This window comes from Schistosoma haematobium, chromosome 3 (assembly GCF_000699445.3).
Source record: "Schistosoma haematobium chromosome 3, whole genome shotgun sequence".
Classification (NCBI taxonomy): Eukaryota; Metazoa; Platyhelminthes; class Trematoda; order Strigeidida; family Schistosomatidae; genus Schistosoma; species Schistosoma haematobium.
The window spans coordinates 15,741,201-15,977,303 of record NC_067198.1 but is presented as its reverse complement, the minus strand read 5'-3'; the positions used below and the strand labels follow the sequence as shown (position 1 = coordinate 15,977,303).

Genomic DNA, 236,103 nt, shown 5'->3' with positions numbered 1-236,103 from the left:
TAACATTAAACACTGTTATTTTTATTGCTTGCATTTATACTTCATGAATCTGGTTTATTAGAAGTTGGTTTGATAGTAATCCATACTTCCAAAACACTAAAAAAAACCAGATTTATATGAAAATAATTGTAGGTTGAAGGGTGGAATCATAAAACAACAATTCAGTAAAAATATTGTTCTTTGGTTTGAATCATGTTTATAGATTGAACAGTAAAGAACAGTTTACCTTGAAGAAACTTCAAAAAACCAATAAGTACTAGTAAGTTATTTTGTCCTAATTTAATGTCTCTCAATAATGCTCACTTACAATCTTTTTTAGAGGATCATTGATGAAACTGTGAATCGTAGTGATTATATAACATTTAAATCAATGAATTAGAATATAAGAGATTTTATTCACTTCGTCGATTAATTAATTATAAATTTATGCTGAAATTTTAATCTTCATCTTGAACGTAGTAAGCTGACGATTAATTTTTATTTAGAAATTATTGAAGAAAACTAGTATTTAATGCAACTTCATGAAAACTGATGATGATGATGAACACTACTTCGAAACAGTATACAAGTCCTATGCATAGATCTAATTAGTTTTCTATTTTTTTAATGTAACAAAGCAATATGTCCGATGACTATGTCTGAAAGCAAATTTGTAATTTATGAAAATAATGAATAACTTCTATCTTAAAAGGTAACCCCACAGATTACAGGTGCTATTCACAAAAGTTTACAAGTGTATAGAAGAGAAAAGTAAGCGGTTATTTTGATTTCGGCAATTAAAAGAGAGAATTTCAAAATTCTATGATCAGCATTTCGAATAGCAATTTTGAAGACTAGAATTCAGACTTCTCATTTAGGATTTTTTTAAAATTCTGCCTAATAAAACGAATATCGAAATGGGCTGACTGTAACTTACAACCATCTGTTTTCAAAGTGCGGTTAGACTAAACAAATAAATACGAATGTATCATATACATTTAAACAAAATTGGGAAGTCGTAATATGAAAATGGTAAATATGAAATATCAGTATGGGGTTGTGGAGATTATTAAGTTTTTGATTGTGATCATGAACCGATTGATGTTAGATAACCGTTGAAAACCTGGAAGCACTGGACGGCCGTTTCATCCTACTGTGGGGCTTCTCATCTACAATCTTGCCCACGGGATCCAAACCAAGGGCCTGCAGTCTCGCGCTTCATGGAGCTAATCAGAGTCGGATGGAGACACGTATCTACCTCACTACAATGGAAGATGGTCTCACAATTTCGTGGATTGGTTGAGGTTAGAAATTAACACCATTAGATGCCGGCTCAGTGGTCTAGAGGATAAGCGTTCGCGGGCGAGATCGAATGCTCTGTGTTCGAATCGCGCGAGCAGAATTGTCAAGACGCACTGCTGAGGAGTCCCACAATAGGACGAAATGGCCATCTAGTGCTTTCAATGGTGATCTGACATCAATTAATTCATGATCTCAATGAAAAAAAATTAAATAGTTCAAAAACCCATTAATGTGACCTAATTTTTGTCCCTTCTCAGTTTAACATTGACTGGCCAATTAAGTTTGGAACCTAATAGGCTCATTTAGGAATATATTAAACAAAACGTCAGGAAATTAAAAGGGTAAATGCTTACTGTCTCGGTACAAGACTTGGTCGATGCTCTGTTTTATAGTGAGGATCAAACTAACCAAATATTATTCAACAAACTGTGTTCTTTCATTTGATTTAGAAGTTAGACTCAAAATGAGATTCATATATTTCAGTAGGATTATATATTTTTCAATAAAGCCAGAACAAATATTGGTGCAGAATAATATGATTTCATTATATTTCGTGGTTTTTCGTCAGCTGTTTACAACCAAATATGTAATGGAATTTTACATAGAAATAAGAAATAGTATGGAACGATTGACATAAGTGAATGGGTGGTGTAATAGTTGAGTGGAGTTCAGAGACAGATATGTGCTGACTGAATAATATGAGTTAACTAATGATTTATTTTCCAAGTTTTTAGTTCTGGTCGAATTTCATCAGTGAAATTATAGTGTGGCCTGATCATCACATACAGATACTGACTAATCGTAGGTAATCGCCATGAAGGGTTGAATCCAGTTATATTGGATGTTGAAACTTATCAGCATGGTGTAACTCTTAATATGGGACAACAACAACATCACCAACAATTTCAAGATCTTTCAGTTGAATACTTTGTGCTGAAAATTCTATATTGTACCACAAAAATATAATATTGAATAAAGCGAATAACATATTATTTTGTTGATAATCATTTTATTATAACTTAACAAAATCGCAAAATACTATTAGGAGATTTGTGAAGATTTTTATTTTGGACTGCTTGAGGTAAATAACCGTTGAAAACTATGAGTTATTGACTAGGCATTTCTTCTTACTATGGGATTCCACAACACGGCGTCAGTTGATTCACCTCATGACTTTTATACCTTTTGTTGAGTGTGGAAAATGAAAATAATGCTTTTAGATCCCTATCATCAGCTGGTTAGTGATGTAAATCACAAAACAAACAAATTCAGGAACTTTTTTCACTGATAACAGAGATATTCTGACTAGATTCTTTTTCTAGTAACAGTTCTTAAATTATGTAGTTCAACTGCGTCGGATATCAGACAAATCTCACTGATATACACAAATTATGGTCACTTAATATCACAAATTTACTGAAAGTAAACTTGTAAACCATTGGGAGACAGCTAATTGATTTGAAAGTTGGGCATTCTCCACAAAGTCTAAAGCTTCTGATTTATGAATAGATGTCTATCTTTTCCTGATTTTCATGAAATGTGTAGCTAAATTCAGCATGTTATGTAATTTACAGTATCTTGTTTGAATCTGTTTAAAATGCTTATTTATTCATGCAAAATTTAAGTGGTTGTATTTTTTCCTAAAACATTGCATTATAGATGAAACTGAACTGTTTGACGAATATTTGAAGATTTAAAACAAGTTTAAATGAACATATAGAGAGGTTTATTAAAGTGTAGTATTTTATATATCAGTCCTGTTTAAAGGACTAAGTACAGTGACATATGTATTACTTATCGCATTTAGCTTTCCACCTATTCAGAGAATGAAAAGATAGGTCAATTTCGAACATTTTATGGAATAAGAGATTTTTCACAGCAAAGTCATTACGACATTTACATCATTAGGATGATGGAGAATATTTGTAGCTCAGGATGAGCATGTTGGAATTGTTGTGGTCGCTGAGCTGGATGTATTGTTTTTAAAGCTCTCATTTCTCTTCTGAACAATACCATCGGCCATTATTCAGTTGTGAAGAGGCTCTAATAGCTTACTTCTACGTGAAATACATTCTGATGACGTTATTCAGAAGAACAATGTAGGCTTCACAACCACAATAACGCCAAAAATATATTCCATTTCAAAATTCGGTAATCCCTAATTGAATCATTTTTATTATCACCTGTAGTTTCTACACATATAATACACAACGTTATTAACTTTCATTAAAATGAAACACCATATACGATTCAAATAAAACATTCACTGTAAAATATACAAACAAATATGATCAACTGATGAGATACATTTAATGACAGTTCTTTGATCAAATTCTAGTTAGATATATCATTATAGATTTTGGAAGCCTAAAATTCAATGGTTTTCAACTTTATTATCATTAAAACATTCGTTATATCATAACTAAGCTAATACATATTGTATAACTCTATTCTACTGTGATACTGATAAAAAGTGAAACTTATCTTGGTAGTGGAGATAATTTAATCATATAAACCGGTTACATTACATTCTATTGTATTATTCATTTTATTGAGTTGATGTTTTCATCAGCAAAATTTACCTACTTCAGGCGTCTTTCCTATGTCAAAGACGCCTTGGTTGATTGCATGTTAACTGTTTTATTTTATATTAACCTCAAGGGTATTGTAAATATATGTTTTTTACGTAATAGTTCTTAGTCTAGTTCATTTTTCATTAGAATCATCAATAAATCTTTTGTTCATAACCAAATCTAAGAAGATGATATGAAGTTGTTTTTTTATTCCCATTACTCTTGTAACTTGAAATGATTTGTATTTCATTGTCTTATGTGATGTATAATAAATTAAGAGATTTTAAAGAGGAATATAATGGTACTCAAAATCTTTGATTTTTGGAAATTGTATGGTTAACACTAACTTATGATAAACTGTTATCTGAAATTTTTTGAATTCCTCATTGATTAATCAGAGTGAATTGATTGGTTTGAAAGATTTATAAGCCAACCAACCAAAGAATATAACTATGAATGACTGGTAATTACTGACAACGTCTTACAATTCATTTACATATGTTTAGTTAAAATCAAATTTATCAGAAAATATTGCGTAGTTAACAATTTAATTAGAAAATTAACAGATATGTAACACATTCCTCAATTGACTCTTTTTGAAATTTGGATTCTAGGTTGTTTTAAATCATCAGTGCACATATGAAGACAAACTGATATCCCCAAATGAGAGCAATTACCTGGTTGAGATATTACGATAATGTCAGCATACTGTTGGTGACCTTCTGTTTAGGGTACAATAGGATTTCAGAGAAACAAATTACATTAAACTCCTCATACTGAATCACAACTTTCTGAGCTCCTGCTCAATTAAGCTCATTTATAACGTGATAAATGTGATAATGATCAGATTTCCACTGTATGTTATATATATGATGTGAAAACTGTATAAAATCAATTTGAAACTAATATTTCAGTTCGCGACGTTTATAGGCGTTTAAAACCTAGATTCTAAAAGAATCTGTTTAAAGGTGTATGGTTTATAGAAACTACTTTACTATTGCACACTACTGAAAATTATTTTTATTTTATTTTCGGCCGGTAATTTACTATCCGGATGGCTGCTGATGAACTGTGTTTGGCAATATTATCGGTATATGAGATTCTTTAAAAGGTGAAAAGGCCAGGCGGCTGAACGTCCTGACCTCTGAAAGCACATAAGTTTATTGTACAATAGAAAAGGAGATAAAACAAATGTAATATTGAGAATAGAGAATTGTAATGTGTTCGCTAATCTAAGAGACAAGTTCTGATGCTGAATCCATTTAACAGAAAGTCATCGATCTAAATTTTACGCTAATTAGTATTCTTGGTGAGATACTAACTTACATCATGCTGTATCCCAGTCAGACATAGTATCACAGGTTCGAATTTTCTTAAAATTAAAGTGACTCATTGTTAAACAGTACTGTCTAACACAAAGCTTAGGTCCAGGGTTGTGTACCATCTTAGAAACATTCAGAGGAAAGGATTGGTTTTTTCTTCCTTACGTCTACTGATAATCACAAAACTGAACGAACTTCTTTTGGATAAATAATTGATAGTGGAAAACTTGAATTGTTATGGCTTCTACAGAATGAATCATTTTCAGTTTTGAAGGTAATACAATTGCTAAATTTTAGAACATAAATGTTTGAAGGCAATCAAATGGTTTGGAATGAAATTTTACCATTTGTTTTCTTTTCCGTTCAAACATACAGTTAGAAAAGTGTATGGGTAAGACTAGAATCTATGAATGACCTTTGAACAACGCTAAAATGACCTTGGAATGTCCACCTACTTACCAGGGTTAAATGAGGGTTATATATTAGTGTGAGGAATTAGAATTAGAATTTACAGTTGAATGTTAGTGTCATGAAATAGATTTAGTGTTTTCATCATGATATCAGCTGTAACGCCAAAGAGGTATTGAACCAAATGGACGAATGAATTTCGCGCCAAAATCCAAGACCTGATATCTTTAATCTGATTGGTTCGTCTATAAATTATAGTCTCGCCAATCGTTTTCACGTAGAAAACATTGTCTGTTAAGTAATTGTGAGTCAAAGATACTGTAATATCAATAACTGAACTGCTTGTGACGCCAAGTCACGAATTTGTTATTAGAGTACATATCAGGTATGTCACAGTTGAAATTCAAAATGAAGTCTGTTACGAACCAGTCCACGTAATCTAATAATGAAATAATACTTAGAATTTTACAGGCACCATTACCTTTTGTACAAAAAACATAGGATATGTTAACGGGAGTCTGAAAGATATTAAAACCTGTAGTCTCCTCTGATGATTGGCTGGAAAAAGTGTCAAATCTAGTAGAACATGGGTTTATAGGCTAGTAATGTTTGCAATCATTTTTCAATGTACCGTGATAGTGGCAACTGTCCATTGTATAATGAGGTTGGTTTCATTTGAAATTGATTCTAAGATATGATGGAAATTACCATAAGAAAGATAAGCTAACTTTATTTAAAACTGTTTTGGTCTTAACAATAAGACTTTCTAAATTCTAAGATTCATGTTTTCTTCTCAGTAGTTAACCACTGAGACGGATTTCCAAAAATGACTGTTCTAAGACAACATTTCAACATAATTTCACTCAAAAATATGTTATTTTAAAGTATTAAGAAATTAGATATATTTTTCCTTCATCAGTTGTTTCATGTATTTCTGGTAACATCAGATATCTTCAGGTTATAAATGCTTTACTCTTATAAACTCTTACATAGTTATCAGTAATCTTTCAATAAAAGCATCCTCAAATAAACTAATATCATTATTCTTGTAACTGTATTTGATTATATTGACATGCGTTTGTAAAATAATCAGAGTAAAAATACACAGTATGGCTTTGTTGTTAGATAATTAAAAAGTTTTGGAAAGAGTTTTTCACCACAGTGTTAAGTTATCTAGGGAGTAATTGAAAGCAGGAGACGACTAAACATTTATTTTGTCTAATACTGAGAGTTTTCAGTGATGTCCACCTACAACTATTCCAAAAGTAAGACTCAGTACTTCTAGGTCCTATAGTTTTTATCACCATTAAAATACAAAGTTGGTGTTTAATCGTCCACATTTATAGCCTCGGTCAATTAGAAATATAGATTGACATTTTAGCAACTAAAGTCAATTCGTAATGATAGTCTCTCTTCATATTGGACTTATCTCTGATATTCAGCGAACTAAAAAGTCTTCCTCATTATTTAGTCTTTGCGTCAAAAATAACTTTTAAAAGTAAACTGCGACTATTCACTTTTCATGTTAATTGGTCAAATACTTTGATTTTAATAGTTGAGATCATGAGTCAATTGAAACTAGACCACCATGGAAAACCTGGAAGCACTGGACGACCGTTTCGTCCTACTGTGGGACTCCTCAGTGACTGGCTTCAAGAGGTATTTCCTAAATTTCTAGTAAGAAGAACTTACCAATGGAGTTCAACTGGGTCTGTTGTGAGATAGTAACTCACTGAAGACATTGATGGATGTATTGCTCAATTGCATGGATTGGCTGAAGTTAGACACTAACATCGTTGGATGCCAGATCAATGGTCTAATGGTTAAGCGCTCGTGCGCGGGACTGATAGGTCCTGGGTTCGAATCTCGCCGAGGGGCAGGATCGTGGATGCGCACTGCTGAGGAGCCCCACAATAAGGCGAAACGGCCGTTCAATGCTTCCAGGTTTTCCATGGTGGTTTAGCTTCAAATGACTCATGATATCAACCATTGAAAATGTTACTAATTGGTGAATGATCAATTAACTCGCTCTTTATTTGGTCAGATTTATGAAATCGTACATTATCCGGATAACGAAGTTAAGAGTTTGTCATGATGGCTAACTACATGTTAGTTAGCTTGAAATAATAATAATAATTTAAAACAACTCTTATACTAGTTAGTTACTATGGTTACTTGGAAATGGCTCACAAAATATAATATCGACTAGATGTTCATATGTTGATATATATATATATATATATATATATATATATATATATATATATATATATATATATATATATATATATATATATATATATATATATATATATATATATATATATATATATATATACAATTCTGGTAGGCCTCTCGATGAGGAGAATTCCGACAATTATTTAATGAGGAATTCTTTTATTGTTAATGTAATACATTTAAGAATAATACTGAAACATGATAAACCTCTTTGAATCCAGTCTTTTGTCTTGTTTACTTATCTTATTTATTTATCTTCATTTAATGCATGCTGTGACATTTTTGATTTATTTCATATATAAAATGATGTTTTTCTTAATATACACAGACCGAAGACAATATATAGTTGAATGAAATTTTCTTCTCACATCACTTACGTATACGCACAGTCTGTTATGCTAACACTTTTCGTTTCACACCACATATCTCTTACACATTAATGTAAATACCTACTTTAAACATTGTTCACGTTGATTGGATGACTTATTCAGTATACAGTAAACTAGAGAACCATGTACCTATTTATATTGGATAATTTTGTCGTTTGATTATATTTTCCTTTAAAAAGCTTTGACCAGATTGCCAGGTGAAACGTTGGATTTACTTCAAATTCATTCGCTGAGATTTTACAAATATATATTCTCCCTCTCTAATGACTCACATTAACTCGGCGCCCAAATATTGTGAAACTATTCAATCAAATTTAGACGAAAGTTCTTCTTTATGATAAACCAAATCTTATCTAATCAATATGTGTATCATGTATTATTCATTAAATACAATGAAGGGAACTTATTAAATTTAAATGGAGAAACTTTTCGTTTTATTTAATTATGTAACTGGATATTTATGTTTCTTAGTTCTATGAATAGAATATTCAAAGAAATTCATTAATAAACAATAAAAAAAATTTTTTTAAAACAATAATGGTTTTCACATATGTAAAAATATCTTATCTAGAAATAAAATATCCACATGTGAATAACAACTAAACAGATGGTTATAAACGAAGATGGTTGATGGCTAGTAGTGGAATTCAGGACGCGCGTTTCGTCCTTTTTTAGAATTCGTTAGCTGAATGCACTAAACAGATGGTTATAATTATATACATAAAAACAAAACAGTTTCAATCATATTGTGCCCATGTATTCATGTGCATATACATATATGTATATGTGTAGCATAAGTCTGAAATAGTCTGATGACCAAATTTATTACGTACAGTATATTATTATTACTATTATTTTAGTAAATATGACTAATAATTTTAACAATCGGTTTTTATGTATTTTAGACTATTTATAATCGATCAAAGTCCATATATTATTCATAATATGGTAATCAATGATTTATGTGATTGAAACAAATACTATTGTGATACATGGTACTTATATCTGTCGATAAAAGTAGTATGTAACACCAATTAAAGTTGAAGACAGCAGGAGGCTAAGAAATGAGGAATACAAAAAGGGAAATAAAAAAGAAATTTTGAAATGAAAGAATCATACAGGATGTAAAAGACAATTAATGGAGGATTTGCAAATGAGGTATTTCATGTATGGTTCTCATATTTTACCAAGATATTCTGTAATTTTGTATTAAACAATAAATTAGTTGTCCTCACCTGAGCATTCGTTCACTATACTTTTAAGTTTTTATGGTGTATTGGTTCAAATCTGGAAGATTGCATGGATTTTCATTAAGATCCTGTGGTCAATGAGTACAACAAATAATAAAATACACACTGAACATTATAAACTGTGGCATACAGTGTATGACTTAATCGACATGTTTGTTTTATTTCTTTCGAAATACATAGTTTAATCTGTTCTTTTTAAACAATTAGTTATCTACATCATGTGAATATTTTTTTCACTTGAAATTTAATGAATTAACAGGGTATATTACAAGATTTGTCCCCGGCAAAAAACGTTCATTGAAAATTTGATCTTATATTCATGATCTTACAAAATAATATACAAATAGAATGGGATATATAATTCGTTTCCCATTACAGTTGATTAATCACTGGCTAGTGACCAGTGTCCTGTGTGTCAAGTTCTTCCTAAATACATCTCAGTTCTACAGGAGGCCAGTAGGTACTTGGATAGCTCGATGGTGACGTCACCGCCTGTGAAGCTGAGTGACACGGAACCGAGCTAACAGGTACACCTTGCTGACGAGTGCCAAATAGCACGAAACCTCAGTCTATGGTTTCTTGTCGACCACCTTTAACCGCTATCTCAATCACTCAGTCATTTAGAACCAACGAAAGCCCTAATATAAATGTGTATCGATCGAATTCGTCCTACCTTACAATAGTTGATTTAAGACGATAAACGAAATGGAGGAAGCATATTCTAACAATAATGTAAGTCTAAACATCAAAGATAAAGTTCAGAACAAACACACGAAATTAAGAGATATAAAATAAAAAGTTACACCTAACTTTAGAGAAAGATAAATGAAGAATACAATTACATCTTGCTCATATACTTATCTTTAAGCCATTTATATATTTATTTCGTAAGAGTTCATTATTCTCGTAAGGTATAAAAAACCTCACAAGACTCGAACACAGTAATTATAAATTGATTGCTCTTACCAAAAATGTACTGCTCAACTATACTCATCTTCACTTCAAAATCATCTCTACTTTTGTCAATGTTTTTATTCGTTTGGTTATATGACTATGCTAACGAATAATATTTCATGAACAATAGTAAGAAAATATAACAAATACAACAGATATCCATAAGACATTATCAAATAACATCTTTCGTAGCTAAACTTTATCCATCTTCATGTCTATGAATAAAGGTATAAAAAAAATAGTCAAATGTAAATATAATTTTATTTGGTTAACTATTATTTACTTTAGTTTAACAAACTAGAAAATCTTCAAACTTTTTATTAGTCATTTTATGACTAATCTCAGTTCGTCTTACCAATCCCATGTGATTTAATTAACCTAACTAGAAAAAAAAACTCAACTAGTCTACACGCCCTGAGGGATGATCTTAACTGAAGTAACAACTCTGAATTACTTTCCTTTCTATGAAATGTAGTCATTGATTGACAGTGAATCCTGTGGAATAGAATATCATCAGTTTTCTTTTGTTAAGATGACGAACTAATTTAAATAAAGTGTATGGCTAATGTGAAGACATTCAATTTTTATTTTACTGTTATTCTCAGTATGTTAATGAGAGTAGTTTGGAATTTTGTATTAACTGTGGAAATTGACTAGAGAGATCGATTTTCTAAAGTTTCAACAACAAAAAAATACTTGTAAGTGTCAATTCTGAGAACTTTCAAAGTAGGACGGAACAACTGTCCTATAAAGTTTAGTTTTTTAATGTTTCTTCAAATTGCTTTATTCCCTGGGGAAACTTATCTTCAAACTATTACTGGTTAAAGTCAAAACTGATTTATTAACTGAGTCTATAACAAGCAGCGCTCCAGAACTTACAATATAACAGATAAAATTAAGATATAACTTGATTATGGATCTTGTGTAATATGATAAAGCTTTCTGAGCAAAGAATCTAACTAAGAGAAAACAACACAACCAAAAGATAAAATAACTTTTACCATAACAATAATGACTTCATTCAACACTTTAACTTTCTTTACAGTAAGCAATTTTCATTACCATTTATGTGGGATTGAAATAAATCTCCATTTGATACACATTCGAATTATTATTATTGAGAAGAATATTTATGTGATTAGATGGTGGTTGGAGGTGATCCACAGGAAACCTTGGACCCGGGTTTCGTGCTACTTGGCACTCGTCAGTAAGGTGTACCTGTAATCTTGAGGGAACTGGTGCTCACTGACGGATCCGGTCTCGTGTCACTAAGCTCCACAGTCAGAGGCGTTACCACTGAGCTATCCGGGCAGCGATCAACCTCCTGTAAGGCTGAGGTGAAACAACAATTAATTTATCACTGGGTGGTGACTAATGTCACGTGTTTCAAGTCCGAATCCGTCAGGGGGCACCAGTTCCCTCAAGATTACGGGTACACCCTACTGACGAGTGCCAAGTAGCACGAAACCCGGGTCCAAGGTTTCCTGTGGATCACCTCCAACCACCATATAGTCTCACAATAGTGCACGCAGTGTCGAGTCACCTAGGCTGGTGGTCACATTGCATCATGGCCGATAGCATTCGATCTGCACTAATAAGAACTTGACACACATGACATCGGTCACCACCCAGTGATCAATCAATCGTGAAAATATTAATGTATACGTCGTCATCTTCCGTTCATCTTTGATTTCAAAAGTTTTCTACCAGTTTGGATACTCTAATATTTTCATATTGCATTCATGAATTAAAGTGTAATTATTCTTCGTTTCTTCAGTGGATAAAGTTAAATAAAAATTTACTAACAACTGTAATATTTCCAGTCGGGTTTTCCACTGTTTAACAACGTGATAGGTCATAACACTTGTGACCTAATGCAATATAGTGGCAATCCGCACAAGATGCATATATACCGATAAGAGACTGATCAATTGCAATCCTAAACATCAATGGGAAGATTCAAACAACCAACAAAAAAATAAACTAGAGTTCATAAATGTTTAGTCAAAACAAATCTAAGAAAGGAAAGTTTGTTAAAATGTTTGTATGGTCGAAAAATAAGTGCTTCAAACATTTGATCTAAGGGCCATCAGTATTGGTATCTTCATTGCATTATTTTCGCTCAACCGACTGTCTGTTCAAATATGCGGAATTAAGTTGTAAAAGTGGAAACTTTTCGAAATTTTTAAGACTTTTATATTCTGTATAGTGTTCTTGTTTATTACGAACAAAAGCTACATTCACGAGATCGTTAAACGGTTTAAGAGTTCAGTAATACAAGCAGAAAGTGCATATAATATTAAAAACAATCGGATTTTTCATTGAAATCATAATCCGATCTAAGTGTAACCACCAGGTTATTGGTTCATAATTTCAATAAAATTAATCTCCACAGCAGCACTACTGAAATTCATATTTTTATATCGAACACATGTTTAACAAGGATCACGTTCGGCCTCAATCGTATGGTCATACCTGTTTGTATAAAGCAAACACTTGACTTTTTCTTCGTAATGTTTAAATTTGTAATGACTTGAGAAAGTTAGTTCTCATTCTCTGAAGGAGAGAATTATACTGAGTCGTTAATGTTTAATTTTTGGTAAAAAGCGTCTAAATTGGAGACACTTTGTGTACTGAGAATTATCCAGAAAAACGTATCCGAGAATCTGAAGGAGAAGGGAATATGCAAAACAGTTACCCAATGACTAAATAAGCACATAAAATCTCTTTTACATGTGGTAATAAAAGCAATCGATAGCAACTAATATTGATACAGGAACAACATTAAGAAAATTTGGTACTCGAGATTAGGTGAGAAAGAAAGGTTCGATCGTGTTTTCGCACATTAAAATATTACAAATGCACTATTATAAACAATTTACACACTCCTTAATTTGTTTTCAATTATCAAACCTGATCTTGTCAATGCTATTGATCTGCGCTACCGTATGTTGTATAAATGCAAAAAAACTGAATATTGACAAAAGTTATGGAAATTACTTATTGAAACACTACTCATTGTAATGAAATTAAATGATTAAGATTCAATAACTAGTTAGGTAAAACACTAAAGAAAGTTTTCGCTTTATTTACACTCATTTTTGTTGCTATGGCTACACAAAAATTCAATGTTTAGTATATTATTAACCCGCTTTAATAAGATCTGGAGAAAATTGTTTGTTATGAATAGTTTTTTCAATTCAACAAACATTTCCATAGTTGAATTGCGTATCACAGATGATTGAAATCAGAATTTCTATTAGTATGCATTAAAGAAAATAAATTTTGACTTGATGAGTGAAACAAATTGCCTCATAGCAATTTAAAGTAGTTCACTATTGTTTCTGTTTAAAAGTTTTCTCACTGTCTAGCAATGGATAATTATCTCTTGGTAATTCCAAAACTGAGTTGTGAAAATTATAGAATCCCATTAAAAATTTAAAAAATATCCAATGTCCTATCAATTACACCAATAATTACTTTGTCGATTTTATTTATTTCTAGTTGAGAATATTTCATATCAATAGTTGAGATCATGGATTGGAATTTCGCGAGGCGGGATCGTGGATGCGTACTGCTGAGTATTCCTACAATAGGACGAAACGGCCATCCAGTGATTCCAGGTTTTCCGTGGTGGTCTGGCTTTAATTGATTTATGATATCAACTATTGAAATTACTATAGTATCCATAAGAACCCCTTTTGATACTAATATTTCATTTGTTTAAAATATGTAGAGTTTAGTTAGATTACTTTCACCTTATAACAGTGATTAAATATCTTATTCATTCACCATTCGATAATGTAAGTAACTCATTATTCTATCTAGTCTAGGTAGTTTCATATTTTACCTAATTGATTGCATCTTGTTTTTGCTCATTTCTGGACTAATATTTTGATGCAGAATCTAAATTAAATAGTTTATTGCTTCACAATATGTTTATTTCACAGGTTTCAATGTTAAACGGCTTTAAATTGAAGATATTGCTCATGTCATTACCGAAATTTACATTTGTGTCAATGATGAACTAAAAAAGTAATATTTTCATATCATAAGTTTATTAAAGTTGGATACTTAAATTATTTAGTGTGGGATCAGTGGTTTTAGGATTAATTACTCGTCTAGAGACCTACAGGTCCTAAGTTTAATCTCTATCCAGTTTTTGGATGTGAAATATTGAGAAATCTTATGCTAGGATAAAGCAACTGTCCATCACTTTCTGGTTTTCAAAGTTTGTTTAACCAAAATCTGTTCGTGTTTTAAACAATCTAAATTTGATATTTGTGGTTGAATAGAAATAAAAAATAAAACGATTATTATTTTATAAGCAACTTCATTTTAGTTACTTAAAATACCAGCGAGGATTTTTCTGACAACAACTGGGAGATAGAGAATTTATTCAGATTTTTTCATGAGATTTGGAACATGGCTAAAATCTAAAGGTAAACAAGGGTTTGATTTCCTAATGTAGAGATTTCATTTGTCTAAAGCTTAACGGAACATACTTTCCAGAAAAATAAATTCATTTTGAAGTAAATTTTGAAAAAATATACCATTACCTCTAAATTACATTAACATTTTATATCGATTGGGATAGAAAAGCAATTTTCTGTGGCTTTTCATGTTGCCATCCCAACTAAACATAAATTTCATGTAATAATTAAAAGAAAATTATGATTGAAAACGGAAAGAAATTTCATTGGTTTAGTTTATCTTCATTTAGATTCTAACAGCTCATCCCAAGCCTCGGTTACTTACAGACTGGACCAAAAATGCAAATGAATTCTCGATTCAGGTGTGAGAACTGTTATGAACCTGATTTTTGTTTAAATATAATCTTACTCTTTCAACCAAGACTCATTGTAATTAGTAACTTATCGTACGCTTAGCCTACCTAATTCATTATGACTTGGTCTGAGAAAAGAAGTATATGACTATTCAATTGATATCGTAAAGTGTGATTGGCTGTGTAACCCCTAATCACATGAAAATATGCTATAGCAATCTTTGGTCAAAGTAAAATTGAAATTTAGTCATAAGTCAGATTTTCAGCTTAGTTGGTGAACCATCAGATACGTTTCATGCTTGCCACTGATTTGAATTCTCCTAAGGTTTATTTTATTCTTTAAGAGTCTGGAAGCGCAATCAATCGATCCATATTTTAACATCAACAGTTTCATATCAACATTGGAACAAAAGTAACATTCCTAACATTGTCAATGCACGAAATAAATTCTTCTAAGTAGAACGCGTTTTCCTAACGTTTTACTGATACTTTTCTGATAGATGGTAAATATAAACAACTGAGAGGGGTTTTGAGCATATTTAACTTAAATTCATATGACCTCATTAAAAATTAAAGCGAATATGAGTGTATATCCTGCAACCGTTCTCGTTAGAATTGTACTGCTCGGAAAATAAACTCGTTTTTGACTATGAATTGATATTGCTTGAAAATACTGCGAAATTAAATAGTATTTGACATCAATTTTGTCGTGGTCTAAGACTCCGGAATTATAAGAATGACAAAGTATTTACATAGTGGAGGGACTTGTACAAATTAACTTGAATAATTTTATTGTGAACTACAAACAGAACCGAATAACCATTGAAAACTTGGGAAGAATAAGATAAGTTTGAGTTATCTTACCAAAGGAAAAAGCTAAACTTAAGTGCCTAACTTTATTAAATTTCACTTAATCTTGAACCTAGATAATGTTGTAAGCTCAGAATAGGTCTACATTTGTTGAAATTGTTTCAAGGCAGCAAAAAATAGTTAAGTAATTTCGATGGTTTTTGATAAAATAAAAAAAATTGAATTCATTACACAAAAACCATAAAAAATGAAGCAGAAGAAGAAGAAGTGAATAAAACAAAATCAAAGATTTTTTGACAATTGGTTAGTTGTTTCACCCAGTGAGATGAATAACCTAACTATAAATCAAATCGACAGTTCTATTCATTTATCGAATCTTCACACATCAAAACACTACATAATCGAGGATCAGTCTTAGGTCTCATTAGCTTGATTTTTATTCTCCGGAAAATTCCCATTATATTAAAAACACAATTGTATGGACGAAGAATATTCTTTGCAATAATTTCTCATCAGGTTCTACAATTATCTCATATCCAAATTAATAATCCATAAAATTGGTCAGATTTAAGGCCAGTGTACATCATTTGGAAATTGTAATATGTGAATTGAGAATTGTTGTTTGTTATATCAAATCAAATCAAATCAGATCGTTAATGTTGGAGCTGTTTAATATAAAGTGTTAACTTGAATCAGTTTATAAGTGAAATGTAATTGTGAGATAAATGATCAGAATAAATATGATCAACATGGGGTGGGAGAGAAAATAATGGGAAAAAATATCTAGAATAATATGAATTAGATCAGATATAGTAGATTTAGGGGTGGATACTGAATAAATTCCTCCAAAGGTTACCAAGTGTAAAGATAATAATAATAACAATGACAAAGATAATAATAATGATAAGATAAATTTGGGACATAAAAATAAACATAAATCAAATTACGTTATCATATTATAAAACTGATTAATAACAAGTTGGTCAGTGTAAAACGAGTGGCTGAACATACTTGGATTTATAATTGTAGAACCTGATGAGAAATTATTGAAAATAATATTCTTTGTTCATACAATTGATTTTTATTATTAAAACAAATTAAATAAACTTTACAATTACACTTAAAAATAAGACGAATGGTCGATAAAACAAACAAAATGGTGGAATACAAAACATTGAAATTCAGTTGTGGATCATATATATATGACAAATTAGTTTCCAGGATTCACAAATGATGGAAAACTGTGTCTTGTTGATATTAGATGTGGTATTCACTCATGAAAATTACATGAAGCTTCAGGCAGATTAGCAATAGTTTCTTAAATGAATCGCTAGTGAGCAGAGTCGTAAGTTGCCTTGCCTGTTTTATTTTCTGAGGATTTCAACACTGTCAATCACCTTGAACCTAGTCCCTGCATATATTCAGTTTAATGTAATCATGAAACAATCAGTGTTACCCACCGAAGATAATGGAAAATGGTAGGCTCAGTGGTCCAGAGATAAGGCATTCGCACACGAGACCGATTAACGTAGGTTAGATTTGAGCGTCCGGGGTCGTGGATGCATTTATTTTACTATTTATTTAAACACATAAACATTGGTACAAGGAAGCACAAAGTAGATATGCGCCAAATAAATCATCCGATTTGTGTGGGGGCTGGGATACTGCCCGGGAGCCAAAACCGAAGCAGGTGGTTTTCTTAGGAGGCCACACTCGGAGCCTTCGACCTAAAGGTATGACCCGCAAGGTGGTGCAGCAACGTGAGGAGATGCGGTCCTAGTGTAACCGGTGACCAACGATTGGTTCATGCGCCATTTGTTCCTTCAGGATACTGGAGCCCATGTGCACCATTGGTTTGGAATCAGGGTTTTCCAACTCTCCTAGGTGAACTCTTCGTGTCCACCAACTCGGCTAAAGCGCCGGGCATTCGCCTTTCGTCCTCTCAATTTAGTAAACAACACCCCTCCCATGAGAACGCAGTGAGTAGGACTTCCCTGGCAGTGGCTGTATTAGCGTGTGCATATGAGAGCATTTCGAGAGCTAGGGCTAACTCTTCCCACTCTCGGCCGTAACAAGGCATTTGAAGGCAAAATAATTTTTTCTTAAATGACGAGACGGCGAAGGAGGACCTTCCGGCCCACTGATTAGGCAGGCCACCCACCGAAGCAGGCGTAATTTACCGTAACAAAGTAACCACTTCCATTGCTCGTGGGTGCATTGTGATGAGGAGTCCTGTAATAGGACGAAATGGCCATCAACGAATTTCAGATTTCCAATCATGATCTAACATTGATCGGTTCACGATTTTAATGAAACTCAACTTTCTCCTCAACTGTATACTAATAATATTCAGTTTATTATATTATTATTATTACTATTATTACTACATATAACTAACTAATTCCCGTCTTTAATCATATCTCAACATCCTATTGCTTAAACTTACATTTGGTTGATCACTGTAATTTAGTATTATCGTGTAACTGTACTCTAGCTTGAAATCCAAAATTTGTGATTATCTGTATGAATATACTTGATTTATTGAATGCCCACTCCATGCCAATGTACAATTTTATCCTACTCAACGTGTGTAAGATTTCTTATTTTCAGTCTTAAAATGATTGCCATTACGAGTTACAATCAAATTTAAAACCTACAAATTCCAGGATGATGTTTTTATTCAGATTTAAGACTAAAGTTATGGACAGTGTGTCGTATCGTCTCACTGTATACTTTTGCAACATATCGTCTTTCAATATTATTTGGAAAATAGTTAAACTATACCTTAGTTCTTAACTTTTAAAGAACTTCGGTCATTATATTAGTTTTGTGTAAAATGTAAGGGGTTTGAAAATACCTGGCTGTAAGGATGTTGTTACTATAAAAAAGTATCATCACATAAGAAGCGTTCCACAACTATTTTATGTGATAGCAGTCTCTGTAAATTAGCTTAAAACCGTTTAGTGAATTTTAAAGTGTTTCCACCCTCGTAAAGCAGAATGGATTCGGCATTATTTCTACCGAAACATTTACTTCTACAAATTTTACGACAGTGGCGAAAAAACATTTTACCATGCAGTTTACATCACAGTAAATTTTCATTGAACCATACAGGTGTAAAATATGCATAGTTAACTTTTATAAGTCACCTACTCAGTATAGTCATGGTAAAAATTTTAAATTTAAATTAGCTTGGTGTAAAATGAATAAAGGATTACTTTCTGTGCAAATACTATATGCATTAATCTGTAACAACAAATAATACGTCTCCATCGATGAACTGCAAAAATATGAGTTTCCGTCATAGACATTTATTTGCGATTCATAATTGAGAGAGAGAGAGAGAGAGAGAGTCATAGACAATTAAATCTCAGTGTATTTAACTTTTGGAATGAGTAATTTACATCTTCATCAAACAGATTCCCTACAACAACTATCCTGAGTGCTGCAGTAAATTTCATGTCATTGTAAGTTGTATTCAGTGCTGAAGATGTATGTCACACGAAACCAGTCACATCTTAACGGTTATTTCCGTTTATCGAATTGCTTGAAGAATTCTACTTACAAAGAGAATCTGATGGTAAGAAACATTTCTTTGTAAATGTATTCGATGATCTTATAAGATATGTACATATTATACAACATGGATGTAAAATTATGTTTTTCTGTCTGATACCAACAACAATCAATCAGTGTTTATAGTTCTGTAAATAACACATTCAACTGAATGATTATAAAAAACGCTTTTCATTATTGTTATTGTCGTATAAACATTTCTACAATATTGTCGGAGTTTATAAAAATGAATCAAGCATAGATGTATAATGAAATTGCTAGGTTCGAAGCTATCATGAGTTCACTTAATCTGCTAATGAGAACAAGACTCGGTGACCAAACACCAGTAAGCTAGCTATTGGTGCGTCCAAGCCCCGCTAACTAGAGGAAGAAGTCCAAGCTTGGAATGGAAAGTATATTCTGCAAAACAGCCAGAAACGAACGATAACAGGAAACACAATTCAAAACGTATATATACAGTGCAAAACCGTCCTTGGGGAGAGTTACCAAATAGCATACTAAAAGACGCAACGGACCAATAGCATTTAAGATATTTCCCGGTGGGAAATACGACATGAAGGTGACAAGAGCGCCTTTGACGCAAAACTAAAGAAATTCAAATTTTCTAAATAAAATTACAAAATTAGGTCCTTTCCCAAGTGAGTTCTAGGGATCTAACATCCCCAATAGAAATGCTTGTGATCTTACACTTCGACATTCTAATAGGCTATTTATTCCACTTTTTTCGTAATTTTTTTATTTTGATATTTACTTAAACAGATATATTGTCTTTTCTTCTAAAGAAAAAAACAAAAAAAGAAAAGTAAAGAGAGGAAAAGTGAAGCATTAATATTTAAAAGAGAAAAATAATGAATAAAATGAGTCATAAAAGGCTAATCAATTAACCTAGTTTCAATGTCTACTTTTATGGTCAATTCTTGTTGTTGTTGTTGTTGTTGGTTATTCTGTTTAGTCAACTAACTATTGGTAATATCATGATAAAAATCTATTTAATTTAATATTCTTTTTGCGTATACGTTTAGTTAAATTGTTTCAGGCGACTAATTTTATTTTAATTTTTCTTTTTCTATTTTCGAGTTTTGAATCGTTAGACATTTTGTGATTAAAGATGTTTATTACATAATACTCACTAAGAAACAAACTCATTATTGGTAAGGTAGGAAAGGAAAATGTTTTTTTACTTATTTAGTAATTTTGTGGTGTAGGCTACTTATATCCACACAAGTAGTATGTAATGGTGGTTAGGCATAGAATATATTTCAGTAGAAGGTCAATGAGGAAAGAACGGGAATGGAACACAATTGGTATGAAAACGTATGAACAATGAAATCTGAGACAATGGATTGATATTTCCAACAGGTACAGTCAAGTTTGATATGATGGATTGATATTTTGCAAATTAACCATTTACTATATGGTTCTCCGATTTTATTGAGATGCTCTGTAATTTTATGCTCAGATACATTCGATTGTCCCAACTCGTGTTCTTGTTCACCACAATTTTATTGATTGAGATGGATTATTCTATGTAAAGAAACTAACACTTAAATATAATCGTTACAGTTTAGATCATGTTTATACCTTATACCTGTAAATTAGAATGAAACTAGACTCATTAAGAATACTTACTATTCAATTATATGATTATATTCAGTGGGAATAGGAATGGTATTTAACAGAAGTAATGACATTCTGTATCCGATGAGAGCAGAAATGAGTGAATGTAATGCAATTCTAATAAGATTGGAGTTAAATTCTAATTGTAACATTTTGGTGATAATATTGATGAAATTCTACCTCATTTATAAAAGATCTTATTGTAAATATATATCTGGATTTTCTTGATAAAAATAGGTTTATTCCTTTAATAACATTACATCATAAAGTATTTCTATCTAGAAAAAGTGTAAATTGTAATTTGTTTACATTGTCTACATTGAAGATGAAACTGATAAATATAAGCGGTAAACACAACCAGATTCATTGTTTTGATTTACAGAATTCCTATTTTTAAACATATTGCTTGATTGTTTTGATTATGTAATTAAATTATACATTTAGATGTTTTGATTTCCTAAAAACCAACTGCTGTCTGTTGGATTTTATTTGTTTAAAGGAAGATTGAATGTCTATCCAATGGGATTAGTTATGCAACAGTGTAGACTGGTAAAGAATGTTGACAGCCTAGAGTTTCCATTACTAGCTTAGTGCTAAAATGTTTGATGTGAGTCTGGAAGGTATTAAGCAACAACGAACTAGTCAACTGAGTTGACAAACATTGTACACTTCTAAAAAAAAATATTTCGATGAGTAATTAAGCTCTAAAAAACTGTTCAATGTAGTCATCATCCTTTTCCCAGTTTACGATAACAGGTTTTTAATTTGATCGGTATTTAACCTTTTCTCGAAAAAATTGCCCCAAATTATAAGGCTTTAAACCATAACAGCAAAGAAAACAGAACTACAAATAAAGATGAAGAGAAAACTGAGGGGTTTAGATTAGGGTACGGAGAAAAGATTTTATACTGACATTAATTTTGACTTCACTTTCCTGATCTCTTTCTAGTTAACGACCATTAATACCTCATGAACTTAAGTAATAATTATACATTGACGTGCGCGTTGCTTACCAATAGTTGATGACAATAAGAAAGTATGTAGTTTTGACTCGGAAGTTGTCAACATTCTACCCGCACGTCTATTAATTTGAGCGGTGACTTATTGTGGATTACTTCAATCCACTCCATTTGAAATATATGAGTGTTGTCTTCCTTCTTGTTTCAGATTCATTTCAATTAACCTTGTCAACAGTGATCTGGTTTTGGCGTTACCATGTAATTTTCCTTAAACATCCATACTTTGATTTTCATATAACAGAAAACAGTGTTCTATAGATTCGTGTCATTAAAGTTTGGTACATAATCAAACATATTTCTGTCTTGAAATCATGAGTCAGTTGAAGCTAGACCACCACTGAAAACCTGGAAGCACTGGACAGCCGTTTCGTCCTAGTATGGGACTGACTCATGATTTCAATCTGTGAAATTTCTAAAATCTCCACAAAACCCATTCTGATAATATTTCTGTCTTGTTTGTTTATTTAAATTTCCGTATCCTCATAAATACGATTTGATGAATTTGTCCAACAGACAGGATATTTTTCTAAAACAGTCTGACCACTTTATCCATTGTAATCTGACAGGATGTTATTACAAACCATTTTTGAAATGTACTTTTAGTCTTCGAAATATTTTCCTGAATATTGTAACTATTCATCGGAACATTTTGACGATTTTAAAACTTGTTAATTTCTCGTTTTAAAGCGAATTACTAACTTTTAAAACTGAAGAATCTAAAATTATAAAGACTAATAATCACCAATGAAAACTTAATGCCGAAGTCTCGTATATGCTGCAGTTGATCGGAAATCCAAAGTTTAACAATATTATTATGCCACTCAGTGAATTGTCAGTCAACAAGAAAAGAAGACTATCCGTTGACCCAATTTTTAAATCACTACTATTTCAACTAAAGTAATTCTCGATCATTTTCAGGTAAACATTATTATTCTATCCTATTTGTATTAAAATAATTTAGTACAATAATAACTCGTTAGGTAAATATTGTATAATGACTGCTTTCTCTATTAGTTTCTTTCTATATTCATTTCAGACAAGTTGTTAACAGAAGAAAAGATTGGTTAGATTTGATTATTTTAACTTAGTTCAACAAAAAATCAGTTTTACTTTCATTCATTATTTATCCAAACCTTAATAGGCTGTCAACCTAAACTATTCCTGTTTAATAACTGTCAGTATCATCACTAAATTCTTCATCAGTTGTTTTGATTTCTGTTAATTTAGTTCAAGTTAACTTGTACAGGAGTTACACTACACTGAATGTCCATAACTTACATTATCTTGTAATATAATTCCTCCTGTGACTTTTTATAGAACATTTCGTGAAATACCCGAATGAGTAACCGTGTCGCGTAACTAACAGATGCTACACTATAGACTATCATCTGTCATTTAGTATTATCAAGCAGATATTTTTGGTAAAATATTAAATCAATAACGGGATGTATGCTTACTTATTTGAATATTTTCCTCACATAACATACTGCTAAGTTAATATAATAAACTTTTATTGAATATATTTTTAAGGTGTTACACATTAGATATAGATTGCTATTTTAGCCAAAAATGATTGAAGTGTATGATGCATATAAAATGACCTACATTTCTTCCAAAAAAAATATTGTAAATCTATTACTACATAAATAAATTTACTATTAAGGTCATTCAGGCTTCCTAACTGCAATTAAGTTAAACAACATTGAACTCAAAAATCAATTTGCCTTGTTGTGAAATCTACGTTAGATAACTAAACGAATATATTTAGTGACAGATTCTATGTCGTTTTGCTTTAGTAAATTAAAAACTAAAATCAAAGTGACAAAGTAATGGGTCCGTTGACAACAATTAGATGTAAACTGATTTAGTAAAAGACAACTTGTTCATGTGATTGGAATAAAATTGTTTATAGAAAGATGACAATGCTTAACTAACTACAGTATGTTAGGATTCAAGATTGATGAACTCTATTTTTTCTTAAATAGTTGGTTTTAAAACGTCATAAAATGAAATCTCTTAGTAGGTTGGTCAGATCCTGAGAGAAATGTGTTAACTCATGCCAAATTAACAAACTGTGATGAAATTAACAAGATGAATGCTAAGGAGTCGAAATAGTAGTATTATCGGTGCTAGTAAGAAAAGCAAACTATTGGGAATATGGTTCGAGAGTTCTAAGCCATGAATCTTCCTTTTCTCTGAAATGCACAAATAGTATATTATCCTGTTAGCTAAAGCATGAGAATAATCTCATCTTATGTAGTTAACCTTAATTATGGTCCATTGTATCATTATTGAAGGCTATGAATTCCTATTTTGAAAATGGAACAATTAAGTTGCGTAAGTAGGTTTCCCTATTCTATTGTGACTCATCTTTACTATTCAGAGTCCGATTTTTAAACAAGAAGTAAGACACGGTTTGCACCAGACATATATTGATTACAATTCACCTTTCACGACTTGTTATTTTTCAACCATTAATAGTTGGTTAATCTATCCAGGTCTTATGGTTGTCTTACAATGAAAAGGTTTTTATGCAAGACTGTATTCCAGCAATCCAAACTAAGACTAACACATGCAATACTTCAGAATGTTCCACTCCGAGGTTACTACAACTAATAGCGTTTTTTGGGTTCTACTTATTAGTATAACTAATGATAAATACTTGAAAGCATTTCCATAAAATCCCCGGTTAAACTACATCAGGTGGAGTTTTGTTCTCTGAGCTGGATGGTTCGGTCGTGGAGCTTTCTTCGTTCTTCTGAACGACATCATCAGCACAAACTTCAGATATTAACTTTCATTATGGTGATAATGGCTGAATTTTGAGAGAAGTGCAGATCGCCAATATGCTATGCATATTCGGATTACTGAGTAAAGGTTTATCGATGAATAAGTTGGGCCATAAGACCATTTGAATTTGACGAAAATCGATTTTCATTTGTTTCTCGAAATTCAAACCAGTGGAGTCACGGAAAAATCTTTCTTTCACTATGGTTTAACTACTAACGAGTAGGCAGACATGTATAAACGAAACTATATCTCAGTCAGTCAGTAACAACGTAGAACTTCGTACGTACGTATATCAGTTCGAGTTGCCATACCACATTAGCACAGAGATGCAGTTGTCGATTCAAATCCCATAGTGGTAGAGGTAATAAGAGTATAAGCAGTAATCGGGAAGATTAGGGTTTGGAGATGTTATTTAAAGAGTATAATCCAGTGAAATAGATTTGGAAAGAGGAAAAAAAAGGGACATGAAGGTCTCAGAAGATTAGAATTTGGGAGAACACAGAGAGTGGATGCACCTGCGCCATTGCAAACGATTTTGAGCCATATCATTCAGGGTCTCTAACCATCGGTTGCTATCATCTCGCGGTCCCCAACCAGGTAGTCTACACCTGCCAACATGACTCAGTCCACTTGTCAGTGACTTCATGGACTTGTGCCATGTTTTGGTTTGGCCGCCCCTAGCTTTCTTCCAACCTACTCCTATACCACTGAACATCGCACGTCTAGGCAGTCGGTCGTTGGGCATACGTAACACGTGTCCCAGCCATCTCAACTGATGAAGTTTCACTACTTCATCAACTGATTTGCCATCCTTACGTAGTACCCGTTTCCTAACAACTGCATTACTTACTCGATGGTCCCAGGATATACGAGCAATATTTCGAAGACACCTATGATCAAATACTAGTAGCCTACGGATATCCTCTACTCTTACTGGCCATGTTTCACTGTCATAAAGTAGGACGGAACGAACTGCTGCGCAGTAAACACGTCCTTTGGTTGATAGACGGATATCTCGCCTACGCCATAAATGACGCGAGTTGGCAAAAGCTAGTCGAGCCTTCTGTATCCGTGTTGAGATTTCGTCACACACCAGACCACAAGGGCTGATGAGACTTCCAAGATAAGTGAAGCGGTCGACACACTCAACTACACTCCCTATCACTAGTTCGGGTGTCGATGTAACCCAATCCTGAAGCAACATTTTGCATTTCGAGGGAGAGAATCGCATCCCGAACATGCTTGCATTGTTGCTTAGAGTGGTCAGAAGACTCTGCATTTTGTCAGCGTCTTCACCAAATAAAACTATGTCATCGGCATATTCTAAGTCAACAAGTGAACCTCCCGGTAGAAGTTCAACCCCTGGAAATTTAGATGAGGAGAGTGTTATCTCTAAAAGTACGTCGACCACAAAGTTGAACAAGAATGGGGAGAGTGGACAGCCCTGACGAACACCACTTGAGGTAATCAATTCTGATGACAGTTCGCCATAAGCTCTCACTCGACCAGTTGTGTTCGAGTAGAGAGCCTTTATAAGGTTAATGTACTTCTTTGGTACTCCTTTCAGTGACAAACACTGCCATAGAACCTCACGATCGACAGAGTCGAATCCCGCCTTAAGGTCGAGAAATACTACCATTGTGGGGCGTGTGAATGTGTGTCTGTGTTCTAGAACCTGACGTAGTATGAATATCTGGTCTATACAACCACGTCCAGGTCGAAAACCAGCCTGATTTTCTATAGTCTGCTCTTCACGAGCTTTAGTTAGGCGTCGAAGTATTATTGAAGCTAATATTTTAGACACTATATTAGTCAAACTGATTCCTCTGTGATTGTCACAAGAGGACTTTTGTCCTTTCTTATAGACTGGCACAATCAGTGATTGAGACCAGTCAGATGGGATTACGTCCAGTTCCCAAATTCTACCTAAGACATCGGTTAATCTCATTGCTAATACTGGACCACCATCCTTAAAAATCTCAGGGGTAAACTTGTCAGGGCCTGCTGCTCTCCCTCGTTTCAGATTTCCTATGGCTTTTTCAACTTCGTAAAGGGACGGAGGACCTACATTAACTTGCCATTCAGGTTGACTAGAGATCGTGGGAAACCGAAGTGTGGCTGAAGGCCAGTTGAACTGATCCCTAAAGTGTTCTGCCCATCGATTCAATCTCCTGGATTGAGAATGAATAATATGTCCATCTTTCTCTGAGATTGTTTCGCTAACGGTCGGGTTCCTAATTCCGGTTTCCTTAACAAGTCTGAACAATTGTCTGCTATTACCTATCGCCGCTGCCTTTTCCATCTCTCTTGCTTTCGCTACCCACCACTGTTCGCGATCATTGCGTAGACTTCTTGCCAGCTTGCGCTTAAGCTGACTCCGCTCTTCACTATGTTCAGAGCTAGGCGGAATGAATTTCCGAGCATCTATCAGTGAGATAGATGCTGCTGAGATCCAGTGTTGCTCCCTAACCTTTTGGTTTATCTTACTAGCAGATATCACTGCTGTTTCCACAGCTTTTCGGATATCATTCCATGCTGCATCGGGGTGGGCATCACATACATGGCTGCCTAACTGTTTTCCTAGTTGTTCCTGAAATATACTCTTAGCTTGACTATCATTAAGTAGGCCCCTAAGAGGTTTCCTTGCAGCGTCTTTCCTACGTCCAGTAAGACGCAAGCAAATACGCGCTCGCACTAGAGCATGATCTGAATCTAGGCATGTGCTCCAGAATGAGCGACAGTCTTCTATCGAGCCCCTCCATCGGTGGCTGATAGCTATGTGATCTATTTGGGTCCAACGTTGGGACGAATTAGGGGGTCTCCATGTTAAAAGATGTTTTTCCTTATGTTTAAAGTTAGTACTTGCAAGGAACAGGCGGTTATCTGAGCATAGCTGCAACAGACGGTCGCCATTATCTGTTCTTTGAGCCACGACACCATAAGATCCACCTAGGTGTCTTTCCCTATCGCTTAGTTTACCTACTTGAGCATTAAAGTCGCCGGCCACTATTACTACATCAGAGCGCTTAGCTTTTCGGAGAAGGTCGGAAAGCTTTCTGTAAAACTCATCTTTTACATCATCTGAGCTGCAGTCAGTGGGAGAATAGGCAGAGACGACGAAGAGGCAACGACGAGTGTCCCTATCTTTTCGAATCCTTACTGTTCCGTTTAGTCGGACAGCGCACAAACGACTGTCTACTGGGATCCACTCTAAGAGAGCTAGTTCTGCCCTAGGACTCAATGCTATACCTACGCCGGCGAGGCCACGGGAAGCAGAATCAGGGCTTCCAGATACACGAAGCGTAAATCGAGTTGGTTCTTTATTTTGGCATAGTGAGGTCAAATGAATGACGCTACTCGGATCCTGTATGCGCGTTTCGGAGACGCAGCACACATCGATGGCGCGAGATTCTAAAGTTTTAGCTAAGGAAGCCTGTTGTCCTATTTGGCAAAGTGTTCGTACGTTAAAAGCTCCTACGTGTAGTTTAGAGTGTGGTTTCAGGAGACCAGGAATGGCGTTCCACGTACTCGAATCGTTTGCCCCAGCGGTGCGAGGTGATAAAGAGACGCGGGGAGGGTTAGTCGGGGAGATAAGAGAGGTATTAAAAGGTGTAGGAAAGATTTGAATGTGACCACCTTGGTCTCTTGTGCTGTCACGGGTATGAGGGCCGATGTCACTTCCCGGCTGCCCACACCGTGGAAGGGTATATCTTGAGGAACCTGAAAAGGAAATTGGATTAGTGTTGGTCTTGACGACCTGGGAGCGTGACCGCAGAGCCCAAGGGACAACTGCTTGAGGCCGGTCGCGCACGGCCTTTTTGTGGAAGGTTTTTGACGTGTTAGCTCCGTTTTTCAAAGGGCCTTACCGCCGGAGACGGAAATCCGTGAGGTAAGGTGAGGTGTGACATTTTTAGGGTCGACCTTTTCTAACCCCACCCCTCCTTGTGGGAAGGCAGCATCGCTGTCATGCTGGATGTCCGAGGGAAACACCTTACTGCTGTCACACCCCTCTGCAGTCAGCAGTACGACTTCGCCCTCAGACCTTGAGTTGCTGCTTTTAGTCTTACCGTTCACCAATCGGCCTGCCTGGCATGGTAGAACCTGCAGGAACATATGTTCCAGCCAATATAGCTCGGTTGGGTCATCACGATAGGCAAGCCCGACCACCGCGTCAAGGTAGCAGCTTCGATCGGGGAAACTATATCTAGTAAATAGCAGAACCCAAAACTGCCTAAATTGACTACTTTTGTCAGGTGAAAGAGTAAATATATTGATGCATATTAAATGCGTAAATTATACAGTCTTTTGAACGATCGTGCTGCTAACTTTATTGTTACGGTCACATACAGTTAACTATTGAGATGGCTCTATCATTCTAGTGAGTAGATACACTCTCCTATCATATTAAACTATATTATCTATCCTAAGCTTAGATATGGAGCTGGATTAATCATGAGACTGATAATCTTTAACACAAAAAATTTGTTACAACCTAATATTACTTAAATGTTGCAAGGAACAGCCTTAACACAGATTAAATTCTAATTACTCTAGGACGATATTTAAATCTACTGCTGTAATTGAATAAAATAAGAAGATCGACTGGTTGACAGACCAGACAAGAGGGGTGGCCTGCTTGAATATCTGGGCTACCTGTTCCTGCCATCTAGATATTTCAACAAGTTATCTGTCCCCTTGTTTGTTCTCGCAGATCATTATGTCAAATAATTGCATAACTTATTCAGGTGCGTTTGTGAAAAATTTACGACCTTTCGCTGCACAAGTTACAAAAATGCTCAATCGGAGACATCATGATGCCTGGCAATATGCATGGAAAAAGGATGAATATTACTCAGATGTGGACTTTTACAATGCTAATATTTGACTGGCGATCACTCAATACTTATCGTCAATATCTATCAAAGTATAAGAAACGGAAACTCGCTGAAATACTTTGTGTTGAGAATTCTATTTTGTACCAAAAACATAATATTGAATAAACCTCATAATAAATAAAATAAGTAAATATACTCCACCATGTTTCAACCTTCCCCATTAGTAAAATAACCAAAACCACTGAATCTTCAGCTGTAATTTTAGTACGGTTTTACATGTAAGCGACCCAAAGCCCTTAAAAGTTCCACCATTAATAACTTCTTACACACATATACTTTTCGTTTGTATTTAGTCTGAGAACTTAGAAAAATATATTGAGAAACAACAAATGGACATAACGATCCATAGTTGAGACAAGCAGAAACTAAAAAAGAATATTTAGTAGCTTTCGTATTTTTTCTTCCAGTGTCAAATATTCCTAGGTATGTACACAGGTTCTGGAATACGTGTTTTCTACACATGAAAGTCAATAATTTACAAATAAAAGTAAATCTTCTCAAATTCAAACCAACGAAAATAAATTTCACAAAGAAGTGGAATATGTACAACACAGAATGTTAGAAATGAAGTAAGGAGTAAATAGAAGACATTGGTTCCACATAATCTCTCCAAATAATGTCCCCAAATACAGGTATTAACAACTGGAAAAATTTCAAAAGCGGTGGTCAATAATTAAGAGTCAAATAAAATATAAAAACTCCATGAACATGGTTATCAAAAACCCTGATCCTTTTTCTGTTCTCCTCTTCATTTTAAACCACGTTGTACAAATGCAGGGTCGCACGGTTCATCAGTCGTGCAAGTAGCAGGTTTTGGTGTTTGAAGGCGTCCAAAATGACTTAACGGCCATACACGGAGAAATACTTTGTACTCTAAGTGAGAAATGGGGACGGGGCCATAAGACCTTGAGTCTAATGACTGTAATGTATTGTCACCTTCTAACCAAACATGACCTCGAGGTACCTGAGAGGATAGAGGAGAGTCAATACATTAATAATTCTTTCACATTGCTACCATTCTATACGTTACTTCAAACTAAGGCAAATTACTAAGGGCGAAAAAGCATAGTCATGAATGAGGAGAGGTTCGAATGCCATATTGACTTAAACTGTCACGTTAAAAGGGTGTTTTTAAACTAGTAAAGTTCCTTAATTCCAGTGGTAGTGACAAGAAAAAAAGAGATCAAAATCATCAGTCATAGTGTTAAAAATGAGAACTAAGATGAAAGTAACAACTCCGTTAGTACTTAAAATGAAACAGGGTAGATACCATAATCTTAACGATCAGTTTTATTCAGTCTTTTGTGGTTTACAGTTGCTGATCTTAATTATACTAGTTACTTGTGAAAATCTCCCCCGAATACTCTGGTACGGTTGACGGACAGGAAAGTCCTCCCTCCCGAAGTGCTCTCACAAGGCCACGCATGTTCAGCTACTTCCGGGGAGGTCCTACTTACTGCCATCTTGCGGTAGGGTCAGCGTTTGCGAAATTGAGAGGACAAAAAGCGAATATCTGACGTTTTAAGCGGGTTGATAGGTATGGAAGATCCATCTAAAAAGCTGGGAAACTCTGATTCTAAACCTATGGTGCACATGGGCTCGGGGATCCTGAGGTAACAGATAGCGTGTAAACCTACTGATTACCGTCTACCATGGACTGCATCTCATAACGTTGTTCCACTGCCTTGTGGCCCAGACCTTTAGGTCAAAGACCCGAGGAGTGGCCCCCTAGGAAAACCACCTGCTCCGGTTTAGGTGCACTGGTAGAATTTCGACCCTCACAAAAACCGAATGAAGAGTTATAGTGCGTATATATTTGGTGCCCTCTTGTACCAATGTTTATGTATATAAATAAAATAAACTCGTAAAAATCAGTTTTACAATGACTTCATTATTCAAATTAGTGACCCAGTTCGAATATCCGTAGAATTAATTTACTATGTACAAAATGACTGACTTAAAAATTTAACCAATAAGTCGAAATAAACTGGTTGAGGATGTACAATATACGTCTGTATCACATGTTGGTAGATGACTAATATAACCAAAGACTCATTTGTTTTTTATACAACAGCAAGAATCAGATTTTAACTGTTTAACAGGCGGCTACATGAGGCAGAGATAACACTTTAAAAACATTAATAATTAACCATTCAAGTGTCTCCAACCATTATTAATCATATGAAACAGGAACTACTAACTCGGGGTACTGTTAATAGTGAAATGTTAAACTACGAAGAAGGAACAAGTGTTCAGCTCAATTACAAACTACATTATTGGAACTATGGTAAAAGATGAGAGGAATTTCTTAACTGAAAACTGTACACAAATTTATGTAGCTTAAGGTTATTAACCACAGATGTGGATAGTGATCTGGCTTTATTAGTTAGTTTGTGGGTAAACCAAAACTGACCATTAGAGACCTGTGATGATATAACTTAATTAAGGCAAATATTCGCAAGAATATTTGCTCAAAAACATTTTGTGCATCTTACGAGTCCTAATACCCCATTCTCCTTTCCTTTTGTTCCTCCCGATTCTTAATTCGTTCACTGGCGATAGCACCTCTCTTCTGATATTTATACTGCTATATTGCTCTAAAAAGTCAATGAAAATCTTGACGAATAAAACAAGACCTGCTTTCTTTTGCAAGTAACGACTTTATCGCCTGTATTTACCTGACGTGCACGAGTAAAGGCTGGGAGGGTGATTCTGAATGGAGAAATCTTATATAGTAAAGGCAGGGCTGTTTTAATCGATTTCCACGTTCGCCGAACTTTTGATGATCGATGAGACCATAATTTATGGACCTTTGAGCGACGCTGGACTGACCTTGATAGTGTCCACCTAATAAATGAGACCAAAAGAGGGTTATAAATCTCTGTGAGGACTATGAATTGTGATTTGCAATTGACGGTTAAGGTTAGGAATTATATTTACGGTCTTCATGGAAATCAGCTATAATGTCAAAACTCCATTTTGCCAAATTGGTGAGTGAAGTTCGCGCAAAGATCCGAGACCTGTTGTTTTATACCTGATTGGTTCGTCCATAAATTATAGTCTCGCCTTTTTTCATTATTGTATCTACGGTACGCTCTTAATATTACGACATAAGTCGTAGAAACCTGAACTCCGAATTTCGGGGAAGCCTCTATAGTGAACTTTGGGGAAATGGCACTAAAACCCCAAAATTTCCCCAGACCTGGGGAAACTCCCCAATATTTCCCTTTAACCTTGGTGAAGGTCATTTGACTTTGGTAGTTTCCCCAAACTTGGGAGATTGGGAACAGACACGGAGGTTCGTGGCAATTTACCGAAACCACACATTACTGACGAATTCTAAGAATTGCTGTCTTTACCTGCTTAGCGATGATTTCCATATTACTCTTGTCCCAGAAAGTAACTCGGTCATCGCCAAGACCTTTGATACGCTTTAGAACATACGTAGTATCATACTTTCTGCGTTGACCAGCAATCACAACATCTCCTCTATAAATATAATGGTTTTTTGAGTGAATTATACCTTCTAATACGTCCCAAAATGATTGAGAGCCTTTCAACAACTAGATAGTCACCATCGTTAACAGTAGGTTGCATACTAACACCGTCACACTAAAAATATAGGCAAGCATTTGTTCGGAACTTGCGTAAACTATTGTACCAACAAGTGAATGATATTTGTAAGTTATTATACCAGTGCTTAAGGCTATTATTCCCCGAAATACTCCGGTCGGTAGCCTCTTCAGCATTGACCTTGAGTGGTTAAATCTCGGCTTAAGTGCAAGGACACTTCGGGTGTAGAAAAAACATGCAGTGTCATCTAAAGCAATGGATACGGCGTATTCAGCTTCCTTATAGTAAAACGTGAAGTCACGATTACTTTTTGACCTTTGTAAGGAATTATTTACAATAAGACCATTCAAGCCCCAATATTGTAAAATTGAGCATTAACATTACCTGCCATTGGTACAGTCTTCAGTTCTAATTGGAAAAGGATAGATGTCTGAGCGGCTTATGTAATTCCCGGCAGTGGCTTTCCTTGCGTTTTATTGGACGTTCTTCTTAGAAGATCGAGAGATGGAACTCCAGTCGTGTGTTGAGTTCATGAGTTCCATTCGTTTGTGGTTCGCTGGGAAAGTAACCTTCCTTCCGTCTATATGACAAAAGAAATACATTTAGTTCGGACAGCCTCTTGTTATACGGCAGCCATGTCATGCAGAGAATTAATCATCACGAGGCATCATAACCTTTATAAATGAAGATGCTTGGCTAGAGATTTTTAACGAGGTTGTTTTCTACGGGATGGAGTTGGTTACTTTATGCCCAACCCTCTTCCTTTATCCGAATGTGGATCAGTGATCCAAAGGACACAATGGTGGATAGTCTCGCAATGTGGTGGATTGATTAAGGTTAGCCATTAACGCCGTCAGATGCCACCTCAATGGTCTTAAAGTTTAGCGTCCATGCTAGAGATCAAAGATGTTGAGTTAGATTGTGGCGTGAAAAGTCGTAGATACCCACTGTTGAACAGTCTGAAATTAGAACGAAACGGCCATACAGCGCTTCCAGGTTTTCAATGGCTGTCTAACTTGGGTCGGTTCATGACATGCCGTTCAACATTCCCCAAAACACTTTAGTAACAATTAATAAGGGCCTGTTTCAAGTACGTCCTGTTAATTTTATCAGTATTTCTGTCAGTTATGTCCATAACTAACCAATCAAATCATTGTTCAAGCGCCCACTACGTTGATCTATTTGGATGTGTTTGCAAAGTATCTCTGTTGCATGTGACCTACCACTTTGGAAATATTATTATCCTATTACATTGTTGTGACTCGCTATTCTGTTCATTTCGATAAGACACGCAATATGTTTGTGTGTTTCACTTAATAACTGTAATTTTCTTTAATTATTGTACTAATCTAATTGTTTTTACTTTCAGAAACAGATAAAGTTTAAAGCCAAGTTGTCCTTGTTCTGACTATAACTTTCACATAAACTCTGCTCGCCAGCATCGCGTTTACGGTTCTAGTAGTATATCTGTAAGACAAATGAAATACTACAATTTCAGGTTTTGATTTCTCAGCACTTTTTAAACTAAAAAATATATTTCTCTCTCGGATTTATTTATTCACAGTTTAATTTTAATTTGAAGAAGTCACTATGCTTCGTGCTATTTTTATAGAAATAATGTAGATTTGCTCCCAGTTGTGAACTGAGCAACATTTACGTTGTTTACTTTGCTAGAATGCGTTATAGGTCAGATTATTATCGCTACATCCAACCGCAATTTTCATGATCAATTTCATGGACTAAATAAATTTATAACAACCTATTTCGTGCGGTTAAGAGTTGTTCGAATACATCTTGATTTATAGCCTCTGTTTAACCTGCTACTCACAGCTAGCTTACATGCTCAACAATTCTAAGCTTCCCTCTGTAGCACTACTATGAATAACTCGTTCAATATGTAATCAGAATATCGAGTTCAGAGTAAGTCTCTGACAGCTACGCTTGAACCGAAACATCGTCAGTTGTCCGTAAGAAATTCATGAAATCACCATTGTCACGCGAAAAAATTTTTTCGATCATCCTAATAATATCTGCTTTCGCTCTCAAATAGCCCTCAGATCAACTTTTTCTTTGTGAGTGTTAAGAGGTCAAAAACTTTCAAGGAATGTCAAACAGGACATGACTGATGTATGGTCAGGTTTATCGGTCATATAACAAGTTAAAAGCTACCATGTTAATTACCTGAATTTGTCTGTTATTGGGATGAATGTTACTTATACAGACAAATATAAGCGATATGTAGCACCAGCTGAAAACGGGATGGCTGTCAGTAAGAGATCGAAATGAGGAGAATAGGAAGAAAATCAGACAACAGTCAAAATAAAGACAGAATTAGAGGAACAATGGCGTACGTAAGGGAGAGCGCAAAGAAGATGTACAAATGATGCATTTAATGTGTGATCATATTTCATTAAGCCACAGTACGATATAACGTTAAACAATAACTTGGTTTTCCACACCTGATTTCTCGTTCACTTCATTATTTCTACTACACATTAATGATAAGAAACTATAACCTAAAAAGGAAATAGTGTTGTATTCAGCCGAATCTAATTAAGTGTTTAAATAAAAAGCATAGAAAGCTCACTCGAAACTTTTGACCTATATATCAAACCTTGTCGTATTATAACTCTTATTTTAATGGTGTTTAATATCCAACCGGACTATTTGATTGTGTGTTGGAAAAACACTGAGCAACTCTTTTTAGAATTAGAAAAAAGTAAAGTTAATCTTTATTTAGCAATTAATATTAGTTCCAAAGCATTCAAAGTTCATTTGTTCTGGACCAGGGCATACACGACCACCATTTCTAGGTGCTGGTGAGTTGCATTTTCTATATCGACTACGTGTGCCCAATTTCGATGCACATTTTGAATTACAGTTACTCCAATTTGACCATCTCGACCATGAACCATCACCTGCAAGATAAAATGTTAACTTATTATCTGTATTATATAGTGATAAAAGCGCTTTCCTCGATAAATTTGTCTCATTGAATAATATTTATTTGTTCTAACTCTTTATTTTACAGTAATCATTAGTTCACTTAAAGGCCTGAAAGTTTTGGAAGCTAAGATACGAGCCATATATATGAGTCTTGTGACATGAAATAAAGGTGACCTCTCATTAGCAGTATTAAAATGGTGATAGAACAAACTTATAACATAGAATTTTAAGGAAATTCAATCGAAACTAGTTGATAATATCTATTTTCAAATAATGTTATTAAATCTATTGGTAAAATAATTTTCCCGATGAGATTTAATAACGTATTGCTGAAATCAAGTGGATTAAGTAATGTTCATGTTTATATCAGTCGACTGTATTAACGAAACTAGGTTTTCAACATTCTAAGTGGCTGCTGTAATAAAGTGGATAGGCCATCTAACAAACTGGTACGCAAACGGGATCACGGAAAACATATATATATATATATATATATATATATATATATATATATATATATATACATATTTATTTATTTATTTATTTATTTATTTATTTATTTATTTATTTATTTATTTATTTATTTATTTATTTATTCAATAAGTATCATTAAGTCCAACTAACAAATGAAAAATGAATTTATTGGGCACATCATTATTTATCACTTTATTTTACATAGTGACACTTTAACTGTCTCAGCAGTGCATTGGTAAAGAGTTTTGTTTGTTTACCTACTCCACTTATATGATCGATTGATTCACTACAGGTATATATTTTTATTTTTTAATATGGTCTTTCCAATTAACTTTGTTTAGGAAACTAATAAATCAAAACTGTTGAAGATAACTGAAAGATTACAAATATATTTTAGATCGGTTTATCTGAGAGGCCGGCTCTGTATACAACAAAATTCAAACAAATCTATTCACCAATATAAGAAAATAATAGTTTTTATAGATATTAGTGTTTTTAGGTTAACTTGGAATGATCCAAACCTAGGGGTCTAAAATGTTCGGGAAATGAAGTTGGACAAAAAGATTTGTTTTGACTAGTGTATTCAAAATCGTCCTGAAGTAAGTTGGTTACTTCTGAAACACAGTGAAGATAGAAATGTTAGAAGAAATCTAACGAACCGATTTTACTCATTTGATTCCCTTCAGTTATTCTGAGTTCAACCACAAATGTAATACCAATTAAACATTTGCCTTTCTCAGTCCGTCTTTCCGCACTGCATAAAATCTTTTTAAAATTTGATAAGACTTATGGCATTACTTTTATTGGATTATAAAACTGTTGTTTTAGTTTATATTATGTAAATGCAAGAAATACGGAGGATGATCGGATTTCATGCTTTCATTGATATAGAGCTGGGAAACTGTAGATTTATAGACTACCTTCAAGAAGCTGTCAGACAAAACGTTTCGGGCAAAATGGACAATTTGCTATGTAGGTATTGGTAAACTTAGAGACACTCTTGTTGCATGAGAATCGAGATTTTAATGTAGTGTAAAATCACATTTCATTATATTACTTCAGTTAAATCAGTCAGCAGATTTCATGTTTAGTTTGTTAAGTAAATTTAACATTAGCACAAATTGATATCATTTTATAGATTTTATAATAAACTCACCGGCTCCAATAATAACTACTGCCTCACAAGATTTTGAAAAATATAAATTACTCATTTCATCAGCAGATGCAATACTAATTTCATATGGTTGACCAATTTTTAGACCAAATATTTCTACAACATAATTTTCTCCCCATGGATCTAATTTGTTTAATTTAACTTCTTCAACATAAAGTTCAGATTTTCGATAATGAACAGAATTTATAAGATCTAAAACATGTACTTCAAAATGAGATGGTATACGACCATATGGTGTTCGACGCCATTTAACTTGTGCAGATGGACTACGATGTATAGCTTGAAAAAAGCATGTAGTTGGTGGTTCAACTTTCACGTCGGATGTATGACATGCTTCATTTATCCAACAGTGAATTTTACGTGTTTCACTTATTGTTGTTGTTGTTATCGTTGTTGATGCTAGTGGTAACTTCTGTTCATTTTGAGGGTTTTCGTACTAAAAACATTTATTACTAGTTAACATGTATTGGATTAATTCCATAAATGAAATATTTTATTTAAATAATAAGTGTTTCTTTGAGAACTTTTGACGCTGTAATGGTCAGACAATATTTTAATCGAATTTATAAGGTCTATTATTTAAGATTAAGTTTTGTTTACTTTCAAACATAAATATAATATTCTTGGTAATTAGGGTTAAGATAAGCGGCATAAATCTGCTGGTCGCAACATTACCCATGTAATCCTGCAGAAAACCTATACTCTTTTCTGAATTAATATTGATCCCATGTAGAAGTTTGCATGAAATAGCCGTTGATGTTGTCAGGGGGTGACGATGAAAACTCTACAGCTAACTTACCTGGTTTAGAGAACTAAGTACAACCAAAGAGATTCACCTGGGCTTTAAATCATCCCTATCATTACGAAAATAATTAATTTGTTGTATCTCCTTAGGAATAATCTATCAGCAGTTTTATCTACGAAATAATATTTGATAGTTATTCTAAGTAGTGTTACTGTAAATCATGACGGTAGGCAACCGCTTACTTTTAAACAAATCAGTAGTTTCCAGAATACATTTGCATTCTATGTAATTTAGTGACATTGAATGTTGATAATAAGCACGACCCAGTACAATGATTGGGTTGGCATCCCTTTCAAATGAACAACGTGATAAATTGTTAAAAAATATAATATTTCAAGTTAAACGAAACTAATCGAATATTCCTAAAAGAACAGTATTCACCTCTTTTATGGAATTAGATTCATTTAGTAACTTTCGGATTTGGAGTTGTAATCCTGGTTCACATCTTCTACCAGCTGGTGCCCGAGTTAAATTGAGCATTAATTCCCAGGGATATTCTTCTGGTAGTTCATCAATTGTAGGAATAATTGCTGAGCACTGTTGCAATGCTGTCCATGGTCCCCAAATTTCACCGCGTTCTGAATGTCTTTCCGTGGTCCGATCATCTATGGTCATAGAAAAGACGGTAGAGCAAATTATTAACAGTATTGTTTGTCGGATGACATATATATATTGTTGGCTATAACATCTGCTTATATCAAAGGGTCTGTTGCATTGGTTCAGTCTATGAATAATCATTAAGATTTGAAGTCACTTTACAAGGCACTGATTAGAAATAAAGTCACTGCAGTTTACTCGTTAGAACTAAACAATATGTACGAATCTTATTAATAGAAACCGTCTTTATTTAACACAAAGCCCTGAAGATGAATGACTGCAAACACAAACGATTACTGGTCAGCAAAATGACCCGATTAACATGAAAGTAAGATACACTTTTTGATACAAATTAAATATGATCAAATATCATTTGAAATACCAATGATTGTAAGGTATGGGTTTTGTTGGTCACTCACCAGATTATCAAATCGTGATCCATTAATAGGTTGACTAACTGTCCACCATATTAAGACCAATATCTAGCGTATAGTAGTGAGTGAGATCGGAATGACATGTTTTCTAAATCAACCGCAAAATTAGTTGGCTCATTTCAGTGTTCTTGCAGATTGAGTCCAATTACTTTACCCTTAGACATTGTGCCCACAGTCTCCAGCCATAGACTGGTGAATGAAACAAATACCACATAGGTTACTATTTAACGATTAATCAATGTATATTAAGAATTATAAATTAGAGATATGTTTTCCATATTAGTAGGTGCGTGTATGACAGATAATAGTCAAGATTAACATCAACTGTAAAAATAATACTACTAGTTTTACCTTCCATGTTCATTTTATTCTCAGTAGAATCCGTAAAATCACATCCATTTTCTTCACATTTAGAAGAAAAGTTTTTAACATTTGATTTTGACAATGAATGGAAGGAATGATTTTTGGATGAAGCTATAATTAGAAGAAAATAAGGAGTGTGTTTTGTTTTAATAAATTCTGAAACTGGAATTCTTGACAATATTCACACCTAAAAGTAGATTATAATAAATCATTTTAAAATTTTGTAGGTTCTTTGGATGTTTATGGTAAGAAGTGTGACTTTTAAAGTTCTCAACAGGCTTTCATTGTTTATTTACATATGACACAATCCTTATCAAGTAAGTTCCATTTTCTGGAAGATAAATCCATAGACCCTCGCTTTATTTTGTAGAAATTAGGTAATATTGCCAATGGCATATCTCACAACGTACTTTTAGATGTAGAGTTATCCAACTGGTCTAAATAAGTTTAGAGGACTGAAGACTTTTCAATTTTGAGTGAAAAGGTTTTATTACTTAGAATTCGCTCCGATCACAATCGAAATTAGCTGAAGTACGAATTCTAGACTGTAAAGGTGCTCATGCCAACTGCGTACTCCTTAACGTGATAAAAATCTTATGCTCAATAGCGATTACCTTTCCGACGTTATGTTAAGAATCTGTGGGCTCTGGAGGTTAAATGTGCTAAAGCATGAGTCAGACATCAGTTACAACATTTGGAGACTGTCGAATGTTATTGAGAACTAGCTGATATCTGGAGTGTGAAACATTAAATTCTGATTCATTGCTTTGCGAGTTTTGTGATTCTTGAGAGGGAAGGAATTTTCGAGTTCGAGCCTCAGAAAGGTTTTGTTCATAAACTGGGGATTAAAACTTCAAACTAATGAGATTCCACAAAGCTTCTATCCTAATGCTAACAAACATATTTCGAAATGCTTTATTCCGATTTAAGGATAAGACTTCGTTTAAATCCACACAGAATTGCGTCTATAGACTATGTTATGTCGAGTGTGATCAGTTCTACATGGAAGAATCTTCTAGTGAAATCTCGACTCGTACTAGGGTGTTGTACAAAAGATCCTAGTGATCCTGTCGAGTTGAAAATTTACAAATTGAATCTGTAATAGCAAGCTATATTTAACAACCACGGAATCGATATTAAAAATATCTAAAGGTTTTTCAAACTGTACAGACAAGTGGGTAGCTAAAGGGTTTCGCATATGGCCCCAGTAGAAAAAAGGTTTGGCTGTTCAACTGGGACTATTTGTTCAAACAACTAAATCTAAACTTGTTCATTTACCATAAAATGTACACATACACACACAAGTTTTAATTCCACCACTTCATATTACAAATTACATATTTCAGGTACCTACCATCGTACACACAAATATACGATGTGATGTCACACAAAATCCCCTTGACCAAAAATATTCACATGACATTGACCTAATTTGATTTAGATTAAACTAAGTATTCTGCCTTATCCCTTTAAACAATCTGAGTTTGTGTTAATTTAATTCGATTATTAACTTTTTACTCTGAATAAGTGCTTTACATTAAGTTATGAAACGTCAGAAATACAAATTTCGACTCATTGAGGTGTCATGAATATATATATGGTTTTAATGAATTTTTACTTGTACCATTCTTGGTGTTCTTACTTCACATCATGGGAATAGCTGAAGTTCCTTGTTTTACAAGTGATTCGGACATGACAATTAGCGACGACCAGACATAACATGCATATAGATTTATTTTACACATAATATTTATTTACTTTGAACAGTGAACTTTTCATGTCGATTAAGACAATATAATATAACCAAGAAATTAAAAGTACCAAGTTATTGGTGCATTACAAATGAAACACAAATTTGTGTAGAAAAAAAGAATTATACTGAGTACGAATTGTGTTTTGATTTAGAAACTAGAGTATGCGATAATATAATCATAAAATTGTCTCTTAATTAATCTATCACCACATTAATGACATAACTAAACAGGGAATAATAAAGTTGAGAATGAAATTATTTTAATAAGCTAATGATAACATAATTCCGTTTTACTTTTGATCGATCAATTATTAGTCACATAAACTTTCCTGAATCCAATGTAGGGAAGATAGGTCTTGTTTGTGTGAGTAGGCTTTTAAGCTACGTTATTAAAATCCAGTAGAATTCATTTAAAATATTATTTGAACAAGCTTCTTTGAACACTTATTAATATTCAGTAATATATCCTTTTCTCAGTTACTAATTATAACAGAAAATGATAGAAGTGTGTACTTTTAAGCGAAAATAATTATATGTATAGCCGACTTCAACAGTGTAAAATGGAAAAATGTAACAATAAATATTATTTCATGTTGAATAGGTCTATAATGTACCAAATTACCAAAACGAAAAACGATTACTTTTGTAGATACATTGAAGCAAATCCTGACAATGTTTGACATCAATTTGAATCAAACCTTCTTCTGAGCAAGTAGATAAATCACCAGATAAATTAACACCTTTAATCATTGCTTGTGACCATAACAATTGTTCATTAATTGACTGAAATTGACATATTCGTTCTCGAAATAACAAATTCTCAATAATTTCCGATTTATTATTATTATAGTGATTTTTACAATGTTTATTTTGTGTACATCTTTCCCATTCGGACCATGTTGACCATAATAAAGCAGACCATGTTGGATTCCATGCAGTTGGTGATAAACTACTGATAGAATGAAAATTTGAATCTTTTGGTAGTTGAAAGTTTAAGAGTTGCCGTAAGAGTAAATTTTCTGAAAATAAAATATAAAATAACTATAGTATTTTCATTAATAATAGACTATTTTATCTATAGAATACAGAATGTAACATTTATTGTCAAGACTATAATTTATGAACGAACCAATCAGATATAAGATAACGAGTCTTGGAATTTGGCGCGAAATTTATTCATATATTTCGCTAGATAGCAATTTGACAATATAGCTGATATCAGTTCATGATGAAAACCTTAAATCTAATTCCTAATCCTAACTATCAACTGTAAATCATAATTCTAATTCCTCACACTGGTTCATAACTTTCGTTTAGTCCTAGTTGATAGGTGGACGTTCCCAAGGTCACTTTAGCATCTCTCAAAGGTCGTCCATAAATTGTAGTCTCACCCATTTATTGGATAAACCTATAAAAACAAATTACTGTTCGTAGCATCATATTGTAAATTATTGTATCACAAACACACTTTACATCCATTTATTTCAATAAAATGATGAATATTAAAATTTCTATTTTCCATGTCGATGCTTCATACAAAACCAATGGTTAGTACATATTCTGAAAACCTGTAAAGTGGAGTTACAGAATGATAGTAACTAAATTTGAGAAGAAAGTGAATACACTGATTGATATTTTGATAGATGGATAGTATCCAAACCTCATAGTTCTGAATTTACTGTCGAAAGGTGTTAGGACTGACTACAATTCAAAGAAAACAAACTAAATTTCTCAAAATAAATGATACATAATGTTATTTTTTAAATTTCTATTGCCCTTTGGACGATGTTGATCTGCAAATCTGGTAAAAGGATTTATTCAGTTCACAAGTCAATGAACACATTTATCAATAATGAATTTAGTGTACTGGAATAAAAATGATCAACACTTTGATTTTGCTCTAAGCATTTATGTTAGAAAAAGGGTTCGACAAAAACTGACTGACATAATTAGTCAAACGAGCTATTATAGTCTTTATTCTTTAACATAAGCTTTTAGTATTGGGAAGTCTGACTGAGCTTGCAAGTATTTAGCATTTATTTAATTGAGGAAAACGGTGCATAATGTACTTTGTAATTAGTGAGTAGTTCTAGTTTCGAGATAAATATTCAGATAGAGACAACTACAAAAGAATGTATTTCACTCTTTTTGGTATATACAATATATACGTATCATACTGTAATCTTTCAGGTATTCATCAGTATTACTTTGTCCACAATCACTGTTCCCTATGACTATGATAGAAAAGTTACTTGTTGATTTGTTGACGTTTATGTTTGAATATTTACTTAACACTACATTTACTTTATTGTTAATTTCGTCCGTATGGATAATATTGTTAAAAAAAGTAAGAGTGAACTGTTTTTTATTATTATACACATGAATTGGTTAAATGGGAACTGAGAAATCGGACTTCAAAGTATATTCCAGAAAACATGAAGGTCTATGGTTAAACCTTATAACTTGTGAAGAAATCAGTGGTTATTTGGACTCAATAGCTTGGTGGATATGCTTAGTTGCATATAAGGGTTAGATTGTGGGTTTGTGTCTTAGTGTGAACATAAACATTGGGATTATTATTATTATTATCAGCTTTATTCAATATTATATTTTTGGTACAATATAGAATTCTCAGCGTAAAGTATTTCAACAAGTTTCCGTTTTTTTTTCTTCTTGGTCGATCCTGTTGATAAATTTTGAGTGATCGCCAGTTAGATGTTAGCAGTTCAGTATATGAACATCTGAATAATGTGCATTGTTTTCGCTGTATATTGCCAGTCCGTTCCCGTCTCCTACATATAGCTGAAGCCATTGGAATTCGTACATATAACCCCAATTTATGTGTACAGAAGAAATACGTGACCCCCCTATCCCTTCCATGGCCGGTTATAACTTAACTAACAATTTTTTTTAAATTTTATTATTATCATTATTTATTTTATTCTATTTGTGTTATCGTTAACCTTATTTCCACATCCATTATTTGTTTGTGATTTTCCGCCTCTTCGTATTCTTCACTATCTAATTATTTACACACATCTTATTACGTAATGATTTTAATGTTTTGTGGTTACTATTCCTAGTCTATTTACCCATGTTTGACCTTCTATTCCCAACGTTTAACTATTGATAAGAGTTTTGTTATTGTATTTTATTATTCTTACTATTATCAGTTCACCTGTCTTCCTACTATAAACTTGTACTTTTACCTATTATGTGTAGAGACTTATTCTATTTCATTGTGATTATTGACCCATATTGCCTTGATTGGTTTAAAAATTTTTTCGTAGAAATGAGTATGTTTAAGTGGACAGAAAGGGACGTTCAATGTATTTTTTTTTAGATAAAATCAATAATCTCATTACACAGTCTGAGGTGAACACATCAAGTATGAAAGCTATTTTATATTCAAACAAACATACAAAACTCTCTATTGTGATCGGAAATTTAGCCATTCTCGTGTTCGATTAGGTGTCATGTTAAAATCAAAATATTAATTAAGAGCCATGAAAGTATTGTGTTAAATATTCTACATAATATTTCTTCTTTTTATGAGATCTAAAGTGAACTTTAACTACAGACTGGTAATATAGAAGGCTGTATCATTAATCAATAGAAATGTAATCATTGATCCTCCTTTGTGTTGTCATACTGTTTATCCACAGTGACTAAAAGGTCATAACTAAAAACTTAACAAAAAGAAATTTTGTTCTCTCAGCTATTAAACCCAAGTTGCTTAGTTCTGTAATAACAGATTTGAACATCGATCAGTTTACATTTGAATGAACACCTAAGATTCTATTTGTGGTCTATTTAATTTTTATTTATCAAAGGATATTCAATGTCTTATATTCACAGAAACTGATGTTTATAAAATTCATTAGAATAAATTATAATCATTAAAACCAATTTTTTAAATATCTTCTTCAATATATATATGTATAAAAATACTCACTTGAATATTCTTCTGAAGTGTCAACAGGGAATCCATCAATTTCTATTATTATATATATCAATATCACTGTCAGTGTATATTCCATCCGTAGAATTTATTGAATACAACCGTCTGTTATAGGTTAAAATAATTGACATATTATAAATCTTCAAAAGATTTTTAATCTGATAGTTGAGATCATGAGTCAATTGAAGCTAGACCACCATGGAAAACCTGGAAGCCATTTCGTTCTATTGTGGGACTTTTCAGCGGTGCACATCTATGATCCCGCCTAGCGAGAGTCAAACCCGGGACCTATCGGTACCACGCACGAACGCTTAACCTCTAGATCACTGAGTCGGTATCCAACGGTGTTAATGTCTAACTTCAACCAATCCACAAAATTAATCGTTATACCTACTTGTTAAACAGTCATTTGTTGAACGTTGATTAAACACAAATTAATTGATTGAATAAGTGATGAATAAAGGATCTTAACTAATTTAATACATTTAACATACACACATTTATCTGTCCACATACCTACAAATAAATCAATTAAATTTAAGCTTTATACCATTTAAATTTGTTTTAAATATATCAGTACAATTATTGTATTGGTTGATAAATTTGAAAGGGGACTAGTAACCAAGTGAAATATTTTAGGACACAAGGTGTTATAATTTTTAAAAAAAAGTGACTGATATCAAACTAAGTTCAATACCATATTACAATAAAAATAACCAGGAAAAACGTTCTGTAACTAATCTACAAATACTACTTATCTGTGTATACCATCCTACTAGTGTTTTTCATATTGTAAAAGGTAAAAAAAATATAACCTCATATAGTTGGGATAAAAAGTATTCAATTTTTATTCGGCTTTTATTTAACCAGCCGATATTTTTTTATAGGTATGAAGAAGGTTATAGGATCAACTTAGCCTTTAAAACAAGTTAGAAGTAAATGAAAATTTAGAAAATACTCAACAAAGTTAACTTGCATATAGAATGAACATAACTGTTACTATGACAATGACAATATAGAAACCAAAGCTAAAACAATTTGAATATACCTTCGAATTACAAACAAAATTATTTGACTTCAATTGATCTAGTTCCTCTTATTTAAACTGATGGCATTTTCATAGTTATGTAAGATCTTTAACTATATGTCAATATTGTTAAATTACAAACTTGTTAACTTACTATTATGTTTATAAATAACACAGTGAATGTACTTTTTTATATGAATAACCAGACATTGAATAGTATTAGTTTTATGTTCATTAGTGTGTTAATTAGATCGGTATCAAGCCACGAAAGGTAGCAAATCGGAACATTGTATTTCTTCATTTAATTTTCATTTATCTTTTCTTGATGTGAAAATTCACCTCATAGTTCAGTAATGTTACGTGTATACGTTTAGAGAAAACACTAAAAATATTTGTTAACTCAATGATTATTCATGTTGATTTCCTAATTGTACGTCATAAAATCCTATGACGGAAAAATCTTAAATAATTACTGTTCTGTTTATGTTTAACTTGAATCTCTTCTTGTGTAGCACTGTGTTTTGCTTTATGCTACTTATTATTCATAAGTAGCTTGCTTCGTTTGACCAACTTTTAGAGTTTTCAGAATGGTCTCATCGCCTTGGTTTGGTGAATTCTGTATTTTATCAATTCGCTATTTTCTTTCCGTTTATTCTTTTTCTTTCGTCATAGTAGTTAAAGGTCCTGTTTCACTGGCTAATTTTATTTTTACGCTCGTTCCACATTTTTTCTTAAATTTCAGAGAATATGTTTATTTCGAAACGAAGTGCATGATTTCGTATCATCATTAGCTCATATTCGTGTTAAGTTCTACTTTGTTTTAAACTGAAATTGGGAACTTCACAACAGAACAAACTTATGCTCTCATTTCTTATTTTGCTTATTATAACGGTACGTTTGAAATGTTTTATTATACAAATCGGAATCCTTATACTGAACTTATGGCAGCAGAATTTCAATTTGGTTGGATAATTAGAGGTTAAAGTTAGATGAAAAATTTTGAGGACGTTATTTCTCAAGTCAAGATGGAAATCAAAATTTTCAACGTAACTGGGAAGCCTTTGGTAGAATCAGCATTCAATAGTTCGACAGCCATAAATTCCTAGTGACTGAACAGGTCTGTATTATGTGACTGAGAGTGAAGTAAAATGGTCAGTAGTATCTTGAGCGTTTATTTATGATTTATTATTATATACTGTGTGTAGTGACCGCTGATTTCTCTAATTTACATATGTTATGGTATTCGAATAAAAATATATCACAATCAATCAAATTATTTGTCGTGTACCTCTTATTAAGTTGGGATACTACTCAGTTTTCTGAACCTCTGAAGCTCAGTCATGGAAAATGTTTAAATGGTCTGACGGGAATTTACAGTGTTTTGTCAAGTGCTCCGATTGCCCCAAGTATTATATTACGAAGAAATTATTCCAGTCATTTGGCAAATAAATAAATGCAGATATGTAGACTTTATATTTGGATAGTTAGTAATAGGTAATCAGTTTATAATCTGTCAAGCAAAAACATAAAGCTGATAAGCAACAAATTTTAGTACAGAATATGCAGAGAGCAACAGAATAACGCCACGATCATATAGTGTGCATAATAGAAAATAATTCTGTTCATTCCTTCAGATTTAAATGTACGTTGACTGAAAGTATTCCTAGGTGCTCATCAATGAACACTTAAAATTAAAAATCAAAATGTAATGAACAGTTATGAAGGATTCATAAGCAGCTGATTTCGCTGTGTGTAACAAAACATCTTTCCTACATATTTCACCATTCAAACTAGTAAAGATCAATTTTACAGGTTAACTTGCAAAATAGTAACTCCTATTGAGTAATTTAATGGAGTAAGGTGGACAAAAAATTCACTGTACAACAAATTGACTAAAATATTCGTTTTATTGAGCTCAACAATGTGCACAAACTGCTTTATATAAAGTCCAGTACAGGGTTTATAAAACTCATGGAAACCACAATAAAGTGTTGGTTCTGAATGGAATGATTTACATTTATCAAGCCTTAAAATGTTATGTTAAATCCTAAGGATAAAAGACACTATACATAAGCTAATACCATAACCTATACATATCACTTGTAAAACTGTTATTGAGTAATTTGAAGACAATAGTTAAGTCACCTTTATTTCTAACGCATGATAAGTGGAACACTTTCAGTTTGCCCAATCAGTCGTCATAAATTAGCTTTTCTGTTTCTGAAACCAACTTAATTGTAGCGTTTTGAATCTTTTCTAACAACTATCTTTTACCAGGCGAATAAGTCCTCAAAATGAATGGCTTCACAAATCTTCAATATCGATACCGGCACTACCTGTTTAACTACACATACTCCTGGCTGAAGACGTTGGTTCAAGCATCCTAACCAGATCACGTTTGGGCACGCATTGTTGCACAGACACGGGGAAAAATTCATTTCGACATTGAAGTGGTCACTTTTCCATTTCGACGACTTTGAGAGGTTTATATCACATCGATCGTTCCATATTTGAAATGCAATAGGTCGGTGGCATATTTATAACCTACTTTAACCTAATTTTACCTGTGCATTTAGGTTTTGGAAAATACTAAATGATGGACAGGTATGTGCATCGCCTTTTTTAAATATATTTTAGCTAAATAAAACCTTTGTGTCGTGTTGTTTAATTGCAGATATATGGCTAGTAGTACGTGGGTTTGGAAATTTTGTCGTTTGATTAAGACACTGATTCTTCTGTCCATTTATTCAACAGTACTACTGCATCACGTACTTCAAGGAGTATTTTGATTGACTTAACGGATATTTCTTGAAAAGCAGTTTTATACCAAACGTTCTCGACATGTGATGAATTCGAAAACAACTTAAAAGTACTCTAACGTCTAATAATAATATAGTTCTAATTAATGCAGATATCATGTGCTCACTGCACTCATCTAAAAAATAAAGATTCACTCACTGAGCATTGTAAACGTTTATTTATTGTCTCAAAATACACGTTTGGCATGGAAATAAACTACGAGGAGTCTGTATTGTTGGTAAGGTTGTAGATTTCCAAAGTAGGTGATTTTTGTCAATGACTAGGAGGCTTACTCTAGTTGGACGGGAATGGCGTGACCAATTAACTGACGTCGATGTCATACCTCATGGTTAACACCTAGCACGGATTACCCTTTCATCGTGTCCGGGTACTAGAACTTCTTCGATAACCATACAATACAAACAACGTTGTTACAAAAGTATATCAGTAAGAGTAGGTACAAGAAACAGAAAGTGACCACCGCCATATTCACCAGTCCATGGCGTGCTACTGATTGTCTTTGAACTTAACGAGGACCGGAAAAATGTTCGATATTCAGTGACCTGACTACTGAGTGCTTTGGCTATGACTCATTGACATTTCACTGGCCCTACAACACTCCCCAACAGATTCACTAGCCGTTCAAATGGTACTAAGTACGTCGGGAGTAGTCATTTCCATGCGTGACAACGTGAGTCTATGTTTCATAGTTGTTCGCCGTTGTTTCATATAGCTGTAAATAATGGGAAAAATAGCCACAAGCACCACATCATTTTCCTTTAATTTTCTGTGTGTGCAAAACCATTTTTTTATCGCTTGCAGTAACGGAATGCACTTCTTTATCCATCGACCCCAGAAGGTATTAGTTAGACAATTTACTTGGCCCCATCGTTTCGAATACTAGAATACTGCACTTTATCCCTAAACCATCACAATCTCTTAGTAGTAGCAGGGTGTTTGGCGCGAGCACCAAGTCATCCTTTTCATGTGATGTGAACGGGAATGATGTGGCGATTAGTTAAAATTGTTTCCATCTCCACAAAGTAGGTTGCTGAACTATCATCATATAAGATCTGTTAGTTGAAAATGGATGGCAAGATCCTCCAAACAGAGTGTACCAGTCTCTTCCAAACTCCACCTCGATGGCTAGCTAGTAGGGATTGAATTACCAGTATATCAACTTTAAGGTTGTGGTCATTTATCCTATGCTTGTCCCATACACTTATAAAAGATCGCAATTCAGAAGTTGCTCGACAAAGCTAGTTACGTTGTCACTGTAGATTTATTTTGGAATCACTCTCCTTCCTATGTAACGTATTTAAGCCATTATGAAATCATTAGTAATCAAATTGAAAGCTACTTCTAGGTGTACGGCATGCGTTTCGGGACTCGTAAATACGAATCCATACCTCTTTTCCTCACTTTCTTCCCGACGAACCATCAACGGTCCAAAATAGTCATTCCCACTGAGGAAAAGAAGAATCGATCTTGCTGAACTCGACACTCAGAAAGGGGTATCATCATTTACTGAGACAATGTAGCTTTCATACGCACACACCTCACGCAGTTACTTATCGTTCGTCTAAAATCACTGAATCCCCAAACAACCCAATGATTTCTGTGTATGATATCTAATACTTGTGATGTCTCAGTGTGGCCTTGTCTGTAGTGGCAGTGTCGGATAATCAGTTTTGTTACACACTGATGACCGAGTAAGATCACAGGATGTTTGAGTGGGAGTAGATAATTCGAGTAGTTTAATCTTCCACCAACACAAAGTAGTCCTTCGCCAAACGTAGGGGACAGATTTTGTAAATTTGTTTGCCATACCTTCGCAATTGTAATAAAGTTGTCTCACAGCATCCTCATATATATCCTTTTGCCCTAAGACAAATGGACTGAGTTTAGCCGTATCTATTCCATCAACTGTCTGGCAGCCTATACTTGAAGATCTGTCTTTTTGACAAGAGCAGATGGTGATCGTATAGGTCACATATCTCCTGAGCCACCCTACCGCTTTATTCAGCTTTAACCAATTCGACTGGTATAACAGGACTGGACTTGAGTTATGTTTTACCGTGCCTGTGTTCGTCATGTGAGCTCTTTTAAATTCAACGTTTTTTGAAGGCGTTTCCCGAATGAGCTTCGGTATTTTTATAAACTCCCTATTCAATAGGAATTAACGGCCTTCAATCCAGATTATTAAGTCTAATCCGTTCTGTATGTCTCGTGACATCCAGCCTGCAGGATTTTCCTTGGGTCCAACATGTCCCCGCAGCCCATAAACGTTAACCGGTGAGTAACAGTCAGGCGACTAGCTATTAAGTTAGAATACCTGCTCTTCGTATTCCCCACGTGGTACAGAACTATCATAGAATCCGTCCTAAAATGAGTCTTACAAAACGTGTGTGGAAGACTTTTATTTAAAACTTCACCCATTCGGACATTCAATACTGTCCCTGTTACCTCTAATCTAGGAACAATTGCCGGTTTTATAGGAATGACTATGGCCCTACCATAGAGCAAAATGCTGTACGGGTTTTGTGCCTACGGATATTCTGCGAGTAGGCTACCGCACCGTAACCTGTTTCGGAGGCATCAGAAAGCAAATGAAACTCAGTCACCCCAAAGTTCTCTCTATTCTTATTTCTAATGTTTTAGGGAACGTTGATTATCCCAATCTTACGCACAAACTTAACCCGACCGTTTCACGAGGATACAACACTAGCAATTAGGAGCTGGTCTCAACCAATGTGTGACTTACAAAATGTCTGTGAGAGCTGCTTGGTAGGAAGGTATATTGGAGCAATTAGGCCTAGTGGATAAAAAGAATGGAAAAGTGGATGATATTTCCATCCTAATTAGGGTTTTTTTCTCTAGGTCGAATTGATATTCTATAACTACGTGTACGGTGTCCCATTCGATCCCAAGGGTTTGATGGGTGGACCCTTCGTTCAAGGGCATAACAACTACCGTTACCATACTATCGGTTTTTGAAAAATTCGTCTACCAGTTCTTACGTAGTTACCCATTTTTTCACCCTAAAACCTCATTGAGCCATCAATTCGTTAAATTGCGCAATAAATTATTTTGCATCATCCTTATTGGGATAGTATATTAGGTAATCGTCCACGCAAAAGTTGTGTAGTACCGAATCCATTAGAAAACGTTTGGGCTGTCTTCATCAATGTGAAATCGACACAGAAGTGTGAGGTTATTACTCTGAAGGGGTGTGATGTCCCCTGATATTCCACAGGTTCTTTCGCGAGATCAGCCTCTGGCCACCATAGGAAAAGTAGTGTTCTACAATTGGCCTTCGAGACTTTAAGTTGCATGAACATTTTTTCTGCATCTGCAGAAACGGCAAACGGTTCCTTGTGGAAACCTCACAGGATACCAACTAAGTTTACTGTTGTATCTTTACTTTGGTAGAGGTCATAATTAGACAACTGCAAAAAAGAATATTCAAAGGCATGCCTGCTACAGGCATTTGGGAGAATACACCCATAATTTATGTCCGAAACATAATCACAATGTAGTTTTCCTTCATTTTTGCTTTTAAGGTAGTATCTGAATAACACTATCTAGGCCGTAGTACTGAATATTGAACGACCTTAAAAATCTTCTGGGTCGTTTATTTATTGACCTTCACGTGCATGAATGATTTGTGTTCGTGAATTGCAGAAACTTAGAGGCAGCAACAGGCGATTGTGGACTTTAAGTTGGAATCATAAAGGATCTGTCTTGGTTTCCGGTGGGGAAGACAGAATAATCAAGTCATGGGCTAAATGTGACGATGAATCATGGGTTAACAGTTTCTCTCTCCCTGAGGCACACAAAAGATCAATTAGATGCATAACATGGTCGCCATGTGGTAACTTCATAGCCTCAGCGAGTTTTGATGGAACAGTAGCCATTTGGAAAGTTTTCAAAGAGGCTTCAGGGCACGAAATGGAGGCGCTTGTGACATTAGAAGGTATGTTTTGACACAATACATTAAATTAAAACCATTTCGTCGTGTCACATATAACAAATTAAATAAAGTTGACCATGCTTGTTTGTTATTTTGGTCTAGTACACAGTGTGGTTCTCCGAGACTTATTCGGTCTTTTCTTTAGATTCACTTGCACTTGTGACATAAATTTGTTTCTGAATTCAGGTGGACCTTGGTAATTTTTTTATTTATTAATAGTTTACAATGCAGCGAAATAGCCTTGCTGTTAGACAAGATGGACTAGTTCTTAACACGGAGTAGTATTTAACCCGCTGTTTTTATTTATCGTAAGAATCTGATTAATATACCTTGTTTAAATCATTCCTCTTCATACAATGGGAAACGAACTTGTCTGTAATTTGGTAGCTTCCGCGGACTTCATTATAATATATACAGTTTGGGATTGTCTATTGAAGAAGGATGTGCCTGAGAAGTTTATTAACATCCTTTGGCAGCTTCGTGATGTCAGTCTGGCTGTAAAAGGTCGGATCTACAACGCGTCGGTGAGAGCAGTTTCGCTCTACGTTTGTGAAACCTAACCTCTCCGAGTTGGGGATGTTAGACGACTCTCTGTGTTTGACCATCGTTGTCTCCGAAGGATTGCTGACATCCAGTAGCAACACCATGTTAGTAATGCAGAGGTTCGGCATCGTGTGTTCGGGCACAGAGACGATAACCCAATTGGTGTCACCATCTTGAAACGTCGACTTCAGTGGCTTGGACATGTTCTACGAATGTCGTCCCAGAGAATTCCACGTCGTGCATTATTTGCAGACACCGGGACTGGTTGGAAAAGGCGGAGAGGTGGTCAGTGTAGGACATGGTGCCGTGGTATGAAAGAAAGCTGCAAAGGGCTGGCTTCTGTTGACTCTTCACGACTCCCTGGCTGAGGTCCGAGAGATGGTGCGACACAGTGGATAGAGACGTTATCAGATATGGCTCAGAATACAAACCAGTGACGACCCTGCTGTAACCTTCTTCATGAAAAGTGGCCGTAACTTCTTTAACTGAATAAAATTTCTGTTTGTATCTTTCTGTTTCTCCCATTATTATTATTGTCACTATTATTTTTGTCATTGTCATTATTATTATTTCACTACCAAACACCAATTTGTGGTCGTTATTGTTCTTTTTCTTCTTTTTATGCGCACCTTACATTCTTTATCTCTTCCCATTCTCATTGTCATTATGTGGCGCATATGTATCTGGTGCCTCCTTGTACCAATATTTATGTGTTCAAATAAATAATTAAATGAATGGTGTGTACGAAGGATTCACGTAAATGAGTTGGAAAACCCTGATTCCAAAGCAATGGTGCACATGAACTCGAGGATCTTGAGGCAACTAGTGGTGTGTAAACCTGTTGTTGGTCATCGGCAACCATTTACTGCACCTCCCTATTTCGCTCCACTGCCTTGTGGATTAGACGTTTAGGTCAAAGGCTCGGGGTGTACCTTCCTAAGAAGACCGCTTGCTTCGTTTCGGCACCTGGGGAGTATCTCATCCCTCACACAAATCGGTTGATTTTTGTGGATGACTACATTTGCGATGATTTGTTCATAAACCATCCTGTTTGAATCCAGATTGTTTTCTCACCTGACTTGTGGAGCTCACATTTTCTTTGCCGTAAACTTTCTCATTAATGGTCACTTTTCAAATGTGAGACGAGCAAAGTACGTAGCTTTTCATGGGCTAAGCATAGGGAAATATTTTTTTCGGCAGGTAGTGAATCGGTGAGGTATTATGTAGCTTTAATACTTTATTATAAGTAGTCTATCAATTTCACACTAATGCAAACTACTTTTTGTTGTTTTTCTCATGGATATTAGGACATACTAGCGAAGTCAAGTGTGTTGCTTGGTGCCCATCCGGTCATCTGATAGCAACTTGTGGTCGAGATAAAAGTGTCTGGTTGTGGGAATTTGATGACGAAGAGGATGTTCAGTGTGTAAGCGTTCTGCAGCCCCATTCACAGGATGTGAAATCAGTAGCCTGGCATCCAGACGGTGAGGTGAGTACGCTTGGTAAGTATTTTTCGTGTTAAAATGCTGCCAATAATGGTTGGGTGCAGGTTGATTTTCGTTCACATTGTGGATCCATTGTTCACATCTTCACTGCCAGTCTATATATATATATATATATATATATATATATATATATATGCTTGAATCTTAAAATTAAGCCTTCTATATGTCTTACTAGGCTTTACAACTAGTAATGGCTAAATACAAAAAGATTTTATTTATAGTTCAAATTAAAATGCAATATTGGTGCAGATTGGCATAACATAAATTCCACTGATTATTGAAGTTATTTGCTGTTTTCGTATCATTCATATATGAGAGTTGGATTGAGACGATTACTAATAAGCACTATAAATATAATGGTTTTTCATAGTTTAAAATCTTAAACCTGGTAATTGTCAGACACATTCAAGCTAGTTTGCATAATTTGACAGATTAGTGCCTAGGAGTTGCCACTTAAATTGGTTAAGCTTTTTAGGATTATAGGTAAAACAATGGCTTTTTCCTTAAGCGATGAAAAAGCTTCTTAGTCTGGTATTCGTTTTCAAACAATACGTCGTCTTTTCTCGCTAAAACGTTCCGTCATCGTAAAAATACCTCGGGACTCCAATAGTTGACGAAACTAATTTTTACTACTAATTTGCACAAGGTTATCACTGTTTTTGTACGTTTAATAGTGTTAGACTTTGTAACAACATCTGTGTGCCAACTAGCAGGAAATTTAGGTTGGCTTACCGCCAACCACTTAACACCAAAACACAGTGTGCGCGATACCGAGTTACTCAGACTTCACTATCTGACGGGGTGGTCGGGCTTACTTAATGTGATGAATGAATTAGGCCGTATTGACCAGGACAATCGTCCCTCAAGGTCTTACCATGCCAGGTCGGTTGAAGAGCGGTAAGATCAAAAGCAACGAACCCAAAGTCCGAGGGCGAAGTTGTACTGCTGATTGTACAGAGGTGTGGCGGCAGTAAGGTGTTTTACTCAGACAACCAGCATAATAGCGATGCCGCCTTTCCTCAAAGGAAGTGTGGGGTTAGAAAAGGCCGACCCTGAAGATGCACACCGTCTTATCTCACGGATATCCGTCTCTGACGGTAAGGCCTCAACAAGTACGAAGCTAACACAAAACTTACCCACAAAAGGGTCATATGTGACCGGCCTCAAGAAGTTTTCCCTTGGACACTGCGGTCATGCTGTCAGGTCAATAAGACCAAATTTATCTCCATTTCCTGTCCAGGCACCTCTAGAAGAACTCTTCCACGGTGTGGATAACCGGGAAGTGATAACCGCCTTCATCCTTCTACCAGCACTCGAGACCACTATATTCATAATCATTTTCCCTCTAACAGTGGCTAAATTGCCACTTATTCTGTAGAATCTGATCAGTACCAAGAACTAGACAGATGTGTAATTAATCACTACTGATTATCCGGTCAAGTTCAGGTTTGTCTATTTATTTTTGCCATGTTCGAGTTGACTTCTTTTTTCCGTCATTTGTGTTTTATATAGGTTCTGGTTTCTACAAGTTATGACAATAAGATAAATGTGTATAAAGAGGAACTTGATGATTGGGCTGTTTTTATTCAGCTAAGTAAGTGATGAGTATCCTAATTTGTGATCAATTTTCTTTTTAAACTGGTATCATTTTATTTAATCTTCAGAGCTACTTCCGTATTTAATGAAATAATTTTAAGTACTAGTGAGTAGTTTATATTTCTACACTAAATATTCGACGACTCATCTCATGCTAATGCTATACATCACCTTTTTGGATCATGTAATATTAAATAAACGGATTTAGTCAAATTACCATCTAGGTGTTTTATTTAACACTTCGTTTAATTGGATACCTTTTATCTGAAATTCGAAAGACTTGTTTTTTGTTTTTGTGAATCAGTTCATTTTATTAATTTATAACATGTCATGGTGTCAAGAGTTCACTGATATCGAACTAACTCTTTCCTCATGTTAATCAAGATACTTGTTTTTTCTTAGAAAGTTTAATGTACGGTGCACCTCTTCGTTTTATTTAGGAGCATGCTATTTTTACTGTTATCCTTTGAAGTGAATATGCTCTGAATGTAAGATCTTAATTTAGTTGAAGCAGTTCCTTTAGCTTAACTGAACTACTCATAAAGGATTAAATGTAAGCTGTTAGGCAGCGTTTAGAGACGGAAGTTGTTTTGAAAGGAGTGGGAAAACTTCAGTCGAAAATTCGTTAAGTCTAAAGTATAGGTCAGGTAAAAGTTAAATTGATTTATTGCTTTACAGTGATTTTTGCAAGTTATGGCCCTTATGAGATAGTGAGTGACTATCCAGTAGGTCTTCTTGAATTATGCACATTCTGTTCCCTCTAGCAACTCAATTATAACATTTCCAGGAATTTGAAGTCATATTTTGTTAACTTTTCGTCAGCTGACTAGTACCTGTACAAATAAATACATAACCATCGTGTAAATGAATTTAATTTACGTGTAGAATGTAAAGATGTGCTGTTCACTCTTTCAAAATAAAACTTAAGATTACAAAATGATGAGACTAAGTATAAAAGTTTGTCTTCTATACTTTGATTGGTTAGTGATTATTGACCATAACCGGTTGCCCAAACCTAGTTAGGCAAGGCAGAGTTTCAACCTACTGTCTATTAGTTGGAAATCAGATGTCATAATCACTAAGACACCGCCTCTCGTTGTTAATGAAAACAAGCTTGAAGTCGATATAAACTAATTTGAAGTCGTCAGTTATGTTGTATGTTGAATAAATTACTCAAATCACCCTTCAGTTGTACTTTTCATTATCATGATGAATAGTAGCTAGCACTGTAATGTGGTACACTCGTTTCCTCCTGTTTGATAATAGTTGGAATGGGAAGTCTAAAATACACATTTAGTAGGAAGTGGGGAGTATTGAGTTCGAGATTTTCACACATTACTAAAAAGGTAGGAGATCTTAAAGCGCTTTTCTTCAACACATAAATTGGTTTGAATTCACCTTATGATACATAGTAGCCATTAGTTAATATAAATCAATAAACATGTACATGTTGTTGTATTGCCTGGCAACTGGAATTTCAATAAGTAAGACAGGTTTTGAACCTGTAGCCGAATATCTGGAAGCCAAGTGCTTCACCTACTAAGCGATATTTATATGATCACTAACCTTACAGTGTTATCCTCTGTATCAGTACTTGTTTACTTTTAACTTTGAATCACATCTTTCTCATTACGAATGAGTGTGCAAGTAATATTGACGCTAAACATTGATTTTTTTGCATGAAAGGTAAACTACTGGGTGATTTTGTTGTTAATTTACCTATCTGGGGTATATGTTGTCTGTGTCAACTGGTGTGTGTTACTTAAACCAGTTTCCCAGATAGTCGTAGTTCTTAGAAGTAGATACTTATCTAGCGTTATGAAATAGTAACATTGATTGTAACCTCTGTTTGTTTATTCCGCATAAATGTTACACATGCCCCATGCATTAAAAATTAATTAGCCAGTAATCTTTGCGTTTATTTTTCCGAGTATGTTATTCTATTTATTTGTTTCAACTTCCTTAGCTGGACATGACTCCACTGTGTGGAAAGCAGAGTTTTCTCCATCTGGAGATATTTTGGCGAGCTGTAGTGATGATCGATGTATTAAACTTTGGGGATGGGAAGGTGAGTTTTATAAATGTATCTTTTATTTTAAATACAAATTTCCAAATAACTTCTGACATGGCTCAAAATCGACCACAATGGTGTCTTTCCTTAAACCGTGAGATTAAAATTACTTTACACCTTTCTTTCCATGAGCCAATTCTTTCTCCTTGTATCATATCCTTACATATTATCTCTATTTATATGTATTACTACCATTGAAGTAACTACTATGAATTTGGTGTTGATCTTATCGTACTAATGAGGTACGGCAACTTGAACCGATTCATGTGCCTGATCCTACGTAGTGGATGGCTGACTGACTGACTAAAAAAACAACACATTGTTGAGGGAGAGAGGGTTATTTTTGCTCTCTTTTAAAACAACTTGATTGGTATACAAAGTTCAGCGCGGTTGTACTCACCTCTGTAAGAATTTGGGACTTGGAAATAATTTCTGGAGACAAATAATCACATTCTAGCCCATTAAATTTGTTGTTGCAAAGATTCTCAGAGGTCATTTATTTTTCGATGTTCTCGTCTGTCATGATTCATCTCTCGATCAGCACTTCATTCTTCATTTAACAAAAACCTTAATATCTATCTTAAAAAACTAGTCAATGATCGAAAATCTACTTAACATGGTAATCGACGTACAAGTGTTCACTAAATAAGCGAAGTTTGATTATAAATACTCTCTCCATTTGAGGAATGTTAAAGTAAGAACAATTACACAGTAGGTAAATTAGTGTTATTTGATTTTCTGCTAGGGATATTCAACGTCCTGGTAGGATAAATGAAACTTACTGGAGGCCTAACTTGAAGAGTAGACAAACAAACAAACATTATCTGCATAGAGTGCGAGATTGATGTAAGTTGGTCCAGGTTTCCATATTACATTAACACGATGAGATAGAAATAACAAGACAATTAGCAAAAAATACCGGAAGTAACGTAGCAGCAATGACAATAAGACTAAACATTAGAAATGTGTTTCGAAAAGACTGAATGGAAAGGTGTATCTCGTGGATTACTGGAATTTAAGATCGAGAGGGAAACAAAGAGTGAATCCATATAAGCCATTGCGAAATATCCTCGGTAATGACAACCAGAGTCCCAAACCACTGACCAAGGTTATCACGTAGACTCCAATCATGTAGTCTGCATCTACCAACATAACTGAAACCAACAGTCAATGAATTCTTACACTGGTCTCATATCTTGATTCGATTGCTAACAGTTTTCTTCCAAATTAATTGTGCACCATTAAGCACCACTTATCCACGTAAGCCATTGTTGGGCATATGTAATACATTTCCGAACCACCTCAGTCTATGAAGATGCACTGCCTTATCAATTGATTCGCCATTCCTACCTGGTACCGTGTGTCTAGCATCAACACGACCCGTTTGATGGTCCTGGAATGCACTAGCAATGCTTCGATGGTATCTCTGATCTAATACCAGTAAGTTGTGAATATTCTCTATTTTTGAACGTTACATTTCACAGTCATAAAGTGATCGAACAGTTGTTCAGTGAACTGGTTGTGTGTTTGGTGAATGAACATCTCGTCTACAACACATGCGCTACAAGTTCACGAAAAGCAAGCAAGCTTATCGAGTCCATGCCGTGATTTCTTCAGACACCAAGACAAGTGGAGTGATCGATACACTCAATCACTTTACGTCGACGCGGATCATTTCGCTTCTATGTAGAGAGATAAGCATCTTAAACATGCTAGCACTGTTGTTTAAAGTGGTAATGGGATTGCATTTTTTCAGCGTATTTGCCACACAGAACGATGCCATCTACATATTTTAAGTCAGCAAGAGAGTTTCGTGGTAGGACAATTGCTAAAAAGTGAAACGATGAAAAATAATGATAGAGTTAAATAAGAATGTAGAAAGCGGACAGTCTTGACGAACATTACTCGAAGTTAACTGTTTCGATGACAGTTAACCGCAAGTCGTGGTCCCACTAGTAGTGTTCGATTATTGAGGCCATATTAGGTTAGTATACTTCCTTGGTATAATTTAAGAATAATAAATCGTATCATAATCGTCTATAGTCAAAATAAAGCTTATAATAAGAGGAATATAGATATACATAATCTAGTTATTGAACAGTTATACAATAAGAAAATATGTATAATATTTGTCCATAAATAGTTCTCAGTAGTTACCCCTAATTTAATCTTCACTAGGATATAATTATATATATACTTATAAATTTACTATTTACGGATGAAAAAATAAAGAAACAGTGTTTACACATTTCTATTTCTACTGTCACATCGACAGCAGTGACAAACCGGGGTGAGAGGAGTAAAAACATAGTCAATTATGGAGAACTGCAGGAAAAAAATAGTAACCTTTCATTTATTGAATATAAACTTGCTACTTTTTGTTGGGGGTCTTTTATGACATGCGATGTTTATATAGTGCAACGCTATATATATCACCTTAAGTTGTAAGGAAGAACGGGAAAACATGAACGATTTATTTCAGTCTCTACATACAATAAATTTAAGGAAAAAGATTAAGCGACGGGACTACACAACGACAACTACGCTCATTTTTAACCAGTCGTAATATATAATTTTATGGAGCAAAAAAACACAAAATAAAAGTAAAAATGTTGAACTATCAAAGAAGAGGGAATAAGAAGAAAAAACTTGGAATAAGAAAAATGCATAAGCACTCTGTTTCTCTCGCCGTAGGCGTAATAGATGATTTATAACTGAATCTAATTGAATGAATTTACACAAGGATAATATGACAAGTGTGGAAAAAATGCGCATAAGTAGAGATAACAAAGTCTCTGTCAAGATAACTAAATATTAGCACACATTACTCGTGGAACTGCAAGTAACTAAACATGAAAGTTTAAATGATTTTTTACCCCAAAATTAACATTAGAAAATTAGTAATGACAACTGTGGTGCTATGATAAACCACCTTTTACGCGAGTTATGCTATGTAACATTTGCATATTTTCATGATTAAATTGGGAGTTAAATCTAATTGCATAACACTATTAAAATTTATTGAGCAGGCTATTTGGTTGTGATAAGTAAAGCAACAAATCAGCTTTTCAGATCCTTCGTAAGCATTTTCGGCAACATAAGAAAGAAATTAAGTTCAACTCCTCATACACTTTCACATTTGTATTTAGTGGATACTTACCTTACGTTAGACGTGTTATAATATGCCTTATCAAACTCTGCCCCATTCTGTCAGTTGTGTGGCGTGTATAGTTCTCTTTTAGATTTTGGAACAATACAAACTGAAAATTATAAATTCTATACGTATAAATTGTTTTGAGTAAAAATGTCACCATTAAGACTCATCCACAAAGTAAATAATTGAATTAAGATGTCATTGAAAAGCACTATTGACTAACTGGGTATAAATGTAGTTTTCTTATTTTTAATAAAATGTACAAAAGTACATTTTCACTCACTTCTTAGCCCATACAATGCTAGTTAGATATAGCTTCCCTAGAAGAAAAAACGTAACTTGATATCTATACTTGCAAAATAACGTTAATCGTATACAACTATCCAAGCGATAAGTGTATTAGTTTTTTAACGCTTTGTTGCTGCTTATCAACGTGTGACGCATGCGTTGTAGATGAGATGTTCATTCACCAAACACACAACCAGTTCACTGAACAACTGTTCGATCACTTTATGACTGTGAAATGTAACGTTCAAAAATAGAGAATATTCACAACTTACTGGTATTAGATCAGAGATACCATCGAAGCATTGCTAGTGCATTCCAGGACCATCAAACGGGTCGTGTTGATGCTAGACACACGGTACCAGGTAGGAATGGCGAATCAATTGATAAGGCAGTGCATCTTCATAGACTGAGGTGGTTCGGAAATGTATTACATATGCCCAACAATGGCTTACGTGGATAAGTGGTGCTTAATGGTGCACAATTAATTTGGAAGAAAACTGTTAGCAATCGAATCAAGATATGAGACCAGTGTAAGAATTCATTGACTGTTGGTTTCAGTTATGTTGGTAGATGCAGACTACATGATTGGAGTCTACGTGATAACCTTGGTCAGTGGTTTGGGACTCTGGTTGTCATTACCGAGGATATTTCACAATGATGCAGTTGTACTCACTGTCGTCCCTTAAATGCAAAGATTTTACTGAATGTTTTTTTATTATTATTTACGAACTCGTGTTCTCTCAGATCACTTGTTAATACTAAAGCTTTATGATTATTACTAATACTGATACTACTTCTTATACCCCCTGATTTATGTGTCTCTGTGCTGTTATGTTGTTTCTGCTTGAACCGATACGCATATGTGCCAGGCTTTATGTTGCGTTTGATTGGCTGTTCAAATAATTACTTGACAGATAACATTCTTGCTCAACTATAAATGTTTAGGTTTTGTAAAATCTACTTTCATTTTTATTCAGTTAGTTTATTTGTATCAGGTAACCAATGATAATACTAACATTGTTTGACTTATTACTGCTAACATTTTACTTGTTTTTTCTTTCTGTTTATGTCATAAATCATGCTTTAATTTATATTACCAAGATTGTTTAATTTTACAAAAATTTTCCAGCAATGTATTTTGGTGAGAAATTGGTTGTTCTATATAAAATATTCAGCTTAGAAAAGTTGTCATTGTGATTTTCATCAACTCTGAATGTATAGTTCTATGTTGGGACCTCTTTAAAATGTACAGTTCTCAAAATATTTTTAAAATAATAAAGAACAGTCTACTTTTGTGAGTGTATTAGCCAACTATTAGAAAGCTTGTTGTGAAAAGAGTAAACTTTATTTTATTTTGTTTTCTCTTCTCAACACTTTCATTTCTAGTCACAGATGTACTTTTAGAGGTTTTTAAATGGTAATATAATTTAGCTTGCAAAGTTTGTATAAGTAAATTGTATAATTATATTTTTACAGTTTATACTATTCAAACATACTATCCAGTGTTTTTATATTTCAATTTTATGAATCCATTATCTACCTTCATACATGTGTTTCCCTTATGTGACTAGCTTTGTGGGTACGGTTTCGATGAATTGTCTTTGGTTGGTTGTACATGTGTTACATAATCAGATAATAATGTAATTATTAATTACCTTTTAGGAGCTTGCAGTAAATCAACTTCGTGGGTGTGTATTGCTACATTAACTGGTTATCACATACGTACAATTTTCGATTTAAGCTGGTAAGTAACATTTTTACTCTTATATGTCTATAATTAGATGACTTTGTAATGAATACTTGACATACCACGTACATTCTTTGGTTCAGTTAGTAACACCAAGTTATATCATGTAAACGATGACTGAAACGTAAAGTGTTTTCGGTTTAAATTCGTTTGACAAATTCCAGTATAGTTTAGAGTTCATTTCCAGAGTGTGTGATGCAAATACAGTACATTTTACGCTAGTGAGTTTTGTTTTACAGTGATGGGATTTGGTGTTAAAGGAAATTCAAAAATTTGTCATACTGGGATTTCAGTGTCATACTGAATATTCACTTTTGAAAACATGTATAGTTTATTGAGACTTTACAACTGGTATTGAATCGTTTCTTATGGTTTAGGGCAAAACCACTCCTACATCTAAAATCAATGTATTCTGTGGTAGTCTATTCAGTTACATCATCTACAACACTCCTTAAACGTTTTGATCTGACTGATATCCAAGGTGAAAAGGCATCAACATCTAGGTAGTTTTAATGCCGAGCTGAATTATCAGTTCACAGCTGTTCTGTATACGTATGTTACAGATTTAACCAAAGATATGCGGACAGTGTCCATAGTTAGGTGAATAAGGCACGTACACCACTGGCCTATATGATTTATACCTCTGACCCCTTTGATAGCCTTACAACTTATGATTTGATTATTTTTCACAGAAAGCCTCTTCTGTGACGTGATTACATAGAGAACTTTCAGTCACTAAGTCACAGGTTCAAAGCCTGCTCTACTTAATTTGGTTTGGGCGACTGGGTAGTATCATTAATTCTCATTTAGAGTATGGCTCTTACCCAAGTACCCGGTGAATGAGTTAATCTTACTCTATGTAGAGAACATCAAATATCTTGTAATGTATGAGACTATTAGTCTCTTCATTGTATTGTAAGCTTATTCTTTCAGTCAAACAAAATTATTCTTTGCCTACATTGACTGTTTGCATTTTCAGTTACGGGTATTAACACTCGTCTCCATCACATGTATTTTGAGTTTTCTAAGTTCACCATTGGCTTGAGTAATTGTTTGACAATGTATTATGGGGAATTTTCTTATGACAGATGTCTGATTTCCATTTTGCATTATGATTAAGGCTTTCACTTCGTATTTGTTTTAACTCTTATCTCTTAATCATGTTTATTCAATGCTCAGTGTTATCGCAGATTTAAGTTGGGATTTCATAAGGAAAAAGTATATTGTAGCTAGGGATGAATTCTGAGAATTTTACCAATTAATCTTTACTGATGTGACTGGATAGTTACTACGCAAATCATCACATAAAACTAAGGGTCAGTAAGATAGATAGTCAAAAACTGGTAGTTCGATGTCTGTAAGAGACGAAAATATTTTGTTAACATTAAAGTTAATTCAACTTTACTTACGTAGATACGGTCAATCAGTGTGTTTAGCCGACGTTTGGATGCAAAATAAGATTAAACTCTAAACATTGGCGATTTTTAGTTTATACGTGTATAACTTCTGTGTTTGATTTTTTGAGTCTATTAACGATATTTTTTCTCACACTATATATGTAGTGCTTTTCTCTCAACTGTTTGACAGGTCATCAGATGATCAACTCTTAGCCAGTTGTGGTTCTGATAACAGATTATGCATCTATAAGATGCCATCTAGTGGTTTGATTCGTATTGGCGGGAAACCGTGTTTAGAAGAACCACCTATTCTATGGGGTTATGTTCCGAATGCTCATTCAGAAGACGTAAACTGTGTACGTTGGCAACCTAAGGGTTTCAACAGCAAAAGTCATAGCGAAGATACATCAGACAGTCAACTAATTTTGACAACAGCCTCTGATGATGGATATATCAAGTTTTGGTCCATCAAGTGTGATGAATAATCCTGTTTCTTTCACGCACCAGACGATTGTGTTTATTTGTAATTGTACTATTTTATGAACAATTATCTGTACATATAATTTTTACTTTTATAGTCTTTAAAATTGATCTTATTTTCATTATAGATTCGATACACATGGTGATTTTTACTCTTTTTCTCATATATATTTTTAGTGTACGTTTATGATTCAGTAAAAATTAAATCGGAATAAGTAAACATTAGTTTTGCTCCGTGCCTGATAGTAACGATGAGTAGTCAAAAGAAAGGAGATAAAGGTAATTTCGGCATTCTGTTTTGAACTTCTTTTTTAGGAGTTTATAAAATGTACTAACCATTTGGAATTGATTGTCAATGCTACTGATATCATGTTATATGGGTCATTGATGACCTTAAAATATTGGTTTTGGGATTTTCAAGATCAGATTTGTTTGTTTATAGCTACGCTTCATTCGATCACCTTGAATCCACAACTTAAAGAGTTCGTTAATATCGGATGCTGACGTTAAGTGGGTTGTGGTAAATGTAAAATGATACAAAATATCACAATCTAATGGCTTACTTTTAGCAATCCTTAAATAAAGCTAACTGAGATCACGGCTACAATATGAGACTCTAAACTAGTTTCAGATAAATAGTCTGATTCTGCAGTTGATGTTCATTTGCGATGAAAACTGTTTTCCAAGTTATGCAACCCTCTAGAAATCAAGTGTTTCTTATTGTAAATCCTCGTTTCTAAAGTGGATTATCAATTGATGGTTATTTTCAATAGTGTTTTTGATACATAGGTAACGGAAAAAGTCTTCTACTTATCATCTACTTGCTATTCAATCTTCTATTGTAATCCGTCAATAAATCCAAAGAATATATCAAATATTAGTGCTTCACAACTTTATAAATACGAATGAAATAATTATACGCTTATATTTAACTTTATATTTCGACATTTAGTATAGGTAAGTAATAGTTGACCGTAATCATGGTTGTATAAATTTGAGATATTACTTCAGGGAATTTAATGGAAATAGATTAAAATCCATCCACAGAACATTCTGAAACTGATCACTCGGTTATGTCATAATCATTATGTTCTGTGTATGCATTATTCAATATGTATGAAATTACCAGGATGATTACCTCAGTATCCTAAGTTTTGAGAACATTCGCTTTAGTTGCATATTTATTATTGACCTTTAAACACCCTTATTAAGTTGATCAAACTGAAAAGCAAATTATTTGGTCAGATTTAAGTTAATGATTAGAATTACTACTAGGGATTTCTATAACGTTTGTCCCATCGCCATTGAATCCTTCATTAGTTATGCATCATTAACCCCGCTTAAAGGCCTGTTACATTGTGTTGTTTGGACAGACAGTTTTATCTGCCTTGAAGTTTTTGTATGATAACTAAGTTTCGTAGAGTATAGCATCAACTTTTCTAATTCTCACAGCTGCGTTTAATCATGTTTACGTAGTATACATGTTTTTTCTTAGAAATAATGACCAATTTATCTATTTTACACAGCTGGTTATCTGTTTCGTCTATCAATCTATTGGCAAAAACTAGTCTTCCATATGTACATAGACAGTTGTGTCAGTAGGAGCTTATGTATGTGAACATACAAATATTGATGTTAAGTAGTCGAAGGTAATTGAACTAATTTCCATGCTAGTTGGCACTCGTCAGCAAGAAACATCTACAATCATGAGGGGACTGATGCGCCCCATATGATTCGAAATTTATTACCCAACTTCATCGTCTGAGCTATTCTGACTATAACTGATCTATAGAACCTATATTTATAATGTAAATAGTAAACTATGTACATATGAATATTGGTAGATAATAAATCAGTTGCTACAGTTTACGTTAATTTAATATTGATTCCAGTGACTGTATAATCCAATTTTGTTCATTATAATTTGTTTGACAAAGAAAAATAATTTCAATTGTCCCATTTTCGTATAACGTAATTCAATTATACGAGTGGATTGTAACAGAAAGCGTAAACATTACTATGTATTGAAGAAAAGTAGGTTAATTCATTTGTTATCTCTTAAGAAGTCTAATTGCTTCTTCCGAATCAAAATTACTCAACTATTTCATTATTTATTTACTTTCTCTTTATCTGTTATCTCGGATTTTTGGACAATTTCAGCTCTTATCAGTTTGTTGTTTTTCTCAAGCTGTTTTCAAATTGTCAGTTGTATCCAATAGATGCGCTTTTTCTTGTTCCATACGAGGATCGAATTAATTATTATAATGTGTAATAACCAAAAACAACTTATTTAGGGATCTATATAATCCTAGATGGTATTTTGTTTAATATATATGATACCTGGTGCAAGTTATCAATTAAGTTAGTATTAAATTTCAGTTTCAAAATCAACAAGAAGAAAATCAGTTAAATACTAAGCAATTGCTGTTTAATGATATCAGCTTTATTTTTTTACAACTACTCTGTTGATAAGATCCATTCAGTACAAATAAGCTAATTATTAGTCGATGTATAGTTTTTTTTTAAAAATTGTACCAGTCACTCAAATCAATTATATCCATAGAATGCTTAGTTGTCTTGTGCTTTATAATTGGTCCCCGAATCCGATGACGCGTAGTCAGAACTAAAAGACTTTGACTTTGAACCTAAGTCAAAATGATACAAGCACGCTTATATGTTGATTTTACGGACACTTGATGATCATAAATAAATATATTTGTAATATCCCAATGAGTAGGAAATTAGATTTTCTGACGTTTCGTGACTTAGTGTAAGTCACTTCTTCAGAGAATAAATAACCAAATTAAAATTAATCCAAGTTTAAATAGTACAACGGAACAATAAGAATAATATTTGATCAATCAAAAACAGGTCTGAAACGACTTAATCTCATGTCATTTCTGTCAAGATGATTCATAAGTGATATGTAGTAAGTTTGTGTGTATGTATGTGTGTACTGTTTAAGAATGAAAAATTCGGTGATCTTTATGGTAAGAAAGGATGGAGTTTAATTTGTAATATGGTAATGTGAATTGTATATATGATCAGACTGAATGGCTAGGATAGATGGTCCAAGTAGGATGTATGGTGAGGCCTTCCTTTCTATTGAGAGGAGTAGGATTAAGCATTATATGGAACGCTTCAGCTACCCTCCTTTCTTTGTAGTTGGAAAAGCCTTTTTGCAATATTTTGATGTTTTTAAAATCAATTTGGTGGTTGTTGAAAATGGCATGAATTGCTATTGCCGATTTAATTTGAAGTTTATCCAATTCTATGGGATTGTTAGGAGGTTTCTTTGTGTACCTAATATGTTCTTTGGCTCTAGTCAAGATTTCGCGGGATGACTCTCCAATATAGAAGGCATCACAATCGATACAACCTAATTTGTAGACGCAGTTCTGTGTGGAAATGAACGGGATTTTTTCTTTTAAGCTAACTAAAGTATTTCGTAGTGTGTTCGTTGCTTTGTAATATACTTTAATCCTGTGATGTTTTAAGATTCTTTGAAGTTCTTCTGTTGTACCGTGATGGTATGGTAGAACTACAGTACCAATCCATGATATTTCATTCGAATCACTATTATAACGTACTAAACTGTCTTGTTTTAATATACTGCTAATAATCTTCATAGGAAAAGTATTAAATTGTAAGATACTAATTACACTCTTTTGTTCTTTTTGCTTGTCTTCTTTTGATGTGATGATCTTGTTGGCTCTTCTAAAAAGATTTAATGCTAGCGAGATCTTAGCACTAAAAGGATGTGAAGAAGTGACTTACACTAAGTCACGAAACGTCAGAAAATCTAATTTTTCTACTCTTTGGGATATTACAAATATACTATTTATTTATAACAATCTACCCAATACTCAATTTATTCGAAATTATCAAATCAAACCTTGGTAATGATACATACTTGATGATCAGTTTATAATGATCACATGAATTACTACCAAAAACTCAAGCTACATATTTCATACTAAAATAATGAAATGAATATTATTTTAGATCAAAATTATAATGAAATAAATCAATATTATACTGAACAAAGTATATAAGTGAACAAGTATTACACTGAATAATCACTATGTGGAATTAGAAAAAAAATTGGAAGTCATGTTTAACAAAAATTGCAATGTATATAAAATGTGGTTTTATCTTCTTATCTTGTTGTTATACCATCAACAATATTGAATAACACTGAACATTTCATTTATCTGTTAACTTTATCATAGATGAATTGACTGGTCATAGTTCATATTCTTTTCAATTAGTTTGCATAGAAATTGTACTTTGATTTAGATTGTGTATGTTATTGTTCAAGTATTTGATTCTTACTTTATGATGGGATTTACGAATGTAAAATAAAAATTGATTAGTTAAAATATATTTTAAGAGATAGAGTAAATATATTTTTACCTATTTATTTATTTAAACACATAAACATTGGTACAAGGAGGCACCAAGTAGATATGCGTCACATAAATCATCCGATTTGTGTGAGGGCTGTGATACTGCCCGGACCGAATCAGGTGGTTTTCTTAGGGGGCCACACTCGGAGCCTTCGACCTAAAGGTCTGACCCACAAGGCAGCGGAGCATCGTGAGGAGATGCAGTCCCATGGTAGCCGGTGAGCAACGATTGGTTCGTACGCCATTTATTCCCGCAGGATACTGGAGCTCATGTGCACCATTGGTTTGGAATCCGGTTAAAGCGCCGGACATTCGCTTTTCGTCCTCTCATTTTCGTAAACAACACCTCCACCCCGAGAATGCAGTGAGTAGGACTTCCCTATTATTAACTATTTTATATACGAATAAACAGTGTACGTTAAAACAAAAAATAGTGAATAAGATATAGAAGCTAGACTTTGTTATTATTTCAATATCGTTAACAATTTCTGGGCTTTGAAAGTGTTGAGAGTTTAGTACGTAGGATACTTTTTCAAAGAAGTGTAGGTCTAATAATATTGTTCGTCTGATGATAAATGTATGGAGCTTCAATCTTTTGCATATTTGTGTTAATTTCCTCTAAAGAGTCATACATTAGAAATAAGGAATAATACTTAAGTTCAGTTCAAATTAGTTTGGAAATACAGAGAACTAATCCCATGGTCCATAATGGGCTATTTATTATAATTTCTTTTAGTATCTTTTATCGTACAATGTCTGATTATACTTAATGTCTGAGTTCGGACTATTATTATTATTATTATTATTATTATTATTATTATTATTAAGATAATATTATACATGTCATTTGTTTTATGATGCCTATGATAAAAATGAGATTAGCTAAAATGTTATTTGATTGGATAACTCATACATTATCGATTAATAGGAAGAGGAATTAAAAAATATAAAAGTAACTGATTTGACATTTGGCAAATGAAGTTAACCATATATTAACCAAACTAAACAATAAATTAGGGAAGTAAAGTGAAACGATTAATTTTAAATATACTTATTTATACTTAATGACAAATTCTGGGAATAAGTATTTAATCTATTAAGCCTTTTCATGCTGATTCAGACAACCTTCTTTTAACTCTGATTAGGTAAGGAAATAAATTTAGGTATCGTTTTTATATTCAACAGATCTAATATATTTAAACTAATGGTCATATAGTTAGACAAATGGCGTATAGTTGAATTGATTTGTATCAATCGAATGTTGATACATTTTATTAGATCCAGCTAGATGTTGTTAGCATGTTGTGAAGTAAACAAGTGTTGATGGATAGTTAAATATGACATATATATATATTCAATATATAAATTTATCGAATAGAATAATACCTTTTTCCAAGATTTACACGCTTACACTAAGTAGAAAAATTTATAGCTATTTCACTTTTAATCCTTGTTATTTTAATGTAACTTTTTATGTTTCAAGCTTGTGTGATAATTAGGAGTATTTGAATGATAGTATAAATTAAGAATCCCAGAAATAACGCATTTAGATCAAGAAGTACTCGATAAGCACGAACGAATGTACTGTATTTGGAATTCGAAATCAAGCATCCAACAAGTACAAAGGAATCATTAGTTCATTCAAACACCACAGTTTGATAACTATTTCCCTGAAACTATAACCAACATGTTTACGTGATCATTTAGTTTATAAGCTTGCTTCTTGACATCTTGTCTACTGATATACCAAATGATTATAGTACTCTAGAATATTTTGTTACCAAACAGACTTATTCAGTTTGGAGATGAAGATCAGTAGATAAATACAACCGTTAATGTAATTGTTATTGATATTACTTAAACTGATCAACTTAATTTAATTAGTCAGTATTACCAGTGACCACACAATATAGATATTTCAAATAGTTTTGTTACATTTGCATAAAAATTAATTATAAGATTTATTGAACTTCTTGTTACACTTGGAAACAATTATTAAATAAACTTTAATTTCTAGTTGCCTATGTAGCAAATTTGGTAGTTTTTTTTGTGTAGATATAAGTTGAATTTATTCATATGTATAGCTAGAAATTGACGATCTTTAATACAATGTTATAATAAATGGAAGTAGTATATATTTCCATTAAAGTTGATTTAATGAGCTACTGATACTTGTAGTTAATTAAATTTTGAAATAGGGGATTTCGGTAGTTTAGATAATAAATCACATTATTGATGTATGAATACAAAAGATATATACATTGACAATTGATTATTATCATTCTCTTTTACAACTTGATCTCCAATGATTTGAGAGTTGTTTACAGCATTTAATCAGATAATCCAATGACCAATTTTACAAACCTTTTTGATCAGTAAGCAATCTCTTCTTAAGATATACCTAACTGAAAATTTTACTTGATCAATACCATATTTCAATAATTATGATGTTCGTACTGATAATTATTAACAGAACTGATTCCTAAGATTCTTTCTAGACAGATTGTGGACATCTACTCTCGTTCAACTGATGAGATATGTATTATTGTTTCAAAGTTGTCATTTACATATGATTTATTTAGTTATGATATTATAACTGTAGATAACATTTTAGAAGGCAAGTCATCAATCAAACTTGAAAATATAGATCTGAAAACCAAGCGATTACACAGAATAAGTGATTCACTAAACATTTTTTTACAATAAAAGATGACATACTGTGAAAAAAGTATATAAATATAGTAACACTTGGATAGATGGTAACATTAGTAAATTAGTTTCCATCTTAATCATAAGCGAATAAGTTAACGCTTTTTTGTTTCGTGTTATTTTTTAACAATCATCAACATGATTGTTAACACTTGAAAAATATAACATTGCAGATATAAATTTATACCGATATTATTGATTATTTAACACTTTACTTTGGATAGTACCTGACGATATAATGTAAGAAAAAGTTAGAAATATGTTTCATACTATCGCGATGAAATGGGCGATGAATCTATTGGATTTTTGTAGACAAATATTAATATTTGGTATCATACAGTATCCACACACTTCTCCTTTCTCGAAAGCTTTGCTGTTGTAACTTTTATCATACATTAGTCATGATAATAATGATGTCAGCATATGTACATTATCAACCATGGAACAATCGTTATAAGCGATACGTTTCATTTATACCATATCTTTTTTATTAGTTTGAAGTTGTTTAGTCACTTACAAAAGCTTTTCTTAGTTTACTAAGTTGTTATAAGTAAGTCGCGTTTACCTTATTACTTCATATATGTGATCAGTGAAACATTTAAGTCTATACACACTGAAGGGTTTCCAAACTAGATTTAGAAGTTTAGGATACCAACATAAAATGTTTAAATAATCATTAAGCCATTATAAAACTTGATTTCAGCCAAGGCGTCATATGTTTGAACTTTATCTAGTTCGATACGAATAACTTAGAAGTATAAAGGCGTTTACACAAAATATGTCACTCAAAGACAAGTATACGAATCTATGTTCGATGGATGTATAACATTATATACCACTCAAGTAATTGATATCAAAGCTTAGTTTACGCAACATTATCATTACAAGTGAAATTAATTCATATCTAATCAATATTCTTTATTTATAAATTCCCTTAATTATAACACATAGCATAGCAATAAAAATATGGCATTTATAGTCTAAAATATTTGTAATTATTTACAAATACTACTAACTAATATGAATAATGATTATCAGTAAAGCTATAAACTATCATCAAACTACATCACGAGGCAAGCTCTAACTTGGAATCCTAGAAAGAAACGAAAACAAGGAAGCCTAAAGAACACACTACGTTGGGAATTAGAAGCAGACATGGAAAGGATGAATAACAACTGGAAAGGATTGCCCAGGACATAGTTGATTGGACAGTGCTATGCACCTATGCACCTCGATGATGTGTAACAGGTGTAAACAATTAAGTAATAGTTTGTAACAGCTTTATTCACTTGTGATAGAAACTAACTTTGATTGTGTAGTTAATATGCTTCCAAGTATTTTTGATAAAGAAAGATACAATCTTATTATTTATCCTTAATGGTTGTTTTATTGTTGATCGGAACTTGTAAAGAAGTATATATATTAGAATAAATAACTTCTTGTGACTGAATTACTGTAACAATAAACAGAAAGTTTAGTAAAAACCATGTTATTTATTAATAAATAAAGGTATTTAGTTACAAAAAAATAGAACATTAAACAATCAGATACAGTAAACTGTTTGAATATTTATCTCATATTTCATGTTTCTACTTTAGAAAATTAAAGATTATTCAAGAATATTCAAGTAATGTTTACTTTTCAAGTCATATTACATGATGTTTATTAAGATTTATTAGTTACAAAATATAAAGAAATATGAACTTTATCAATAATACATGTACTTTCCGCTTTAACACCACCCTTATTACCTACAGTACAATACTTTGTAGTTTTCATATTTTATTGCTATAGTGTTTGTTTTATTTTTTATTTTTTTTAAAAAAAAAAAGACGCGAAACCATAAATTGTGTTCTTGTTTGGAATATTTCTGTTTTTTCTCTTGTAAACTACAATTTGTGATAAATGAATAGAAATTTTTGCGAAACATTATGATTATTATTATTATAATTATTACTATACAAGCTGACATTACCGGATTATTATCATAACTATTAATATTACTACTATACTGTTACTAGAACACTTCAAAATATTTATGTTTACATTGACATCTAGTAACAACTGAAAACTTTACTTATGCAAGGACAAGTTAAACCGATGTCATTCGTTTACTTTTATAAAAAGCAACAACATTTAGCAAGTTAATCTATATTTTTCTTTACTCCTGATTTTCTACATTTAAGAAAAGGTAATATAGTTTTTGTACTAAGGGCCGTTCCCCTTTCGCCTTATCATTAATTACATTAGTTGTGCATAAGGTTTAGTTGTATTTAGAGTAAGATAGATAAATCAATGGTATTATATTTGTGATAACTTAAATGAAATCGGAAATGTGGTTTATATTACGAGAGATATCAGTAAGAACTGAAGCTCATGAATTTGATCTCTAAGGAGTTGTATGCTGAGGAATCCCAAACTAAGACAACAGGGATGTCCAAGCTCACTTGGTTTTCAACTATTTTGTGAGTTGCATTTAACCAAATGGAGAAAACTAACTCGATACTACATACATACACATACAGTGGCATAAATAATGTCGTTTATTCTATACAAAATTATAGAAAATTACCACTAAATACTAATATAAATAAACTTGTAGTATATGTCTTCGTACACACATACATAATCCATATATATGTGAATACGTTTTAGTGATTCCATAAAATATAATTACTTAAATATATTTAGCGTGATCTGTGTATATTTCTTCAATTTAATGGTTTTTCATTCAATGTAAAATAGTGCGTTCACTCTTATTACTGAGTTAATAATTATTTAATTATCATTATGAGGTCGTGGAGATTGTTAAGTTTTTGATTGAGATAATGAATCGATTGATGTTAGACCATCATTCAAAACCTGGAAACACTGGACGAACCTTTCGTCCCATTAAGGAACTCCTCAGTATTGCACATTCACGATCCCACTCTGTTGGATTCGAACCCAGGACCTTCAGTTTTGCGCGAGAACACCCAACCTCTAAATCACTGAACCGGTATCCGACGGTGTTAATGTCTAACTTCAACCAAATTATTAATTTATTAACCTACAAACTTATTATTTTAGCCTTTTACAAGTAACATATAGGCCTATCAACCTGTTCTAATAAAAAAAACATTATTATTATACAACACGAAGTTACTGATTAACTTAAGAAAGTTAATGAGACGTATCTTTTTATACTTAAATTAATATGTGTTGAACATTCGAATAAAATAGAGCCGGAATAAGAAGTTGTCTTTAAACTATTGTATTGTATTCAATTACATTGATTATAAATAATAGAAATAATGTTCTTGTTAAATCCAAATGTAACTTTGTAACTTAGTGTAAATCAGTTTTCATTTTAGAGAATACAATAAATAATCAAATTAAATTAACACAAGTTTAAATAGTGCAAAGGAATAAAGCAGAATATATTTTTCTAAATATATATATATATATATATATATATATATATATATATATAGTCCGGTAATGTTAATGACATATAAAAAATACATTAAGGACCATTTTTGTGTGTATCTGTGTATGGTGATGGGTTCGAAAGATGTGGTATTTGTAATGTAGAAGAGCAGGATTACAAATATATTGGTTCTATTAATCACAATCTATCCAGTGTTTGATCTGTTTAACATTTCGATAGTTTAGTAAAAAGACTAAGATTATCAGAACTATGTGACATATATTAGCGCAATACATTTGAAAAATTCTAATCATACATATACTTGCTAAAAATATATATATAAAGGTTAACTAGACTAGAAATGGAGAGTACGAGGAGACATGGATAATAAAGAAAATAACGTGAAAACAATTTGAAATCTCATCACTTTGGATAATAAGTCAATATCACTAGGGTAGGTTTGAGGTGAGAATAAATTATTTTTGAATACACAAAGTGGATTTGAATTTTCATATGACTAAGTTTTAGAAAACCCTAGTATATATCCTTTAACACTTGAACAACGCCATAAAAGCCGTGTTAGGATCAATAAACCTTGGTGTATACCCTTTTACACTTTTGTACAACACTACAAAAGCCGTGTTTAGATCGATCTTATGATCCGTTTCAATTATATGTTCACCAATACAAGCTGATGGATGTTTATCAGCTACTCTTATTGAGTCATTTGATTTTATTTGTTTCTACAGCCATTGGGGTATGTGTTCAGATGCCCTAACTTGGAGATAACGATTACTCCTCCCTATGTATCTGTGGTAACAGATACATTTAAATTGATATACACAGTGGGATGTGATACAATCGTTTTCATGTCTTAGGTTTTTGGTGAATCATGGATCTTGTTCTTTCCTTGAAAAAAATATCCTCCAATTAAACTTTGTTAATAGCACTAATATTAATCGTACAACATTAAGAGTGAAAATAATAATAATAATATATAAGATGATTAAATTAAACCGTGAACCATTCATCCTAGTTTTATCATACATTATTATCCTTAAAATTTACTGAACACTTTCACTTGTATAAATCACAATTTATTTCAATAGTTATGAAGAAAATAGTTTTTTAATATTTTGCACTGATTTACAAGCATAATCAGACTGATGATATGAAAATTGTACTATATAAATCAGGTGTGTTATCATGTCTAATGTTCTATGTAAATTTCATTAATATCATATAGTAACAAGATAGTTACTAACCATTTTAAAACTAATCCATATGTGTGTATGTATGTATCTTCTTCATTTCTACATTGTAGCTAATTTAATGGATCATTTTATTCTTATACATTTGAATAGTTTATTTAGAACTTATTCTTAATTTTATTATTCTTGATTCATATAGTTTCATTGTGTTATGTGGTTGTTGATCAAACATTTGATTTAATTATTAATCTAAACACATTTCTCATTGTAGTTAATTTGTATGTTTTTGTTTTGTCTACTAAAGTTATTTCTACAGTTTTATGTGACTTTTAACCTGATTCAGGTTAATACAATCTTTTAATCATTTCAACATTTACAAATGATTCGAAAATTGTACAGTTAATTGTTGAAATTGAATTTTTTTGATTGAGATTATGAACCAATTGAGGTTAGGTATTAAGACCATTGAATGACGGCTCATTAGTCTAGAGGTCAAGCGTTCGCGCACAAAACTAAAGGTCCTGGGTTCGAATCCCGCAGGGCGGGGTAATGTATGTGCAATGCTGAGGAGTTCCTTAATGGGACGAAAGGGTCGTCCAGTGTTTCCAGGTTTTGAGTGATGGTCTCAATCGAAAACTTAACAATCTCCACAACCCAATACTGAAATTGAAGTTATTTTGAATCTTGGCAAAACTATCAACTATTAATTTGAACTTATAATTGTATATCCTGATAAAAATTTACTGAAAAAAGAATGCGTTTCGTTCAGATATTTCTGTTTGAATCAAAATACAACTTTATCAAATTTATGCATATTCAAGCAGTTATAAATGAAAGAGTATAGTATTCAAATTATTGTATTAACTAGGAATTCCAGGATTAACGCAATTGAATTAAGAAGACACAGGCACAAACGAATGTATTGTATTTAGAATTCGAATCAAGCATTTAACCAGTACAAAGATATCATTAGTCCATTCAAACACCACATCCGCCACAGCTTAAATAGAAGTATAAGTGTTTGTAATCGGTTGTACGTCTTCTTGTTAAGTTCATCCTGAGTCTGTCCGACATTGTATAAGATAAAAACTTTGTAGTATCTAGAAAGTGCTCATTAGTATTGGAATCAACAAACGAAATCGGAACAGACTCACCTCGAATTGTATACAATCAGCATATCGGTTTTGTACTGAAATCATTAATATCTAGAATTTGAACCATAGATTTTCAACACTATCCTCCCCCACGAAATAATGTTGGATCTTTATATCCCCAAGTTATGAATAATGTGGCTTCATTTAAAACATATTTCTCACATTGTTTAGAGTAAACATTAGAACTGTTTTTGTGATAAGGGTAAACAGCAGTTGATATGAAATCATCCGAAATGTAATCAAACTCGAGGTCACTTAGTACTCGTGCTTCGCATTGAGCAGGTTTTTCACAAGGATCAAATGCATTATGAGGATAGGTAATATATGATATGACATCAGGATTTGATTCTTCTGAAATATTCTCATGAAATTCATTGGGACTGTCATTACAGAGCGTAGGATCGTTAGAAAAATCAGCATCTATCCAAACCACATCAGGTTTCCGATCATGATTAGGTTCATTTAACATATTTTCCTCAGAATTGCAAGTAATTTCATTAGAAATATGTGAATCATTAGGAAAAGTCATACCTGGTACAATAGCATGAGAATTCTGATAAATCGGTTGATTAGGAACTGTTGCCTCACAAGAATTCTGGATTTCAGTTAACTCTGAACTGCCATATGACTCTGCACTGTCTTTTGAAATCGTTGATAAAGATAAATGATCATCATGAAACTCGACTCAGTAGAATCAGAATTACAAGACTTAATATTAGTTGCAGTAAGGTGAACATTAGCATTACAGACTGACTGAATATGTCCAATATCACCACATTTAAAGCATTTAGAATTACGAAATTTACATGAATTAAAAGAGTGGAACTTGCCACGGAACAAACATTGACCAAACTTGTGCCCATCCTCGTGAACTGCATTGCAACTCCTCAATGAATTATCTGCATAGCCTTGAGTATGCACTGGGTCAGGATGACGTAGTAATGTAGTAGAATTTTTTATATCCTCATGAGTCATTTTATGAGATCTTCCTCCTTTACCGCATTCGAAATTTGTATAATTAACATAGTCTAGCAGCAGTTCCTTGAGAGTTGTATAAGGAAGCGAAATGGGCTTTTCCGGCATAGCTAGAGTTCTTAAAAAGCTGTATGCTTCTTTTCCAATGAATGTGAGGAAGTGTGCCACAATATTAACATCCTCATCATCTTCCTTGGTCATAGCCCAGATTTCGAACCTTTCAAAGTAATCTTCAAAAGCTTCCGAAGTTGAATGAATATCTAACTTTTCCATCGCAGGCTCCATCGCGACGCCAATATGGTATTCTAATTATCGTATGAACTAGAAATTCCAGGATTAATGCAATTGAATTAAGAAGACACAGGCACAAACGAATGTATTGTATTTAGAATTCGAAATCAAGCATTTAACCAGTACAAAGTTATCATTAGTCCATTCAAACAACACAAAGAGATATATTTAAATTAAGCGTACAGCGTTCACACTTGATAAATGAATATCTGAGCATTTAACTGTATAGTTATTGAAAGAAGAGTATAAATCGATCAACAGCTGAGTTATTGAAAATATGATCAGCTCTAGTCATATTTCATCGTGTTCCAAGTCCTCTACAACGAGGTATATCTTTAATAAGTTAACAATAAATCATTTATGAGTTTAATAATTTAGCTTTATTTTTAAATTGTATCGAACGCTTCATATACGTTGAATATTTTTACATTACTATTGGTTTTCGTGAAAACATGTTACTTCGTTTTAACACGGGATTATTTTATTCACAATGTTGGAACCGTCATTACGATCAACAGTTAAATGAGTAATTAAAATGAATAACAAACTTAACGTTACTTAATCACGCCTGTTACTCTTTATGGAGGAGCATAGATCGCCTGTAGCTCTTATCGGCCAATTGCCGGTCCCAAGCCCTGGCAATGGGGGGGGTGTGGGTAAGAATTATGACACCTCATGATGAATGCCGAGATTCTTCAGAAGTTACGAGGCCGATGCCTTTCCTAACAACCAGAACGACACTTTTTATAGGTAAACGGATGTTTCAGACAATGTGGGAGACCGGAAGAACCAATCAAATAACAACAGAAAATTTGACGTTAATACATTTAAAAATATCAAGCATGAACTTTGGAATGTTAATAAATAAAGTTAAATTGTCTAAAAAAATAGTGGACTAAATAGTTTATCTTAGGTTTCATAATTTATCTAACTACTGTTAATTTGGACCAGTAACTGTAAAATTTGGTATGAATAAATTAAAATGTAAACGCATTGTTTACTTATTTTTGTTATGAGATTATAGAAATTTGCAAACAGTTTCACAATATTGACAGTTCATATCATAAAGCATTGCTAATGTATTGATGGTGTACTCATTCTGTATTTATGCTTATCCAACTTATTTTAAACACTCTAATTTGTTATCAGTTACACTATATTACAATCCTCTCTGTTAAATTTTTCGAATCAAGGTCCTTAATATTATTTATGGAGTTGGTGGTATTTGTAGAGTATCTAGCGTCGAGAGTTCATATGAATGTTTTATTTTTATTAATGAATTAGTTCTACACTAAATGGATTTCTTTTGTAACCTCATCCTGATATATTTCCATGCAATCATGCAGAAAAAAGTGAACACGCAACACAGATCGTTGATAACTAGATTGTTATGATTTATGAATGTTTAACTGGAACACGTTTGATTCAAGTAATATTTGTTTAGTCATTGAAAATAGGTGATCCTATATGACTAAGTAAATAATCAGAATACAATTGAACTGAATAATAGTACCTTTTAGGTCATATATTTCTTCATATTTCAAAAATGAATACATCTTCGATCAAGAGAAATAGGTATTTGGTATCCAAATTACTATGATTGTGGTGTGTGCTACTTATATTGACATGAGTAGTATATGATGTTAGTCGTGAACAGAAGGTCTGACAACAGAGAGACAAGAGGATCGAACAGTAAAGAATGGAAACAGGATGCATTTTGTATGAGAATGCAAGAACAATGAAGTCTGAGTCATTTTGAGACATTTGGTGGACATTTTGCAAATTAAGCATTTACTTAATGTTTATTAGATTTTATCAACAAATCTTGTAATTTTGTGTTAAATACATTCGATTGTCCCCACCCGTGTTCTGTTAAAGGATAGAAATATCATTCACTTCTTCATTTCACTCAAGAATATTTATGACATTTAGCTTTTAACCTGATAGTTGTTGGAATAGACATTGAACTCCGAAATAAAACAATTATACAGTTGCTTCATGTTGTGTCCTTAATACATACTACCAATCTTCCAGACGTTTAGTTCAACTTTGAACATTCTATGTTGTTTTTCGTGAGCCAGGAGCATTATTATTGGTTTTCATGGGTCAGTTTTATACAAAATATTGAGTAATCAACAGATTTTTCTTATTTGGTAATAAAACTAGTTTTAAAGAAAATAAAAGCTTAGTTGCAGAATTTAAATGTGACTTCAATCATTTCAAAATATCTAAACAAAACTGAGTTATCTTTCAAGATCATGAACTGATACAACCGTTGAAAACGAGGATACTTTAGGTAGATCAGCTGAAACTAAATAGCAAGAGAAGTAGATAAATAAACTACACTTTTGAGTTAGAATTATTAGTCTATTTTCTTTAAGCTTCTATTAACTATTTCAGGGCTGATGGATTTACTCAGTAATTTTGTTAACTAATGGTGTTGTATTAACTAACACTAGAATTTTAAGTCACTGGATCCCACTACAGTGATATCAACCCTACTAAATGATGACAGTAGTGTACCAAGCCATTGTTTTGGTAAACAATTATCTGAATATAAGTTAATAAATATCGATCATCAGTTAATCTATTTCGTTCTTTTACTATTCTTAGTTATGTTTTTTCAGCTAGTGAGAAATATTAGATATTAGTCTAAATTCATACTGTCCATAGAAAGTTCAAGCATTTAGAGATAGTTCTCTAAGTACAAAGCTCAATGTCCGCTAACCGGATACCATCAGCAACAACCTACTGTGGAAGGTAGCAAACCAGTTTTCAGTTAAAGAGGAAATTAGAAAAAAGATTCTGGATATGGATAGGACATACATTATAGTAATCAACAAAATGCATCACGGGAGAAACTCTAACATGGAATTCTCAAGGCTAAAGGACAAAAGGCAGACCAAGGAACACAATGAGTCAGGAATCGGAGGCAGACATCAAAGGAATGAATAACAATCGGAAACAACTGGAAAGAACAGCCTAGGACAGAGTTGGCTGGAAAATGCTGGTGGGCGGCCTATACTCCTCCATCAGTGGTAACAGACGTAAATAATAGAGAACATCATAGAGTTATAAAGTTCGATATAAGTAACGCTGCTGACGTACTTGTCCTTAATGTGTTTATCTTTACATTGATAATAGGTGCACAAAAAGCTTGTTTAATATTGACTATGTAAAATACAACACGGTTTTCGTCCTTTTTCGAGCTGTACTTATGTAAATGGCAAGTGTTAAATCTAATGAAATCAATTCATGATTATTTTTCTGTTAGTATTATGTAAACATGCTTTTTATTTAATTATATAAGAAATCTATTATACTGCCTAGTGGTCTTATTTTTAATTCCAATTCGTTGGGAGAGTTTGAATCAACAGTTCGGTCTTGTTGTCAATTTCAACTCTGTAATATCGTATTAATATACTTTATTTGTTGATGTGTTATCGATTCATTCATTTCACCACTCCTTAAAACGTAGACCCTTCCTTAAATTCACAATCTATAAGAATTAATTATTAATGGATATACTATTACAATCAAAATGCATGACTTATATTCTGCAGATCTATGTTATAATTTAGGAAACAAATAAGTTACTAACTATCTTTTGTTTAATAGATAATATTTTTCATTGTTTACTCATGGGACATGATACTAACTTGATCATAATGTCAATTAAATTTTTAAACAAAAGAAAAAAAGATTCTCGCGAATTCAGTTTTTAAGTGTTAACATGCGTAAAACTTTTAGTTATTCAGTGGACTGAAATAGATTGTAAACAATAAATAGCACATATAGTTATATTTTACTTTGCCTTAAATGTTCATTTATATTTTCACTTTAGGAAATATTGAAATAAACCTTTTGGATGAAATAAATATTTATTATTTTTATTAGCTAACGTCATTATTTTGTTTTGTTTTGTTTTGCTTTGGCGACTAGACTTATTAATTCTGTGTATTAGCCACTCGGAAAATACTTTCATGAATTTAATGTTTCCAGGATACCGTGTTTTCGTTCTCATCATTAAACAAATATCTTTTGAATATACATATCAGTAGTGAAACGTTTATTCACATTTAAACTAAGTCGACGCTGAGCTTTGTTTCAACAAAATATAAGTTAACCGTATATCACATTTGTTGAAATGAAACAGTTGGTAAAACGAGTCAATGGAAACTATAAAAGAGATTATATATATAAGAATGAATAGGTAGTAAGAAGATTAGAATTATTTCAAATTTCATTTGAATGAATGAAAATGTTTTACTCATAATATGGAATCAGAACTAGTGAAAATATGATAAACAGAAAACAATTCTATTGTTCTAATCATAAACTGACATAAACGATTTAATTATTGAAAGCTAGGGAGAATTCTAGGGATGATTTCAATAACCCTTATATATTTTGCAATAAAGTTGGTGATTCGGAAGACTGGACTCAAAACATTCAGTTTTTTCTGAGAGAACTAAAGTAAATCGAGTCGATTTTCAAGAGATTCCACCGTTTGATGAATGGTTATTAAATCGAAAATAAGTTATAAGTACCAATGATATTCACTTTATTTTATAAGCTCAAGATAAGCCTTTAATGTTTATTAGTAATCTAAGATAATTGTGTGATACAAACAGTCCATGTACAAAATTTAAAGAAAATAAATTAAAATTAAATTATCAGAATTGAAATTTGTGGAGATTGTAGTATTTAGAAAATTGAATTCGTAAGTTAATCTAAGCTAGGCTACCATTGAGAGCCTGGAAGCATTGGACGGCCGTTTCCTTCTAGTATGGGACGCCACAGCTGTGTGCATCCATGATTCTGCAGGCAGTACTCGAACCCAGAATCTTCGATCTCTCACGCAAACACTTAACCACACACCGCTGGGCTGACCGGCATCCAACGGTGTCAATGTTTAATTTAAATCGACCCATGATCTTGTACAACCCTTTTAATATACATGACAACAATAGTTATTGATGAAATACTTTAGCAAATGCAAACAGAATGATTATTTGTTTGTAGTGATTGTAAATGCATCCATTTTATGTGGGGAAATCCTCATTATCCGAATCGAATGCCAGAAAATACAATACATACATCTAGTAGTTTTTAATCAGGGTGTTTTTTTGGATGAAACATTGGCAATATTGGAGCAGACCAAAGATGACTAGGGCAAGAAAACGACTAATGCACTATGGTACTTTAGTGACAGTAGCCACATGCTAATAAGACGATACAAGTCTGAACTTTTCACAGAAACGTTTTCTCTTCCAAGTAAAAAGTGTAGTGTCGGTTATTATGTTAAGCGCATATACCTTATTCTAGCTTTCGAATAGGCCAATCTATTCATTCTGCTTGAGTCACATTTTGACCTTGTTAATAATTCGCTTATGTCTTGACTGTTTTATATGAGCGTATGTTTGCGTACACTTCCTATTCAATTCATTACATATCTGTAGCTTATTTTTGTATGACTATAAATATTGATTAACGCTTGACTAAATGGAGTTGGCTCACACATCTCCACGTTGCGTCATTTCGCTTCACCGATATTTTGTCTGGATCGACGATTGTATGAAATATACGAGGATAGGCGGCATATATATTTCGACAGCAATCATTTAAAAATGAACATTCATACGATCTAATTGGGGTCAGATCCCGGGCCACTTAAAGTGGTGAGCCCGCCGACAACATTGTCCAATCTAAATGTCAACAAAATAAAGGGCCTTACTAAAAATGCAATGAAACGAATGGACGTAACGGTGAACAAAATGTTTATCACATCCTGAAAATGACACAGTTTACAAAATCAAGCTTTTCATATATGAGATTTAATACTGTGATTAGAGTGAGTAAATCTCAGCTTAAAATAATATTCATGTCTGAAGGTAACATTATAATTCACAATACATTTTCGGTATAACCTCCAACAGTATGCGATAAAAATGAAATTGTCATTTACACACAAGGTATTAAATAATAGCTTGATAATTTCTACCACAAAAATGCATACATTATCAAGAATAATAATGCAACTTAAAGAAAAGTCAAAGAGATCACATTTTAATCCATACGTTTCAATCTCGGTTAAATAATTACGAATTTTCGGGGAGTAATACTTGGTATAGTGTAATATTTTGTGTTTGCACAAAATGTATCTCATTATCTATGGACCAATGGCTATCGTAATTATCACCCAATTTAATAAGAAAAGTTAAAGGTTTTGAACGGGATTAAAACACAAAATCACATTTTAATTTAATGTAATATTTGATTCAGTATACCTTCGTTTATATTTTAGTGTGACATTTGTTCAGTATAATATTCCTAATGATATTTCAGTATGAAATTAGTTCAATCATAACAGAAAGCATAGATTTTGTAGTGATCCTATATGAAATACAATTTTGTATTTCCTTTATTTAGTTATATGTGATATTTACTAACTAATCATCAAATGTCAGTAAAGTCGACATATAAATGAGTGTATTCGGTTAAGAGTTTGTCGTATTTTTTGAAGGGTGGCAGAAATCTCATTTATCATCTATTTTTGTCCTTTTTAAGTAGTATGAAATCTATCTTTTAACTGTTCCAGGGGCCAGCTTTTTTACGCAGTTATAACAAAATTTATATATCTACTATTGAAATTACAACTGTCGATTGTTTTAAAATATGCTTTCATTACGAAATGAAGCCGTCTTCGTAGGCTGGGATTATTTAACTTGCGGTTAGATAGTTTCTTAAGTGTATTTAAAAGACGATTTCTTTTCTTCACCTAAAGTTAAGGGACCCGCATATGGAACTTTCAAATTCGGATAATTTGATTCTTAAAGCTACACAAATAAATTGTTATCATAATTAGTTGCATAACATGTGTGTGTGTAAATGGATGCTGAATATAATGCATAATACCTGAGGTATGACTGCTGCAGAATATATGTTTAACTGATCAATGTGATACAGCGAATCTCATTTTGAACGTTTCTTTTTTTATGTAATCCTGTAACTGGAATTTTTTTTATGAAGCACTGTAAGCATAGTTTTCTCTAACTGATATGATATGTGTTATGTTACCAAGGCATTGGAATACATTATTCGCTTGATTTATAATTTATCTATTCAGTTAAATACTTTAATGACAAATACTGATCAACAATACAGCAACTTCCGTAGTTATTTATCCGCCTTTACTCTAACTCAACCAGATTTGCTTAGTAAGACAACAGTTATCTATACTACGTTTTCAGTTGACAAGAAGTTAATCTGTTATCTACAGCTCTATTTATATGACGATTGTTAATCTCCTTCTTTATAACACCCTTGTGTACTATGTCATCAAGCGATATGATGCCAAAGTATTCGAGAAACAAAAATACTCAATGATCGCATGAATGATCAATCTGTAAATCAAAATGTTATTGATTGATCCAGTACACTGTTCCTATGCTTGTTTTCTAAATAAATGAAATTTAACTAAAAGAAAACTATATAAAAATATCGATAAATAGTTCCCATCAATAGAATGTTTCTTTTATGCATAAATTAAATTATGCTGATCGATTAAGCTTTTCATATGTTACTTGATTATTCAAATTATTATTATTATTATTATTATTATTATGAAAATGTCGGATTCGTAGTGCAAATGAATTCGTTTGTATTTCAACACCATTCATCATTTATAAATTAATCCATTATATATATAATTATACATACATAATTAAGTTAGTTGAGGGTATTAAATTGAATGACATATAAGTATTCAATTGACTGGTAACATTGAGCGGTAAATATCAAAAGAAAGTCAACGAACATCGGTATATAAGCATACCATAAAACATCTGTGATTATAAAATGTATAGTTGATTTGTTTCATAATTGATTTTGCATTCTATTAAACTACTTGATAAATCAAACCAAATAGAGTATTGCATATATTCAAGTCGTTAAAATTAATTTATTTATAGAAAAGAATCAGTTGCTTACTACATCAGTATAGAATTACAAATGAATTGTATAAAGAAAAAGAGACTTTTTTAGTACCAAATCACAATCAAACAATTAACCACATATTCATATTGTTTAAAGCTGTTTTCATACGTTCAAACTATGGTAATTAAGAGAAAAATGTAAGTTATTTACTCAGAAATTTTCGAGAAAACAGTTGTTTACACAAATAATTGTTCAGGCACGGATACAAAAAATAATAATAATAATAACCTGGTTGAACAGATTAATCATAAAATGGAATTCTTTTTTTAAAGGAACTTCTCTAAGTTTCAAAACAATCTATTATTTGTTGCGGGGCATACATTGATAATCTTTGTTTTATTTCAATATGTGTATACTAGTAGATAAACGGATTACTTCATATTTATTATCCTGTTTCTTTAATGTGAAATTCTTGGTATAAACACAAATGATTAATTCGACTTTATTCAAGTGAATGTAAAATAACTTTACAGAATTATTTCTTTCTAATCTACAATCGCATAGTTATATCAGAACTGATTAATGAATGATAACTGATGAATAGAACCCTAAAAGAAAAAAAGACACACGGTAGGAATGAATAGTTTATTTGGTCATGATTTTGTACGTAATTATCTCATATATATTTTATTAAGATTCTACACAATTCAGCAATCACATGCAAAATGGTATAAGTGTGATAATTGGAGGTAGTCAGCGGTAAGCTTTAGATATAGACTTATTACTAGTTATCACTTTTTACCAAGGCATGCCTGATATTTTGACGGAATTGGTATTGTCCGTGATATACAAACTCGCTTGGTGTAAATTCACAATTAGAGATGTTACAACTAAGTACATTAAGTTACAACCGACTTCCCACAGGACTAAGATATATGTTTATACTGATTCATCTCTGAGTAGTAACTAATGTCATGTTTGTTTATCCGAATGCTGATCAAGTTATGTAAGTCGAATTTCGCCAGTTTTCTCATGATCATAAGTATACGCTGACGAGTGCCAACTAGTCCGATGTCTAGGTCTAGAAATTCCGAACAGCTACATCCAATCAACTTAAGTTTAAACAAATTAGTGCTCATAATGTCAAGCCATTGACTCTACTGGTTACATTCGAATTTGATCGACAGAATCCAATCAGCACTATGGGCTAGATACATAATATATTGGTCATTACTCATCGGTCAATCGGTGTAAGATTACTTTATTACACTCATTAATATGCTTGATAATACTAGTGAATATAGGAAGCGGTTACTGAGATCATTTTCTATAAATGAATTTGACTTAAATACACAAGAAACTTTAGTTGAATCATGAATTCTCTTGAATTAGCAGATGCATCATGACAATATAATTCTTCCATAAAAAGAAAGATATAAATGAGCTTATGATTGCTAAGTCTCAACATTCATAAGTTACAACTACCATTTGTTACATTTGCCGTTAAATAATTCTACGTTAAAATATAAATTTTATTTCCTTTACTCAAATCACATCATATTTTAACAGAGATTCATATAAAATAGTGTTAGAATTTTTATGTTCTTAATATCATCCAATGTCTTATTATTCTCGAATTACTAAGTAAAATAACAGATTTTACTGATCAATTTCAGATTATTATCGATATGATCTTTGAATTTCGGTGTTCTAATAATAGAACTGATCTTAATTAAAGATTCTATTAAATGAGTTTTTAGCTAATTAATTTGATGTATCAGAAGGGGTTTTGTGGAGATTGGAGTAAAATCAACAGTTGAGATCATGAGTCATTTAAAGCTAGACCACCATGGAAAACCTGGAAGCACTGGACGGCTGTTTCGTTCCATCGTGGGACTCCTCGGTAGTTTTAAATGAAAGTTTAAGCAGTAGAAATTATGCGATAATTCAATGGTATATCAGTGAAAATAATACTCAAAAAGGGATTTTATGAATATTATAGTAATTTAATAGTTGAATTCATGAGTCTGATTATAATCATTATATGCTCACTAGTAACTGGCTTCAAGAGGTATCTTATGGAGTTCTGATGAGAAGACGTGACTAGTGGAGTCACATCGTGTCTGATGTGAGACAATTACCCAGTGAAAACAAAAATGGACGGTGGTGCAATTTCATGAATTGGTTGGAATTAGATATTAACACCGGTGGATGACAACCAGCTCAGTAATCTACAAGTTAAACGTTCACGTGTGAGACCTTTAGGTCCTGGGTTCGAATCCTGTGTGCGGTATCGTGGACGCGCACTGCTGAGGAGTGTTTTCAGGTTTCTCATGGTGGTCTAGCTTTAATTGACTCATGAATTCAACTATTAAATGAAAAATATACGTCAATTAATCTTTATATTTTTCTTTATTTCACAACTTTTTTTCAATTCATAACTGAAATGATTTAGAATTTTTTCTTAAAGATTTCTATTTTCATCTAATATAAAACGTAAAAGTGGTCATGTTGTTAATAATGCATAGAGGGTTTCTTTAAAATCTTCACTTTAAATAAATATTGTATATTTCCTGATCATAATATAAGTCAGTACTAAATAAAGTTAAGAATTCAGTTTAAGTGTTATTGCCATTTCGTTGATTTTATTATTATTATTATACTTAAAAACTCACTACATTCCAATACATACCTAATGTATAACCATATAAGAATATAATAAAATAAATTTATATATTTAGTGAAAAATAAACAACTTAAAAAATAACTTTTATGACTCTCTTGACAAAAGAGTTTATGATAGTCAACTATGAATGGTTATAGTATAAGTAGGGGAAAAAGAAAGAAGGAAAGAAAAGGGAACTAGATCTACAGATTAGGTGAAGCTAATCTAAGTGTGAGAGAGAGAGAGGGAGAAAGCGAGAGAAAAAACTTTATCTATCAAATGTAAAGGTTAAGAAAATCAAAAAGGAAATTCAACTAGAAATCATGAATTTTCAGTATATACCCTGAAAAAAAGAGGAAGATATAAATTGAATCTGGTTTGAAAGAAAGAAAGAATGAATGAATGGAAGGTAGAAAAAATAAAGGAACTTAAATGCTTGATTACGTTCTATGAGAGATGATTAGTAAGTAATGTGGCTAGTATTTGAATAAATAGGAAAAGAAAACATGTGTGTTAAAAACAATGCCTATACTAAATTACCAATATTAATATTAACGTACAGGAATTTGGTTTAATGAATCTTTGTTCTAGCTATTATCATTGTGGATCAAGTTAAAATCTAAAATGACAGTTAAGTGATCCAATAACATAAATTTTAGAAAACCACAGCAGTAGATAATTTGTATATACCATGAAATATTAGAACATTATTTAAAGTAAAAAATAATCATCAAGATTACAATTGTTCATACAGTCTACTATAGTAATCAAAGATGCCTTGGATAAATGTGTGTTTAAATGAGACTACAAATTCACACACTCCTAGATGTATAAAAATGAATATCTATTAATTGTAGTTATTTTGCCTGTGTCATTTCATTTAAATGGTCATTAATTTCAAGTATCAATACTATTTGACAATACCAAAGCCTGATGGAAGTTTTATATTATGAAATGTTCAAGTTGAAGCCATCTAGAAGGTGTGCTAATCTAATTTGAATTATAAATATTATGTGACTAATTGATACACAAATAAGTTTTGTAAATAGTTATAAAATTCGTTAAGTTCAAATCTGCTACCAAGTGTCTAAAATGCAGTTGATACATTCGTAACCACTAATTCTATTTTTGTCGCTGTTTTGACTCGAACGTTTTCTTTTTATGTTCTTTGAATTTTTAAAAACAAATACTAGAATGATTGGAAATATCAAGGTCAGTTTAGGTACATAAATTAAGATCGGAAAGTTACCGAACTACTTAAGAATCTTCGAATGACTACTACGTCAAATGACTTCAAAAGTATCTACTGATAACAACTAATAGCACCCGATTGAAAGCATTATTAAAATATCATGTATCAAATAGTGGATTTACTTAGAAGTTAACTCATTAGTATTTTTAGCAATCAATGTCTAATATTCGGTATTAAATAAATTGTTGTGAAAAAACTGTAGCGGAATCACCTACTTACTTGCATATGCCTGGTAGCTCTTGTGTAAGGGCATAGGGAGTCCACTAGCATTATCTATAGGACTATGTTTTGACATTCCTTTTCAGTTTTTTTCCAAATGCTATTCATTCTTTTGTTGTTTGCCTCCGATTGTCATTGCAGTGGGTTTCATGGTCTTCCCCTTTCCTGTTTCTTTTCAGGATTCCAAGTTTGGGCTTGCCTCGTGATGCAATTTGATGATTTCCACAGTATTTGTTCTATCCACCATCAGTGTCTCTCCCTAATTTCCTTTTTAACTGGAAGCTGGTTTGTTCTCTTCTATAGTAGGTTGTTGCTGATTGCATCAGACCAACGAACATTGAGTAGACAATTATTTATAAATACTTGCATATTTTTGATGATGGTTGTATCTGTTCTCCATGTTCCAGCTCCGTATAGTAGGAGTGTCTTGACGTTCGTGTCGAAGATTATGACTTTGGTGTTGGTTGTCAGTTGTTTTGACTTCCGTATGCTCTTTAATTTTGGAAATGCTGCCTTTACTTTGCCAATCCTTGCCTTCACATCTGCATCAGATTTTCCTTGTTCATTGATGATGCTGCTCAGGTACACAAAACTTACCACCTCTTCCAATGCTTATTCATCAAGTAAAGTTTGGCTGATGTTCTCTATGTTGTATTTGGGGATCTTGATTTTTCCATTGTGTATGTTAAGGTTTACTGAAGCACAGGCTGCTGTTACACTGGTTGCCTTGACCTGTATTTGTTGGTGTTTATGGGGTAGAAGAGCTTGGTCACCGGCGAAGTCAAAATCGTTTAGTTGCATCCATACCGTCCATTATATTCCGTTCTTCTCCTCAGATGTGGAGGTCTTCATAATGCAGTCAACCACCAGAACAAAAGAGAAAGGGAAAACGTAAGCAGACTTGCCTGATTCCGGTCTTTACTTGGAATCCATCTGTCAGCTGTCTTTCATGGACGACACTGGGATGAAGTCCATCGTATGAAATCCGGATGATGTTTATGATCATCTTAAAGACACCATAGTGCCGAAAACGTTTTCACAAACTTCGCCTATCATTACTGTCAGACGCCTTCACATAATCAAGAGAGTCAGTGTACAGTGACGATTTATATTCAGTTGGTTATTCAATGGGGATCTGTAGTGTCACGATTCTGTCTGTGCACGACTGATCCTTGAGGAATCCAACCTGTTGATCTCAAAGTTGCGCGTCTACTGAATCTTTCATTCGGTTTAGCAGTACTCTGTCGAAAACGTTTTCAGGAACTGATAGTGTTTTGATACCTCTCGCACTTTCTGAGATCTTTCTTTGGTAACATGATGAGGTGTCTTTCTTTCCAAACCGTCGGTACTTGTTCTTCCTCCAAATATTCCTGGATAGAGCGAAGGGCATATTTGCAGTTTGACTTCAGTGCTTCATCCGGTAGGTATTATGGTCTTGCTGCTTTCCCACTTGTTTTGCCTGATAGCCGTAGTAACTTCTCCAATCGTTGGTGAAGTGATTTCAGTGGGAGGGTCTATGTATGCTCATTTGACGTCTGAAGAGTTCAGTGATGCTGGTCCATTCAAGGGTTCTTCAAAGTGCTCTACTCACCTGTTCCACTGTTTTTGAATCTCAGTGATTAGCTTACCTTCTTTGTTCTTGACTGATCTCTCTGGTTTATTATATTTCCCTGCTAGTTACTTTAATATATCATAAAGTTGTCTCATATTTACATCTCTTGTAACTTTTTTTCTGTCATGGATAGGTCACCCACGTATTTCTGCTTGTCGACTCTGATGATCTTCTCCAGTTGTTTGATTGCTTCTGTGTATTAGGCCTGCGACTTGTCTTTCTCTGTTCTTGTTTGGCAGTTGTTAATTGCTGTTTCCCCTGTGCTTCTTTAGCTTCAGTTCCGCCATGACCACTACCAGGTGGTTATCTGAAGTTATGTAAGCTATGTCCCCTTATTGATCTTACTTCCTCCATGGATCTTTATTCAAATTCATTGTGATTCCTCGCTTTTTTGGTTTGAAACATGTTATAATGATTCTGGACCCATGAAATCCTCATACTATGAGAGCTCTACGCGCTTTTTTGAACAGCATCAGTGGGAATCCTTGTGTTTGTGCAGCATTTACTTCGCGACCGGAATACAACAACATCTTTCCGGAATCTAATCTGTTTTGTCCAGTTTGTGTCGAATGGGTTTCACTTATACGTGACACTACCAAGTTGTATCTCCTCATTTCCGTAGCCACTTGACTGGTTCTTCTAGTCCCACACGTTGTCCGAAAATTCCATGTATCTGTGTTAAATGTTGCTCTAGTCGTCCAGAAGGGGCATCGGCCTCTTGAATTCTCAAGAACCTTGGCTAGCACTATAAGGCGTCTTAATTCCTCCGAATGAAGATCCTTGAACTCCCAGAGCAGAGTTTAAGTGGTTTTTTTTAGTCAGCGTCTTTTTCTGAGTACGGTTATTTTCTACGAAATGGGGTTACTGACACCAAGCCCAATCCTCCTCTTTTACCCAGGTTCGAGACTAGCAGTAACTCTGGAAAGTCTACAGGCAAAGAGATTTACTCTCACTTAATTCAGTTGGTTAATCAAAAATGCTGCATACTAGTTAGTCACGCACTAGTTTTATATTGAACATGTTAGATAGTTCATCTTATCTATTAATAAACCCATTATTCCTTTTCAATCATCAACAAGTATCAATCTCTAAACTTACCAACCAAAACTATTTTACATTCTCTGATTGAATTAATGTATTTCAATGAAATTTGTTTTATTCAGTTAATTTATTCTCTATATATTTATCTTTCCAATCTATGTATATTAGTTATTCAACTCTTATCAAAATTGAATCTTTGAATGGATTATTAAATTTTCATTATACCATTTATTTATTTATTTGTTTATGCATAAAACTTTGGTCATTTTGTTTATCTACTCAAAACACTGATGTCGACTGTAGAAAGCAAACACGAAATATATTAGCTTAAAAAAGAAGCAAAAAGAAAAAACAAACAATAATAACATTGTGTAGGTAAACAAACTTCAGAATAAAGAAAAAAAGTCACGAAAACAATTATCCAACATTATCTCTCATATTTCGTTAAATCTATTTGTTTAGAATTAATAGTCAAAAACATAAAAGAAAAATACAATCACTGAAGGGTTAGAGAAATTGTTTTGTTTTTTTCAAAAACAAAAAAATAACTGCCATCTTCGTTAGTCATATACTATCACTCACTCACTTGTTTGTTTATCCCTGAATAATTTATTCTCTTTGTACTAACAAATCAGTTAGGTATTCTTATTCAAATGATGAAAAGTAGAATACAATGCAATCAAGGGTCAATGAACATGTACCTAGATGGCTTCAATATCAATTTGTGTCAAATGATCCGATCAATGTAGGAGGTAGAAAACCAGGTTCATCGATAGCGAAACATAGAATTGAAACAGGGCGCAAAATTGACAAATACTGCTAAAATATTTTTTTTAGTATTTGATTACTATAGAAGAGTACTAATCAATAAATGTGAGAGAGTTTAGTGGCCCTGTATCTGACTCCAGTTATATCGGACAAATGATGATTGTCGAAATATACATCCTGACTGTCCTCGTATATAATCATCGACTTTAATCCTGTTAGTGTATAACGAAATTGAGTAAGTCAAATACGAGAATGAAATTTTTAATACGTATATTTTGTTAACTCATTGATCTGGATAGACAATCAGAAGGAAGCGAAATGATGCGCAGTGAAGAAGGCGTGTGAGCCAACTCGATTCAACCAAGCGTAAATCAAAATTTATTGTCGAACAAAAATAAGCTGTAGACATGTGATGAGTAAGATAAGAGTTGCACACACATACGCTCATATAAAAAATCAAGGTTGATAAGTGAATAATTGACAAGGTCAAAATGTAGCTTGAGAAAAATAGATAAATTGGTTTGTCCAGAAGCTAGAATAAGTTATGTTGGCTCGTCATAGGGTCAGCCCTTACAAGAGATTATGAAAAATTGCTTTGTCAGTTATTGATGATGTAATAAAAGTCGTTAAAGAATTTGAGAAATAATCATAATTTATTTAGGAAAATTTTGTACTATATTATATAAATATTGTTGACGGATTGATAGTTCTTTTACCAAACGCTAGACTTAGTGATGTATATTAGTAAGCTGTTTGCTAATGAATTTTCGGCATCCAGCAAACTTTCATCTATTTTCGAAATCAAAAGTAATATTTCTTATGAATCTTTTAATTATGTGATTCCTATTGTATTTAGTGAATTATATAATAAGTCTATCCACTTTGTCATTAAGATTTTAGATATAATATGTGTTAGATAGCTGGTTATTCTTGAACTGAAACAAATGAACATTTTTTACATCAAGATTAATAATTAACTGGTGGTTCACTCTTCGTTCGTTCTTTCGTCATTCATTATGGAGTCAAATCGTGGGCACAATATATGTACTGACAAAATGTAATAACGACATAAAGCCTGAAATTAGCGTATTGATATCATAGGGTATTGATGTGTTGAGTTCAAAATTTCACATCACGAACTCACTTTTGTTAGGTAAATATTGAGAACCTCTAAACAGTTGCTATCATCTAGTTACAATGATGTCAGATGTAGGTATAACATTCCTTTTCAATTGTCAATAGAGCATATTTGTTGTCAGTTGAAACACAAACGTTTAACTGAATTAAATGCTCTTATTGGATCCTGGTGAAATAATGGAAATGAACGTTTTGCTGAGTATCTCATGATTATATTTTAAGGTTACTTTATCGATCATGGATTTCTCAATTAACTGATCTCTTTATTAAATAAGAGAAGCTAATAAAGAAAATTCTAAATTTATCTATGTTTACACCTTGACTTATCTAACTTAATTAAAAACTTATTTTTCCTCCATGCATAAGAATTTATGCGTCTCATCATTTATCATAATTTTTTGACTGCTTTCTGCATGATTTGGATGACTTAATAATATTGTTGTGAACGAGAACGCAACTGGGAACAATCAAATGTATTTGATCACGAAATCACACAACGTCTTAGTAAAATCTGAGAACCATACAGTAAATACTTTATTTGCAAAATGTTCATCAATTGTCTGAAAAGTGACTGTTCCTTTTGGAAATCGCAATCAATCCTCTCAGACTTCACTGTTCCTTCATTTCTTCAACAATTATACTCTGTTCTCATTTTCTTTTTTTCGATCTTCTTAACCTTCTGCTGCCAGGTATTTCACTTTCGATTGATGATACGTACTACATATATCTGTTGACATCAGTAGCACACAGCACAATTAGTTTTCCTGTTGTGGTTATTTATTCATTAGAGTACAGTAAGTTCCTTTTGTTCAATGACGTTTAGACTATTGTGTACATTTTTATTTTTGGAACTAGTTATTAATATGTATCTGACTGGTAAATTAAGAATAATTCATCAAAATCATTAAACGTTATCTTGATTGTCTTAAATTGTTGTTTTTCAAACGAGTCCAGTATGCATGAACTTTTTCTAACATGTTTTGAGGAAGTCAATGAATCGTTTAGAAATACTGCGCTTTACATTCTACAAACACATAACATAAGGTAAGGCTAGACTTATGGCATTTCATATTGATGAGCCTACCAAGATATAAAAGTCATAAGAGCGAAAAATGAATCTATCTCTAGCCAAATTTAAGGCACTATAAGCAGTGAAACAGTTCTTACCCATCAGAAGGAGCTGAATATCAGATCCAATCTATCGCGCCAACAATATCAGTTTTGTCTATGTGATTGCATTTAGAATTTTTACTCACGCTGGATTCAAAACAAAAAGGGTTTGCAAACTTTTAATTGTGGACTTATTCTATCGAAAACTGGGTGCCATGTACTGGTTATCGGCTGTATTTAGTAAAGTGTAATGTACCTAACATTACTTAACAAAGAAGTCGTATATAAATAAACTGGATTCATCTAATTAAATTTTTTAATGAATAAACGCAAGTACACAATATTGTATGAGTGAATAAAATACACTTTTTTTATAACCAGTAATGATCTTATGAAGGCTGAAATTTATCTACTGAATTGGTTTCATTTAAGCTACGGAAAGTTAGACCGATTCTCAATCACTTTGTTATAAGTGGCAAATAATGTCCTAAATAGATAGATACATCCCTATTTATTGAGTTGCATTATATATATATATATATCTTTCAGGAGGTAGTTTCAAGAATACACACTACTTTGAGTAGGAGCTTGAATGTTACATTTGATGAAGTTTACTGATTTTATAAATGTATCCAGTCTGCGGTTACCAAATAAAATAATAATAATAATGATTTTATTATTATTAACAATGATAATAATAATGAACTTGTGGTTACGTATAGCTTGTAAATTTTACTAAAAAGCCCTAAAAGTTTTTTCACTTAATCACGATGTGATATCACTTCAAGAGCAACTGGAAACCAAGAAAGTTACGGTGAGTGCTTGATAATTGGTCAAAGATTTGAAGTTTGAGACTCTATTCCTACATAAGATTATGGATATATATTCATGAAGAGTCCTAAACTAATGGATAGTGTTTAGGGGTAAATTGCTCGTCAAAACGACGGGTTAAATATTTCGACTTTTTGTAATACTTTAGTATCATTTAGCTGTTACTGACATCGATTTTGTGACTTGTCATAATAATATATTTTCCTTGTAAATGAAGCTGACATTCTTTACGAGAATGAAAATTAATGATCGTATTGAAAAGCTTCAGTCAGTCATATTATCTTGAATGATTACCTAACTAGTCAGTTGATTTCTAGATATCACTATTAGGAATTCTTAAACACAATAAAAGATAAGTCCCTGTCTAAAATCTACTTTTAATGAAGTTGGTGATTCAGTGAATTGACCAATTTTATCGAATCCAATACAAGAAACCTGTTTTATATAATATATAAAACTTCAAGATTCGAAAAAATTCAAAAATATTTAAACGGTCGCTTAGTTTTATGAATTCATGATGGATTTCACTGGTTTTGCTAAATCAAACAATGAACATGGTGATTTTATTAATGATCAGATACATTTATAAATATGTTGGGCTACTATAGGTAAGATTATTACTTGTTGAACATTGATTGTAAAAGGAAGTTACCATGAACTAACGAGCAGATATGAATGTAATGTTAGATGATCAAGTAAGGACACTGAATCAGAAATAGTAGCTGTAAACCTTGAAGTTCCTTAGTCTATTTCTCTCATCATAAAGTGGGTTGGTTTTCTGTCAACTTAATAGCAAAATGATGATTAGCCCAATGACTTTTATATATAATCCATTCTAATGTATATTCTACACTATGTTCTCTAGATACTTCTTCTACATTCCGGAGTATCTACATCGGTCTTTTAGATGATGAGGAAACGAACGACCAGCTTCCTTTCTTAGATGTATTTTTAAATAAACGAGAAAACGGTTTGATGAAACGATCCATTTTCAGAAAACCAAATAGGACAGGCAAGTGCCTTAATGGTTATAGTTACTACCCAATGCAATAAGAACGGGGATAATTAAGAGGCCTTTCCAACAGAATTAATCGACGCTTTTGATGACGATGTTAGGTTGTTAAACAATGGAAAATAGCCATCCTCTAAAATTCATAAATAGATGGAAAGGTCATGGTATAGTGAAACCTATTACAGCCTTGGCACAAAAATGTCCATCTACATCACCTTACCGTTTGGAGATGATCCGAATAGCCTTTTATAGAAAAAAAGCTTAAATTGGTTATTAACGAAACGTAGTACGTACTTAGGGTCATTACCAGAAAAAAACTAGGTCTGTGATTCACCAAAAACGTAAAAGACATGAAAACGATTATATCACATCCCACTGTGTAAATCAATTTAAATGTATCTGTTACCACAGATACATAGGGAGGAGTAATCGTGAACACATACCCCAATGGCTGTAGAAACACATAAAATCAAATGACTCAATAAAAGTAGACGATGAACATTCATCATCCTCTATTGGTGAACACATAATTGAAACGGATCATAAGATTGATTTCAACACGGCTTTTATGGTGTTGTACAAAAGTGTAAAAGGGTATACACCAAGGTTTATTGAAGCCTTAGTCATACGAAAATTCAAATCCTCTTTGTGTATTCAAAAATAATTTATTCTCACCTTGAACCTACCCTAGTAATGTTAGCTTATTGTTTAAAGTGATGAGGTTTCAAATTGTTTTCACATTATTTTCTTTATTATCCATGTCTCCTCGTACTCTCCATCTCTAGTCTAGTTAACCTTTTATATTTATATATATACTCTTAACAAATATATGTATGATTAGATTTTTTTAAAATGTATTGCGCTAATATATGTCACATAGTTCTAATAAACTTCATCTTCTTATTACACAATCTAACTTTATCAAATGGACTAAGTACTTCAAATCAACAGTGATCAATAAACAAGGAAAATTTTCAGGATAGTAGATTTTTTCCGACTTAATAATTTTATACCATATACCTTATAATTGTCATAATGATTTCGTATTTCACTAATAAATTTAAATAAATAGGCATATTTCATTCATTATAGTCTTGAACACATAGAACGCTCATGTACACAATGTACAAATAAACAATGTCTTTTCATTCAATTATTATCAATCATTTGAATTTGGCATAGTATTATCTATTTTCTAATCTATCACTATTTAAATGTGTACTAAATTATTCCCCTAATGCCTAAAGTATAATTAACATCCATGGTGGTCTAGCTTCAACTGACTCACGATCTTAACCATTGAAATTACTATAATATGCACAAAACCCATCTGATATTAATCAACATATGCTCACTAGTGACTGGCTTCAAGATATATATCCTGGAGTTCGAGTGAGAAGTGGTGACCAGTGGAGTTCAGCCAGGTCTGTTGTAAGATAGTAACTCACTAAAGACAATGGTGAATGTGTCACTCAGTTTCGTGGATTAGTTGAAGTTAGACATTAACACCGTTGTATACCGGCTCAGTGGTCTAGGGGTTAAGTGCTCGCGCGTGAAACCAGTAGGTCCTGGGTTCGAATCTCGCAGGGGGCGAGGTCGTGGATGCTCACTGCTAAGGAGTCCCACAATAAGACAAAACGGCCGTCCAGTGCTTCCAGGTTTTCCATGGTGGTCTAGCTTCAACTGATTCATGATCTTAACCATTGAAAGTAAGTTGATTCTGTTACTAACTAATTGACAACTCGTCAATCAATCGATTTTTTTTCAATAAAATTAAGAGAACACAACAAATGACAAAAAGAAAGAGGGGATAAATAAAAAAAGAAAGGTAAGAATATACATTCAAGCCTATGAACAACTTATCTAGCTACTTAATCAACGAATGAATTAATGAATAATTTAATTACTTACTTATTATTATTGTCGTTAATAGGGAAGTAATTAAGAAATCATTCCGTATAAACACATTACATTCTATTTATTTATTTATTTGAAATAAAAAAAGAAAGAGAAAAGAAAAGAAAAGAAAATCTAGTTATCAACAGATGATCTATGTTGTTTTAATTTGTAAATAATTTAAATCTGTTGATTTCTGAAAAGAAAATAATCATCATCATAATGGCAATTACTTTAATTATATTAAAAACTTAACAACCAAAATAATACTCCATTATTGTTATTGTTGTTATTAGAAGTTTTATATTTTATCTCATTTTCATAAAAATGTTTTTATAATATGATTATTGATGTCATGACACTTAATCAGTATCACTTTAATTGACCTATATTATTGATTATTGATTAATTATACAGAAAAAACAAACAAAAAAACAACAAAATGATCCGTTTATTTAAGTGTTCATTTGATTGATCTAATCGATATCATTAATCTGTTGATGAAATTGATTACAAAAAGAAAAAAGGCACTTGATAAGTATAATCATTCTAATGAGAATCAACAAATGAATGTTAGAGATAAACATGTTTGTTTTGTGTGTGTGTGTTGTTTGTCTTGTTTTGTTTTGTTTTTAATAATTACGATCCTTCTGTCAAATAAATTGTATACAAAATGACTATACATTTAAATGACAATTTATTTGATCATTACACAATGAATAATATTGAAATATTATGTAATCAATTAAAGTGAAAACAATAGAATTCTTTTATTTCATAAAAGTAATCAAAGACTTCGTGCACAATTCACCATGGTTTTTGTTTTGTTTTTTCTTTCTATTTTATACTATAATGTTCAAAATTATGAAGAAATCAAATTAACAAATATGGCATCCTATTGTAAGCTGTGTTGTTTGTTGTATAATATATGTACTTGTCTACTAACACTATCATGAAACTACTGTGCAAGATTGTTGCTATGTATATATTGTTTTAAAATTAAAAAAAACATTTGAATGGAATCAATTACGTTTGTTTCAAATATTATAATATATACTATGTTAATGAGACATTCAGTACTATTGAATAATCTCTTCATCTATGAATGTCTATGCGCAATATATATATATATATATATATATATATATATATATATATATGCGTATGTTACTGTAAATAAAAGATGATAGTATCAGATTTTCATTGTATGTTAATAATTGACAAAGGCAATCATACCGGCCAATAATTCCGCGGAAATCCTTTCACATATCAATATGTATATATATGTATATATTTAGATATAATTAGATACAATATTTGCATTCATATGGATCGTTTTTGTAGTGCGAAATAAAACAAAATAAATTTGGAATTAAATACTTTTACTACTATTAATATTATTACTATTAATATTAGTATTATTATTAACAGTAATTGTTACCATAAAGTAAAATTAAACAATAAAGAGAGTACACAATGACAAAATCAGGAAATAGTGATTATTCTTTTGATATGTTTTATCAATTACCATTGAAATGGTTTGTTTCAATTAGCGAAGTTAAGATAAATGTGTATCATCGACGGTTAGCAATACTTTTGTATATTAATGAGTACCTTTTTGAGACAATATTTATTACTATTATTGTTATTATTATACCTGTTATGAATCGCCATAAAACAATGAAACAGTAATAGACTTCAATGACTTTTATGTAGTTTATACTGTAGAATATACATTAAAATAATAGTTATATGCAGTCAGCATTCGTGTTAATTAAACACCGGAAGAAACAGAGTTTAATTACATTCCAAATGTAATGGAAAACAGATAAAATCTATTCAATATATCAATTCATTGTTATTTTCAAATCATCACTAATTTCATATGAGGATGCAATGCAATTCCCATGACATGACATGCATATTTAATAAATAATCAATATTAAACTTTGAGAATTATTAAGAAAACAAAAATAAAACTAAACTAAATTTTCAATTAAAATTTAGTAAGGTATTATTCTTGATCTCCTGGTCAACCGATGACTAGATTTAAATTTTAAACTCAATTGATTATCATCTTCATAGATTGGTTGAAAACAATCCATTGTTTGTTCATGTAAATCAGGTGATAGATTTTCTTTTAGTAACAATAATGAAGATGAATTCATATGTGAAGTGTTTGTAGTATTCATTGGAATATTTGATTGAAATAAACTATAATCAATATGTTCACAATTCTTCTTCAATGGTGACAAATATATTTTATTATGGTTTTCAGAATGTTTATTTAATGAATTGATTATTAAACTATTTTTAGTCATTAAAGCAGTTGCAGCTGATGCTAATCGAACATTAAATGCCCACATTTCTCGATGTATTGCAATACTGATTGTCAATGTTTTTTTTTAAAAATATTTGTATTATTTCACAATTATAAGTTGAGGTTAACAAGTGTTGAAGGACATTTTTTAAGTAATTAATATTGTCGATGGTATTTTTTTCAATATGACGTCATGTAGCATTAATGTGTATATGTGTAGTTGAGTGTATATGTTTGTATGGATGTAAGCGAGAGAGATAGAGATATAGGGAGAGAGTCAATGAGCAAATTTAAAAGACCAACATGCATGACATTTGGAAAATAGAAATTATCAGTATTATGATCAGTAGTAGTAGTAGTAGTAGTAGAATGAATAAAAGTGAAATGTCAGTGTGGTGGAAAAAAAGAAAAAAATACTGCAAATAATTACGTGCATAAATAATGATGAATTCATCATGCAATTCAATGTAGTACAACTAAACATGCATTAAAATTCAAGAAACATCTAAATCTAGATAGACTAGGTAATTAATTATACTTTCAATTTCATTTTTACCCAACAACGAAAAAAGTAACATTCAATTCAGTTACATCATAGATGTCAGAATACAGTCGTTGAGAGTAATGTATTAATTAGTCGTCTAACAAATAAAATCTGCGTACATTAATCAAACAATTTTTTCTTTTTTTTCTCTTTAAAAAAACGTCTCTGATAATCATGTTGACTATTCATTAGGGAAAATATTTTTAGTCAAAACATTGAGTTGTGTCAATTTAGTGAAATGAAGTATTTATGAAGGGATACCCTAGCTTCAATTGACTCATGATCTCAACTGTTTAAATTACTACAATCTCCACAAAACCCCTTCTGATACTAATCAACATGTGCTCACTAGTGACTGGCTTCAAGATATATATCCTGGAGTTCGAGTGAGAAGCAGTGACCAGTGGAGTTCAACCAGGTCAGTTGTGAGGTAGTAAATCACTGATGACAATGGTGGATGTGTCGCTCAATTTCGTGCATTAGTTGAAGTTGGACATTAACACCGTTGGATGCCGGCTAAGTGGTCTAGTTGGTTAAGCGCCTGGCCCGAGACTGATAGGTCCTGGGTTCTAGTCCCGCGGGGCGGGGTCATGGACTTTCAATGATGTGGAGTCCCACAATAGGGCGAAACGGTCGTCCAGTGCTTCCAGGTTTTCCATGGTGGTCTAGTTTTAATTGACTCATGATCTCAATTGTTTATAGGATACTCTAAGGTTTACGTAATCTAAATACCTATTGTATTATTTCAAGTATTAAATTCATTCTGTAAATTTGTTAGGTTTAATGGTATTTGAATGAAGCTTCGGGTAAAATATTTTCAATATTAGTATTGAATAAGATACATTTCTTTGGGAAGTCTATAGAATTTTATTTGGTTCAAGTTATTATCTAAAATAAAAGAGTTTATACTACTTATGGAACCTAATCTTATGTTTGCATTGATACAGTAACTGTTCCATGATATTGAATATTACAATTTGTCAATTCTTGCATATTATCTATTATTCTTTACTGTTCTCCATTATTCTTACTCGGAATTTTGTCAAAAGACTTTGCTGTATTGCGGAAAATGTTAAAGGCAGTTAGCGGAGTGTGTGGGGAATCTTTTGAGGTCATTATTATTATGGTTGTGCATAGACATCTAAAGTCTTGCAAACTCCTGATAGGTGTCATTTTGTCAGGTACTAATCATCCCCTTCATTCTTATCTTTCTCTTTGTATATCTTTTTGATAAAACGAGATCTCGTTATATTAAAATTCATGCACACAAGCAAAGGTATAAAAGTTCTACAATATCGTATCTAGCAAATATACTGTGATGAACAAGTTGTTAGAGTTGACCTAGTCAATAACTTGTATTCTTAAACATGTTTCTAATTGAAAAATTGTACAAGTTCACCTTTTTCTTTCCTTTTCCTTGTTTTTGTAAAAGAAACTTGTTGAAATACCTCTTGCTGAGAATTCTATATTGTACCAATATTTAATATTGAATAAAACCATTAATAATAGTAATAATATTGGGAAATTTATGACAACTCACTTTAAAATTTTAAAAGCCTAGTCGATTTTCATATTCGATATGTTTACCAGCACCTATTTTACTGAATATATATAGGACTGTGGATATATTATACTGAGTAGCCCAGCAAATAACTATCGCATGCAGAATTCCAGATGATGGGCTTACACGACAAGAAGGAACCGCCTTGTAGCTGGAAAGCTTAATGTAAATCTAAAGGTAAGCCATGTATCATAGTGTAATATATCACTTGATATAAAATTATTTGAACCTTTTTTATGTTCAAATATTCTATTTTCACTATGAGTAAATAATATTTAGATTAAGAAACAGATAATAAGTGAAGAATAAAAGAAGGAGATAAGAATGAGAGATGCGATCACTAACCTGCTGTTTATAAGGAATTGAGCTAAATTTACTGAATCCAACTTTCCAGAAACTGTTATTTTTCTTTCTTTTGCACCATCTTCACAGTTGGATATTTTGATTTGTGCTTTAGATGCGTTTCTAATTTCATTGATTGTTGTACCACCACGTCCAATAATACAACCGATTACATCATTAGAAATAATCATCTCTCGGACAATAATACTCTCTTCTGTATTAGCCAAAGAAAATAATGAATTTTGTTGTTGAGGATTTAAAATTGTATTGATTGACAGGGATGGAAGACCAAGTAAAGATGCTGTATTCTGTAGACCACAAATTGATTTTATGGGATCTAGTGGAGTTGAAAGTGATGTATAATTATTATTTGAGTCAATAGGTAATGAACCATTACAGATGGATAAACTATTTGGTGATGCATTGTTACTATTATTATTCATGCATATATCAGATTGATTAACAATTATATCACTAAGACTATTAGATGTTGATGTTGTAAATTGATCTTCAGGCAGTCTATTCGATATTTTAAGAAGAGCTGTAGGTGAAGAAAACATATAGTTATTAGGTGAACCAACAATTGGTAAAGCAGCAGCTGTTGGAGTTGGGTAACAACCAAGTATACCAGGAGTAAGAGCTATTTCTGGCATATTCAAAGGTTGTCCAATGGAATGCATCCCAGTTGCAATTGGATTTGTATTTGGTAATGGAGCCAAAATCGATGAAAAATATGATTGAAAGTTAGCTAAATCTAATTGATTCAATGTAGCAAACAAATGAACTTGATCTATAAACAAAAAAGAAGAATAACATTTATTGTACGATGAAAAACATAATGTTGTATGAAACCCTTGTACAATTCCAAGTATTAGGTAAATTTAATTTAAAATATCACTTAACGTAAACCATAGTAACTAACTTTTTGGCATTGAATGCTGGGTCAACCATTATATGAAATATTTTTACGAGGAAATCTGACATAAAACATTATTCTATGCAATAGTATAGACAATGAACATTATTAATTATACTTTTGTTACAGGGAACAATATGTTTTAAATTCTCATTGATGAATAAATATCCTCCTTTTAGTTTTTTAGTGTTAATTAACTACTATTGAAAACAATAAATATCTGAAGTATAATAATTCTCAAAACTGTACTAGAATTATTGAAAAGAGTTCTGTTAGTAACATTATTCTTTCCAAAGAATACTTGAAATCATCTAAAAAAAGAGACTACATTAAGCCAACTTAAACTAATTTGTTTCCATAAGATGTTTATTGATGTATGGCAGCATAAACATTCTAATTTGAAGAAATTTACAATACTATCAATATGTTTGAGTGAATATTCTTATATTGACTTATATTTCTTGATTTAATTCAGAATGCTTTAAGGCAATAATAAGCATTTTATTTATATGTTACTTAATGTGAAAAATTTCGTATCTACTGTGATAGATATGCATACAACTTTGTTATAACCTGACCGGAATAAATGAATGGTAACCGTTGGGAATTATATATGGACTAATACGATAAAATCATTCTTAATATATAACTGTCAAGTAACTAAATTATATATATTTACATTTCTCTTATTACGAGCTCTTAATTAATCTATTGATTACTGTCATATGATTTACTATTCTCAAGTTATTCTTAATAAATTAGATACAGTTTCTCATAATCACAACCTCTTTTTGTCTTGATCTTGTACAGTTATTATTTCCTATTTTATGGTATGATGTGGTCTAATTTGTTTGTATGTAAACGCAGTATGTTTGAAATATATGATTCGTATCACGGACGCTGAAATTAACGTTCTGGACTTAACAGGTAGGACTAAGCAGAAAAGGGACCAATCGGAACTCTTGGCTTCTGTTACTCGTGTATGCGTCCTATAAGTCAGCGTATCGTATTTCACAATGTCCTATAGCTAAAGACTTGTTATACACTTTATCATATTACTTAAAGTTTATCAATTTCAAAATTGGAAATAATTATTCTGGAGTTCTTGTTAAACATCTATATATATTTATACACCAGAATATTAAGTCACATGGATTATTGACAAGATGATTGACATGTTTGAAAGAATCTAAATAATCCCAAAGTATTAAGAAACATAAAACTAATAATAACTTAGGAATTAATCATGATTTTTTAAAAGAAAAATATAACTTCTATTTCTATTAGATCTCAATGCATTACCAATAGAATTCATAATAGACAACAGACGAAAAAGTCGAAGAATTTCAATTGTTCAAATATCTAGATAAATAAAATGTGTAAATAACAGGTGAATGGATAATCATACGAAGTGTCTACTTTACTTAGTTTGATTATTTAGTTTTATGTTAAAATTAAGATATAAAACAAAATTGTAGCAAAAATAAAGAGAAACAAATGCAAGTAAGAAAGAAAAAACACACAAATAAGGCACATTATTCATGTATTATACATCAATGAACAGGAATATAAGCAGACAGATATGATTGTATAGAGATACTACTTTTAGAATTAGAATAGATGGAATATGTATTTTAGGTATATATATACTTTTGATAGGATATAAATAAAAAAATTTTTAATCAAAATACCTGGCAAATTAATCTTAAATATTTTCTTTATTCATTTTTTTTTCAATTTTATACATGGTAACAATATAATTTAATGAATGAGCCAATCAGATTTAAGATAGAGAATTTTGAATTTTCGCGTAAAATTTGTTTATTCATATGACTAGATAACATTTTGTAATTATAGTTGATGTTGATTCGTAATGAAAATTTAAAGTTTAATTCTTTTTTAACATTAATTTTTGATTTTTTAAAAAAACTCTCATAGGTGGGTAAATTTTCATAAGGGTACTTTGACGTCTCTGAACGATCGCATATAAATTATAGTCTCACCTTAAACATGAATAGATATTATGTAATTATAAAACGATTAGATTTTGCAGTAGTTATAATAATGAAGTCAAAATCATGGTGAATAATAATGCAGAATATTTTCGAATTCTGGTTAAGTGCTTAAAAATTCTTGATGAATAGTATATTTCGAAACACTATATAGTACATCATTATTATGCATCATTTTTGTTTAAGAACGACGTTCTCTAGATAACGTCGTAACAAACACAAGCACAGAAAGGAAAAATCAGTAGCGGTATTTCCTATTAATAGTGTTCTCATAACATTATTAACAAAGAGACTAGTTTAAGTGATATCCATTGTTTAGGATCTTTTTATATCTTCGAATACAATTTGTAAATTATTATAGATAATGTCATTCATTCAATTAGTGAAATAATCGACATTTATGAGTTCCATTCTGGATAGATAGTGGGTAGCAATGAAATCCAGAATGCATGTTTCTTCCTATTTACAACAACTAATACAAAAATGAACTAAATATATTTAGAAGTTTAGAAATAATTGATTTTGAAGAGTATTCACCAAATTCGGGGAGATCGTGATTAGAACTTATTTATAATGAGTCAATTTTATGTAACTTAATAGCATTAGAATTTCTCAAACCGACTGTAATGTTACAAGGATTGTCATTGACAATAAGGAATATTGGGTTTATGAAATTATTTATTTGTTTTATTATATTTAATGAAGTAATGAAGTAAACATAACTGTTTCATGAAGTGACGTACAAAAAAGTATCAACTAGAATGTTTCTCATAAATTTAATCAGCTCAGTTATTTATTCGCTATTTAAATGATTGCCAGTTGAACACATTCAACAACTAATTCTATTATAATTTGAGAGGGGTTTGGATATTGTGGTAACTTAATGGTTGAATTCATGAATCAATTGAAGCTAGACCACCATGGAAATCTTGGAAGTACTGGACGGCCGTTTCATTCTATTATGAGACTCCTCAGTAGTGCGCATCCACGATCCCGCCTCGCGAGATTCGAACCCTGGACCTATCAGTCGTGCATGCGAACGCTTAACCACTAGACCATTGAGCTGGTCGGCATCCAACGGTGTTAATATCTAACTTCAACTAGTTCACAAAATTGCGCCACCGCCCACCCTTCACTTCAGTGTGTTACTATCTCACAACAGATCCAGTCGAGCTTCACTGGTCACTGCTTCTAACTAGAACTCCAGCAAATACTTTTTGGAGACCGTCACCAGTGGGCATTCTATGTACAACTTGTCTAACTGATAAGCAGTCATAATTGATTCGAAAAAACATTGAGCTGTAATTAAACTATGTTTATGAATAGTTAACTAAATAACAAACAACAAAAAAAGCAATAGTATATCCATTTGATCTATAATAGTGAATGAATTCAGTTTGATCCTATTGGTTATTAACAAAATGGGTAGAAAAATCTTACAAAAGCTGGTTAAAATATTTATTGATATGACAATTAAGTAATATAACATAATATGTATTTTTTTAATACTGATTTCTAGTTAAACCAAAAAAAAACTACACAACAAAAACAAAACAAGATAAAGTCTGATGATGGTTTCAAACTCATGCTTCTTAAAGAAATAAATAAAAAAAATAAAAAAACAAAAGAAAAGAAATTGACCGATATTAGTTACTATCAGAAAAATATATTTCTGACTAATAACATCCTGTATATTTTTTCAAAAAAATAACTGATTACTCATATTTTGAATGGTAAACCTATATGATGTATATATATATAATATTTCTTTCTTTCTTTTTTTATGCTTTCTACTTAAAAAAGGTTATAAACTGGTTTCGTTATTTTCCACCTATTTCTGTTATATATCTATATATACATATGTTTTTCTTTCATCATGTAGTTTGACATTTGAACATGGTAAAGAACATTTAAACGTTTGTCATTTACACTTGAATATTTTGTTTAAACTAAAATAAATATTTTAAATTAAATAACATTTAAACAAAAATATATTAAAGTTAAGTGTACACATACACATATATCTTTATACATATGAATATGTATAGGTAAGAATTATGTTACAAACTATTGTCAGTTATTTTTTCTAAAGAATATACTTTTATACTTTTCTTTATAAAACAGTGAACTAAAATAAAGACACTTCTATATGAATGTGTAAAGTTTATGCTGAAATTTTTCTATACAATATGATAGTTTACTTTTTACAAACAAAAACACATAGACGTCTTGTTAGGGATAAGAATAATGATGATTATAATAACAGTAAGAAATAGTGATTATTCAGTAATTATTTTAAATAATACGTCGATAATAAATGAAACGAAACAAAGTTTTAATGGTTAAATTCATGAATTAGAAATGTGGAAGTATTGGGCGACTGGTTTGTTCTAGTATGTGATACCTCATCAATGTGCATCCATGATTTCGCACATCAACTCAGAAGACTTAACATGTAGACCATTGAATTGGTTGGCATCCAACGGTGTTATTGTTTAACGTTAACTGATCTATAATCTTATACAACCATTTATTCATTGTGTGAGATGGATAATTGTTTCACACTCGACACGGAATACACTCTATTGGTTACAGCTTCTCACAAGAACTATGAGAAATCTATCTGGAAGCTAGTTACAGATTTCTATTTGAAATTGATCAGTAAAAGTAATCAGTGATAAATGTTCATTTATATAAGTTAACATTTATTACAAAAATTTAATTAATGTGATCATATACTAGTAAACTTAATTTTTTAAAAATAAAATTGCCAAACTATCTACATTGTGATATGATGGAAAGAAGAGTCAATTTTCGATTGATTTACTCATTATGAGTTTTGTTCAAGATTACTTCTGTTTTGATTCGATGTAGTGATTACTCAATGTAGTATTTGTTTCCTTTTCTCGTATGATATTTTATTCTGTATAATATACGATATTCTTGTATTCCATTGACATGAACTATGCTCAGTATGTGATTTGTTATATATGTGATTTCATTCTAATTATTAATCAAAAGGGGTGTACAGTCAATATACAAATGAGTGTATTTTCTACTAGGGTTGTCGTCGTGTTTTGGGGTTAATAAATCATCCCTTATACCAATCTCTGTGTTCTTACTTTCGCATCGTGGGAATTGCAGAGGTCCCTCGTTCCGAGTAAAAGTGATAAGCGTTTCCGACATAATAATCAGCGACGACCAGATACAAAAAGTAGCATTAAAAGAGCCAACACAATAAGCATTCAAACGACAAGTTATAACACATTGATAACAAATAATGAAGTGAACAGTCATTTAACAAAATGATATATCGCATTATTTAAAAGTAATACTTGTATATTTCTATTAGACATGATTATCAATAGTGATAAAATTATTTTGATTAAAAGTAGAACTGAACAGATGTTCAAGATTATTTGATTGTTGTTTTTTGTTTTGCTTTGTAAAAAATATTATCTTTGTTATATCGGGACGAAGAATAAGTGAATAGTAACCGCTGGGATCTATTTATGGATTAATATTATATATATATATATATATATATATATATATATATATATACTGTATAATTATTATTTTTCTATTTTATGGTATAGTGTGATCTGGTTTGTTTGTATATAAGCCCAGCATGTCTGAAATACATGATTCATTTAGCGGAGGCTGATATTAGTGTTCTGAACTAAATCGGTTAAGTTAGGCCAGAAGCTACTATCTTGGTGTACCAATAAGAACTCAGAGTTGACTCTGGACTGCTCATACTGGTTTACGAGTCATTCTTCTGATCAATAAGTTAGTGTTCTAAATGGTGATCATATCACGTGATAGTTAACAGATCATAAAGACATAACAATTTTGGAATAGTCAGTAATTTGAATGCTATTACAAATAATTGGTAATAATGAATTCTAATGTCAATTTCATGATGTATAATCTCAGACTAGCATATAAGTCAAATAATTCTCGGTGATTTTGTAAAAAAAATAATTTTACAAAAATGAAATACGTGAAAATTACATTTACTTATATATTATGCAAGAAAATAATGATCATTATCGAAAGACCGAATCCACCGTGTGTTGATTAGTATATATAAATAAACCCTAGTCATAATTAAGTGAACAGACTAAAACGTACATGGCCATCACTTCATAGTTTTCCGGAACTCTGGAGGTAAATAAATCAAAACTTGAAATAGATTCATATCATTGAAAGCTTTATTTTATTATTAACAAATTATCTCTTTCATTGGTTTTGAATTATATTTTTAATACCTAAATATAATAGGCTGTTATTTATATCTTTCATTGACAGTTCTGTTAGTTTTATTGATTTTTAAATTTGATGATAATTATTATAACAGAATAAATGAATTTATTTCCTTACCTGAAATGAGATCTGACATTTGACTAACTGGTCGACCAGAACCAATTACTGTTAGAGGAGATTGAATAGTATTTGCTGTAGGTAGATTAGGTACAATAGATGTATTATTAACACCACATCCAACATTACATGAACCAGATACTCCAGTTCCTCCAGGTAAAATACCAGATGGTATCCCAAACTGATTTGTATAAGTTCTATTTAAAGTAGTTGGACTAACAGAGTTCACTTCGTTTGATAATAACGAGGCTGATGTTAACATTGGTGTAGTATATCCTGATTCATGTGAATTCTTGTTTCAGTAAAATAATGAATAATGAAATGCAAATGAATGTAATTTTTAGTCACTTTCAATCTCAATTTTATCAAGAAATTGAAAGAAAGGTCTATAAAATATAAATAAAACTTTAGTGACCCAATCATTAATTAAGATAAAGTGGTAGATTCAGAAATCTTCCTTATCACTGAATGTAAAGGGCATCGAAATACAGTAGTCAAATTACATCAATGTTTATTTTTCTTAACTCATTTCAAAACTCACTTCACTCTAGAAGCAAGTTCATAATTCAAACAAACATCATATAAAACAAAAGTATCTTTTTAAATTGAATAAACATTAAAGATCTTATGAAGCCAGATTTTAGATACCTTTGATAATGTTATAAAGAAATGTTGACAATAGAATTTAGCTAACTACATAAATGATTTACAACAAATCTCAACTTCTTAAACATTAAATATATAAAATGTATTTTTGGAATTCACCTAAGAAACAGAGTTTTAAGCTGTTCTTCATTCATATACTCTTATACAACATTTAAAAGTCTAAACATTGATTCATAGAACATATTAGGTTAGGACATTACATATATATATATATACAACACTGAATACCTAACTTTTCATTATGACCATAGTCAAATGCAAAATATATTTAAGATTATCCTATTATATTTCATATTTACAAGATAAACGATTTGTTCTAAGAAAGAATGTATGTTGTTGAATTTAACGAAGAGATTTAAACAATCTCTGTTAAACTTCGAAGAAAACTATATCTAAAATAATGTGTAGGCTTTATATCTTCTTCTATCATATTCATTCTTAAGAATAGTCAAACAATGTAATGTGAATAAAAAGTATAACAAACTTCAATTCTTTTTCTTTCTCTTTTTATAAATTAGTTTACATTCAAGTGTAAAGTGCACCATTTTTCTTTTTAGTACACTTAACGATTAGAATATTCCAGTCAAATGTAGTATGATTTATATTTAGTCGCATGTTAAATTTCTTTTATTGAATACAATACTGAACAATTGAAGAAGAAAAAGAAAGACGCAAAATAAAAAAGTATAATATTCAGCTCCTGATTGATGTTTCCTTCTTTATTTGGTTAAATAATATCGAGAGAAATATCATTGATCAATTGAATACAGTAGTAAATGATGTCTAGGGTTAGCTTGCGGTGTGTGCTACTTATATTGATATAAGTAGTATATGTCGCGAGTTAAAACGTAATATCTGGCAGCAGAAGATGAGGTGAAGATCAAGAAAAGAAGAGCGAGAGCACAATGGACTTTTTAAGAAAACGCATGTACAATGGAATGGGAGACAATGGATTAGTGTTTGCAACGGAAACAGTCCAGTTTGATATGATGCATTAATATTTTGCAAATTGACGATTGACTTTATGGTATTCAGATTTTATTAAGATAGTCTATAATTTCGTAGTAAGTTCATTAGATTGTCTCCACCGTGATCTTGTTCACTACAAGCTTACGATATTTTTATGGATATATTGAAAGCTTCTGAACTTTCAGGCTGTTTATAATTATTCTTCTTCAGAGTTTTGTATTCTATTGTTTCAAAATATAAAATGATTATTTATGAATATGAAACCATGTTTTATAATTAAATTTAATGATCCGATCAAGTGTTGTCTTTTAAGACTAAATTTTTGTACTCTCTCATTTCATTATTTTATAATTTTTAGTCTAATGATGATTTCTGTATAGTTTTCTTAAAGTTTTCGCAGTGTGAAGAAAAAAGAAAGGAAGCCAAATAATGATGATGATGATGAAAGTTCTTATAATATGTACAAGGTAAAGACATATATATATATATAAAGAATAAACCGTAACAGATTTCACAGTCCATGTATTACATTTTCGTTCTGTTTTTCATTTCTGTTTTCTTAGTAAAAGGTTTACCAGTGTAAGAAACGTATAATTTTACCACCGTTTCTCAAAACATTAATTCAGAGCTAAAATAAAATTACTAACTGGATATTGGTTTAAATGAAGTCATCATAAAATGAACCATCTAAGTTATAAATTAACAACACCATACTTTCAAGGCTTCTGAAACTGAATACTTTACATCAGATGATTGTTGTTTTAGAATTAAAACCCTCAGCGACTTAGCTCATGACCGATCACAATATATATATATATATATATATATATATATATATATATTTTCAATGGATCTTTCTCTGACACCCTTTTTCGAGAGTTGAACATACTCACTCGACCTAATACACAGTTACTCTAGGTCTTATTTAACTAATGTATGCCTGTCATGACATATATACTTTATAAAGATTTTATTATACCAAATTAATAACTATATATTTTTGACTTGAAGTTAGAATGTATACTGAAAAGATAATGTAGGAAAGCTAGACGTTCTTCTGGTTTAATCGGGATCATTATGTGGAATAGGTTATTTAAGGCTGCTTTAATGATAATTCTTCTCCTGATTTTTGAATATTTTGATGCCATTTACACTTATAAAAACAAAAATCAACTTTAGAAGTTGATGATGATGAGTAATTTGGTGGCCTCACTTATGAAGCTACAAACGTTAACAATAACTAATCATATTCAAATGAAATGATATATTGTTCTAAATACTTCAAATAAACATGATGAGCAAAGGCGTTAATTTACTTTGAATATTCATTTACAAAACGAATTCCATGTTAACTAACCTCGCACACTGAAAGTGGAAGTCCAGACACGTTTGAATGCAGTAAACCAGATGAAAATGTAGTGGCAGGACATATTAATCCTGGATTACCAATCACGGGTTTTGGTCGATAAAGAATGACCGGACCTTTATTTGGGCACTGTGAATTGAAAGCGATAACAATTGTTAGTAATATTTTGTTCTTAATAAATGATGTAGAAAACTGCTGTGAAACAAACGACAGACTGAAAAGTTATTATATTGAAAAATCTTATATTCTTAATCGAGTATTCAAACTGTGTTTCTATTCCACATCAAGACGTTTTGATATAACAAATCTTATTGTAACTTTTTAAAAAAAATACTACAGACTATATCTTGACACCTTTTACAGTAGCTAAAACTAAACAACATTTACTGTCTTTTATTTTCATATTGAACTAAGAGGTTACGAGAAACAATTAATGCTTCTGTGATTAAAGGAATACAAAACTAAGCTAAGCTACTTCGTCTCTTAAGTCAGTAATTTAAATTAACATGATACCTACAGATATCTTTCCTCTTTATCATAGTATCACCATAGAAAACCTGGAATCACTGGACGGCCATCTCATCATAGTATGGGACCCCTAAGCAGTGCGCATCCACGATCCTGTACGCGTGATCTGGACTCAGGACCTTCAGTCTCACGCGCAAACGCCTAACCTCTAGATCACTGAGCTGGTCGGCATCCAACGGTTTTAATGTCTAACTTCCATCTATCCATGAATGTATGAGTAACCATTCATCCATTGTCTGAGGTAGATAACTTTCACTAATTCAACTATTAAAATTACTACAGTCTACACAAACCTCATTCTGATAAAGAAACTAAATAATAGTTCAATAAGATCTTATAACTTTCCACTATGAAATTATAAATTGTATCTTGGATCATTACCCAAAGTCCATTACGTATTAATTATTTCTTTAGAAATCGATATCTTAATTTCTAACTTCACCATAATGTTAAACAGGAAACTTCAAATTGGTTAGAGAAAAATATTTTAGTCAATGTAAAAGTGAACGAACGAAGTGGATTTAAAACAATCACATACCTCTAAAAATATATCACACAATAATCGAATACATTTGGAAATTGCATCCGCTGTACCTGATATTGTAACTGTTCTTTCTGTGGATGTCGGCAAAGCTTCACTAGCAACTTGAATTGATGCACCAGTTAACTAAATGATTAATGAAAACATGAAACAGCGTCAATTCATTTCTGTATTGTTTGTTTGAATCTTTACATTGATGGTTAGGACTGCAATTGATCAGTCTCGTATTGTCATATGTGCATTCTATTCGGATAACCTCGATATTGCCTTAAGTCACAAGCATTATAAACAAAGATAGATAGTGGCTAGCAGTGGAATCCAGGACGCCTACTTCGTTCTACTTGAGACTAGTCAGCTGGATGTACCTACGTCCAATAGTTGATGTTGGTACATCCAGCTGATGGGTCCCAAATAGGACGAAACAGGCTTCCTGGATTTCACTGATGATCATCGTCCATCTTTGCTTAAAAAGCTTGTGACTTAAGTCATTATCGAGAAAACCGTCACCCAATGCACATGTGCCAATAGGAATTTGATCAATTGCAGTCGTAAACAACAATAAGGCGATACAAGCAAACAATGCAAAGAGAATTTAAGATTAAATCACTTCAGATTTTAAGTATAAGTTAACAACAACAACAACAACTGACATATAAGATTTTCAATTTTATGACTTATTGACATATGCTTTCAATAATTTCAGTAATAAAAAAGTAGTATATTCTTGGTTTAACAACCTATAATTTGTTGTTGTTTGTTTTGTTCTTTCAACAAAATACATTTTCCCTGTAAGACTATTTCATTTTAAAAGTTGCCTCTGTTCATTTTAAATCGTTTTTCATAAATAAATAACATTTGATAATTTACATAATTTTATTCTATAATGAAAATACATTCATACTATGTAAATCATTCACATCTCTATTACCAATTAAATGAAACGGAACATCATGCAAATCAGCTAATAGCAATAATGATAATTAGGAACAGGAAGTGCGAATAGAGTATTCCTGAAAATGTTAAATTTTTGTTTTAAAAAAAAAAAGAAGAAAAGATTCATTGAACCAAGCATTAAGTTGAAAGATTTCCTATTTGTATGTTTAGTGAAATAGTTGAATGTAGTTTAATTCGTATACTTGAGATTACTTTACTATGGTTGTTCATTGAATAGTTGAATAATTATGATTAATATTACATGTTAACTAAATGAGATGATAATCTATGTGACCTAAATTTATCGTATACTATTTCCTGAGTTTGTTATTTGTTTCTATGACACAGTACAACATTTTATCAATTAATAGGATACTGTAGTAATAAATCAAGTCAACTGTAAATATAGTTGAAAATTATGTATTTTTCATTGAAGAAAATCTTGTCACAAATATTGTATGTTTCTTGTGAATAATTAGACAAAATATCTTTCAAATAGAGTTATCTTACTGACTAATGTCAATATTGACTGAAAATGAGGTTTACAATGTACAATGCATATATATTTGAACATGAAACAAGATTTGATAATTATAGGTGAACACATGATATTCAACATGTTATCTAATAGTTTCTAAGCATGTTAACAAACTAAACGATTTTTTTCTCTACATGTATTCAAACATCAGTTATGAACATAAATATTTGCACAGTCAACAAAAAGTTCAACCACAAGATTAGATGAAGTAAAAATTGGATACTGATTTGATTCCAATAAAACTAATGTTTTTTTAGGTTTTTATCACATATAAATACTCACAACCAAGGTCCTCTATAATTAAACGAATAATAACCAATCTGGTTAAACCAATTAAAGCATAGGTGGTTGTATCATACTAATTTTTATGTAAGAGCTATAATACTAAAAAACCGTGTTCAATATCTCAATTGTGGGTCGAAAACACGCCATACATGTTATTGCATCTATAAATTTGGATGTAACTGCCAAAAATAGCTACATTGGTCAAACAGGAAAGGAGGCATTTTGTAGATTTTTTGTACATGTTACAAAACGTTTTCAAGTAAATAAGAGAACTACTTAATTAGAGCAGTTACTAAACATATCTTGGATACAGGACATCAGGTTGATACCTTATAATCTTTCAAGATAATTAATAAACAGTCAAGCTTCAATCTTCTGAAGTTTATTGGAGCCTGTTCTATCAGGTGTCAGAAAACTGATTTATGTGTTTGAAAGAAGGTGATTGTTAGTCTGTCTTTGCCTTGATGACAAATATTCCTTCATTACATCATAAAATTTAGTTCAACTCTTTCCTTCAATCAGTTACATGGTTAAGTCTTTTTATTTAGACTGCCTTCTAGTTCAGTAATCTTATTTTGATTAACTGAGCTTAACTCATTTTATTCTAACTTATTATCGGCGTTTACTCTGTACGTAATGAATTGTTTCCAGCTCTTTGGACTTTGTTACTATCAGTGTTGTAGAATATTATTTTACATAAGGTATTTATTTATCTCAATCTATTAGATTTATTTGTACCCTTTTCTGTACTTACTAGTGTGTCTTCAAAGCAACATTAAACTAAACTGCTCGATGTAAGTAATTTAACTCTATTTTGTAATTAGGACTTTTAAGTATCGTAGTTGTAAGCAGGTGATGGAACGGAAATGAAATAAAATGAATTCACGCCGTTTTTTATCTCTTCATAATACTTATAAACAATACTAACATTTTATTTAACTCGCTCATTCAACAATACTCCATGTTACATGCATTTCAAAAACATCTGATTGTTTTGTTATTAAGCAAATATCGATTTGTCTTTAGGTTCAGTTCAGTTAACATAACGACACTGTCAAATAAGGACAGAATATGAACTGATTTCTAACCAGAAGAGTATTGAAAACCAAGAGATAAGACTGACTATTATTTTATATGACTTCACAAATAGATAAATTTTAGTTATCAGTGCAAATTTCGATATTTAGACCCAAATGACAGGTGAAAGAGTGTAAATTATAAATTTCAGTTCTCAATGGTCTCATAAGGTATAAGAAATTTTGGCATTGTGATATATCGTCAATGATGCATGTCATTTTATTGTCTGAAGAAGAATAGATTTTCAATACAAATATCAAGATAGTTCTACTGTATGGGGTGGAAACCCGGAGAACTAAGAAAGCCATCATCCAGAAGATACAACTGTTTATTAACAGCTGTCTACGCAAAATACTTCAGATCCATTGGCCGGACACTATTAGTAACAACCTACCACGGACAGAACAAACCAGACCCCAGTGGAGGAAGAAATCAGGAAGAAGAGCTGGGAGTGGATAGGACACATATTGAGGAAAGCACCCAACTGCATCACAAGACAAGCCCTCACATGGAATCCTCGAGGCGAAAGGAGAAGAGGAAGACCAAAGAACACATTACACCGGGAAATGGAAATAGACATGAGAGAAATGAACAAGAATTGGATGGAACTAGAAAAGAAGGCCCAGGACAGAGTTGGTTGGAGAATGCTGGTCGGCGGCCTATGCTCCATCAAGAGCAACAGGCGTAAGTAAGTGTTATACTTGTTATAATAATGTATCTCATTTGTCGATTATATCTTTACGTGTTTGATTTTGAGTCATACACAGCGTCTTGGCTATCCAAACGATCCACGATGTCCAAACACAAAGAAAAATAATAAAAATCGCAATACAAAGTAATAACTATTATCACTATTGATCCACAAAATGGAACTCACTAAAACCTAATCAAATGAGATGAGAATATCAAGAAATAGACAATATATCACAAAATGCGATTCACTATCTTACCTCACGAACATCTTTAATCTTGGATCCTCCTTTACCAATTATTGAACCACATTGAGCTACTGGAACTAATAAACGTATGGTCACTGGAGGACAATTGACTGTTTCATCACCCATTCGTAATAAACCTTGTGTAAAATCCTAAAGTTTTCACAAAAATATGTATTTAAATATTTTATTAAGAATTCTAAAGAGGGAAATGTTTTTATTGTTATTCCTTCAAATGATGTTCATCAAAATATAGAAACAAAACTATGACATTTTGGTATTATTTCTATGAGAGACCATCATAGATCATCAAACATTATATAGTACTAATCCAGACAAGCATATTATAATAGGTAATGATAATTAAAGTAGGACATTTACATTTGCAGGATGATGAAATGATTTTAAATGATCCCATTTCTGTTACACTTGCTTTTAATAGCAATAAATTCTATCTAACAAATGCTCAATTCATTGTGCTACATAACTTCGTACAAGATCGTTTATTTTTATTTTTTGTGAAGCAAATAAACGTGAAATTATTAGCGCCCGTTTTCACTTCTTGCGCATTTCTATCATTGAAATTTACTAAAATATTTAGCTGAAGTTTTTAAGAATATTGATTAACCACTTATCAACTTTTACCCACAGATAGTGCGACCAGAACATATTACAAAATATCATTTTATACATGAAGGTGGCCTGCTTGAAAATCTGGACTATCTGTTCCTGCCATCTAGATATTTCAACAAGTTATCTGCTTTCCTTATTTGTTTTAACATATCATTATGCCTATTAGTCACAAAACTTATTAAGATGCGTTTGTGAAAAATTTACGATATTTCGCTGTACAAGTTCAGAAAGAGCACAATCAGAGACATCGTGGTTGCTGGCAATATATGTCGAAAACAATATACATTAATCAGATGTTGATTACTAAACTGCTAGCTCACTCAATATTTATCGTCAGGATTAATCAAGAAATAAGAAGAGGAATCTTGTTGTATTACTTTGTGCTGAGAATTTTATGTTGTACTAAAGCCACTAATAACAATAATAATAATAATAAAAGTAATTGATCTAGTAAAGATCTCCGATTAAGTCAAATATTATCAAACACATTTTGCTTACATCTTCAAATTTACGACTCATTAGTGTAAATGCAACATAAATTTGTTCTGTTGTTCCAGTAATAGTGACAATTCTTTCTGGACTAGATCCATCTGATATATTAATTCTGGCTCCACTCTGAAATAAGTCAGTACAAGACTAACACATAAACAAAACTGAAATGAAACAAATAGACGATTTATTAAAGAACATTTATGTAGCTATAATAATGAAGTCAGTAAGTTATCTAACCTCTGTCAATAATATTTATATTAGGTATTTAATTATAGATGACCATGAACATATAAGAAACAACTAACACTGAAAACAAATTATATTCCTTTCTTAGCATACGCTATAGTATATAATGGAGATTATGGTTAATACAGTCCATAAGAACACTATGTAATTTAAAAGTCGAACATTATATATATATATATATATATATATATATATATATATATATATATATATACTAATAATAATAAGTTGAAAAATAAATCCTACTTTGAGTGTTAACGATTCTTTATCATTTATTCGAATCTCCTGTAATTACTTACAACATATCATTGTGGGTACTTTAAAGCTTTTCTATAGTCTGTCTAAAGGAATCTGTTTTATCATCTTTCGTGAATGTTTTTGCATACCATAATACAACGTATTTATTGAACAATATCTGTAATTGTCAGTATGCATTTATGGAGATTGCTTAACTTATTTGGGATCACTAACCGTTTCGGGTTTGTAAAACGTACCCATTAAAAACACTGGAAACTGTACAGTTATACAGTATTATTGACTGATCGAAATTCGACTCAAATACTATCAGAACCTGGTTCAGTTGTTTTAAGGTTAAGGGTTCACACGTATAATCTAAGGTCCTGAATTCATTTCAATTTCATAGCATGAACATTTCAGACTATAAAACTAAAATAATGTATATTCATCTTTTGCAACTACAGTTATTTGTCTAAATCAATATCTAAATTCACATGTAACATTTAAACACTTAAAGCATTCACATCCTTATAGATAGAACTTTCACAAACTTACTTCCTCTCTATATTTTCTCACATTTTCTCCCCTCTGGAATAAGAAAACATATATCAAAGATGAAATAATATATATATAATAAAAAAATATATTACTTATTTGATTACTGATTCAAACAATAACTCCATATATTCATGAAATTATTCATTTGATATATGTATATAATCTTTATTAAACCTTTAATTGGCATTTGGACAATCATAATTTATATTGTAAATATATATATACCAAACAAATATAAGTCATTTAAATAATTGAGATCATGAGTCAATTAAAGCTAGACCACTATGAAGAACCTGGAAGTACTGTACGGCTATTTCGTCCTATGGTGGGACTCATCAGCAGTGTACATCCACGATCTCGTCTCCTGTCCAGTACTTCCAGGTTTTTCATGGTGGTCTCAACCATTGAAATTACTATAATATCCACAAAAGTCCTTCAAATATAAGTCATTTTAAATTTTTGTATACAAACTTAAGAAAAAATGACAGGTTTAGATGATATATATCTGGAATGATCTTATTAATGGGCAAGGGTAAAAACAAAAAAGGATTTTCTCTTCTGTAAAACATTAATTTCCTCCATTTTTTGTAGAATTATGAATGAGAAAATATTTGGAAAAAAACACATTTTTGACAAATAATATTTAAAATATGGCATAATTTTGATTGGTTATTCATGAATCTGATAGGGAATTTTATAAGTTAATGATAATCTTGCTCATTTCATTAAAAACTTGACATGGTTTAATTTTTTTTGTTTGTTTTAACTTAAACGTTCAGTTAACATAGAGATTAACTGATTTTTATTTCGTGGTTATAAATACAATGGATTATAATTGATGAAAAAACACTAGTTAATAGATACTGAAATAATAATTAATATCAGATATATATAGATAGATCCCATAATGAATCGATATCAGTTCAAGAATCACTGGAAACTAAAGAGCATTAAAGATCCGTTTCGTAGTATTTTGAACTTCTTAGTTGTTTCTAGCCATAAACATAAAAGTGGTTGAACTATGCATTTTTAACTAATGCACAATTCCTTAAAACCAGTGAACTGGATTTCAGTGACTCATATTGTTACCTTCAATTTATCATTTAACATAATTGATAACATTTACTTTACTGTCAACATTATCCAGGTTGGTTGATCATTCAATTGATTCATTTATTGTTATGAAATGATCGTTGGGATTTATAAATTGGGTGAATTATTTTGATAGTGTTGCATCCTAAATGACAGCATCTGGGCTTCCTTTAAACTGGAGTGCTATTCTTCTGGAAGTTATTCGATGATGGGTACATGCATATTATTTGTACAAGAGTCTACTCCAAGCTAGTTTGAAATTAAAGAATCTCCAAAAAACTTTAAAAATATAATGTCTGTAGTTAGGTACTAGTGGTTAAATTATAGAGAAACGTATGGAAACTTTCATAAAGTTAGAGTATATTTCGTAATTAAAGTTGTTCATTTTTAAAGAGAATTTCATTTAACCTTAATTCATTAGTTATCTACTAAGTAATCTAGCCAACTGTTATATTCTATAGAAATGTATATACTTTCATTCATATTTAGAAATATATAAACGGATGTTAATAAATGTAAAGATTGAACTGTATTACATATAACTAAAGGATGAAGCTTATAAGAAAATTTCACATACACAACAGATTTTCTAAAAATAGATGGCAAAACAGCAACTATGTTATAATTTAATAGAAAAATAGTATTTGGATGTAGATATGAATTTTTCAAGCATATTATATCATAAGGTAAAAAAGTACTTTTCAGAAATGATGAAAAGTTCTAAAAAGAAGCTAGTGCAATGCTGAAAAGTCCCACACTAGGACAAAACGGCCTCCTAGGGCTTCCAGGTTTTCCATGGTGGTTTAGCTTTATTTGACTCATGAACTCAACCATTAAATTATTACAATATCTACAAAACTCCATTCTTTTTGGCAGTTATAGTGAGAAGCAGTGACCACTGGACATCAACCAGGTCTGTTGTGAGATAGTAACTCACTGAAGACAGTAGTGGACGGTGATGCAACTTCGTGGATTGGTTGAATTTATACAATAATACCGTTGAATGCCGACCAGCTCAGTGATCTAGAGATTAAACAATCACGCGCTGGACTGTAGGTTCTGGGTTCGAATCCCGTGGGGTGAGATTACGGAGGTGCACTGCTGAGAAGTCCCATACTAGAACGAGACAGACATCCAGTGTTTCCAAGTTTTTCATGGTGGTCTAGCTGTAATCAACTCATGAATCCAACTAATAAATTACCATAATAGTCACAAACCCCCTTTCTGAAAATAGAATATTATCAACATGTTGATATGGTGTGTAATATTTAAACTTGGATTCATTGTAAATTTCCAATGAGTATCTTGTTTGACAACCAAATACTTTAAAATCTCCATAGATTTATTTACCAGAATTTAAGGACTGATTTGTAAGCCATATCTAAGTTTTTATTTAAGATGAATAATTTCACTATGAATAGTCATTTGAACGGTACCTTATTTTCAATAGTGATTAAATATAAAAAGATAAGTTTTATTCTTTGTTGCTTTTGCTTACATTTACCAGCTCACCTAAATCATACGATTAATGTACATAAGCTGGAGCCAGAATTTCATCTTTGACAGACTTGAAAAAATACATTCTGTGAGGTTGATAAAAAAATTGGTCATGAGTTTGATATTCGAATATTTAATTGATTTTCATAACTCATTATTTCGAAGTGACTTACAAGCCTCAGCCAAATCTAAATAGATTTCTTACTTTTCAACTTAGAATAACAAAAGTTATGGTTATATATTAGATAAAATTTGAACTGTATATTCAAACATCACATATCCTTACTCTATCCTTATCTGATGCTTAATCTAGTATTATTACTACTATTATTGTTTTCATATCAGACACTTGTATACTTTTGAAGGTCCTTCGTCCATAGAATACTTTACGTGACCCTTTAGTATATTTCTGTTTGTTAACTATTTCCTATATTAGTTCATTTAATGGTTTCTAAATTCTAATATCTATTTAGGAAGTATGAAAGCTTTGCATTAATTATTTTATTCTGCATACATTACGGTGCTACATTAATTTATCGATTGTATATTTGTTACTAGATTGAGAACATGTTATAGACCTTATGTCATATTGTATGTTAACCTGTCTTGTTATCTTCGTGATTATTCACTTTTCATATATCATCAAGGAATTAAGTTCTTTTTTTAATCCATGACATATTTAACAAACATGAATGTTCTTTACTAAACCTACGAATACCATTATAAATTAAACAAAACGAATCAAAAATCTCATTTTTTCTTTCAAATGAATTTTTTTATGAAAGATCACAGCTTTCTAAAATTCGCATTCATTTATATTCAATGATTTAGTACCTTTGTCGATTTTTTTCTTCATATAATTAATTTAATACAAATAGTTAACACTTTATTTTGCGAATCAAGTTTTTACCATAACGGACATTTTCTAAAGATTTTTATTTAATTAATGTAGATATTTACATGTACAATCGAGCAGATTATTATTAACTTTCTATAAATAATTGTTTATAAGTAGTATACATCAACTATGAAAGGCAGATACATCCAGCTGATGAGTCTTAAATAAGACGAAACATGCATCTTGAATTTCACTATAACCACTATCCATCTTCGCTTAAAATAATTATATTGCTGTATATTTTTTGATAGGTTACATTAATGCTTACAAATCATTTTGTTTTTCATGAATTAAAACGAAAAAATCAATCATCATAAAAAAACAGAAATATCAGTTTAGGTGTTGTGGAGATTGTTAAGTTTTTGATTGAAATCATGAGTCAATTGAAGCTAGACCACCATGGGAAACCTGGAAGCATTGGACGGTCGTTTCGTCCTAGTATGGGAGCTAATCCGTGTCGGGTAGAAATAGGTGTCTACCTCAGTACAATGGAAGATGGTCTCGCAATTTCGTGGATTGGTTGAAGTTAGACATTAACACCATTGGATGTTGGCTAAGGGGTCTAGTTGGTTAAGCGCCTGGCGCGAGACTGATAGGTCCTCGGTTCGAATCTCGCGGGGTGTGGGATCGTGGACGCGCACTGCTGAGAAGTTCCGCACTAGGACGAAACGGCCGTCCAGTGCTTCCAGGTTTTCCATGCTGATCTAGCTTCAATTGACTCATGCTTTAAATCAAAAACAGGAATAGAAAATATTTATCCACCACAGATTCATTACTTAGTTATGATAAGTTAAAAATAAACTCTATCAATAGTCATTAACAAAACATAAAAATAAAGCAAAGAAAATGTTGAAATGAATTTCTTTTCTCTTCTTTTTACTTTATTTTATTTTGTTTTTCCTTCAAATGAATTAAATAACGATGAAGTTGAATTTAACAAAACGTATTAGATCTGTTAATGAAAAGATGGATAAATTCAGATAAATCTACTGTAAAATAAAACAACATGTTACCAATATTTATTATGATCTTAATAGAATGATAAAAAGTGATAAATATCTTTATGTGCACACATACACACTCGACTATAGAAGTACCCTCGTGAACATAGTAACCATTCAAATTAACACACATATATATAATAGAAAAAATGTAGGTCATTGTTAATTAAAATAATTATTGAAATATGTATATAATAAAATAGAAGAGTAAAGTAAAGGTAGAGTGATTGGGAATAAGTTATGTAATAAAGTGAATTTTTTGTTGTTGTATGTCTTTGTAAAAATCAACAATTTAACTGTTCTAGATATTAGGTATTAAATTATTTTCATTGGGTTTTCCTTTGATAAGGAGATTTATTAAATGAATTGAAGGTCAATACATCATTTATCATGAAATGTGATAAATGTTGAATTATTTTTTCTGGTTAGGGCTTTTTAAGCGAGTTAGTTTTAGAGTCGTCAACCCTGTGCCTGACACTCCTCCTTTATTCGGGTTTGGGGCCGGAAGTAGCCCTTCTGGAGCTCCAGACGACCTATACTCTACTGGGAGTAACAGCTATGAGTAAATAAGTAAATGATACATTTTATGTTTATTTATTGTGATTTAGAAAGTTGTTAATGTACAACCATGATTAACAAGTTCAAGGATCAGTAAATTCTTTTGATCGACATAATAACACTAAACATTTTGAAAACAGATTTAAATTTGATATTAAAAAAGGTAAAATATTGTTTCATTTCAACGAAGTTCCGCTTTAATACCTCATTACAACCCGAATGCTTTAGAATGGATTGTATCAAGAATAGCTTGCACTATATGCCAAACAGTAGCAGAAAATAATAGTTAATAATACGCCATAAAATAAATTAAAAAAACATCAGCTCATGTTATTCTGCATCAATTGTAAATGATGATTAATTGAAAATTAATAATGGAACTGACATTACGAAATTTTAATGTTAGTTTAAATAAACTAACACAAGTGACTAAACATAACTGCTCACTTTTGCACACAGAAATATTGAAACTATTATAGTTTGTGCTACTGATGTTGACAGTAGTATGTTTCATCAATAAAAAGTGGAATGCCTTGTGGTAGAAGGTTGTAAAAATCAAAGAGGAGAGAACAAGAACAGAGAATGATCGATGTGGAAAGGAAGGAACAATAAAGTCTGAAATAATTAATTGGCATTTTAAAAATGAAGTATTTACTGTATTGTTCTCAGATTTCACTAAGAGATTCCATAATTTTGTGTTCAAATACATTCGATTGTCCCAACTTATGTTCATATTCACTACACTATCTATAGTTTAATATGATTCAGTGTTTTAAATAAATACAGAACATTTTATACAGAGAACAAACATATTTTGGCAATAGGACTGTTTTTTCTACGTGAAGAAAATAGAAAGTTTTACAATATCAATCTATTAACATGGAATACTATTTATTTTATTATTGTCTGCTTTGTTAACGTGGATATTTATAGGTCATCAGACATAATGTTCAGTCTTAGTAACTAAATGCATAAGTTAGAATTGGAATTATTCCTGTTTAAATGAAAACGGTTAAATGTGCATTTAGTTCTACAACTAAATACATGGAAACCAGAATTTTACTCGACGATCCTGGTGACCAATAAAGAATTTTTAAGTAAATCGCTAAAGTTAACTAATGATACGGTGTAATAAATTTTTCTTTACATAAATGATAAACATTTTTATCAACTTTCTACATCTTGCCAAATTGTTAACAATAGGTCAATATACTCAACCATATGTATCTATTGGCAAGTCAAGTAAAAGTGTAGTTGAGATTAATTTAACGATATAGGATGTATGATTCATATTATGTTAAATTTCTCATTTGATCCTTGTTGATTTCTTTAACACGCACTTTGACTACTATATTCAAACCTATCAACCAAAGCATTTCTACGGTAAAGTTGCCAAGTTTTATTGATTTTGAGATGACTGAAAGATACGTCGTGACAAACGAACTCTGTTCATTTCAATGTATCTTTTAACAATAGTTTCACATATATCAAGCAATATAGATAGTGACTGTTCATTAAAAAATTCAGTGAAAACCTATCACAGGGTATGAAATCTATCAGCTTTTAGATATAAGTAGTTTTCGACTAAAGAACAATAATATCTATGAATACATAACTACCGAAGAAGGGTTTAAATCAATTCACCACCATTCAGGAGATAGAGTGGCTCACTACTGTGATAATCTAAAGTCGTCACTAATGAGAAACAAATTTTTTTTTTCAATTGTTGAGATCATGAGTTGATTGAAGCTAGACCACCATGGAAAACCTGGAAGCACTGGACGACCGTTTCATCCTCTTGTGGGACTTCTCAGCATTCCGCATCCACGATCCTACCTCTCGAGATTCGAAATACATGTCGAAATACATGATCAGAATGCCGTCTTATTTACTTTGATTTTACCTGTATGAATTGTGTAAATCATACATGTTTAAGAAAAGTATATTTAATAATTTTACTAATATTTTAAATTTGCCATTCGTGTTTTCTCTATTTTTCGATTGTTCTATAAGGAATTTTCTAGTACTTAAATACTGTAAAAATAAAGACTATGTTTGGATTTTAATTAGCGGTGGAATGTATTACGCGTTATTCATCCTATTTGATTCTCACTGTATCCTTGTCCTGGTGTTGATACTCAAAACCAGCACCTGTCGTTGCTGAACCTAGGTAACCAAAAGAAAGAAAGATTTACACATTTAAATTTGAATTTAGCTTGTCCATTAATTATTTTGGTCGTTTCCAATTGATTCAATCGACTTGGAAAATTAAGTGGTTTAAGATCAATTTGCACTGATGAGCTGAATAATATTTAACGACTAATAGATAACAAAAAGTTTGAGTAATTTTTTCTGGTTAGCGTTTTTTTAGCGAGTTAGTTTTCTACGGGATGGAGTCGCTAACCCAATGCCCAACCCTCCTCCTTTATCCAGGCTTGGGACCGGCAGTAGCCCCCGGAAGGACACCAAGGTCAGGATTTTCAATACAAATATCAAGATAGTTCTACTGTATGGGGTGGAAACCTGGAGAACTAAGAAAGCCATCATCCAGAAGATACAACTGTTTATTAACAGCTGTCTACGCAAAATACTTCAGATCCATTGGCCGGACACTATTAGTAACAACCTACCACGGACAGAACAAACCAGACCCCAGTGGAGGAAGAAATCAGGAAGAAGAGCTGGGAGTGGATAGGACACATATTGAGGAAAGCACCCAACTGCATCACAAGACAAGCCCTCACATGGAATCCTCGAGGCGAAAGGAGAAGAGGAAGACCAAAGAACACATTACACCGGGAAATGGAAATAGACATGAGAGAAATGAACAAGAATTGGATGGAACTAGAAAAGAAGGCCCAGGACAGAGTTGGTTGGAGAATGCTGGTCGGCGGCCTATGCTCCATTAGAAGTAACAGGCGAAAGTAAGTAAGTAAGTAATAGATAACAAACAATCAATTCACGAAACCAATCAATCTATCGGAAAATTGATACATTAAGATATTTTCCGATATGAATATAAAACTATAAAACTAAAGGTCCTACACTGTCCGTTCAAGAATAAAATGTTTCAACTTGATAATTCCCAATTTCTTTGTCGATCACCACTCTTGTGCAAACACTACACATTCAACATGTAGTCGCTAATATTGATGAAAGATCGTTTAATATAAAATTTTATATCGGACTCATGAAATTCTAGAATTTCACTTTTGAAACCAATGAAATATGATCAGATCATTTAAGATATAAGTGAACGAAATAAGATAAACATTTTGTCTTAAGCTTATAGATCATTTCATATTAGAAACATATGGCTATTTACTGATAACATGTCTAATCATGAATGGGAATTTATAGTTTTGTTTATTTTATAACGTTTGTTCAATTTTTTGTTTTTTTACATTAATACCTGTTCTGTAAGATTTGGTGTCTGGCCTATGAAATTTGAACTGATAAACGAATAATGTCACAATGAAATTATCAACTAATCTAGCACACTTCCTTCGTTAAAACATTGAACGCACCTAAAATAAATGAAATGACTTTATCATTACTATAATTATCATTTAATTTATTAGTTTGATTGAACAAAAATAAAGAGTATCTAAATATATTTATCTTTATAAGTATATGTTGGTATACTCGGTGTGAAACTATTTTCTAGCAGACAACCTTGAATCGTTTTAATATTGTGCTAATTATGAGTTTTGTCGGAATAAGAGTTTGTGGGAATTGTAGTAATTTAATGGTTGAATTTATAACCATTGGCTTCAAGATGTGTTTCCTGAAGTTCTAGTGAGAAGGCATGACCAATGGAATCAATCCGTGCTTGTTGTGAGGCTGTTACTTACTGAAGTAATGGTGGATGGTCGTCAAACATCGTGGATTGGTTGAAGTTAGACATTAACGCCATTGGATGCCGGCTCAGTGGACTATATGTTAAGCATTTGCGCGCGGGGTCATGGATGCGAATCGCTGAGGAGTCCTATACTAAGACTAAAAGGCCGTCCAAAGTTTCCAGGTTTTCCAGGGTGATCAACCATAAAATTATGGGTTTTGCTATTCAATAGCATGAATAGATTTTATTGTTAATAGGCTTTATTCTAAAACAACTTTCAACCAATATCAAAGTCAGAATCTTCAATATCAACGTCAAGATAGTCTTACTGTACGGAGATGAAACTTGGAGAACTACTACAACCATCATCAAAAAAGTGCAAGTATTTATAGACAATGGTTTATAAATGATACTCAATGCCCGTTGATCGGATACCATCAGAAACAGCCTAATGTTGGAGAGAACAAACCAGCTTCCAGCTGAAGAGGAAATTAGGAAAAGATGTTGGAGGTGGATAGGACATACATTACGCAAATCATCAAACTGTATCAAGAGACAAGCCCGAACTTGGAATCCTGAAGGGAAGTGGAAAAGAGGAAGGCCAAAGAACACATTACGATGGCAAGTAGAATCAGATATGAAAAGAATGAATAACAACTGGAAAGAGGTGGAATGGATTTCCCAGGACAGAGTTTGATGGAGAATGTTGGTGAGCGGCCTATGCTCCTTCACGAGTAACAAACGTAAGTTTATTATAAAATAAATTTTTAGGAGAATAATGATGTTTTAACGTTAATATCTATTGAAGAAACTTCAATTTGGTTGATCAATTACACCATTAGTAGAAATAAACATAATACTCATTATGCAAATATTTTAAAATACTAGTTGACCTTAATTACTAACCGATTGTAAAGGAAAGAAACATTGAACTGTTGTTTTGTGTTAGCCTTTTAACTCAAAGGCTGATCAATGCTTCCGAGTTTTCCAAAGTTGCTTGAGAAAAATCTAGTTCGTGATATAATGTTTTTCTAAACTGAAAACCCATTGAAATCATGACATTTTAGTTATAATTCTGGTGATTTATTTGAAAACTAATCAGACATGTAGTTACTACTTGTGTATAAAGCTTAAATTGTTATAAATGAAATATGTACAGGTCATCATGATCTTAGTTGAAATCAGTTTCTTACAGTAAAAGTAATTTTTGATAGATCACAATACAAATATCGTTTATTCTTGTATATTTTAAGTTATCAACGACTATATGGAAGTTTAGTGTTTAGCGGCCTGATATCTGACTCCGGTTGGATCGTATGATTGATTGTTGAAATACATATCTTGACTATTCTCGTATAAAATTATTAACTTAATCCGCTTTAGTGAATAACTGAATTAGATAACTGAAATAGGAGAAAGGATTTTGAATACATATATTTTGTACAATCATTGATCTGGACAGACAATCAGAGGAACGAAGCGAAGGAAGTGAAGAGAAGAGAGCAGAAAGATATGACACGCAGTGGAGAAAGCGTGTGAACCAACTTCATTTAATCAGTTATGAATATTTATAGTCGGATAAAAATAAACTACAGACATGTAGTGAGTAGAATAAGAAGTGCACATGCATACGCTCCTATAAAAACGGTCTAGGTTGATAGGTGAATAATTAACAAGGTCAAAACGTGACTCAATAAGAATGAATAAATTGGTTTGTCCAGAAGCTAGAATAAGTTATATGGGCATGACATAGTAAGTATCCGACACTACAAATGATCTCTACATCTTCACTTAATGTTTTATAAAGTATTTATTGAAAACTATGCTTTTCAATAGGGCTATATTAAGAGGATGACTGTAGCTTAAAATAATTATTTCTTATTTAAGATAAATAATTAACAGAAAGGATTTGTGGAGATTTTTTTTAGAAATTTCACAAATTGAAATCATGAGTCAATTGAAGCTAGACCACCATGGAAAACCTGGAAGCACTAGACGGCCATTTCGTCCTAGTATGGGACTCCTCAGCAGTGCGCATCCACGAAGGAACGGCCGTCCAGTGCTTCCAGGTTTTCTATGGTGGTCTAGTTTCAATTGACTCATGATTTCAGTCTGTAAAATAACTAATTAACTTCAATGCTTTCTTTTCAACTGTTATATTTATCTAAGATTATTCAAGTTTCTGTACAAAACTGTTACTCTTTATATCACTTAAACAGGATGATAAAAACAATAGAAATCATATAATAATTTAAAATTATCTTGTTAAGTAACCATTTACATTTTCCAGTACGAAAAGTCTATATTGGTTGCATTTTGTTTGTTTGTTTGTGTGTGTGTGTATATGGTTTTAGAAATCATTTATAAAGTACCATGTACAACTTAATGACATTGAAATGAATTGCTGTTACTTTGAGAATTAGTATTTGAATTTTTGTACCCTGATTACAAGTTTACATAGTTTCATCGGTTCGAAACTTTTACTAAAAGAATTTTTTTTTGTTTTTTTGTTTCAGTATTAAAAGATAATGAATTTTAATTCTTAAATTTGGAAACAGAAAAACAATATCGACCAAATTATTCGATATGTGTAACATAGATACATTAGATTTTTCTGATTCACTCGATCTTCTCATTTCAATATCAGAATAGAGTAACAGTCAATTTATTGTATGGTTATTAATTTAGTTTTATTTTTCAAATTCTGGATGAACTTTGTTCTTATTAACATTCTTATTAGCATTACTCATATAGACGTTACTTAAAGAATTAAGCTCATGGTACACTGGTGACTATCACACTTAATGAATTATAGTAACACAATAGTATAAATGAAGAGGTATTACAATTTTCACGGCAGGAATATTTCTATTTCAGAATTTTACGCAATCTGATTGAACGAAAATTTCATTTTTTTTATAATATTATATACTGCTAAGTATATTTCTGAATCCCTTATCTGTGACGTTTATTCAATGTTTACTGTTCCCACAATGTATATTGTATGCGAGATCAATCTAAGCACAGATGTATGTTACAATGAAAAGGATTTTTGAATACCTGTCATGTTTTTAGTCATGTCCTTTATCATTAGTTTGTAGAACAAAATCCTATATATAATCATTAAATTCTTTCGCGTTTCTTTTATCGCTCCGATAACCATTGTACTAAAACCTTTTTGATCAGTTTGTATATATATACGACGTGACTGTAGAAGAGTAATCGAAGATAGAATAATGAAAAATTTAATTTCCGCTAATTAGTTGGTTGGTTGGTTTTCTTAGTGATTTGTGTACATGAAAAATTGTCTCAGTGAAACCCAACCGAGTATGTTTAATAAATGAAGTTTATTACCGCGAAAGTTTATGTTCGGGAAGTTGTCTAGGTTATGTACGTGGCAGGTCTGTTTTATTCACGGTTCTACCAGTTATACATGAAAACCGGAACCACTGTAATTCCATTGACATGAAATGAAAACACAGAGGCTGTCACAAATAAAGATTTATTGGCTCTCCAAAAAAAACATGTATCTCAAACAAGTCGTCCAGTACTATAATCATTAAATCATACACACTCACTTATTGACTTATTTTGCACACACAATGATTAATTATGAAACATTATACAAATGAGAAGATAAACATACTATGTTCGCACAGTACAAAATAAAGTATATAAGTTTACACTGAACGAAAGTTCACATCTGTCATACTGAACAAAATTTACAACTAATTATTACAAACATATTGACCTGAATTAATATTACACTGGATTTCATAAAACCAGTATTGTGAAGACTAAAATGTTATGCTAAGAATAAAACTAATGTCGAAATATCACATCAGGGCTAAAGCTAATATCATAAATTGTCAACTTGTGTTCACAAAAACTTAAATTCGCCTTTCTATTCCTACTTATCACGAAATTACAGATCTAGATGTCTAAAATATAATGAATTTTATTAGTATGGGAATTTGTAGAGATTGTAGTGTTTTCAAAGTTGAATTCACGAGTCGATTTAATCTAGATCGCCTGGAAGCACTTGACTGCCGTTTCGTCCTAGTATGAGACTATTCAACAGTGTGCATCTAAAATCTCACATGTGGGACTCGAACTCAGAACGCTTAACCTCTAGACCACAGAGCCAATATACACTGAATTTTGTTACTGTTCGAATATTTCAACAATCATCTCATACAGCTGGTGAGATAGTCTATAAATCCCTAACATGGAAAGTTGATATAAAACGAAGATAAATTATTATTATTCATTAATACAATCAACTGGTTTTTACACTTACATATAGCCATGTAAACAATTTACAATAATAAATAAATAGGTAAACTATACTGTTAGTTCACTTAAAAGAAGGGAATCAGTAAAGTTTAAGATAGTTCATTGTGCAAACCAATAGTTTCCTTTGTTTTATTGGAATTTAGATTTCGTGTAAAAGCCGGTTACTGAGTAACAAGAATAGAACTAACTTGTTAGTTAGCAATACATAATGCTCAACGAATAATATCTAAGACTAACATAGAAATCTTTTATGAAAATGATACATAGAAGCTATGTATAAAACTTATCCTATGAATCTTTCTTGAGGATAATATACAGGGTAAAATGATTAAGCTAATCACAATGAAAGGAAAATACTAAAACGTGTCTAGAAAATATACCTAATTATTGTCCTTTCAAGGAGAATCTATAATTAGATAGATAAATCTATTAAATGATATGAAACCTATACGTATATTATTCTTCATGCTTCGTTTGATATTGAAGTGAGTATATGTTCAAAACTTTATTTATACAGACTAACCAAAGATTATGGTTATTATTTAATGAATCCTGATCTAATGATATATTAATGATGCCTTATTTGTACATAATAAATTATTAATAGAACATACTAATGTTAACTAACTTAGTCTCAACGTTGATTTGTTTTTCTTAAGATGAACATATTTGATCATGTTCAGAGATTCACTGTTATATGATTTATTTTTGCGTCGGCAATTGTAAAACCAATGATAAATAAATACCTCACTTAGAGAAATCAAATAGTATGAACTTATGGAGAAACTGATAATTTAATAAGACTTAATACAGATGATTAGTATACAAAGCTTATCTCCACCTAAAACCCCTTCTGATACTAATCAACATATGCTCACTAGTGACTGGCTTCAAGCTGTATATCCTGGAGTTCTAATGACAAGCAGTGACCAGTGGAATTCAACCGTGTCAGTTGTGACATAGTAACTCACTGATGACAATGATGGATGTGTCACTCAATTTCGTGGATTAGTTGGAGTTAGATACTAACACCGCTGGACGCCGGCTCAGTGGTCTAGTGGCTAAGTGCTGAAGCGCGAGAACGATAGGTCCTGAGTTCCGATCCCGCGAACGGATCGTGGATACGCACTGATGAGGAGTTCCACAATAGGATGAAACGGCCATCCAGTACTTCCAGGTTTTCCATGTTGGTCTAGCTTCAATTGACTCATGATCCCAACTATTGAAATTATCGGTGAAATTTGAAATCGGCTATTTTGTTAAATTACTTTCATACATTTTGATAAAAAATTTTTGGATACTAAACAATAATTTTGTTATTAATATGATGAACTCATGTAGAATAAACACGATCATAATATCCATATCTAATTAAAACCTATGCTCGACTTCTAATATCTCATTACAGAAAAAATGACAAATTACTTTAAGATAAATGTTTGTTACAAATGTTATATTTTACCAAAATGTGTAGCTAACAGAAAAAAACAATTAAGTATTACGTTTTCATTATCACGTTTTGAAAATATAAAGAAATATTGTAGTACAGTTGGAAAGCTCCAAAGTTAGATTTTGGATGAAGTGATATGATGGTGATGACGACGTTTAGCTGACAAGATTGCTCTTACCGGCATTTTATTCTTCTAACTGTAAAACCTCTAATATTTATCAGTGTTCATTTAGCTTCTACCTTGCTCAGCTACGCTTTACTTGATTAAATAGTTTATCGGTAGTCTGTGTCAGATATTTGTTGACAGAACATAGTAATGGAGACGCTGATGGAATAATTGTTCCCTTGTAAAAGCTTAACTTTCGGCGAAATCCTTCTGTTTTTTCGAACAATAAGAAGGATATCATATTTATATGAATCTTGAGATAATACAAAAGATTTCTGGGCGAGACTGTAATAACCAATCAGACTTAAGATAACAGGTCTTGCATTTTAGCGTGAAATCCATCCACTCATTTTGCTAAATAGTATTTCGGCATTATAACTGATGTCAGTTTGTGATGAAAACTCTAAATCTAGTTCGTAACCCTAATCATCAACTGTGAACCATAATTATAATTCCTCACATTGCTTTATAACCTTTAGTCCTGGTTATTAGGTGGACATTTTCAACATCATCTTAGCAATGCTAAATGATCGTCCATAAATTATAGTCTCATCGATTTCTGTTTTGGTAAATTGATTGTATTGCACTTTCATAATTTGACCTCAAAGATTGAAACTATCAAAAATGGTATAGCTAATAAATATGGAATTCTTGTCAATTTTAAACTCCCATGGAATAATGAACCGAATCCTCAGAAACTATGCAATTTTACAAAATTTTACATATTTGCTAGTTTAAACATTCAAACTAATTTTTAAAAAAAATAAAGTTTTCCTTTTGAGTGACTTTAAAAATGTCAAGTCTTGGTGACACAAATATATACATATGTTTTATAGTTCAGTCTTATTAATCAACTAAGTGGAGATGAATTCTTCCTTATTGTTTTTTCTCTTTTTTTGGTAGGCTAATCTTAAAACATCTACCATCCTGGATTTTTCCATACAATCAATCTGTAATAGAATATTGTCAATCAAAATCTGTGATCAATTTGAATTATCAGTAACCTTATTTTATTTTATTTTTAATTTTTAACTACGAAACATTCTCTTTTTTCACAGTAGGTGATTTAAACAATAACAGAATGTTAGACAAAAAAGAAACGAATTTATAACAATCTAATATCGGGTCATATAGAAGATAAACATTTAAAAGAAATTAGATGTTCATTATTTTGTTTGAATAAAACAAAAACAACAACATAATGTATCGAAGATGATGATGTTTCACATCGATATTGTTGTTGTTGTTGTTTTTTCCTCCTTTTTCAATATCTTCTTTTACAAAGTGACCTTAATCATACATATCAATGATTGAATATCATTAGTATAAGTTTCAGTAAAGTTGGACTAGATAGTTTCAAATAAGGATAATGATATATGTATTTTTTTGTTTTTATCCCAATGAGTAGAAAGATTAAATTTCTGACGTTTCGTAACTTAATGTAAATAACTACGGATCATCGTCGAACAATCAGTTGAGTGGAACTCATCACTATACATCAACTTCATTGATTATGAAAAGGCATTCGACAGTGTAGATAGGAGGACATTATGGAAACTTCTTCGACACTACAGAGTTCCTGAGAAGATTGTCAATATTATCCGGAACTCATACGACGGATTACAGTGCAAAGTAGTGCATGGAGGACAGCTGACAGATTCATTCCAAGTAAGGACCGGAGTCAGACAAGGCTGTTTACTCTCTCCCTTCCTCTTTCTTCTGGTGGTCGACTGGATTATGAAGACCTCAACATCTGAAGGAAAACACGGAATACAATGGACAGCTCAGAACCAATTAGACGATTTGGACTTCGCAGATGACCTAGCCCTCCTATCACGTACACACGAACAGATGCAGATGAAGACAGCCAGTGTAGCAGCAGTCTCTGCATCAGTAGGCCTCAGCATACACAAAGGGAAAACTAAGGTCCTCAAATTCAAAGCAGAGAACAGCAATCCAATCACACTTGATGGCGAAACTCTGGAAGATGTAGAGTCCTTCACATACCTGGGAAGCATCATCGATGAACAAGGAGGATCCAATGCAGACGTAAAGGCGAGGATCGGCAAAGCAAGGGTCGCATTCCTACAATTGAAGAACATATGGAACTCAAAACAACTTTTAACCAATATCAAAGTGAGAATCTTCAATACGAACGTCAAGGCAGTTCTACTGTATGGAGCTGAAACTTGGAGAACTACAACAACCACAATCAAGAAAGTACAAGTATTTATGAATAGCTGTCTACGCAAGATACTCAACATCCATTGGCAGGATACCATCAGCAATAGTTTTCTGTGGGAGAGAACAAACCAACTTCCAACTGAAGAGGAAATTAGGAAAAGATGTTGGAGATGGATAGGACATACATTACGCAAATCATCAAACTGTATCAAGAGACAAGCCCGAACTTGGAATCCTGAAGGGAAGCGGAAAAGAGGAAGGCCAAAGAACACATTACGATGGCAAGTAGAATCAGATATGAAAAGAATGAATAACAACTGGAAAGAGGTGGAATGGATTTCCCAGGACAGAGTTTGATGGAGAATGTTGGTGAGCGGCCTATGCTCCTTCACGAGGAGTGACAGGCGTAAGTAAGTAAGTAAGTAAATTAACACAAGTTTGAATAGTACAAAGGAAACAATGTAGAATATTCTTGGTGTAATCAAAATCACAATAAGTCTGAATATGTTAACTTCAAGTTAATTTTTATCATAGTGAATTTGTATAACCTGTCATCCTTGTATTCATTTATGTGTCAGAATGTGGATATGAAAAATGTATACAAAATTTGACATAAATTTATTCAGACCTATTATGATCACGATTATATCAAAAATATTATCTATTGTGTCAATTTAATGTCGATTGTATTTCACAAGGTGACCTTCTTGAATATCTGGGCTACCTGTTCCTGCCATCTAGATATTTCAACAAGTTATCTGCTTTCCTTATTTGTTTTAACATATCATTATGCCTATTAGTCACAAAACTTATTAAGATGCGTTTGTGAAAAATTTACGATATTTCGCTGTACAAGTTCAGAAAGAGCACAATCAGAGACATCGTGGTTGCTGGCAATATATGTCGAAAACAATATACATTAATCAGATGTTGATTACTAAACTGCTAGCTCACTCAATATTTATCGTCAGGATTAATCAAGAAATAAGAAGAGGAATCTTGTTGTATTACTTTGTGCTGAGAATTTTGTGTTGTACCAAAAATATAATATTAAATAAAGCCACTATAATGATAATCAGTAAAGCATATCAATATAGAATTAAATAACGGATTTATTCATGAAATAATTATTTTAATTAGAAAACACAAAATAAGTAGAACTTACTTTGCCGATGATACTGCCAACTTCCTAGAATTAAAAAAAGCAGAACAAATGAACAACACACCATAAATCATTTAGTTAACAAATTTCCAAACCTTTAACATTGAGTTATGTTGATAATTTAAACTGTTGAATTTCAATATCCAAACATTATTGGAGATGGACTTTTCAGCATGAATAAACAAACTCAGTTTAATATTCAATATTTCTTTCTTAGTATTCACTATATTAAATTAGACCAATGTATTTTGTAAGGATATTTTAAGTGGTTGTTAATTATTATACTTTAGATTGGAAAGAATTTATTCAGGAAAGTACTTGGAAATATATGACATGTTAGTGGCTATGTATATTGTTCTGATAACCAGTGACATTTATCTCCAGGGTTTATAGCAGATGAATCTGTCATATTTAATTCATATCTATTTATATTTATAAAAAAATCATTTTAGTAAGAATGTTATAAACCTTATTGTTGTATGAATGATCAATAATGTAGGTTACTATATCAAGTTTAGTTCTTACATGAAGAAACGCTTTGGTATTATTATCATTAACTCTAATTGCCATGGAAATATTTGTACATTAACATAGAATTTCAAATGAGTAATAAAAATTTTCCTTAAGAAAAAGTTATAACTTTTTTTGAGACAGAATAAGCCTAATTACATTTAACTATTAAGGCAATAAGTTTTGATTAGATTAATTATAAGTAACTTATATTCAGTGCATTTCTTCTGGGTGTTGTGTATGTAAGAATTATGTTGATTTGATTCTGACTAAGCATTATTTATATTAATAAATAAATTTCATAATTGAAGTTGAAGACAGACAAAGTATTAATTTTATTGATGCTGAAATGACGAGAAAACATAACAGAACTCTATGAGAACCAATCTGCAGGAAACACTTGCGGAAGGGTCAGCTATCAAGTTTTCACTGGGTTTTCAGTAGCAGGAAGAAAAACTGAATTTTATCCCTCGGTACACGAATACAGAGAATTTTCAGTCCCGAAGTCGTAAATAACGAACTGTACCTCTTTAAGAAAATACTTATCTGGAACGATTATCTATCGGTAAAAAGGCGTGGAAATTGGTCAGTAAGAAGTTCAATGGCCGAACACCTTGTAAGCACATTTGTTCAATCAAAGCGGATTCGGCGTTCAAAGTCATCTTAAAGTTAAGTAGAAAACTGCTAAAATCAATTATATTCCATCTTCTTAGCATTACCGAAGCACCAGCCATACATCTGGAAAAACCAAAATTAATTATCCAAAAGAAACTAATACTGTGATCCTACTCTCAATTTTATTTCTTTATAGTTTTCTTCCTTCACAGCCATCTGTTTGTCTTTTATTTCACCATAGTCTTTTTACCCCCCAACTGTCTTTTTTTGTTTCTATGATCCTCCTGATTACAGTTCATTTCAATTTCAATATTTTATCATGCTTAGCCTTTCCTTCTCAATCATAATTTCTTTATCTATCGTCATGGTGAATATTCAAGCTCTCAATAGCAAACTCACTAATAGTTTCCCTGATAAAACAATCATTTTAAAGTCTCTGTTTAGTCTACTTCACTGTAACGATGTTTCACAGAATTTTACCATCACTATTAATGAAATTACCATTTCCAGAAATAAATATTTAGGTGGGACTATAATTTATGGACGACCTTTGAGTGGTTCTAGAGTGACCTTGTGAGTGTCCACCTAAAAACTAGGACCTATACGAGGGTTATAAACAAGTTTAAAGAATTATAACTGTGATTTACAGTTCATACTTGAGGTTAGGAATTAGATTTAGGGATTTCATCACGAACTGACATCAGCTACAATACTAAGCCTCTACTTACCCAAATGAATGAGTGAATTTCGCTTGTTATCTTACACCTGATTGATTCGTCCATAAATTCTAATCTCGCCAATATGTATATTTGCGATTGCATAAGTTACAAAATGAATTCAACTAAAAGAGTACTTTCCACCAAAATTAAACCTTATTTTATTTAGATTAGATATTGTTTAAATAATTCAAATTATAGGTGATTGCTTTCATTAGATAACATGTCATTTATCTGTATAAGTGTTGAGGATTTCATACACTTAAGAATAAAGTATCTAACACTATTGTGACTGTGTTCGCTGATATCAATGAAAATTACATTGAATAATATTTACTTAGATAATAATTTCGCTGGTTGAAATCATGAGTCAATTGAAGCTAGACCACCATAGAAAACCTGGAAGCACTGGACGGCCGTTTCGTCCTAGTATGGGACTCCTTCCAGGTTTTCCATGGTGGTCTAGTTCTAATTGACTCATGATTTTAACCAGTGACATTTCTAAAAAATCTCCACAAAACCCATTCTGATATTAGGTAATAATTGTTATAACTAACCTCTAATTTAAACATATTTTGATCAATAGGGAATTATATTATGGTTCATATAACGACCAAGTATATAAAAAGTCTCTTCATATTTTGAGTATTTATTGAAGTTGATACAATATGATATTACTAATATTTTAAATAGATGTTTTATAAGTAGTTCATTCATTCTTTGATATAACAGTTAAAGTTTATCTACTTTTAGTAAGTCGTTTATCATTCAGCTAATCCATAATCATTTTTTATTGATTTGAATATAAATTTATTATCATTTTATATTAAAAGGAATAAAGTCGATTACAACCGAATGGTTGACGAAACTACGTTTCAAGCTTCAAACAAAACAGAAATAAGTTTAATGATCAATCTTATATGTGGGATAAAGTGGTCTTATGGTGGGAGAAAGTTGTTATTTTTGGTTACGTAATCATTTAAAGGATATCCTGGGACAACTATTTTTTAGATTGATTTAAGTTAGAAATGATAAGAGTAATTTATTGCTCAAGTGAAATATTTTAACATTATTATTTTCTTTGATTTAAATTATTTGATTTTGGGATGTATTTCTGTACAGCCATAGCAACGACTACTTTAATTAGAATTGGACTTTTTAAAAACAATACAGCAATTGTTAAATGTATGCTTTAACGAATTTATTTTCGATTGTTTATCTTTAAAGATTTTGTATTTTCCATTCGGCTAAATTACTGGCTAGGATATGCAATAATCCTTGTTATGTGTATTTCTATCATTTATGACTTTAAATTAATTGACATATTCATTGAAGTGTGGAGATTTTGGGATATTTTCAGTTGAATATAGTTCTACATTAAACATATGTGTTAAAGTTAATCTCTGAGCCACTATTTTCAGTTCATTTAACTCGTCTAATTCAGTAAACTATGAATGGAGATATTGAATTAATCAATTCGAGTGATCAAGAAAACTTATGTTTTAATGTTTAGTTACTATTTTCATCATCAACCCCTCCAATGATTCAGTTATTTAGTTATCTTTTCAAAATATCAACAAACTATTCATAGGTTCACATTAAGATTCTTATTTTGCTGATTGTAAAGCATGTTACACACCAGGTTATATATTCAATGTTACATGACATAACATATAATCATACCTTCCCTTTATATACTATTACATAATTAAAACTGTCACTATATATCAAATATTTTTCATTCTACAAATGTTAATAAAAAACTAAGTGCGTTTAAGTAAAAGCAGAAGAAGAGTAATTAGCTTTGTACTTGAATTGGAAACTTGACTTAGATTACTTGTTTTTGAACCGTTATTATTATAAAAAGCACAACAATAATAACAAATTACACTGGTTGAAATCATCAGTCAATTGAAGCTAGACCACCATGGAAGACCTGGAAGTACTGGATGGCCGTTTCGTCCTAGTACGGGACTCCTCATCAGTCCACATCCACGACCTCGCCCCTGCACCAGCACTTAGCCACTAGACCACTGAGCCGGCATCCAACGGTGTTAATGTCTAACTTCGACCAAGCGTTTTAAACCAATGCCTTCTGATAATAACAAATTAGTTTTCACAACTAGACTCATAGTTGACGTTTGGTGGAATAACTGCTATTTAAATTGGGCAGTCATTTATGAGTTTTTACATACTTTATTCATGTGTATTGGAAAGTTTTAACAAGTAAAGAAAGAACGAATTCCCTATGACTGACAATACACGTGCCTTCGATACCTGACAAAGAATTATTAACCAATCTACCCAGTAAGCGTTCTTATCATGGTTTGACTTGTAAACTTCAACTAAACTGGATATTTGGTAGTCAGTTTATAATCATAGAATAATAATACACTTGTAATATCTCAATAACTAATGAACTGGATTTCCGACGTTTCATGTATGTAACTCATTTTCAATACATTGTTGAAGTTTTGATTAGTAAATATACATAAACATCAGGCTTTTTTGTCATCATAGACATCAATCCTCGATTTTTTATTGTTGTAAGGGTAAAATTAACTTTTTCAAAATATTCTACCTTTCGTCCATCAGCTGCTTTAAATTAACTAAGTAGAATAATAAATATCCCGCTAGTTACTCAGTAGTTAATATTCTATAATACTAGTTGACTCGCATCCAACCATCCAGCGTCAGAACATTAAGTTGGGTTACTTTGATAAACAGCTACAATCCAACTTATTTGACAGAATAAAGACTAGGCAAACATGGTATTGTTTACTAATCCGTGATTAAATAGTACAAAAGAGAATTGGAATTTAAAATTTTAACATCGAAATTCTTATTGTAAAATAACTTATCACAAAGTATCTACAGTGTGATTACTCATTTTAATTAACCTTAACGAAATTTGGTTCACTTTTACATTTTCTATCATAATATTTGAAATGAATCAGTACTTGTAACTGTAATCTTTGGCATGGACCTAATTTCAAAAACAATTTTCTCACTAAATTCTTACTAATGATATTTGACAAATGTCCGAAACTAAGAAACAATACGATCATTATCAATGACCTTTGTAACCATTCATAATCTACAAATTTTTTGCCTATATGAGGAAATTGTAATACGATCTGCAAATAGGAGAATGTAATATTACTCGATTTATTCTTTCGATAACATTTTCGAGTTGAATATGCAAAGGCTTTTTTCAAGGAACGTAATGACGGCCAATAAACTCCAATTTCTTAATTAATAATATGCAATATTCATAGTAGAGTTATTCAGTAATCCGATATGTTAAATATAATATGTGTCTTCCTTAAAGAGAGTAAAATAGACTATTTTTAACAAGGCAATATGACCCAAACATCGTGTGATCGATTAGTTTTGCCTTTTAGTAAACAACCATGGAAGTTATACATTCATACTAAAAATTTAGTGATTCAATTATACAGTAATAGGCAAAGAATTTTGTATTTTTCGTAGAAACAAACTTTTAGTGTTTTCAAGCTATTTTGACCATTAATAATTGGTGAAAAATGCAACCTTCGAAGAAAACGATGACTAATATTTTATACTATCTGCCATTACGAAAACAACAGTTGAATCATTTTTCTAATGTTTCTAACTGAAAAATAAAGTCATTCAATATCATTCTTATTCAAAGACAAGTTTACATCTGTGTATTGAACGTTGAAATTAGAACTGTTGTACACATCATTTGCAATCGTTTACAGTTTTTTGTGAGAAAACAATAAAAAAAGAAGCTTGACAGCTTATGATATGGTTCATTTGACATTTTATGGAGTCATATGTATAAAATGTCTCTCAAGTCAATTTAAAGGTTGTCCATAAGATTTTCTTAAAATGTTCTGAATAGAAATAATAACCATTCAAACATGTTCTCAGTCAATCAGTTGGTACTATAAAATGTTTTAACCGATTCAGAATAGTCAAACTAGTTTCTTCGTTACATGGAACGGAAGACAAATATGTGAATCGATATATTAAAGATCTTTTAACAACATTACATATCTAGACAAACATACATACATGGGCAAATATGATATCCATCATATTATCCCATGGGATTATTTGATTTACTTGTCTTTTTTCAACTAATTAGTGTATCACAGTAGCAGAATATTTGATCGAACGATTGACTTGACATTTTATCCTTAATCATTCTATCCTTTGATTAACTGACCTTACTTATTTACAAATAACACCATTTCGAAGTACTTATACCATGATAGATTCAAATGTTCACCATTTTTAACGTATCACAATAATTATGGACTTGTCACTATAGAGACTTAAGATGATGAATTTATCAAAAATAATTGTTCATTCAAATATTCTTCATTTTTAGGTTCAGATCATGAATCGATTGATGTTAGACCACCATTGAAAACCTGGAAGCACTGGATGATCGTTTCGTCCTAATGTGGGACTCTTCAGCAGTGCTCATTCACGAAGCCGCTCAAGGAATTCAAACCCATGGCCTTTAATCTCCCGTGCAAACGCTTAACCTACTGGACCACTGAGCTGGAATCCAATGGTGTCAGCCTCTAACATCAACCAATCCATCTTCCATTGTACCAAAGTAGATACCTGTCTCTACCCAGTATAGATTAGCTCCACTAGTCACGGCTTCTCGCTAGAACTCCGAGAATTCTCTCATGAGGCTAGTAACTAGTGGGCACATGGTAAGTATCAGTATAGAATGTCTTAGATATATTCATTAAAATTGAAGAATCAGTATAGGGGTTGTGGAGATTATTAAGTTTTAGATTGAGATCATGGACCGATTGATGTTAGACCGATATTGAAAATCTGGAAGCACTAAGATTAATCGGTTCATGATGTTAATCTAAAACTTAATAATCGCCACAACCCCTATACTGATTCTTCACTTCTTATGAATATATCTAAGACATTCTATATAACAATACTTTCTTATTGTCAAGCTTAAATACTACTAATTATTAATGTCATAAATCTTTCTTTAAATTGTTTTAGCTAATCTATGACGACAATGAATAAACAATATAAAGATCTAAACGGCATTATTCAGTTTTATTTATGATTATAAACTTCATAGTTATTGTCAATGATGAATATTTTCAATACCCGTTTCATTTATGAACTAGTCAAGATTTAAAAAAGGAATAGGTATTTAATTCTATTCAAGCTATCATAATATTTGTTCTTATATCACGCAATATAGAAATGATATAATTGACTAGTAAATCCAAATATGAAAAGTCATCATAGTTTTTCTTTTATATGAATACAGTTTCCTAAGTAGTTATGATCACTGAATGACTGAATTGTTTTAATTGTTTATTATTATTATAACAGAAACTAATCATTGAAATGGGTTTGAATATTTATGTACTTTATAAAAAGAACAACCGACCATTAGTTTGCTTGAATAGTTGAATGAGAATTCATAAAATAAAATATACTGACCATTGAGTTTACAAAGTATACTATAACATATTACATAGAAGAGCATTCGTTTAAACAATACGGACCAGTTCAAGATATTCGTATACATTGGTAGGATTAGTGTTGTTGTCGGTAAAGTAACTATCATCAACCGTTTGTGAACATTTATGTTATGGTCTTAAATTAGTCTAAATGGTACATTATTATTATTATTAACTGTCAAGTTTAAGTGAATTTTCATTTGTACCAGATCAACAATTTGATTTCAGATATTTTACTATGTCTAATTGATATTGTCATTCTTACTGTTTTCCCCTTTTCTTTTTACCGACCATTTTGTGTTGATGTAGGCAGTGATAATATTGATCATGTAGAGTAACTGTAGATTTTCTTTTAATGTTTTACAGGGAGATAATAATTATTATTAGTGATGATGGCATTTTAAAAATCTCTGAATCTAAAATATGATCACCACGTTAAGCACTTAAGGGATTTAATGGGTGTCTGGAAAATAATTGATTAGAAGTTCACACATGAAGGCAGTGGAATTTTGGAATTATTCTCATCACCATGACGATCACAACCTAATCAGATAATCAGATCAGTAAACATGGTATGTTAACTTATTACAACTTGAGCGAAACAACTGTTTGGTAGGGACTTTTTAGATTATGTTGATTTTTCAAGATTATATTGTGGATTGATCTTAGTCAAACATGCATTGAAAACTATGAAGCCCTAGATAGCTCTTGAGTTCAAGTAACGATCCTTTCATCGGATATATAGCAACGACCTAATTATGAGTCAAAACCACTACCTTCATGTTTTAAATAACCAAGCCATCATCTAATGGTTTACACGTTTAACTGCAATAACTCAGGGATATAACACAACCATCCCCAAAATAACTGATGGGTAAGTGCCTCACGTGGCGTCGTTGAACTTCACAAGTCAAAAGTTCACATTAGAACTTCATGAATCACCTCTCAAAATTATTATTCACTAAAGCGGGTTTGTAGGGATTGTTAAGTTTGGATGCCGAGTTAGTGGTCTAAAGGTTTTCAATAGATATTTAACTAAGATCAATTTGTGATGTTATCTACAAAATAACTAATTGTTGTTCAAAATATAACACATTAATCATTTAGTAATTAATGCTCTACAAAAGAATAATTCATTTCACTTTAGTTATGATCATTTTTAAACCACCACTTCATCTTGTCAATCAAAATTTTAGGTAGCAAAATAATTAAAATATTGAAAGCAAAAATGATCGACTTTCTAATTAAAGACAATATCAGAGTTTCCTTACAATTTATAACTATTTTATACGTGAATTCATTTTGGATTGTTTGTTTGAAACTTCCCATTGATTAGTCTCTTGTTGGCACACGTACATCCTGTTCGGTTTGCCTCGATATTTCTCTAAGATACAAGCATTATAAGGAAAGATGGATAAAGAGTAGTAGTGGAATCCAGGACTTACGTTTCGTCCTATTTTGGACTCGTCAGTCGGACAAACCTATATCCCAGAGTTATTGTTTACTCCGGAACTCAAACTCTATACACTTCGTTTCAAACTCCATCGTGTCCAGTAAACTATTTTAAATATCAATAATACCCAATCTTTCATTATCTCACTTAGATTATTCTCTTTTTCATTACTATTGACAATAAACATAAACATAATTGAATAAATAATAACCCACTTTTCCAGACATCAATAATCGTAGTACCAATAATGATGTATTCTGTTGAACATTTCCATTTTCACCATGTGTAATAATTGTTGTAGTTGTTGATGTAGATGTAGATGACAATGATGATAATATAGTTGATTGATCAATTAGTCCTTGTGATGATTCATCTAATAAAGTATTAGATTTTTCAACCGCTATCATTTCTAATCTCTTGCTTAATTCATTTTTATCATTATAATTATTATTTATAGTGATATGATTTGTATTTATTGTTGAAAGTAATGGATTCTGTGCAGTAATATGATTATGATTATGATTGTTACTATTTATATGATTATTAGATGTATATAACTTATCACATGTTATATTTGTTGCATGTAATGGTAAATTTATTGATGTAGGATATGTATGATATGCATTTAATATTGAATTAGCATCATTTGGTTGTACATAACAAAACGATTCTGCATTATGTGGATAACTAACATTTGCATAATATCCATTAGTAAGAGTTATTGGTGGACAATAAGGATTTTGTCCAGTTGGTTGTTGTGCTGTAAGCATTAAACCTGTTGAAATATTTGATAGATTTCCAGGTCCTAATGGATTTGGATGTGGTAATAAAGCTGTATGAAAAGTGGAATAAGGTATCATATCGAAATTATTTGGTATGATATCACCTGACATTCCGACTTTATAAGGAGTTACAACACTTGTTAGTGCCATTCAAAGAGAATGACCAAAATCAATGAATAATTGGTTATGAATCGATTGAATGAATCTATATTTTAAAAAATGTATAGAAAGAAAGGTTTAGCAAACATATTGATGCTTCATGAAACATGTGTAAATAAGGTTTAGTTAGTAAAACGGAAATAAAACTAAAACTTTAATAGAAATACGAATGAGTTCTACATTGACAACTTTATTCGTTTTATCTAGAAGCAATTTTTCCACAGTATGCATTAGCAAGCCATATGGTTTTATTCATTCTCAATAACTGTACGTTATAGAAGCATAAATTAAGCTTCATCAATTGCTAATGACGTGCATTTTCTCCTTAGAACCATCAATCATGTATTAAAAGTATTAAATTATACATATTCATCTAACCAGTACTGATGGATAAAATATAAATCATCTAACCAAGAATCAATTCATTTGACTAATGATTCGATTGTTCTATTTTTATACAGAAAATAATTAATGAGTAATTCATTTAATACGTTTAGACAGTTTGTCTGAAATTGATGCCTACCACCGTCTTACTGTATTTACTTCATAAGTTATGACAGTTAGTTTAATTAGTCAAAGAAAATTATATTCATTTAGTTCATATATTTTATAATTGGATTATATCAATAGGTTAATTAATTATCTTTTAATTGTCAAAATATTGATAAGAAAAGTTAGAAATAATCTAATAGTTAAGATCATGAATCAATAGAATCTGGACCACTATAGAAAGCCTGAAAGCACTGGACGACCGTTTTGTCTTATTATGAAAGTCCACAGCAGGGATTCGAACCCAGGACTCATTGGTCTCAAATCTCATCCTACTGATAGAAATATCTTTCGAGGAATATTTATAGAGAAAACAAACTGACCATTTTGATATAAAATAAATTAATTGACATTTTGTGAGTTTCCATTTGATTTCGGCTATGTTGCAAGCTGAAAAAAAATCAGAGAGGATTTTTCCTAATGGGAAATCAATATTCATTAATTGATTATATTACATTTTTACTTAACTTAGCGTATCTAATCTTAAATTACCAAATTTTCAAGTGAATAGGTCAAAGAAAATTGGTTTATATTTTACAATGGAATAAATATACAAGTGGGATAGAAATAAGTAACTTTAATAAATAACTTTAATTTATAGTTAGAACTCATTTGATTGGATGATCTATATGTCATTTGGTTGACACGTGAACCGATATAATTTAATTAACTATTAATTTGAGATTTTGTGGATATTACAGTAAGCTTAATGGTTGAGATCATGAGTTGGTTGAAGCTAGACCACAATGGAAAACCTGAAAGCACTGAAGGCCGTTTCGTTGTGGATACGCACTGTTGAGGAGTCACACAATAGAATGAAACGGCCGTCCAGTGCTTTTAGTGGTCTAGCTTCAATTGACTAATGATCACAACTATTTTAATTATTAATTCTTATTATTAGCTTTATTCAATCGTATATTTTTGGTAAAACATAGAATCCTCAGCAGAAAGTATTTTAACAAGTTTCCGTTTCGTATTTCTTGGTTGATACTGATGATAAATATTGAGTGATCGCCAGTTAGGAGTTAGCACTTCAGGAATCGACATCTAAATAATGTACATTCTTTTCGAGGCATATTGCCAGCAGCCATGATATTTCTGATTGGGCTCTTTTGTAACTTGTATAACTAAAGGTTGTACAATTTTCAGAAACGTACCTGAATAGGTGCGTATTATTGTATTAAAGCAAACGAAAATAGATAACTTGTTGAAACATTCCAATGGAAGGAACAATTAGCCTAGATCTTCGAGCAGGCCGCCAAATTATTTAACTTGAATACTCATGTTTGTACAATACTCATAATTAAGTTATAAGCTATCCTCTTTATATGAACAAACAATAGATTAGACTTAAACAGTTTAATAATGAAAATGAATCAAAATTAACTTTTACCCAATCGATAGAAAAAATTATACTTATCACAACAGAGAAACAATTGAAAAGAACTAGAACATTTTTTATTTTATTTTTTGAAAAATCAATATTTTGGTAATTGTGACAATGCTCAAATCAATGTTTCCTTTTCAAAAACACAACTGAGCAACTTGTAAAGTTATCTTTTCTTTCTTTATTATTATAATCTAATTTGTATCTAGTGAATAATAATTGAGTGTTTCATAAATTCATAAGATTTTATTTTAATAAATTTTTTATATGGCAACTATTCATGTCTGAAATTCACATAAAGAAATTCGACATAATTCGCTTGATTGAATTCAATTAATGTTATTAAAACGGAATATATGTATAAATTCATTTGGTCTTGTTTTACTTGTATCTTCCCAGTGTTAATTAGGACTGTAATTGATCAGTCCCATGTTGGCATATGTGCATCCTGTGCAAATTGCCTCGATATAGCTTTAAGTCACGAGCTTTTTAAGCAAAGATATATAGTGGTTAGCAGTGGAATCTAGGATGTGCGTTTCGTCCTATTTGGGACGGTACTAGGTTCGAGTCCCGGAGTGAACATCAAATCTGAGATGCAGGTACATCCAGCTAATGAGTCCCAAATAGGACGAAACGCGCTTCTTGGATTCCACTGCTAGCCACTATCCATTTTGCTTAAAAAGAGTGTATATATATAGAGAGAGAGGGAGAGGAAAAAAGAGATTGAGGGGCAGAGCATGTTCACATATTTCATTGAATAATAGACATCATTTTCATTTAAATGTAAGCAACAATATATTCATACAATGTATGTTACCATTATGGTATAGAGCTCCAATGAATAAAAAACACTCAATCTATAACTTATTAACCAGCTACGGTTCTCATCTTTAAATTAATTAAAGTAATCCATCAAATAAGGAATTTAATTAAACATAACTTAAAAACTAAAGATAATCAATAACTAGTCAGTAAGCGGACGAATGACAGTAAATAATACACAGATAAGAAGTAGCTTACCTCATAATGTTCCTTATTATTATTATTAATATTATTGATGAAATGTTTTCCACATATTTATCAAATTTACTCGAATGATTTAGGTTTTATGATGAGATTTACAAGCTTATAAATTCAGTATTTAAATGAACTATTAAAATGTACCTTATTTGATGTAACTAGAAGTAGTAGTAGTGGTAGTGGTAATATGCTTACAATCATTATTATTATTCATGGACTATGAACTCAACTGATGCACAAAAACAACAACAACAACAGGAAAAACAACAAAAATTTGTATAAACATAATTAAATAATTCAAGTGCTGTTGCTTATCTAAAATTTTATCATCTGACTTGAATTTATTAAAAAAAATAAGTTAATAACCTTTGAGCAAATAACTGAATACAAATATTTTGTTTCTATGTTAAAAAATAAAAAAAATTCATGAATGTATAAATTAATATTGCCAGTGGTTTATTGGAAACTAAGTCTTTTCAACTATTTCTCAATTTGTTATACTGAAAAAGCAATAGAAATTTGGTTCCCTGAATTTATATGACGTATATTAGTTGTTTAATATCAGAAGGTGATTTTGTAGATATTATAGTTATTTCAACAGTTGAGATCATGAGTCAATTGAAGCTAGACCACAGTGGAAAACCTGTAAGCACTTAACGGCCAAATCTCATAAGGCGGGATCGTGGATGTGCACTGATCAGGAGTCCAACAGTAGGACGAAACGGCTGTCCAGTGCTTCCAGGTTTTCCATGGTGGTCTAGCTTCAATTGACTTGTGATCTCAACTATTGTAATATATTAGTTGCCTTTTTTTACGACACAGTATCCAATTAAATGATTCAAACTTGTTAGTATTCTCTAAGTGATAGCCAAGAAACTATTCATTGTATAGTGATTAGAATTTAAAAATGATTATTATCATTATTAACGCTTACCTTCTTTTGAACAGTACTCATAATATTAATGGAAACTGTTTAAATGTAAGCAACAATATATTCATACAATTTGTGATACCAGTATGAAATATCAAAGCAATATCGAGGCAATACGCACAGTGAGCACATATGTTAATAAGAGACTGATCAACTGCAGTCCAAAACATCAGTGGGAAGATTAAAGTAAATAGTACAAAGTGAATTTAAACTTTACCCGTTTCACAATCAATTGGCTATCAGGACTCTGTAGCTTAGTGGATAACGAGATGGCGTTTGAAGCGAACGGTACTGAATTTGAGTCTCAGAATGAACATCAACTCTGAGATTCATGTACATCCAGCTGACGTGTCCCAAATAAGACGAAGCATGCGTCCTGGATTCCACTGCTGGCCACTATCCATCTTTGTTTATAGTTTTTATATTTCAGGTTATTTGTAGTTTTGCAAAAAGCAGTTTATCAGCAAAATATTAGAGTTTAATTGAGTGTTGCTGATGCTTTTACTATGAAACGACTCATTCGGAAGAAAGCAGCTGTTCATTTATCATCACTATTGTAATTTGATCATTTCGTTACTCGTTAATTGGTTTTTCATCTTAGTTTTTCTGGATTAGTTACGTCATGAACTTAGGAAATAACTTTGTGTTTATTGTTTTTTTCCTCACTCATATATTTTTCAGACATTGATTGGATATTTGTAACCTTCCTTGAAATACGGAATAATATATATATTTCTAATTTCTGTGTTCTAGTGATTTATTTCTCATTATCTTCTACACTTTCTAAAGCACTATTATTATTACATTATTCAGCAATAACCATAAACAAGTAATTTGATTAAGATATTAAATAAGTGACTAGAATATAATATATCATAAAGAATTTCCATAAGTAGACTTCTGCTATTGTTATATATATATCTTATTTTTAAGAAGCGTTTTCCAGTAGGAATATAAGGATAGAATAATGATATCTAACAGTGGAATCCAGGATGCATTCAACTTCGTCCTATTTGGGATTCGTCACCTGGATGTACCTGCATCCAATAAGATTTAAATGTTACCATTCCTTTATAATCGATATCCTTATCAATTGTTATTCATCAACATGTAAAAAAGGATAGTATTAGATATTATCATTCAGTATATATTGAACTCAATAGTGTACAATATGATTTACTTATGCTGAATGGAATTAACAATCATGGATAATTTAACAAGACAAAACTTTGGTTGTTACATTCTTCTATAATTTATGGTTAACATTGTCATTAATTATTTACCAGTGGAATATTGGTATTCTATATGGTTAATTTATAAACAGTTATTGGAAGGAAACATTTCCGTATCATTCAAAGTCTCTATAAACATTAAATCTTGTGAAATGATTGTTTTCTTTCTTTTTATTTATCATCAAAATCTGTCAATAAATGTATTTTGTTCTAAACTGAATCTGATGACATTTTCACTGGTTCATGAATTTGATAAACTTACTGTAGTTTGATTAGAATAATTTTTGTGACTTAATTGAAAAACAAGTATGGTCCATAAGGTATAGTATTGTCTATGTCTGAACTTTAATCAATGCATTATCATTAGATGCATATTAGGCTTCAACGGAATTCTTTGTCAGTAGTAAGCAATCGTTGATCTATAATTTAAATATTTTAACCATGGGTGAGACTATAATTTATGAACGACCTTTGGGCGACGCTAAAGTGACCTTGAGAGTGTCCACCTAAAAACTAGGACCAAATGAGGGTTACAAACTTGTGTGAGGAATCCGAATTATGACTTACAATTGATGGTTAAAGTTAGAAATTAGATTTAGAGTTTTCATCACCAACTAGTATCAGCTATAATGCCAAAACTCTATTTATCCAAATGGATGTGTGAGTTTCTCACCAAAATCCGAGACCTGTTATCTTATATCTGATTGGTTCGTCCATAAATTATAGTCTCGCCTAACCATGTTTCCGTCATGATCTTTTACTATCTAAATTAAATTTATATACCATTTTTCTTTAAAATCAAGTCGACGAAAGCTGTGTATAGGTGATGAAATTATTATTATTTCACTAAAAGTTTATTACTAGAAGTGATCAATCTTTTATGAAACATGTAAAAAATGATTTTTCTTCAAACATTCTCTCACATGTCGTGATAGATATTTCAAGTACTGTTTGTAAATTAAGCTTCTAATAACGTCAGCTATAGTTTAAACACTCAAGTGAAAGATTAAATCTGTAATATGTGTTTCCCTCCTCAACTAATTTGTGATATAATATAGGTATCCTCCTATGGTATATTAAGTATGAATTTTACTACCGAAATAGAACAACTTACCAGAATGTAGAAACTAATGCATCAAGGTCATTTATCTCTGTTAACTTCACTAATTTATCACTGATTCAAATAGAAAACATAAAACAGAACTACAGTTTGTAGTCTGGATTGATTTTTTTCACATTCAGAACTGTTTAATTTTAAGTAAGTTTATAGACAAAGTAATTTCATAATCAAAGTAATCATGTCCTTGTTACTAGTTTAGGCGAAGTTTTTTTTTGCTTCATCGAAACCACACGATAACATACCAATATCAGAATGTTAAATACATAGTAATAAATTAATCTACATGTGTACATATCTTTATTTTCAGTACGTGAACTAATCACATCAGATCGATTCACCTTTGGTTATCGTTTGTTTATAAACATGTCTATATTCATGATAGATTAATTGATTTCAGGTATAGGTTTCACTATACACTAATATACTTTAAAGTAGTGATAAATTACGAATAATATTCAATGTCTTCCTAGTGATGATTTTGAACTTTTTAGAAGTAGTCAAGAGGAACTTGATAATAATTACATCTACGGAAAAAATGATTTTTAAGTCTTCGATTTATTTTTGAATCATTATTTTTAATGATCATGGTTTTTATAAAATAAACGAGTGATTGTAATCCTTCAAGATGCTTAATTGTTGATTCTCAAACTAGTAACAAAAGTTTTCATGCAAAACGTGTTCTGGTTTAATTCCATTTCTTAAATATGTGAAGTAATGGAACATTCTACGCTAATATATTAACTAATCTACCGATACAATGGTAAATATTTATCATGGACTATTTATGATATTTCAGTCAAGAATAATAGAGGGATGGACACTATAGAACTTCTCAGCAGTTCATTACTACAATCTTGCATGGGGGACTCGAGTCAAGAGTGTTCAGTCATGTGCGTGAACGCTAAACCTCTAGGCCACTGAGCTGGCATTCAACCGTGGTAATGTCTAACTTCAATCAATCCATGTTCTTGTGCAACCCTTGATTCATGGTCTGATTTGGATAATTGTTCCCACCCAATACAGATTGGACTCCACTGGTCACGGCTTAGCACTAGAACTTTAGAAAATTCATCTTGAATCTAGTCATTGGTGAGCACATGATTACTGTCACTGCGGGATCGTGAATGCGCGCTGCTAAAAAGTCTCATAATAGTGCGAAGCGGCCACCTATTACTTACAGGTTTTCAGTGGTGGTCTAGCTTAGATCAACCTGTGGATTCAATTGTGAAAATACTACAGTTTCCACAAATCCTCATACTGATCACTATTTCGTTAGAAATTTGTCTTCCTAAGATGGAATTTTGTAAGTTATGTATATATATATGTATATCCAAAAGTAGGTATTTACTCACTTACTGATTAGGAGTTTACTCAAGAGATACAATATTCACATAAAATACGAATTAGTCCAATGATTTACGAGAATAATGTTAATTTGAAAGAATTCAACATGAATACATAACATAAATAAATCACATCTTGTACGAATGAATTTGATTCTTTGAAAGAAGCTACTTTTTTATTGTAATCTGACTTCATAATATTATACAATCTTTTATATACGCAAAAGTAGAAATATAACCATCCAGTAGTTGGTTAAAAACTCTACCTTTAGGATATGGAACCTTCAACATTTTTTTATTTCGTTCTAGTTTTGCAGTTCTACAAAATAAGATGGTTAGGATTTTGTGATCATCATCTTATGTATCTTTTTATAAGGGTTATATTAATTTTTACCTTGTTCACTGTACTAAACTGCACCTCTTTTCTGTAATAATTTTATTTGTAATTTAATAGTTGAGATCATCATTCAGTTGTGTCTAAAACACCATGGAAAACCTGAAAGCAGTGGACGGCCAGTTCCTCCTAGTATGGGACCCCTCAGCAGTGTGTATCCATGATCCCGCCCCGCGGTATTCGTTTTGTATTTATCATTATTTAAGACTAACATATGATAATTTTGTTCAAACAATTTTGTATATTGTCTAAATTTAATGTCTATTTTAACACCAATATATCTTTAAAAGAAATGTTCCTTAAAATCAACCACAAATTAATCAGTCATAAGAAACAAAACAAATATACTGATCCTTTCTTGTGTATTATTGAACTTGGTAAAATATTTAACGAGGGAAATGTCATCATTCTGGTCTTTTTCTTCTATGATTATAGAAAGTACAACATTCGATGAATTACTAATGAACTTACTAAAGTCACTAGAATTAAATCCCTATTTACATTCAAAGAATAAACCTGTTCAATGGAATATACATAAGATCTGAATATAGTTTATTTCTATATCCCAAATTATTTTGTATAAGATTCATTGAAAAATATGTATTGATTGATAAATATTTATTTACATTTGCTACATTCATACCCAGATCAACATTTGACATTTAGCCTGAATTGAAAACTATATTGACTATGTATTGATCTAAAGAATAGTCACTAATGATAAAACATTCAAATGAATGAAGGGATTTTAATGTACTGTAACAATTTAAAGCATTAATGAATTAAATTAAACCAGTTTCAAAACATTTGGAGAATATTATGAATAAATGTTTGCTGAACTTATTGATACACTGGAGAAAGTAAATCAATAGAGTTACAAGTCCATGTTCTCATTGTTCACCTGTATTAAGAATCTGTTCTGAATGTAAAATTATCATCTTCATGTAATAATATAGTGTGCTTTTTTTACACGAACCAAGCAATTATTCCAAATGAACGTACTAGGCTATCTTAGAATTAATTTATTTGTATATTTCCTGTGATCATTTTTACGTATTAGGGAAACTGTGACAATAGAATCTATTTCTTTGATGTGCTGTTCTAAATTCAAGATGACAGTTCCTTCAGTAGAAATAAATCTAAGAATGATTCTTTCATAGTAAATAAACACCATTCTTCAGCTTGTTAACCCTATATTACAGGAAACCTTATGATCTTGTAACAACAGTGAAATGAATTTGATTGTACGACAATATACAAAAAAGTAGATTTTTATATACAACCCATTGATTAAAACACATTGCAATTTGATACATTCAAACAGAAATATACATGAAATACACAAAATACCAAAGACAATATTCTTCAACCTTTAACGCAATTGAGCTATAATCTAAGCAGTAGAACAAACAGAATCCAGTTTAAGCTGCCAGGTCTTGTTATTTTCTAGCTATTACAGAGTAAAATGAATGGATTATCTAGGTTTTTAATCTCATTTTTTGCTTATAACTTAAGGCACTTTTGTGAAACTGTAGTGAACAATAACACAGGCGAGGAAAACTAAATATATTTTAATATATTACAGATTATCTTGATTAAAATCTGAGAATCATACAGCAAATATTTCATTTGCAAAATGTCAACCAATTATCTCCGACTTGTTTGTTCCTTCGTTGATGCATCAATCACTCTCTGTTCTCGTTCTCTTCTCTTTGATCCTTTTAACTTTCTGCCACCAGGCATTTCACTTTCTGTTAGTGATTTTATCAACAGAGTCGATGATTGAATTGTTATTTATGTCATTTGGATGTAAAGTATAGTTAATTGATCTCATTGTTGAATAAATTTATTTATTCATGGTGGAAGTGAATAAATTTTATATAAAACCTTTAACTAATGTGATGTGACAACATCTATCCCTATTTGCCTCGTTCCCAGTGTAATTTATACTGTTTATCTGTACACTGATTTTTACAGAATTCGAACTACTGATGTATACTTAATGGACTATTTATACTGTGATAGATCAAACACAGCACACATTTTTCTCTTAGATTCACTACGGGTAAATAAATCCAAAATTCAAAATACGTATACTTAGATGTTTGTTTCATTCTTCTCACTTGAAAATAATTGAATATTTAAAAATAAATCAAGGGCAGATGATAATGATAAGAGTTCAACTTGCTTTCATAAATATATAGTTCCATTATGTGAATATTACATGCAATACGGTATATTAATAAACCAACTTTATTTAAATTTTATTCCACTCAGCATAAAATAGATGGAATGTGGCTAGCAGTGGAAACCAGAATGAACGTTTTATCCTGTTTAGCATTCGTCAGACGAATGTGCATGGATTACAAATTTGAGAATCATTTCGGAACTCGAACGTAGAATGTTTTCACGTTAAACGCCAAAATGATATACACTTGTGTTATGGGTTCAGAGAGCTACTCTCTAGTGCAACGGGTATAAATTTCAGTTTGGATTATATTGCTGTTAATATTTTGATTGAAGTTTGGTCAGTCTTGAATCCCGTTATATTCAACTGACAAGTTCCAAATAGGACAAAATAAGCGTTCTGCATTCGATTTATAGCCATATTCCATCTATTCGGAGCAAATTACGTCATAATGGTTATATTGCGTTAGTTCACACAGGATCCACATATACCAATTAAGATGTAACTGATATTAACATATGAACAACGGGATAATCTTATTAATTACAAACGAAATTAGGTCTGCATAAATTAGAAAATTGATCAATTCAGATGTAATGGATGAATATATATATTTAGTTTAGAAATGATTTGTTGAATTTCCTATAAGATATGGTTAACTATAAAAACACTTAATAACGTAAACCCAAATCTGATAGCAAATTAAATTTTAGCTGTGTAGTATCATTTAGTTTACTTAATGATTTACCATCTGATTTAAGATTTTCATCATAACAGTCTGCATATTGAGATTATACAAAATGATTCCTCAAATAGGAAACAGATTTTTATTCCATTCCACTGGAGAACGTATAGGGACTAGAAAACGTCAAACAACTATTTGTTTTGTTTTTTAGTTTGAGAACTGTTTAACCATAAGCACCTATCAACCAAAAAAAGAGAGAAAAAATGTAAAATTCTTGCCCTTATTATATGTGGGTCACTGTTTAACTATTTAGTTGGTTGAGTTTAGACATAAACTCCATTAGATGGCGGCTAAGTGGTGTAGTTAGTTAAGCGCCTGGCGCGAGACTGATAGGTCTTGGGTTCGGATCTCGCGAGGCGCGAGATCGTGGTTGGGCACTGCTGAAGAGTCCCATACTAAGACGAAACGGCCGTCCAGTGCTTCCAGGTTTTCCATGGTGGTCTAGCTTCAATTGACTCATGATTTCAATCAAAAAATATTTAGTCAAAGTTAATTTGTTTTTTTTTCTTTTAAGGGATTGAAGAAATAGAAAACGTTCTACAAACAACAAGATTTCTATTTTGATTATTTTGTTAACGAATCAACAAATATACAGAAAACAAACAGTAATGTCAAAAGACATAGATGGAAAAAAGAAAAGGTGAAGTGTATCTATTGTCCAATAATTTGTAATTAAGATAATCATCTTACTATCTAAGAAGAAATTGTTAGAATAAAACAGCATGACATTTTATCTAACATATATAAATATATATATATATATATCACAATTCTATGGGTTTATTCATTGTACTACAATTTGAACGACATATGTTAACATTTATATTTACCAATTTTTGTTTGCATAAAAAAGTTTTCTTTTCGAAGCACACTAAATTTTACTTAACTTCCATATGATATTAAATCATTATACTTTCAGAAATGCATATATATATATATATATATATATATATATATATATATATATATATATTTGAAATATGACATTGTGCTTAATTAAGTGAAACTATTCATTTGACTTTTAACACAATATTGTTAAATGTTATGCTCAACTATGAATTTGTCGTAGGTATCATCACCAAGTTTTGATTTGATAATTTCGAATAAATTGAGCATTGGGTAGATTGTTATAAATAAATAAATAATATATTTGTAATATCCCAATGAGTAGAAAAATTAAATTCTCTGACGTTTCGTGATTTGGTTTAAGTCACTTCTTCAGAGGACAAATAACCAAATTAAAATTAATCCAAGTTTAAATAGTACATATTATTCTTATTGTTCCGTTGTACTATTTAAACTTGGATTAATTTTAATTTGGTTATTTGTCCTCTGAAGAAGTGACTTAAACCAAATCACGAAACGTCAGAAAATTAATTTTTCTACTCATTGGGATATTACAAATATATTATTTATTTATGAATTTGTTGGTTTAAGTAATTAATAGAAGTGATAAAGTGTAGATATTTGTATTATAGAAATATTCCAGGTTTTATTTAGTACGTTGAAAAACTATAAATAAACACAAAGATACTATATTGAAAATAATTTCATTTAAACTGCGGATGTACCAATATTCTAGTGTTTGTAGTTATATTAACTAAGATTCATAACATGAACAATGGTAAAATGCAAAATTGACAGATTTTTGTAACTGTATCATATAAATGTTGGTCAGTGTAATTTTGGAAATTACACGAATGGGATTACTTCATATCTTGACATAGTTTTTCACTGAGTTGGTCCTCTTTTTTTCTTTTTTTGATAAAGCTGGATAGTCTGTTATCTAAAAAACTGTCATGGTCATGGAACTAATTCATTCATTTTTTAAAAAGAAGAAACCCAAAACATAACAATGAATGGAATTAGGGTCAAGGAAGGATGAGAGGTTGGATAAATCGTTTCTGCATGCATAGTTCGGGTTTGAATTCCAATACTAATGCTTCAGCAGTGAACGGAATATTGATTCAACATGGGTGTAAAAACGATTTATCTAACCTCTCATCCTTCGTTCACTCTAATTCCGTTTATTGGTATGTTTTGAATGTCTTCTTTTAAAGTAATCAACACAGTCAAAGGAATCGGATCGAAGAGATGTCGAATCAATATTTCGTGCACTGCGGAGGCGATCCGTGAACTCAAACCCGAACTTTGCATGCGAAAACGATCCGTTCTTTTGATAATATAAAAAGAAACCTAATTCTTTCCGTAAAACAACCTTTTGATTACTTGTCTGGTAAGGTATATATTCATTCTGAAAAAAGAACATCTCAAAATTCATAATACAGATAATAATTATTTTTGGATTTGCAAAAACACTACCTTTTTCCGTTGTCAATGTTCACTTATTTGCATTTAATTCATTTCAACTCATTCATATATTTGTACTGGTTTTTTTCCCTTTATTTTCAACTTATTCTAAACGAAATTTTAGTCGACAATTGATAAAGATGAATTGAATATAATTACATATAAATACATTTCATCAATAAAGTGACATTATATACTGAAGACTTAACATTATTATTTCTTTACATTGCTCGTATCTACATGAAAGTTTAAAAGGCATTACATTTCAGGCATTGCTCAAATCGAACTTGATTTATTTACACAAAGCATGTTAACTTCTGGAGAAAATAGTATATGATGTTCATTTTACTGTAAATTTTGTATAATTACCAGTAAACTTAATGACTAATAATTTTCTTCAACTACAGGGATCAACCTTGTATTATCTTATAGATTCGATCAACTGGCTCCACTGAAACTGACAACTTTTAACCTTGAACATCAGAGAAGCCAGTTTATATAAACTCAAACATTATATATATACGATTCATCCAATTCTACCTAGATTTCTTCTTATCCAACTCCTAGAAATAGCCGAAGCTCTTGCTACTCATGAGCTCAAGCCAAAACTATGCGTACAAAAGAAGTACGTCATATTTTATCGTTACCTTGACCATAATATTTACTGCATTTCTCCTTTAATTTGTCTCATATTCTCCTTATTTTATTCATAATTGCTTATGATGGCATTGTAGTGTCGGTTATTATGTTAAGCCCATATATCTTATTCTAGCTTTCGGACAGCCCATTCTGTTTATTCTACTTGAGTCACATTTTGACCTTGTTAATTATCCGCTTATCAAACTTGACTGTTTTTACATGAGCGCATATGTGTGTGTACTCTACTTATCCCATTACTCATCACATGTCTGTAACCTATTTTTATGTGACTATAAATATTGATCAACGCTTGACTAAAAGGGAGTTGGCTTACCAGCCATCTCCACTGAGCGGCATTTCGCTTTGTTCTATTACATTCACTTTACATACAAAATATATGTATTCAAAAGTCCATTCTCGTTAATTGACTTATCTAAATTCCGTTATTGACTAACGTGATTTAAGTCTATGATTGTATACGAGGATAGGTGATAACATACATTCATACGATCTAAATGGAGTCAGATCCACAGTTCACTAAAATATCACTTCATTTATTTCACATCTCAACCTTAACTACCTAGAATTATTGTAACAAAAACATTTTAATCATCTTACTACATTCACGTTATAATTCATTACTAACTTATTAAGTCTAATGTTATTATTCGTATTACGTAATCTAGTAATATAATTTTCTTATTCGTTGTTTAAATGACACAATATTCAATCGATATGAGTTATGCATTTCTATAAAAATGTGACTGACCATATTCTCATCGTAATAAAATGATCTACCATAGATCATTAAGATATAGTTTATTTTTAGGATTATATTAATGAAAGAAGAGTTCATGATCTCAGTCTAAAACTTAATAATCTCCACAACCACATACTGATAATTACTATGTGCTCATTAGTGACTAGCTTCGTGAGGGAATTCTCGGAGTTCTAGTGAGAAGCCGTGACCAGTAGAGCTAATCCATGTCGGGTAGAGACAGGTATCTACCTCGGTACAATGGACGTTGGTCGCTCAATTTTGTGGATTGGTTGATGTTAGACACTATCACCATTGGACGCCGGCTCGGTGGTCCAGTAGGTTAAGCGTTCGCGCGCGAGACCGAAGGCTCTGAGTTCAAATCCCGCAAGCGGGATCGTGGATGCGCACTGCCGAGGAGTCCCACAATAGGATGAAATGGTCGTCCAGTGCTTCCAGGTCTCCAAAGGTGGTCTAGCATCAATCGGTTGATGATCTCAATCAAAAACTTAATAATCTCCACAACCCCTTCACTAGTAAAGAAGAGTGGGTTAAAAGAAATTATAGAAAAATTCATGATGACCCATAGTTCAAGTATGTTCCCCCCCCTCAAAGAAAAACGTGTTATGATGTCTTAGTTACAGAAATGAACAAGTTAAGAAAATCACTATTACCCATCTACTAACAAACGATAAACGATCGATAGACATTTGTGAATAGCATATCATTCCATACTTAGTAGGTCGTTTTCTGTTTACTGCACTTAAGATACGCTAATTACTCCGAACTAAATCAGCAATTGCATGATGTTATATATTTAACAAAAACAGATATCACCCTTTTAGAATTTCCAGAATTACATAACTTCAAATATTTTAACATAGAACGTTTACCATAAAATCAATCAAATTTCTTGAAATCGATATATCATCAATATTGTTTATGATAACGTTCTGTTTAATTGTAAACAAAAGTTTCAGTAGAAACTGGATATATTTAACTGATCATTAATAAAAAAATAGTTGTTAATATATGTTTTTTTATTTACAATCCGTACCATTCAATGCATGTGGACATGTGGTGTTTGAATGAACTAATGATTCCTTTGTACTTGTTGATTGCTTGATTTCGAATTCCAAATACAGTACATTCGTTCGTACTTATCGAGTACTTCTTGATCCAATTGTGTTACTTCTGGGATTCCTAGTTTGCACTATAATTCAAATACTCTTAGTCATCATAGAACATTTCAACTTTACCATTTTAATTACTGATCAGACGACTTTATACTTAATTTTTTATGACAGTATTTACTTTTTTCTTTCCGTAAACAAAAGTTACCAAAGCTCTTACATAAAACAACTGATATGTATGTAATGCGATGATAATAATAATAATATAAGTAATTACATGATAACATGTAAATATTCATCGTCATATAGATACCTGTTATACATTAGAAAGTAATGATGTGTAGATAATCACAGATGTTCAAGTTAACTATACACTACTATGTGTTGAATAGTCACTATGTTCCAGATAGATTTATAAAAATTCTAATCAATAATCAGGTTTCATAAATTCCAACCATATGAAAAGCAAAATAAGTATCATAAATAACATCAGATGATTATCGCACTATATTATGAAATGATTAATGAATAATGTTACATTTCAACTATGTGGATAAAGGTATCGAATTTTGCTGTGAGATTTGTGAGTCTTGGGTTTGACTTCGCCTTTCAGATATAGAAGAAAAAACACAACAAATATCACATACACTTTGATTTTCAATAATTCTTTAACTAAACTCATTCTACAATGAAAATAATCTCCAAATGGAATTATCCAACGATAATCATTGAAAAAAAACGCAACATACTACTTTGATTATTATTTATTCCCCCCCCCTTTAAACTTATTAGACTAACTGTATATAAAGAGGTTTTCTATCAAACATTTAAAAAAATATGTTAAATGGTAAAAATGATTAGAATCTTTTTTTTTCATTATTTTAAACTGACTCCCTCAGATAATTGTTCAGTATAATTATTCAGAGGATTCTTTTTAGGTGACCTCTTTCACATGATTAATAAAGTGAACCTTCCCTTTTTTTAACAGGTCATTGTTATTAATAGTTAGTGTTATTTTACTTTAAAGTTGATGAATAAAATCATTAACTCAATTTATGACTCCTTGAATAAAAACAAAAAAAGTAGAGACTTTAAATTTAGTCTGATTTGTTTATTTCTTTCTTGTTTGAAAAATAAGACTGATTAAAATGTAGTTAGGGAACAATACATTCTAAACATCCTAGCTAGCATTTGATTATTTAACAAAAAAACTTAATTGTCAAATTGCATGAATCGATTAAACTCAAACCACCATGGAAAACCTGAAAGCATTGGACGACCGTTTCGTCCTAGTATGAGACTCCTCAGTAGCGTGCATCCATGATCCCGCCCCACAGGATTTGAAACCAGAATATGTCGGGCAAACGCTTAACCTGTAGACCACTGAGTTGGCATCCAACAGTGTGAATGTTTAACTTCAACCAATCCAAGATACTGTTTCATTGTACATCATTGTCATAAGTGAGTCACTACCTCACAACAGACACGGTTGATTTCCACTGGTCACGGCTTCTCACTAGACTTCCAAGAAATACCTCTTGAAGCCAGTCACTAGTGAGCACATGATGATTATTATCAGAATAATGTTTGTGAAGATTGTAGAAATTTAGCAGTGGAATTCATGAGTCGAATAAAGTCCCATACTAGGACGAAACAGTTGTCCAATACTTCCAGGTTTTCCATTGTGATCTAGCTTTTATCGGCTCATGAATTCAACTATTTAGTTACTACAATCTTCACAAGCCTCCATTCTGGTATTAACAAAAACCGTCATTTGTATTGTGAGAAGTTAAGATTATGTGGCATAGGTTTAAAGGGTAGCAAAAGAATCTTTCATTGTATCAATAAGATATTAATGATGTTCCAGAGACCATGTTTTGATATGGAAAACATGCCGTTTTTTTTCAGAAATAAAGTATCGTATAATGTTACTTTATAATGTGATGCAGGTAAATGAGAGTTATTCATAACCTTGTGAATACCAATGTAAAATTTCGACAACTTTAAGTTTAGATCATTAAAAAAGTATGAAACTTAAACATTTGAAATAAACACAGGTTGATGTAATGATATGTTATCAGCTCCTGTAGTCTTATTAACTAACGACTTTAACGTTATCAAAAAGTTCTACGTTATTTCCTCAGTTAGCACGTGTTTACAACTAATTTAGGACATTTATAATGTATTTGACTATTTAAGGGTTACATTCAAGCAGATGATTCGTATCAAATTCTGGAATACATTATTGTATTGACTGCCGGCCAGATCTTAAGCTTGGTTCCCAATTTAATCAGATAAATGTCATTCTATTAATCTAAAGCTTACCAAAGTAATAACTTTAATAATTACTGACCATTTCAGGGGATAAAAAGCTTAATATCATGTATACGTTCATTGTCTTTATTGATTTAATTGGTAACCCATATCATTAAACGATTTCAAGGGAAATGAAAAAGTGAAATCAACTAATTTTTAAATATTTCTTCACATCTACTAAATTGTTATATCTTATTGGCAACAAAATGCATTTATTTAACTATCAGTCGCCTTAGGTCAACATCTTAGGTCACAACATTACATTAAAATTTAATTTTTAAAATATCCGCACTAATTCATAATTATTTATAATTAGTATGATACCAAATAATTGTTTTCAGAATTCGACTATTTGGAATTTTAAGAACCAACATACGTCTATGTTATGGTACTACTTACATTTATAGTTCTTTCTGAACATATCAAAGGTTTCAGTAAAAATAATTATTCTTATTGGGATCTTAATTGTAAAATGGTAAGCCACCTCAATAAAATTTAAAAGACCCCTTTGATAAATCATCTTTGATAGACTATAACTTATTATAAGGGACCTTCCTCGTATGGTCATTACAAAGTCATTATAATGAGCAATATGAAAAGATAGAAGAATAGAAATGAGTCCCTATTTCACTTATAAAATCTTAATCCTATATAGATATTATATTTTTATATTCACAAATATAAGTGAATTAGTTTGAATTCTTTACTATTACTTCTGGAAGTATCAAGTTTTCATAGTTTAGTTAGATGAAATTCCAGGAATCATTCGTTTTCTAAAATATGTATGGCATAAATTACAACAGGAATAATGACTTTATTTTTCTAGATGTGTGTAATAAATTGAAAATATTATAAGTTGCTTGTTTGTTTTATTTTTATCCTAAACACTCATCATGTGACAAATACGATCCTTCTCAAAACTGATTATCATTATATGTTTCTTTAGAACTCGTTTTTAACTTTTGATTAACAACTAATTAATGATGATAGATCCATGTATATTCAGCTGACGAGTCTTAGATAGGACGAAATGCACGTTTAGAATCCCATAACTAGCCACCATTCATCACCGTTTATATTTAAATAATTCTGTACGTCATATTCATAATATTTCATTCAGACGTAGATAATAGTCAGTAATTCTTTTAAAACTTTATTACTTCAGGTATTTAGATAATAAATTCAGTAAATTAGAAATAAACAATTATTAGATGATTCCTTACTTAATGTTCATTTGTAATGAGGACAAACTAAAGCGAAAAAACAAACCCTAGTTGAATAACAGATAAAATGTCAGATTTCATTCCTTGAAGAAGAAGAAGAAGAGGAAAAGGTGAATTTAAAATTATTCGTTTTTCTAGAACCATAACAAAGTACTTCGGTAAATTTATTTGTACTGACCATGGAATATAGGTCAAATAATGAATAATAGTAATAATAATAATAATAATAATAATGACCATTGTAAATGTTTCAGATTAAATGGTTTCCTCATTTAGAAAATGAACTTACTACAATGTGTGAAAAATTGAAACCGTTTAAGAATGGTATTTATCACTTATAAAGGTGATTAAATATTCTGTTATATTTAAAGTTATATGCAATCTACTACTGATTATGTTAATCATTTATTTAGGTCGCTTATCGGCTTACATAATTAAATATTGATACGTATAAGAAATTTTTATGATCTATTTGAAACTACGTTATTTATATTGAATTCATTAGATTTTGCATTCAGTATAATGAAGAATAATTAATTACCTATTTAACCTATGTAAAATACATGATACCTAAAAGATATGATCCAACTTTTAGGCTTACAATAAATTTATATCAAGTAATATATTATTTATATAGGAAATGAACAATTATAGGAAATTTCATGGCTATTTATTTATGAAAGATTATTCATGGCAACAGTATTATGGGTTAAAAACTATCTGTTGATAGTTATAGTGATTTGTGTTAGTTTAAATGTGAGAAAGATTTGTTGAATATAACTGAAAGTAGTTACGATTGTTATTATACATGGTAGATGTTTTTATATGGTCTGCTGATACTAAAAGATGTGAAAAATTCTCTTTTTGTAAATCATTACAATTCGTTAATAGTTTGAGATAGTTTATGAAAATTATGCTTTGTTGATAAGTACTACTTACGTTAACTGTAATTTCTCTTCATTGAAACACTATCGATTTACAATTGATCGATAAATTAAGTTACGAATGTACCAACAACAACATAAAAATAGATCTTTAATAATTAGAAATGTGAATTATGACATTTAGGCTAAGAAATTTAAAGCCATCAATTATCAAGACACTAGAATCTGTTAATCAATAATAACTCTTTTTAATTTTGAACAGTTAATATTCATTAGACATGGTAACGAATTAATAAAATTAACATTTTGTCATACCTTCACTTGAAGTGACATAAAATCATGTTTATTGTTTATTGTTAAGATAACGTTATATTGTATATTTCAACTAGAATTATTATTCTTCAACTTAGTCAATGAACTGTTAAACTACAAAAACATTTAGCTAGGAGTATAGTTGTACTTCACTAATATAAACAGTAACAAAATTGAATTAGTTTGATTATATTAAAAATTCGAAAAAAGAAACAAAGAACTTATGGTAGATTTAAATGTTTAGACCTTATCTCATATAAATATCCAAAGTATTAATAAAATGGGACATTCTAATATAAACTTATTTTGAATGTCTTACATGTTTATGAATGCTTATCTTCATTTTGGAAAAAAAATTTATTTCGGTTGTGTTTAGACTAGTAACTATTTAAAGGATACTTTATAATTTTTGTATTATCTATTCATTCAAGACAATTTAGATAATTCAAGTATTATAGCCAGTCTATGATTGATTTAGCTTAATACAAATGGTATTATATAATTCTACCAAGAATCGGGTCATTGAAAATGTATACCATATCTATTTAATAGGTATATTATTAATAACATGTTCATATTGAGAAATGATCTCTGAAATATGTTTACAAATTAAAGAAAAGCTTAGATATGAACAAATAAATTGATCATCTACGAATATTGGTTAACTGGAGTAAATGACGAAGAACAAAGAAGATTAACTGCTTGAATTTATCAGTAAACTTAGTTTTTTTTTTCCGGTTAGTGAGTGGATTAGAGAATGCTGATCGGCGGCTTATGATCCATTGGGAGTAACAAGCATAAGTAAGTAGATAAATTAGTTGATTTTATTCTACAAGGATAGTTTGTACAAATGGAATGTTTTCAGAAATCACTTATGTCACCTTTGTTTTTTTTAGTTTATTTATGTCTTGAAAGTAAACATATGATTTAATATCAAAAGGGGTTTTATGGAAATTGTAGTAATTTCAATAGTTTAGATCATGAGTCAATTGAATCTAGACCACCATGGAAAGCCTGGAAGCACTGTACGGCCATTTCGTCTTATTTTGGGGCTCCTCAGCAGTGCGCATCCAAAATAGGTTACATTTAGATAGTAATTTATAAGTATAAATTTTATGATCGTTTGTCCGGGACTTAAATTTTTTAACTTCGGATAAATCTCAAAATATGTGGGAACTAGACAACTGACGAAATAAATCCGAAATCACTGGAGGAATAAATTTTATGAAAAAAAATACTCTTCAGATGTAATAACTCTATGACCACATATACTATAAAGTTTTCTTCATAAATTGGGATTAAAATGAACCATATTTACTATAAGTAATAAGGGTTAGTTTGGATATTATGGCTTCCACTTTTTATTGTGCTTAAGGCTGTTTAATATTTCTTAACTCAAAAGCACTAAAAACTTTAATCGATTCTCTAGCCCGGTGCATAACACGTTTTCTTTCTGAAACATCATGTAATGTTTTCAAATCTCACTGTAAATCTCAACATTAGAATGGAGATCTCTGATACTAAAAGAAATTCTTAAATTAACTGAATATTTACTGTTCATTTTTCTAGAAAAAAAAATGCTTAAAAAAACTTTATTTCCATGATGGTCTAGCTTTAATTGACTCATGTATTTAATGATTAAATTACTACAATCTCCACAGTACCTCTCTCTGATTATAATTTAATATACATTTATTTTGCTCCTATTTTTTTTTAATGTAATAGTTTGATGATCTCTTATTTACACTGTACAAAAAATATCAATTCAGAAAGTAAACTACAGGCTTTGTTTCATTTTGAACTTAATCAATCTTATCAAAGTAAAACCATACATAGATACACCTTAAAAACTTTCATGAAAATATACAATGTAATAATAAATCTGATATCTTTCTAGGAATAATGTCCACCTGTAGTTCTTCTAGAGTTACTGTCAATCCCAAGCCCAGATAAAAGAGGAGAATTGTATATGGGATTAATAGTGATTCTAAAAGAGCTACAAACGGTGATTCATTAATTATATGTAATATATAAGATTTAAATATATACTTTAGTTTATATAAACTAATGTTTCATATTAACTTATGCTCAATAGTATAATTACGATATTTTCGTTTATGATGTTGTAACAATAGAATCTTAATGGATTAATTCAGATGAAGGATATACATACCTTTTTATTCTCTGAAGAAGTGACTTACACTAAGTCACGAAACGTCAGAAAATCCAATTTTCTACTAATTGGGATATTACAAATATATTATTTTTATTTATGCATACCTTATTGTTATTAAACTAGAAATAATACAGAAATATAGTTATAATAATAATAATATAACATTAATTGTTTATTATACTAAGAACTTACTATTCGTTAAATTCTAATATACTATTCAATAGTTCACGTAAAATGAACTGATATCATAAATGAACATTGAAGAATATATATGTATATATATATATATATATATATATATATATGTGAAAGAGAGAGTGATTGTGTATTATTTTACACTGTTCTCAAAGTAAACAAAATCAATAAAGATGAATTTTGTCCAACTGAGTAATCAAACTTATTTGTGATGATGATTATTTAATTGAAGAATAAAAATACTGTAAATAAATGTATTTTATATCCAAGTTATTAAGTTAAAAGTCACCATTCATTTATTCATTTGTTTTGTTTTGTTTTTTAAAACAAAACTTATATAATATCCTCAAAAAATGACTTATGACATATATATACACAATGATATACATACATGATTACATACATATTAGTTGACATCATGATGAACTTGAAGTAATGATGATTGTTAACTATGATTATTTAACATGTTACTTTATGAAATAGCAACAAATACTATGTCCTATAGTAAAAACAAAATCTGTATTTTATGTTAGGAGAAAAGGGAGAGTGAAATTGAGAAATCTAATGGTTCATAAGATTGAAATAATTTTTATTTTTATTTTTTACTTTATGGGCAAATGAAATATTTTGTTGCACTCATCAATATACAACTATCTAAACCAATAATATGAAGAGCAAATAAAGTTTGTGTACTGTATTACTATTGTACGAGAACAATTGTTTTTCTTTTCTTTTTTAGAAAAAAAAAATAATACCCCAACATCTAAATTAGGAGTATAAACACATGCATACACATGTGTTCATTTTTACGGTTACACTGTTCATTCATTGATCCATAATATTCTGTGGAAAAAAAGCATGCTGACTTAACACACATACAAATGTACATAGAATAGGAGTGGAAGAAAAACAGATAGGAAAATGTTTAGTAAAGACAGATTATGTAGAAAAACTAACCTTAGTCTATTTGAATCTATGTAATATCAATAATGACAAGATTACTTAAATAAGTAGTTATGTTCTAAAAATAGGTCACATAAAATATATGTAAACTGTATGTATTAATATATTTATGCAGTTGACTGATGTGAAATAATTAAAGCTAGAATGTTTATTTATTTTAAAAAAAAGGGATGGTTAATAATGTTGTCGGTAACATAAGACTATCAAGGGGGGGTGTTGTTTAAACGATGATTGTCAGTTTGATTAAGGTTACAATTTCAATTTTTATAGAGGGACTTTGACAGGTAATAAAAATATCAACGTCAATTTCTATGTTACAGCACAAAAATTTTAATATAATCCCAGTACACCTATTCATTTTAGTCAAGATTGAAGAAGATAGTTTCACTGAAATTGAACGCAAATTATGTAGAAAATTTTAGATATTGTATTATTTGTGTAAAAAGTTAAAAGAAATTTAACAGTTCTAAGATTTTCCTAGACATTTCCGATCGCTGAAATTTGCATAATTATGCTTCTTATCTCCCAAGATCACGAAGTCGAAACACATGTTCATATATGTACTGGTCATTTATAATGACTATAACATTATTGAGAGAATGTTTCATTTTCAAAGTGTAGTTCACACAACGTTTCTCACTTAGTGATAAGCTAGATTAGAAAATTACTTTGCGTGTTTTTATGATTTTGAGAGATCATATACTACTACTATTATTACTACTACTACTACTTATATATTGATAATGATCATTTACAGAACTGAGAAAATCAACTGGTATCGGGTTTAAAGACAAATTCTAGCAGTGTCAAACACATAGCTCTAACGATTGTACGTGGAGCCTAAATATTAATTAAAACACAACACAGAGTGATATAATGAGAAAAATATCTATATACGGATAACAAAATATATCAGAACGAGTTTCAATGGGAAGTATACACATTTTTGAGCAAAACTGGCTTTGTTTCCAGATCATTTGTCTTCAGATATGTACCTTCATTAAAAGGACAATATATAATGGATTGGAAAAACAACTTGTTTATATGGTCTATTTCCTGTTTGCTAAAAGTGAACACTATTACACTGTTTGTTGGATTTTATCCTTTTAAGAATTGCTTCAGTGAAACAAACTTATTTATTCCACAAAATACCGATATGGAATCAAAGTATACTGCGTAAAATATCTTAAGAAATCCTACAGTAAGAGTACTACACTAAATAACTGTAGTCAAAATTGTAATAAAAAGGTAGAATGGAGAAAAATGAATATCAAAAGTCGTAAATTCTAATTTTCATTGTCATACAGGTGGGGAGGGTCAGAAACTAAGCTTTAGCTTAAATATAACAAAGGACTTGAAGAGAAAACCGGTTGATAATATAAAGAGATTGTTAAAATTAGAGATTATTCTTTAACTTCAATGAATATCGTGATTATAATTAGGTGAACAGGTGACTAAATGAATCTGATAAGGCAAAGAAAAGAAATTGTTTTGGTTATCTGTATATTCACATAAATTATAAATGTGATTGTTAACAAAACAAAGTAAAGTATATTTAGGTAATATAACGAATTCTGTCGATATTTAGTTACATACATTACTAATGACTGTGATAGTTTGAAACTTGATCTTGACTAGAAAGCATAAGTTACTTATGATAAAGTGTCAGTTAAATCAATTAAAAACTTCACAGATGATGTGATCGGTTGGAATTATCATACTATCGAATACTGATGCCAACAATTGTGTTTGTATATATTTCATACTCAGCTATTTAATGCGTTTAAAACTTCCAGAATATAGATATGTTTTTGGTAAAAGAACCGAGAAAATGTGCTTTATGTTAATCGTTATCACAGGTTAGTGAAGACGATAGCTTTGTATAAATGATACGAAACCGGATTAGTGGTTGAATAAACATTTACGAGTAATTGTTTTTGTAATTTGTTTTAGGAAGTATCATATACTTTATTGAAAAAGGTTTATACTAATTGTTGGTACATTTTAAGTAGATATGTCATTGGATTAATTTTAGTCAACTGGTTTACAATGGATGAGCAAAATCATAAAGGAGTGCTGACTAGTTAAACAGCAGAAAAAATCAAATAAACGTAAGTTTTGAAACTTAAAAAACATTAAACCTTTTAATAGAATATTTACTTCTATGTAAAGCTTAAAGATGAATAAAAATATTAATGGTTGAATTCATGAATCGATCTAAGTTAAACCACCATTGAGAACCTGGAAGCACTAGACGGCCGTTTCATCCTAGTTTCGGATGACTCAGCAATGCGCATCCATGATCTTGCATATGAAAGCGTGAGATCGAAGTTCCTGGATTCGATTCCCGTGTATGGAATCATAGATGCTCATTGCTGAGTCATCCGAAACTAGGATGAAACGGCCGTCTAGTGCTTTCAGGTTCTCAATGGTTGATTACCTTAGATCGACTCATGAATTCAACTATTAAAATTACTACAATCTCCATAAACCCCCATCCTGAGAATAAAAATATGTTCATTAAAAGTTTCTTTATTACAGGCTTTAACCTGAACATCATGTCATTTTAATCTTTTGAAATGGTTTTAAAGGGAAAAAAGCTCATTTAAGAATAATATAATGTTCAGCATTTTGTATAATGTTATTCATTGAGATGAAAAAGCTCACTAATTTATCAAAAATGGAACTATGAGCTCGCAATAGATTTATTCATGCTAATGAAACATTAATGAGTCTATCGAATGTCACTAATAAAATCTGGAATGAAATTCAGACAACCAAACACCATCACAGGAGTATGAATTATTTAATTGTCAGTTGAGTGTAGACAATCGAGTTGGCAACTCTGCATCTAATCTCCTCCATCTCTGACAACAGTATATCTCAACAGATAAACGACAGTGCAGAGACAAACCAATTTTAAATACAATTACCATACATGAATATCTCTATTACCAGAGGTTAAAAGATGAATTTTTTTCAGATAATGAGTAACGCAGTAGTTTATTTTGATCTATCAAAAGACGTTCCTCATTTTCTGGAACTTTTATAATAATAGACCAGTTCGATTGGTTATAAAACTCGACCCGAGAATTTTCGTTTAACATCTTCACTCTTTGACAGGACATCATTATGAAGTGTCATCCATTGTATGGAATCTAAGAGCAAAATACTGTGCTTTATTTTGAGCATCTAAGTGCTATTTATTAAACTTTTTTTTATTGAACAATCTTGGAAGAATCTATCAGTCTTAATTCATTTATTAAGGGTCTTGAGAAAAGTACACTTTCTACTACAGTGATATGTTTATGTAATTTCATCATATCACGTAAAGCATAAAAAACTGAAAGAAAATAGGACTAACTTGGCAGCTGAATATACTAACTGTAAATATTTCATAATAAACTAGAAATGATAATCATTTTCTCAATCTTATAGAATTTAAACATTTTTAGTATTGCGCTACAAACCATTACCAATTATTGATCTTAAATACTTATCACTTAAATTAATCCAGAATCACTTCATCATATTATAGTTCTGATAACATCGTTTTGAAAAAGATCCAGATGATCAGTACGTCAACATTGAAAGATGTATTTCAATTATTTCTCAAGTTATTGTTATAACTTGTGAATCTGTGTGCCTGTATATTGGATAAAGCAACGATACCGCCTATTAGAGAGTAGCGAATTATCGATCGAACCAGTGATGCATAAAACACGTGCGAGCAGCCTAGAGTCCTAATTGGTCCTGCTTCCCTGTCTAGCCCAGCCAGTTGAGTCCAGAACACCGATCCTAACCTCTGCAGTATGAATCATTTATTTCAAACATACTCGGTTTATATATCGATCAAACTGACTACAGCGTACCATAAAATATGAAAATAACATTTGTACAAAATATGGCCAAATGTGGCTGTGAATGAGGGAGATAGTGATTAACAAACAGGGAATAATTCAAGAATGGTAAATCGTGTAATAATATTTCATAGGTCAAAATACAACTCATAATAACTGGGACATGAATATGAACAGTACAGTTACATAACAATTATACGATAAAAAAAATTCATAGTATTGGTCCATAAATGGATCCCAAGAACTACCATTCATTATTTTTATCGGGATATAACAGTTATTCATTCAATAAAATTGTAACTTTGGTTTTATTAAACTTAACCTTACAAAAAATCTAGCGTCCTTTCTGATAATATTTGACAATAAAACAGGTTCTGAATTACAGACTGATGTATATCTATGTATATTCGTACAACACTATGAATACAAGGTAATTTATTATTCAACTACTTGAAAAATAAACAAACGAAAACAAACAAAAGTTGTTTACAACTAAAGTAAGAAGCTATAATAATGCAATAAAAGAGGATCATTATTGACATAGATAATTTCTACAATTTGAAAACATTATTCATGTATGTACCTATGTATATCATATTTATACAAGTAAATATATAGAAAGAAACATGGTGTAACAAGCAAATAGAATGACAAATATATATTTCCTAAAATGGAAATCCTTAAGTATTTGTAATGGAACAATTACACTTACAATGACTTTGATATTAATAATCTATAATTGTTCCCTATTGCTTTCTATTGTTACTGTCATTCAAAAAAAGAAAGGAAACACAATACACATAGGTAAAATACAAACAAACAAACAGGCAAACAAAAAACTAAATACAAATATTTACTGATATGGATTTCAATAGTTGAAATTATGATTTAATTGAAGCTAAACCACCATGGAAAACCTGGAAGTACTGGACGGCCGTCTCATCCTAATATGGCACTCCTCAGTAGTGAGCATCCACGATCTCGCTTCCCGCGAGTTTCGAACCCAGGACCTATCAAGCTCACACGAGATCGAAAGTCCTGAGTTGAAATCCTGTGTGCGGGATCGTGGATGTGCTCTGCTGTGGAGTCCTGTCCTAGGACGAAACGGCCGTCCAATTCTTTTAGGTTTTCAATGTTAGTCTAACATTGATCAATTCATGATACCAATCTAAATTCAACAATCTCCACAGCCCTATGCTAATAAACTATTTAAGTTAATGTGAGAGGATTATAAGAATCATTCTAAAATGGCAGTTGTGTAAATATTTTGTCGAAAAAGTTTTTGCTACAGTAGCAAGACCTTTCACCACTAGAATATTCTTTAAAAGATTCATCAAAATAATGAAAATGGACTGAATTAAAATTAATAATTTCAAGTGGATAGGATCACAATCAAATAAACTGTACTAATCATTGGATTAACTGTATACCATATTTATCACTGATAAAGATATCCCCACTTCTATTAATCCCATGGAATACAGAATGTAATAAATAATCTACTTTATTCTTAAAGATACCACATAATTGAAATGTTCCAGTTTTACACTATATATACACTATATACACTATATAATTTTACAATTCTGCCCGAAAACGCTTATTTAGATTTAGTAAAGATAAATGGGTTAAATAGGTTGTAGAAGACTTCCCTATATATTTAATTTTACTATTTAGATCAGATTCATGGTGATCTTGGTGAGTAGACGAAAAGATAAAATTAGTAATGTGTTAATTATTTAAATTAAAATAATGTGAAAACAGATTGAGAACTCTTGATTTTATATTATATATTATTGAGAAAACTCAACGACTGTGAATTATAATTAATCATTGTCTTGAGAATTATTATACCAGCAATATTCCAAACTGAGGTGTGACCTGGAATGTAATTTGTTAAAAAGAAACCGAGCACAATTTCTATAATGCTAAAAGCCATAGATTATCTATAGCTCCCGGACCCTCGATTACACAGTAGCTAAATAGTAAGATCTAATGTAAAGTTGTAAGTGGTTGTAACGAATGTGTCAAGTATTCTTAATAGCTTACTGAACAGAACAAAGATGGTGTTTTGATAAGTATTTCACTCATTTATGTCTTACAGTCACTCCATGCATTTGTCGAGAAGAAAAAAACACAGAAATTATAGTGTCGGTGACGTAACGATTAGTTCAAATTTATGATTTATGATTTTGAAATGTCTTTAATTAAATGTAATCAAATGTTCAGAAATGTGTATTCCCTGTATACTTTACTATGTACGTAAATTATAGTATTTATGTATTAAATTACCAGAGTAAATCATAAGTTAAGGTACACAGGAATCAGTTATCAATGAGGCTGCATATCGATCATTTATTCCTCAACGGGATTTTAAACTTCACTTTATTTGTATAGTTTTATAATGTCATAGTAATTTGAAAAGCGTAATAAGTTGAGGTCAACACATTGTAATAAACTCGTTATTTTTATCTATCATGCTAAAATAGTATGATAACTTGAGTCAAACTCTAAGTTAGTGATTACTGACTAACTTAAGTAGTTAAAATTCACTAAGTGAACAATTCTATTTCAATCTTTTTTTTTCTTTTTAGTATCAATCAATAATTAATGATTTATGAAGAAAATTTGGTGAGACCTTTGAGCGATGCTGAAGTGAACTTGAGAGTTTTCACCTAATAACTAGAACCAAATAATGGTTATAAACCTGTATGAGGAATTCGAATTATGATTATCAGTTGATGGTTAAGGTAAAGGAATCAGATTTAGAGTTTTCATCACGAACTGATATCAGATATAATGGTAGAACTCCATTTACCCAAATGGATGAATGAATTTCGCGTCAAAATCCGAGACCTGTCAGCTTATACCTGATTGGTTCGTCTATAAATTATAATCTCGGGGAAACTTTTTTTTGTAGAGAACGTTGCAATTCTGCTAAACTAAAGTTTCTCATTATAGCTTTATGAAATGAGAAAAAGACATGAAGATATTTTCCTTCATGAATTCAAATATAAACAAGGCGTCAATATCTAACATTAAAATTTAGTTTTATGTAATGAAAAGATAATGATATTAAAATCAATGCGGAAAATCATATTGTAACCGCGATAACACAATGACAGTTTTAATTCATTTAAATTTATGTTAATTTGTATAATATTCAGTATTTAAATGTCTATAGACTGAGTGAAAAAGTAGAAAAAAGCTTATTATAATACAAAATCATCATTCATTATAATGATTATTAAGATAATATTTACTGGTTATTATAGAGAAATATGAAGCTAGGCTAGCTATTGTTTTTCAACGAGTTAGTTTTCTACGGGATGGGTTCGCTAATCCCATGTCGAGCCCCTCTCCTTTATCAGGGTTCGGGACCGCCAGTAACCCCAGATGGGCTCCAGGAGGAGGTCTTTTTATTCTACTTGGCACTCGTCAGCAAGGTGTATCTGTAATCTTGAGGGAATTAATGCTCCCTGGAGGATTCCATCCCGTGTCACCCAGATTCACAGACAGAGACGCTACCACTAAGCTGTTCAGGCCGCTATAGAGAAATATATATATATATTACCAAGGAAGCATTTATCTTAGTACAAATAAAAACCACTACGTGAAACAATAAGGATTTATGTAGTCTTACAATAGAGAATACTTTCTAAATACAAGAAGTTTTCATTCATGGTACTTGTGTAAATTCAAATTTAGATTCATTATAAACAAGCAACATGATTAATGATTTCTTAATATAGAAAGAATATTTAAAAAAAAAGAAAAATAATCAACAAGAAACAAAAGAAAATATAAAGAAATAGCATGGTACCTTATCGACATTTAACGGTTCTAAAACATCTCGTCTAAAGTTATTTTTTTTTAAATAGAGCAACAACAAAGATTGATGAAGGATAATGTGAACCAATCGTTGTTTTTGCTCTTTTGTAGATAATAAATGAAATTATGTGTATGAAATGTCTGAAGTTTGTTTGTTTGTTTTTGTTTGTGTAATATGGAAAAAAAGGTAATACAAATCAAAACGGATAGTCGGTTATTATTGTTATGTATGAACAATAAAAACTGGTCATTGATTTCGTGTTTGTTTTTCATTGTTAAATATTAATCATGAAATTTATTCTGTTGATTTTTAGTGTGGAATATTTAAAATATACAATTTTCTTTAGTTAGTTTTGTATTGTTCTTTTTTGTTGTTGTTGAAAATGTAATTTATATAAAACTTACCGAAACAGATAGATAGAAGTAAACTAAGGTACTGTAGTCATTTGATGTTTTTAACAAGTAACTAAGTGGGTCTTACTAAGATTATTTTTCTTAGTAGTATAAATCACCGTCTCTTCTTATGAATTTGAATACTTTCCAAAAAATGTATTATGTCATTGTGAAAATTCATGTAAAACAAAGTTAGATATCCATACAAAATATCAATATCGTAACACATTTTAAAGCTTAAGTGAAACATTCAAGGGTTATTTAACAAGTGTATTAAAAATATACAGTACCTTTAAGTCAACAGATTCACTAAAAACTGTCATCTTTTGAAAGCAATGATGGATAGTGGCTAGCAGTGGAATCCAGGAGGCGCGTTTCGTCCTATTTGGGACTTGTCAACTGGATGTACCTGCATCTCAGAGTTGGTGTTCACTCTGGGACTCGAACCTAGGACCATTTGCTTCAAACGCCATCGCGTTATCCATTCAGCTACTGAGTCCTGATAGCCACTTGCTTGTGCAATGGGGTGAATTAAGGTAATATCGAGGCATACGCACACTATGCACATATGCCAATAACAGATTGATCAATTGCAGTCTTAAACCTCAATGGGAAGATACAAGCTAAACAATACCAAGTAAATATCATCTTTTGAGTAAAAGTAAGTTTCATTGGAATCGTTCTGTAGTAAATAAGGTTTTTTTATATATCTTATTAAGCGTACGATGAAACATTAAATTCAGTTCGCGTCAATTGATTTCGAATCTAATGTTCTATGTATTTTTTTTATGTAGGTTTGTTAGATCACTAGTTGTATGATATTACAATTTTTATAAAATGCTTTGTAATCGTTTACTTTGTATATAGTCTACCTGGATACTAATGAAATGAAACTATGAACGTGGTAGATGATTGATATGAATGTGATTAGGATAAATTTAAATGTAATGATCATATTGAACATTAGAAAACCTGTTTTTTTATTAGAGAAGGGTTAATCACTACAATAATGACAATGGATAGTTATTACAGAATTACCTGCTGTTTACATACATAAGAAGGTGACAAATAGGTGCTATTTGTAACTTTTTAAAAGTCAATACCAATCTAGATTAACTGAATTTAATGAATAAATCCGAAGATTACAAATATTTCGACTTGTGTTATTCACTGTCCCACTTTATCTGGACTCCATTGAAAGCTATCTATGGAAATAGCATAGAAAGAACTAAGTGATTTCAAGTTCTTCTCATAATCGTAAATTTACTTAGAAATTTATCGATACTTACTTACTTACACCTGTTACCTCTCATAGAAGAGCACAGGCCGGCTGAAAACATTCCCCATCCAACTCTATCCTGGGCAATCCTTTTCAGTTCTTTCCAGTTACTATTCATCCTTCTCATGTATGCTTCCAGTCCTCGAAGCAGGGTGTTATTGGTTCGTTCTCTTTTCCCCTTCATCTCAGGATTCGAAGTTAGTGCTTCCCTTCTGACGAAGTCTGATGATTTCCTCAATGTATGCCCTATCCACTGCATCCTAGATTTGATTTTCAATCCGGGACTCGAGAGAACAAAACCAGTTGAATTTAAACTTCATCCCACTTCACAAGCACGTCCCTTTCAGAACTCGGTAGCTAAGTGGGTAACGCGGTTGCTTTTGAAACTAACTGCATTCGGTTCGAGCCCTGGAGTGAACATCAACTCTGGGATACAGGTGCATCCAGTCCCAAATAGGACGAAATGCATGTCCTGGATTCCACTGATAGGCACCATCCGTCTTTGCTTATAAAGCTTTTGACTTAAAGCAATATCGTGACAAACCTCATCCGATGCACTTATGCCAATAAGAATGCGATCAATTTTAGCCCTTAACAACTCTAGGAAGATACAAGCAAACAACATCAAATAAATCTAGTTGTTAAATATCCTCAACATTTAGGTAACAAATAAACACAACGCATACAAACTAATATATTTTAATAGTTGAATACATGAGTCGATCTAAGCTAAACCACCATTGGAAACCTGGAAGCAATGGACGACCGTTTCATCCTAGTATGGGATTCCTCAGCAGGATTTAGCCTAGAAAAACCTTAGTCACTCTCAGTTAGATTCGTAGAGGTCTGGACTTCGATATTAACCCCGGTTTTTTGGAAAGAAGCAATGACTGTTGGAGTTGATCACCGATAATATCAAATAAGTATAATGCTATAAATTTAGTGACAGTGTATGTTATCTTTTCCATCTAAAAACATGAAGTTCAATCCTAAATTATGGTAAACACTGATCATTGCTGATGAGTTCTAACCCAAACGATAAACAGTTGTTTAGACTTTCTTGCATTTTCGACGATCGCTTAGATGGATCAAGTTTTAATTATCTTTTACTTGGTTACTCAATTCATCTTAGATAATATTCAACCGTTTCTATACATCTTTATTTTAGTTATTAACAGACTTTATTCTCCTTTAAAAATTACCCGTCAAAAGCAACACGAATAAGACTTCACACATTAAAACCTAAATTGCTTTCTAACATTTTCTCTACAGAATTCACAATAGACATCAAAGCAACAACTAGAAAAGGTCTTTATATTAACCCTACCTTAAAATCTAACGTGAAATACACAAGAGAATTCTAAGTCAATCATGTGAATCCAATATAAAGAGATAAAAACTCAGACTATTGAGAGATAGAGATGAAGCATTGGGATAATAATTTTTCTCACTGTTGCATTATTGTTCTGATGAGGAAAACATTTAAATTTCGTGTATTCGATAAACATTCAAATATCATCGCTTTTAAGGCATATACTAATAACACCTTTATAATGTAAAATGTCATCATGTTTCACATTCTTCCAGTTATATTCATCAAATAGTAATGTGGTTTCATACTTTTGCTGTAGTAAATTGATACAAAATTACTTTTCTTAAATAAAATTACATGACAAGGTATATCATTGTTTTCTGTATCATTATATTTTTCCAAAAGTACAGAACATCAATGGTTAGGATCATGAGTCAATTCAAGCCAGACTACCATGGAAAACCTGTAAACACTGGACGGCCTTTTCGTCCTAGTGTGACACTCCTCAGCAGTACGCATCCATGACCTCCAATGATGTTTTTCACCTAGTTTTTATTTATTAAGCAAGTTGATAAGGCAGTAATTAAACTTGAACTGAGAATAATCCTGAGAATGTTTAATTCTATTTGTTTATCGAGTATATTTAATAAAAGAGATTATATCATTTTGTATAGACAGTACTGTGTACAGAACATTTTGAGAGTTTAATCAGTTAGTAAGTATGTAATGACCGTGTAAATTTAAAGAAACTATTCAACTAAGTACTAATATCATTTAAACAATAGTGAATGATTTGAAATGGATTTCCTAACTTGACCTGTATGGTCCCCACTTTATATATGGAGCCAAAATCAATACCATCTATTGATATTTTATGATCATAAACTTAACTCAATTGATTGAAAAACCGCTTCTAAGAGAATTAACATACATTGTAGTTTGGAAACTGCAGGAAGAATATCACAGTAAAGTAAACTAATCACACAGTGAATTACGTTTCTAATTATTTACCTGTTTGATGCCGTCTACATAGAAAATATCCTTTTTTTCAAAAATATCTAATGTACCTTTTAAAACTCAATAGTGTGGTTAATATAGCTGTAATATTTGTGACGATAAATGCTTCGATAAAGTTCAAACAAAGATTATTAGAAACAGTGTAACGCGAGTACTGTAATATATAAATAGTAATAAAACTATTTTATGGAACCCTTAGTTATGTAGATCAGCAACGTAAATGATCTATGTCGAATGACTGGGTGACTATTCGAGTTAGACGAGGATAGTGTAATGAATCAGTTAACTTTAAATATACACCTCACAGTCAGCACCTAACATGGATTACCCTTTCTTCTCATCTAGGTAATATGACTGCTTTGAAGACCGTATAACACAAAGAACTTTATTACAGAAATATATTAATAAAAGTAGGTACAAGTGAGAAGTTGCGACCACATCTACTGCAATGGTATGCAATTAATTGATGTGCGTTTGTTGTCTTTGAACTTGTTAAGAATCGGCAAACTGTTTGACATTCACTGACGTGACAGCTGAATGATTTAACTAGTGTTCAGTAACATTTTACTGGTCCTACAGTTACTTAATAACACACCATCAAGAAATGACGGCTTTCCTGTTTTGTTCAACAAATTCTAAGCAGATTGTATTTCTTTAAATAATCAAATATGCATACTTTTTCTCTAAGGGTATAAATGAATACAAATGTCTACGAATAGACTGGATATCTTATGATATTTGTGGTGAATTGTAGGGTTTTTTTTATACTTACAAATGATTCCGACGACTTTTGTCATTCATTCAACCCTAAATGTAATGGGAATTTTACCATTGAATCAGAAATGTTTGTATTCTATATATAAGTGTATTATTGTATATGCGTAAAATATATATGATCTACTCTATATTATACATCATAATAAATTTACTACATATTTCGTCAACAAACCAGCAACTGTTTCATCTATCCAGTTATTATCATATTTAAAACAGTTGTTATTGCATTCGCCATGAAATATGAATATAACTAGAAAATATGTATTCATTACTGTTCATAGTATCCTTATCCAAAAAAAGAAGCCATTAACTGGACTGAAAAAAATAAAGATGATTTATTTCCATTATTAGAATGTGTATATTTACGTACATACATATGTAGATAACATCCAACGGTAAATAAAGATTGTGTAATAATGATGGATATTTTATGTATCTGAGCAAACCACCTATTACACATGTTACATTTCATTATTATTGTAAATTATTGTTGACATTTTACTATTATGAGTTATGATTCATTAGCTTATGTACGTTTAGTTGAGTTGATTAATTTGTAGAATCGAATAAATTAAAAAAATTAAAGATCATTTAAGACCATGGATTAACATATTTTAAATACTGGAAACCTTGGTTATCAATAGTAAGTCTAAAGAAGAATGATATTTCTGTGTGTTTGAATCATACTGTACAATTCTGGGAAAAGACACCAAAATGGTTCAGGTATATATACATGAATAGTTGGTAATACACGTTATTTATGTATAAATATAAATTGTTGTGTTCTAACGTGGGATTGGTAGTGTAAGCACCTTCAAAAAGTTTAGGAAAGCTTGACTAACTATCTTAAGTTTTATGAATTACAGTGAAATACTCTAGTTAAACTGAAAAATTTACACTAAGTAAGTAAAACGACAATAAACACGTGTAATGAGAGAATATAGTAACTCACAAAGCTTGTGTTGTTTGTATTCTACAATGGTTTACAAATGTTAAAAAGTGGATTTCAAACTATGTTTAGTAAATATTACTATTTCTGTGAGTGGTCTACAAAACAAAAAAAGTGTTGTAATTGTATCCGTATTGCTTGGATTTAGATTACAACAATTTGAACATTTATAAAGTGTCAAAAGAAAACCGATTTTACTCGTTGAGATATAATTCTTCATGATTTGTCTTACAGTTAAACAAATAATTTGTAAGTGTTATTGGTTTAATTCATTATTGTATTGGTTGTTTGAATCTTGTCATTAATATTTTGGACTATAATTGATCAGTCTCTTATTAGCATATGGGTATCACGTGAGAGTTACCTCGATATTGACTTAAGTCACAAGTATTATAAGTGAAGATGGATGGTGGATATCAATGGAAATATTCGAATAACGAACACATAAAATAAATAAAATTTTACTCTATTTCACAAGTTAGTGTTTATCTGAACTCAGTAAATAAGTGAATAACTCAATGCTGTTTGAAACGAACAGTAATAGGTTCGAGTTCCGGAGTGAACATCAACTATGGTATGCAGGCAAATTCAGCTGACGAGTTCCAAATGGGGTGAAACGCGTGTATTGAGTTTCACTTCTAACCACAATCTATCTCTGCTTATAATGTTGTTAGTTTATCTGTGATTATCAATCTAACACATACTTATACCATGATTAAAACTTAGATTTTACAAAATTTTCTCTCCAGGTCATTCTATTCTCTTTTGTTTCGTGTTTCATTCTTCACATCATGTGTGTGGATTAAGTTGGCTAGCATAAATGACCATAAAAATGTTATTCAATGTAAAACAATAATAATAATGAGTCTTTGGAAATACACTTGAACTTAAACACGAAATTACTTTGTCCAAAACCTTGAGTAAGTGAAAATTACCTAACACTTAATTCGAATACTGAATAGAAAGAAAACGTTTATCATTCAATTATCATTCTTTGTTTGAAAAACTACATACCATACTTAACTTATAAAAAAACACTATTAGAAATGATGACTTTTTATTATATGTAAGTGACAGTCTTAATGATTCAGAGAAATAAAAAAGAAATATCATCCATTAAAATTTACTATGTTTTAAGATTTTAATGTAGCCAAGTTTCATAAATTGACTAATATAACTTTTAATGCCTTGATTTTGTCATGTCTATTCAGTTTATTATAGTCGCCCATATTCACAACCACTTTTGTTTAGATCTTGTACAAATGTTATTTTCTATTTTGTGGTACATTGTGGTCTGTTTGGTTTGTATATAAACCCAGTATAAATAAAAATAATATATTTGTAATATCCCAATGAGTAGAACATTGGATTTTCTTCGTGACTTAGTGCAAGTCACTTCTTCAGAGAATAAATAACCAAATTAAAATTTTAATTTGGTTATTTATTCTCTGAAGAAGTGACTTGCACTAAGTCACGAAACGTCAGAAAATCCAATGTTCTACTCATTGGGATATTACAAATATATTATTTTTATTTATAACAATCAACCCAATGCTCAATTTATTCGAAATTATCAAATCAAACCTTGGTAATGACACCTATAAACCCAGTATGTTTGAAATACATGATTCATATCGTGGAGGGTAAGATTGGTGTTCTAGACTTAATAGACAAGGCTAGGCAGGTGTCAGGACCAATAAAAACTTTAGACTGCTCGTACGGGTTTTATGTGTCATTGGTCCGATCGACGATTCACTGTTCTCTAATTGACAGTATCATTACGTCATATACATTAATAGGGCACAAGGCCACAAGTTATAACAGATTTCCAGTCAAACTACATCTAATGTTGGTTGTAGATTTCATTTAAAATTATGATTTTTATAGTAAACATTTAGATTTGGCTGTGCTTCGTTCTCCTCAACTAGACAGTTTGATTATAAATCTTCTCATGTTCTTTATGAGAAATCATTGTCAAATGAATTTCACCATGACCTATTATGTTTTTCATTTATTAACGAATACAATTTAGTATAAAGGGAATTTTATAAATTACAACTTTCATTTACTATAGTAAATGCAATTTTTCAATATTTTAGTTAACCTTTTTTTAAACAACTCGTGAATCTATGATAAATTATATAACCCTATGGATTGCTTATCACCCAAGTCATCTTCTTTGTAGATATGGTGATAATATGTTACAATATAATGAAATTGTAAACAATCATTTTTAGTATGTTTCAGTCAATAGTACCAGTGAAGTGATTTTTTAAGATATAACACAGATTAATAGAAGATGGTTTGTATTGTGTTGGTCTTATCATGGTCGGATGTAATAATTTTAAAGGCAGCATTAAAAGTTACGGATGCGCTTGTAACGAACGCTAATATATATATATATATATATATATATATATATATATATTGTGGGGCCCATTATTTTGTCGTCATTTAGATCGGACAGTGTTGTCGATAGGGCTCTCCACTTTAGTGGCCGGAGATCTGAGTCTCAATAGATCGTATTAATGTTTGTTACCACCTATCCTCGTATATAATCATCGACTTAAATCACGTTAGTCATTGACGGAATTAACTAAGTCAAATAACGAGAATGGACTTTTGATACATATATTTTGTATATGAAGCGAATGGAATAGAACAAAGCAAAACGACGCGCAGTGGAGATGGCTGGTAAGCCAACTCCCCTTTTGTCAAGCGTCAATGAATATTTATAGTCACACAAAAATAGGTTACAGACATGTGATGAGTAATGGGATAAGTAGAGTACACACATATATACCCTCATATAAAAACAGTCAAGATTGATAAGCGGATAAATAACAAGGTTAGAATGTGACTTAAGTAGAATGAATAGATTGGCCTGTCCGATAGCGAGAATAAGATATATGGGCTGAACATAATAACCGACCGACACTACAATATAAATAATTCGATTTTTTTCTCTCCAATGTAGAATCTCACTCCTGAACTGCAAATCAATGACCAGGTCATACACTGACCATAGTTAAAGGAATTTTAGGTAGTGTACTCGTCAGTACGTACCAGCGTGGTTACGGAAATAGATTACCAAACTAACAAATGGTAGCATTATTTAGTACTTACTAGACACTGGATATAATATCAAGATAGATGAGAATTGTTTCAGTAGCACACTAAGTGCAGTGCAATTGATGAAATGACTCAAGATTACACCTTGAATGTATAGCTGAAGTCATTTGGATTAACTCAAATAAACCAAACTTACATGTTCAGTAGTGATTTATTCAACCCTGTTGTTCTTTCTTGTCCCTAGTATGGATAGTTCCATTCCTGATGAAGTTTCATTCATTCATACATCTTATGAAATTCTACTGCTTGACTATGCGTTTAGATCTTAACCGTGCTACGTAATATAGCATAATCTTAACTACATACTCATCTTTCTTGGTTGACATGATATTTTATGATTGTCAGTGGTTGTTGAATTCCTTTAAAATCATGAATTAAGCAATGTTTGATTAACATTGATAACCCGGAAGCCTTGGACTACAGTTTCGTCCCAGTACGGGACTCTTCAGCATTGACCGTGACACGTTACTACGCTAACGTATCATTTCTATAAGATATGTGTACAATAAAACTCATCATTATAGAGCATAATTGTTTTCATTATCCTATCATAACTTGCAAACTTTCCTAATGACTCATAACTTATGTATCTTTGTCCTAATGCACTGCATAATATGACATATCAATGACATTCACCTCATTAACAGAACGTTTTTTATTTAAATGTAAGAATATTTTCTAAATTAAAGAAGTATGCATATATTCTATAAGTTGATGAAAGGATCCAGTTTATAGAAATTCCTATTAAGTGAACATTATGGAGGTTGGTTGTTTTGTTTAGAAGAAGTAAATAGTAGTAATATCAATTAGTAATCAAATATACAACTTAATGGGGGTTAAAAATATGATACAGTCAGTTCGAACATTAAGTTCTGTGTAAAAGCAAATTATTTATTTACATATGTTTACCATCTCTGTTATAAATAAACATTAAATTCCAGTCACCATATTTCACTTCATATTTATTATTAACTGATGATCTTATTGTGATTAAATGTTTAGAATTGACAAGCTATTCAAAAATTGAGTTACTTATTGTCTTAACTCATTAATTTGATAGGCAATTTGATAGGGAATCGTTTAAAATTTATTTCGAAAGAATACATTATACACTCGTTATAACTTACTGAATTAATGAAGAAACGTAAAGATGTTATCATAAAAAAAGATACATGATATCGAAATTAAGGAGAGTACCGAAAACACATCAGAAATTATGTTAATTTACTGATTATCATGTTCTAACTTTCATATGAAAACACGTTACTATTTAAAATAAACTGTAATATATCACTAATTATTTCTGGTTAACAATTCTGAATTATTTTTTTCTGGTTAGCGTGTTTTAGCGAGATAGTTTTCTACGAGATGTGACGCTGACCCCATACCCAACCGTCCTCCTTTATCCAGGCTTGGGACCGGCTGTAGCCCCAGAGGGGCTCCAAACGGAGTTACTAATTATTTCAAAGTACTTTATTCTACATGATCCATGATGAATAAGATATTCTATGCCAACTAATATTTTGGTGAATACAGTAGCCTAAATCATGTGCCTTTATGTAAAACTACACTGTTTCAGCTTCAATTGTTTTAATTGTTATGCTTAGGAGAATAAAACCATGCCAAACATTCAAGATAACAAATATCTATTTTTCAATTAAAAAAGAATTTCATGGTAGTCTTCAATATATATTTTTGTTAAATATTCATGATAATCATCTATCACTAATATATATTGACATACTGGCATACACATACAAACGGTTGTTAGTGTTTTTCACTATGATTCGAATCCACCGCGTAATTCACAAAGCTAATGGACCTCAAATAAGACGAAACGCGTATACTAGGTTCTATTGCTGGCCACTATCTAAACGTACTAAAACTTGTAACAAAACGTTTACATCATGGACATCCTATTAGGATACATATATTGCAATAAAAATTCAAACCTGTTTATCAGCATTAAGACAATTCAAATTCCAATAATTTTACAAATATTTCATGGAATAATATCTAAAATAATAACATACATTATCTGACATAAAGCAAATAGAATTCATTCTATGTGAGAAGTAGACAATATGTGACGAAACCATTCTATAATGGATTAATTGAGTTCCTATGATCAGTTCTTGTCTTATCATAAATCTATAAATGAACAAGTTTCTGCTTGGCTATTTTCAATGTCAGAAATCAATCAATAGTTTCTTAAAGTTCATTTATCATGGTTTCCTTATGCACATGTTTTACGCACAGGTTGCCATTCACTACAAAAGTTTATAATGTCAATATGAGACCCAATAATTTTGTACCCTAAAATCTCTCATAACACTTATCACAAGGTGCTCATATTAGTAGTAGACAAACATTTTGAATAAATTTGTTGCGTGATTACTGAATTTTTAAGCATTATCACTCTTCAACATTCTATTAAAAAAACAAACTAAAAGTAGTCAAGCTTTATAGTACTTCTGTAGAAAATATTACGACGAAGCTATTTCAGTTACAGTAACTTAATACTTTTGATCATAAAACTAAGTTCATGATCAGAAATTTAAACTTAAAAAAAACACTATCCTGATGACAAACAGCAAATAAACCTAAAATCACTATAGGGGTTGTGGAGATTATTAAATTTTTGATTGAGATCATGAACTTGGATCCTTAAAATCTCTTTTTCTATCCCTTGTAAACATTTTAGACAAAATGTCTATTACTGTGATATCGTATCATTTATTCACTGGGATATTTTCTAAGAACTTTAGAAACGTCATTCATGATAATTTAATTACTTTTAACAATCAATATTTATACAATATGATTGATTGTTTTACAGTTTATTTATTAAAAAAATGTCAAAGGAATGATTTCTTGTTGCCATTTGTTGATAAACAAAAACTAACAATATGTATTTCTTAAAGAAAAATAATAATAATAAGTTTATACAAATGGCAATTTGATGGAGTTTTGTTCTCTGAGCTGGATGGTTTGGTCGTGGAGCTTTCATCGTTCTTCTGAACGACATCATCAGTACAAACTTCAGATAGAAGTGAAGTGTTCGAATTTCTCCATATGCGTTTCACAGCCTGTTCTGTACACCAAAACAAAAAAGTAAACAATGATAAACTTAAGGTCAGTAAGAATCAATCAACGTCGAGGTGTACAGAACAAGCTGTGAAACGCATATGGAGAAATTCGAACACTTCACTTCTATCTGAAGTTTGTACTGATGATGTCGTTTAGAAGAACGATGAAAGCTCCACGACCAAGCTATCCAGCTCAGAGAACAAAACTCCATCAAAATCATCCACTTGAGCTACAAATCTTCTCCACCATCACAAATAACAAAACATTTCAATCAACCTAATTTCTCATGAGTTTCTTAATCATCATAATCTGTGTAACAGAAAAATAGATATTAATAGTGTAGTGAACGAGAACACAAATGGGGACAATTGAATGTATTTGAATACAAAATTACAGAACGTCTTCATAAAATTTCATAATCATGCAGTGAATAGTTCATTTACAAAATGTCAATCAATCGTTTCAAACTTTATTTTTCCTTCATTTTCACACTAATCATTCTCTAATCTCATAGTGTTTTCTTTGATCTTAACCTTCTGCCTCCAGGCATTTCAATTTCGATTAATGATACATACTTCTTATATCAGTCGCTATCAGTAGCATATATCATAATAGTTGAATAGATAATTAGGTATCTTTCTGAAATGAAATATATTTGAATTTATTGAGTAGTACCATTTTTTTTACTATTTTATTCAAAGAAGTAACTGATAATTCGAGATAATTTTCAACGCGTATTGATATTAGTTGGATAACCACTGGAAATTTTTAATAACAATGGACAGTTGTTGTGCCTAGTTTCAAATTCCCCAGTATACGCATATATATATAGATAGATAGATAGATAGATAGATAGATAGATAGTTCATTCAATTGAAATGGTTAAGTAATCTGAATAAAAGAAAGTAATTGACTATAACAATTTGTCATAGTGAATTTCCTGAATTGGGGTCTAAACTCTTATTTCCTACTTTTGATGTTTAAATCTATTGAAATAGATATTTTTTTTCATTTTTTATTTACATGTTACTTCTATAGTTTTTATTTTTGTTTTTTAATTTCTGAATATGAAAAGGTTGAATGTCAATGGTAATAAATTTTACAAGTCATATGTCAATTAAACATTGAAACACTTTTTTTAAAATAAGAAACATTTGTAGATGTATTTACGAAATAGGCAACTGTTTTTTTTTTCAAAACAATAGTTGACAGATAAGGTGTGATTATTCTTAAATTCGGGTTATATTTGATTAGTTACTATCATGTAGTTTTGTTTTATGAATGATGTAAATGATGATATGATTTAACTAAATGATTAGAAAGGACAGTGAACTGACTATGGTTTGTAAGTTAAATTGCTTGAAGAATTCATGTTCATAACTACAAATGTATTTTTTCAAGTTTCAATGAGGATTCTACTAATCTAGGTGTATTATTTAAATGGACTTTATCAACTAATAATTTTTAAAGCCTTATATGTAGTGTTTTTTGACGAAAGCAGATAACTGTTAGGTTTTGGTGAGTTTCTTAGCGTATGAACATAATTCATTCAACACATACATCCTTATTTACTCGCTTATGATTAAATCTATTCATTTTTTGCGTTAAAACTACCCGATTGCCTAGACCAAAATGTGTCAACCAACGTTATCGATTAGCTGATAATAAGACGAAATTATTTCCCAAAGTAGATAGCTGTCCGACTTTGGACATGATTAAACTCCACTGGATACAACTTATCAATAAAGGAATCACATCTTAAAGCTAATCATTACTAAGCTTATGATTATAATCAATAAAGGGTTTTGTGACGATGCTACGCTTTTCATAGTTCAAATCACTAGGTGATTATTATACTTTTTCGACTGTTTCCATCTTGTTCCACTCAGGAACGTTAATTTTAACAAATATGTTTGCTTTGATTATACACATATTTATATTATTATTCATATAATTTGTCTAATTTGTGATGAAAACATGTGTTATGTATTCATTTTAATTTGTATTTTCTACGTTATACTAACAAATATCTAATTATGTGATATATGAACTGTAAACAGACTCAGTGCACAAAAATTATGTATCTTTATGAAAACGTTTTTTTCTATTCACTTGGTGTTGTTTACTTGTATCTTCCCATCGTTATTTAGGACAGCAATTGATCAGTCTCTTGTTGGCAAATGTTCATCTTGTACGGACTGCGAGCTGAATATAACTTCACCTCATTGCACAAAGAGGTGGCTGTCAGGGCTCAGTAGTCAAGTGGATAACGCGATGACAGTTGCAACGAACGGTACTGGGTTCGAGTTCCAGAATTAATATCAACTCTCATAAGCAGGTACGTCCATCTGACGAGTCCCAAGTAGGACGAAACGCACGTCCTGGATTCCACTACTAGCCACCATCCATTTTCGCTTATAAAACTTGTGACTTGAGGCAATATCGAGGCAGTCCTCACAGTATGCACGTTTGTCAACAAGGGACTGATCAATTGCAAAACTATTATATCCCTTGTAGTTTTTGTTTTAGACGAGTGGATTGTTGATGTTTTGATGTGGGAACACTATCATCGCCTTGCCACTATACATAGACTTTCTTTTCTTTAATAAAATAAAGTACAATACTACTTCTGAAAGGATTTACATAGATTTAGGATTCTTTAAAGTTATCATAATTCACATGAAATTCCTGGTTTTTTTCAAAAAATTTCATTTACTTTAACAGTTTGTTTTTGACATACCTTATTATCATATCCCATCGTAAACTATACATGAACAGTTCGGACAATACGAAAAAGAAATACCGTTTTTTTTAAACAGTTGTAAAATGCGCTTAGAGTTGATCTATAATAATCAAAATTCATCTTACTGTATTCAATGCTTTTTGGCAACAGTTAGTAAAGGAGTCGATATCCTTTAAAGTAGTTTGATATGAAGTTTTATATAGATCCATATCAAGATATTTACCTGATGTTGTATGATTTTAGCATTTTCGATACTAATTTAAGTGCCGTGTGCATAGTTCTATCTTACAAGCCTCTACGTATATTTATAAAGCGAGAACATTGTAAAAAACCACGTACATGACCAATATAGTAAAAGTCATATATTTGGGAAATAAAAATGAAACACACATGGAATTGTGTTTAAATTGTGTTAGCAATTTTGTATTTCTTTAAAACCACGGAGAACTGGTAAGTGAACAGTGAACATTTAAATCTATGATGTAATTTGTAAAAAGAATAAAGTGAGTAGGGTTTTTAATCTGGACAACTTGAGTAGTTTAATATGACTATGAAATATTTGCCTATCGTTTCACTTGTCATTTTACTGCTACATAGAGTAGAGTGTGTTAAAATGAATGATTGTTATAATCCATAAAATGGTCATATTAATAACATTTTTCTTCCTCATTTTTAGTACATTTACATGAATAGTTACCAATTTACATAGAAATGTATGGGAATCTATAATGTACTAAATAAACTATAATAATTTATTTACCTACTTATATGATTATCAGTTAACAAAATCATGTGGGAACTAACTTAAGATTTAAAAGCTAAACAGTTTTATGTTTAAAAGACTATAAGAATAATAATTGGTGTATATCACAGCAAACAATCAATCAAAACTTTAATTTCCTCAACTTTGATTTCCTGTTTTGTTACAAGGATTTCAAAGGTCTATTTATTTATTTATTTATTAGAACACAAATATTGGTACAAAGAGGCATCAAATACATATGCGCCACACAAATCACTTGATTTGTGTGTGGGCTGTGACAATGCTAGGGTGCCCAAACCGAAGCAGGTGGTTTCCTTAAGAAGGAACACCCGGAGCGTTCGACCTAAGGGTCTGTTCCACAAGGCAGTGGAGCAACGCCAGGAGATGCAGTCCCATGGTATCCGGTAGCCAATAATTGATCCTCTCAATTTCATAAACAACAGCAATCTCGCGAGAAGGCAGTGGTTTTATGCACGTGGCCATATAAGAGAATCTCATGAAGGAAAGCTGATTCACCCCACTCTCGGCCGTACCAGAGCATTTGGTAGGAATATTGCTTTAATATAGATTAATGAATATTAAAATGAATTATAGGGTAGCTCGATTTAACTACATTCCATGTTGAAAATGTTTCGACAATGTTTGACAAAAATATTATTTCATTTTGTTTGATACATATGTAAAAATTAAAAAGAATTTTGATGTATTTTGAATCGACAATGGAGTGCCGTTAATTGAATCGTAAAAAAATGTTTATTTACTCTAATTATCTTAAATTTATATCAAAATAAATTAGTGATTACAGATGACACAATAACTTTCTCAATTAGATATATAGTTGGTGGCCTGCTTGAATATCTGGGCCACTTGTTCCTGCCGTCAAGGTATTTCATCAAGTTACCTAATTTTGTTTGGTCTAATACATCATTATGGCTATCAATCGCATAACCTATTCAAGTGCATTTCTGAACATTGTACAACCTTTCGTTGCACAAGTTACAAAAGGCTCAATCAGAGATATCATGGTTTCTGGCTATATACCTCGAAAAGAATGTACATTATTTAGATGTCGATTGACTAGACTGCTAACAATTAACTGGCGATCACTCAATTATTATCATCAGTATCGATCAAGAAATAAAGAAAGGAAACTTGTTAAAATACTTTCTGCTTAGAATTCTATACTGTACCAAAAATACACGATTGAATAAAGCTAGTAATAGTAGTAATAATGATACATAGTCAGGAACTGAAAAAAATGTTAAAATCGTATATACGTCTAAATCATGATACAAAACTGATGGTATATTACAGGTTTTGTGAAGTATGACTTTTTCAGGGTTTTTTTACAATGAAAATTATACAGAATAAAGCTTTTAAAGTAAATAGGGCTTCACATATTTTTTTATTAATTCAATATTGTTTTAAAATGCTTACAGTCTTGTAAGATCATTTGAAAATGTTAAGCTTTTTGTACCTTACTGAAAGTCTTAGAATATTCTTATTTATGCATATATCAAATGTCCATCACCATTAAACTCCTTAGCTAATTTTTATGAATGCTGGTGAGTGAAATTGTTAAAATAAACATATTTTCAAACTTGACTCCTTTATATTTATCATACTGAAACATTTAATGGTGTAGCTCATTTATCTCATCTATCCTATGAATGGTAACTCTGCCTAAAGCTCCTCTGGTGCTACTTCCGGTCCCAAGCCCGGATATAGAAGGAGGGACTCCATCCCGTAGAAATCGCTAACCAGAAAAAATAATGCAAATCATTGAAACTCTGCTCTGAGACTTGGAAGATCTTCATTTAGAAGTATTATGATGTCTCATAATGAAAACCGAGTTCTTTCGGAAATCATGAGGCTGATGCTCCTTCTGACAACCAGAGCAACCATTGATGTAAGTAAGTTCTATGCATCATAGGAAACATGCAAACTTGATTTCAGTGTTTACGAAAACTACATGATTGAATGCAAACAAGAGAATCAGCAATAATTTTCTAGACGCTCTTTTGTCATTTTACTTATAACTTTATATAATTTCAAGACAGAGATTATTTATTCGTTTGCAAAAGGATTTTTGAAAAAGACACTCTATGAATATTATCAAATGTAGTAATATAGAAATAAATGTGCTTGCAATATTTCATTATTTTTTGCAATCAAGTCTTTCGGTCAAAAACTAGAAATTTATTAAGGTGAATAATTTTATTTGGGCTTAGAAGTTGTAAAGAACTCTTTTCATTATTCTATATATACTTGAAAGTTATATATTTTGAAATATTACTTCTGAAATCTATTATCAATCGACTGATTGTAACAGTCGAATTTTGAATTCAAGAATGCTACGAACAATATTTTCAAGCTCTAATAATAAATAGAAATTGAGATCATGAACCGATCGATGTTAGACCACCATTGAAAGCCTGGAAGCACTGGATATACGTTCCCTCATGGTATGGGGCTCCTCAGTATAGCGTATCTACGATCTGGATGAGGAATCCCATACTAGAACGAAACGTCTATCCAGTGCTTCCACGTCTTTAATGGTAGTCTAAAATCGATACGAATAAATAGAAATTTGAATAATCTACAATTTAAAGTGTTTACTATTATAATATCGCCAAAAATTAATAAAGTCCATTGATATCTTGAATTGTTGTTCATTCAGAATAACCAAAAGTCTGAAACAAATAAATAATATATTTGTAATATCCCAATGAGTGGAAAAATTAGATTTTCTGATATTTCATGACTTTGTATAAGCCACTTCTTCAGAGAAATAAATAACCAAATTGCTCAATTTATTCGAAATTATCAAATCAAACCTTGGTAATGATACCTACAAAAGTCTAAAAGTTGAAATTTTCATTACACACTTTTACATTGTTCAATATGTTGTAAGTGATAAAAGAATCCTTCCTTTATATACATATATCACGAACTGATAAAACATATATGAAATGAAATGTAAAACAATATGATGTTTGTCTTATTAATTAATCATCGTTTTTATTTATCTGTACCCTTAGTTACATCTACCATATTCAACTCCAGTATGATATGAGTTACAAAAAATAATGATAAATGAGTTAATGACGTACATAAATGTCACTACAATGAACTTAATTGAGAGAAAAAAGAAACTGATTATTCATATTTCTCCATTTTTGATTTATAGAAATTAAATATTCTTTCTTGAAATAAGCTTCATAGGTATTCGTCAGGTAATAAAGAGAAAAAGAACTTCATATTGGATTTCAGTAGGTAATTATATAAGTGTAGTAAGTGGTGGTTTTCTTAGAAATAATGATAATTGTGTAATTCTGTTTATTCACAATTAGTTGATCACTGGGTGGCGATCGATGTCATGCGTGTCTAGTCCTTATTAGTGCAGATCGAATGCCGTCGATCATGTTGCAATGTGGCCACCATCTTATCTCAATATATAGTGCCCGCAGTGTCAAATCACCTAGACTGGTGGCCACATTACAACATGATCAATAGCATTCGATCTGCACTAATAAGGACTAGACACTCATGACATTGATCACCACCCAGTGATCAATCAATTGTGATTACATCTCAGTCCTACAGGAGGTCGGCCGTAGTTCGGATAGCTCAGTGGTAACGTCTCTGACTGTGAAGCTGGGTGACACGAGATCGAATCCGCCAGGGAGCACCAGTTCCCTCAAGATTACAGGTACACCTTGCTGACGAGTGCCAAGTAGCACGAAACCCGGGTCCAGGGATTTTTTAATAAATCCTTTCGCTAATTCAGAGTTGATAAAGACAGTTATCATAATTATAATATATTCACCTATAAGCATGACACATTTGTTAAATAATCACTGTCATATAAAGAAAAATTTGCTATCATAGACAGTGAATATCTACCTCTTTATTCAATATCCACTAAAAGGATGAAAACATAAGTTTATTTAATAGTCTAGTGTTGTGTATGTCTAAATAGTCTATGATTTTATAATTTATTCAAAGATAATCAACAATATGATGTATGAACTTGTAGTGTATTTGTAAAACAATTCAAAGAAGTTAATATTCTGAACAAATATATCAAAAATGCATTGTAACTGTTATGGACGAAACAGGAGGGGAAAATCAGTGTATTATAATACAAAGCTACAGATTATCTTAGTAAAGTATGAGAACCATACTTCATTTGCGAATTTATATCATTTGTCTTTCACATTCTGTATTATTTATCCGATTCGAAGTTCCCATCTATTCTCTTCAACCTGATCTCCTCATCCTTCTACTAACAAGGGTTTTCACTTCCGATTGGTGTGTACATACTACTGAATGTAATTTTCATAAGCTTGACTTCAGAAACTATATATTTTTTAAAATATTTAACAAAAATTTTGATAAAATAAATAAACGATTATTGAACGCTTGACTAATTATTGAATACACAGTAGAATAATTCCCATTCTACATAAAGTTAACTGTAAAAATAGAAGAGAAAACTAAATTATTCCATCTATCACTCACCTATAATTATTTTCAAAATAAAGAAAAACACTTCAGTAATTTAGTTTACATATAATAAATAGTTTTAAGGTGTATAATCACTATGCAATATATTAGCCAACTACAATAGTTGCTAACATTATTAAGTAAAAAACCATTTATAAATTATTATAATCAGAGTGGAGTTTTGTAGATATTGTAGTAATTTAATGGTTGAATTTATGAATGTATTGAAGCTAGATCATCATGGAAAACCTGGAAGCACTATACGGCCGTTTCATTCTAATATGGGATTTACCAGCAGTGTGCATCCACGATCCCACCCCGTGAGATTCGAACCAAAGACCTATCAATCTCGCGCACGAACGCTTCACCACTGCTCACTAGCGATTGTCTCCAAAAGTTATGCCCTGTGATTCTAGTGAGAAGCCGTAACCAGTGGAGTTCAACGGGTGCTGTTGTGAGATAGTAACTCAATAAAGACATTGGTGGACGGCGGGCCAATTTAGTGGATTGGTTGAAGTTAGACATTAACACCGTTGGATGGTGACCAGCTCAGTGGTCTAGAGGTTAAGCGTTCGCGTGCGAGACTGATAGGTCCAGGGTTCGAATATCGCGGGAGCGGGATCATGGATGCGCACTACTGAGGAGTGTCATACTAGGACGAAACGGTCGTTCAGTACTTACATGTTTTTCATGATGGTCTAGCTTGAATCGATTCATGATTTCAATTATAAATTATTAGTTTCCCCTTATCACTTAAAGAATACATTTAACATGAAACATAATAATAAAGTAATAGATGTACACTGTAATTCGAAATGCATTATATGAATGAATTGATATCATGATGTCAAAGTTAAATACAATGATATAAAGCGAAGTAAATAACCGAACACATGCGTGATTTATAAGCATCATCAAGTTTATACAAGAAAGAATGTAACATCTAAAGGACGGAGAAATTAGGCTAAATTGTTTGAAAAGATATAATACAAAAAAGCATTTTGAAAGGTAGTTTGTCACATGGATTAAAATTATAGGAAGTACCTCTTAAAAACTAGTATCTTCTTAGTATTTACAATGAAATGTTATTTTTAATTATGAATAATCTATCGACAAACATCTTCAGATCCGTAACAGGATAATATTATGATTATCTATAACTAGAAAAAAAAATGAAAACACAAAGCACGAAACAACAGTAATAACAAAACTTACCGTAATAATTGTATCGTCATATAGGTGCTAGACAGTTGCAAACGTATATACATACACGTATACATATAGCTATATATCAGTGATAATATTCGTTATCAATAAAATGGAGACTAAGGTCCGATAAATGAATAAATTTTGGACAAATAGCCATAGGAAATAAAATTTAATGTTCAACTATTATTTTAAAAGTAAAACTCAAACTGACAGAGCATATAACTTCTGAATGGATTAAGACAAATGATAAAAAGTTTGGATACAATGTAACTTGGGGATTAAAAAATGTAACCAATGGGTAACTAATGAAAAATAAATCCGTTTTCTTTCGACAGTACAATAATACAAATGAAGTATGATTTGAAAAAAAAAGAATGGAGATTGTCTAATTTTGGAAAAAATCTTTTCATCTCATCTCCTTTTTTTCACTATTGATTAGTAAAAATGACGTTGTTATTATATAAGATATATGTGTATATACATTCATACGTTCTATGATAATATAAACATATACATTACCGTTGTTCAAAAATCATCTTAATTAGATAGACTTATATAAAATTAGAAATAATTTAACTCTTATCATAACTTCCAAAATATTTTCTCAAATTTTTTTTCTAATTGGGATCATGAACGGATCAGGATTAGACCATGAGTGAAAACCTGGAATCATTGAATGGCCGTTTTATCTTAGTATGGGACTTCTTAGCTGGATCGTAGATCTCAACTACTGAATTGTCAGAAACTAGGACGTAACGATCGTCGAGTGCTTGTATATTTTCACAGGTGGTCTAACATTGATTATTACATGATCTCAATCTAAAAAATAAAACTCAACAATCTTCATAATTCTATACTGATAATTTTCCTATTTATTTAAGATGTCATGATAAGAATAATATATGCACTCATACATGTGTGTATTATTCATACAATACTAGCCAAAAAGAAACTATTCATCACAGAAAACTAGTCCTAATTATTTCATTAGAGATGTTGAATAAAAAGTTCATCGAATAAACGTTTATAATGATATAAGATATAAACTGAAATGTTTTGTTTAAAGCATCATTATATGTGAAAGCATGAAGTATATCCCTTCTATTTTTCTTTATGAGTAAATACCAGACTTCCGGACAGTTTTCTATACTTATATCTAACTACGTGTCTTATAATGAATACAATACTTAATATGATTTCAATCTCTTATATAATAATGAATGTTGTTATTAGCCTTACTTGTTTTATTATTCATTTTCGATTTTAATCACTATTTCATCATTCCTTTTCACATTGATAGACTTATAGTATTTAGAAAGCGTTCATCTCTTTATATTATATATATATATATATATATATATATATATATATATATATATATATATATATATATATATATATATATACAGCTTGGTTGAATTATTTTCTTCCATATTGTAATTATCACTGTGTATCTTAAATTTGTATTGTACAATATGAACTCTGTTTATAATGAACCTAAATTTTGTCTGGGTGATAATAAACCTATGGGTGTAAACGAGTTCATTAAACTCTAATTATGATATCTATTCACTTCATTCACTTTGCTTGGTTAGGGGAGTGTCGTAAAGATATAGGTCAAGTATATACACATGTTCTATGTACAACTAACAAATTATTTCGCATAATTTTATTCATATTATTGTTTAGGCTATACTTTCAATCATCAAATGCAGAAAATATCAGATTGCAGATGATAGAAAGATTCAAATGAATGATCATCTAATAACGAACCTGCCCCCATATCTCAATGGAATATCGAACTCCACAGAAAACCATTATATATTAAACCGTCAAATTAAAAGAAGTTATTAAACGATGTGTTTGGTATGGTTTTCATATTCCCATTCAACTTGCATTTGAAAGGAAAAATCAAATAAACGATTTCTTCATCATTATCACTTGTTAGGTGATTTGGTATTTCTATCAATAATAAGCTTAGGGGTAGTAAAAATCAGTTTACCATTAGAGATTACTTAACCATATATTGAAGAACCAAAATTTAGCAATACTATTTCTGAATCAAGTAAAATAATACCCATAAGATTTTACAACTAAAATAATCATATTAATACAAGGTTAACCAGTTATGTCACAGTTATAAAGTGGGCAATCGATGTTCTATACAACCGAATATATCAGAAATTGTCAAGGGTTCAATTAGTCCAAATTTAAAACATTTTATCTTTGTTTTATAATCAGCGCATCTCAAAATGAATATAAAGGGTACAATAGAAGTAATCATATAAAATCCAAGCACATAATTACAGTTTAAATCATAAAATTCACATATATGAGCAGCTATTGTGAATAACATACATTTTAAAGTGTCGTTATTGTGTCGTTGTAATGTTCTTTAAAATAAATGGCTGTCAATTAATACTAGAAATTCTTCGATATTATAGACCGATATATATATATATAGTGAATCCTTATTTTCTGTATGAAAGAGATTCCAAAATATAGTTCATTTGATCCTGATCTACCTTTCATTTTGGTGACATTCTATAATACATCAGAAAAGAAATAATAGGATAAAAACAAAATTAATTTCCGAAATCTAGATAAGTTGAAAACAGTGAATCTATTGTCGATTTAAGACTTCATAACTTTTTGAAGTTTTCTTTTATGAATAAACAAAATGAAATTACTTTTAAGTGCTGTTTTTCTAGAACTACATAGAATATAGTAGATAACTCTGCAAAAGAAAATCAGTATAGTTTTTCCTAAATAATTGTTGTTTTTTCATAGTTTCTGATTTTCTCTAACCTATTAGATGAATAACTTGTTCATATATTCATATTTATATTAATAAATACATGCTTACCCCTGGTGTATGGGTATAGGCCACCCACCAGCATTCTTCGGCCAACCCTATTCTGGGCAATCCTTTCCAGTTTTTTTCCAGTTGCTATTCATCTATTTCATGTCTGCCTCCAACTTTAGAGGCAGTGTGTTCTCACGATTAGAGCCTGCTTTGTGATGCAGTTTGGTGATTTCCATAATGTATGACCTATCCACTTCCAACGTCTTTTCCTAATTTCCTTTTCAACAGGAAGTTGATTTGTTCACTCTTGTAGTAAGTTGCTGCTGATTGTATCCGACCAACGGATATCGAGTGTCTTACGTAGACAACTATTTATAACTACTTGTACCTTTTTGATGATGGTTTTAGTAGTTCCATATAGTAGAACTGTCTTGACGTTCATATTAAAGATTCTGATTTTGAAATTGGTTAACAGTTGTTTTTGAATTTCATATGTTATTCGATTTTAAGGAATGTTGTCCTTGTTTTACCAATCCACGCCTTCACATCTGCATCAGATCCTCCATAGTCATCGATGATGATGCTAAATAGACACATGAAAGATTTTACCTGTTCCAGAGCTTCCCCATCAACTGTGATTGTTTTAATGTTCTCTGTGTTTTATTTGACGACCTTACTTTGTCCTTTATTTACGTTGAAGCCAATTAGTGCAAACACTTCTCCTACACTAGTTGTCTTCGTTTGTATTTGTTCGTGTGTATGGGATGGCATATATATATATAATTCGTGCATAATGCATTAAACAGTCATGAATAGTTTAAACAAAATGGGTTATCATTATAAATAGAATAAATATCTACTTGTGTAATACTTATAATACATTACCAATAGACAGCTGAACTTGTTTGAATACACAATCAATGTAAAAGTATAATATAATAATAATTAACAGATGTTTATATAAACATATAAATTAATTAGTAGTAACCTGTGACTATTATATTATTCAACAAAGTTTTTCTTTTTTCTTTTTTCTTCTTTTTCTTTTTTCTTCTTTTTCTGTTTCTTTAAAAAACAAAAGAACTTGATCAACTGTTGTCTCATTTAATGAATGATATAATTTATTATTAATATTATATTCAAATATAAAGATTGCCCATTAAATATGTATATGTATATATATGGGTGTGAAAATATTCATTACCTAATACATGAATCTTCATGAAAATTAAAAAAAATCTTTTTATTTTATTCAATAGAATCTGGCATAGAAACATGTTCATTACCAGTGTTTTTTTGTTATCCATTCAATTTAACACTTGAATTCTAGAAAACATGAGATATATTTCTTTTTTTGTTTATCTTCTTTCGTCTTTCTTTTACTTCTTTCTTTTTTTCTTCTTCCTTCTTTCTTTTTCTTCTTTCTTTCTTTTTTTTCAAGTTTAATATTTTGAAAAAAATAAACATTATAATAATTAAATTAATATTACAGAAAAGATTAATGGATTTGATTAATTTTTGTTCTTTTTCTTTTCCATTTGAAAAAAAATTACATAGATTTAAAGAAAAAAAAGACAAATTGAATTTACAATCAAATTTTATATTAAAAAAGAAAAAAATAGAAAATAATCATAATCAAATATCAAAATCCCTTTTTTTTCTATTTAATGTAAATAGTAAACGAATGTATTAATAAGGATTATAATCTCTAAGGTTTATTTGTATAATTCTCATAGGAAAATATGCCATATAGCAGATAATGTTACTGTGGTGCGTGTTACTTATATTGATTTAAGTAGTATATGACGCTAGTCAAGAATGTAATGTCTGGCAGCAGAAGATGGGGAAGATCAAAAAAGGAAGAGCGGGAATAGAAATCAATTAGTATGGAAATGCAAGAACAAGGAAGTTCGAGATAATTATTGAACATTTTGCAAATTATTTATTATAGTATGGTTTTTCTATTTTACCAAGTAACTCTGTAATTTGTGCTAAATAATTTGGTTGTCCTCACTTGTGTTCTCCTCTACTACATTATATGAATTTTACAATAATATGTATATATAATAGTTTTGTCATTTGTAATTGAAAGCCTTGAATATAATATAACGTTTTAATCTTTTTATTTGACATAAGTTTACAGATTTAATATTATTCTTGCTATTACTTAACTATTATTATGTCATCTTATTAATAATCTTCTAAGACACTACTTTCTTCAATATCTAGCCTATCTGTTCTTGTCATCTAGATATTTCAACACGATATCTGTTTCTGTATTTGTTTTAACAGAACATTATGTTAAATAATTGCATAACCTAATCAAGTATGTCTATGAAACGTTTACAATCTTTCGTTGTACAAATTACAAAACAGTACAATCAGAGACATTGTGATGATTGACAGTATGCATTGAAAATAAAAATAAACATTATTAAGATATGGATTCTTGTACTGATAACAATGTTTATCGTCACAATCAAAAAAGAAATAAGAAATGGAAATTGGTTGAACTATTTTGTGGTGAGAATTCTACACTTTACCAAAATATATAATATTGAATAAAGCTAGTAATAATAATAATAATAATAATAATAATAATAATAATAATAATAATAATGCAGAACCATTTCCAAACAAAGAAGTGGTAACAACTTGAAGTAATAATGTCTGTAATTCTATATTCAACAACAGATGATCATACTCACTATTATGCACTATTTTCTTTAATTTATGAAATTCTTGTTTACATTTCATCGTAATATACAAATGTTTTCCATCTTATAAATTTCATAAATCATGTGTGGTGTGTGCTACTTATATTGACATAAGTAGTATATGGTGTTAGTCGTGAACAGAAAGTTTGGCAGCAGTGAGACAAGAGGATCAAACATTAAAGAATAGAAACAGGATGCAATTCGTATGAAAATGCAAGAACAATGAAGTGTGAGTCATTTTGAGACAATTGGTGGACATTTTGCAAAATTATGCATTTACTTTATGATTGTTAGATTTTATTAACAAGTCCTGTTATGTTGTGTTGTGTTAAATACATTTGATTGTCCACCGCTCGTGTTCTGTTCACTACACCAAAACAATTCATTTATTTGTCAACAGTTAACTTAATTTTTATACATTTGGAATTGCCTTTCTTTATTTCAAACTTCGTTCATGTTTGTACACATGAATAAATTAATGTCCTACTTGACACTGTTTCCTTCATGTAAATTTTAATCACCTTATCAACTATAGTATTGTTACATAAAACTATATTTATTTTCTTACATCATCCCTTCTGAATGTATTTATTACAATAAACAATCCACTTGTGGTTATAAGTATTCAAACATTATTCATAGGGGAGGGTGAAATTCTTTAAATTGTTGAATATCCTTGACAAGATATATTTTTTTATACATTTTCCGTCAGTAAAACAAACTTAAACCATCAAATCTTGTGGTAAACAAATCAATGTACAATTTGGATTAGAACAAAAAATAGTTGAAAATAAACTAAAATTTTCTTCTTCAAAACTATAGAAGTTATGACATGAAATTTCGATGATTATTCATTCATGTTCTTGGTTCTTTGTAAACCTCATGTACGATTTTTAATGAATGTTTTCTAATTTATGAGAAAAGTAATCAAACCTAGAAGTTTGCTTTAGTTATCAAGTGTTTTTATTAATCTTGATTATTACATTTTTTGTGGAGATTGTAGTAATTTCAATAGTTGAGATCATGAGTCAATTGGAGCTAGACCACCATGGAAAACCTGAAAGCACTGGACAGCCGTTTCGTTCGATTGTGCTTCCAGGTTTTTCATGGTGGTCTAGCTACAATTGACTCGTGATCTCAACTACTGATATTACACTTTTATTAAGTTGAACTGATGAAGTTACTTTGCAAGGTTTCTACTAACTGCTTCTAAAGCTTTACAATAAAAGATAATAGAGTGATTTAATATATGATAAAACTATTTAATTCAATGACAATTCGAAAGTGTATTTGAAAAGTACCGTAAAATACAATTTTGCTTTAATTCTAAGGCAAGAAAAAAACAAAACTTGATATAGATCTGCGGTAAAAATCTTCGAGTACACATTTTTATTGAACTTAAACATCCACTTGAAAACATGGTAACATAGAAGTTACCTTAAGAAACTGTTTACAATCAGCAAATAAGATGTACTTGTACATTGCTCTTAATCACTAAAGTGAGATGAAATAAACTGATAAATGTAAATAGAACACTGTTTGTACCATATCAAATGTCCTTCTCTGTAATCTTTGATTACTACGAATTTCGAATAGTTTAATATTTATCAGTATAGGGTTGTAGAATTTGTTGAGTTTTTCATTGAGGTCATGATTCGATCAATTTTGGACCAACACTGAAAAGGTGGAAGAACTGGACGGCCGTTTCGTTTCAGTATGGGGTTCCTGTAAGAAGCCATGACCAGTGAAGTTCAATCCATTTCAGGTGTGGAGCCGTTACCCACAAAAGATAATGGAAGATGGTTGCACAATATCGTAGACTGATCAAAGGTAGACATTAACACTGTTAGATGCCGGCTTAGTGGTTTAGAATTTAAGTATTTTCGTGCGGAACTGGAGGTCTCAGGTTGAAGTCGGGATCGTAGATACGCGCTGCTGAGGATTCTTGTACTAGGAACGGACAGCCGTCCAGTTCTTTCGGGTTTTCACTGGTGGTCTAGAATTGACCAATTCATGATTTCAAACAAAACTCTAATATTCATTTAGAAAATTTAAATGGTTTTGTGCACATAAATGGATCTGGGAAATGACCCAACATAACTTTCTAAAAAACAACATTTTGTTGCTTTGTAAACTGAGAGTTTACTGAATTGTTAGTTTGCTGATACATTAAACTGTAAAACCATAGACAATAATAATCAATCTTTTGTGACTAAGATGATGAACACACAAATCGATTGATAAATCATCTCCTATCTATGACCTCAACACAAGATATTAATAATACTCGTCAGTTTCCCATTATTAATTGAAATAATGAATGTAATATGTTCTGATGTTTAGCTCACGTGACCTTCTCTCCAGTCAGAATGCGACTTACACGATCTTAGCGCTGTGCCAAATTAATGACGTATCGACCGGATGAATGATCATACAATAAGAATATATGTATAGTGTTAGACCATAAACAGATCCCAACAGTTATCATTCATTATTCTCGTCAGGATATAACGTAATACTTTTATTATCAATTCGAATTCGCATTTTATTGATCACAATTAATAACATAGTTTAGACATGATTGCTCCACACTTATATGAAGGAAAACGGAAAAGAAGAATACCAAAGAACACACTTCTCCGGGAGTTGGAAGCTAATATGAAAAGGATGAATAGCAACTGGAAATGATTACCCAGAACAGAGTTGAATGGAGAATGCTGGTGGATGGCTTATGCTACTCCACGAGGGCTAACAGGCGCAAGTATATATACTTTTGAGCACGAACACTTCACAGAAAATGCATCTTTTCACAAATTATTGAGAATCTTTTATTATTAAATTTAATTAATTCTCAATAATTTGTTTAATTATCAAACAAAGGATTATATCGAAATATCTAAACCTAACTGAGCTAGTTTTTATATTTGTGATAAATGACAGTAATATATAAACCATAATAAGAATGACATTTGAAATTAATATATTTATGTATTACAAAAGGTTACAATAATAATTTATATTGTATACCATCTGAATAATTATTGCAGTTTAACTACCTTCATTTGACTAATCTATACTGATGACATGGAAATCTGTCCATTTACTAATGTAACATCATTTTTATACTTTATGATATTTATCACTATTAAGTGTCCTGTTTGAATAGAAAAAAAACACACATAGCAATAGGGTAAAAGTTGATTAGATAGTGGTCATAAAATGGTGGTCATAAAATCTAACAGTTTATCTACATTTTAAACCAAACAATAACAACAACAACAAAAGAAAGAAAGAAGAAGATATGATGATGTAAAAATAGATACTACTGATTAACTGAATAGCATACATTTCAGATATCATAATGTATTGTTTTAAGGTAATATTATTAATAATAAATATGTAAACAACAACAACAAAATCCATGATATTTTAGATTTTACTTAAAAGTAAACATGTTTTAAGTAAACAATAAAAGGGGAATAATTTCAGAAGAAAAACTAAAAGGATGGAATATAAAAAATAAACAGATAAAGTTAAAAGACTAATGTTTGAATGAAGAATATTCTTTTCGATAACTTCTCTTCAGGTTCTACAATTTCATATCCAAATTAATAATCTGAAAAATGGTCAAGTTAAGGGCAAAGTACATCGTTTAAAGCATGTGAATTTAAGATTGTGATAAACAAAATACAATTAAATTATAAACTATCAGTTTAGGAGTTGTAAAGATTGCTAAGTTTCTGATTGAGATCATGAACCGATTGATGTTAGACCACCAGTGAAAACCTGGAAGCACTGGTGGTCTAACATCAATCGGTTCATGATCTCAATCAAAAACTTAACAATCTTCACAACCCCTAAACTGATAATTATCATGTGCTCACTAGTGACTAGCTTCGTGAGAAAATTCTCGGAGTTCTGGTGAGAAGCCGTGACCAGTGGAGCTAATCCGTGTCGGGTAGAAACAGGTGTCTACCTCAGTACAAATCGAATTTCTCAATATTATTATTTGTGATTTATCAGTTAGTTATTAGTTGATATTAAATCGAGAATAGTTTACAGAAATGATTATTGACTACGTTTGGCAATCAATCTTTTAATTTTAAAAAATCTTCTGTATCTCATTGATTCTTTAAACTATATCAGTTCATGATAAAAAAAACTGTTTTAAAAATTGATAAATTCAAAGATATTTCACTTGAGAAAATTTTTAATGTCAGAAGGAGTTTTGTGGATATTATAGTAATTTCAATAGTCGAGTTCATGAGTCAAGTGAGACTAGACCACCACAGAAAACCTGGAAGCACTGGACGGCCGTTTTATTCTATTGGGGGACACCTCATCAGTGCGCATCCACGATCCCGACTCACGAGATTCAAACACAGGGTATATTGGTCTTGCGTACGAACGCTTAACCTCTAGGTGCTGAATTCGAATCTCTATCAAAGACTTACAACATTATTCTAGAGAAATCTAAGCTTTTTGTCATTTTTTTTTTAAAAGCTCATACTATATCTAAAGTAACTTTCATTATAATTGAAGTAAATACAAAAATATTCAGTTAAGAAAATGTGATCCAAAAGAAAAAAAATAGAACAAAATCCTCAGGAGATTTCTTCCTAACATATTCTATTACTGTCAAAAAATTAAGTCAATATTTTCTTTGTCTTATTTGTAATTTCATCCATGAAATAATACGAATTATTAGTAAAGGTTAACAAAAATAGATTCTTTTGTTAAACTAAAATTCGAAAGTGTTATAATCCTTGGATACTGAAGATTATTGATATGATACCTTAAAACTTCTAGACACTTAATCAAAAAAAAACGGAAACAGACGGATATAAGATCAAGGTCTTCTATCAAAATTAGTTTATATACAAATGCTAAAGATTTATTTCTTTTTATAGTTAAAATGTCGATAAAATCATGAAATGTCTTGAACTATCTGTCAAAATTATAAACGGCTTTTATTCTCTTTTTTTTAACAGAAAAGTTTATAAGCGAAATCCGATTGAGAAATTACAAAATTGGCAAATATTAGAATGAGATAAAAGCGTAATATCACATTATAACTCAATGTTATTTTGATATATTATTACCCCCACTGCCGATTTTACTAATTCATGGGTCAATTGATGTTAGACCACCATTGGAAACCTGGAAGCAGTAAATGGACGTTTCGACATAGTATGGGACTACTCAGAAGTGTGTATCCACGATCCCGCAAATCGCGAGAAGCCGTGACCAGTGGAGCTAATCCGTGTCGGGTAGAAACAGATGTCTACCTCAGTACAATGGAAGATGGTCGCGCAATTTTGTAGATTGGTTGAGGTTAGACATTAACACCGTTGGATGCTGGCTCGGTGGTCTAGTTGGTTAAGCGCCTGGTGCGAGACTGATAAGTCCTGGGTCCGAATCCCGCAAAGCATGATCGTGGATGTGCACTGCTGAGAAATCCCATACCAGGACGAAACGGCCGTCCAGTGCTTTCAGGTTTTCCATGGTGTTCTAGCTTCAATTGACTCATGATTTCAATCAAAAATTTAACAATCTCCACAACACTTAAACTGATAATTCAATTTCGTAATTACTTAGTTAATTATAATGTAAACATGAATTATTATTACCAACATTAATCGATTAGCATAATATTCATCTCATTTCAATGTGATATTTCATTCAGTATAATATTCATTGTATCAATTTTGTGAGAACAGAGTTCGGTATTTTATGAAATGTGAGTTTATAGTAGTTTAGTGTAATCTCCATTTTCTTTATTTCAGCAGGTCATTTTTAGTATAATCAACCTATGAATCCATCTGTTTGGTGAAAGTGTTCATGTTGTTTTTGAAGGATCATTAAAATTGTCTATCATCAGTTTGTTTACTTATTTATGTCGTACAAATCACAGTTGTATATTGTTTCAATTACTAATAATCCCATTGTTATATCACCAACAATTGAAGTAATTTGATGGAGTATTCTCGATCTGTGTTTTATAATAATAAACATTGGTTTCAATGGTTAAGATCATGAGTCAGTTGAAGCCAGACCATCATGGAAAACCTGGAAGTACTGGACGACTGTTTCGTCCTATTGTGGGACCCCTCAGCAGTACGCATCCACGACCTCGCCCCGTGAGATTCGAACCCACGACCCACTGGTTTCGCGCGCCAGCACTTAACCACTAGACCACTGAGCTGGTCGGCATCCAACTGTGGTAATGTCTAACTTAAACTAATCCACGAAATTGAGGCGACGTCGTGGATGCTAACTGCTGAGGGGTCCCACAATAGGACGAAACAGTCGTCCAGTACTTCCAGGTTTTCCATGATGGTCTAGCTTCAACTGATTCATGATCTTAATCACTGAAATTACTATAATATCCACAAAACCCTTCTGATATTAATTAAAATTAGTCAGGAATATGCTTTTTCAATGTACAGAGATGGTATAGTTCTAAAGTTTTTGAAGGCGACATGGAGTTGTGTTGTTTTAAATACGAGAATAAATCATGGTTACATTAGTGAATAAATTTAAATATTAGAAGAAATTTGAATGAAAGATGAAGTGTTAACTTCTTATAAACTGTTCGGTATAACAAAAATTGTAAAATTATACAATATTACGTTTATAATCTATCATTGCCTATATTCAATAAAATATTTTGTGTATATCATATGAAATTATTCTATCATTACACTGTATATGCTTTTAATATTCTACATTCAGTTTATCCATTAATTTAACTATGTTATATTTTCTGGTTTACTATTCATCCTGATAATGCCAAATGTTGAGTTTGTCTACAAATGACTTGATAAACCGACATTTAAAAAGTTACAGTACATCCATGACGAATGTCAAAACATTGTATAATAGAAATATATTAATCATACAAAATGAAAATAAATTACACATCATATACTTGAATAGAAATAAAGGTTCATAGAATAAACGATATAAAAAGAATAAGGAACTGAGCAACTTTTATTCACAATGATTATAACGGAAAGAACAACCCGGAAATTCTTCTAGAACAGTTTATCGAACAGTATTGTCACTTATTTGTTTTTTCTTTCTGTTTTCTATTTTAACCTTTATTCAAGTTTCTTGTTAACCATGTAGTGAACTAGAATACAGGCGAGTACAACCAAATGCATTTGAATGCCAAATTACATAATTACTCAGAAAAATCTAAGAACCATACAGTAAATTCTTTATTTGCAAGATGACAACCAACTGTCTCAGGCTTAACTGTTCCTTCGTTTCTACATCAATCATTATGTGTTCTCGTTTTCTTTTGCCCAATCTTCTTACCCTTCTGCTTCCAGACATTTCACTTCCGATTGGTGATACCTGTTGACATCAGTAGCATACACCACGACTATACTTTATGTTCTTCAGTCTTCCTTGTCTGAGTTTTTATTATGTGGCCTTGGTTAAAGACTTGCTTTTTGTTACATAATTTTACTGTTGCGTGTTGCCGGACTACTGACAATAAGGTCATGTTTTACTAAATCCAACCTCAAGGCTTGGCTTAGTATATGATTGTTAACCTTTTACTGTATTCTTTGAAGGAATGCTGGAATCCTTGTAGACAGATATCTGATCCCACATTGTTGGGAACATTTTTATTGATTCTCAGGTAACAAACTCTTGTTTATTAACCATTCCTTTTGTTGTTTAGCATAGATTGCACCGTTTGAGTTATTTGTACTTTTGATATAATTTATACTCTTTCTCAAATTAGAACCGTTTAAAATGAACACAGTTTGTGTTTTGATAAAATTTGATGAGAATCACTCACAAACGCTTCGTAAGCTATACAGAAGTAGGTAATCTAGTTTGATCGAATAGACTTTGGTTCGTTACTTCTCAGTTCAAACCGAATATTGTCATTTCAGTCGTTAAAATGATTAACTGATATGATCACTTACGTTTTTATGTTCAAAAATATTGTATATGGTAATCGAACTAAAACATCATCATCGTAATTTTATTATTTTGAATTATTTAAGTAAAAAATAACTGACGTGCCTTTGTCTACAGTCTTTATTGGTACACCTACTCTTCTCTATATTGTACAATAGTTTAGCAGCTTACAGTGACCTAATTTGAACCTTATTACAGCATAACATGCAATGACGAAAGTGATGAATCACTACAACATACATGTTCATATCTAGTGGATATGTTATCAGTATGCGCCAACAATAAAAATACGATAATTCACTTACACAAAGAAAGAATTCTTCCTTTAAAAAATCTGTTATCTGTAAAAACAGATATCTTTCAAATGGACGAAATACTCATAAATAAATCCGAAAGCAGTTCTGAAGCTTATTGAATAAACATTTTGATCACATTGTAAACATGAAAAGGATATAAGGAAAATGGATAGTTTATAAATAATATTCAGCACATTAACCAATGATTGTATTTTATTGATATGAATACCCTTTTTATATCACCTTCATAATTCGGTAGTTTCAAATGATCTTTAATTGAATAATTTGAGAAGTTTTTTTAAATACATACAAATATTTCTGTTATCATTACTTATTTTGTAGCATAGAGTTACTTACTTTGTTATCAGAATGGGTTTTGTGGAGATTTTCAGAAATGTCGCTGGTTGAAATCATGAGTCAATTGAAGCTAGACCACCATGAAAAACCCGGAAGCACTGGACGGCCGTTTCGTCCTGGTATGGTACTTTTCAGCAGTGCGCATCCACGATCCCGCACCCTGCGAGATTCGAACCCAGGACCTATCAGTCTCGCGCCAGACGCTAAACCAACTAGATCACTGAGCAGGCATCTAACGGTGTTAATGTCTTATTTACTTTGATTTGATTTCATTCACGGCTCTTATTTTTGCAGAATTTTCCATTGTCTAGTAATTAGTTTTAAACATATAGCAAATTAATTGTATCATCTTGTCGTATGATTATTTTGGGTTTCAATATTTTTATACTTTAAAATAAAAATGAGCAAATAAAACTCAGTTAAACTTTTGCAATTAATAAGAAGGTTTAACGTTAGAGAATCATTGAAAAGTCGGAAGTATTAGAAAGTTTTTTCATCCAATTATAAAACTTCTCAGGAGTGTAAATTCCAGGGTTTCAATGAGAAGGTGAAACCAATAGAATTCAACCATGTTGAATATGGTATAGTTGTCCTCAGATGTCATTGGAACATGGATGATTAAAGTTAGGTATAAAAAACACTAGATGATTACTTTCTGACTTTAGGATTGTAATCTCATTGCTAGATATGTATACTCTAAGTTTGATCCTCAATCGTGTCAAGGATATACACTCCTAAAGAGTTATACACTAAAATAAAACAGCTATTGATTAGCTCTTGATTTTCGCTAATCATCTAGTTAATATTAGTTGGTTATGCAAACTATCAAATTCATAAACTCCAAACACGAAACTCTCTATCATAAGTTGACACTGTTTGTAACCATCTTTATTATTCAAAATAATTTTCTGTTTTCCTCTTCACAATTGATTAATTTACTTAATTACTCTTGCTAACTACTTATCATCGTGTTGCTCTGTTACAATTTTTAAAGAAATAATATCATCTAAACACGAATGAGTTGCATAAATTATAACAAGAAATACACCATTCATATAATTAATGAAAAGAAAGAAACATTCAAACTTTAAGTCATGAATCATTTCAATGTTTTTGGTATATTTAAACTTTCATCTTTTTTTTAAAGGAATCTTATTTTCATAATAAATTAATTCTGGTTGATATTTCACCCACTCACTCTGTTGTTTGACCTTTAGAAGAAGAGAGGATAATAAGATTGGCATTCTTGATTGTTGGTTGCACTGACAATGAAGATAAAAAGAATTGTCATTTAGATATTTTTAAAAAGAGATAAGTGATTTATTGTTAATTTTGTAGATTTGTATCATGATCAGTATTCTGTTAAATAAGAATATGAATTTAATTTATATTGGATTGAACTGTTCCAATATTTCAATATTTCTTGACATTTCACCATTGTCGAACGCGTCGACAACTTCACTTATCTTGGAAGTCTGATCAGCCCTAATAGGTTGGTGTCTGATGAAATCGCCGCACAGATTCAGAAAGCTCGTTTAGCTTTTGCCAAATTACATTACCTATGGCAAAGACGAGATGTCCGTCTATCAATTAAGGGACGAGTATACTGTGTTGCAGTTCGTTCTGTTCTACTTTACGGATGCGAAACGTAGCCATTAAGAGTAGAAGATACACGCAGGCTACTAGTATTTGATCACAGGTGTTTTAGTAGTTTTGCTAGCATATGCTGTGATCGCCGGGTAAGTAATAATGAGATGAGGCGTAGGGCATTAGGGATTGATGGTTAATCAGTCGATGAGGTCGTAAATTTTCATCGGCTGACATGGTTGAGCTGCGTGTTACGTATGCCTGAACACCGATTACCACGACGGGCAATGCTGACTAGTGTTGAAGACGGTTCGAAGTTAGGGGTGGCCAGACTTAAACGTGTCATCAGTAACTGAAGTTTCGGACTTCCAGTCTGAGTCATGTTGGAAAATGCAGATTAGTTGGTTGGGGTCCGTGTGACCTTCGTAACCAGTGGTTGGAGACCCTAGATGACATTGCTGAGAATCGATCACAATTGCGTAGGTGTATACACTCATTGTTATTCCTTAAATCAAGGGATCAAAATTACTTTTTACCTGTTGGGACGTTAGACCTCCAAAATTCACTTGGGAAAGGACCTAATTTTGCAATTTTGTTTAGAAAATTTGAATTTATTTATTCTTGCACCAAAGGCGCTCTTGTCACTTTCATGTCGTATTCCCCACTGTGAAATATCTTAAATGCTATTAGTCTGTTGCGTCTTTCAGTATGCTATTTGATAACCCTTCCCAAGGACGGTTTTGTACTGTATATATACGTTTTCAATTGTGCTTGTTGTTATCGCTCGTTTCTGGCTGTTTGCAAAATATACTTCCCCATTTCAAGCTCGGACTTCTCCCTCTAGTTAGCGGGGCTGAGACGCATCAATAGCTAGCTCACTGGTCTTTGGTCACCGAGTCTTGTATCTCGTTCGCAGATTAAGTGAACTTGTGATAGCTTCAACCCTACCAATACCCTTCATTCTAATTCTTTCTTCCTGTACTATATCTCTACACACGATCTTTCTTTCATATGTTACTACCATTGAAGTAACTACTATGAATTTGGTGTTCTTCTTGTTGTGCTAATGAGGTGTTGCAACTTGAACCGACGCATATATGTGCCTGGTCCTACGTTGTAACTGACTGATATAATCAGTTCTGTAATTACATAAATCGACGTCGTGATAACATTTCATAAAATATAGTTTACGTAATTCTCATCAGTTTCAAGTAATAATTGTTTTCGTGGAAATAATTTGTTACCGTTTTTTATTGATGAAAGCTTCATCTAGTACTGTCTAAAGTCATGATTATCGGCTGCCTCATCAGTTCAAACCATTTTCCTAACCCAGAAAATCTCAAAAGATCCATGTCCCAAAAATTCAGTTCATTCTGACAGAAAACGGAAGGTTGGAAGGTAAATGTTTTTTGTATTAAACAACAAATTATGTAGATGGATGTTCTGTTCATAAAAAAAAATCCCTGATATCCCTAAAAAGTTTGTTTTCTTTGAAACATTATCTCAAAAACAGATGCTCAACACTTGTCATTTATACATAACAGGCGTGTGTCAACTTTACAATTAAATGCACAGCAAATAAAGTCAGGAAAACTTATATTTTATGAATAATCTGAAGTCTTATAATATATTATCTGTTGAAGTTGGAAGGACAAATGACAGTTATAAAATCTCTATTGACCCAAATATGACTAATTATAAGGATAACCAATCTATTACGACCCCCATCAGGGAATCTATTATAAGGTCATATTTAGTATCATGACATGTTATGTTGGCAAATAAAAGTTTATTTCCTAACTGACATACATCAATAAACATGATAACATTGATTGAAAACTGTAGGAATAATTTCTTTTATTTAGGTCATGATAAAGAAATATCTTTAAATGATATTGGAGGTTATTTCAGAAATCATCTTTATCACGTAGAGATGTTTTCTAGACGTATAAAGAAATAAAAAACATAATAAAATATTTTAAAAATTTTTTTATACGGATAAGGGGAGATTGTTGTATTTTCACAGTTGAAAACATTACAATAACCTTAGTTATGAGGGCTTTTTGTAAAGATGGTGATGTTTTTAGTAATATATGTCTATTTCAAAATGATTTATTTTATTTCAACATAGTTAGGTTGAGATATGATAACCTGATAGTAACGTGTCTGGTTAACTAAAAGATTCTCATTGAAATCTCGATATACATGTTTAATCCTATAAATATCTGGTTATGAATAATACAATGCGATTGCCTTCTTAGCGAGACTCTAAGTTATGGACGAGCCAATCAGAAGCGCGTTAGAGATTTCAAGGTTACGGCACCCACTTCAGTTCTTAATGCTAACGTACGATCGGTTCACAGGGAATTTTGTACAAAACGTGATAATTGAGCAGCTATAACAAATAAAACGGCGAGACTATAATTTGTGAACGAATCACTCAGGTATAAGATAATGATCTCGGATTTTAACGCGAAAGCCTTTCATCCATTTAGTTAAATAAATTTCTGGCATTATAGCTGATGTCAGTTAGTGATGAAAACCCCATATATAATTCCTAACTCAGTCAAATTACGACAATTATCGCGAACTGGATAATAAAAGCACCAGTAACACTGGCTGCAGCCAGGTACTACAATATATACGGATGATTGGAGAGCGTACAGACTCCTACATAGGATTGATCATGTGCATCGTGCAGTTATCCACAAGTGGAATTTTGTGTTCTTAACAATCGGAGTGCACATAAACAATATTGAAGCTATGTGGTCGAGGCTGAAAGAGTTTTTGAGACCTTATCATGGCTCCAGAGGCCGACTATTCTGTAGTCGTATGGATGATTTCCTCTACTGCATGCATTACTATTTTAGAACCTCTGAACCTCTTTGTAACCTTAACAAGTTTTTGAACCACGTATAAGAAGTGTATCCACTTTATTTCCTTGGTTTTGTATGATTTATTTTTACTCTATACAGACTGCTTGCTGATTGACTAATGTTTCTGAAGGTCACTTAAAATTCGTTCAAAGGTCGTCCATAGATTAGTCGCGCCGAAAAACGTATCTAAATTACTTCAGTATTCTCAGCTAAGATATAATGGTTAACGGACAAAAAGTAAATTGATCTTGTTAATATGGTTTACTAATTTTGAGTTTCAAGTTTATCAGAGGATTCTATATAGCTGAAATGCTATTTATCATGTGTTAAAATTTGATATGAGTATACTGTAAGTGGAAAAATCCTTCATAATAGATGTAACCTAACTCAAGGTTCCAATGAATTAAATTCCGTCTAGCAGTTACATGTTGTGGATGAGATAGATTAATAAATTTTTAAATCCTTTAAATGTGAAAAAAGTATGCACAACGTATATGTATATAACATACAGCAGAATTTTAAATCTCTGTCTTTTTGAGCTACTTTGTGAATATTCCGTTCGAATAACAGTTTTGAACCGGTTTATTCGACGTTGTATTAAATGAGACATAAGTATTCCTTCAAATAATTTAAGAAATTTTATATCCAGTTTGCGACAAACGAATGTTTGTATGTCCGAAACAATTATCTTCATTTTACTAAACGATACTTACGTGGAAGAATAAAATATTAGATATAACTTAAACTGATAGGATTTAGTGAATTCCTAAAAATCCAAATGGATGATATAATAGTTCAGTTCATGATTCAATTAAAGCTAAACCACCGTGGAAAACCTGGAAGCACTGAAAGGCCATTTCATCCTAGTATGAGATTCTTCAGCAGTGCACATCCACGATCCTGCTCTCGAGATTTGAACTTTGAACCTATCAGTCTCACGCGCGTGAGCGTTTAACCCCTAGACCAATGAGTCAGCACTAAACGTTGTTAGTGTCTAACTTCAGCAAATTCACAAAATTGTACCACCGTCCACCATTGTCTTCAGTGAGTTACTATCTCACAACAGACTACGTTAGACTCCACTGGTCACTGCTTCTCACTAGAACTCCAGTAAATACCTATTGAAGCCAGTCATTATTGAGCACATGATAATTATCATTAGAAGAGGGTTTTGTGGAGATTGTAGTAATTTAATAATTGAGTTCATGGGTTAATGAAAGCTAGACAAAATGGATGCCATTACATAAAAAATTTCGAAAGTACATTAATTATTTTTGCTGATGTTTGTACATGATTACAGAAGGATTTGAATAAGAGATCTGATTAAAAGTTAGAATTATCGAATAAAAAATATTGATTGGATAAAATGAACAGAATTTTAAGCTTCCATTTCATTCTGTCAACAGGCTTAATAATATTACTACATCTCCAATGATTTACTGATAACATGGATTGTATCCAACCCATATTCATGCTAAATTTCAATATGAATGAAATACAATGTCTTAATCTAATCAAATAGGTCACTTATTATTTATTTCAATGCAAAACAATATCTCATAAGATCTATTTGTTAATAAAAAGAATTTCCACAACTTTATCTTATAAACTTAGTTCATTTTAACTTGTAGAAATAATTCAACTTGACCTTAATTAGTTGAAATTCAATACTTAACTAGTACTGCTTTAACAAATATCCAAAGATACCATATGTTTGTTTTAATGGGTAAACATAAGGTTTAAACAATAGTTGACTAACTTAATTTATTTTTGTTACAATTCTAAGATTCTTTTTAGTTGAAAGTGGATGATTCATCATATAATAGAAATGTAATTTAATTTATTTAAATATGATATATATATATATATATATATATATATATATATATATATATATAGGTCTATGCTACTTATGTCTTTTGACATAAGTAGTATGTACCACCAATCAGATATTGAATGCATGACAGTAGAAGGCTAAAAATATTGAGTTGAAGAAAACAGAAATAGAAAGGAATTGTGAATTGGAAGAATATAAAAGACAAATGATAGAAGATTTGCAAATGATATATTTCATGTATGGTTCTCATATTTTGCCAAGATATTCAGTAATTTTAATTTAAATAATAAATTGGTTTCCCTACCTGGGTGTTCATTCACTACATATATATATATATATATATATATATATATATATATATATATGTCGTGATTCATTATTATTATTTATTTTGCCAATAAATTAAATAATTCAAACAAATAAACTTTAGCGCAAAAAGTGAATTTCATATATGTTTGTTTCATTCTTTCATACTGAATTGTTTCCATCCAATTTGTTTTACATAAAACAAGGTTAAATCAAAATTAATTTCCAAAAAGTAGCTGATTATTCATTATCATCATCTGCATCGTCGTCATCATCATAGAAAATAAATTTATAAAAGTTTGTTTATTTGTTAAAGTTTGAAGATTCTTTATTATTTTAAGTTAACTTGATTTTGTTTATTGCGAAAAATGAATCAAACTGTCTTGTTATTTATTAAATCTTATTTTCAAAAAAAAGAAAATCACATTGGTTAATTTTGACTCTATGTTTCCCATGAATCTTTTCTATCTATTAATGTAGTCGTGGTGTCGTGGTATGAAAGAAAGCTGCAAAGGGCTGTCTTCTGTTGGTCCTTCACGATTTTCGGCTGGGGTCCAAGAGATGGTGCGACACAGTCGTTAGAGAGGTCATCAGATATGGCTCAGGATAAAAGCCAGTGGCGATCCTGCTGAAACCTTCTTTTACTTTCTTCATAAAAAGTGGTTGCTTCTTCCTTAACTGAAAGATCTCTTCTGATTGTACGTCTCTGTTTCCCTCATTATTATTATTATTACACTAACTTACACTAATCTGTTCTTTTTGTTCTTTTTTTTACGCTTCTTACCTATTTTTCTCCTTCTCTTCAAATTATCATTGTTTTGTGTGGCTCATATATATATATGGTGCCCTCTTGTACCAATATTTATGTGTTCAAATAAAATAAAATAATAAAATAATGTAATTAAAATTTTCTTATATATTAGAGATAAATTGTAAATCAAAAATGATCAAATATTTCATAATTCTAATCTTGGTTCTGACGTTGAAGAAGCTCAAATAAGCTAATTTGATGAAATGTTGAAATTATCCAAATTTTTGTAATTTCTTCCTTTTTTTGCTGTATTTAATATTTTCTAATTTATCCTTGTCAGATTTCTGTCAAATTGTTGATCCAATTGTTGATGAGTAGCCAACAAAGTAATCAGATATAAATAATTTTTGATCTGTTAAAATTTGATTTATTCAAAGTTCTCTTGTTATAAAATCGATTTTATATTGAACTGATCATTCTCCAATTATCGAGTTTCTGACATGGTTTATAATTGAAGTTATATATTTATAAGGTACATATCAGTTTATGGTTTAATAAAATGCAATGTAGAGATAAGCGGTAGGTAAAGTTAATTCATGAGTTCTTTGAAAGTTTTAGATAAAATTAACACATACATATGTCAATGAAATTTCTCAATAACTACGTAACAAACATTTCTCTATTTAAATGTCATATGTTTGAAGATGACTCGTTAAATGTACATATTTCAACAGTTTGTAATTGAAATGCAGTCTGGTATGCCACTATATTATAGTGTTCAGACTTCATTGTTGAACAGCAGCTATTAAAATAATCTATCTGGCCTACAGAAACAATACGAAACTTCGTGATGTTATTTTTTTACCCGAAGTGGAATAATTTAGGAGTGGTAGTAGTAGTAATGAAGTGAATGAGAAAACAATTGGGAACAATCGAATGTATTTGAATTCAAAATTACAGAATTTCTTTGGAAAATCTAATAACCATACAGTAAATACTTCATTTGCAAAATATCAAACAATTGTCTCAAATTTGACTGTTCTTTATGCAAATATTAGTCAATCGTCTCAGACTTTATTGTTCTTTCATTTCCACACCAATCACTTTTTAATTCTCGTTCTTTTTTCGTTGATCTTAACATTCTGCTTCCAGGCATTTCACTTTTGGTTGATGATACATACTACTTAGATTTATCGATATCAGTAGCATACACCACAGTAGGACCAATTGATCATTCTTGATAAAATACAAAATATCAAAATATTGATTGTGTGAGTATGGTTATCTGAATAAATTTATCCTATGTTTTGAGCTATGCATTATACAGTCTCTCAAAACGTTAATTATAAGAGAGTTGATTAAATCTGACTGACAAACAGCCAATCACCAACATCGAAATTAACTACTGAAATTACATTAAATATTTATAAAAAAGGCGAATTTGTAGTTACTCATCTCTTGTAATCACTAATTAAACAGGAGGTGACTTTACATTCTTATATATATATATATATATATATATATATATATAGCATTACATCATTATTATTTTGTAATACAGCAAATAATCAATTTTATGAGAATATTCATACTGATGTGTTGATATTGTGTATATGGTTAGCAGTGACCACCATTTTGTCAATGAATTATGCCTAAACTTACGATTATGGTACTTCAATATATATTAAATGATGAAATATATATTCCTCATCATTAGAGTTAGCAATTTCTTACGAAAATATAATACAACTTTTCATTAGTATTATTTTTGCATAATCAATGATTTAATTAACCAAAGATGGATAGTGGTTAGCAGTGGAATCCAAGACTCGCGTTTCGTCCTGTATTAAACACTTCAGTTGGATGTACCTGCATCTTAGAGTTGATGTTCACTTCGCGACCCGAACCCAGTATCGTTCGCTTCAAACGCCATCGTGTTATCAACTTACCTACTGATTCTCGATAGCCACCTGCTTGTGCAATAATGTGAAGTTTAAATTCACTTGGTGGTGTTTTACTTGTATCTCCCCATTGTTATTTAGGACTACAACCGATCTGTGATTTAATTATTATACTTTTACTGTCCTTTCTTAATAACATTATCAGTGTCTAATTCAAATTGAAAGATCCAAATATATTTTGCCTGTATTAACTTGTTGGTAAAATGTTTACTACATAGAGCTGAAATAATAACCGACTATCATTCCTTTTTTTACATAATTTATTATAAAATAATGAAAAAAAGCAAGCACTTAATATTCTCTTTCAAATATCATCCTTTGTTATTTATTTTCTTTTTTCTATCTGTATAAAGAAAACAGTAAAAACGAGTATTAATAAATACTTGCAACTTTTGGTGGAGTTTTGTTCTGTGAGCTGGATGGTTGAGTCGACCCAACCATCATCCAACTGAGCTGCAAATCTTCTCCACCATACTTGTAACTATTTTAACCATATAACTTCATCATGGGATAAAAATAAATTAAGCCTACATATATCATTCTAACACATTAATTATTATAGTCTATTCATTTACGTCAATAAGATTTACCTAGAATAAGATATGATGATAATAATAACTCATTCCTAGATATATATGTCAAAAATTAGTTTAGAAATAAGTAGTATATATTAAAAGATGAAAATATATTAATCAAATGGTTCGAATTCTTTGTTTTTTCAAAGAAAATAAAAATAAAACCTTATTTAATCTCTTGCTTACGACATTATAATCAACGTTTCGTATATAGATATTGTATGAATATAGAAGAAAAGTAGATAATATGAACATTGATGATTTAAATAACATTTGTTAATGATGGTTTCTGTGTTTACTATTTAGTAGATGTGAACATATCATTTCGAATAGATAACTATACTATCTATGCTGAATAATTAACTGTATTATCTTCAGATTTTAGTACATTTTCCAACTTGGAATATTAGTAGTTTAACTGAATGATTTGTGATTAATTCAGCTAAATTAGACCGTTATATATTGCCTATCATTCATTAGTTAATTCATCAAATGGTTGTTCCACAATGGGACTCGATGGCCTTCCAGTGTTCCCAGGTTTTCAATGGTGGTCCGACATCAATCGGTCCATGATCAGCATCAAATACTTAATAATCTCCAAACCCCATATTGATAATTACAAAAATGTTTACTGTTTAGGTAGTTTAAACGAGTATAACTTGTGGGAATAAACTTGGAAATTAGAAAAGTTCAACGTGTCATCATACCACTTGTATTTTCCACAGAACAATTTTACATTACTTAATAAGGAAAGTAACATTGGCCGAGTGACCTGCAAATTCATGTTTTTCATTATGGGGTTATCAAGATTGTTAAGTTTTTTGATTGAAATCATGAGTCAATTAATGTTCGACCATTAATGAAAACATGGAACCATTGGACGGTCGTTTCGTCCTAGTATAGACTAGACTGAGATAAGATGGTGGTTGGAGGTAGTCAACAGGAAACCCTGGACTCGTGTTTCATGCTACTTGGCACTCGTCAGCAAGGTGTACATGTAATCATGAGGGAATTGGTGTTGTCTGACGGATTCGATCCCGTTTCACCCAGCTTCACAGTCAGAGACGTTACCACTGGGCTATCCGGGTCCAGGGTTTTCTGTTGACTACCTCCAACCACCAACTTATCTCAACATAGTGCACTCAATTTCGAGTCACCTAGACTAGTGGGTACATTGCAAATTGGTCGATAGCATTCGATCTGCACTAAGAAGCACTTGACATATATGAAACTGATCAATTGTGAATATAGACTACACCATTGAAGAGTTCATGTTATCAGTATTATTTATTTTTTCTATTATTAATAATGGCTTTATTCAATTCTATATTTTGGTACAACATAGAATTCTCAGCACAGGGTATTTCAAAAGGTTTCGTAAACAAAATATACAGAAACAAAGACAAAAAAGGACAAAAAGACTTTAAAAATTCTGAAAAACTGTACAACTTTACAAATTAGAGACATGTTAAGAGTGCAGGTTATTGACTAGCTTAACTCTAACAACCTGTTCGTCACAGAGTATATTTGCTAGGTAAGGTATTATAGAACTTTTCTACTTTTGCTTTCGTGCATGGATCTTAATGTAGTTACGTCTCGTTCTACTAGAAGATATACAAGGAGAAAGATAAGAGTGAAGGGGATGGTTAGTATCTGATAAAATAACACCTGCCAGGAGTTTGCATGACTTTAGATGTCTATCCACAACCATATTAATTACGACCTCGAAAGATTCAACACACATCTTGCTAAATGCCTTCAGCACTCTCCGCAATATAGTAAAGTTTTTCCTCAAAAGCCCGGGAAAGAATAATGTAGAACAGTACAGAATAATAGGTAATATGCAAAAATTGACAAATTGTAGGAGTAAATGACGAGTAATATCAAGAGCATGCAATCTTTTCATGTAGTAAGTCAGACGGAAAACCTTCTTCGATAACAATAAAACGTGGGAAGACCAAAAGAGATCAGATGAAAAGGTGACACTAAGATAATTGACCTTCGACACTGTGTTTATCAAAGGGTCTCCAATGGCACAAACATTATGGGATCTCAAAATGGTGTTAAGATGCCGTTCATGTCTCATGCTAAATTTAACAGCTTGACATTTGGACGGATTAAATATGAGACCATTACCAACAGACCAACAATCAATACGAGACAAAAACTCATTCATTTCCACGGGATGTAAAGAGGAAGAGATAGGCATACATACAGTGAGATCATCCGCATATTTCACAAAAGTGTTTTCTGTGGAAGATGGCAGATCATGCAGAAGAAAAGAGAGAAGAAGAGGTGAAAGAACAGCTCCTTTTGGTAAACCTTCATGAGACAGTAGAGACTCTGAACACTTTCCTCCAAACACAGTGTACTGTTCCCTTCCAGAGAGGTAGGAACATACCCAGTTGGTTATCCAGCTGTCAGTGTTGACGCTGATTAACTTGTTAAGTAAACGTTGTCTTGGTATAAAGTCAAAAGCTGAAGTATAGTCCAGAAAAGCGCATCGAACACACTTCTTACCCTATTCTAAGTTGAATACCATATTGTGATGCAGAATAGCAACAACATCTAAGGTGCTTCTTTTGCATCTGTAAGCAAACTGATACGCATCAATGTACTCTTTTATCGCAGGCTAAAGTGGAAGTATTAATAGTTTTCCCATTGTTTCGAGGAAGGGTGAAGTTATTGCAATAGGTCTAAATTTCACATTCTTATCATCAGATAATTTCTTGGGTACAGGGATTATCTTCATCTTTCTCCACATTTTCGGTATGAGGTTTGATGAGAAGGATTTGGTAAAGATAGTCGTGAATGGATAACATAGGACGTCAGCACATTTTAAAAAAGGAGGTTTGGGATACCGTCAGGTCCTAAACGTCGGGATGAATTAAGTAACCGGAGACGTCTTCGGACAACAGCTTCAGTCAAACTAGGAACACAGCTATTCTTTAAACCTGTGGATAAAGGGAGCATTACATCGGATGACTGACGTACAAAAGGTTTATTTAAGTCACAAATATTCAGCTGGTTATCACTCCTAATCTGTCTGTCACGCGTAAGTTCTTTAAAGAGTTTCCACATACTTGGAGAGTTTTTGCAAGACAAGAGTTTTTTCTGTAAACATAGAGTTGAGACGTCTAATCTCTTGGTTTATCAGACCATTTAGCCTACGAACTTCACTAGAGTTTTTCTCCATGTACATTCTTTCTTTCACCCTCCGTAGTCGTTTTAGTTGTAAAGATGTAAGTCGATCAAAACTTATTAAAATGGTTTCAGTGGGACAACAAATATCATATTGCATGACTAAAAATATTCAAGTAGATATTTTTGATAAGTGAAAATTAGTAAAAATTATAGTTTTTAATTGTATTATCTTCCACAATACATCTTTAATATTACACGTGATTAAAAGAATGAAAAGGAAAATTTTATTCTGGTCAATTTAGAAAATAATAGAATCTTTACATGAAATGCAAATTTTTTTATAAAGCCTTACTTATATACTTACGCGTGTTACTCCCAATGGAACATAGGCCGCCGAACAGCGTTCTGCAACCTACTCTGTCCTCGGCCTTCATTTCCAGTTTTATCCTATTTTTATTCATTCTTCTCATGTCTGCCTCCATTTCTCGGCATAATGTGTACTTTGGTCCTCCTCTTCTTTGACCTTGAGAATTCCATTCGAGGGCTTGTCTGGTGATGCAGTTGGGTACTTTCCTCAATGTGTGACCTATTTACTTCCAGCGCTTCTTCCTGATTTCTTCCTCCGCTGGGATCTGGTTTGTTCTCTCCCATAGTAGGTTGTTGCTGATAGTGTCTGGCCAACGGATCTGAAGTATTTTATGAAGACAACTGTTAATAAATACCTGTATTTTCTGGATGATGTCTTTCGTAGTTCTCCAGGTTTCCGCCCCATACAGTAGAACTGTCTTGACATTTGTATTGAAAATTCTGACCTTGGTGTTGGTTGACAGTTGTTTTGAGTTCCAGATGTTCTACAGTTGTTACTATGCTGCTCTTGCTTTTGCTGATCCGCACCTTCACATTTGCACCAGATCCACCATGTTCATTAATGATGCTGCCCAGATATGTAAAGGTTTTCATAAAGCCACTGGAATTGTATAAAGACTTGGAATGTTGAGTGGTAGGTCGTTTAAAATGGAACATTTTTAGTTCAGTAATCTTAGGGAGAAACAAAGAATATGAAAATTAACAAGTCTGTTTGTAGATGATTAAATCCATCTTCATTTTGTTGCTTTTACAACACAAAGTATTTTAATGTACTTTACTGAATTCATTTAAAATGAGAGTACAACCTGTGCATTAACATGATTATGTCATTAAACAAAAACTGATTAGACTTTTAGCACATCTTATCATGAATAATAGTCCATGTCGTTGTCTTTGAAATTGTTTATTATTGGACTTAGACTTGAAATAATATTGACATATTACGACTATCTGCAATTACAAATAAACAAATAAATGTGTAGTGAGTTATTAAATCTAGGATTGAAAGTTAGTATCCTTGTTTTCTCTCTAAACTAATCAATACTCATATGTATTATGAATGTACATTTTATGTTTGATAAAAAAACTATATAGACAATGTGACAATACCGCTATGAGATAACCATAAGGTCCAATCCTACCTGATTTCTTTCTGGAAGAGTTGGAAAATGATCCTCTAAAAGAAGTGATAGGTAAACTTGGATTTTATTATCTTTATATGGATGATACTTTTATAGTCACAATATTCAATAGCGAAGCTTACAGTCTACTAGAAACATATGATAGAGTCCATAAGGCAAACACTTTCACAATTTAAGAAGAAAAGTTCTACACCATCTCCTTGCTAAACGTCTTATTGACGAGAACTGACGGATCAATGTGAAGTGATTATCACAAACTGACTGTACAAAGCTAATATTTACACTTTTCTAGCTTTCTCATTACAATATAAGAGGAACTTAGTAAAATGTCTGGCCTACAGAGCTAAACTTATTTGCTATGCGGATTGTCTCTAAGAAGAACTGAAACTTTCGTATCATTTATTACGTAGCGCAGATGCCCATAGAAGTTCCTAATGAAACATATATCTGCAAATAAACATAATGTACAATCATCGACGGGAATAAAAAGACCAGTCTTTATAAAAATACTGTTTCAATGTAATACATTCAACGAAATAGTAACTTGTCCTATACAAAAAGCCTTAGAATGTACATTCACTGCAACAAGATTATATCGTACTTTCTTCAACTAGCCAATAGTTAATCAACGAATTACGGACAAATTTCCTAGTACCTTAGCCTCTATGTGTATTGAACATTTCAACTGCTCTTAAGGAGTTAGTGATATTGGGCGCATAACTGGACAAATGCATCCTTGAAATTCGGAACCTCACCCTTTATGGTTGACCAAACGACAGAGAAAAGTAATAAGAACCACTAACTAGGCCCATCTAATTAATACTGATCATCACATAAATAAAACGTAAGCATCTATAGTTATCGATAAAATCCCATAAAATTTGCCCTATGGTTACAGAATATGACTTTTACATAGAGCGAAAGTCATAGGAATACACATTAAAAAATCTAACCATTTTGTGAAATATCAATCAGTATAATAATAATGTAAACTTTTGCGATACTATTTTAATTTCTATAAAACATCTGTTTATTCTTCTCGATACTTTAATTTAAGTAAAATATATTCCGTGTGAACTATGCGATTCCATCTTAATCAACATAGTTATATAATAATATTAAAGTAGTTTTAATCTAGTTTAGTTATAATCAACAACGAAGGAATTGATAATTAGTTTTTACTTTCTTAAAAATTTGTGAATGATTTAAGTCACAATGTCTATTATCGAAAATTCAAAGCAATTTACATGAAGCGCAAAATAATGCTCAGTGATTTTCAATACGACCTTGAAATGAATGTTGATTAATAAGTGACTTCGGTTGCCGATAGAAACCATTAAAGATCTTAACATAAATTATTTCTCATTCAACCTTAGTATATATTGATTTTGTTATCATAGCTACTCGCTTACCAGATATAACGTTCTGTGATAAAAAGTGATAACCGAAAATTATATATATATATATATATATATATATATATATATATATATATATATATATATATATATATATATATATATACAGCAAGTGGGAATGTTATCTGATAGGCAAAAACTATGCAACTAACCGTCGATACCACTATTTTCAAACTAACACCTATCATTTTTTTCAAAATTATATTATCTTCAACTATAGACATGGTCTGACATCAATCGATTCATGATTTCAACCAAAAACTATATAATTTTCATTCAGCTAATGAATATAAATCTACCGCTGCCGTGATTTACATTTAGACAATGTCATTTATTCACTAGTAAATCAATTTCGAATATATCAAAATGTTGTTGATCAATGATAGATTTCACTTGGTTTACTTTTATTTCATTTAGGCCGTCTAATTTTATTTCAAATTCTTATTAATGCTTTCTGATCCTATTGACTTCGGTATTTCTACTGTTAACAAAAGTTAACAATGACATATGATGATGATCGATTCAATGGTTGCTTTGGTAGGTATTTTTGTATCAAACGTAATGGATTAAGTTGACGTAAATGTTTACTTAGTTGTTGAGCTTTATAAAAAATTCACAAGTCATCTCATTTCCACATTGTTATTTACCTATTAACGTATATACAATCTCTAGGTCAAGTGGTGATTGTAATAAAAAGCGACATCCTAAATGGTAATCAGTTCATATGCAAGAGAAAACTGATATAAGAGATCTTACTTTATTGTCGAAGATATCAGAAATCCACTTTAGAAGAAGTCAGATGCGTAAGAGAAGTAAATATTATGAGATGGATTGATTGTAGGAGTCGTATCTTATAATAAATAGATGTAAGATAAAAGATGAGTTGGATAACAGGACTTTATTTTACATTTCGTAAACAGGAAAATATTTTGGAAAGTGAAATTGATATCAATAGTTAGCAATTTTACATAAGTAATCATCTGAGGAAAGTACGAGTATGCTACTAACCTACGAATGAATTTAATTTTGATTATCGGACACAATTTGTCTTTCATATCATCCACACGAAAAATACATTCAGAGTTTCTACTTAAACTCTATGGCAAGTTTTTGCTTGTCTATGTGCTATGCAATTAGAAAATGTCTTTTTCGGTCAAATGTAATTTCATCTT

General features: G+C 31.5%; 5 protein-coding genes across 9 annotated transcripts; 2 read left to right on the top strand and 3 right to left on the bottom strand.

The window, feature by feature from the left end:
* Positions 1-29,985: 29,985 nt before the first annotated feature.
* On the bottom strand, positions 29,986-33,693 carry IMMP1L (IMP1 inner mitochondrial membrane peptidase-like). Its single transcript, XM_051213134.1, has 4 exons — positions 33,432-33,693; positions 33,268-33,397; positions 32,587-32,755; positions 29,986-30,872 (listed from the first exon to the last, which is right to left on the bottom strand). The coding sequence occupies exons 2-4, from the start codon at positions 33,318-33,320 to the stop codon at positions 30,657-30,659; spliced, it is 438 nt and encodes a 145-aa protein (XP_051069072.1). The 5' UTR covers positions 33,321-33,397; positions 33,432-33,693; the 3' UTR covers positions 29,986-30,656.
* Positions 33,694-36,181: 2,488 nt separating this feature from the next.
* MS3_00005099 (uncharacterized protein) lies at positions 36,182-46,440 on the bottom strand. 3 transcript variants are annotated; one of them, XM_012937111.3, is made up of 7 exons: positions 46,383-46,439; positions 45,983-46,093; positions 42,669-43,046; positions 40,263-40,385; positions 39,262-39,485; positions 38,058-38,511; positions 36,182-36,399 (listed from the first exon to the last, which is right to left on the bottom strand). In XM_012937111.3, the coding sequence occupies exons 2-7, from the start codon at positions 46,065-46,067 to the stop codon at positions 36,218-36,220; spliced, it is 1,446 nt and encodes a 481-aa protein (XP_012792565.1). In that variant the 5' UTR covers positions 46,068-46,093; positions 46,383-46,439; the 3' UTR covers positions 36,182-36,217. The 3 variants fall into 3 exon arrangements, with proteins under 3 accessions (XP_012792565.1, XP_051069070.1, XP_051069071.1); XM_051213127.1 differs by lacking the exon at positions 38,058-38,511 and having other exon boundaries at positions 46,383-46,440; XM_051213126.1 differs by lacking the exon at positions 38,058-38,511 and adding an exon at positions 39,897-40,100 and having other exon boundaries at positions 45,983-46,439.
* A 6,996-nt stretch (positions 46,441-53,436) lies between these two features.
* CIAO1_1 (cytosolic iron-sulfur protein assembly) lies at positions 53,437-70,536 on the top strand. Of its 2 annotated transcripts, XM_051213125.1 has the most exons (10): positions 53,437-53,790; positions 55,638-55,819; positions 57,348-57,429; positions 59,398-59,499; positions 64,607-64,688; positions 66,279-66,611; positions 66,746-66,847; positions 66,884-67,290; positions 67,342-67,525; positions 70,294-70,536. In XM_051213125.1, the coding sequence occupies exons 1-6, from the start codon at positions 53,475-53,477 to the stop codon at positions 66,571-66,573; spliced, it is 1,059 nt and encodes a 352-aa protein (XP_051069069.1). In that variant the 5' UTR covers positions 53,437-53,474; the 3' UTR covers positions 66,574-66,611; positions 66,746-66,847; positions 66,884-67,290; positions 67,342-67,525; positions 70,294-70,536. The 2 variants fall into 2 exon arrangements, with proteins under 2 accessions (XP_051069069.1, XP_051069068.1); XM_051213124.1 differs by having other exon boundaries at positions 55,638-55,832; positions 66,279-66,847; positions 66,884-67,525.
* A 123-nt stretch (positions 70,537-70,659) lies between these two features.
* On the bottom strand, positions 70,660-175,570 carry PCBP4_1 (Poly(rC)-binding protein 4). 2 transcript variants are annotated; one of them, XM_051213121.1, is made up of 12 exons: positions 175,025-175,561; positions 151,448-152,219; positions 142,441-142,464; positions 124,290-124,322; positions 123,258-123,374; positions 122,142-122,279; positions 118,356-118,484; positions 117,281-117,418; positions 114,289-114,580; positions 106,978-107,764; positions 102,223-104,592; positions 70,660-70,902 (listed from the first exon to the last, which is right to left on the bottom strand). In XM_051213121.1, exons 2-11 carry the CDS (start codon positions 152,162-152,164, stop codon positions 104,211-104,213), a joined length of 2,757 nt encoding a protein of 918 aa, XP_051069066.1. In that variant the 5' UTR covers positions 152,165-152,219; positions 175,025-175,561; the 3' UTR covers positions 70,660-70,902; positions 102,223-104,210. The 2 variants fall into 2 exon arrangements, with proteins under 2 accessions (XP_051069066.1, XP_051069065.1); XM_051213122.1 differs by lacking the exon at positions 70,660-70,902 and having other exon boundaries at positions 102,223-103,466; positions 175,025-175,570.
* MS3_00005097 (uncharacterized protein) lies at positions 120,094-122,141 on the top strand. The gene is made up of 2 exons (XM_051213123.1): positions 120,094-120,908; positions 121,141-122,141. Exon 2 carries the CDS (start codon positions 121,466-121,468, stop codon positions 121,877-121,879), a length of 414 nt encoding a protein of 137 aa, XP_051069067.1. The 5' UTR covers positions 120,094-120,908; positions 121,141-121,465; the 3' UTR covers positions 121,880-122,141.
* Positions 175,571-236,103: the final 60,533 nt, after the last annotated feature.

Bases quoted from the DNA above. Each gene is read 5' to 3' on its own strand.
- IMMP1L (XM_051213134.1), bottom strand. From the start codon at position 33,320: ATGACCGAGTTACTTTCTGGGACAAGAGTAATATGGAAATCATCGCTA. The intron at 32,756-33,267 runs GTAAAGACAGCA...CTCATTTATTAG, and splicing joins TGGAAATCATCGCTAAGCAG to GTGGACACTATCAAGGTCAG. The intron at 30,873-32,586 runs GTAAATACAGGC...CTATCCTCTCAG, and splicing joins CCTTTACTCGTGCACGTCAG to GTACCTCGAGGTCATGTTTG.
- MS3_00005099 (XM_012937111.3), bottom strand. From the start codon at position 46,067: ATGGAATATACACTGACAGTGATATTGATATATATAATAATAGAAATT. The intron at 43,047-45,982 runs GTGAGTATTTTT...TTTTATTTTCAG, and splicing joins CACTTCAGAAGAATATTCAA to AAAATTTACTCTTACGGCAA. The intron at 38,512-39,261 runs GTGAATACTGTT...AAATGTTTTTAG, and splicing joins AATCTAATTCCATAAAAGAG to TACGAAAACCCTCAAAATGA.
- CIAO1_1 (XM_051213125.1), top strand. From the start codon at position 53,475: ATGATTTGTGTTCGTGAATTGCAGAAACTTAGAGGCAGCAACAGGCGA. The intron at 57,430-59,397 runs GTAAGTGATGAG...CAACTTCCTTAG, and splicing joins GGCTGTTTTTATTCAGCTAA to CTGGACATGACTCCACTGTG. The intron at 64,689-66,278 runs GTAAGTAACATT...ACTGTTTGACAG, and splicing joins ACAATTTTCGATTTAAGCTG to GTCATCAGATGATCAACTCT.
- MS3_00005097 (XM_051213123.1), top strand. From the start codon at position 121,466: ATGGGGTGGAAACCCGGAGAACTAAGAAAGCCATCATCCAGAAGATAC.
- PCBP4_1 (XM_051213121.1), bottom strand. From the start codon at position 152,164: ATGGCACTAACAAGTGTTGTAACTCCTTATAAAGTCGGAATGTCAGGT. The intron at 124,323-142,440 runs GTAAGTTCTACT...TTCTTATTCCAG, and splicing joins TTGGCAGTATCATCGGCAAA to AGGGGAGAAAATGTGAGAAA. The intron at 122,280-123,257 runs GTAAGCAAAATG...TGAAAACTTTAG, and splicing joins TGAGTCGTAAATTTGAAGAT to GATTTTACACAAGGTTTATT.